Here is a 241,607-nt window from a genome sequence, read left to right as displayed (position 1 = left end):
GCGGCGGCGGCGGCACGACGTTGGTGGAAGCGAAAAGTGGCCGAAAATTTCCCGCCAATAATCAGCAAGTGGCTGTGACTTGTATGGAATGAAGGAGGGAGTTTTGTTTGTTTTGTGTGCAATTTTTCATCATTGAATAATGAGTCCTGATGATAAATATATATATATATATAGAGTGAAACTCCTAATTTAATTAGGATTCACTCTCACACGAGGATTCTACATATATCATTATATTAAAATTCTCGTATGATTAATATATAATGTATTTATTAATTTTTAATAATACATAAAATAATAATACCATATCCACATATTTTATATCACCATATAAAATATATATATGTATATAGACATTAAATTAAATAACAATTATTTAATTTATATACTAACTTTCTGATTAATTTAATTATAGACTCTTTTAGAACATTTATGAGAATTTGTGCATGTTAGTAGTCACCACTACTAGCACCAACATTTAATTAGTAAATTCCAAATTCACTAAATAAATGATTCTAAACTCATTATAACCCCGATCGATGATTCGAGAGCGCTGATGTATCAAGGATACAAATATTGTTCATATAATGAAAATAAAAAATTTCAAAGATCAAAATTTTCACTTACCATATTAGGCAGCTACCACTTTTAGTGAACTCATTCACAAAACAGGCAGTTCCACTCTCCTTCCTTATTTAGCAATCATGCTAACTTCCATTTCTTTCATCCTATGGAATCATCTCATAAATTCTTTTATAAGCTTCTTATTTGATCTCTGTCAAACTATAGTCGCCAAATTCCAACTTCTTGAAATTTGACTATCTCAACAGGAACACAGAATCCGATACTTGTGTGACCCTCAATGGTTCAGGGATACAGCTAGCCGTGTGTTTACATCTTCATGTGATTCAGAATAACATTTATTCTTATTGTTTATCCTAGTTAACCACATTCTTTGCATCAACTTCTTGATCAAGAATGTCAGAACGCATTTCTGATTGCACCTATCGGACCATGGTAAAAGCGTCTTGTAGCATCGCCTCATGATCCCCTAGGTATCACTGATAGTGCCTGCAAGAACTTTTAGTCATGTTTAGCATATAGTACGGTCCCTTCAACCCATATATCTCAATCGAATCTGCAACTATTAGTATATCGAGGGTTGCATACGAAATCGATAACAATGCGATTTATCTTTGACTACTAATAGTCGCATGGTATGTGCAACTAGGAAAACGCATTTCCCTAAAGCACATTTCTTGCTCTGGTCAGAGACTCTTTGCACTATTAACTCATAAGATCACATAAGATATCTTCACCTGTAGGCGAACGGTGAATTCCCGACTACAATGCATTTGCTCCTACGTATTTCGAAATTACACCCAATATTACCACCTGATGACCCTCGATGAAGTCGGTAAACTAATCAAAGTGCATGCTAGTACGTATAGTCCATACATTGTCTCCGATCAAAAGACTATTTGTGTACAACCATAACTGTGGATTATTTCACTTTTTAAGTGAGAACCACTTGGACAGTCCGAATGAGGGTTGTTCAGTGCATCATCATATGATCACTCATCTGTGTGAATGGACATTTATATGCCCTTATCAATGAAACATGACGCTTACACCACAGATGTTAGTATCGAGCTCGAACGATCTTTACCCTTATTTTAAGCGGCTGATTCGACTAGAAACATGTTTAGAATATACGGTACACTTCCTAATGAGTTTCATGATCTTACGTTGCGACGCAAATCTCATGGTACCTATTGTATATTCAAGGACTTTATCTATGCAGCTTGAATGAGTATACAGATAAAGTATAATGCCATAATCGAATAGAATCATAAAATATTATAAAAATAAAGATTGTTTTACATTAGAGTCAATAAAAGTTCTAGCCACATGTTGACTTGTCGGACACCTACTTTAACAGTTTCTTCACTAGAAAAAGAGCGAAGATAAAAAGGAGAAGATGGAAAGTGATTTCAACTATCAGCCATCATATATCTTGCTAAAAGAATACGTCCAAATTCCTGGAAAAAAAAAATTAATACAAACCCCTCTTGCATTATGTTATTTTACAATTCTTCAATTTTAATTATTTTTCTCTAATAAGAGAAAAGTGAAAGACGGATGAAAATGGAAACAAACAGCATGTAAATGTAAGATTTGGTCGCACAGCTACTTTTGTCTGCATGCGGTGGAACGGATTATTAACCAAGACATTCTGGATGAAAATAAAAATATAATTAGGAGTCTAGGTGGATTAACACACAATAGGCTAGTAGTAATAAGGGAAAGTACAGTAATATTGAGCTCAGAACTTACATTTCTAAGTCACCCATGTGAGCCAGTTGAACAAGTTCGTTCGAGATCGTCCCAGTTAACTTAGTACTATTTAACAGCCTGCAATATCAATATAAACAATCAAGATTCATTCAACAATATTACAAGGGTATACTATCATATGATGATTCAAAATGGTTTATCAAATTAATGAACTTCTCTATAGTTTGAATACTCTTTTCTCGGTGAAATGTTCTTAAACGAGACGACATCGATCAAACAGAGTTTCCCTTGTGGCTTAATGAGGAATGAGAATGACAATAAATGGTAAAGATAATACAAGTTTTTGATGTGGGTAAGAATAGAAGATTACAAGAATTGTAAAGAAGTCAAATTGGCTAAAGATGGTGGAATGAGGCCTGTTAATTGATTATGAGATAGATCTAAGTTGATGAGGTTTGACAAATTGCCAAGCTGAAAATGAATACGAAGGGCAGAAAAATAAATGAATTATATTAAATATATCTAACTTCGAAAATAAAATGAGATAGTCTAAAACAATACAATATTAGCCAAGATCAACCAGTGGTGTCATAAAACATATTTGCGGAATCAAGTTTTTAATCGAGATAAATCAAGTTCAAAGGAATCAATATCAAGTTCGAGAAGAATCAACACCAATGTCGATATATTATTGATCAAAATATCCTTCATTTATGCAAACTTAATTGTCAAAACATATACACGGTTGATTGTTAAGGATAAAAATGAAAATTCAAACAATATACACTGTCGATATATTATAAATACGTGAGATGGATCGACTTGTATTATTTTCGTTATAAAAATTAATATGTTTTATGAGTCGAATCAGATTTATCTTTTTAACTTTGTAAAAAAAAATATAATCACCACGAAACACTCTGTACAGTCACCTCCTTCCTCCTCTGATCTATTGGTCATCAAGATTTTATGGACCATTGAATGTTTTTGTTTCGATAAACGAGATGAAGATTTCTAATCACAGCTCAACTATGATAATATCAGAATTTTAAAGTCCCTGCATCTTGGCCACACAATTACTCTAAACAAATGAAAGAGAACTACCAGAAATTACCTCCACTTCTCCTCACTCTGGGGAAAACCCCTATATATATAGGCTTGTGTTTGTATGTATATCGTTCTCACAAAAAATCATCAATCGGAAGAAGAGAAAGAACCCATAATCACCATCATCAATAAAAGTAGAGTATGGAGATCACTGCTCAAAAGTCACTTCTCTTCCACCAAGATTCTACCTTTTTCCCAAAACACTCTCGTCCTTGTCATGATTTCCGGTTTTGTCCCCGGCCGCGATTTTCTTCTTCAAGAATTCGAGCTACCTTTGCTGTTGATTTAGACCCAGTAATTCTCTTTACACTTTACTTCCTTTAATTGGATAATATATCGTGTTTGTGAGTCTGTAAGATTGTGTGTTCAATTTTAGATCTTTATATTTAATTTATTTGACAAAAAATGTGACTGGTGGTAGAAATTTTAAGACGACCAATTTTTAGTAGCTCAGATTCTCGAAGTACCATGAACACTTTGATAGAATTGATGAAAGATTACTGGATGCCTTGACTAGATTGATGAAAAAAAAAAGCATAGGCTTATATGTCACTATTCTGTAAATTTTTTGAGACTTAAATTTAAGCTGGGGAATTCAGTCGTGTGGAAATTTGAGGGCTATGAATCAAGGATTTGAGACGTGATATTTTGTTGGATTCAAGAGCTTGTTGCCCTATTATTCTCACTTCATTTTTTCGATCAGCTCAGATTTATGAAAATATGTTTTCACCTAATTTTCCAAACTAATTTTTGTTGACTTACTGCCCCAATCTTTTATTGGCAAATCTGAGTTAAATGGCTTGTAGGATAGTGTCATGCTTGTGTATGCTAAAATTCTCCAAATTTTATTAAATTTCACCTCTACGCGCCTACCTCATGGAAAAGTGAAGTGTTTTCTTATGTTTTTGCAATTCTTGTTCATTTTTACATTTAAACTCAGGAATTGTGGGCCTCTGTTTTATCAGGAATCCACCGTAAAAAGAGAAGACTCTTCAAGTTTCGACTTGTTTGCTTGCCCCATTTGCTATGAACCACTAATAAGAAAAGGACCTTCAGGTTTTAACCTGTAAGTTTGATTTTTTTAAAATACATAGTGCTGTTTATTAAGGGGTATTTAAGCAGAGTTTAGATTCAAATATTAAATGTTGGCAGGCCAGCAATCTATAGATCTGGTTTCAAGTGTAAGACATGCAAGAAATCATATTCTAGCAGAAGCATTTATCTTGATCTTACTGTAACTGCTGGGACAAAGGAATACACTGAGTCAAAACCAGCAGGAACAGAACTCTTCAGGTAGTAAATTTGAAGCACGTACAGCATTTATCTTGATCTTACTGTAACTGCTCATGCCACTTCTAAAATGCCGTAAATTGAAATTCTCTGCTTCACATTGTTTTTAACCTTTAGCATAAGTTGTATTGCTTGAAACTCCTTTAAATTCGTCCCAATTTTGTGTTCCCAGCATTCCATTCGACAGAAACAAATTGTGGTGTTCTGAACCTTTTTATGAAGAAAATTTTTAATGATTGTAGTCCGAAATCACTGGAGTACTGTTAACTTAAATGAAGTAAAAATCTTGCAACTCTCTTGACAAATAGTTGATATAGGATTACCTTTTACTGTTTTGTGAGATGAAACCATATGGCCAATTGGAAATATTCAAAACAGAGACTCATAACCCAGATTACCCTATTTCAACTGATGCTCGACTATTCTTGAAGCATATCTTTCTACCTCTCTTTCTTGTGCTTCCAAAGAATTTATGATATGGTACACCCTTGTGCATATCATATAGGTCATATCGATTATTTTTTGTCCCAAAGTCTCAATTAATAGATGTTTAGACTTTTGACAAATGCACATCTTATGTTTAAAGGGTCTGCTTGTCTTTGTGCGTGTTCTAGCTTTTCTGTTTGTTGATACTTGGTAAAGTTTCTATGCTTTCCAGCTGTATGATTTATTTACTTCTGGGAAGGGAAGGTCATTGTGAGATTGTTAGTGAACTTTCCCTCGAATGTATCAGAACAAGCAATGCATATTTGTCTAATTCATGAGAATCTTCTCCAGCATGGCTCCCAGTTCTTGTACGAATTGAAAAATACCTCCTTGTCTTATTTATTCTTGTGAAGAAAGAATATCTTTGTTATATTAGTTGCTTTATATTTTGGAACTGGTGTAATTACTTGAGTTTAACTTCAAAGATTTCTTTTGCCAGGAGTCCTCTTGTTTCTTTCATATATGAGAGAGGCTGGCGCCAAAACTTTAACACTAGTGGTTTTCCTGGTCCTGAAGAAGAGGTAAAGTTTTCTTTCCCCTTACTTGCAAGGGCACAATCTAGTCTTCAAGCTCGATAAAGTCGAGAAAATTTTAAGACAAACTTGATGATGTATTTTGCTTCCAGGTGAGGGGAAAAATTAAAGAAAATAAGGTGGAATATTTCATGTTTAATTTCATCAACATATGAACATACAAATAAACTTCATTTGACTATATTGTTAAGTCATATAATTTTATAGCAGTGGACAATTGCATGCATCTGTTCTCTGTGGTGTATGTGCTAAACTATTTAGAAATTGTGACTGAAGAATGGAAATCTGAAATGGCAGTTTACTTTTCAATGTATTTTTTTTTCACTTGACCGTGCCTCAATCTAAAGCTTATTTTTAATGTAAGTACTTGACCGCTCCTCATTCTAACGACTAGTTTAATGCTACAAGTACCAACTTGTATCTCAAAGAGAATGGTTTAGTTTTGTATAATGGCCACGAACATGAAAATGTGAATACTATGTTTTGTACTGTGTTATATTTCAAATTATTATGCATGAAGTAATGGCTAAGCTGGTACGTCTTCTGTGAAAACTGCTTAAGGGGGTAAATTTTTGGGTATTCTAGAATTTTACTGTCGCTTTACCTGTTCATCTGTGAGTTTTCTTGATATAAGTCAATTAAATGACCTGTCAGAGTTCGGTTTTTCAACTTCAATTGTAGTGCAAACACGGTGTAATTTATTTCTCAGGATTAAAATGGCATGTCTCCTTATCTGACTGTGTGAATTCTTAACAGAATGACATCTTAAATTTCTAATTCTTGAATCTTTGTAACATCTTTGTGAAATTCTCTGCAGTTCAAGATGGCACAAGATTATTTTAAACCAGCAGAAGGTGGCATCCTCGTAGACGTTAGCTGTGGAAGTGGTTTGTTTTCTAGGAAATTTGCCAAATCAGGAGCCTATTCAAAAGTTATTGCTCTCGATTTTTCAGAAAATATGCTTCGCCAATGTTATGATTTCATAAAAGATGACAATTCTATCTCGAGCTCGTGAGTTTTCTCCTTGTATGGATACTTCATATGCATTATGCTAAAGAAAGTAAAATGCATTAGTTATTATTTGTTCTATAATTTGCAGCAATCTTGCTCTTGTGAGAGCCGACATTTCCAGGCTTCCCTTTCCGTCTGGTTCAATTGACGCTGTTCATGCTGGTGCAGCCTTGCATTGCTGGCCATCTCCTTCCAATGCAGTAAGTTTTCTTGTCCGTTTGTTTGAGTCCATACTACGTTTTAGTTCAAGCCAGAAAACCTAAAACTGTGATCTATTAAATTCATGCATATAAATGAAAAATATATACAATAAGCAATATAATCATGACATTTGAAGAAGAAAAGAGTCGATGGTATATTTTCCTCTTAGATTGGTATTTTCCATGCTACACATTACTTGTGCCTTTTTCTTTATTCTCTTATGTACATCAAAATATGTTTCTTTTTCTGGTGAAAATATTTGATGATAAATATTTAAAGTTGGTCTGAATATTTAAATTTTGGTTAATTGTTTCCATATTATTAAATTTTGGTTAAATGTTTCCATATTTTGATGGAATTTATGTCAGGTAGCTGAAATAAATCGAGTTTTGCGGAAGCGGTGGTGTGTTTGTTGGAAGTACATTCCTTCGAGTCAGTTCGTCACCTCCTCCTTTCTTAAGGCCTTTTAGACAGGTGCTTCATTTTTTTTGTTTGTTGCTGCATTTTCTTCAAGAAAAGTTTTTGTGTCTAGATCAATATAACGAATGCAAATCATTTACCTTAATTGTAAAATTATAAAGAATATGCCTCATAATTCTTCCTGGCAGTGTGAATTTAGAACTATATAATAAACTAGATATTGTAGCTATTCATAGATGCTCAAGCTAGCCTTTATTTTCACCCCGCCCCGTTGGTGTGTATGTTTACCTCTTCCTTGGCCAGACTTGGACATATAGGCTTGTAACAAAAATGTCTGCTAGTTATTACAACTTCGATTATATGTGGAAGACTGAAAGGTTCTCTGTTGGATTACGACTTCCCTCAGTTATGCAATTGATTCTCTCTGACCTCTTGAAACTTACAACTTTGTGTGACAGAGGGCTTTGAGGAACTATAACTATTTGACGGAAGAGGAGATCGAGGATTTGTGCACTTCGTGTGGACTTATTAATTATACCAAGGAAGTTCGGCAATCGTTTATCATGTTTTCTGCTCAGAAACCCTGAATTGTTTGCTTACTCCATTGATGAAGCATTGGCTTCTAAGGTATATATATATATATATTCATTCTTGGTTGTTGTTATACAATAAATACAACATTTTTTATGGCTCATCGATCGATAAGCTTAGCACGTTTTCTAGCTCAACCTGTCTGAGAAGGCGCTTTGCATGCACAGAAACTCGAACGGACTATAAATACTTTGTAGTTTATTTGTCCGATACTTGTGTTTTCCAGTTTGCGAGTTAGTATATGAATCGGGTGACAAAATATTTTAGTATATTTTAATTCTAAATAAATTACTTTCAAAATTAACTTTTATTAAATACAGAAAAAATAAATCAAACAGATACTTAGTATTTAGTAATATATTTAGTTCTACCAATAACTTTCCAGCTTTCCAGAACTTTTATGTTCTAATTATCATACTATTGATTTTCCATATATTTCATACGATTCATCATTTAATTATTTGTTTATTTATTTATTTATTTTTCATATATTTTTTTAAACATTTTTTTTTCCATTTCAGATTACTCTTACTGCTACTAATACAATGAAAATTTCAATTCTATTAAAAAAATTTACAAAAAACCTCACGAGTTATATACATGTATAACATGCTTACAAATGTGATACTATAAAAACTCAGCAAGTTCAGCTCAGTTAGGAAGTTATTATGATTGTGTCTGTACCCTGTGCATCAAATTACACTATGATATTATCCAGATAATTTTGTAATGGATATAACATAACACAAAAAAGAGAGATACAATGCTTCAAAACTTCCTCTCCATCCCACCGTTACCACATAAAAAAGAACTATGGGGAACGAACACAAAAAAGCCTATCATTCACGTTGCATGTTCTTCTATATTTATAGAACGAGGAAACTCGCCATTAGTCACCATCGTTATAGTCTCACCGGGAAAAATGTCAGCCTCGCTCTTTGATTCTTCCTTGCTGTTATCTTTGGCAAGGATGTTACAGTGAATGGTATGCGACACCGGCCTTTCTTCATGGAATAATCTGAATGTGATAAAAACAGATCAATAATCAACACAGATATGTAACCGTTGATTTGGGCAAGTGATTCTCCAAACAATAAAAAACAAATAAATAATCACATTCCTGATACCAAGGAAAGAAAGAGAGTGAGTCTTACGGGTGCTTGCAAAGCGTGGGGCATTGAAATGTGAGAGCATATTTACATGTTGACAACTCTGTGATGGAACTGATCATTGATCTAGGCTCAGAACAAACAAATCTAACCTGAAATAAAAACTCTTGAGAAAGGCAATTATCCAATATGGCGGAACAAGTGGTTGAAAGAATTTTGAATGCTTACCTCTGTTTGACGAGGTTCATTTGTTAAATCACAGACAGTTCCATTGGTGAACAGATGAACATGGTACCTGCACAATATGCGTAATCGTAACAAATTATATACCCCACAATGCAAACTCTAGAACTTGTAGAAGAATAAATCGATACCTTTGAGATGCATCTTTTGAGCGTGGATCCTTTAGTGTAGATATATCAGCAAGGTTCTGATTGTAGGCTTCTGTAGCTTCAGAATCATAGACACCCAAGATAAATTCTTGCACCACCTAAAAAAGATTATCGGTCGAACATCATTTAAACCAGCACAAACTACATATTATAACTTGTTATTTGCTGCAACCAAAAGACCTACTACAACAGATAAGCTCAAAACTTTCATGTGTCGGCTTGATTCTTTGGACAAATAAAAGAAGGTACCGACAACAAACATGGCATGACATGGAAATCTAGTAAGTCAAGATGCAAGAATAGAAATAAATTTATCCCCAAAAATGTTACTAAGAACTAGGTGAGTTAAAGTCAAGAAAATAGCTACCTTGTCATCATCAACATGAATTTGCCGTAACTTATTCTGATGACAGAACTCATACGACCACCATCCCTCTTGCTGCATAAATTTTCACAAGTAATACATCAAGACTTGAGAGTTCATGGAGACAAGCATAACAACATAAACTTTCACCAAATGCCCAACCCATAAGGAGTTTATTTTCCAAGATTTTCTCAGATTAATTTGCAAAGAGGCTATGCCATCCCTTTATTTCCCCCTTAGTGGTTGAAATGGATTACCCTGATAAAGCACCGATCTTTAAGCACTCCCAACAGCTCATCTGGTGTTTTTATTTTGTTTTGTCTCTCTGAATCCATAATCATACTGCTTATATTATGTTGAGAAAGTAGCTTGCCACTCTTGGACTTTTCCACTTTAGGCAAAAAACAGAGAAACTTATCCCCACTACTATCGGGCATAACAATAGACTCTTGATCATCATCCTGAGAAACAGAAATGCACCAAATCATATCATTTCATCCATACATAATGAAAAAAATTCAAAATTTATGCCTTAAAGATATTTTTCAAGTTCTTCGTTCATGTTTTTTTTACACGCTTCCCCTAAGATTTTACAGAACAAGTGGAATAGAAAAATGTTTGAATGGAAGCAAAATATACTCGCCCCACAGATAATAAGGTATATCTCAGAAAACCCCATAAATATATTTCATTTTTCACATTTAACCCACACCCCTACCACAAATGTACATCAAAATTAAGTTTTATAAGAGAAGTCCAAGCTCTGAGAGGTGAGTATACTTTGGAAGTATGACACTCTGTTTACCAGATGAGATTTTATTTAGAAGATGGCATGAATACTTTTAAAATAATCACTCAATTTTCTAGGCGAGATACAATTGAGAAGTAATAACAAAATTCCAGATCAAAATTCATAGCCACTGATCATAAAGATATTAACAACAAATGAATGGAACCCTTGGGAAATCGAAACATCACTAACAGGATGGAAAGGCGAGTCTTCTGAATGGAATTCGATATTGAATTTTGGTTCACGGGAGCTCCGGCCAAAAGTCCCGCCTAAAAGCCAACCACAATATCGGGATATGAATAGGGTTAAAATTAAATGAAATAATGACAACGAGGAGTAAGACTTGAAATACTAACTCATTCCACGGTATAATTAAGACTGAGAGCCTATATCACTAGGAATATCTCTTCCATTATACTTGATCATGAAGTTAACTATTCTACAGGACATTCTACCGATTCCATCTAACAAATAACGAATTATATGCGTACTAATGCATTGATTTATACAAAATTCACAAACTTTTTGATAAACACTCCCTAACAAGTCGATTCTCGACTATAAAAAGCTTCAAATAGCATCTGTTTCATAGCATTGTGATTGAAATCAGAAGTTATACCCCTTTAATCTCCGTGGCAGCCTTCACTTTTTGACACTACTAGCATTTTCCAAACTAAGTATTCCAATCCATAATTCTAATAATGTCCATTTTTCAGCAAAAAAGAAACTGTGAATATTTCCACAACCGCATAAAAAATCAGGGAACACCGGAAACATACTGTAAAATTATGATAAAATGAAGTAATTCGTTCGTCCTTGTAACCTGTTTGAGCTGGGATTATCGGATCTGTGAAAACGACGTCGTTCTTGAGAATGGTGGCTAAAAATAACGCCGCCCACCACCATGAAATTCTCATCTTCCCGATGCCAGAAATATAACCGGCTTCTTATCTCTCCCTGCGAATCGAAAATTGAAATCTTAAAACCCTAATTCAGGATCTGCTGGTCGTCTCGTCGACACTAGACGAATGATCGAGTAGCGAGATATAGAATCAACCACACGCCATTCAGCCAATGGAAATCAGCCACATCAACTGATAGACCACCGTGAAGACCAAAAGCGCTTTTTCTTTTCATTTTGAAACGCCAAAATCGCATTTTGAGTCCTAAAAGAGAAAAACGTACGTTAAAATTTAACTACTCAATAATAGATCACACGAATGTTGATTTTTTCTCTCCCTCATCCAAAATTAAATTTTCCTCTTTTTGAGGAGTTATTTTTCTGACAGTTGTGTACGTTTAAAACACAATTTTTCAAAAATATAAGAATCGACCATACATACAGGTAGAAATCTAATTTTATCCTATTTTTATGTATATTCTATACTTCTATACTATATTATTAAGTGTGAGGACATGATAATAACTACCTAGAGAGGATATCAACTTTTTATTTCAATTTTACCATTATATGATACTAATATTACACTTTCGTTTTTTGTTTTTTTTTTTTAATTTCAACCCACAATCTTCCAATTTTACCCTTCTATGATACTAATATTACACTTTCGTTTTTTTTTTCAATTTCAACACACACTTTATTTTTATTTTTTTTATTTCAACAATTCAAATATCAATTTAGTCCCTCCATAATTTGTCAAATTTCACTTTAGTCCATCGATAATGATAAAAAAGATTGTACACACGCATCACGTGTACAGAATAACTAGTTTTAATAACATTTATAGTATGCTAGTGGTCAATCAGGGTAATTAACAAGATAACTTTAGTTGAACATTTTTCTTTTAAAATTTTTTTTATCATGTGTATTTGAAAATATTCAAGTATACTTGGAGATTGGGTAAGTTTTTAAAAATAAAGTTTTACTAAGATTATTTCCTCAAATTTCCAATCAATTACTCGAAATAAGGCTAGAAATTGAACATGAAATAAGCATAACATGCTGAAATATTTTGAAATGTAAGAGACGAAATCATCTCTTTTCATGATATACAATATGATAAATATGTACATAGTCAGTTTAAAAATCTAACAGATTCGAGGGTACCCTTTCCCTCCGGTCCACACAACAACACAACACAACAATAGCCTCTCTAACGATCTCCACTTAAAAATCGAGCTCGCGGCTTTAACTTTCTTCACTGAACATTGCTATATACCAAATGATGTAGCTTATTGCGACTTAAATTTCTTCGGCCTTTGACACGTCAAGCACCACGAGTGCTCCTACGGACCTACAAAGGCAAATGACGCATTGAGATTCAGAAATGAATCTATACCATGTTATTAAACTTGACATCTTTATATTAACAAACTTTGAATGAAAAATTTATCTACTATTGTTTCAGATACAACCTGTGGTTCAAAGCCATCGGCTATACACAATCTCATCTTGTAGTCAATGTTAAAAGCCTACGTTGTTGCACAAGAATCAAGATAAATGGAAAAGATAATATAGGCCATCAGCAAGGGTAACATCTGCAGAAAATTACTGTTAAGAGGAGAAATACCTCTGTACTAAGTCACGACGGATCCAAGCTGTAAAGTCAGTCGCTCTTTTCAAAAGTTTGTGGTTTACTGCTTGCTAACGTCAACCATACAATGGTACCGGTAAGGTAGAAAAATATCGATGGTGCGAATAATGAGATCTGTTCAAAAAACATTTTATTAAATAATGATGAGTACAATGAAACGAGAAAAGAACCTGCTATAGTTCAATAGCAAGCGAGTAGAGGCAGAAGTAAAACATGTCTACTTCACAATAAAGTACAGGTGCGATATGACACCCCCTATCCCACATTGATTTGTGGGGAGGGATTGATAAGGCAACAAAATGGATTCCTTTAACAAGTTCGATTGATCACTGTCTCTGAAAAGTAGGCATAAGAGGAACTTACCCCCCAGGAATGCGTTGAATCAAACAGATAACCTGTGAGAGCAACACCAACAATTCCAGGTACGGCCCCGACGGTGTTGGTTATGCCCTGCAAGAACACATGTAAACACTATTGACATTTGAATACAATCTAAATTGTGTATGGATTCCCAAGTATAATCACATGGGAATATTTTCCCATAAAGTTGTGAACAAAAGTTTGCGGGCAATTTTTTGATAGAGCTGTAAACTAATCAAACTCAAAATAAGCCTATCAAAATACAGGCTTGGGTAAAATTTCCTTCATTAATGAGAATGGTTCGTTTAGGGAGGCTCGAACTTAGAAATAATCAGTTATATTTTATTCAGTAATTCTTACTTCAATCAATACATAATGAATTCTTAGAAATAATCAGTTATATTTTATTCAGTAATTATTACTTTAATAAATACATAATGAATTATCTTAAAAATCAAAGCTCAATGTTATCGCTTCAATATCAACCAAAATTCCCAAAAATTAATGCACAAACTTAATTTAGAATAATAAAGATTTTTCTCATCAGCTTTAAATATTAATTAAAAGTACCATATATGCTTTAAATATTAAATACAAGTATTATATCACTCAAAATCCAGGTAATATAAGATTTTAGACACAACAAAAACGTTTGTGTTTGGGCCGTTATACACCCTACTTTCCTCTCATGGTGTAGAACAAGACCTATAATCGACTCCTAAACTCAGATTACACACAGAAATTATTTTCATTTTCTATACAAACCAGAAGGATGCTTGCATATTCAGGAGAAATGTCTTGGTGTGTACAGTATAGTCCTGTAGGCAACAAATGACAAAATTAACATTTCCAACATAGTTTGACCTGGATAATACATCTGTATTTACAAAGCTTATTCACTTCCATACCTGATAAGGCGAAACTCGACAGAGCTAAACCTCCAGTAAGGATCGCAACAACTTCCCATGGACTCAGCCCTAAGTCCAGAGAGGAAAGAATCATGCAAGTTGCAGGAGATACAAATGCGATTGTTTGGCAAATTTTCCGCACCTGTTTGCAAACACTTACGTCCTTATTCCAAATGGCATCACATTTTTTAATTCAGTTTAGAAACTTATACAAGAAGGAATGTAGAGATGATAACGAGACATTCAAGAAGGATGAGCATGAAGTGTTTCCTATACCATTGTATGAGGAATTAGTTAGGATACACATTTTGGGAATAACCATTTCTGCACACACTTTTCCATATAGATTTTGGGAACAAACACTTTTGACTACATGTTTACACTTCGAGTGGATCAGAAAATTTTGGGGTGCAGAAGGGGGACAAAACAAGATTTTAAAAGAATCACACACGAAATTTGAATTTTCTCATCTGGAGAGCTCACCTGCTTTTGACCCTGGTTGCTTTTTGATGATTTAACCAATGAGAAGGTTCCATAAGTTATTCTAAAGTTTCATGGTTCCATAGTTATTCTAATGTTTCATGGGCCTTCCTTCTGTTGGGGACTTCCCCAAGATAAGCATAACTACACAAGGCAAGCACTACGAAATCTCGTCTTAAATTCATGCATCACATGTTTAGACAGCATGAAGGCCTTGCAAATTGCTCTCAGTTCAATCAAATAGTTTCGGAATAAAAAAAACATTCCTCTTCAACTTACCATAGTGGTTTCAACACCCTTGGAAATCAAGTTGTCAGCTAATTGTGATGCAATGCTTGTTACAAAGATTGAAGCTAGAGGAGGTAGAACAGATACCTGAAAGTGTATAAGAAACAGAAATTTATACAAAGAGTTTTCTGAAACCCTTGAATATATATTATTGCAAGATTATCAATAGTGTGTTTTAGAGGCAAAGACACAATGCAGGAAATTCATGCTTATTGGGGCTGTGTAAGCCTCAATATATATATGTATATACACAATTTTGATATGTTTGCACATTTATATGAGCGTCGATGAGATGACACGCCTATTAGATGTGATAAAACATAAAAAAATTCAACACCTAACATATGAGTGTCACCTCATCGTTGCTCACACAAGTGTGCAGCATATCAAAACTCTGTGCGTGTGTGTGAGTTGTGAGATCGATGACGAGACCACCTCCATTGCAAGGTTATCCGTATATTATCCATGAGACAATATCACTTTTAATTTTTTTTACAAAGTTTTCCATACAATTATGTAGTTGACATACCCATGCAGCTTCTGTCAGATTAAGGTTCAGCTCCTCACTGCAAGGAATATTGCAAGTGCCATAATATTATAACATAATAACTATCATGAAATCAATCATTTTCCGTTTAATCAAACACATACCTGAAGTATGTGGGAAGCCAAGACAGGCAGGTATAATGACCCCAACTTCCACAAAAGTGAGCATATATCATTGCCCACACGGCTTTACTTTTGAAAAATTCTTTCCAGGGTACATCCTGCAAAAACACAAGAAATGACCAGTTAGAAAAATAAAAATCGCATCGCTTACAGCATCCAGCAAACTCTTTAATTCTCATGCAAAGGCAAGTGTCAAATATCAGTAACTTGAGAAACATAACCTTAATAATTTTGAATCAACGATTTAAAAGATCAGGTTTTGAACATTTACATATCCAAGAACTATGGCTTAATAGATGTAAAAAAATATCATGTGTTTGAAAATCACAAAGACAGATTTCAGTCACACTGAATGAAACAGACACACGTACTCTCAGCGAGGTTCTCAACTCTTCCAAAGATGAATTAGATGACTTGCTCCTAGGGTCAGATTGTGGCCCTGCAGTGGATTAAGCATTTAAGCATGTGCAGAAAAAAACCTGACCATACGAATATAGATTCAATGCAGTCTGACCTGATTCAAAACATTGTTGTTGAATTTGAGCCTAAATCAAATTCCAACAGCATTATTCCATATTTATGTTTTCTAACACTCTTAGATGATGCAGCAACTACATAACACAAGTAATCTTGCACACGTTTTATGTTTGTGACTCTGTGTAAAAAATCAAATAAAAAAAATCATTAAAATAATTATTTTAATCACTTTTATTTAAATTATGCTTAGAATGACAATGGGTTATAAAAAAATATATGATATAAGAAATTATACTAAAATTAAAAAATTTCAAATTGAATATAATTTTTTGAAATAAATTTTGGACAGTAATAATTTTTATGTGGTTAATTTTGAAAGTTTACATGAGATACTCCCTCTAAAGAAACAGAGAAAGATAGGGAGAGATTTCAAAAGTAGCATTCACATCATTTTTTGAAGTAAATCACAAAAGATCTTATTCTTACAGGATGTAAACTATTCAAATCAACCCCCCAAAAAGAAAATAGCAGCTAGGTTACTTCTGAAAATGAGTAAGATTAGGCAAGAACTGAAATGAATAAAGACTAGCACACAAAATAGAAGCGGCTCAGTTATTTCTGAAAATGAGAAACAGTATGGCAGAAATTTAAATGAACAAAAACTAGCATACATGATAGAGAAGCAGCATTAAGTGGAGCTTGATCTTCTTGAACAAACTGAAATCCAAGAAACCTACAAAATAATTCAAGACATTAAAGGACCTGCATCTTGCTGATTAAGGTGAAGTTTTCTTTCACGGATGAAATTTCAGACAAAGAGATCGAGAGCTTTTAAACCAGTAAATATGACCTCATATTGCTTTTAATCCTATGACAAAGGAACAATTCATCTAGTTTTATTACATGAGGGGGGACAACAGGTATCTGGGGATTTTTTATAGTTGGTTCTACCATGGGTTGAAATAAGAAATATGGGAGTGTTCACTTCAATTATTTTATCGTTGTTCTCCTGTTCCTGTTTAATTAATTGTTATATTATATCACGGAATAGGTAAAGCAATGCTGTTTTTAACACTTTATTTATTGATATTTTGTTCTAAGAATAAAGTAAGGTAAAGCAGTTTAAACTCTATGTATATCTTACCAGGCTACACCTAGGATGCCAAAAATGTAAAATACAGAACCCCAGCCATAGTTTTTGATAAGAGGAGGAGCGAAAAGAAGCCTGCAGTTCAACAATTCAATGTTACCAAAGTGTAAATTCAAACTGTTTAGCATAAGTCAAGGGACAAGAAAGCGAATGTCACGTGGCTTGGCATTCCAATGTACATTGAAAAATATCTTATTTCACACAACAGGCTTTTAAAAATAATAATATGGAAGACATTGCCAACTTCGGGGGAAATATATACCTTGTATTTCTTATGTGAAGCATTGTGCACCTATATGTACACAACAATGAATAGAGAATCCCTATGAATCTGAATATCAAATATTTTATTTCCAAGACTTGATCCTAATCTACAGATATGCATACTAGCATTCCGTGCATGCGTGCTCTAGGTAAATTAAAGGTCAAAGAACAAGAACAAGGAGCAAAGGACAGCCTTCGAAGCAAAAATAAAAACAGATAGATCTCTTGGTACTTAAAAAACATTACTCCTAGTGCGAAATGATATGGATTGTGTGAAGTACAGCTAGCAGCCTACACTTTCAATGCTATTTAGCAAATCTTTCTCTTGCCTTTACAAGATCTTGAAAAATTCTAACAAATGAACACCCTCAACCCTCGTTTCTTGGCTTTCAGAGCGAGACTCAATTTTTTCCAGTACAAAGCATGTGATATTCAGTATTCATCAAGCGAGAAATAAGTTCGTTGCAGACCATATTTCAAAATAATCCCTTAAGTGCACCTAGCTTGACCCTGTGTTTACAAGCTGGGCAGCCACTGAGTGTATCCATGTGCAGCACTGCAAAATAAAAATAACTGAACACTTTCTAAAATCAACTCCCACATTTTCCACCACTCAATTCCATGATATCCATAATTAAAGTACTGTAATTTTCTAAATTCATAACCAAAGAAAATCTTCTGTCATTTATTTCATACGCTGATTTAGTTTATTTTCCGTTTTATGCAGGAAGCTTCATACCAAAGTAGCTCTGATTCTTTAATTTTTGTTCAACCAAATATTTTATAAGCTTAATTAATTTAACTTCTAATTAGTTAATATGCGTACTCCATACAAGAATACACATCATGTTACGGGATTTTAGTGAACAATCTAACTGTCTGCTCCTTCCTCTATTAAGCAAATGAAATGTGTAGCTCGTACTCAAGAGCCTAACTATTTAAAGTGACAAGGTTTTAAAGGAAAATATATACCATGTAACCTGGTTATGGGTTATCTCCACAACTCCCAACAAAATCCACAACTCCCCACAAAATGGATAAATAGGAGGAATGGTAAGAAAAAAATCTCTTGAGGACAGATTAGAGCAGAGATCCGTAGGCAAAGAAAAGTAAAAAGAGTGAACTCCCATTTCAATTTGAATTAAAATTATCACAAGGCATTTCCTGAAGGTATAAGGAATCGATACTGGACATTTTTTAGATTCACCCACGAACCAAATGGGATACATTATGCAAATTGCAAAATGTTGCTTTTGGCAGGTAAATGTGGGTTTCTCACTGCATGAAGATATAACTAGCATACAAATAATTGATGCATGTTAAAATAAAAGGAAGATCTAGAATTAAATATATAATTACCCCAAGACACTTCCAACACTCAAACCAGAAAACACAAAAGATACAGCACGTGAGCGCTCTCCTATCGGTATCAACCTGAAAATAGTGCAACGCCCGTGTCATCTAAACACACACAAAGAAATCAGTAATAGATAGAGAGCTCCAGCAAGAGTGGAATGGATTAAAATTATTAAACCATCAGAAGAATGGCAATGACTATAAGGAAAGATTTCAGCAGAATGTGGCTAAAACTTGAAAATTTAAAAATAAATGAGTCGATAAACTTAATTGTAGAACCAATAAGAGTAAAAACAATTTCTGAAAGGAAGAAATTTAACAACATCTAACATTAGAGATGGCTCGATTAGCATCTTGTGCTCTCGAACGTCGCTTCCTTTATTCCTCCCAGCACTTATAACATTCTTTTATTTATTTATTTATTTTATTTTTTTATTTTGTCTGTGTGGGTGTGGGTGTGGGTGTGGGTGTGGGGTAGGGAGTTTCATGGAATCCCAAGTACCCAACGTCAAAACAACATACCTGGCAATCATATCTGTGGCAGCTGATGGAGAAACACCTTCTCCTATCCCAACCTAAAATTGCTAGATCAGATACTTATAATAATAGATTCTTTTTTATTTAAGGAAAACAATGATAAAGAACTGCAGGCATAATAGTGTGAGTTCCATTCAAGAAAATTACTTATTAGCAACACAAAAATAAATATCTATTTGGATAAACTTACATTTGTTCTTTGATAGGGCAAGGTTCATACATCTCAATCAACAGATTTTCTACATTGATGCAAGTCATAGAGAGTACATAATTACCAAAATTCTGGAAAAGATAAGTCCTGGCATGAACCCAGCAAGAATAGGTACAAACGTTGTGGCTAGGGACCAGACAAGGACTCCCACTTGAAGAACTTTTCTGCACAGAGAAATAATAATGGAGAAAAAAAAAAGCTTCTAAAGATAAAAATAAGTTGGAATAAACTATCTTTGAAATAACATGTATAAGTAAAGAACAATGTCACCATTAGTAATCTTGCCCTTGTAATGTTATAATGTAAAACTAGTTCCATTGCTAACCTTCCACCAAAAATCTTTGCGAGCCAACCACCAGGCAACTGACTCAACGCATAACCCCAGAAGAAAGATGACTGCACCAAACCAGCCACAGAAGCATTCCAACCAAATTGATGTGACATTGGGATAATGGCAACACTTAAATTCACCTAACACCATAGGAGCAATTAGTTCATAATTAACGTCTAAGGCATTTTCCTACTAGATGATATCTGCAGACAACAATTAACCAATATAGACAATATTTCTGGATGGATTGCAATTTTTATCAAACTACTAACTATATTTGCCCTATGCGAAACCAACCTATAAATTATCAACACGATGCGTATAAGCGCGAAAACTTGCATCACTCTATATACAATGTTCAACTCAAAATTTTGAGGGAAGAAACCCTCCTTCAGGTATATGGATGGCAGAATGTGGTAACATTTCTTTTAACAAAAGCATTTACTCTGTAAGGTAACGACAAGAGTTAGTGACATGTTCACTGAAATAGTTGACAATAAAACCAAACTTCACCAGAGTATTAAAATCATAGCTTCCGCGCATTTGTATACTAATAAAGCAACAAAACAACGTACACCGTAACCTATAAAGAAGCAAAATTTCATGCACATTTTTTCTAAAAGTTCTAACTCTTTATCCTTAAACTGACTTTCTGTCCATCCTTAATTCTCACAAGAATGGTATCGTGATACACCAAATTCAACAATCAAGAATTAAATTCATAAACTTCTAATGAAAATCATAAATAGACCAAATTCGAAACAACAAACAGAAAATTACCTTATCCATATTGCAAACAACAAAGGCAAGAGACGTAGTTCCAATAAGCTTATATCTTTGAGGAAGATTCTGCCATGGCGGCCAGTCCCATTCCAGACCCACTTCACCGTCGCTAATTTCTTCCTCCAACCGATCGTTCACTTCAGACCCATTAAATATTCTGCTTTTTCCAGCAACATTTTCTCTTTCTCTCTCCTTGATACTGCAAGAAACTTTAAATCTTAGTTTTCTGTTGAAGGGAGATGCATTCAAGCTCAAGTTTTCCACTGGAGCTATAAAGTTCGAAGCTTTATGCTTTGTGCAACATGAAATGTAGGACAAATTGCGCTCCGGGCCTAAGGTGATCTGGGCTGTCATTTCTTTTGTCCCTTTTTTCTTTTTTCTTGTCTTGAATTATTGCAGGAGACAAAGTAAACCAAACGCACAGCCTTTGAAAGGAAAATGGTATAGTAGAAGTCGAAGAAGTTAAACGTTGTTTATGTGTCGAGAAAGAGAAGGGAAACACGACAGTAAGGAAAGGACCAAATACTGCCACGAGGATGGAGGCTGGGCTGTGGACGCCCAATTGAAATGGAATTTGGAACATCATTAATTTTTTACCTTTTTAAAAATAATAATATTTTTTTATTCAAAAAATAAAATAACTCTTTTTAACACAAGTAAATACAACGATCTTGTTATTTACGTGAAGAGAACTCGTGAACGCACGCATATTTTTTATTATTTCAAAAAAAAAAAAAAGATAAATGTCTATTAATTATCACTTTTGTTTCTCAAAACTAAACAATAATAATAATAATAATTCTTCATCAACTCGATCATTTTATAAATCAAATCTTTCGATCCTAATATACATGAAGAATTTTTGGTCTAACATCCTTTTAAAATCATCCCGACGGCAATCCAAAATATTCAATCGTAATGTCTGAATGTAACTTTTTTCTTTGTTCTGTCTTCTCGTACAAACACACCAATATTTATATAACCTTGATAGAAAGTTCGAATAAATGTAATATTGTCACCATGCAACATAAATAATTCAAAGAATTTAGTTAGTAAAACAAACAGAAAATGAGCAATGGCGCCATATTCAATAGCCCAACAGGCAGACTAGTTATGCGACAAACACTCACACAGAAAGGATCACAAATGCAGCATTCTGTACTAAATATGGGGGAATTGTAAATCAGTTGCATCTCATTTGCGTAGAAATATGTCAATCTATTGTTTTCGTTTCACCTTACGTTGCTATATCCTATCATATTTCTTAATCTTAATTTGGAAGCGCGATAAAATTATTTATATATCAACAAATTTGTAGATATATTTAATATAGATTTACAAAACGCTAGCTGTTAAAAATTTACAAGAATTTAACTTAATGAATGAAGAAAAGGAACAAAAACAGGATGCCATAAACTAATAGGAGAACCTCGTAAAGTTACAACATCCTACAACAGGAATTTTGAGAATCTGTATCAAATCCCAACAGCTATTCTACTGAGGGAGAAGTTGAAGAACATCTACCAAACAACGTTCGATCATTTCCAGCCGATCGTATGGAGCAATCTGCGAAAGAATGAATAAAACAGTCAACATTGAATGTAAATATGTTCATGCACGTTCCTGTTAAACAAAACCAGAAACAATGCTAAGTGGCTATGATTCAGTACTCATTTTAAGGAAGTGCATTCAAATTAATGAATTATGATTGTACATTAGTCAATAATATGATAAAAATGTAAAAAAAAAAAAACCATATACATTACATGTTAAAAATATAATTTTTTCATAACCGAAGTTTTGTCTTTTTTTTTTTAAAGGGGACCGAAGTTATGATATTACGAAGGAGAAACTATTAGATAATCAATATTGGCGCAAATTAAACTTCACAGTTATTGAATTTAATACCAAGACAGCAATGGGCCTTTGTGAGATGATACCCAATTGAAATAGAGTCCAAAACTTTTAAGTGGACTATTCACTAAAAACCCAATCCAACAACACACACTGTGAATATATATATATATATATATATATATATATATATATATATATAATATATACATATACACACACAATGAGATGAACTAATTATGTGTGTGGTATGTGAAATGCCTTGCGATTCTTTTTTATTTTATTTTTAAAAAATTATGAAAAAAAATTTATTGCAATTCTTGTTCCAACACAAACATAGTTTTATCATGCCTTGGCCCACTAACTTTAAAAATAAGGCTCAATGAAATAGTAAATACCTAAGTTATCACGTAGCCAACTAGCTAGATTTTCTTGGAACAACTAAGCGGGGAATACTATATCTCTTGGAGAAATTAGGAGGAAAATCATGTTGTCATATATCTTCAAATGTGCGTTGATGATGAAACATGAGAAACATACTTGAGTTGCCCTAAAATGCAAAAAATATCGAATGATTACCGGATACTCTTGACTATGAAATTATAATCAAATTTATAATTTTATATGCGCCGTCGATTCAAATTATAATGTTTCCTCAAAATGTTATTGCAAGATGAAAGGTGCTAGTTTTTATTTTATTTTTCGAGACTAAATATTCATGGCCTATTAAAGCAGGGATTATGTATGAAAGTATAATTGAGAACGAAATTTGACAAATTATTAAAATTAAAGAAATTAAATCGATTTAATAGGGAAAGAAGAAGCACAAAATTTTTTTAAAAAAAAAACCAAGAGTATATCATTAAATATTGATATTATAACTCTCGCTATGTCAACTCATTGTAATTTTTGTGCAAATAAAAGCATTCAATTATAGCGGAAACATTATTTTAACTATCTCGCTCTAAGATCCAATACCAATTTCATGTGTGACAAGCTCGTTCGAAAAAATGTTTACAAAAAAGATCTAACTCCTGGTCATTGGTCAAACGTTCACCTACTCCAACAACTTAGACAACTACTAGGGCGTTCTAATCAAATATTGATTAGAATGTATCTCAATTATGATGCTTGATAAATAAATATACTTAAAAAAGTAATATTTTTATCCTTAAGTAATTAAAGACAGCCATATCAAGAACAAGATTTCATTCGATCAATCAAAATTTCATTCATGTCTCTAAATTTATACTTTTTAAGGCCAAAACTATAATGGAAAAAATACAAAAGCAAGTGACAATTTCAACTCCATCTTTATATTTATACAGCTTTTTTTTACATGAGCTAATTGACAAGGAGATTTTTTTTAAAAAAAATATCATTTTATTTTTTATTTTCTTTGTGTATTTCAGTATATCCAAGAACATCATAAAAGTTGGATCATACGGGAAACAAAACAACACATATGAAAACAATAACAAGCGTTTAAAAAGCTAAAAGCTGAAAAGAAAATTGGTACCCCATAAGTTGATGTGGATAATACAGTCAATAAAAAAATATTATTGTAAATTAATATCAGTGGGAAAACAATTAATATTTCTTGTTATATAATTAAAGAATTCTAAAAACAAAAAAAAACATAGAATTGATCGCACATTTTCATTTGCAAACGTAGGCCAAAATCTATGTAATATATAGAATTTATCCACCCACGTGTATACTCTGTCATATAATATATTTTTAAAAAATATAATTCGGGCTTAGTAATTCATTTGTCAATCCACAGTGATCTAAGAATCAACTGATCATCAAAGTTTCGATTTCATAATACAAACAAATACAGAGATATTGATTATAATTAATTAGTACAATGAATTGAATATTATAATTAATAATTCAAAGTAATAAAATATTGCCACGCCAGGGTGGTTCGAAATTTCAACGAACAAATTGAAGTCTAGTTTACTGGGTATACCACATAAAGAGGAAACATTAGGATCTGATCTTGAGATAGCCATGGCAGCCTTAACAAGACAACAGTGTTGGGTTTCATGATTATAAAAAAAGGTTGTCTTGTACCATCGAGGAGGGGAAAAACCCTAGATTTCTTGAATTTGCTTGGGTTTTCTTCTGCAATAAATTTGACTTTTTTTTTTTTGCACTTTCTTTCCCAAGGGATGTGTGTGTGTGTGTGTGTGTGTGTGTGTGTTACAACAAATTGATATGAACACTCTTTTATAAACACGAGGGATTCGGCAATGACATGTGAGCATAACAATATATACATACATACGTAAATATATATATATTTATATAAATAAATGGAGATAATTATTTTAAATATTTTTGCCTTTATATAGTGATAATTATTTCGGAGCAATATGCTTTAATGTGTTACAAAAATACTGTAGATTGCGACGTTAGGAATGATAATTGTACAACAAAAATAGATACGATAACTTAATTGAAAAATATATATTGAATTCATTTTTAATAAATATGTATATTTATATAACAAAAATATAGATTCTTCACCCAATAAAACTTGGCTTTAGGGCCGGGTGGTTGTATATGACAAAGGCAAATGCAAATAGTGTGGTCCATCTACCTCATCTATCCAATAATTATTGACAATTTATGGATTTTATTGCACTATTACATAAAGAAATAAATGTAGAAAAAGGTACAATTTATTAAGACTATATAGAACACATTGATTATCCAAATCATTCGTATTAATTTGTTGGTACCCATAAAAAAATATACATCATATCGTAACATCACATCAGTTCGAAGATTATGGAAAAACCTTGATCATGGTAAAACTTGCAAGTAAATTCAATAATTATCTTCAAGATTATCCTCTTCGCAATAAAGCCAGATCCCAAGAAAAGGCTCTTATCAGCTAATTTGTGGTTGAGAACACAGAAGAAATCAAGAAACTAAAAAATATCATATACACATATATATATTCTGTACATAAAAAGGAAGAATCACTTATCGAAATTTACACATCAAAAGAAGAAGAAAAAATTCCCAAATCTCATTAATTTTAACAGGAAAAAAGCGGATATTTAGGTAAATGAATCCTGTCAATATTTTTTAAAAAATAAATTTCTGAAGGGTATTTGAAATACACTACAGAATGTTAATTTTTTAAAAAATAAAGATTAACTATGATTAAGTAACAAAGTACACCAAAAATAACATAGAGTATAAATAAATAGAAAAAAACCAAAGATTTATTGGCTTTCAATCATTAAACCACAGTAGATTCCAGAGGGTTGTCGCCAGATCTAGCCTCCTAACAGTTATTACTCATGCATTTAATCAATCAGAGTAAATCAAAACACGTAGTGTACCAAAAAGTACGGAAATTAACCGCAGCAAACAATGGCAGATGAGACAAGAACACTGAGAAGAGAATCTGAGTCTGAATTAAAGGTTATTCCATTGGCCGTCTCCATATCGTCCCACAGCTTTATTGAACTGCGAAAGGGAAGGCAGCATCGCCTACGGTGGTGGCCACACGGTGATGACTCGCAGTGCGCAGTTCAAGAAAGCTGTGGAAAAATAGGAAGGCGGCCATCACTCCGAGCCCGTAATTTGCTGCAACCCTAGATAGGGTTTCTTCGAAGAAAATGGTTGTGATAATAGAAAGGATTATTTATATTTATATATTTATTTGTTGGTGTGGATTTGTGTAGGTTTGGGGGGAGAGGAGAGGGCGGTATTTATAGGAGAGTTGAAGTCTTTTCCACCAATCCCAAGAAGAATATTGAACTATTAAAAGCTGACTAAGTCTCACATCTTTAATGATTTAATTAATAATTAATTCATTTACGTTGCATATTGTTGTTATTATTATTAATCGTGAACCAGCACTACTAATTTACATTTTATTTTATTTTAAGGGGTCAGATTTATCCCGACGGAAGCAAGAGGAACAATACACTTTATAATGCTACAGGAGCAGGTATAGTGAGTAAAATCATATGAAAAGAAAAAGGAGGTACGAAATAACCATAACTGATCCGTCGGATGGAGGTGATCAAGTGGTTGATATTATCCCTCGTGGACCAGAACTACTTGTTTCAGAAGTTGAATCCATCAGATTTGATCAACCATTAACTTACATTTTATTGACCATTAAAGATGGAGCAAAAGTAAACTATATTTACGTATTAATCTCACCAACTATAGTATTTGGTATATAGACGATTTCATCGACAATCGGTTCATGGAACTGTCGCATGTAATAGCGATATAATCATTGAAAACATCGGTATGTTCGATCATATTATAAAAGTAATTTTCATATAAAAAAATATTATTTGATCTTTAATATTAAATCCAAATATAATTCCTATATTAAGGCAGTAATTAACTTACAAGATAAAACATCTCATGTGTAGTAAAATAAATCTATTAGTCATTACATCTCATAGACAATAAATTATCCACTTCAAGTGTATATTTTCGTATGTTTTAGAGAACAGAAATGAAGTGAAACTCAAAGAATAATTGGCACATAAAAATTGCAACAAAGAAATTACTGCACAGATTAGAATACGAGTAGGTCTCTTGTGAAACGGTCTCACGAATTTTTATCTGTGAGACAGGTCAACCCTACCGATATTCACAATAAAAAGTAATACTCTTAGCATAAAAAGTAATATTTTTTTATGGATAACTCAAATAAGATATCCGTCTCACAAAATACAACCCGTGAGAACGTCTCACACAAATTTTTGCCTTAGAATACAAAGGATCATCCTTAAATCTCGGATTTTTTTTACGTGACAGTTTATATCTTTACTCTATTTACACGTAAGTTTACAAGTCAATTGTCATTAATCACTTATTAAATTATTAGATCTTTTTTAGATAACATCAACAACGAAGTTTTTTTCCACTTATTTTCTTCCGGTAGGGGAACAAAATTGAAAGTTGTGTTTTGAAAAATAAATAAATAAATAAAAGCTTATAATTATTGTTATTATTTGGAAATAAAAAAAGAGGAAATTAGAAATAAAGAAAAACATTGGATTCACATGGGAGCATGTGCGGGTGGGGTGACCCACGGTGTAAAAATGACATGCACCCCCGTTATTCCCGGATTAAGGTCCCTTTGTCTCAACGGACGTCTTCCTATGTTGTACATTACGTAACACAAATCCTGCTTTTTATACAGATAATATAATAGTTTATACCAATATATTAATTAATATAATTTATTATTATAAATAATATATTTTTATAGCTGATTGGTAAGAAGGTTCTCTGCTAGTTTGCAATACATATATAATATATATATGTGAACGTGTTTCTCTAATCTAATTCCTTTAATATTTTTGCTAAGACGGTTTATTTATTAAATTGATTCGTATAAATAAATAAAAAATCATATGGTTTACTATTTGTCCCATTTGCACGAGGTTTTAATTTACGCTTGATTTTGAAAAACTGTTGTCAATATTAGTGTTCTTTTTTGTAAATTGTTAAGGGCAAGAACGTAAGTTTTCGGGTTAGAAAAATTTTTGGGTATTTTAAAAATATATAAGATGAGAAATTATATAAAATTTGACTTTTTTTACCAAAAAAAAAAAAGAAAGTGCACGATTGGTCCACGATGTTGGATTTCCAACTTTAAATTAAAGGATCTTAAGCCTTCATCAAAGGATGATGTTATGGAAGTTAGTGGGTGGTTGTTTAAGTTAGCTGGCAAACACTAATATATATATGGGTAGATAGGCCATGTTTCATGAGGCTTTAAGCTTTACTAAAACAAATTATGATTAATTAGACTCCCACTTTAATATAATATAAGAATAGATGACATTGTTTGTTTGTTTTTAAAGATAAATAATTGAGAACAAGGCATGTTATTGTTGGGTGAGTCTATGCTACACCGAGAGTAGATCTCTGGATTTTTGTTTTGTATAAAATGATCGACTGATCATCTCAAAATATAAACACACCGAAAGTTCTAATCTCAATATAACATAGACTCACCCGATATTGTTGGCCTTTTCCGTAACAAAAGTTAATGGCAAGCTAAAAGAAGGGAGGGACCATTAATCGCTTAGTTGATTCACTAAATTTTAACATTTTTTAATCAAATGTAATTCCACCTTTTGCTGTTGTTGTTATCATTAACTGTATTTTACAGATATTGGATATGTACAATTTATTATATTTTTTAAAAATATATTTTGACTGAAATGAAAAATCTAATTATCTTAATGATATCATTGATATGTGTGAGACAGTATTTATTGGTTTGATTTATTTGGGATATAATTACAGTTATAAATATTAAAAGATATTTAATTTATAATATTTCCCCTTAATATAATATAATTTCTTATTGAGAATACAATTGTTTTTATTCCATTGATATGTGGAAGTAATTAGTTATTTGATCATCTTCAATAGAAAATTACTAAAATTGTCAAAAATCGAATATGACGTGGTTTATTAATTTATGCATGACTACATAAAAAAATCAAATAATTTATATGGCCAACAAGGTACACCTATTATTTGAATTTTACAACATATAATTATATTAAAAAAAAAAAAGAGTTAGTCATAAATCCGATTAAAAGTTTTTGTTAAAATTAAGATATTCTCCCACTCCCCTATTCCTCCGACACGATAACAGTTCACACCAGCTACGTTATCATCCGAGCTGTATTTCATAGACAGCCCAATAGGCTTTGCATCATAATTGGATTAATAAATTTAATTAGTATTATTTAAAAGCATTTGTGTAATTTATTAGCTTGTAATTCTTGTACAAATTCACGACGTGTGTAAATTTGAGTCAATTGGCATAGAATTCACTGCTCCTGTAAAAAACTAGCTATCCAGACCCGTCTTACTGGCGTTTTTTATTGATATGTCTATTGTGAGATGGTCTCACGAATCTTTATCTGTGAGGTAGGTCAACCAAATAAGAAGTAATACTCTTAGCATAAAAGTAATATTTTTTCATGGATGATCCAAATAAGAGATCTGTCTCACAAAATACGACTTGTGAGATCGTCTCACACAAGTTTTTGACTTTTTATTTATATTAGGGTGAAGAGTTAATTTTGAAATTGAAATCCCAAAAAAAAAAAAAAAAATTGATCCATACGATTAATTTGTTATGTGCCATTATAATTTAGAGTCAATTGAATGCAATTTGAAATTATATATCAAATACACTAATCAAAGTGCACCTTTAATTTCATATTTGTTAGATGACTCGTACTTGTCAAAATTCAAAATGTAATATTCATACCCGACTCGACACCCATTTTTACCCATCACAAACGTGTCGGGCATTGTTAGACGGTTTGTTTCAACCTACCCGTGCAGGCACTGCCTGCACGGGCAATGAACGGCCCGGATCACTCCACATGAGTGATCCGGGCCCACCTCCCTGTTAAAAAAAAAAAAAATTGGCTCGAAAAAATCCGAGCCGTTGGATCGATCCCTGCAGACAGTGCCCGCAGGGGTAAGGTCGACCGAACCTTGTTAGACCCTGATCCATTGCCTCAAGCTAGCAAATAAATATGAGATTCCGCAGTACGCGGAATATATATATTTGTCGACGGTGGGCTTTGTGGTTACAAAATATTTATAAAACCAACAAATAATACTCCATAGGTTTTTAAAGGCCCAAACAAAAGAAATCAATCTCACATAGAAAATGGACCTCAAAGTCCATATCCAATTCAGTTTAATTTCGTAACGCTTGTGCAATCCAGCATCCAAATTCCAATTCGATTGGCTCCAGCCCAATTATCGTTCTCTCTCGCTCTCTCCTAGAAACCCTAGATTCTGCCCTCTTTCTGGGAGCTGGAATTCACTGATCCCGCCAACGAATGGAGTGCTGGCATTGATCTGGGTATCTCGGTAACCGTCATTTTAACTGGTATATTTTTTCCCATTTTTCTTCTTAATTTTTTGGGTATGTATGTCTTGAATGTGAGGTTATGTTTGAAGTTCTTGTTTGTTTCTTCGGTTCTTTTATTTGAAGTTCAGAATAATGCTAATCATCCGTAATTTCGTGCTTAATTTCTCCACTAGTTTTCAGGAGATTTTTGTTTGAGAATAAATTAAATGGAATCGGAACTTCTGATTTTGTGGGTTTAGCAAACGCTAGATCTGGATTCTGCCGAGGTTTATGGTGGTTGACCCCTTGTAGGCGAGTATGAAATATCAATTCTGCCCTTTTATTTTTTATGTGGAGGAGGACAGCGGGTCAGTTACGAATTATCAAAACTATTTTTTTCAGTAAAATGATCTTTTCGATATATTTCAAATATAAAGAAGTATTTTTTTTTTCAAAAAATAATTAAATGAGAGGTATAAGATAGTTTGTTAATTATTGTATAAATTACGAATAATATAAAAAATAGTTTTCAGTTACGAATAATAAGTATATTGAATAAAGAAGTATACCTTTTTTTTCAGGTTACGAATAATATAAAAAATATATTTCTTTACTTTCAATAAAATGATCTTTTCGATATAATTATTGTATAAAATAAAATTTTAATTGTAATTTTTTCTCACTTTTTTGTTTGCGATTGAGAGGTTTTTCTGTTTTTTATTGATTTTTTTTATTTTTTATTTTCTCATTTATAAAACTTAAAACACTGAAATTCTCATTTAAATTACCTTATAATAATAAAGTAAAATCGTCGATCAAATAAATTGTAAAGTAAATTTGATGAAATAAACTAACAATATTAATAAATAGTATTTGATTAGAGTCATTAGACTACCTCACCTCACACACGACCTTTGAACCCAGATCGTCGCCTACTCGACCTCTAATCAGCCACCAGCACAACCATCGAGACCACCGCCAAGACCTGTACAACCACCCAGTCAACCATCGGTACCTGCGCCTAGTCCGCCACCATGGCCAATCCTGCCACCAGCTCCACCTAGCCGCCCCCCATCGTCACCAACTCCACCACCTAGACTCCCGCCGTGTACTATTGCACCACCTCCTAGAACACCATCTCGACCTAGCCCCTGTCGTGAACAGTTTCATCACCTAGACCTCTTCCATGCCCCAGTCTACCACCATGGCTCAACCAACCGCCCACAACCTAGACCCCCGCCACCCCAAGAGAGAAAATAACGAGGGTTCCATTTTTTCCGGAGATGTGAGACAATTTCCAAAAGTAATCCCGTGTTTTAAAACAAAACCACTAAAAAACAACGAATCATTTAATAAGAGAAATTATGATAAAGGTGTGTTAGATACATCAATTATATCGTTAGAATTTACTATTATTTCATTAGATTTTATATTGAATTTATCAAAAGATTTAGATAAATGAAATTTTTGTATTTAATTTTTTGTGGTGAAAGAATTGTTATATAAATTTAGTTGTATACACAGCATTACTCTCTTTAAAAACTATAGTTGAAAACACTTTTTAAAAAGGCATTTCCATATTTTTTTTTTACCAAAATCTTGACCACACTTATTTTTAAAGTTTTTTTTTTCATTTATAAAACACTAAAAGCATTTTTAAAATGTCTATCCAAACGGAGCCTAAATGTGGTTTCAGCTCCAATTTCAATTTGAGAATTTTGCTTGAATCTGTGTAGCCCTAAGACACTATACTATTTATACTTTCTATTCTTCACTCTGGTAATTGTGTGAAAACTTTTTCGACAAGTACAAATTCTTTAATTTGAGAAAGATTTTTTGTGTAAATCATGTGTTTTTGTTTATTTGTTTCCCTTTCAATATTTTCATTTGGTGTTCCAAAAGGCACCCGGGGAGCTCACTTCAATGATGGGTTGTTGGACCATGCTAGTTTCAACTCTAGGCACACTTTGTGCCCTTTTTAGCAACTATGATATGTCTTGAATGTATGGTAGCAAGGGCTTGACCTATTTTTGTTATTGCAGATAATTTGGTGAGCTAAATTTTTGTGGAAATGGAGGTGGAGACCAGGAAACCTGTCCTGAATTACGTGCCAGTCACTATGAAACCACGGGACATTGATTCCAAATTACAGCTCGACATGATAGAGATTCAACCTGACATCAGAGAGACACCCCCGAATAATTTTGAAGCACAACCTCCAAGATGTGGAAAAAAGAAGTCTATCGTTTGGGAACACTTCACTATGGAAACAGCCCCTGATGGTTGCAAAAGGGCATATTGTAACATATGCAAACAATCGTTTGCACACAGTACGGGGTCTAAGGTAGCTGGAACAAGTAATCTGAAACGTCATATTGCCAAAGGAACTTGTTCAGTTGGCCTATTTAATGAGGAGAAAAACCAGTCAACCCCGAATAGTGCACTTTCAAAGACCAGCTGTTATTCTGCAACCCCAAAGCAACGCTACCAAACAGCCAGTGTTCCTGACATAGTAATCAATTCTGATCATATTCGACGCGAGCTTGCTAGTATGATTACTATGCATGAGTACCCGATCCACATGGTGGAGCATTCTGGTTTTGTGGCATTTACTCGGAATATACAGCCTCGATTTGATTCAGCGAGCTTCAATACGGTTCAAGGTGATTGTGTGGCAATTTATCTAAGGGAAAAGCAGAACATCCAAAAGGTGATTGACAGGATGTCAGGGCGTGTTTGCCTTATGCTGGATTTATGGTCATCATGCCGAAATATTGGTTACATGTTTGTGACTGGGCAATTCATTGATGGTGATTGGAAGCTTCAAAGGAAACTTCTTAATGTTATAATGGAACCATATCAAGATTCAGACACGGCTTTCAGCCACTCTGTTGCTGCATGCCTATCCGACTGGAATATGGACGGCAAATTATTTTCGGTAACTATCAATCAACCGTTGAGCAATTTTTCAGTTGATAAATTGAGAACTATGCTCTGTGTTAGGAAACCCTTATTGCTTCATGGCCAGTTGTTGGCTCAAAATTGCCTTGCTCGTTTTTTAAGCAGCATGGTCCAAGATGCTTTAACTTCTCTGCAAGGCACGGTGAAGAAAGTTCGGGACTGTGTGAAGTACGTGAAAATTTCAGAATTGCACGGGGACAAGTTTCTTGATCTCAAGCAACAGCTTCAAGTGCCTAGTGCCATGTCTCTTGCTGTTGACGACCAAACAAAATGGAACACAACTTACGCAATGCTGTTGGCCGCTTTAGAATTAAGGGAAATCTTCACTTGCTTGGATACTTTGGACCCCGATTACAAGAACTTCCCGTCTATGGAAGATTGGAAGGATATAGAGACTCTCTGTACTTGTATAAAGCCACTCTTTGAAACTGCAAATCTTCTTGCCACGGGAGAAAGTCTCACAACAAACTTGTTCTTCCATGAAGTTTGGAAGATTCAAATGGAGTTGGCACATGCAGCTACAATTGAAGATCCGCTCATCATTACCCTTACAAAATCAATGCAAGAGAAATTTGAGAATTACTGGAACAGCAGCTGGATTGTTCTAGCAATAGCAGTAGTTATGGATCCCAGGTTCAAAATGAAGCTAGTCGAGTTTAGTTTTTCAAAAAATTATGGTGAAGAGGCTGCCGTTTATATAAAAACTATTGAGGACGGTATCCACGAGCTTTTTCTTGAATATGTCTCTCTTCCTCTGCCTCTTACGCCTGCTTATGTTGAAGAAGCAAATGAGATTACAGTCAAACTAGAGGATCCTCATGGAATTGGAATCTCAAGTAACGGTCTCGCTCTTACAGAATTTGATGTTTATATCATGGAAACGTCTAGCCAGCAGTCAAAGTCCGAGTTGGATCAGTATTTGAAGGAGTCCCTTTTGCCGCGTGTCGGTGAATTTGATGTTTTAGTCTGGTGGAAAGTGAACTGTATGAAATACCCTACTCTTTCAAAAATGGCTTGTGATATCTTGTCTATATCCGTTTGTACTGTTCCTGCCTCTTCAGTATTTGATACTAAGAACAAGGAGATGGATAGTTACAGAAGTTCTTTACGACCTGAGACAGTGGAGGCTCTTATATGTGCAAAGAATTGGCTTGAATCGCAGCAGAAAGCTGAAACTCTTGCTCCCCTAGTCAAAATGGAAGTTCCTGCATAGATTCGAGACACTATTTTTGGTTGAGCCATGCTGGAGAGTAATTCGAAACGCCCTTTTCAGGATGATGAGGGAGGTGGTGATGATTCTTGTGGTTAAATCTCAAGATTGAACATAATCATTTGAAATATATTTTTCAAGAATGTTTACTTTGATTAGACCCATTTATTGATGTAAAGCAGATTACAAAGAATGACATTATACTTGTATGATATATTGTTCGATAAAACAGAAGGTTATTAGCTCAGTTGTTTTACTCTTTTTTTGGTGATTGAGGTGACGAGCAATACATAACATTGTAGTTATCCTCACGTTTTTCCGAATTTCAGGCCCCACCCGCCTTGGGCAGCCGTTGCTGTTTTTGGCAGCTATCTTCGTTTACCTGTCAAATATATTCTTGCAACTAAAATGTGAAATGTACGTTTATTTGTTAATTAAGACAGCAACACTTTTTATTACATTGCAGATACAGTGGTAGCCAACTCATAATTCTACGATACAAGATTTTATTTTTATTCTTTTTATGTAAACGTACATCTAATCCTGAGGAACCAACTATAAACCGCTAGATTAATTCTGCGAAAGAGACCATTCCTTCGATTTTGATGTTCGGAGCCTCATGAAATGATCACACACCATCATACTCATCAGCGACCCTTCGCCGCTAAATTCACAGTTCAATCACAACGTGATGAACCTTCTGATCATCTGGAGGCATGTCGGCCAGGTTCAACGTCACCAAGCCAGAGGCTGCATCATATTTGAAATCGACCACAGATGATCCGGCACCGCATCTTCTAGGCTTAACCGACGAGTAGACACCAAAACGCCCACGACCCTTTACCTCCATGGCAACAACTGCCACGACCTCAGAGCTCAAGTTCTCGATTTTCCCTCCAACCCCACTCTCGAGTTCAGCCAGCTGTGCAACGGTTCTGGCCTCGTATTTCACCCCTTCGATTGCTCCACCCCCATTGAACATGTCGATGAGCCCCAATGGTGCGAAGTTGAATCCAGGTGCTAGTACTTTAATAGGTGTAACCGTGAAAAGTTCATGCTCCAAGACCTTGAGTGAGATCGGCATGGCAATATTATACGGAAGGCAGGTGACTGTACCGGCTCGATGCGAATACAAAGCTACATCCCCTTTCCAGTTGGAGTCGAGGGCAACTTGGGATATGAGATGGACATCACGGCCCCGTATATAACCTGTGATTGCTTCAGGTTTAGTTTGGTGGTATGTGTTCTTTCTTTCAACACTGTTCCACGCTGCACCTTGGCAATTGTATACTCCAAGTACACCTGTATATTTGTTTATGTTCCATATCTTCAAGAGGCTGGAAAAGAAAATGTCGTCACCAATTTTGTTGCTATAATAGGGAAAAAACTGTTGGAAAGGTTAAGTATTAACATATAACAAATTCGGCATGTTTCTGATAAAATCAACTACAAGATTGAGCACCGGTTCAACATCATGATGCAACATAGCATCCTATTATGGCTACAGAATCAACTTCACTACATCAATTCTTAGCGATTGAAGAAGTTTCTCACCTAACTCCATCACGAGATGGATCGGAAAACAAGCAATCCTTCGTGGGCCGACCCGGTAGACAAGCTCGAAGAATCGAGCCATCTGGTAAGACAAGCTTCTTAAGAAGATCAAAGTTGTGTTTCCCAGGTGCATCACTGTTAGAGAAGGACATTTTCTCAGTACTTTATGCAAATTCAAGAATACGACACCTTCAAAAGTTGGAAATATTTTTCAGTTGACCCATCCCTCCTACTGGATTTTCCCCTAGTTAACATGAAGACAGAATAGAGGATAAGGGCAGTCACCTCACGTAGACAGGTCCACCGCTGATCGCCCTAGCTGATCCATGGTACTCGGCTGCCGGGTGGAAAGAATGGAACATATCCCAATCAGGTAACATGATGTCTCCAATGAAAACAGTGTTATATGCAACGGCCGCAATGTGGATCGTGTGTGATATCGGATCACGCGGGTAGAAATCATCTGATGCTCTCACAACAGCAGTTTGTTTTGAGCTATTTTGCCAATCGCCGTCACAATATTTTAAAAGTTAAGCACAAGTTATACAGTTAATTAATGTTCAACCACAAAAGCATTTCCAGTAAGTAGTCTCCTAATTAAGACACACGTATATAGTTCGATAAAAGCTTGTAAAGACTGAAGAGAGTACAACAAGCTGCTGGTTTTCATCACCCTGTATGATCTTTTTCTTAGATAATTTAAATTTTCGCATATTTTTTGAGCTGTAACAGGAAACTTCTTGACACAGAATCATAGTGTATCTCACTAGAACACCATAAATACATGAAAAAAGCCAATAAATAGAGAAGATTATCAAGAATCTTTAAATCGGAGGCATACCAGTAAAAAGATTCAAGATTGTGGCTCATGCAAGCGATGATCTCATTCCCCGGGAAATTCCTCGCTACCGAAGCATCAAGAGCCTGATGATACAGCCTTGTCAACTCAACTCTACCTCCATTTCCAGCACCAATAGTCTCCAATATACACTGTGCGTCCACTTTCACCCCATCTACCCCAGCCGATGCCAAATAGCTATGCAACTCATTGTAAAACTTGTAAACATTCTTCGGATTGACCAAACCCAACCCCTGCAACGCGATGGCATCGGTTTTCCACCCTGGTTCGTTCTCCATCACCCCCTTGCATAACTTTGGATAAATCATAGCCGATTCATACTCCTCCATCTCCTTCACTCCTGGCCTCACACCGCCCCAATATCCTGTGATCGCGTGCCATACATATACATATTTCAATCCATGCTTTTGTTTCGCTATGTTTACAATATTCTTGATCCCGATGGTAGGATCCTCCTTGTTTTGGAACTTATTGTTTTCTTTGATTCCGGTTAGCCTCAAAAGCTTTGGTTGCTTCACTTGTGATGCTTCTTCCTCGATTTCTTTTGGTTTATCCGCATCACTTCCCACTGACTGCCAACCGTCGTCGATTATCACGAATTTTGGAGGTGTCCCACCAGCCTCAAGACTATGAAGACCGGCCTCCACACCTTCTTGAGTAACCTCTTGGTAAAAAGCATCCCAAGTACACCACCCGAAGTAATCCACAATTTGAGGCAATTTCTTCTCTTGTCTTAACTTAAACGTTCCGAGATGGAGTTTCACAGCCGTGATCGCCTCGTTTATGGCTCGAAATGGATCGGTACCAGCACTAATATACACCGAATGGGTGAAATTCGACGCCAAGATCTCATTATCCCCACTCTCTAAGCATAATTCAAGCCTATCCCCCTCACTGCCCTGCAGACAAGCTTTAAATGGCCCTTCAATCAAAGGCAAAAATACTGTATAAACAATCTTATTTTCTTCATCCCCGTCAACATCCGACTCCAAATGGGATCCATCCTTAGTTTCCACCAGCAAAAACTGTGTCTCCAGCGGAATATCACGCCCTTTATCTCCCATTCTCTGTGCCATCCACCATAACTTGAACCTGAAGCACGCCAAAAACCGCACGTCGCGCAACGTCCCGAGCGACACCACATGACGGCTGCTGTCCTGGTCGAAAACCGCCCCCATGAACAGCCCCTCCACCGGCCCCGCCGCGGCGCCGGAGGTGGAGATCACATTTTCCGGCACGTTGTCTAGTATGGTCCTGTGTTTCACAACGAGCTTCCGATCCACGACACGAATTCCGGGCTTGATCGTCATTGCTAACTCTTTACTGAACAACCCTGCGACAAGAAAAAACCCCACGTTAAAATCAGCAGAATATAGCAAGCTTTAGAGCTCCATGTAGCAGTACTAGAAGAAATTAAGAAAACTACACTGCCCAACAAACATCAGACACTTGCTGACCTTCAAATACAAGTACAGAAGATGAATGAGTACACAATCTAGACAAGATATCTATCTAAAATACTGGAGAATTCATTAGGTGACGTACCTAATTTTCAGCAAGAATGTGATTAGGTGAAGAAAAAGCTGTTCAGGAAGAGAACGATTTCTCTTCCGTCAAAGAGGGAGAATAATAAGAAACGAGAAATGCACGCAAATAAGAAACGAGAAATGCGAGTATTTATAGAGGATTTGAAACATGCAGCAAGGGACTCTCTATATTTATTTATTTATATATATAATAAAATGTGTGATTATCCACATAATATGAGTCATACCTGAAGAAAGTTTTGAAACCTCTTGGTGATATATGGGCAATACCAAGATTAAATTGTCGAATTTTAGTTTTAGTTTCTAAATTTTTTTAAAAAATTTTATTTTTTCTAGCATTGAAGTTAATCTATATGTCGTCTGTATGTTTAAAACTGAAATTTGACGACAAAATTATAAAAATTTGGAAAAGACGCACTGATCACCTAATTAAATTCAACTATTGAGGATGAACACACGACCTAATTAGTAGTTAATTAGGATAAGTTTGATTGAGCATTCGTATATTTTCAATATTCATTTAAAGAATTTTTTTGGGGGGCTTTACAAATTTATGCAACAAAATTAAATATAAACTTTGAAATTTAATTTAAATACCTAATATATTATGATAAGGTAGGATCATATAACCTTTATATAAAGAAGAGGTGCGAGTTCCTAACAACCCAAATAATATGCTATCGTGCCGTGATTGTATTTAATTTGATCAAATCTTGATTTTCAAAAGTATATAAAAACTATTAATTTATTAAAAAAATAAAATAAATAAAGATTATGGTGATTTATAAAATTTGAATTCACAATTGGTTCAATAGATGAATCCCCCTTTTAACTTTGGATCCATGAATTTTTATGTTGCAATATAATATTATTGAGCCCCTTATAAATTAATTACAAAGTTGATGAAAATATTTCAATTTTCTTTACCGAATTATCTTTTTTAATTATTCATATCAATTATTTTCAAAAAAATATCTATAAAATGATCTCGAGCATATAATTATAAGAATTAATTACATATACAACCCTTGATATTCACCATAATTAGGAAAAAAAATCAACTAACTTCAAAAATTACATATATATCCATCTAAAATTTATGAAATGCTTGCATTTACAAACATTAATCTTAAACCTTGCATATATCTCCCTTGAAATATGTGAATATTCTCACAATTATTCCTCAAATACGAGTATTCAAAAAATAGTTCAATTTATTTTTATTTTAAATATATTTAAATGGAAAATAAAAAAACTTAAAATAAAAGAAAATAGCAAAATAAAAAATCAGAAGTTCAAAATACATAGAGTATATTATAATATTTTGATTTTTTAACTTTCAAAACCAAAATAAAAAATTTCATATTAGGTTATTTTATTTTTTATTTTTTTTTAACTTTTCCCTAAATTAGTTTTATAAACATTAGTTTTATAAACATTCAATATCATGAACAAGGTGTGATAATTATAAGGTAATAAAAAAATAAAAACTAAGATGACGTTTATGTTATTTTTAAATTAACAAGTGTAAACGTAAGATTGATACAAAGATATATATAATTTTTAGAATTAGTTGAGTTTTTTGTAATTTTTATAAACTTCAATGGAAATACGTGTAATGAACCATATTTATAATACAAGTTACCTTATTAAAGTCATTTGATTATAATAATAACTTAGTCGTAAGAAGACGAACACTGATATTGATGTAATTAAATTTTTATTTTTTCAAATTATTCGAGAAGAGGCGAATATTATATTTATTAAAACACGTGTTATGTGAGTTAAAATTTAAACGTAAACGAAAACGAAAACGAATATATCACGGAATCCGAGAATTTTATTTATTTTCAATATGTAGAATATTAATATTCAAATAAATACCAGTACAACGTAATTCAAGTAAAAAAATTGTGTGAGACGGTCTCACGGGTCGTATATTGTGAAACGTGTCTCTTATTTGGGTCATTCAAGAAAAAATATTATTTTTATGCTAAGAGTATTACTTTTTATTGTGAATATCGGTAGGATTGACCCGTCTCACAGATAAAGATTCGTGAGACCGTCTCACAAAATACATACTCCAACAAAATATGTGTTGTACTCCTTGAGCCCAAATTTCTTTTATTGGATGAAAAGCTATACAAAATATTAATATATGATATTTGAGTACTAATTAATTCATATTTGTACCAATATATGATTTTTTTAGTAGCCATGCATAATAAATACCGGTATTAATGACATGTTTGTCTCTTTAGATGAAACTCAATACAAAATATTGAAAATGTGGTACTAATATGAGATATTTAAGTACCAACTGTATAAAATCTGATTTTAATATAAGATTGTTTAGCATTCAAACATGTTGATATTAATAAAATTGTTTCAAATTTACACTCAAAATATTATCTTTTATATCATATATAAATGAATTGGCACTCAATATTATATATCAATATCATATTTTCAATGTTTATATATATATTCATCCGAAAAGATAAAAACCTCCTTATTACCAATATCGTTATACATTTTTTGGTACTAAAAAAATCATATATTAGTATCATATTTGAAATAATTAATATATATATTCTATATTAGTTTCATTTTTTTATGTTCTGTACTAATTTTATTCTAACAAAATATATGTGGACCCATGAGGTTCAAACATGTTTTTTTGACACCATAATTAAAAGCAAATTTTTGTTGGATTTTGAAGATTTTTGAGCAATTTACGATATTAGGTTGAAAGTTTATTTGGAGCCGACAAGAGAAATTACAGTTCGATTTGATTAATCATTACGACACATGATTTGTCTCAACGGAGTTTCTCCTCTTGTTTCCTTTCTTGTTTTTTTAATCACAATTTTAGATTCAAGAAACATAATTAAGGAAAATTGATCATTCACATAACCGACGTAAATGAAATGTCAGCACTAAAGTAATGATATTTGTTTGATTCGTGATATATATTTTTGGCTCATCAATTGTTTAACTTTAGGTTTTAGTTTATTATCTTGTTAGAGTTTGGTTTTTGTACATCTACTTTAATTTTCGACTATTTTGGTCTAATTGCTGATATATAATATCATATATGTATCAATTTTTGAAACCACGTTAGATTTTTTTTGGTATTATATCAACACTTCGACAATAAGACTAAAAGCAAAATAAAAATAAATAAAGTTGTTGCACCGAGCCAAACTTTAAAAATCCTGTGGACAAAAGCTCAAAATGTAGCAATTTTATACATAAAAACAATTATTTTCTCTTAACGGGTCTTTTGATGAAAATTCTGATCAATGAAATAAATGGATGAAAAGAAATGTAGAAAGATATGTTAGGATGATGCTTATCTTCACACCAACTTTTAATGGTAGATCATTGTCGTATAACGTGAGAATTCTCTGATGAAGCAGGTCCCTTGACGATGGACATCACCATATTATTTTCAGATATATATATATATATATATAATATATATATTATATATATATATATATATTATGACAAAAATGTATGTGAGACGGTCTTACGGGTCGTATTTTGTGAGACATATCTCTTATTTGGGTCATCTATGAAAAATTATTACTTTTTATGCTAAGAATATTACTTTTTATTGTAAATATCGGTAGGATTGATCCGTCTCACAGATAAATATTCGTGAAACCGTCTTACAAATCTGAATATGTGTATATGTCTAGATTTATTCGAGATTGAATTAGCTCTCATCACACACAGAATCAACATCGGTCTGTGATCTCTTCGTGAGATTTTTCAGAACTCATAGATAGAAACGATAATGGGACTGAAACGGGTTTGTCATCTCTATCACGCCCCCAATTATATTCCCGTGTCTATCCTTGCTTCAAGCTAATAAAAAAATCCTCATTGCCGACCTGCATATATTAAATCATCGTCTCCATCCCCGTCTCAATCTTCCGTTTCAAATATCTATTAAGTTGGCCAATGAGTATATTATTATTAACAATATTATTAAATAATTATTTTTATTATAATTATCGTCCTAGGTTCGGATATGAAAATATCATCCCCATTTCCCTCCTGATTTGTTGCAGGAATTTGAAAAAGTCCCTGAACCCGAACCTGTAACCCAATTTTTTTTTAAAAAAATGTTATGATCAATTCACGGTCTATTTTCATCAATATACATTTTTTTTATTTTATTCTTTTTCCATCAAATGTAAGTCAACAATGTTCGAAGTCACATTAAGCAATATTCGGTGATACATAATTAGTTTTCGATGTCACAACAATATTTCAACGATAAATAGAAAACGACAACAAAATAATAAATTATTAAACTAAAAATGTAAATTGGTCGACAATATGACAAAAAAATATATGACAAAAAAATATAAACATTACACCGTTGGAAAGCTTTTAATATTCTATATAAAACAATAAATCTTTGAAAAAGTCCAACATTTTCGAAAATTTAGAAATTATCAGTGATTGTTGTCGAATAACAAATCAAAATCAAGATGTCCTTAAAAGTAAATAATAATAATAAAAAAAAAAGTAATTGGCCCGCTGCTTTATTTGCCTAGTCATTATCCTGATTGAGAAATGTACAAGAAAATTATTGTTAACGACATGAATTATAACAAAAATTAGTAAGTGTAAACATTTACATAATTAATTAAAATTATCGATTTAATGAACATATATATCATTTTGAGATCATGTTCAAATAAAGATAATAATCTTGGCGTTAAATTGAATTATTTACCATTACATTCGATTATTGATTGAGTGAGATTATTACTAATAAAAAATAGAAAAATTATTACATATATTATTTGTCTATAAAAATTTTAAAGAATAAATTAATATTTTTCAAAAAACTAAAAAAACATTTATTAGATGAAAATTTTGAATAAATTTTATAATTATTTTTTGAACATTTTAAAAAATATTTATATTAACTGTTCTAATTAAATAATAATAATAATAATAATAGTATTGATGTATAGACGTTTAATATGCCAAAAATTCATGATGACATTGTACACTAAAAAGTAAAAAAAATAATATTATATAAAAAGTTTATTATTTACATGATATTTAAAAAGTGTGAAGAACTAAATATATAAAAGTAACACAAAATCAAAATCGTAATCGAAATTTAACGAAATGATATGATCAATGTAAATATTCAAGATATGAACCGAGTCACGTAAAAATAATATTCTATAACAAAATTATTATTCATTCAATATATGAACTGAGTCGACTCGTCTCATTAAAATAGATTTATGAACTGTCTTACAGTAGATTTACTAAAACCAATTTAGGTAAATTTATTTTTTTTGTTTCTTTGAGTAATTTTTCGTAAATATATTGACATATAGTTTAATTACACTATTGATTTCTAATTTTTTTAAAGTACCGTAATACATTATTATAAAATAATTTTATTAGTATTTTTTTCAAAAACATGTTGTAGCGATTTCTAAGATCGTTTTTTTTTCGAATAATTATTATTTTTATTAATAATATTTATTTAAATTAATGAATTATAAAAAAGTTGTAAATACTTGTATAGTTCGTAATTATTTTGTGTCTCATTGTAGATTCATATTTTTCGAATAAATTTATTTTAGTGAAATAATAAATATTTATACTCTTATCTTTTAATATAAATTATTACCTTAATTATATATATAAATATATTAGAATATGTCTCTTAAGAGACGGTCTCACGGATCTTTATCTATGAGACTGGTCAATCTTACCGATATTCATAATAAAAAGCAATACTCTTAGCATGAAAAATAATATTTTTTCATGGATGACACAAATAAGATATCTGTCTCACAAAATACGACTCGTGAGACCGTCTCACACAAGTTTTTGTCAATATATTATAATTTTGTTTCAAAATAAATATATTTAAATAAAAATATGAGAAATAACGAGGAATATTGTTATTTTAAAATAAATTAATTAATGATATTGAAAATTGAAATATTATGTTATATATAACACACATTCACGTTCATTTACTTTTTAAATTTGAATTTTTTGGCGGGGAACTACAATATATTACCACTCTATATATATGCAATCCGTGTAAAATTGATTTTCTAGTGATTTGAGCTAGAGATATATGTAAAATCATCACATAAAAAATAATAATAATAGCAAAAACTTATATGAGATGTTTTTATGGATCAATTTTGTAAGACATATTCGACTCAATGGATTAATGAAAAAATATTATTTAATTAAAGCAATGGAGTGGAAGCTGCCTTGTTGGCAGTTGCTGTACATGACAGCTTGGACACTGCAATTGCTGCAAAATATATTGTGACAGTCTGTTATTGATGATGACGTTTTGTCTTAATTTTGTGAAACTCCATTGTATACTTTATTTTTGAAATTAATTAATTTATAAAAAAACCCATGAGACTTTTCATGAGTTGAAGTCATTGAATCAAGTCGATCAACTTGATTCACAATGTTGACATATCCATTACCAAAACATCCCAAACATATCACGCGCATGCATTAGGGAAAAAATTAAAATAAACAGAAAATTGATATATTATTATTTTAAATATTTTTACAAACAATTACTAGGTTTTTTCCTTTGAAATAATATCAGCTTTTTTAGACAACAAAAGGGTTAATTTAAGGAAAAAAAAAATTAGAAAACAACTTCACAACTGAGAGCAAAGAGAACAAGTTTTTTAAAAGTAAAAAATATTTTACCAAAAGAGATCTTTTGCTTAATATAATATGATATAAAATAATATTATTTTTGTTTTGATTTGCTGAAACGTCGTAAAGTTAAATTGACATTACAAATATTTATACGTCTTCGACCAATAATTAAGACTTGCGCTTTATTTAACTATTTTTTCAATGGAAATCGAATCTCTAATAACTGCAAAATACAAACACAAACATTTTCGCCTTCATGAAAACACAATTGTGTTCGTTTCTGTTAATTGTCCCACATCGGTTGGCTTAATAACTTGGGAGTTGTATATATGGGCTTGGACAATCCTCCCCCCTTGAGCTAGCTTTTTGGGATGAGTTAGGTCCAAGTGTCAATCTTAACATGGTATCAGAGCCCAGGTTCCACCGTTATGTGTTGGACTGCCTATAATTAGGCCACCCGTTCTGCCCATAATTGAGTCATTTGTAAACTCCACGCTCCAGATGTTCATTCCTGGGCGTGAGAGGGGTGTGTTAATTGTCCCACATCGGTTGGCTTAATAACTTGGGAGTTGTATATATGGGCTTGGACAATCCTCCCCCCTTGAGCTAGCTTTTGGGGTTGAGTTAAGTTCAAGTCTCATTCTTAACAGTTTCTGCCAAAAAACTTGAACACAAGAAATTTAACACGATGGATATCGATGGATTATTCCCTACCTTCGTCATGCCATAATTAAACAAGCACAAAAATACAAACAATTCTAACCCTTTAAAGCGATATTTATAGACTTTTAAAATAAAATTTTAATAATTCTAGACATTAGTTCGTGATAGATATGAGATGATAAATTGAAAGATAATGATAACATGATTATTTTTAAACTCCTATTATGATAAAACATTAGCCGAACACGTGATAATGTCCTTATATTTATTGATTTAAATTTATAGACTACACGATATTCTGTAAAGTGCGAAAATAAGAGAATATGATTATTTTGGTGTAATATTGAAAGTGTAAAATATGTGTTTTTAGTAGGGATGTAATCGAGTCGAGCCGAGCCGAACTCTTGAATGTTTGAGCTTCGTTCGTTTATAATCGAGCCGAGCTCGAGCTTTATTTAACGAATATATGCATGGCTCACGAGCTTATTCAAGCCTTTATCGAGCCTAAACAAGATTAATAAATATGAATTATACATTTAAATTTTCATTAAATTAATTAAAAAGTAAATTATATATTTAAAGAAAAATATATTATTCTTATTAAAATTTGTAAATTTATTATAATAAATAAAGTTAATAGATTTTTCTATATATTTCATAAATAATATGCAAAATCAATAAATCAAATATCAAAACTATTATTTTTCCATCTAAAAGATTACTCATGAACTTATCAACGAACATGTTCACGAGCTAACGAGCCGAATACTGTAAAGCTTGAGTTTGGTTTGTTTATCTTAACGAGCCTAATTAAACGAGCTCAAACGAGCTTTTATCGAATTGAGCTTCGAATAGCTCACAAACGGTTTGGTTCGTTTACATCCCTAGTTTTTAGAAATATTGGGCATACTTTTTGAAATACTTCTGATCTGTGTAAACGATGCATATGTACAAATGATGCATTTTGAAATATATTTTTTTATGTTTATTTAAAATATCGACAATTTTTATGTACAATATTGGGAAAAAAACATGACAACAAAAAAATATGTAGAAAAAATTAATTAATGGTCGTCATGCTAGCCCGAAAAAGGTGTGGACTTGATGTTCGATTGCTGATTAGGAACTTGACTGAAATCGGACGAATCTAGTGGGAAATGAGAGGATATTCGTTTCTCGAGAAATAAAAATTTATAATTTATTTTATTTTATTTTATTTTCTCAAAAAATGTATAATTTATTTTTTCTTCAAACTTCCCATGAAACATTTTTATCTAGAGTAACCAACTTCAATATCTTAAAATATTCAAAATAAATAATCGTATCTCAGAAATGATCTTTGACTATTGAGTACGTCTCTTATGAGACGGTCTCACGAATCTTTATCTGTGAGACGGGTCAATCCTACCGATATTTACAATAAAAAAGTAAAACTCTTAGCATAAAAAGTTATATTTTTTCATAGGATAACCCAAATAAGATATCTGTCTCACAAAATACGATTCGTGAGACTGTCTCACACAAGTTTTTACCTTACTATTATTCATTATAACCAGCTAACTAAGTAAATTATATATTATCGAAATTCATCCCTAATTGAAATAATTATTAACTTCTATTAATTATTTTAAAACTTTAATAAAAAACGTAATCCAATATAAAAACACTTGTGTAGCTCTCTTTTTTTAAAAAAAAAAAAGAAAAAAGAAAAAGTAAAACACGTGTACGGTTAGTTGAAATCGTGTTGGGGTATTTATTTATTTATTTTTTACCTTTGAAACTTTTGTCTTGGTCATTCACATGAGCTTCACAGTGTAGTACTTTTTGTTTGCATTTGGGGTACAATTGCATGTGTTTTTCTTTGACTTTTTTTCTTTAGTACGGCAGATTTTATTGTGAATTTCCTGCTCACTTTCCAAATATAGATTATTAATAATTTCACACACGTCTATACTATATAACATAGTCGAGCCTTTTTCAAAATTATTCTTATACTATACGTAAATTTGATTTTATGCTAATTTTGATAATTTCTAATAATCATAAATAGGATTTATATATTATCTTAGATTAAAAGATCATATTTAAATCAAATATTTGAGAAAAATCTTTCTTATATGTAAAAAACTAATTCTTTGAAAAATAAAAATATAATATTTATATGCAATATATAATGCTAAATATATTATATTATACATACATAGGTATTTGCGGTGATGTTAATGTATGTGTAGATTTATATAATTTCTAATGATATGAATGATATAAATAGTGTAAGACCCGAGAATTTGATTACCGTAATCTGAAATGATTTGGGGATAATCGATGTGATTATAGACGTAAAGGATTAGACTGGAAAAGACGAGAAAAGACACGCAAAGTAGGTGTGAGGGTGTGCCATTCGCGCACATGCGCGACGTGATGCGCGAGCCATGCGCGAATTGGGCAGAAGAGACCCCGCGGCGCGCATATGCGCGAGGTGTCGAGTAGCCAAGGAGCTATAACAGAACATTGCGCGCACATGCGCGACGTGAGCCGCGCACATGCGCGAGGTAGGCAGAGAGTTGGGCGCACATGCGCGACGTGAGCCGCGCACATGCGCGAGGTAGGCAGAGAGTTGGGCGCACATGCGCGGGGTGAAGTCGCGCATATGCGCGAGCTGTCAAGATGATGATGCGCCGAGACGTAGGTCTCGCGCAACGAATCTTGAGAAAGACACGTATCATTTGCATGCAAGATATATAAATATTGATATTTTTGTTTCTTCCTTCGAGAATTCCAACAAAGAAGCGAGCCAAATTCTCTGAAAATCCCTCAAGCCTCCTCGTATAATAGATTGGTGATCTCGTGTGATCCGTATATCAGAATTTGAATCCGAACGCAATACCGAGTTCTTAGCAACGACAGCTACAACTGGACGTAAGTTGTACTACGTTTTGATATGTCTTGAAATTATGGTATTGCCAGAATCGGATAGAATTCATATATATTGTTCTTGCAATATCAGACATTGTATAATCGAAACCGGATCGAAAAACAGATACCGTATGAAATTGTTATGAATTTTCAGGGGTGATTTATTATGATTAGACCGATTTGATATCAGAATTGAGATTATAATCTATTATCGTTGGGATTATGAGTTGTATTTATATCGATTATGCCTCGTGGTATTATATCTGTGATGTTGATATTGCTGGGGTTATTGAGACTGTATTGTTATACCGTCGAAACATCAGTATATTGATATTGATCAGATTCAGTAGTGACTTCGATTATATCGTGATATCGTCGATATGGATTAGATTGTATCTTGATTCGATATTAATCAGATTATGTTTGATTTGAATATTGATCAGAATAGATTTTGAATTGAGTTGCATATTGAGATGGTGCCTATGCGATATTGTATTTCAAATTGATATGGACAGATTTGACTTCGAGACTTCGACTTCGTCAGACCGCGAAGACAAAGGTATAAATTTATGTTGATGTGGGATTGCACAACTCGAGTCCGATTGACTTGAGTTTCCCAAAATCACATACTTTACTTTATTGCATCGGACTCGAGTTTCCCAAAATCACATACTTTACTTTATTGCATCGATATTTGCAATTGTATGAGGTTGATACCTTTGATTTATTGATTTATGTATTGAGTCATTAAGCGGATACGCCTAATTGTGAATGAGTAATATTGTGACAGTAGTGCCGGATAGTGATGGAATCGTTACTGGCACATTGCACATTGTCACATGATAGGATATTGGTGAAAATGCCAAAGTCTGTGACGGTTAGGTCAAGACACCGGACGTTTGGCTATATCGGAGTGGATAGAATTGGAGTTTCTTTTATTACTGGTATTCGATATGGAAAGAGCCAAAGTTCGTGAATAAGAACATACTACCACCCCGATCGGGAGTGTAGGTGGGTGTATGTTCTTATTCCGATCAGGATCCCTAGATTAGGACTGAGTCGAGTCTGAGTCTGAGAATCACTGGAGAGTGATTCATTGCTTGATATGGAATTATGTTCCTGATGATGGTATATGTTTAGAATATAATTTATTCTTGATATTGATTCATGTTTAGGATTATAATACATGTGATGAATATTGGATTCATGTTCTGATTTTGATACATGTTATGAATGTTTAATTCATGCTTTTATATTGTTTATATGAAAGGCATGTATACATGATTTATACTGGGAATATAATTCTCACCGGAGTTATCCGGCTGTTGTCTTGTTTGTATGTGTGCATGACAACAGGTGAGACAGGATCAGGGTCAAGACAAGAAGAGAGAGATATCATGATTAGAGTGGAGACTACGGACTTGAATTAAATATAGGGTTGAACACTTGATAATTAGTTGTTAAACCTTAGTTTTTATTGAATGTAGATTGTACATGACTTGTACTTTATTTATACGAATCTGTATATTAGTTAGATTCCATTACGTTCCGCAATTCAAAGAAATTTTTTTTATGACCCAAATTACTTGAATTAATAAATTGATCCTAATGATGATTAATGAATTGAATTAGCGTCCGGGTCCCCACAGATAGTTATTTTTCTTTTAGTTCAATTGATAACACTATAAGGATCTAAGTATTTTTCGTGTATGTTTTGGGTTTGAGTGCATGAGAAAGACGAAATAAACTTATTTTTCAATGATGGAGATATTCAACGAGTAATGAAATATGAGAAAGCCCATGAAAAAAATTTCCAAGAGGGGGCTTGTTCATGGACGAAGGGCTAGAGGGAGATCAATACTGAGATTTGGTCGTTACAATAAAACAGGCTTTTCATGAGTCATTATACATATAATATCACATCCCTGAAAAATTGGGTTTTTTTGCCTTCCCAAATGCTTGAACTCATGATCTTCACAATGAATGTATGGATTCCGAGAGTATTGACACTAACTGAGTTTCAATATGAAATTAAAATTTTAAAATTTATACAAGATTTCGTTACAAATTTGAGAATTTGATGTCAGTTGAGTTACGAGGTATTGAAAATCCGATTTATTTTATCTTTTATATCAACATTTGATATTATTTCTTCTTATTTTCTTTTTACATATATACTTTTTCTTAATGTATTTTGAAAATTGTCAATGAATTTTTAAAAACGATAAAATGTAAAGTTTGTTTGTAAATTTGAGATTATCCCAACAATATTTGGTATTCGAACCATTGATTCTTCCCCCATTATATTTTTATTTAATGAGAAAATAAAGCATATAAAAAAGATTTTAAAAATATAGTAATACGCAAACACAAAGCATATCGATTATTTGACGTGAGATTCTTAATAATATGATGATTATATATCAATAGAATTTTACAAAAGTACATAATTAAACATATGAACCAAACAGTGCATATTGCATAGGTATGCTCAAGTCAGCTTATAAATTGTGATTTTTTCATATATCAAACCATTGGCTCTTAGCCTCTAACTAACAGTTGGGCCAACCCATTAATAGTTCAAGATTGAAAATAATTAGCCATATGACTGGCCCAATGAAAATTTTACAACATACCCAAAAGCCCTACCCAGCAGTTTGGTACCAAATAAGATATTATCATAATGCAATCAATAATATTATCAATGTTTTTCAAAAAAATAAAAAAAGGATGTGTTTATTTATCACGATTAACCGCGACCACTAGTTTTTTTGTGTATACTGAATAACATAATAACATGCAAATCACGTTATTCAGATAAATTGTGCTGAGAAAAATCCTTGTGGTAGGCTCGTCCGAAAAAGTGTTTGTAGCAAAAATCGAATTCATGACTATTCGTCAAGAGCTCACTTATTCTATTAACTTAGACACCGCCTCAAAGTCGTTATCAAATTGTTTTTTTATGACATGAGAACCAGTCACTAACAATCTATGGTGCACGCTGGGTGAACTTTATGACCAACGTAATAACCTGCAAACTACGCTAGCTAAGTAAACAACAATGTGCAATATTTGTGCGATATGCTCGCTCGAGAAGATGTTGATATGGAAAATCGAACTATTGATTATTGTTTAAGCACTCATGTACTACATTAACTTGGACACCCAATTGATAATATTATCAATGTTTTTTTTTTTTACTTTTACATGATGATGCCCCGAATTGAGGTGGGTTAGTGTTTGTTATTTTTTATACTTAGAGCATCCACAATGCAAGGGTGTTATAACACTAACCAACTCATCAAAAAGCACGAGGTCCACTGCCACATACTCATTATAACAACATATCTCTTTTATCCATATTGCTTTTAACTATTCAAACTCATTATTTATGGGTCCCACTGCCACATACTCATTATAACAACATATCTCTTTTACCCATAGTTTTTTTAACATTCAAATTCATTAATTAAATATTTAAAAACAAAATTTGAATGAAAATTTACAAAAAATAAAAAAAAAAATTTTGTTAAAAACCCGAAAATTCAAAATTTGAAAACAAAATTAAAATAATTCAAAACACATGGGCCCGCGTGTCAGCAAATCAGCGACAGATTTTTCAAAACCGTCGCTAATTGTCCAATTTTTTTTAAAAAATAATCTGACAGAGGGGCGTTCGAACAATTAAACGCTATAACGCCCATTCACATGAGAGAGGAAGTGTTAAATGGGGTGTTATAACACTTCATTGTAGATGATCTTATAATCAATATAAAATAATAATTTTAATCGATTATTTTGTAAATTTGTAACTTAAAAAAATAAATTAAATTTCCCACGAACAATTATATATATGTATATATTTATTACACCGGTAATTGTATATATGTTTTCTTGTTGTCACATACATAATAGATATCATACAGTATGGAAACATATTATGCGTATTTATATTATCAACCTCTCTTTCTTCATTTCTGTTACTAAATTGGTGTAGCTAGGGTTCAGGATTCTACTCAGCTCATTATCTCTATCGAAGAATCTTTCCCATTCCAATTGAAATCTTAGATTCGGATGCAAATTTGAAGGATTTCCGAGAAGGGGCAAGTTAGGTGTTTTCTTTTATCCGCGGTGCATTGTAGTGCCGTTTCAGGTCTAATTGAATCGATCTGTGAAGTTATGGAGGACGCGTTGCCGTTGGCCTCGGTGGCGGAGAACGACAGTGCTTTGTCTGTTGCTGCGGGTCTTGCGAAGGAAGCTGCTTTGCTCTTTCAGGCTGGGAAGTACGTAGATTGTTTGAGGATTTTGAATCAGTTGTCGCAGAAGAAGGAGCGCGATCCGAAGGTGGGTAATCTTATATTTTAGTACAGGAAATTTAGATTTATGGTTTTATCTATAATTTGGTTTCTTTTAGTTATTTTTATTGATATCACTAGATTATCAGGATAGCGGCGTAAATGGAATAGACTATAGCTCATGATGAATTGAGAAGTTTCTTTTGTTTTTTATTTCCGTTGCATTTGGTGATGATTTTAAATCTGCGCGTTTGCCATTGGATTAGTATCATTTTATTTTGAGATACCAATGCCATATTTGATATTTATGTTGTGGTAACTTATGGGTAAAATTCAAGCTCGACTGTTTGTGGTTTTACGGTAAATCATATGATCAAGTTGTAATATTGCTGTCTTCCTTTTTTTTATCGGTCATATTTGATACCATGATACGTGGATGTAGGTTTAATAACTTAAGGCTTTTTCCTGAGTACAAAAGTAATCTCTCTTTTGAAAGTTGTTGAAACCGTTTCTTTTATTTTTTACTTCTCTCGGTTCTGGAAATGGGAATTGAGTTCTAGTTTTGTCCGCTGTTTTGTTGGAACCATCATGTTCTTAGGCGTCCAACAAATTGGGGAACTGAGTGACACTTTGTGAAGCCATGATCTTATAGAATTCTTTTATTTTCCTTCTTTTCCCACATCTTTGTTATTTGTTGTAAGTTGGTTCACCTCACCCGAGTTTTCGTGAAGTGCTTTATTTTGCTGATAAAATGACTTAGGCTGGCGTTTTGTTCTTGTTTTGGTTTATTTTTTCCATTGGTAATATAATATTGATTAGTGACCTGGCTTATTAATCATTCTTATTCTTTTTTCCTATCAATAATTAGATTTCTTATTAGGAAAATCTACAGAGGCCCAAACACTGGGGCAGTCATGGAGATTATAATATAGATAAATGTCTCATTCAACCAAGCTTTCCATCAACTCTGTTTTGTGTTAAGTCTTTATTTGCTTACCAGCTTGTTGCCTTCTCCTAGTCTTAACTAGTGTTTTAAAATGGGCCTAGGCGCTGCCTAGATTCTAGACGTTGGCTGACTGCACTGAAAAAGTTTTAGTATGCCGGCCTAGGCGGCCTAGGTGTTAGGCTCAGGTTTTGTGCCCAACTAGTGCTAGCGAATTTTAGAACCATGGTCTTAAATAGTATGAATGTCCTTTTGTATCTCTGTCTTTCTCATATTCCAAGGGGACATATTAAATGGAGAAAGTGGCAATTCTTAACAAAATATCTCCTTTTTTTTCCCTTGGAAAAGTTACTACTTCAGCATGTTTTGCCTCAAGGTTCTCAGGGCAGAACAATAATGAGGTCAATTTTCGTATGAGTACAGTGGCCTAGCTAGGTCTTATTCCTTGAGTTTTTTTAGTCATTTCATTTGTTGTATGCTTGCTCTTTTTCTAGACATTCTTCAGTGTTGTTTTAGGTTTTGTATTTCATCAAGTTATCCCTCAATTGCACAAACATATTGAGACAATGCTGTATGAGGCATACATATTTATGATCAGTCAAACTGTTATGCTTGTCAAAAACCATGCGAAGTGATTTAGCTTGGACCAATATTTGAATTTTAAAAGGAAATGGTGAAAGGAACATGAATGTTTTGATGCATGATTAACTTGACCAGTTTCAGTAAGTTATTAAACGGTCAAGTTGAATAAAAAATAATTTCCTTGAATTCACACCAGAACTATTGGTCATCAAGCCTGTTTCAATTGTTGGTTTCAAAACATTAAAACTACTGATTCAATTTAGTTTCTGTGAGCAGGATGTGTCAGGATGCAATTATGGTAAAATGAATGCTCTGTCTATTATCTCAATTGGAGTTTCTCTGATTAATGCTTCTTTCTTAATTTTATTTTTCCCATTTTAGATTCTTCATAATATAGCTGTTGTGGAGAACATTCAAGATGGTTGTCCAAATCCTAAAAGGCTTCTTCAAGCAATTGAAAACATCAAGGTTTGTACTTAAATGGTGCTTTCCCACTCTCTTTCTTTATTTAGGGACTTTATTCATATTCCTACGTGCACATCTTTCTAATTGAATGGGATTTTATGATGATTTTTTGAATGATAGGTACCTGAGAAATAAATATCATGTGTGCCTGTTGCTGAGATGATACTGACATTAAATGAATGCTTCAAGTAAATAAAAAGTAATTGTTTTCATTGTCTGTTGACATTTTTTTAGCAGACAGGATGCATAAAGGAAGAAGAGAAGGCAGGCTTTTCGTTATGAAAACTATCCATCTTTGCCAATTAATAATAAGCTTTGCATGCAACCTCCTCTGATTGTTATCTCCACCTTTTAATTTTTGGTCTAGGCAATACTAAGTAATTTATAATGCAGTTAGCAGTTGCAAAATTTTCAGTGTTACACTTTGTAAACATAGGATTGCTGGTCATATTGATTCCCATTTTATGTTGTATTCTTGTTTTTTAGTACAAAAGTATTCCAACCTATTACAATGTTGGTTTCGCTTATTCTTACACTGGATTCCCTTTTCCATTAATCTAGAAACAAAATGAAGAGCTTGCTTGTGCATCTAGAGAACACCTAGAGGTTGGCCGGCAGACCGGAAGCAAAGATACAACTGCTAGCATGAGGGGAAATAACAACGTGGTGCATCAGGTTTCGGGTTCCCCTGTTGTTCGCGGTGATGAATTTGATATCTCGGTGGCAATGTTTAACACAGTATGTTTCATATAGTTTGGCACTGTTAATTACGTGATTTGGAGCTTACTTTTTTTCTAATCCCCTGTATGCATTTATGATTCTTACGGCAGGCAGTTGTCTGGTTCCATCTTCATGAGTACCCAAAATCATTCTCATGCTTGGACGCTTTATATCAGAACATTGAACCAGTTGATGAGGTACGCAAGTATAATGTATTGCATGTTGCGATGTTTCTTGTTTGTGAATTCTGATTAAACCAATTGGCTAACTGTCAATATTATACAGGGGACTGCGCTTCGTATTTGCCTTTTGTTGCTGGATGTTGCATTACTCTCTCAGCATGCATTGAGATCTGCTGTAAGTACAATCTATCTCAGAATAGATGTGGTATTCTTATGCAGAGGTTCTTTTACTTGCTTTTGTCTAAAGTTGATCAATATTATGGATCCTTTAGTTTCTTTAGTTCTATCTCAAGGAACAGATATTATCGTCGTTCTAACCTGAAAAACGTTTGGCATGTTGTATTCTGCATTAAACTGGAAGTGGTCAACTCTGATGAAAATTTAAAGTAACTAACCAGCATGTGTGTATGTGCGAAATTGCTGTTTGAATCTCTTAACTATGGGCAAAATTGCTTTTCCACAGTGAGATGTTTTTCTTCTTCTTATATTTTTAGTACAATTTTTACGAGGTGGGTTAGTGGGAGGGACGACATTTGATCTACGCGGGTGTTGAGGCTTCTGCCAGCTGAGCCAATTGGCTTGTGGCAGATGTTTAACTTAATTTTCAAAGCAGTGCTTCTGTGACATGTTTGGAGGAGTTTTTTGCTACGTGAGTTGGTGTTTCCCCTTGTCTTACCTATATGGATTTGAGTGTATTCTTTGGGTGCTCTTATAATAGGCAATCATGGTAGACACAAAGTTTAGATTTTTTCTTGTAATAATTTTTAAATAGTTGAATGTCAAATTTCACTATTATATATCTATATCTCTGCTTGATACTAGTTGCTGAATGAATTGGAACAACATATGATTGTGTATGATCCAAGTATTTGAGACTTCTGTATCTAATGAACATGTGAAGAACACCTCTGCGATTTATTATCAATGTTTTTGAAAATCTTTTTTAGTATTAGAGGCTACTACGTTAGGTGTGATTGATTCTCATAGCTTCTACTTTTCATTTATAAATTTCGATTTTTTGCACAATTACATAGGTACGGAGTATTGAACTGTTATTTCATATTGTTGGCGTATATTCCCAAAACATATGCTTGGGTGGGAGGAGTGGGCTAACGTATGATCAAACTATTTGGGGTTAAATGTGTTTTCTCTTTGACAGCTCGCGCCTTCCATTCCAGTTAGAATTAACTCTTGCAGTCTTGCTTGCTCTTCTCCGATGCAGTTTTGGTAGATGCGTTATTTTCTTATATAAATCTTTTAATAACTGTTATTTGAGTGACGAGGACTGGTTGTAGTTATAGCATGATAAGATTTACTGTTTGGGGTTAAGGTGTACCACCAGTTATTTGTCACATCTCCATATCATAAGATTTACTATTGTTTACTTCTTTAACTCTTTATCATGTATTGGCTCAAATAAGAATTATCATTTCAGGATGTGATAAGCTACATTGAGAAGGTTTTCTGTGTCAGTAGCTTGAACAATCAAGGAGACAACGGCCTCTCTGCACAGCAACAACCTTTCTCAGCATCCAAATCTGCTTCAATCCCCAGCAACTCAACTATTTCCGATGCTTTTCATTCTGATTCTGCTGACGCTTCCAATGCATTGGAGAATTCTTTGATTGGCACGTTATCAGAGGAAGCACTTGAAGATGAATCATTGCAGTTATTATCTTCCCTCGACATTAGTGGCCGAAACCTTCAAAGACCTGGCATCCCACTTTCTAATGATCTGTTGAGGAGCCAAGCTGTTGAGTCCCTGCCAGCTGTTGATTTAAGGCTTAAGTTGTATCTTTACAAAGTTCGTTTTCTGCTTCTCACCAGGAACCTGAAGGCAGCCAAACGTGAAGTTAAGATGGCTATGAACATAGCTCGTGGCAAAGATTATGTCATGGCTCTCTATTTGAAGTCACAGCTCGAATATGCTCGTGGGAACCATCGCAAAGCAATCAAGCTTTTACTGGCATCAAATAACCACTCAGAAACTGGAACGTCTAACATGTACTTCAATAATCTTGGGTGCATCTATTATCGACTCGGGAAGCATCACACCTCAGGTTTATTCTTTTCTAAAGCCCTAAATAACAGCTTGCTCGTAAGGAAGGAAAAACCTCCAAAACTCGTAACTCTGTCTCAGGATAAATCACTTCTGATCACATATAATTGTGGTGTGTGTTCCTTGACATGTGGTAGACCTTTCCATGCTGCCCGCTGTTTCCAAACCGCCAGCTTAATTTTTTACAATCAACCTCTTTTGTGGCTACGGATTGCTGAGTGCTGTCTAATGGCCTTGGAAAAGGGATTGATAAAATCTAGTCATTACTCAAATGACAGATCTGATATTAGAGTTAATGTCATTGGAAAAGGGAAATGGAGGCAACTTGCGCTGGGTTATCGTGTTTCATCAGATGACCAACTTGAATTTATCGGAAAGGATGATTTGTTTCCAAGTGATGGCAGGCAGCCTGATCTCTCATTGTCTCTTGCCCGGCAGTGTTTGGTCAATTCTATGCATTTGTTGGATTCAATGGGGTCAAAAAGTTCTAGATTTGGTCGAGTTCCTAGTTCGGAGGAAAGTGAATCAATAGAAACGTCACCGCTGCAGAGTACAAATAACAAGAATTCCACAGATAGTGATCCCAAGGCATCTAATTTGTCATCCCTCACAAGCCAGGTCAATTCAAATGGTGAAGTGAAAGAACAAAGAGTAGGAAACAATCTAATCATGTCATTGCAAAACTCTATTCCCGAATACAATGACTTTTGCATGAAGGAGAACAGGATGATAAAGCAAGCAGTACTTGCAGATTTGGCATATGTAGAGCTGGGACTCGGAAATCCTTTGAAAGCCCTGTCGACAGCAAAGTCTCTGTTGAGACTCCCAGAATGCTCAAGAATATACGTGTTTCTTGGGCTTATGTATGTAGCTGAGGCATTATGCCTGATAAACAAGGTGAAGGAAGCTGCTGACTATTTGATGATGTATGTGTCTGCTGCAAATAATGTGGAGCTTCCATACAGCCAAGAGGACTGTGAAAAACTGACAATGGAAAAGGAGCTTGACAACGAGGACTCGAATGGTTTGTCAGGGGCTCCAAATACTGGCTCTTCAGGAAGTGACTCCAAACTATCTGTATTTGCCAGTCCTGAAGAGGCTCGTGGAATTTATTGTGCGAACTTTGCTGTCAGTTGTGTGTTGTTGGGGGATCTTGAACGAGCCCAACACTTTGTGATGAAAGCATTATCTGAGATACCCAATGCTACCCAGGCTATTGTTACGGCGATTTATGTGGATCTAAACTGTGGCAAAACACAAGAAGCTCTTGCCAGATTGAAACAACATCGTGGAATTCGGTTCCTCCCCGGGGGTTTAAAATTGAATGGTTTTTCTTGATGGAGCATTCTGTTGTTTTTATTGGTCACTCCGGCCTCCAACTCACTTTGTCTTGAAGCAGCCTTATGTTCCTTAAAAGAGCCTTGGTTTAAGTTGAGGACAAGGATAAGCTCTCTGCATTAGAAGGTAAGCTGTCAATCCTTATCAAAGAAGAATTTGTACCATAAAATTGTTCATCTGAAAGAATAATACTTTTATTTCCGATTCTTAGTTTTTTAGTGGCATGGCTTAATTTTGGTTACTAAAGATTCCCATATCTAGGTTTCGAGACTTAGTTTTGATTCAAATGTAGGCTTTGTCGAGATTCTATTGAATCATAGAGGGTGCACGAGTTCTTGAGATCATTAAGCAAACACAAAAACCAATACTCTTGTAGATGCCAGCATTTTAATTAGATCTTTTTTTCAATGTTAAATTTACATTTGCTTATTCATTGATTTTTGCTTCGGTTGGTGTATGGTTGGTTTTAGGAGAGGATCATCGCTGATAGTTTCATAGTCGTCCTAACAAGGGTTTAGCAAACAATGTACATTTCATATATCCTTGAAATATTTGAAATTGTTTGAATCTGAAATTGGACTGGGTTGGTGATGTGGCACTATATAATTTATTTTATTTTCGTTTATTATCAAAATCTAAGCCTTTTTTTATATAAAAAAAATCTACCTCTTACCAAACGGATAAATATTTACAATTTCAAATCTTTCAAGAGAAAAAGATGGAGAAATGCCATTCTGCAACATTAAAACGTACGGTTTTGCCCTAAACAATATTTTATAATTTTAGTGAATACAAAATTAGATTAAAAATATATAAATAATATGTTTCATTTGGCAATCATGTAGATTACATGTGAATATCAAACTATTTGTCACACTCCATCTGACCACGATATCTCAAGAAAAATTGTGCAGCACCATAATGTGCTAATGCTCCCAACACAACAAACACATGGAATATTTGATGGCTATGCCCCGCAAGGTCGAAGAACCCCGGATTCCACCGCTCAGGAATCCGGCAAACATAAAACATCGTCCCGCTCAAATAAGATAACGCCATGACAGATTCATACGCCAGTGTAACGTTACGGTCGGGATCGTCCCAATTCACGACGACAGCATGAACCGCGGGTATCAAACCGATCAATCCCATAGAAACGAAAAGCATAGCTCGAAAAGGACGGTATTTCCCAGTCGAGAAGGCCGGAGAGAGCAACGTGAAGATGGTGCAGATCCCGATGATCGTGATACCGGTCAGGTAAACGACTTGCCAATGCGGAGTGCATTGAAAAATGTAGTACATGGCGGGGAAATATGACGTAATTATCATGACAGTTATACCGACATAATCCATCTGTAGTAGCATTAAGTTTAGTTGGTGTGAATGGCAACAGAAGAGATGGCACATGCTGCTTGAGAGGAGACAGAACATAGAACCGCTCAAGTACACGTAAAATGGCCAGTTCGTGGCGACGGTTTCGGGAGAGGTTGTGTCGATTTTCAAATGCGATTCTTGCTTCAGGTCGATCAATTTTGTCGGTACCTGAAATGGGAAGTATTCAAATTTTCATTTTCGTCATTGAAAATTTAAAGAAACTTGACGACTTAGGTACTTGAATGAGGGGAACTCACCAGGGAGAAATTCTTAGATATATTTGCTGATGGGTATTGCCTGTAAAACAGAGAAATAAGTTTTATTTCCTTTGCTTCAATTATGGAAACGTTAGTTTGCATTTGTGTCTGAATCGAACTTAAATTAATGTTCACAAACAGCATAGTTCACCACAAGAGTGCCCTTTCCTTTTAGCTATTAGGAAGTAAAACTAGCCATGAAAAGAAATGTCAAAGATTTCGATGCAGGGGGTTCACAATGCAGTGGCATAAACCTCACTCGACAGAGGAAAAAAGTGTGTTCATCCCATTGTAATAAAAAAAATCACATTGGATTTTAAGTTTTTTATTTATCAATTTGTATTATTCGGTTTTTACAGGTAATGGAAGAAGAATTTATGGCAACGTAAATAGTTTGTACACTTGATGGCTTGAATTAAATTCCAATAGATGACAAGTCAACTTTTAAAAAAACTGGGTGACAGTTGACAGATCATAGTTAAATGACCCTTTCTATGATTGAATTGATTGATAACAGACAGCTAATAACTGCTCTGCAGCAATTTTATTTCAATTTGATTTACTTTTGCAAGCAATTTTAATAAAATCATGGCCAGAAAGAAAGACAAATTGTCCAGTTACTCTCAACTTTTTTGATTATGAAAACATTAGCCAAGAACGACAAAAATAAATAGAACAAAGAGGCAATGGTTTTCACGAAGGTTAATATTAAAAGAATTAATATCCTTTCATCTTGTGAACTTTCTAAAAATTCAAATTTCATCTATTTTGAGTCATCCCTACCAGGTCGCCTCTCTCCACCAAAATCATCCCTTCTGACCATCTCTCCTGACTTGTTGCAAGCAAAATATGTCTAAAAAATTAAATTATGTTTTTATGAACCACAGAAAATAAATATTGAATCATACATCTCCTGCCATAACCAATCATCTCCATGGCCAAGTTCTAAATTTGAACTAAAAATACATATGAGAGAAAAAAAGGGATAAAATTCTTGAAATTACCCAACTAATACTGTGATGAAATCTGCAACCCGAGGCACGTCCTTTACATTTGCCACTGTCAATCCCAAAAACAACAAGAACCCAAGCAAATGTCTGCAAGAAAACAAACAAATATGATTTCAGAATCTCAACTCATCTTAAGCCTTAGTATGACAAGAAAAATAAGACAGATTCGAAGAAAAGAACTTCACTCACGTCCACACATTCAATGTCTCATTATGCCACCGAAATACACTAAAAAAGGCCTGTTTCAGAGGCCAATTAGCCCTATAATAATTCAATATATATTCATTATCCTTCATATACTCCGGCAGCTCATGATAGGATAAAAGATGACATTTTTTCCCTTTGAAATCTTTGCAACCAATCCTTTTCTTGCTGATACTTTTCTTCTCTGCAGGTGTGCAAACTTTTCCATCTTTTTCTTGATCCATCCCTTCAACTTTCCTCTTCCGAACACACCCTTTGCTGCTACTTACCATAATATAAAATTTCTTGAGCAGATCGTATTCTTGATTTGGAGAGAAAAATACCAACTCTTTTCATATGAAATACAGAGGAAAAAAAGTGTGAACAGTATGGTAACAAGCAACTTTGGAAACAACAGAGCATTTATCAAGCAAGGCTCATACTTTGCCTTTGCTTGAATTTAATAGTGTCACATTTGGTTAGGTTATCAATAACTTCTCCATTTAATGCTGGCATCATGCATCAGTTCTTATTTTGCATTGAGTTTATACTTCTTGTTTTTTTAAAAAAAAAAAACTGGTTTAAGTTTTAGGTTCCTAGGCTGTAAATTTTAAATAAGATGCTAATAGCTCAAATATTTAATTAAGTGGGAGTATATATTGATTTAATGTTATTTATAGGTAGAATCAATATTTTTTTTAAAACAAATTATATGATTTGTTGAATTTGTCTATGTTTTGAAACAAATAAAAAAATTTGTTCCACTTTGGATGTCAATTTACTGAGAGTTAAGGGTAATAAATATGAGTAAATTTAATATATATTTAAAATAAAATCCTAATTTTTTTACCCAAAAAAATTAAAGTATATAAATCACGAGGATCTCGTACCCTGACAACACGTATTCGATGCTTTTACCGTCTTAGACAAATAAACAAACCCCTCCTTTCGTATGGGTCAGTTTTGAGTTTTGAGTCCATTGGAATAAGTTTTGACTTTTTCAAGTTCAACACTTTTTAACCTTGTAAGATCAAGTTTGAGTCAACATAAAATTAGTTAAAAATATTTTGATTCATATACACTTTTTTCCTTATCTCTAATGGAAAATTATGTCCCTCAAAACTGTCCGAGTTGGTAAGATATATAAATTCTTGATAAAAAATCATGAGTTTCATTCTTTTGATCAACATTTTCGAACGAACCTATCGCACATGGTTTGCCAAGTACATATCTTTAAGACCTAATTTGATTCATTTTTTTTAATCTCTAATGGAAAATTAAGCCCTCATGGGGTGTTTGAGTTGATGGTGGTGTACGTAGGCTTTTGATCAATGATTGTGAGTTCGATTTTTCCTACAAATTCTTTCTTGGACGAACCCGTCGTACATAGTTTGTCTGACTGATATGATTTGATGACTACTACATCAACTCGAGAGTTTATCTAGTGTACACCTAATTGTAACTGTTGCGATTTATCTCGTCGTAATAATAAAAAAGGTAGGAAAATTAAAAATATAGGTGGTCTTAAATTGAAAGAGAAGACAAATTGAAATATCTTTTCAAGTAATTGATTTGTGGAGTGTCCATATCAATCTAGAAATATATTGTGCCGAGTATCGCATGGTAGTTAGAAATTTGGGGCATTTTCCCCCGAACTGTTTTGTAGGTAGCAGTTGAGCAAATTAAATGTTATAGCATCTTTATTCATTTCAAAATAAATATTGAGACTCGAAGTAGTCAATAATATATAAACAATAGGTTTTCGTGAGATAATTTCGTAAATCTAAATTCGTGATGCGGAACAACTCGGTCCTTACGTACAGTAAAATAATAGTTTTGACTTAAAAATTAATATTTTTCTATAGATCAGATCAAGTTAGAGATCCATATCAGAAAATTGACCGATGAGACGATCTCATATGAATTTTTGTTTCTATATACAAATAGTGAGTTTGTTGCCCATAAGAAACTACAAAAAAATCAACTTTGAACTAAATTTTATTAATTCTAATAAAAGTCATATTCTTTTATTAGAATATGTAATAGGTGTAGTATACTCAACATTAAACCATATGTTTTCCATGTGAATACTCTATTCAATAAATACGCTTCTTAGGGATTGTTAAAAGGCGCATAATTTGATTCCGACTGGGAATGTATAATATATTTAATTACGTGTACAGCGATATATTGCAAATTTCAATTAAAAATCTTTAAATAGAAGTACAGCGATATATTGCAAATTGCAATTAAAATTCTTTAAATAGAATTTTTTTTTTTTAAAATATACGTCATTTTCCAGGGTGTTTTTGTTGGGAGGTCATTCTATACAGCAAAAAGTGATCAGGGGAATTTAATCATATTATGTGTAAAAATTATATAAATATGAACAAAGTTGCCATGGCTTACGAATATAGATACATAAGATCGTTTCATAATAAACATAATAAATTAAGATGTAACAAAATATTATAGACCCATTGCCACCTAATTCCTAGCTAAGACTGAAGCTGTGAACAATAAATTGTGAGCGTGACACATTACGGTTAACTAATTACAACCACAAATATAGGTGTGTATGAACTCACTTGAACACGGTCCAACAAATTCAATCTTACAATCAATTTATATTAAATACATAATAGTTTCAATTTCAAAAATACACCATATCACTCCCCCGATAATTTTTTTGTAATGACATGGGGTGAAATTTGTTCGCCGTCACCTCTCTCCTATTGGAAGATACTTATTGCAACATAACTTAGGTGACACTCCCCCGTGATAATATTGCACACTTAGGCTACGTTTGATTGGAGAATAAAATTATGAAATGATTAAGAGAGAAATGATAAGAAGAATGATTTAAATAGATAATGATAAAATAATATTATGTTTGGTATGATTGTTAAGAATGAGATAATTAATAATCTTTTGATGAATTTACAAAATTGTCCTTCCACTTTTGCAGCGATGGTGGTCGGCCGACTGTGAGGCGGCGACGGCGGCCGGCAGGAGGAGGGGGTGGTCGGCAGCGGACGGCTGTCGGAGGAGGGGGTGGTCGGCAGCGGAGGCGGCGTCGGGCGACGGCCGGTGGCGGGGGTGGTCGGTCGACGGTCAGCGGAGGGAATTGATGGTAAGTTTGGATTTAGGAGAATGGTAAAATTGGAAAAATAAGATGAATTAAGATTAATAATAATCGACAAACCATGCACATAAAATCGGTTGTATGCCTTAAAACAAGCACCAGAAAACGTGAAATGACACAGCGGAGTGGCCAAAAAAGAGAGAATTATTGAATTCTTTCCTGTTGTTTTGAAGAGCCATTGAAACGGCCAGTGTTACAGCTAAATAAAAATATTGAAATCTGTAAACAAAGGCACCAGCTTCGGATAAACGTTGGAGGTTTCATAAACTTACATATTGGACTGTTGTCTTTGTTGACATTTTCAACATATAGAGCAGCCAAACAAGCTTTTCGCATATCAAAGGTTTCAAGAATATACACTGTAACCTGTGTATCCCAAACTATATGCTTTCACAACATAGTGTCACTGTGCTGTGAGCAACAGGATGTAATCCGTAAAATTTGAGTATTCATCATTCTTAATTTTGGTAGGTATGCACTTATAATTGAAAAGTTAGAATTTGAGGAACTGTAGCTCGTCCAATGAGGCTCGGAGATCAGAGCTGCTATATCCTTCAGGCATGCTGACAATATTAGGGCTATCAAAGGAGATGACGTCGGTCAGTGGGTAGCTTCTGTTCGCATGGAGTTGGTTGTTTGTGCTACTACAAACGCCTTTCAACACGACAGACTTGTGAACACCTCCTAGCAATCCTTCATAGTCACTGTCCCCACTTTCTCCGACAAAAACCACGACCTTTGATAGGTCCATACCCCAGCGAAGATATAAATACCTGAAAAGCAAGTTTTACATGTCGAGTTATGATTCCATTTATGACATGGTGATGTGCAAAATGCTATACCAAAGAAAGGGTCAAAGATATGAGGATGACGAGAGCTCCATTTCAAAGATATGAGGATGACGAGAGCTCCATTTAGTTGTTCAATGGATCAAACAAAACAATGTCTGATCGTAAGAAGCATGGGTTGAGGCAAGAAAGAAGAAAACCATCTTCATATTACTTTTCTCACGTGGAAAGTGTGGGAGGTTGAGTACTTGGAGACACTAATCCAGCTTCAAGAAACAAAGCATTAAATTGTATGCACTGAAGGGTACTTCTTTAGAACTTAGGATGGCGTATACTACACTGATAAATGAAATGCCAGGCAAATGCAGGACACTGTACTTAAAACTTTAGAATATACAATTTAATGGCTGCAAGCATAGACGTCACAAGAAAATATCATCACCGAGTAAAAGTGGTACCTGAGTGCTTGGGAACGAGAAGCAAGGACCGGAATCGCATTAATCTTATATCCATTTCGACAATAAATAACATGACAACGAAGTGCTTGAATTCTCAATAACTTTCTTAGTTCCTTGACAGGGGGAACCTGAAAGACAAATGTTCTTGTTAAAATGGCATCGGATGTTTTACTATGATGGAGATATAGCAATGAAGGGCAATAAAACAGCAAAATTAATGAGATCAAGGAATAGGGCAGGATCCGTATGCAACGACTGAAGGACAAAGTAAGAGACGCGGCGTATTTCAAGTCGTTGATACAGTAAGTTCCAATACCCTATACAGCGAGAAAAATAAGGAATATTGGTTTACCACTCCAGGCTTCTGAACTTTGAAAGAATAGCAGTAGTCAGCTGAAGTCTCTTCATCTTCAACAACATGATGTTCTTCCCTTTCTCCCTTCTTCTCAGCTGTAGAAGCCCATCGGACTAGAGTCTTTCTCAATCCTTCACCACCCCAACGGTATTCAATATGCGAATGATAATACAAGTCTACTACAAAAGGGTTTTCCTCGGAGTGAAACGATGAATAATAAAGATCACCGCCACTATTGCAAATAAATGCATCAAAATCAGTCGGGTTAAAGCCATTTGAAATCAGAAATGAATATGTTTCTGTAATATTAAAGGACGTGTTTAATATAAACCCGACCGAACCTTCAGTCCTTTCCTTCTCCACGGCCTCAAAGATCATTCTTACACATTCAGAAAGACCATCACCTTCATGGCAATCCACAGCAATCACAAACATGTGTTTCCTCCTCCTCAATACGGGGAACTTACCACCTGCAGAGTTCTGATTTCCCTTATCAGTCGACCCAGATTTCTGCACGCTCTTCGCAGAACCTCTAGACCATGTCAAAACAGCATTTTCTAGTTTACTCTTTTGAACTTCAGGGTTTAGAGTGTCATTAATATTTTCTCGGCTCCCATCCTTGTCTCCGTCAAATGAAAACTTTAAGTTCAAAGATATATCATGTATATCCCTCAAGGAATCACTCGGTGAATCTGACTCTGAATTTTTGTCGTCGTCATCATTTCGTAACCAACGAGGCTGCCTTGGTTTGCAACTTGCTATTTTAGTGAGATAAGTTTTACAATGCTCTGGCCATGAAAAAAGATGTATATTTTTAAGACCGTTTGCTCTGCATTTTGCCCAGAGATGCTTATCTGCAACCAGCTTCAAAAGAGCGTCAGCAATGGACTGTTGATTGTGGGGATCAATAAGGAGACCATTGTCTAAAACCTGCAATAACGATAGATACCAAATAACAAACTAAGATATAAAAGCTTCAGGAGAAGAAATATCTTCCGCAAAATATCTGAGATGATAAACAAAGAGAAAAGAGTTGAAATACCCTGTGTATGTCAACGGGACCACCATTTTTTGTGGCAACAATGGGCAAACCATGTGCTGCAGCCTGTTTGATGGTGGAGAGATCAAAATCGTCAATTGAACAAAATTGAATTTGCCAAGTTTAAAGTCATCAGAAGCACGTGGCATACCTCTATCAAAGTAAGCCCAAAAGGCTCAATGAAAGCTGGATTAATGAACACACCCTGTCCAAAAAAAAAAATGAAACACTTAAAAGTTTCAGCATATGTAATATTTTAATACACATATCAGCTAATGGTAGCACACACGCATGCACTGAAAAATCAAATACTTCCCAATTGAAACAATATATACTATGTAAGTACTTAGAAAATTCACAAGGGATTTGCCATTTCCAATTTGGTACCACAATCTTGAACATTTTGGCCCAATTTGAACCAATAATATTGACATGCCCAAGAGTGTAAAGGGGCTGACCTTGCCGAGTTATTCACTCGCTCAGTCCCAGAATTGCAGACATGTGTGTAGGCCATAGGCCACAGATTAGATGCTATCTCAAAACCTTATGTTTGAGGGGGAAAAGCTTCGGGTGTTAGCTTACCGAATCCGAAGTTCAATCCGTATCAAGATTGTACCAAGAAACTTATGAACAGTTGGTATTATATTCAAGAGAATGGATATAAAATTCTAAAACAATTCTAGCTTACAATAAAACTACAAGGAGCCAAGTCCGAACCTTTACTATACAGTTATTTTTCTTAAAGTCGCCAATATTGCTTAAGCTACAAAATAAACACGAGAGTACCTTAGTCTTTGCTGCTAGGCGATAGATTTCAGGAACTTCAGCTTGCTTGTGATGTTTTGGATATGCCACTAGACCATAGAGATCATACTTATCGATAATCTTAAGGATTGATAAAAGAACTGAAGCATTAGTGCTTGACATTTCATCAATATTGTCACGGTTACCCATTATTAATGTCTGCAAAAAATAAGGGAAACAAATAAAAACAACAATACAGGTACAACTACTCAATGCATTCCACGAAAATGGGTTTGGGTGGCAGCTTACAAGGTTAGCAAGTTCCCTAAGAGGACGACATTCTCCAAAAGCTTTTACCAAAGTAGTGAGGTTTTTCTTTTGATCTGGTCTAGCGAGTGCAAGTATCATAGGCTTCCTTGGATTTGAAAGGAAGCGCATTATCTGTACATGTATCACCGTATAGATACTAGCATTAACTTAAGAAATAAAAATGGAGGGAGGTCAAAATTTTAGGAATTAAATATTTCATGAATTTTGAAAAATAAATCTATCTAAAAAGTACTGCCTTACTAGAACCAGATTTTGCAGTATATTATCTAACCTCTACCCAAATAGGTGGATCTGGAGACTTGCCACCTTCGCTTGCTTCTGTTTCTATATCAATGTCTCCATCATGAGGAGTGATGTGATGAAATTCCATCCCAGGTGGTATTACCTGATAGTCGAAACTCACTCTTTGAGTAAATCATAAAAACCTAAGAGTTTCAGACAAGTTCAGAGACAGCGAGGCCGCATAACAAATTCACATTCAAAAAGTAAGTTCCATAAAGGAGTATTTATCATTCATTTACTTACAGAGAAACTATGATAAAAAACCAGAACAGTCTAAAATATAAATTTGATCGGCAAAAAAAAAATTAGACGCTAGTAGTTTGGAATCTGAAGTGGAATTACAGTACTTACAGTCATGCGAGGCATGAATCTTCCGTAGCAGCTCACATTGCGCTTAATCCTCGCTCGTAATTTACGCTCTAGAATTGGATCAAAACCATCATACAGACGCCACTGCTCGTCTATTTCTTGTCTGGTGCTAGTAATGACAATCTCAGAAGCGTCAAGTGATAACTCCTCCGCCTCTATTCTACGCATTATTTTGAAGGTAGAATTAATCTCATCCCTTGACAATCGACCTTGTCTCAAAAGCTGTTCCAGCTTATCGCGACCCAATGAATGACCAGTTAAAATCATGGGTACATTCAGAGCACCAGATAAAAGAGAAGCAGAGTCACCTGCATCTGCATAATGCCCATGAATTGCGACAGGCCAAACAGGATATCCATTACCAATTTGTTCACCAAGAACCTTGGACATCTGTATGATGTGGTTAAGAGCACCATCAACAAATTCAGGGATATGTGGCCACAGAAGTTCTTTTGGAATATATTTATCTTTAGGTCCAAAAGGAATGCGAATGATGTAAGCACCACTACTCTCTCCCATTTCATGCACCAAACCTTCTGAATTTCTTGAAGGTAGCATCTCTGTGGGTTCACCATAGCTCCAGTCTACTTCTGGTGATGATACTTGTCTAGTGAGTAAATCAACACGATACACACCTGGCATTGAACCTAAAGCTCTTGCCAGCTCAACAACATACTTCACCTGATAAAAATATAGAAAAAGGAAAGTAAAGCACTAAAGCATTATCCATGAAAATGTTGATATTGAATCAACTGAGAACAAGTTTGGCAAATCACGAAACAACCCCTGAATCTTTGAAGCACCACTGGCGTATGAAAATGACATAAAAATTCCCCTGGGAACAGCACATAATACATACCTGACCACCAGTATCAGAATCACGACCAAGCTCCATGTTTTCACCGCGTATCAAGCCATGAATGCTGCGGGAGAAGCTTGTGTCAGCAAGCACGTATTAAGTTGCATACCATTCTATATCGTTATTATTAGGCGGGGGCCTCAAATAATAAATTCTGCATGTTCAAATATATGAGTTCCCTTCATCTCCTGGCGGTCTTAAAAATAATCATTAGAAGGAAATCAATACTCGAGTATAATCATTCCGAAACTGAAGACCGATTATCTAACTTTATTTTAGTTAAAGAGTGACTATACCAGCAAAACCAAGCAAAGTTATCAAACACCAAATTAATAAATAACAAGCAAAAAACGGGATATCAACGCCAAATACCTTTTTAATCATAATGTGAAATACGAGACAAGCAGATTTACTTCATACCTAATCAACACAATGTATAATTGTTTCCCCTTTTGTTGATTAATCCATGCCTCTAAAGTGTCAACCGAACTAATTCTTGGCAATCGACCTCTATTGCTTTCTCCGTGCTGATGAAAGATCACCAACCGCATCTCCTTTCTCCCCCTCTGATAAGTCTTCTGACATGTCAGCAACCGCTTCTTTTCGACCCCTTTCAAGTTCAAGACGGCGTTTATTTATCCTCTGGGCTTCCTCACCTTCAAGCTACAAAAATTAAAGAAATAATTGCAACTCAATTACACTACTGATAGATAAATATACGTTTCAAAAAATAAAACAGCAGATATCATAAAATATTTTCTAAGACTCCCAGCATTAAAAGTATGTAACATGATTTGTAATATCACTGATGTAAAGAGGAAATAAAAGCAACAATTGTCAAAAAGACGAATAATAAGTCAAACAAACAAATCATAGTTATCTTCGAGCATTAAATTAATGACGAGACTTTGGCATTCTATTAAGCAAAATATATCATACTTCATGGTCATTAAAGATGCATGGCACATTAAAGCCACCTTGAAGCATAGGAGAAAGGCCAGGGTGAGAAGAGAGGCCCACTAACATGTGATAGAATAGAATCTACGTATATAATGAAAATTCTCTCAATTAGCATCATTACTGTTTTCTGCAAACTATCGAAGCATACAAAATTTCATTAGTGTACAAATAAATATGAATGGTGATTAGACTGAATTTCTCCCTAGGTTCACAATCCCTTAGTGTTAATCTCGAGATTTTGATATGTGTCCTTCACTTAAAGATTGCTGTTGCACCATTTTGCACCCCATGACCGTGAGTGAGATTATGCGCATTTTAAGAACCATATGCATAATTAAAGAAATTCATGGACAAGTAAAAAGAAAAAGAAAAAGAAAAGTTCCAGGATGCAACCACAAATTAATCACAACGTAGAAGCAAATCAATGCCAATTACATATTTTTGTAATCTGAATAAATGAAGTCGATAGACATGGATTTTCGAGCTAGAATACTCATAGCCGTCATGCCCATATGTTAAGAAACATTTTAAGCATCACACGGCAATCAAGGGCATGATAAATAAGAAGGATTCCAAGTATGCATGCATATCAACTGAATTCAGTATGCACTTATGAAATGATGACACCCATCAGAAGGTAAAATAAGTATAGCCAAAGAAAGACAAACTTGAACGATGATTAGAAAATCTAGCGTGCTCTTGTCCAACAACTTATATCATTACTAGCAATCTGTAACAAGGCGAGCCAGCGAAAAACATAGTGTGAATAAAATACATCCAAAAAACTCTGGTCCATCTGAAAACACTTGCCATTACTCCAGAACTTCCCAAGTAACAACACAGCTATAAACAAAAAGGATAGATTCTCTTTGACTTATAAAAAACATGCCATGATGGTATTAAGTTTGAGCTTACTGGAAAATTAGTCAATAGCCTCAAACAGAATAACTCTCCCGCAAACCACATTGTTCTTCGTGATTTTCAAATATCTTGCAGGCAGCAATACAGTTGATAAGAGCGAGCCATTTAGCCAATATTTTATTCAATGAAGCAATAATCTTTTTACCATTACACACAGATTTGTTATTAAATTTAAATCATTAAGCGACCCACGTTTCATAACACTTCAGATATGCATCTAGAAATTTTAATTCAGACTTCCTTCCCAAGCAGGGATCGACGCGTCATCACCTAAACAAATGAAACTCGGAAGAAAAACTTCGAAAAGAAAATCATTGACTGGAAAAATCGAAAAAATTTAAGAAAAAAGAAACCTGCTTTTTCTGGCGAGCCAGATTCCAAATACGCCAGCACATATTCTCCAGCCTCGTGTTCCTCTCCTGCGGACTCCGAGTCGCTTGTGCCTGAACAAAAAAATTCAGAGTAAAAGATGGACATGTACACACATTATACGAACAAAAATAAAAAAACTCACAGCACCAAAACACACATACTCGTGCCCAAGCGCGATGGAGATCGGTCTCGTCGAATCCCGTGATCACCTCCTCCACGAAGTATCGCGTGGGACTAAACCTCCCCCTCTCCCGCAGCAGCAACGACGACTTCGTGTCACCCAGCCCCGGCCCGACATCGAGAATCGCTTCCAGATAGCTGTTAATCCAATCATTTCCCGCCATTTCCCGCCACCACCACAATCACCACTGCTCCTGTGTGTATGTGGAGGAGTGTGCCTCTACAATTGATTCGAATATTCGTAAATGTATGCGCGCATACACACACACATATCTATATATATATATATATATATACGTGTTTGCACTACAGAGAAATGGAGTGGAGAGGGATTTTTGCTGGGTGGTGATGTTGATAAGGCCACTCTGAATTGAATTGAATTGAATTGAAATCAAATATCAAATAATTGAGAATTCAACACAATATTATATTATATATATATATAATTGAGAATTCTAGACTAGATGTAGGAATTTGATTTCGATCATTGCCATTCAACCTCATTATATATATGTGTAAAAAGGGCATATTTTTTAAAAAAAAAGGAAAAAAAAATTAATACTAAAATCACGACAATTCGTCTGATCTTGTTATCTATTTAATAGACAATTACCTAATAATCATATTTAGATTTTCTTGTTATGTTGATGCATGTGTATTGATTTTAAATTGTTTAAGCAAGTATCCTCGTAATAATGTTAGAATAGAAAAATTATTGTCTTACCGTCTGCTCAAATATTTTTTATTTTTTATTTTTTATCATGTTGTTGATCAATTCACATAACAACCATATAAATATTTAATGATAAAAAATAGTATTTATTATTTATCACGTGTTGTTATTATATGTTTTCATGTGTAAATATCTATATGGATGACTTGACAAGGAAAAATGACGACGTGACATCAAAATTATTTGTGTAGTAATTGATGTTATTGATATATCATATGTCACGTAAATAATTTTTCAATTATTAAAACTGAAATATTTTGCAAATCCGTGGATCGATATCGTGAACTGACGACAGTTGGACCAAAACTCGAAAATGTACGAGTTACAAACGGAAATTGTAACTTGAGTCGAAGAAGATTTTCCGTCCAAGAATAAAAACGAAGCGCGAGAAAGTGTGTCGGGGCGATGAAAATGGGAAGTATGAAAAGAGAGGAGAGGCGAAGATGCGGTATACGTCGAAAAAATGATAATTTATTTGGTATTTTGCGGATAAACAATGAGTTAATTATCTATTTTACTTTATACTTTCTCTCTTGAAAAATAACCCGTGCATAATAAAAGAAAAAAAAAATTATATCACCGAACAATTATTTCATGACACTCAACTTTAATTAAGAGCAATAATTGATACCCTTGGCACATGTAATATTCGAAAGAATAGCAGCCTAACATTTGATATTTTCATTTCTATTATTCTAAATTGAGGGGAAATTTTTTTATAAAAAAATGGTTCATATTCTCTTAGTTCGTTCCACCAAAAAGAATAAATGTAACGGCTTGGCCAATTGAGTGAAGTATAGTATTTTAATACCACGAAAATTGGACCAATTGACTGATTAAATCATCCCTCAAGCGAGATACAATAGAATTAGATGCAACGATTATTCCAATAATATTCCTATTAAAGTTATACTTATCATTCAAAAGCCAAAAAAAAAAAAGTTGTACTTTATCGTATATAACTGGAGATATGGTCATCCATCATTTGCAACAAAGGATGAATTAATATCAAATAAATTTTTGGAGAAAGAAAAACGATTTAGCCCTGATTTGTTCAGGTTTTTGTTCAATTTTGCATCCAAATTGAACTACTACACTTTTTTTTTTCCAATTTCATGCTAAAATAAAAATAATCACCACCTCAAATCTCAATACTTGGAATTTATGGTTAACTTCAACAACAGTAACATGTGTACTTCATACCGCTGCTTCATGCATGTATGTGTGCGGGGATGCGATCTTAAACCAGCACATATAAAAGTTATTCTTTTGAAAATAGTGGTATTCTAACATTGACGTTTTCACATGAATCCCATGTGTCAATGCCGACACGCGTGTTATACTCGGGATCACACGGTTCTTTGTTTGTTTTTGTTTTTGTTTTACACTGTCTTTCAGATGTTATGGGGAAATTCTATAAAATCGAATATATTTTTATCTGTAATTTTTTTTCCTGATAACTTCTATAACAATACAATTCAATCTGTCATAATTTGACAGGCTCCAACTTCAACAACGATGCAACTATAAGCAATAATATGTCAGTCGCAGATATTTCAAAAGTCAAACAAACAAGCAAAACATCAGCAAAGTATCACATAGCACATGAAAGCAAGCCATACTTTTAAATTTTCCAAGTAATAGATCAAGCATCAGGAAGAATCATTTGTTTGGATGATGTTCATAAACTTTCTCTTAGCAAAGGCCAGCCACCATTTGTTTGGAGTTCCATTAGGTCGATATGCCACACTCAATAATCTTCCACTAGTTTCTTCCCGTATCTGCTTCAAATAATTCCGGAAGAGTTCTGTGTCCAGAAAGTGCAATCAAGAAAAGACAAGAACTAATAGAATGACTAGTAAAGATTAAATGGACTGATGATATACAAGAAGATATTATTTGGAATTTGTTGTTTAAATAAATATGACGAGTCTAAAGACTTGGACCACATATGAAGTCGATCAAAAGTCGAAATCATGAAGATGAAACTCAGAGAAAAATGGTTTGAAGCTAGTTACAGCTCTGCAATGCCAAATTAGTACTGGCAGAAATTTTAGACACGGTTCAAGCAAACAAATTTAAAAAATTTCAATATGGGATCAGTTCTATAATAAGAAAAAGAAAATATTGAACAAGATGCATGCAGGATTCAGATCAGATAAAAGAAGTTGAACAGTACAAGAATTTAAATGATTTTAAAGTTTTCAGATCATTTATTTAGTAGATTGTGATATATATCAGTGGGTGGTGTTTGGATCAGTAGGATCTGACAGTGAAACTGGGTATTTGCTACAGCATCAGAAGATAGGAAAATCAATGCAAATATCAACTATTTATGTACCTTCAATTTTTCTTCTCTTTGGTACAGAAAGTTATAAGCCTATCAAGCCAATGCTATACCTGCTTCTTGTCTAGATTGTGGATGAGTAAACAGTCCCGGAAATGGAAATCCAGGCTCCCCAGGGACAGGTACAGTTTCCAGTCCCAAACTAATAATTGCTTTGGTCCCTTCGGCTAAAGTTCTGCAGCCTTCAAGCCTCTTCAGAGCAATATTAACATAAAATGTCAAGTAGATAAGAAGCTTATCAGCTGAACTCTTGATTTCAAAGTTTCTGAAGAAGACATTGGCTCGAAAGAATGTTATCGCCTCATCAACTATATCCGTGCTATCTGCATATACATTCTACCATTGTTGATGCAAAATATTCTTACAATCAGATTCAAGTATTATGGGGGTTAATCTGACCTTGTTCTGATACAGGAGCTGGTCCTTTAATGTGGCTTTTCAGGGGAAGCAAAGGGCATCCACACGCTTTAGTAGTTTCTTCATCATCGAGAAAACTGGAGTGGTAGACCTGCAAAAATAACTTAATTTTTCAAGCTATATCCTGAAATAGATCGGACATAAATCTATCGTAGAAAGGCTTCACCAATCGTTCTTTAAATGTCCTTTTAGATTATACTATCATGAAAACACCTCCCAGCGGTCACCAATAAATCATATATGCTTCTTCAAAAAGAGAAAAAAGAAAAAAAGAAATCGTATATTCTTTTCCACGCATCTTCCTAGATCTTTTACATTTCTCATCTTTAATTTGATAAAATTAAACCTGTGTAATCTATTCACAACCCAGTAAATGTAAGTGGAAACGAACACAATATTTCTTACCATATCGGTTATATGCACAACTTCCTTTACACGAGCTAAAGCAAGTGAATAATCTGCAACCATCATATTATCATCATCAAATCAGCATTCTTTCAAATATCAGGCCAATAGTTTATCCACCAACTTAAATGTTGTCGACATGATGTAATAATTATTTTACATAAAAGTTTCATCTGCTAAAAAAATCGAACTCTTTAAAAAATAAAAACTTAAATAATTTATAATCCTGAAATGATGGTATCCATTTCTATACTCATCAATCTGTTTAACCACAACGAAATCGTGAAGTCCTGTCATCATTAAAAAAACATTAATATTTTAAATATCCTTACAAATAATTTTTCAGAAAGTACTCTAAGAATAAAGTCATTAGAACCATAAAAAAATGTGGTTCAATTTCAGATAGTGTTTACAATGCTTATCATGGTCCAAACCTCTCTTCATTGGCTTTTCTTGTCTCACTTGGTATTTTCACTTACAATGAAAAGGAAAATAATGAATTATTTATCCCACTGTTTCCATCTATTTTGGTTCATGGTTTGCTCCTATAGTTACTTTGCCTTGTTCACAGCTATACACATAGGGTGCATGAAGTTGTAGATTTTGCAAGATGTTCATGAATTTGAGCTATTTTTCTTATACAATGAATAAAAATTCATGAAGCTGAAATGTACAGGGACCGAGACCTTTTTCTTGTAATCCAAACTTAACAGCTTAATTGGCTAAGCTGCAAAAATAATTTTTCAGTTCCTTCTTTATGTTTGATGAAAGTTGAATTGGTAGAATCAAGTCACGATATGTTAAATCATGAAAAGATACAAAAATAAATTACTGAATTGTTGATGCACAAAGTTGGCTGTTTTGTTTTAAAATTTTGAAAATATTGGATATCTTTGTTGAAGATTCCATCTTTTATAAGTCCACAGACCATTCATAACCTAATTGTGGGTAAAGACGTCATAGATTTTGAAAAGAATTGGTTTGGTTAACTTAAAAAAGGATTAGAATCTCTCTTTTACAACTGGCATGAGTTTACATCTAGACTCTGTATAAGGGATGGACTCCCTTCCTCTTTCACCAACCTTCTTTTCTGTATGGCAAGTTGGTTTCCTTATGCTAAGTCCCATGTTTGAGTCACTCGAGCTTAAGTAGACCTAAGCTGCCTAAATTGATTCCCCCAACATTAGTTCTTTATACTAATCTAGTGTGAGCAAAAACTGGCAAGGCAATAATAGATCACATTCATTCCCACAAACATTAGTATTTGCCAGACAATCATGTTAAACAAAAATTCAGTAAAAATCGGAAATTTAACCAAACAAAGAAGCAAGGTGAAAAGAATTGGTATGAGTTATATATCGAATAACCCACCTAACAATTAAATCCAAAGTGCGTCAACAATTCATCATCTTTCACCTTCTTACACGCAGTAGATTACATGCCATCCTATAAACCTTGTTTATCAAACTAACTTGTTGCCAGTTCAAGCCAAAACGTGAATTCAGTTCCCATTCCTTTTAGCTAAATTAAGCTGAGATCTTTAGAACGTTAACAAAATGCACAACAAATTCTTGAAATGCAACTTCAAACTTAGCAACCATAACCCCAAAAATCAATGGCACAAGCAAAATATCTAATTAAAAAAAAAAAACTGAAACAATTGGAACTAGTTTCTTATACAAGTCAATCTTGAATCTACTCCAACAATAAATAAAAGAAAACCATAAACAAAGTTCATATACCCATTCGATCTCCATCTAGATAGGGAAAAAAGGGGAGAGAATCTAATTTTACCTGGTTAAAAATGAAAGTGGGCACCTTCAATCACAGAGATCAACTCAATGAATCAAGATAAAATCTTGATAAGGAAAAAAATTGGATAGAAATGAAAAATCTCAGATGTGGTGTGCGGATTTGGCACTGTGATTTTAATTAAAATTAATACTCTAATTTTATTACTTGAAATATTAATGGATTTTTTTAGTATAAATTAATGCCACATATTCCAAATTATTGTGTCAATTAATCCTGTATTTCGAGAATAGCAGGGGAGACCGTATCATATTTATCTATAAAATAATTGATTTATATCATAAAATTGACTCCGAGATCGTCTTATAGAAATTTTTTTGTTCTAATTAAGACGACTGGAGAATGGTAACACTGACACAATAAATGTTAATTTTTACATGTATGTGGTGTCATACATATGTCGATGAATTGTATATTTTTTGCATATTTGTTTAGTTTTTAAGAATTATGTTATAATTTCTTCTTCTTTTTTAAGAAAATAACTATTGTTTCATTTTTATAGTATTTTCTAAACATCGGTTTTGTATCTCTCGACACCATTATCATTTTTAATTTAATTGTTTAATCACCAGGGGAAATATTTATATATGAATTCGTCTTTTGTTAAGAAAATATTCGCAAAAAGGATTTAAAGACTAAAATTTTACGACATACATAAAAACAAATTCAGATATCACAGCGAACTAAGAATTCATTTTAAAATCAATCCAACTGAAAAAATTTATTATTATTATTATTATTTAATGTAGATTATAACCTAATTATGCATAACCACAACCTTAAAAGTTCAAGTTTTTATAAGTTGAAGAATTCTATAACATGCATAAGTATTTTAATTTACACTATTTTACTTAAAATCATTATATTTCATGATTAAATTAAGACGTTCACTCAACTCATGTCGATTGTCATTCCTATTTTTTTTTTTAAATTACAATATTTCATGTATTGATTTACTATGAAACTTAAAATTTAAATTGAAGCATCTAAACAAACAAGGTTCGATTCGGTTTGGTTTGGTTTGGCTATAAAAAATTCATTGTTTGGTTTTTTTGAAATTTTATAAAATCGATATAATATGGTTTGATTCAAAATCTAATATAAAATTGAACAATCCATAGTTGAATACACAACAAAGAACCAAATTTGTATTGTTTTAAAAATGGGCAGGATTTGAAATATTTTCAATCAGAAAATGTACATTTTTAGTCCTTCAATTTATAATTTTTTTCAATTTTGACCAATAATGACTTTGTATTTTTTGTTATATAACTTGTATTTCGTTTTCACTTCTGGTCTTTTATGATTAATTTTTTTATTTGTGATCATGTAAATTATATCTTTTTTCGATTTTTGGCAATTTTTTTATCCGAGTTCGATATGTTTGTCCGTAAAAAATGATTAAAAATGAAAAAAACATATGATTTTAAAGGACAAAAAATGAAAAACATATAAATATTATGATACTAGAAATGAAAATTCATTGTAACAAGAAAAAAAACTATTTAAATTACAGGATTAAATTTGAAAATTTATCATTAACAAAAAAAAAATAAAAAAAATGCAAATTATAAGAACATTTGGCCTCTTTTCAACTCAATTGGTCACAAGCAACGTCTGAGCCCACCAACATTAACCAATGCACATGGTTGCTTGTGCTCTACCTAAAAATGGAAGAAAATATATTTTGGAAACAAATAATCTTTTTATGTTAAATAATGTACAAACGTCAAATCCCATCTCCACGAGCCTATTGGGGCGTGACACGTGTACGCGTTGCTTACAAAAAATAGATAAATAATTTAGATTCCATTATCATCTTATGATCATTCAATCACTTAAAATGAGAATACTAGTTTGCTATCAACGTCAAACGTTTCTTACCAGGCACAAATGACAATGACATAAAAATAGTCAAAATAACTATTTAAATTTATCTATATAAGTTATGTTTTGGTTTTTTTATAATGTTGACATGACACTGAAAAATACTGATCTAACATCTTAAAATAATGATTCATCAACACTGTTAATTTTTTTTTTTTATCAAAAGTCAAATCACAACCTAACTAACGTGATCAATATTTAAATTTGAATATTTACATGACCAATCGACAAACTTATATGACCATTTAACAAATATCACATCGTAATAAAATTGTGTTTTCGTAGATAAATACATAATACTTGAATGAAATAAAGGAAATACAAAGACTTATGATATGTTTAGCATCCCAACATATATATTTTTAGTGGATGTTGAAGACATCAAACCTCTATATATCAATTGACTTAGACGAATTGATGGATCTCAAAAAGTCTTATATATATGAATGAGGAAATCAACGACTATATACTGTAATATCATAGCGTGGATTCACCGTCCAAAGCCAATGTTAGTACCAGCCAATTGGCGAATAACATGCACAAAATACTACTATATTCAAATTGAGAGATCCTTTGAGTAACAAATAAAATAATAAGCAACAAGCAAATAAGCAAGCTTCACTATTAGTCAAACTAACCTAAAAACAATCCAACAGCACCACTTTCAACCACCTTCAACTTGGGAGCAACTCTGAAGGTAAAAACAACAGCACGCATGCTTTCATCAGCTACGACCACAATGAAGGAATCCCAAAGTAGCAGACACTTGTCCTGGTTATGAGGAATTTGATTGTCATCGCTTTAATAAATTAAGCTCGAAAACGATGATGTGAGCATGTACGGTATGTTTGTCAAAGGACCCCGTTGGCAAGCAAGCTCGTGAATGTCCTTCACGATGTCGAAAACTGCATTTGGTTGGGCGAGTTTTAGCGCATTTTCCGACATTCTCTTGAGCTCATCCTTCTTCGTGCTGAACCAGTCGGCCACAACTCTTGCCGTTTCTTTCGAGCTTCGTGTAAAGATTCCTGCCCCGTTATCAACTACATAAGGAACATTCCCTTTCTCCTGTAAAAGGCAAAATGAACCAAGTATTATTTCATATTCATCCTCGTCGTGTAAAAATGATTGTGTCAAATCGGTAGAGAAGTGCCATATGTTGTGCATTCTTATATATCTTTTTTCGAACTCTTCCCACTAACCAGTGTGGGGAAATGAGAATAAAAGATGTTGTCTTCAAGTAAAAGGCGAAGACGTGGGCATTGAAGAAATGAGCATTCGGAATCACTTACTTGTCCAGGAATATAATCGTTAAGAATAATCGGAAGGCCCCTTATCAATGCTTCCGCAATTGTACCAGGTCCTGCCTGTAACATCCCAAAAACCCGTATAAAACCAGGCCTTAATTCTTGACTATTGTAGCAGAAGATGCCGCCGAAACAACATACAGGGAAGGGTAAGAATAGCATACTTTTGTGATAATGCAGTCACAAGCACCCATCCATTTCTCCATTTGCTTCTCAAATCCTCTAATCTACATCGAATCAAATCAGCACAACTTCTAAGTTTCTATTGCCAAGATTTGAAAATAATATTTCTAGCAATAAGAGGTCATCGAGAGGAGTTGTCTCCTAGATCTTCGACAAAAATGGCAGGCTACCTTAACTGGGATTTTCCAGTCCAATGATTTTAATGCGGAGGCTAGATTTTCATTACGACCACAAATGATAACTAGCTGTCCGATTGGCATTTCAAGTTCTTTGTCAAATAGAGCCTCTCCGAGTGCCTTTCCAGTTTTCTTGACCGGCCCCATCCCTTCTCCACCTCCCATTAGTAAAACTGCTGGCAAATTTGGATCCATCTCGAGTTCTACCCTCAAATCATCCTATATAAAAACAAGTAATTAATTAATCAACTACAACAGATGGTGCAATTTATGCTAAAAATGGTTGCCTTACATCAAGTTTGGTCTATTCACCTTGGAGAGAATTGCTCGACAAAAAGAAGGTCTAATTGGCAAGCCAAACACACGAGTTTGAGACTCCTCGAGGCCATCGATCAAAGCCCTCTTCGCTACCTCTTCCGAAGGACAATATAATCTGTTCACCGACGGTTGAAACCTTTGTTGATAATGTGTTTGCTTATTAGAATGTGCTGTCATGAGTTCAACAATTCAAGAAAATTTTCGATGAAATTATTTTTTTACCAGGTGCGGTGACATGTGTTTAGGTCAGTTATGACAGTAACGAAAACGACTTTCTTTTGTAAGCCTTGCCATTTCAACACCCACAAAGGAATATGCTGCATAAGAGGATGAACACTGATGATGATATCAGGTTTGTATTCCATTAGACCAGCTTCGACCTCCCTAAAAAACAAAAATTGAATAAAATGTAGCGATAGATCAAGTTATACAGTGAAATATCACGTATTTCAGGGCAGTTTTATTGAATAATCGAGGTTTTAAAATAAAAGAGGAAAATTCACCGTACTTTGCATAGAAGGCGGCAATGGCAGCAAGATATAGGGAGTGTATCCATCTAGGAGACGTGCTATGAAATGCAACATTCCAGAGCTGAACATGTTTAACCATGAACTTGTACTGCCCCTCCATGTCGTTTAATGGCCATCCTGTGTACTCCTTCCAGACATCCTTAACAAAAATCTGTAACACAAATGATAATGTGAATTGGACATCAAGAAATGTTCTGAAAGAATGGGATTCTAGTACGCAACTTCTAATCAGACTACTCATGTTGAAAACATTCATTCGAACTTCTATCATACTTTACAAAACAAAGAAATGGGTGAGAAAACCCGGTAAAGGATCATATCCAGCAATCTAAATCCTAGCTCTAAAACCGAGTATTCGAATTGTACTTAATAACAGCATATGTCCGCTTAACTTGTTTGGAAAACAATCACATGGGTGACCCGTGGCTGCATAGGATGATGGGAGAAAATTGCAACCACCAACAAAAATTGTAAAAAATGTTGTTCAGTTCATCATATAGAATAGCATGTGAATCTTTCATCCAAAACTTGGAAATAAAGACTAAAATGACAGTCGCAACGCATGATACAAAGAAACAAGGACATTGGCTAAATAAAGTGATAATTAAACGAGTTAAATTAGCACGAAATTTTAATATAATGGCTTCATTGAATTCCTCTGGTCGACAAACTAGAACTAGAAATATCAGAAAATTTTAGCTCGGAAAATTCAAACATAATTATGCAGATATGGCAACGGGAATCAGAACAAAACACTCATCAAACTTTATCTACGCTTACCCTGTATTCATCCCCATACTCGAGCTGGAATGCATCACGAATGGCTTCAGCAGAAGCTCGGTGGCCCCCACCCGTGTCGCTCATCAAAATCAGCACATTTTTTGTTCTCTCAGCCCCAATCTGCTCCATTTCCATGGTCCCATCTTCATCTTCAAGGGCGTACTTGCACCTCTTCTGGCCAAATCCATACACCCCAACTCTTTCAATCACGTTGTTTATAGCATTCCTCGGTGACGCTGTCTTCGCCGCCATACCTATCTATATATACGAATGTATATATAATTCGTATATATAGATGGAGGAGGAATCCTGCAAATAAAAAAATTCCTCAACAGATAACTCATCAAAATACAAGAAAAATCTTGAAAAATTGATGAGATTAAATTTTTTCCCCTTCTCACACAGAAGAGGGAACGTCAGATTTCCTAGACATTATAATGATTATAACACATAAAATGCATGTAAGAAAGAATCTTCGAGCAATCAAGCAAAGAAAAAGAAAAAGAAAAAACCACTCTCAAACTTCTATTCCGATAATAAATTAAAGAATGATGGTACAACATCAACGTGACACAAAAAAATAACACGCATACCTTAACAAATACTTTGGAAATCAAGAATCCAGCGCCTTTAAAAAATCCCCAGGAAAAAGGGTTACTCTCGGATGACAGAGAGGGATCTTTGAGAAACAGCAGAGAAATCAAGAGAGGTGAGAACGAGTCGGCACAAGGCTGTCTTTTTTCCTCTGTAAATAAGGAGAGAGAGTGCCATTTCTTGATTCCGAAATTATGCATCGGAATAAATTTGTGTGATTTTGCAGCCGTCGGATCAACAAGTTGACAGTTGTTTAGGAATGTGCGGATGAACAGATTCGGATCTTCCTGAGTGGCAATGATGCGTGGGGAGGTCCTACCGTTGTTTTGACATGGCTTTCGTTGTTGTCTCCTACATTGGGTCTCCTTGTCACCAAAATTATTGGCCAATAAATTTTTAAAACATTTTCTTACATGGCATTGATTGGCCTAGTTGCAATAATTAATATAAATAATTTATAGGAAATTAGTAGTAATAGATTTATTCAAATAATTTATTTTACTTGAGTGTGAACGTTGTTGATGTGATTAAATTGAATTAATTCGAAAATTCGATTTGCTTTTTTTAAAAAAATATACGAAGAAAATGGGTTCGATTTTATGTTTTTAAAAAAAGATCGGTTTAGTTATTGAAAATTCAACCCAAACGAACGAATGCCTGAACCTAGTTATTTTTATTATCAAAAAAATAAGTAAATTCGAGTCAAAAATTTCATTTTTTTGTTAATCATCGTACACGATTTAAAAAAACTCTAAAACATAATAACTTTATCACACTCTTTAAATATTATTATTGATGTAATGTTAGGTTGTTGATTGGTAGAGACTCGTAATTCAAGTCAAATATGGTCACTAGCTTCCTAATCTTCGAAAATCTAAAGCCGGTCAAAGGCATTATTCCATCAAATTTTAGTGTTATTTATATATATATATAAATTTAAAGAAAACGTTAACTAATTAGCAAGTCATCTGCACTAGCATCGAGAGCGAGTCTGGTGCACATAAGTTATAAAAAAAAATAGGGATTGACAATGCACATTACGGATAATAATATTGTCGATCGCCATGCAATACTCGTTGTAGAAAATGACATCAACAACGCGCTGCACACCGCAAAAAACAGCATCGACGGCAGACTGCACAACCACAAAAAATGACATCGACGACGAGCTGCTCATCAAAAAAAATAACATCGACGACTTATATCGATCTACCGGGCCTCATTAGATTCATCAATGTAAGTAATCACTTCTGATTGTTCACCCATTTTTTGTATCAAAAATTTGTAACTAAACTATTTTCCACTCAAAACAAGAGAGAGAAAAAAAAACGCATCTACTGCACTGTTTTCATATACGAAGGTTCAAGTATATACGACCTCTAAAAGAAAAAAAAAAAAAAAAAAACTCATATTGTGGAATGTCACATCAGTTGTCTCCTCACACACTTTTACAGATATCGAGAAACATGATATGAACATCTAATAACACTCGTAAAGTATTAACAAGAAATACACATAATATCAATTATTATATATAAAAGTTCATGCTAACTGATCAACCAAGATGGCCGCATGCGATGAGCTACATCATTTTCAAGTTATCACTAATTAACATTTCTTTCATGCTCAAATGTTTTATCGATCACAATTTGCACAGTTACAACGTTATAACATGAAAATTACCCGATTAACCTTCGCCCTACCAATAAAACACATCTCTTTTTTTTTAAGCAGCTAACCGACAAGAACTGAGACAATCCATCGCTACATTAGGTTTCTCTATGCTTTATACAAATTTATTACCGTGGATTTGAGTACACAATTATTGTTAAAAAAATTCACATAAAATTGAACATGTATATTGGCAATAGTAATCACACAACTAACGAAAAAAGGTATAATCCGCAGTAAGCATCAGTAAAAACATAGATGTACGTAAACTTTCACATTTTTCCAAGTATTTTCAAGCCAGTCAGTTCCAGTTTGTCTTGTAGAGGTTATTGAGTTAATAACTAGGTAACGAACTAAATTATGCCAATTCCTTCTGCAAATTTTCGTGAACAAAAACAGAGTGAAGAAGAAATATGGAGAGCTTGAAATTAAAAAATCACACCGTTTTCTCTCGCATAGGTTTTAATCATAATTTTATTTTATACTATATTTAATATGGAAAAACATAATTACAATTTTTTTATTATTTAATAATCGAATTGGTTAAAAATTGATAGTTTTTAACTTGTAATAATAAGTTTTCCTAAATATTATTAATATAATTTTTAATATAATTTTTGACAATAGTTTTAACGATTAATTGATTTTAAATTTTTTATTTTGTATTTGGAAAAAAAATATAAAAAAATTTGACAGACGGGACGAACGAATATAATAGTTAGCAGGTTGGGTTTCGGATTATTTAAAACTGACCCGTCAGTCCGTCACCATCCCTCCTATCCCCCAAACCAAGCAGGGTCTAAAACAAATACAAGAGTACGTGGCATTTTGGTCATTTCATTTGGAGATGACAACTTTTCCTACGGATTTGGGGTTCCGCGGGAAAACCTGAAATGAGGATAGGATCCCCGATTTTTTTTAGGTTTTGACCCAATCCCATAATGATGTCGACAGATTGATCACAAATCACATATACCGGGATTGATAGTTTATATATTGGGCCCAAGAATTAATAGCGACTTGTGCCAATTTGCCAAACTTCATGATTAACTATAATGTTGATTGCCTGGTCTTTTTCGGTTTGGCTCGTAGATAAGAGGATGAATGGAGCATGACATAGAGATAATAAAAAAAAATATACATAGATGATATAATAATTTATAACACTTATTTTTTGCAAAACTTAAGTTAAGCATTATATAAAACAAATATATATAATCGATTTATATATAATTTCTCCCATCAGTAAAGTTTATGAAACTTTAATGTAGTACGATAGAATATAATAAAAAACAATGGATTTTTTAATTTTATTTTTGAAAGACAATATTATTTTCTGGAAGTGATGAAAAGTTGAATTTTAAATAATATTTATATTATATAACAACAAATATACTCTCGAAAATCTGCTTGTTTATATTTCTGATAAGAAAAAAATATTTTTCTCATAAATAAGTATTATGAATGGGAACAATAATTGAAGTTGCATGATTAATAATTATTTGCAATGGCAGTGTGGGAGAGGCAGCCATTGCAGTTGAAATTCACATTAAAAAAATGAAAATTGTATGAAATCCATAAATACCGATAACAAAAAGTATGGGCACATATTACATATATGCGGTACTTGTTTTTTATTTATCATTGAATGAATGCTTCTCCTATTTAACTCCTCCTCTCTTCCTTTCACAAGCTACTAAGGATCCCAAAAAAACAAGAAAATAACCCCTGGATTTCTATCGAGTTTAATCTTCATGGAACATGTTGAAGCATTGCAAGAAACATTAATCTCTGCTACGCCGATTATTCCGAGATTAGATCGAATCGATCTCATGGTGTGTGTCTGTGTATAGTTCTTAATTTTCTTTCATGTGCTAGCTTGTTTATTTCACATACATTGTTTGTGACAATTTGTATATCAAGAAAAAGTAAATATTTGTTCTTTTTATTATTAAATGTGTGTAGCTTCAACTTTTAGAAGGGAAGCATAGCTTGTCAAGAAGGGAGTTTTGTAGAAATATTTGTGAGAAAAGAGAGAAAGAAAACGAATGCAAGTCTCTGTGCGCAGCTGTAGATGAAGTTCAACACAAAGGCACGATTATGGAGCGGCTATCCATGCTCGAGAATCGTTTGTTGCAGGTACTTCTCAGTACTTATAATTAATTAATTTACAATATTGAAATAATTCTATAGATATATAAATTCTGATACGTTAATTAATCAAGAAAATATGATTTTGTTTCATTTTAAATATTTCGAAACTTAAAACCTTATCAGTTTAGTTCAGATTTAGATCTTGGAACATATTCAGGATTCTCTATAATTTTCACAAAATTTGTGTAATTGTAAAGTAAATATAAAATTCATCTGATGAGATTGAGTATGTCTTTTTTAATTTTACTCTTGAAAATCAACAAAATTAACGAAAGAAACCCGATTCTTTTATGAAAAGACAAATTGGATTTTCAAAATAGGATGTAATTGCAAGTATATATCTCGAAAATGAAAATATATCTAGAATATCCATGTTCCTGATATTGAATCACATGCATTTATATATAATACGAGGTCCAGTTGAGCTTGGAAATGGAGGAAGGGAATACATCAAAGTCGTCATCCTCTTCATTAACGCTTCTTCATAATATTGGTAAAGAATCCGATCAGAAGAAACATGAATTATTAGCAATCATTCCACCAGGAACTAAAGATCAACACGTAGTCCAACAAAAGTAAGATGAGCCTCTTTGTTATATTTCTAGCAACATGGATGTGTTTGCTTTTAATTAATTTTTATGTATTCAAGTGATTTTTTAAATTTTTATATATGCATGCATTTTTGCAGGATGGAGATTCATTTTCAATAGGAGAATTGGCAACAAAAAGAACGTCTCAACAGAACAAAAGAAGGCCGAAAAAGATACCAAACAAAAAGTGGCTTGGATTACTCCAATTCCGGCTTAGATGCTAATAACATATATGGATTCTCCTAAATTATAAGTATGTTCTTTATTCTAGAACATTATGTTTTGAAAATCAGACTACTCACTAAATAATTCTTACACCGAGTTCTAGATAAATTGCTGTCAAATAACAGTACTGATGCATGCATGAAAGAAATATTTTTTCCATGTATTTCATAAAACGCTCATCGCTTTGATGAAATATTGGGACCATATCACACATATTATACATAGTTTTTTCAAGAAATCGAATATTTTTTGGGTACTTCAACTTTCTTCTTTTGTTCTTCTTGCATGCGAATTTTTTCATGATGAACTCAAATTCAAAACATAAATGAATCACACATATTAGGTTGCTTGAGTATCGTTATTACAACCAAATTAACACTGAAAGCTAAATACATCTAATCAATATTATTGACTCCATAAAAGCTGGAAACCAGTATAAGACTGCACAAATCTGGATATACTATATCCGCTCGCTATAACTGCATCTAACCATATTACAGATAAAGGGTTGATGTTAGAAAACATGTACGGTTGCTCTTATTCAGCTATTTAGGAATGGTCAATTATAACTGGTGTTTGCATATTGGACATGGTGGATCCTGCATGTCTTCGGGGATCGTTTTCAGTTCCAGGCAGTCTGCATGATAGACATGGCCACAAACTAAAACACCAACAACTGAGGGCTCACTGGAAGAGTTAGAGTTGTCAAATTTGAAGGACTTCTTCTTCAAACGCTTCTGGCATATCCCGCATTCCATTTTTCTCGTATAGGCAGATTCTGCATTTGATGTAGACGATCTTGCCCGAATTCTTTTGAGTTTATGGAACATCAATTCCCTACATTCTGATAATTGAAAAATTAATTAAAAATTAAATAAACGTAGGAGAGACAGGGTGTGACTAAAGTTTAAAAAAATTGTGGACATAATTTAATTTTTTCCTGATGGATGATCGGCCACTAACCCTGGCCTCCATAGATGTTATTGGTTCAATTGCGAGCCAAAGAAGCGTTATTTTCATCTAAATACTCGTGAAGTTGAAGATGCAGTTATCTCGAAGTGATATAGAGTGTACCCATGTATTGAAAACTAGAATGGTCCTTACTAGCCAGTTTAAAGGATAAGTTCGCCGTATCATATACGGAAGTACCCTTCCAATTAGACGGAGATGCACTGGTGTGGTTAATCGAGCCTCGCCTAGAATAATTGTGATCCAAGTAATGACGAGAATGTCTCAATAATATTCCATGGCTAGCACCATGATTTTGATTTGGAGGTGATTGGTGGCCTTGTGGTCTTGTAAGAGAACTTCCCGTAACATCCATGATGGATGGTGCATGCTGAGTAGCACTGGTTTCTGGCCGGTCGGAAGATTTCTGCAATGAATAAAATTCCAAATTATAAATATGAGAGAGAGTGAGATAGCAAAATTTTGGAATATGATAAGCGAACCTGTTTCAACTGACGTTCTTCGTGATGTTGCACTAAATCTGCAAGTCACAATAAAAAAAACACAATCAATAATATTTCAACCAATCATCTAGAAATTTAGTGCAATGAATTACTGAGCATGACTCTGGTCACAGAACAAAATATGAAAAAAATGCAACCATACACTGTAGTATCCAGATGATCCCGAAGGAGGTTGATTAAAAGTACGTAAACTGATCATATTTACAGCAAAATTATGAAATTTTAAAAGTCATCACGCCAGAGTTAATGAACTACAAAATTTGCAATTCAGTTCATCGAATGTGTAAGGACCCAGAAAGTTTGTTTCACTGGAAGCTTGCGGAACCAACCAATCCACCGGAAGACAAACAATTAACTGACATAATTTGTTTAAACAGCAACAAAAAAAAAATAATGGCTAAAGGCAATTGATGGCTAAGACAAGTATCCGGTAAAGACAAGATAATCCGGTTGGACGGAGAACTCGTGATGATAAAAAAAATTGGTAAAGACAAGAAGTCGGGAGGGAAAAAAAACAGTTTCGTTTATAATACATGCAGACACTTGGAAGTGCCATGTTAGCAATATTAAATATTCTGTAAGTAATAGCGAGTTAAGAGGCTACAGGATTCTATGTAGTGCTTAATTTAAGAAAATCCCTTGATACACAAGATTCTGTTCAGAAGAATAAGTTATTCCTTTCTTTGTAATATAGGAATTTTCTCATATAAATATAGGACTGTTCATTGTGCTCCGCTCATGCATTTTGCTACATTTACATACTTGTTGCATCTTTAGTTAATGTACTCTGCCTCAGCAGGAAAACTTTTATTGATTGATAAACTTTGTCCGCTAAACTTAAGTTCAAATGATATTACTCTTGGAAATTGGAAATGTAAAATTCCAGTTTTTATATCATCATTTCTGTTCACTAATAGTTCTAGCTATGTTGATAACCTTGAAATCAGACATGATCATGGGTTCAACTACATTTACTATTCAGGATTCTAAGTTTTGGACATGTAAAATGAATGAAAGTTGACCAAAATGATGAGGATTCCAATAACAGGCACAAAAAAGAATTTAAAGATATCAGCGACAGTGTCTAAGATATCAGGGACAGTATTCTATGATACAAATTACAAAGCTAAAGACCAAATTTTTCACTCAAAAAATGAATTCAAAAGCATAATTGGCATGGAGTCCTGCGTCCTCCTATATTTTATGACAGCCACCATAGCTATGTAACCGATTTTTAAATGGTGCAATAAGTCATTACTTCCCGGTTTCATAAGAAATAAATTGCAATTTTGGTCAAACAATGAAAAAGATAGAACATTGATATTTTCTGGAAGATATCAACATGATTTAGGGATCGATTCTTCTTACTTAAACACATCGAGGGCAAAAAAAATTTAAAATTTCCGAGCAAATCACAAAATACCTGACGGCGGCGGCGTTGTGTTAATATCATCCCCTCTCTTCCTTCTTCCCATCATATAATCCCCTGAGAAAATAATTAAATAGAGAGAAATGAATGTCCCAGAATTTTCTTCAAAGAGAAGAATTTCAGGAAATTTGAGGGGTGGAAAAATGGCAGAAATTCAAGGGTTTCGTGCGTAGCAAAAATTTTGCTGTGGCTAGCGGAGCGGAGGGAAGGTGTAAATAATAAGTATTACTTGCATACAGGAACAGTAACCAAAATTACCGCACGTTTTGGTTAATGAACCCGCTTGTTTAATGAGATGTAAAAGATTTATGTAAAATCTTAATGGATAATAATAATAAAAATGATAACATTCATCTCTAAATGATATATGATAATATCCGCAGATAGACAGAGAATTTTTCAGGTTCATGAGCTTAAAGCTCAATCCATTAACACCCAAGTAGACAGAGAGCGGTTTTACAATTATAAGAAACTAAAGTTCCATCTTAACTAATAGCTATAGTTTTTTGAATATTGACAAGTGTTTGATATTAAAAATTGGTATCAGAGCGAGGTCATTTGTTCAAGTCTCAAAAAAACATATTTCTATACTTCTTAAGGAGAATGTTAGGTTAAACGTACATGTGTGAAAGTAGAATGATGATTGACCTCCGGAGAAATTCTTGTGCATCAATGTGCTAACGTTGTGCCGATTGATTTACAGGCCATAAAAGAGCGACTTTGGATCTTTATGGGTAATATTGTCTCTGTTGATGACAGAGCCGACGGTATATAAATGATAAGACTGATATCTAAGATTTATGAGACAACATCAGTAAATAGATACGCATCTCTCCGAACTCATGACAGCAAATAGACACACGTCTCTCTTAACTCATGAGTTTAAGTGATTAACAGTCCGACTCATTAGCACTCAAATATATACGTTATACGATGTCGCAAATATAAAAAAATAAAACCATATTTTGATTAATAGCTATATATTTTGACTTAACGACAAACGTTTAATCATGACAAATAAAAAAAAATCAGAGTTGGAAATATATAATATTATTTAAATTCTATTCTCTTTCATTATCTCGAAATTTACCCAAATGGTAAGGAATGTACTTTTTAGTTTTTTGGTTTTTTTAAAATACTATTTTAAATGTTTTCAATTATTATTTATGCTCCAAACTCAGGACTTTGGAAATGCCATTAAATGATTAGTTCGATTTTAGGTGAGGATCTGCTTTGGTCCAGAATAGATAGATTTCTTTAAAAATAAAAATTAAAATTTCTCTAGCCTAAATGAATTTTAATATAGGCATTGCCCAAACCCAATGAAACATATAAAAGGAAATTTTTTTGTCTCTACGAATGTTATTGGTAAATTGTTTTTTCAAAAATTTTAGTCACCCTTTAATCATATTTCTGTTTCCGCCCGGTTTGATTTTATAATTAACATATCTGGGTATATATGTTATTTAATTTTTTTTTAAAAAAATCACATTTTGAAAAGACAAAATGTCAATTTTATTTCTGTATGTATTTGGTTTGTGACATTTTTGGATATATATGTTTCGTAAAATCAATTATAGTCATAGGTTTTTTGGATCAATTTTAGTCATTTTGTCAAAATCATGTATAATATTGGTCTTTTAGTTACATGATTTTTGAAAATATGACTAAAATTAATCAAAAATAATAATTACGTAACTATAATTGATCTAACAAAATATATAAAATTAAAAATATCACACATCAATACATACACTAAAATGGACTTTTTGCCTTTTTGAACATTTTGATATCTGGATGAGAAAAAGGTCTTCTAAACTTTAAATAAATAGTTCGGCCCATCTTCTGGTACTTTATATAGTCGGGTAAAAGCAAAGCTCAATGGGTCAACATGTTGGGCCAAAATCAATCTTAATAAGGCTCGACTAAGGGCTAGACAAGGAATTATTCTATATATTCATATCCAAAATATTTGAGTCCAACACGACAAATGGATCCGTATCAAATTTTAATAAAATGAATTCAATTTTCTGTAGATCTACTTCTCTTAACTCTGTTACTTCAACTTCTTATAAAAATAGAAGGATAATAAATACTGAAGAAATAGTCATAGAAGATTTTGATAAATCAATTGATAACTGGGAAATTCCAAAAGTAAATAAAGATCAAATCTATAAAACTTCAAGGTATCAATTTTTCAAAACTGATTTTACAATCAAAACAGAAAAAAGAGATATTCAACTTACAAAACCATTTGAAACAATAAATTTATTTTCCCAAAATTCTTTACAAAAACACCGAGAAAAGAATTATAAATACCTTCATATTGGATTAGTCCAAGTTGGGATAAAATCTTTAACAAAAGAAGGATTAAATACCTCTATTCTTGCTATTTTAAGAGATGCTAGATTCACAAACTTTGAAGACTCCTTGTTAAGTTCTGTTGAATCCAGTCTGTGTACGGGACCAATTTCTTTTGATTGCTATCCAAATTTTTCAGTCTCCTTAAATGATAAAAATATTTTAAAATCTTTAGTTCTACAAGTTAAAACTCATAATTATAATATGTTTCAAGGTTCAATTCCCGTAGCCTTAATTTTTAAAGTACATTATAAAGCCATGATTTATGCTTTTGCGACAAAAGTAAAATTTCATAGTAAAAAAGGAGAAACTCTTTTATTACAAACAGATTTAAGAAAATCTAATACAGTAATTCCTAAACCGATTCAATAGAAAGATATAACACTTCCAGAAGAATGGATTTTAGAAGGTATTGTCAAAACAGAATTTATAGAACAAGAAGAACCCAACACCCAATTAAAAGAAATAACTCAATATTTAGATGGAAGAGTTAAACTTTCTTTTGTTAGAACAAGTAGTCATAACAGTAGATCTGATGATTCTTCAACTTCAGATACTATAGATTTAGGAAGAATATCACAAATAAACTCTCCTTATAAAACCCAACCTAGATATTCTACTTTAGATATACCCAATTTTGTAATAAGAAATGTAGATTATACCTCAGAAATACCTAGACCTATATATACCAAAAATAGGATAGGAAGACAATTGAATATTCTAGAACACAATTTGAATCAGAACAAGCAACTAGCAACTAGTCCAACTTTTTCCTCAATAACAGAAAATATAATTAATGAACTAAATGTTATAGAAAAAGAATTCCAAATAGATAAAAACTTTCTACATAAAGATTTTTATGATATACATAATAAAGCAAAAAAATTATGGTTTTTTGAAAATTTTATGAATACCAGAAAATATATTCAAGAAAAATTCTACGAATTTATAAATAAATATAAAATTCACATTTTATTCTTCGATTGGTTTGAAATATACTCCTCTCAAAATTCTTTAGAATACCCATTTTCAAACTATGTAAATCCTATTACAATGAGAAATAAATCACGAGAATGGGAAACCATTACTGATTCTAGAAAAATTCAATCTAATCATCCTCCTTTACAAGGAATTAAAATACTGGTACAAAATCAACAAATTGAAGCAATTCCTATAAAAAAATCCAGGAGATAATGATAAAATCAATATAAAAAACATCATAATACAAAATAATTTCACAAATACAAATTTAAATACCATAGGAAAACAACTAGATCGGATAGAAAAACAAATACAAAAACAACCAACAACTAAAATAGAAACCTCGAATACAGATAGTAAACTCAAAAACTCAATTTTTAAACCATACCAAATAACTGAAAATAGTGTTAACAATATCAAAGAGAATAATTTTGAATTTATAAAAATAATACAAGATAAATTAAGTAAAATGGCAACAACAGCTAGTAGCTCAAATCAACCCATAGATCAAATTGCTCATGAAACACCAACCTCTAATCTTAAAATAAATACCTTAAATCATGATTCAGATATTAGTGAAGCTTTAGAACAATTCCAAAATCCTACAAATAAAATCAATAAAATGGATTGGAATCAATTTTCACAAAAGTTACAAATTATTCCTGCTCCAGATTTAGGAATAATAAAACCCATAACACAATCTCGTTTTAATGCTTCTTCCGTTTATGATTGGAACATAGATGGAATGACTGAATATAATATTCTTAGTATTTTACAACAAATGACTATGGCAGCAAATGCTTATAAAACTCAAACAAATACACAAGATAGAACCATAGCCGAACTCCTTATAGCTAGTTTTTCTGGTCAAAATCAGGGTTGGTGGGACTGTTATCTTACAAATCAACAACAAGAAGATATTCTAAATTCTATAAAAACTGATGAAGACAGAATACCAATTTTAGATCAAGATGAAAATCCCCAACAAGATGCTGTAGCTACTTTAATCCTAACAATCTCTTTACATTTTATAGGTGATAATTCACATTTAAAAGATAAAAATGCTGAATTATTATCAAATCTTAAATGTAAATAATTAAGTGATTTTCAATGGTATAAAAATACTTTTCTAACCAGAGTCATGCTTAGGGAAGACTCTAATCAACCATTTTGGAAAGAAAAATTCCTAGCAGGATTACCAACTCTTTTAAGAGAAAATGTTAGAAATAAAATTAAGGAATAATGTGGAAAACAAATAATTCCTTATAATGAATTTACTTATGGTCAATTAATTAGTTTAACTCAACAAGAAGGTTTAAAAATATGTCAAGATCTAAAATTACAAAAACATTTAAAATGAGAAATGAAAAGAACAAAACAAGAATTAGGAACTTTCTGTCAACAATTCGATATAAATCCTAATAAACCTTCACCTTTTAAATGCTTAGGAAATTGTAGTGAATCTTAAAAAACCATATAGAAAAAATTTTAAATACAATAAGAAAAATATTAAATGAAAAGAAGAATTTTATAAGAAACTTTATAAGAAAATAAAAAATTTCAAACAATATCCTAAAAATCCTTTAAAGATATTGAATGTTATAAATGTCATAAAAAAGGACATACTGCTAATTATTGTAGATTGAATAAACAGTTAAATGAATTAGAATTAAATGAAGAAATATTAAATAAAATTTCTAATCTTTTAATTGATTCTTCTGAGTCAGAATTAGAAAATTTTTCTTCTAAAGATGAAAATGAATCTTTACAAATAGATGAATTAATTACATCTAGTAATGAATCTGAAAAACAAATTAACATGCTTTCAAAAGATCAACAATTCTTTCTTGATATTCTAAAAGACATAAATGATCTCAATATTCAAAAAGAATATCTTGATAAAATTTTAAAATCTCTCAAAGAAAATAAAGAAGAAAAAACAGAAATAAAATATACTACTTTACCAAATACTTCTAAAAATACTTACGACATAACCAATATTTTAGAAAAAAGAAAGAAAACAAAAAATAAAGAGATAACAATCCAAGATTTACAAAAAGATATAAAAAAATAAAATTAGAACTAAAAGAATTAAAAGAAAAACAAAAACAAGATTCTGAAATAATCAAATGAATATTATATAATATTAATATTGAAAATTCCGAAGAATCTGAAGATAATGAAATTAAAAACATTCAAAACCTTGAGAAAATTCCAGAAGACTTTCTTTTTGTATTAAGAGAAATAACCTCTAGAAAATACATACTGAAAATAAATCTGGTATTTTCAGAAAATTTTAAAATTAGTACTATAGTGCTTTTTGATACTGGTGCTGATTTAAATTGTATAAAATCAGGGATAGTACCTAAAAATTTTCAAGAAAAAACTAATGAAAAACTTTCGGCTGCTAACAATTCTAAATTAAATGTTAATTCAAAAACAGAAGCATCAATATTAAACAATGGAGTTTTTATTAAAACTACATTTATTTTAGTTAATGACATACATCATACTGTAATTCTAGGAACACCCTTTATAGAATTAATTACTCCATATAAAGTAAATAATAATTATATCTCTTTTAAATTTAATTATAAAAAATTAGATTTTGAATTCTTAGAAAAACCTCGTACAAAAAATCTCAATTTAATAAAAACATATTCTATATATGAAAATAGTATTAATGCATTAATTCAAGGAAAAAATTTTCAAAATAATATTTCTCTAAAAAGAATAAAAACTTATGGGGATTATGAAAGAATTCTAACAAATTTATTTGATCCATGCAGGAAAATGGCGTCATCAAGCAAAGTTAATTATTTCCAACAGAAATCCCCCACAGAATTAATTTCTTTTGAAGATATCAATCTCCCTGTTTATCCTCAAAACTCACAAAAATGTTTCAGGACTTCAAAACCTTTTCATCTAGAAAAATCCCAAAAAACTTTATTAAATTCAATATAGAACGTCCAACCAAACGATTCCAATCAAAAAGTCATAGTCTTAAACGGCCTATTATTTCAATCAAATAAATCTTTCTTCCCAATCAGCACATGAAGCTGATTCAGAAACCATATTATATTACGTTGTTTACCAAGGGAAGGCGACAGGAATCTACAATCATTGGATCCGAGCGGTTGAAGTTATTAAAAATGAACAAAATTCTTTTTATAAAAGTTTTAAAACCCTTCCTGAAGCTCTAGAATCAGCCAACCGTTTTATTGGTCCAAATTACTTTATTGATTATCCAGTTCGAAAATATATAAATACCCAAAAGAGTTATGGTAAATAAATAGCCAATGAAAATAATTTTACAAAAAAGAGTTTTTATGAAATTCCTAAAAAAGATTTAAAAACTGATTTTCAATTTTGTAATCATTGCGAGACGATGGTAAAAAATTTTAAAAGACTAAATGATTCGAAATCATTAATGTCTGATAAAATAAAGGAATTGACGGAAAAATTACAAAAAACAGAAGCAGCCCTTAAGGCAGACTTTATAAACTTGGACCTTCTTAAAAAGATTCAAGATTTTGAAATAGACAAACCCAGTCTATTAGACAGACATAGTCTATTTAATTCTAGCCAAAAAACGAGCCCAACAAGATTTCTCTTTAGACCACTTACAGAATTAAGCATATTACCTACCCAAATAAATGACATTATTTTCTCAAAAGCCAAAGAAAATTTTTACAAAAAATTTCAAATGATCCAAGAAATTCTTTTCTTAAAACCTGATGGCATAAAAATTATTCCTTTAAAAGGAATAAATGAATATGCCAAACATAAAATTGATTGTGAAAAAGAATCTTTAGACATAGACAATTGTTATTGTCAACTTCAATTCTACATCCTTTCTACCCAAATACACTTTTCATCATTTAGAGATTTTTTCTTTCAGTTTAATAATAAGGAAGAAAGAATAAGTATAAATTCCTTATTAGATTTAGGGTTAGTTTCCGAAATCATCATTACAGATATAGATAACATAGACAGTCTCAACAGTGTTGCCCTTAAAAGTGCAATCCAATATATCTTTGATACCGGCAATAATGAAGTAAAATTAGAAATAAGATCAACATGTCCGGAATGGATTAGAACAGATTTAGAACCAGCAATTCACAGAATTTGGGTCAAGCCCTTTTTTAAATGGCAAAGACAAGAAGCGGAACCCAAAGTCCATCATCCAGCCATTTGCAGCGCTACAATCCAAAAACAAATAAAACATCAGAGATTACAGACATTAGCCTTCAAACATAAATTCATCGAAAAGAGAAACGAAGACTACAGATTATATTTTATGAACCAGATTTACAAAATCTACATATTGAGCTCATCACCATGCGTTGATCATTTTCCAGATTTTTATACAGATGCTCCCAAAGCTTTTTACTTTTATACTAGAATGTACAACAGATTCTTAGAAAAATTAGAAGACCAGAAAATAGAAGAAATCTTCTACTCCTCAGAAGAAGATATTATCCTTGAAGATTTACTCGATGAAGAAGGAATGCACAATTTAGACACATGATTTTTATTGAATTGTAATTTTTATATTTTAATATATGAAAAATGACATTAAAATGATGCAAGCATGACAAGGACAAATACTATTCAAGATTCCGAAAATACCCTTGAAGATGTCTATAAAAAGAAGACAAGGCCTCCAAGGAAATGCAAGTTTTTTGATACCAAGTTTTGATTCCCACTTTCTCTTTCTTTCTTCTCTCTTCTCTTTCTTACTTTTCCTACTTTCTCCACTCACATTCAAGGTGTTCTTACCCTTCAAGCTTTATGTTCTTAAATAATTTGTAAATCCTTTGAAGATTCATATTGAAGTTCTTATTTTGATTCCAATGTGTGTTTTATTTATGTGTTAAATACTTGTATATATATATATATATATATAAATACCTATATATATATTATATATATATATATATATCTTTGAAGATTTTTTGGTGTTCTTTGCAAAAGTACGCTCTACATACAATCCTTTAAAGATTGTATGCAATCAGAAACTACAGGAACCTCAAATCTTTAAAGATCTTTAAATTTCTGAATTTAAATTCTTGTATTTAAATTCCTGTATTTAAATTCCGCATTTATATATATATTATTATACATATTATATGGCTGGTTAAACCACCTACTTTATTTATCGTTGTTGCATTTTCTTTTTATTAATTGCTCATTTTGAAAACAAGTTTGCAAAAGTGGATGCAACCAATATTTGGTAAAAACTTGTGTGAGACGGTCTCACATATCGTATTTTGTAAGACATGTCTCTTATTTTGGTCATCTATGAAAAAAATTACTTTTTATGCTAAGAGTATTACTTTTTATTGTAAATATCGATAGGGTTGACCCGTCTCACAGATAAAGTTTCGTGAGACCGTCTCACAAGATAGCTACTCTCAATATTTTACTATATATTTCAAAATCTCGGTGGAGTAAATATTCTAAATAAATCATGATTTACATATATACATAAAATAATAATTTTTTAAATTTAAAAAAATATGAGGAATCCAAATTTTGATTGATTGTTCTCCCCTTTTCCACACTTTTTATGGACAATGTTTTTGGAATAAATCGAAAGCGTTAGGAATATTTTTTTCCAACTTTTGATCACCATAGATATTCATATTCTCCATTACTTGATTCTACACACACACACACACGGAGTTTCATAGCACCTTTTTACAAAATTTTATTCAACTTCACTATCTTCCGAACATTATAATTTGATTGCATCGATAAAATTCAATTAATTATTCGCTAATCGTAATTTTCGACCTTAACACGAATGATTATCTAGAGCATTTATATGTATCGAAAGCTTTAGGGTAAAGTGGAGAGCATTTTCTTTTAAATATTCTTCCTTTTTTAAAAGATAAAAGTCCCGTGGTTCAATTATTTTATCCCCTTAACCAATCGATGAGCAGTCTATTTGCACAGGGATATTCTTTTACCGGTTTTGTGTTAACTTCAGTCCGACTCATCAAAAAATATAAAATTTTATGTTAAAAATATTATTTTTCACTTTAAATATGGATTTGATCGATCTGTCTCACAAAAATAGATATGTGAAATCGTCTCATAATAAATATATACTATTTCATATTACTATGATGTTATTGTATTATTATAGTTTTAACATATAAAAAGTATATAAAACTTTAAAGTTATATAATGATGAGTAAGTCTCATGTGAGACGGTCTCACGAATCTTTATCTGTGGGATGAGTCAACCCTATCGATGTTCACAATAAAAAGTAATACTCTTTCATGAATGACCAAAATAAGATATATGTCTCACAAAATACGATCTGTGAAATCGTTTTACACAAGTTTTTATCTACAATGATTGATCGAGCGCTCTTGCGCCGAAGATGAACGGGAAAGGCATTTCGGGAATCGGTCTGATTCTATCTCTGTTCCTTCATGACTCGGACTCGTGATCTTTTTCACCTTTAGTGAAGCTATAAATTTATTCAACTTGTATATATATACCTTTGTATTTTTGGAAACATATAATATAAAATTATATTTTCAAAAGTATTTTAGCATTTAATCAATTTTGTTCAAAATATAAAGAATCAAAACTGGAAATAGAACTCCACTCGAACAATTTTTTTTTAAAAAAATAACCAGAAAAAAGAAATCGATGCTAGCGAGAGGGACCAAATTCGTTATGCCTACACGTAGGGGTGGATACGGTACGATATACCGTACCGAACTACGATACCGTATACTGTACCGAAAATATCGGTATGAAATTTTTCCTTACCGATACCGATATCGGAAATTCGGTATACCGCACATTCGGTATACCGAATTTTCGGTATGAAAAAAATTCATACCGGTATCGTACCGACACCGAAATATTTTCGGTATACCGACAAATTTTTCGGTATAATGAACTTAAATTTAAAAAAATAATAATAAAAAATTATTTTCGGTATTTCGGTATATACCGAAATATCGGGAAAAAAAATATTATGTACCGATATCGATACCGAAAATTTTAGTACGGTATCGAAATTTTCGGTATACCGATTTTTTCGGTAAGTTCGGTATTTTTTCGGTACGGTTTTTCGATATTTCGGTATTTTTTCCCACCATTACCTACACGATATAATGTCACTATCGGGATTCCAACTCACCTATTTTGAGCTATTATTTCAAAATTGATTATTTATAATAAATTTTCAATCCTCTCAAAATTGCATTGATTTAAAGTTCCCCTGACCTCCATTCAACTTTTTCTCTCGCACAATCAGATTCTTTGGAAGTAATAGTTATATCTAACTAGAACGCTATAAAATGATTTGCAAAAGTTTCCGTTTTAAATTATTTCAATCATACAATCATCACCGGTTATAATTTCAACAGAACGAAAACCCTACAAATCACATAACTCGAAAACATTTAGTTTAAAATCATTAAATTGCGGAGATATACAAAAAAATAAGTTAATGTGAACGAAAGACAAATATGTTATATACATGATCACAAACGATAATTTCCATTTTCTAAAATTTATCACAAGTTTGAACGTAAGTTAGATATTAGATACACATTAGACACGCTAATTTGTTTGCATTGCATGTGTAATAATAACCTTTTTATAAATAAATATTTTATCAGAAAGGAATTAAAAAATTTTCTCCAATGTTATCTTCAATCTGCGTACATTAAATTATTTATTAACATAATATAATATAATAAAATATAATATGACATAATATAACTAATATCATGTGGTCACTAGGCAAGATTCCGATGAATATCTCGTCTTTTTTTTGAGTTTTATTCCTTCACATTTATTGAGATCTTGGATCCTATTTATCTTTAATTTTGTTTTGTAATAAAGAATATGCTTTCCCCATCAACATTTAATTCTATACCGAACTCAATCGGGTCCATTTTTATTTTATTTTATTTTTATTGAGAGTTAAATTAAATATATTATTTTTTCAGCCCTTAAAAAGAAACTTATTTGTGGTGGGATGATATATGATTATATTAATATTAATATCGTGATTTTATCTGTGATGTTCGTATAATAATATCGGCGAAAACTTGTGTGAGACGATCTCACGAGTCATATTTTGTGAGACAGATATCTTATTTGGGTCATCCATGAAAAAATATTATTTTTTTATTCTAAGAGTATTATTTTTTATTGTGGATATCGGTAGGGTTGACCCGTCTCACAGATAAAGATTCGTGAGACCGTCTCACATGAGACCTACTCTAATATATTTGAGACTTTGGCCCTGCTCGATCGGATCAATATGTCAAATTCAGCAGGAGTTTTGAGATTAGAACCGTTGTGAAAAGGATTCATTTTCGGACAAAGAAAACAATCGCACATAAAATTGATTAATTGTGTCTGTTTCTAATTTTTTTACCTCCCACAAACAAAAATGTACCCAAAATATAAATGTAACACACCTATTTGAAATATTTTATTTATTGCTCGCTCATCTTTCCGAGATTCAGTGGGTTTTTTAATATGAAATATTGCAAAACTCTAATATTAAATTTCGGTATTTGATCTTTGCCGAACATGAAACATCGCAAATTTTGAAAAGTGACAAAAAATTATCCTTCTTAAATAATTATCTTTATAAAAAATATTATATGAATATATATAGACTTTCTAATTTTAATATAATCTTTAATTTTTTGACACAAATAATAGCACAAGGAAAAAAAACTACTCAACGCGTATATCTATCTATATATGCGTCTAATTACTAGTATAAAATCTTTAATTTTATTAAACTCCAAAAAGGATTTTTTATTTTTTATTTTAATAAATACACACGTATATCGGGTATTAATATATATAAATAAGCTATGTAACATTGTAACTCGAATTTTGAACTCCTTGCCAATTTAGAATAAACAATTCAAAACCTTCTAGAATACACTTTATTTATTTAGGCGTAGAAACGAAAATAGTTTTTAATCCAACTCCTTTTTTAAATCAATTTTTCCTTTTAACTTCAAAAGGCAAGTTCTGGCTAATCGGGGAAAGAACTGCCAGCTTAAAACTAAAGGATAAAATATGAGATCGTGCTTTATTATTATTATTAAAAAAATGTTGGCCGCTTTTGCTTTTTTTTTTTTTGGAATAAAAAAAATTAATTAAGAAATGCACATAGTCTTGTTTGGTTTATTATTATAACTAGCACATAGTCTTGTTTGGTTTATTATTATAACTAGCAAATCAAGCGTACACAGTATTTTACGTGTAAAAAAAAAAAACGTAATTATCAACAAATTATTTAGGTATTTTTAGAATTTATCAAAATAGTTTGTTATAATAATTTTGATCATAAATATCGTAAAAAAGTTTAGAAGAGATGAATAAATATTTTAATATTTTTTTAAATACTGACAAATAATGTGATCGGTCTTGATATGTTAGCTATATAAGACCTGATTTTTTCAACTCTCAAAAAATATTATACAACGAATAGTGTGCGATCTGAGGTTTTAATTTATACTTTTATGCTCAAATATAAACATACAATAAAATAAATAAGTGCAGTAAATGAAATGACACGAGGATTTTTTATGAGTCTTTGGAGACTCAAGCTCATACATCACATATTCTACCATTTAAAAATGATTTTACTGATATTTTGATTTTAAAACTCTTTGTAACAATACGCTTCACGTTTATGACTTATTTACTGTATAAATTGAAACTTCTAGTTAACTTTCATCAACGATCGAGACAACAAGTTTGACAACTAATACAATACATGAATGAATATTTAGATTCAAATTATCGAGAAACTCTTCAAACGGTCTTGACATAAACAGTTGAGTTGTTGACAGAAGACCTATTGATCATTAATGATATGATGAATGTTCTTTTGAAACGAGAGCTATTGAGCATTAGTGGATATGAGTGCAAATGGTGCTCAAAATATTGTTAGAAAATGCAAGCTTGAAAAATTGTTTCAAATGTATGTCTAATCGTGTTGCATCGTAAGAAACTTTTCTTAACATCTTTTATTTATAGTGTTCTTTGCATTTGCTCGTTCAAAGTTCGATTGTAGTCCATTAATGCAAAAGAACGGTCGTCGCCCTCCTTTCTTGATTCTTAATACACTCAATAATGAGCAATTTGACATTTTTCAATTGCGGAAAGAAACGGTTGATGACAGCAAAAAATAACTGTCAATGAGCTTTGTCTTTTAAGATAAACAATCTTATATTGTAATGTCTTGTTTTTAGTGTATAACCAGTCTGCCAAATTTTCTGATAAAGTAGGTAGAATCCCTGTAAAACGTGTGACTCGAATATGAAGATATCTTACTCAAACTGTTTTCAAATATGTTTTGATATAGCGACCAATTGAGTGGTCTTATGACGCAGCTTGTATGCTCGAGCGGTCAAATAGATCAAGAAGCTGCTTTAAGACCGACTGAACGAAATTATTTGAATTTTCAATAGAACGGTCGAGTGCCTGTAATACACGCAAATACAACTTGATATAGTAAAATAAGTCATTTTTGTTATCATCAAAACTAATGATCTAACAATTTTTTATTATATAAAATAAGTGATATTTTTGTTCATCCATTAAAATGACTAATATATACTTATTTTATAGGGTTTTTTGATTATTATATAGTATAGTTATTAAATTTATAACATTTTAGGGTTTCTGAATTCAACTTATTAAACGTGTGGAGGCGAAATAACATGTATATCTTTTTGCAAATTAGTTCATTGATCTTGAAAGTAGAATTAGACATTTGGTCCGTTTATTATGATTTATGGTATACATATAAAAAAAGAGTAACATAATTAATTAACTTAAACAAATAAGATTATAATAATTGCAAAAAATTGCGTGAGACGGTCTCACGGGTCGTATTTTGTGAGACATATATCTTATTTGGGTCATCCATGAAAAAATATTACTTTTTATGCTAAAAGTATTACTTTTTATTGTAAACGTCGATAGGGTTGACCCGTCTCACAGATAAAAATTCGTGAGACCGTCTCACAAGAGACCTACTCATAATAATTATCACCATATTACAAAAATTATTATAAATTTAAAGTATTAAATTGTGTGGTAATTACCCAACTACGGGTAAGCATTTATTTTTCGAGTAAAAGTAGGCGGAGATTTCGTTTAAGGCGACGTACGGTTTTTACATCTCGGTTTCCAGCCACCCCTTTAAGGTTTTTTTTCCCCTCTTATATATTTTATTTTACCTTATGTTATTGCCCGTTTAATAATTATTATAGCTTATTAAATTACGAGAAAATATTAATTTGGAATATATATCTTTTCGCTTATTTAAGAATATAGTTTAGTTTTTACCAGCGGATAACAATGCGAAACGGCAACTAGACAATGAGTCAGCCGGGGAACTTGTCCTTTAACCTCGTACATGAATCCCCATCCAACAAAAACCTTTCAACCAACTAATATTACCATTTTTTAAAATTTTTTATAACAATATGTCACATCTTCGCTCGTGTTTTGATTTGACTGAGTATGTGAATGTGTGATAATTCGATTCTCTCCATCAAAATTTTATCGATCAAACATGTCCCACGACATATGCTTATTACAATTTATTCGATTGATATAGTTTGCATGTCACTGCGTTAGGCTTGATAATGTAGTATGTCCATCAATTATAAGTTACAGATTAGCTTGTCGAAAACATAATCAAAAGCATAAGATTATATATATAAAAAGACATTTTCTATATATCTCATAATCAAAAAGCCTAAGATTATATATGTATATAAAAAAGACATTTTCCATGCTTCCCGAGAATTTACACGAGATTTTAAAATTATCTATATTTGTACATTTATTATACGTTGTGTTTGAGTCTTTGTCAACCAATGTTTCGTGGACCCGATTTGGTGCACCTAACTCGTGTTAGGTTTTTCTAAGACATTAAAGTAAATTTCTGTGCATAAATTGGCTTTTTTTCAAAGAAATTTTACCATCAAATTATTCAAAATTAAACCTGTGTGCTATTATTTTACTTTGATTATTCAAATTCCATGAGCGTGGTCATGTTAGCTATAAAAATCTATAGATAGGTATCTTGTGAGACAGTCTCACGAATATTTATCTGTGAGACGGGTCAACTCTATCGATTTTCGCAATAAAAAGTAATATTTTTAGCATAAAAATTAATATTTTTTAATGGATGACCCAAATAAGATATCCGTATCACAAAATACGATTTGTGAGACCGCCTCACAGAAGTTTTTGCTATTATCTTCATTTTCTTTAATTTTATATTTCCAGTTTATTTCGAGAATTTACCTAATTCAAAGATTAAATCTTAAAAAAGTTGCTGGTCATCATAAGTACATAAATAAATAAAACAAATTTGATTTTATATAAACCATATTTTGGGACAAAAAATTTTAGGATTTCTCCACACTCCTCACCGCATAAATTAAGGCTCGCACTCCACAACCAAACGCACATCTCCCTCTCTCTTTCCCCCATCCCATATCGCGAATCCCTCTGCACGCAAAAGAAGAGATGGGAGAGACGACGCTGCTTCCCTATTTCGCCACCGAAATCATTATTCCCCTCTGTGCGGTCGTGGGTATCGTCTTCGCCCTCTTCCAATGGCTGCTGGTTTCCAAGGTAAAGCTTTCAGTTGACAAATCTAGCTCCACCGACAGCAAAAGTGGGTTTAACGAAGCTCTTATAGAGGAAGAAGAAGGCACCAATGAGCATTCTGTTGTTCGGAAATGCGCCGAAATCCAAGCAGCCATCTCTGAAGGTATATTTTGTTTTTATATATTCCGTGCATTGGTTGTGTTTGTTTATATTACCGAGCCAGGGAGATTTGTTTACGAGGGAGAGTTGAGCATTAGGGTTGAATAATATTATGTTGAGGATATGGGTTTTGCTTGGTTTCGTGGATGGATTGGCAGATTTTCTTTTTGGACTTTTGGTTATGGCTGCTTCTTACCTGTTATTTTCAATTGCTTAAAGTATGCAGTAATATGTATGCATCTCTTTGTAGTCTCAAAATATATAGCTTGTATAATTATTCTATTCCTTCAGTGCTATTCCATACGGTTGTCTAATTATGCGCTATTTCACGAAAAGTTTGCAATTTTTTTTTAATAATTCTAGATGGGAAATCTGGGTTCTTGCTCGGATCCTTTAATGTTAACGACGTTTGCGTATGCCTTCAGCACCCTTGTATTCACGTTTGAAATCTATAGCCTTACGTGGCTTTATTTCCTTTTATTGTTTTGGCCATATTTTCGTTTGATTCTCTTGTTGTTCCTTTCTCATGGTGGAAAAGTTAAAAGCATGCTATTTTCTATATGTATTTCGTGATTTTAAAATTTCCTTTAATATCCCTGTCCACATGAAAACCGAAGATCAATTTTTTTAGTCCACGTCTTTCTAGCTGATTAAAAAAATACTCTTCCTTTCCTCCTTGTCAAGCCCTATGATGCGGTTCTTCTAAAAGGATCCACGATCATGCTTCGTTGTTAAACACAGTTGTTGCTACTGTTTCTTAGGATGCTTTCGTCATTTATACGAGTCAGCCTTATATGCTGGTTCTTATTATAAATAGTTGTTGTCCCTTTTATACATTAATTAATTGATAATTGATAACAAGTTTCGGTGTCAATTTTACCTATCAAAGCTTGTAACTTTTGTTCAGATTAGATTTTTTTCATTTGTTTGTAGCGAGGTCGTCTAATTAATACACACGCATAGTTTCTCTACGTCACTGCTATAAGTTTAGTTCTATGTTGGCATAAAGTTGCTCTTCTATACATACTCACGATTGGATTTCTGTATTTTCCTTTTCTTTTATAGTTTTCCGTTTTTCATAGGTTTTGTCTGGACTCTGTTCCTTTTTGATAGTTCTGTCTGAAAGGTATACCATGTTGGCTAGTAACATTCTGCAGATTACTTATTTCGGGATGAAATATAGCATGAACTAATAAGTGAAAAAGTACCTAGGCATAGCGTGCGCTAAATATTGTCGTTATTTCATGTTGTTGAAATGATATCGAAACAATTTGTAAGGCTAAAATGATGTCTTTATTATTAAAACGTGCACTTGGAAGTTGATTTCCGGAAACTAATAATGTTTTTGAACTTGAATTTCTATTGTCTGTATCTTTGTTTTTTGTCCGAACTGTATTGTTGTACGTTCAGAAGAACAGAAAAAGTCAAATAATTGCTCAGTAATTTGTCTCCGGTTCTTATAATCTAATTGTGATATCACAGGTGCAACATCATTTCTTTTTACCGAGTACAGGTATGTCGGCATCTTCATGGTTGCTTTTGCCATATTGGTTTTCCTTTTCCTCGGTTCTGTGAAAGGATTCAGTACAAAGAGCCAATCATGTACGTTTGACAGCACCAAAATTTGCAAGCCTGCTCTAGCTACAGCTGTCTTTAGTACCATATCATTTCTTCTTGGTGGCCTCACATCTTTGGTTTCTGGATTTCTTGGAATGAAAATTGCCACCTATGCCAATGCCCGGACTACATTGGAGGCTAGGAAGGGTGTTGGAAAGGCTTTCATAGTTGCATTTCGGTCTGGTGCAGTAATGGGTTTCCTCCTTGCCGCAAATGGCCTTTTAGTTTTGTATATTGCCATCAACCTTTTCAAGTTATACTATGGTGATGACTGGGAAGGCCTGTTTGAGGCAATAACCGGTTATGGACTTGGGGGATCTTCCATGGCTCTCTTTGGCAGAGTTGGTGGAGGTATCTACACGAAAGCTGCCGATGTAGGGGCCGATCTTGTGGGCAAAGTAGAAAGGAACATTCCAGAGGATGACCCTAGGAATCCTGCTGTATGGCTACAGTAAAAATAGTTGATAATAGTTTCTTGGAATATTTTGTTCTTAAATTACGAACTTGTGTTTTATGAATGTTGCAGGTCATTGCAGACAATGTTGGAGACAATGTAGGGGATATTGCCGGTATGGGATCTGATCTATTCGGTTCATACGCAGAATCCTCCTGCGCGGCCCTTGTCGTTGCTTCAATCTCATCTTTTGGGATCAATCATGACTTTACTGCTATGTTATTTCCTCTTTTGATCAGCTCCGTTGGAATTCTTGTTTGTTTGTTGACCACCTTGTTTGCAACTGACTTCTTTGAAGTCAAGGCTGTCAAAGAAATCGAGCCTGCACTGAAGAAGCAACTCATCATCTCCACGGTATTAATGACTGTTGGAATTGCTGTTGTCAGTTTCATTGCCCTTCCTTCCTCCTTCACGATATTTAATTTTGGAACCCAGAAAGTTGTCAAAAGCTGGTGAGTTCAATGTTGCCCCAAATTTCTTAATGACTTTTCTTTCATTGTATACCTTCATTTTCATATAATTTCCCTTCCTTTCATATAAAGCATATCATACAGTCTCGTAAGTACACTGTCAAATTAGGAACCTTATTGTTTTTCATGAAGAGAAAACTGTAATAAGTTTGAATGGCTCTCTCCCTCTTTAAGAATTTTGCATAAGTATGTGCACACATTTACAATATGTACCGTTTTATTGCTTCTTTGTTAAATTCCATAACAAAATTATCTGAATGTTGCAGGCAATTGTTCTTATGTGTTGCTGTTGGTTTGTGGGCTGGTCTGATAATTGGATTTGTTACAGAGTACTATACAAGCAATGCTTATAGGTATATATCTAGACAGTTATCTGGTGTAAAGTAATTATACAGTTAATGTATTAAGTAATCTCTCCATTGTTTCAGTCCCGTGCAAGATGTTGCGGATTCTTGCCGTACTGGAGCAGCCACCAACGTTATTTTTGGCCTTGCATTGGGATACAAATCAGTTATTATTCCGATTTTTGCCATAGCAGTCAGCATTTTTGTTAGTTTTACCTTTGCTGCAATGTACGGCATTGCAGTGGCTGCACTTGGGATGCTTAGCACCATAGCCACTGGTCTGGCTATTGACGCATATGGCCCCATCAGTGACAATGCTGGTGGTATTGCTGAGATGGCAGGCATGAGTCATATAATTCGAGAAAGAACTGATGCCCTTGATGCTGCAGGAAACACCACTGCAGCTATCGGGAAGGTACTTGTTTCATATATTGGCAGTATTGATACTACTATTTTCCATCATCGATCCTTAACTCCTAATTTCAGGGATTTGCAATCGGGTCTGCTGCTCTTGTGTCTCTAGCGCTTTTTGGTGCATTTGTGAGCCGTGCTTCCATCTCAACCGTAGATGTTTTGAACCCCAAAAGTCTTCATCGGTTTAATAGTTGGTGCTATGCTTCCTTACTGGTTCTCGGCAATGACAATGAAAAGCGTCGGCAGTGCTGCTCTGAAGATGGTTGAAGAAGTGCGTCGGCAATTTAATACTATCCCTGGACTTATGGAAGGCACTACAAAGCCCGACTATGCAACTTGTGTTAAGATATCCACCGATGCATCTATCAGGGAAATGATCCCTCCTGGTGCTCTTGTCATGCTCACACCCCTCATCGTGGGCATTTTCTTTGGTGTGGAGACACTTTCAGGTGTTCTCGCTGGATCTCTCGTCTCTGGTGTTCAGGTAACTTAATTGAAACGTGCTTCATCTTATTGAGATCTCCAAGGACATTTTATTTTATTAGTGATTAATTTCGTATCTGTTTGGAAGAAATGGAAAAATAAGTAGGGAAAAAGCTACAGCCGAGCCGAGAAAATTGTTTGATTTCTAATGAAAATCTCAATTGAATTACTAGAGAAATTGTATATACATAGTAGCAGTATAGCACCTTAGATATCTGATGGGTCAAATTCGTCCCATAGTCCGTCCTTTTATTAGGTTTCACACACTGTATCAGTACTTCTTTTATGCGAGGGCAGGCAAGGAAAGATGTCCTACTCAAACCGAAAATAATTTCGAAATGCCATGGATCAATCGTAATCCTGAATGGTTTTCTTTTTTCTTTTTCCAAAACTTCTATTCAAGTAGGAAACTCTGAGATAATTTTGTTTGTATTATACGGCATTGTTACCACTTGCATCATGTCACGCAGATCGCTATCTCTGCCTCCAACACCGGTGGTGCATGGGATAACGCCAAGAAATACATCGAGGTAAAGATTTGTTCCAAATTTTAATCGCATGACGATTGAATCTGCACTTAATTCACTAATATTTTTTGTTGATCCCCCGACTATAGGCTGGTGCTTCAGAGCATGCTCGATCTCTGGGTCCTAAAGGATCTGACTCACACAAGGCTGCTGTGATCGGGGACACAGTTGGAGATCCTCTGAAGGACACATCTGGGCCCTCTTTGAACATTCTTATCAAGCTTATGGCAGTCGAATCATTGGTGTTCGCCCCCTTCTTTGCTACTCATGGTGGTTTGCTCTTCAAGATTTTCTGAAGTAAAGAGATATGAGATGCTCTAGATTTCCTGCTCCGACTTTTTGTAATTTCCGTTGGAAGTATAATATGCTTTGCTGATTTCTAATTTAATTTAGATTTGAGGATAAATTCTCTATCATCAAATGGCCAAATCTTGTGAAGAGTTGGGACATAGTTTTAGTATTCTTTCACCATAAGTATATCAATGGCTTGCCAACTTTTTCCATTAGCTTTTGCATCTGATCTTTCATCTACGAGTTGATCATGTCCACATTCTCTGAACTCTTCGTAATAGTTTTAAAATAATGGAAGCCTAAACTGCTATTAATTTTATGTCACATTGTTTTGAACTCGTGATTTGTAAAATATTTCGTTTGTCGGTGGATTATCTAGTGTACGTCGAAAGATAACTATCGATGATTTTTACATCGCCATTTTTTTAGAAAAAGAAAATAATCGTTTCAACATATGAATTATATATTTAAGTAATGTTCGTGTACAAACAAATAATGAAGGCTGAAACAGCACGCATAAAGATGAGGAACCGCTGACTTATATATATATATATATATATCTGTGTGTGTGTGTGTGTGTGTGAATTATTTTTAAACTTCAAGAAATAATATTGCTTGCAATTGGTATTAAGTTATTTTTGCAAAGTCTTGAAAGCTGGCAATAATGCATCATCTCTTACTAGTAATTAAGTGAGAAAAACCTTGTAATAACTATTCTACACAAACAAAGTATTTTAAAAAAATAAAAATATGAATTCATATTTTATTCACTATCACACACAAAGTATTTTTAATTAAAATCAAATGGCAGTACAGATGTGTCGTTGGATAGTACAACTAGAACCAAGTCAAATAAAACAAAGTCGTGCAGCTAAATATCCTCGACTACGAGGCGATTTTTACGCCTAACAAAATTTAATTACGATCAATATTATTCATTCATATGTCACTTATTTTAACTAAAAAAATCATATGATTTTATTATTTTTCTCTCTAAAATTTTACTACTCTATTTTTTTTTGTCATAACATTTTTTATATGGTACATTGTTCCTCCAATGTTTCAATGATAACATCTCACAATGTATTTCGAACAGTTTGTGTAGTTTAGAGTGAATTTATAATCGTTTCGTTTGTTGCTCTATAACATTATAATATTGTGTTGAATATTTATTTTGTAACAAAAAAAATTATAAACGTGAGATTTCGCAATTACTAATGTTCATTTTGTTGCTTCATTCTTACCTTTATGCAATTCATATAATTGACTTCATGATCTGTTTGTTTTAGTGTCTGATTCAAACAACACAAACATTTATTTATTTGAGCTATCTATGATTCCTTATTTTTGGATAATTATCAACTATTTTTGTGTAATGTTTTATCTAATTGAAAAGGGTAAAAAATGTCTTTTAAAATTATTTTTGTCACGTGATTAGAAAGTAACCTCCGCAGATTAACCAAATTTGTGATAATATATTGATGTGTGATAGATACAACCGTGAAGTTTGTAGTATTAAATACATCTACAAAAAGGAAAAATACCTCAACCGCTGACTCTTAGATTTCGTCACCTCACAAATCTTACCAAGCCCAGATGTGAGCATAAAACTTGTAGTGAAAATATTAAATTTTAGGGGAAAATAGTAATAAAAAAATTTGTTTTTTTTTAACAAAAGTTTTCCTCTGATATTTGTATGCAGAAAGCGCGTAAGAGTCGATGGAAGGCATTAAGTTATTTTTGCCAAGTCTTGAAAGTTGGCAATAATTCATATATATTTTTAGTTAAAATGGCAGTACAAATTTGACGTTGGATATATAGTACAATAATAACCAAGTCAACTAGCGCAAGTGTGCAGCTAAAATTGCATATAAATAGCCATGACTACAATATCTTTCTTGAGACAGATATTTTAAGCCTAGACAAATTTATACGCATCCCTTTTCTGTCTTTTTTTCCCCTCGAGTGACAGCGATAGTTATGGCTTTTAAATCGATTGTTATGTTTGCTTGCATTATAGTTCTAGTACAACTCGTGGCGGCGCATGAAGGTCACGACCACCACATGGCTCCGGGGCCTGCCCCTATATTGCCGCCGCGTGCGCCACCACCCTCTGGTGGAATAAGTTATTCTCCAACCGCGGTGATCGGACTCGTGGCTTTGGTGGTTTCCTTTGTCGGAGTACTTGGGAACAAGATTTGAGAATGTCATTTTACTCCAGACTTTTTCGTACTTGTCTATTTACACTATCTTCGTTCATTTCTTTTGTATAATTTTGTTATGTAATGCATTATAAAATCCGGTTGCGCGACGATTTGATATATTTGTCACAAGTTCTTCATAAAACATTATTGTAAACTCTTGAGTTAATAAAAAGATTATTTAATTGACGTTGAAAACTATAATATTTTATTTTTATTATATTATTATTATTATTATTATTGTCAATTTGCAGGTAAAAAATAAATAAGTGGAATTTTTTTTCTTTTTTAGAAAAAGTCACAATTTCATTTTTGTAAGTTGACATATTTTGGGTTTTATCCATATAATTTGTCAAATTTGATTTTCATCTAATAATTTGAATTTGTATTTTAAATAGACTATATTTTTGGCTGAACCAATGATTAGATTGAATATTACTTATTTTCACTCAATGCTCTCCTACGTGACAAGAATAAAATTCATATTATATACACTAAAATCTATCCGAACAAAAATAAAAAGAAACGACAAATTTTTTTCTCAAAATTTGGACGTCGTTTTACTTTATTTCACATTTATATTTGTTTAAATTAATTTTAGTGTCTATAATATAGACTTTTTTTTAGTAGACCATAATATAGATTTTATTCTCATCGTATTAGTCATGATGAAAAAATAGTACCAAATAAGTCATAATCGATTGGTTCCAACGAAAAAAGGATTTTAAAAAAAAATTCAAGTTATACGAAGACCCGAGACAGACGATTGAAAATGCAATTTTCCCATAAAAACCAAACTCGTGCACGTTGAGTAAAACTAGATTCTAACAGCTTCAATTGGCCTTTTCCCCTGCTGGTAGTGTTGAAAATAGGTCTTCGGGTAGTTTCTTACTTTCTTGTATAATCTCGGCCTCGTACCATCAACTAGTTCATTCACCGGTCCAATCTCTAGTTCAGGATCTGGAGCAAAGAACATAGCTAGAGTATTTCTCTCCCTGACTGTGTTCGTAACTGCTCGATGCATCGGGCTCTTGATGATGCCATTGCTCATTATCTGCGTGGACAAAAGAGCGATAAGACGAGATCATAAAATATTCAAAAGTTATGAAAAGTATACAGATGATAAGCAGTCTATCACGCTTGAGTAAGTTTCACAGGCTGCGCAATCAAGATTACGTGGACCATGCAATAGGTCCTACTAACAACTTGTTCACATCTTCGACTGTTTTACGAAAATGATTAATCGAAACTGGGAGGATAATAAATCAATCAACTCTTCCCCCGCGGTATAATGCTGAGTCATGAGCATTATGAAACTGCGGTAAATTGAAAACTTGCCAGGAGCATGGTCGAAATTTCAGGAACTTAGGAGGGTTAGTTGCCAAATATTAAGGAAACAAAATCATACACGAAGCTTTTGAAAATCGCATTAGTCTACTTTTATAATTTAGTTTACCCACCTATATATGCACCTAATGTGATTTGAATCCAATACAATAATGGTCTAGTGGAGGGTGAGCCCCAAAGATACGAGATCTTGGTTCAAAACTTCGAATGCCACTTGTGTGTGGGTGGTGTGGTTAGATAGGAAATTCCCCCGACCTATGTATCCCAAAAAAAAAGGTTGCTTCGCATACTCCAAATGAAAAACATTAATTTTGTACCCAATTCTACGCAGCAATCTAAAACGAGGTTTTGAAAGATCAAAGCCTCCGATCTTACAACCAACATGCTATGAAATTCATTCTTGAAACCTATAGAAAGATGAGCTTAAGACGTACCTCAAGTTGATCCCCAACGTTGACAAGAAGTGCATGAGGCATAATGGGAACTCGATACCACCGATCATCTTTCAGCATTTGAAGGCCCTCAACTTCTTCATCTTGCAGTAGAATAGTTATCCCCGTGCCATCTGCATGTGGTTTGAGCCCAAGAACAATGTCTGGCCTCGAACATGGAGGATAGTAGTTGAACCTTCCATACATTGTAGGCCTCTCCCCGAATTGGTCCAAAAAGCATTTCTCTGGTAAGCTTAATGATCTTGCTATAGCCTTTAGTATCAGTTCTTGGATTTGTCTTAAACTACCAGTATACTCATCTAACATCTTCCTGAAGGATTAAAAATCCCTAAGTTATCAAATGAATTCATGTTGTCCTCAAAATAAGCCGATTTTGTAACTAAAAAAACCCAATTTTTTTACAGAGAAAATGGCTGATATTACCTGAAAGTATCTGGATTTTCAGGCCAATATTCGAGCTTTTGCTGATCTTTCGGACTAAGTAAAAGATACAACCTATCGTTCCAATCAAGGGATTGATTCTCGAAAAGAACCATATCACTGCCGTAGCCTTCAATGCCATCCACTGGTCTGACATATTTTTGTTTCTCTATTATGGGCAGATGGAAAAATTTTCTTGAAACTCTTCGCAGTTCATCCAGGAAGGAATTTTCAAAGCCATGGTTTATGGCCTGGATATTCAAATTTAAATGATATCTACTAAATTAGATATTTATTTCTTAGCTATGATTTGCAAAACTTACAGAATCATAAAAAATTAATCGCAACCAATAAGGATACCATCTTTAAGCAATACACGTGCCAGTCATGGTCTTGATCAATCTATATATGAAACATGTCATTCCATAGTTCAAAGAGTACGTCGAGGTTCTGCAAGCGAGTCTTTCTATATACTACGATATTGATATTTACAAATATAAATCAGTAGATTCCCATTTTGTTATATCACCAGGTATGGGTGATGGGTCAAAGATCTATATGTTCTTATTTTTTCGATAAGCTGGAGAGAGTCGAGCCAGAGTGAAGTAGCTTACTATAGTTCTGCGCGCTATGCCTCTGTATGCCATTTCTCTACTTTTTTGAGGCCTAAATGAAGGCATATATACGAACGGATTCACAATAAACAATAATCAAACGCGGGAGGAAAACAAAAAGAAAGATGATACGTAGCCCCATCTCCTAGCCTCAATTAGAATATAATATACGCGTCATTTTTCATCCTTTATTTGTAACCCAGAGAAATAAGTACTCTACTATCCTATTTAGAAGCAAAAAAATCTAAATATGATACGTAACCCCATCACAATCCACCAAGGGCTGACCGAGGCCGCCTCGAGGGTTAGCCGCCCCCTTCTAACGAAAAATATCATATGTTATTTCTATTATCGATATTTTCGTGGACGAGCTTGAAATTCGTCCACTGCATCGAAGAAAAAGAATCATATGTGATTTCTCTAAGATCAAGTCATGTCACCCACTAAATATATACTGATTAGGCCTCTCCTTTGGCCCAAACTTCGGGCCAATTCTTTCGCTTATCATTTACAACTTCTTGGTTCCATCGTAACGCCAAGGAGTTTCTATTACAATTTTGACTACCTGGAACTTATATACGACCACAAGGATCCAAATTTTTAGTCATAAATTCAACGAAACAAACAAATCGAATCAAGAATATAAACAGATCCTAACTCTATATTATATACAAATAAAAAGTTGAAACCTGAAAGCAGCCCCATGTCATAAGAGCAGACTGAAGCTTGTTAAGTTCTGCATCCATGGCGGCGGCTGCTGATGGAATCAAACGGCTCAAATCAATAACTGGGATTTCACCACTCAAAGTAGCAGTGAGATTAATGGGGCCATATTCAGCATCTCTCCAAATATATTTATGTGGCACCTCCTCGTTATTGTCACCTCCACTTTGAACCAGTTCCTGAACTGTCTTCGCGCCGGCTTCAGCCATGAGAATAAATTTTGGAGATTAAATCTGGGATTTCTTCTGGTCAAACGTTGGAGCTGACAACTGATGAGAATTCTTACCATACAACAACGTTTTGGGTTTTGTTTTCATGAAAGTCTGCGCTGCGTTAATCTGAAAAATTCTTCTGCATTAATGCTTACTTCCACGTGGATTCTTGCATCAAGCGACGCGCATCAGCCAAATTTTCCACCTCAAATACCCTGATTTTTTCTTTTCAAATAAACTCTTTAATTTTAAAAATATAACATTATTTTTCATCAATTAATCCAAATTTGCTTAAAACTAATCGAAACCGATGTAACTAATTTCAACGTGGGATAAAACTACGTGTACATCGTCACATTATCATTATCGATTAAAAAATTAAAATTGATAAAAATTAAAAGATGGAATACTAAAACAAAATAAAGTTTGACAATATAAAAGTTAAAATAATAAAAAAAAAAACAGATACACACTACTAAAAATTGTAATTTTTTTATATTCAATTATATATTTAGCTGGTATGGAAATATAAATCAAATAGTTTATAACACTTATTCAAAAAAAAAAAAAATCGTTTATAACTCAAATATTACTCCATATAATCGATGGATAACTTCGAAAACACCGAATCAAATCTAAAACAAATTAAAAAATCAATCTTCTGTGATTATAGTTGACTCTGTTTAGTCAAAAATGGCTTCCCCAATCGCTTTAATGTCATATCTATATCAATGATTTATTCGAACCTACTCTTGAGATAATATCCAAATATTTAATTCAATTGGGATTATAAATCGCCCCTTCACGTAATTTAGCCCTGCATTGAGCCAGCAAAAAAGGCTGAAAACTACCCTTGTCAACCAAACAAACCACTTTATTTTTGGGTTTGACCTTGGCCACGTTTACATCCATCTCAATCATAAAAAAATGTCCCCAGTGGCACCGTATCAATACTCGATAAAACAGTGAAGTTTCGAATTCGAGATCCAAGTTGTAATCCCCTCCCAAAATATAAATCAATTGAACTTGGAAAATATGGAAGATATGGACACAGACTATCATATTTGGACTATCATAATTTGGAAAATATAAATCAATTTAATATACCCTACCAAGAAATTATATCTGCCTCAACATTGTATTGCAGGGTATATTAAATTTTTATCATTTGCTTCGCTCTTCTTTTTCATACTGAAGAGCATTCAAACACAATGGAAATTGCTGCCAATATGGGCCACGACTATCATATTTTGGACAACCTACGCACAGATGATCATCTTCTCAGTTCAACAAGCATTCACCATGAATCGATCAATTGGCCATTTCCAGATTCCAGCAGGCTCACTCACTGTCTTCTTTGTGGCTGATATTCTGATGACATTGGCAGTTTATGATAGAATAATCATGCCACTTCGGAAGAAATGGAAAGGGAAACAAGGTACTATTTTCTTGATCACTGGCTTGACTTTGTCCACGTTGTATGTATTTTTCTTGGCGTTGACAAGGTCTGTTGCAAATATGAATCGAAAGTGGTGCCTCCAGTCATTTATATTTCAGTTCCAAATATTCCATGCCCAAATTGGTGGGTTTAAGTTAATGTAAAATCACATAATGATACAAGTTTTCACCTCGATTGCAGGTTTCTCCAGCCTACAGAAAATCACCATAGGACTAGTTCTCTCCACAATAGGAATGATGGCTGCAGCTCTTACAGAGATGAAGAGGCTATCAGTTGTAAAGGCTGTCTCGGACGGACCCTTCTCGGATCTTCCTATAAGTGCATTCCTTCTGATTCCACAGTTTTTTCTAGTGGGATCTTTGGAGGCGTTCATAGATACAGGGCAGCTGGATTTCTTCATCACACAAACTCCCAAAGGAATGAAAACAACGAGCACTGGTCTCTTCTTGACAACTCTTTCGCTTGTTTTTTTGTAAGCAGTTTCTTGGTGACAGGAGTCAATGGTGGCCAAGGATGGCTTGCAGATGATATAAATGAGGCGTCTCGATTGCTTCTATGGGATTCTGGCTGTTTTGGGGTTTATAAATCTTGGGATATATCTAATATGTGCTGCGTGGTATAACCCATAGAAAGCTAAACCCGCTATGCAGATTGAGATAGCGCATAGTGGTGATGACAAGTGTTGACCGTTAGGAGATGTTTTTTTGGGTTTTGAGCAAGGAAATTAATCCACCTGATCCATGTATTAATTAATGTATGAAATTATACGTAATGAAATCAGTTTTTGAGTGCATTCATGGTTGCAAATTTGTCATATTTGATTATTTTCTACAATGATGTTTCTATACATACATCACAACTCAAATTTGAAAATAAAATTGGGATAAAATAGATATGATAGTTATGTAAGATAATATTTTTCTCAAGTAAAAAATCTAAACATTTTTCCAATCATTATTCACACTATTTTAAAAATGTACACATACAATTTCCCAAAGTGATAAATCATGTCATAAAAGAATCAAGCATCTTACATATCTCTTCGGCCTGTGGATGTGATAGATCACCCGCATGGAACTCTTCGACCATTCCATTAACTTCAATCAAACTGCAGCCAGATTTTTTATTTGCTGGTCTCTCATCGATCAACTTCCTAATGCTCTTTGCTTCGGTCTCCCAACCAGCTTCCTTGTACATATTATAGGCAAGAACACAAATCCCATAGTCAATCTCTCCTCCATCAGCTATCTTTTTCCATACTCTATCACCAATTTCAATGTTCCCATAATTCCGACACGCCCCTAGCAGAGCTCCCCATATATTAGCATCCCTTTCACCGATACCACACATTATCTCATCAACATATATCTCGGCTTCCTCTAACTTACCAGACCTCGCCAAAAGATCGACCATACAAGCATAATGCTCGATTCTGGGCTTAATTTCATAGACGCTGTCCATCTTTTTGAACAAAGACAACCCTTTTTTGACCAATTTTGCGTGACTACAAGCTGTAAGAACAACAACAAAAGTGGCCTCAGTTGGCTGAGCCCCATATGTGATCATGCTATCAAACAATTCAAGAGATTTCATTCCATCTCCATTCATTGCCGCACATGATATGATAGCATTCCAAACTCCACTATCCTTGTTACGAATATCATTAAAAACCGTGAAAGCCAACTCCAAAGCACCACATTTTGAGTACATGTCAACCAGCGCTGTGGCTATGATTGGATTCAAAGAGTATTTGCGGCGTTTAGCATAAGAGTGTATCCATAAGCCTTGTGCCAATGCACCAAGATGAGCACAAGCAGTGAGAGCACTCACAATAATCGACTGATTGGGCTTCAAACCTATGTCTTCCATGTTTCTATACAAAGAAATCACTTCCTTAAAATCACTAACCCTCGAATATGCTGCCATTAACGCACTCCAGGAGACCACATTCCTTTCCGGCATTTCATCGAAATACTCTCTTGCTTTTTCCACGTTCCCCATTTTCCCATATCCATCAATCATTGCAGTCCACAATACCACATCTTTTACAGGCATTTCATCAAACAACATATGTGCTCTTCCCATATCGTGTTTTAGCGCATAGAATTCGATCAATGCGCTAACAACAAACAAGTCACAGCAAAATCCTAACTTGAGGACATGGGCATGCGTCAAAAGTCCCATGCATCTAACGTCACCTAAAATCATAGAACATGCCTTCATCAAAGGCGTGAAAGTGTAGTTGTTTTTTATAAGCCCATCCCTTAGCATGTCCTTATAACATAAAATAGCGAATATGGGCAAATTAGATTGAACATATCCTCTAATCATCGTGTTGTACAAGAAAGTGGAACGGTGGCGGAGATTTTGAAACACCGCACGTGCATGAGAAAAGAAAACAGGGTTGCAGGAGGCGACGGTGAATGAGACAAGCGGTGCAATGGCAGCCGGGATTTGGGAGAGGTTGAACTTGAGGAGGTTGGCATGAATTTGTTTGATTTGGCTTAGAGTTCTGCATTTCTCAACGAGGAGTGAGGTGTTTGTAATCCAGTTTGCTGCGATCATCTAAGTTTGTAATCAGTGGGAATGAGAGGGTTGTACGATGATAGTCTGTTTAACCACTACGAAATTTTCAAGTCTTGTCATCATTAAAAAAAAAACATTTGATATTTTAAATATCCTTACAAAAATGTAAAAAAATATTTATTTATTATTTAAAATTATAAAATACTACTTTCTGTCTGAAATACTAGTTAAATTAAATTTTGAGTGGCGTCCTCCATCAACGCCCCCACCTCTAAAACCCTCGGGCTTTCCCGCCCTCGCCTTTGCAGGGTTCTCCCATTTTCAGCGGCATTCGTCTGCTCAATTCAATCTCTGTAGTTTGTTTATCAAGAAAGGAGAATGGTTTCACCCAAACAACTTATATCGATAATCGAATCTTCACTACTGGGGCAGACTCCACGAACTTCAGCACAGCGAATCGAACTCCTCCACGCTATTCGTCACTCTCTTCCTTCCCTCAAATCTCTCCTCGCATACCCGGTAATTTTTCGAAGTTTGGCTTGTTATGTTTATGTGCTGATCTTCGAAAACTTCAATTTTTTTTTCTAAATAAAATAAAATAGACCCCAGGGAGAGTTGGGAATTGTTAAAGAAACATGTTTTGATAGAATTTCAACCTTTTTCTGTTATCCCGTGCTTTATGAGGCTTGAGTGTGTAAGGAGAGCGAGGGTGTGATGAATGGTCGGTTGCTGACTTACATGTTCTGAAATTAAATTTTCGATTTAGTTTGGGGTTCAATGGGGTCTGAGTTATTTTGTTGTGTATGGTGACAATATAAGACGTTAACATTTAAAACCAAATATAGTAGGCTTCCTTGTTTTCATGTTTTTAATCAAGTAAAATGCACGATATATCACTGTGTACCTTCACATAAATAATGTTGTTAATGCAGAATTAATATTGTTCAGACGTCTCTTTATTCTTTTAAAATATGTTTTCTTTTCTAGTAATCTTGATAAATTTATTCTTACATTGATGTTTATGCGTTTACACATTTTCTAATGTTTTCCTTTAAATTTTAATTTTTCTTTTCCTCAAAATATTTAGCCTCCCAAACCATCAGACAGAGCTGAAGTCCAGTCGAAAGAAGTGAGATTGCCAGATGTTGGGTCAATCCCACTTGACGATCAGGATGTACAGATAGTAAGTTTCCATCTCTATTGCACTTTCCATATTGACACTGCTTGTTGAACTAAAAATTTTAAACTGACATGCATTACCTGTTTGGTATCAGGTATAACATATTATTGGGATTTTTTTTTATCAATGAAGTGTGTTGTTCTTGGAAGTTTGTTATTCTCATCCCCTGCTGTATGTCAATATTATGGGTTCCTCGGCCAACACCAAGAACATTTTTCCTGAGGAAATTCAAATAAAATAGGATTTTAAGCTAATTGAACTATTTAATTTAATGATCTCTTATTCTAGTTTGGTTTTAATAAACGAGATAATTCCCAAAGGATTGTAAGTTAGTATATGGTATCATTTTAGGATAAGGTGATCCTTTTATTTTAGTTTACAACATGATTATCTTTATTTTAAATCATTGTACTCTCTTATATATTGAGAGATTGAATAAAGAATATCAGGAAATTATTCACAATTTTGGGTTACGAGATCTAAGATTTTCTCTCAGCTAGCCTTAAAACCAAGGTAATAAGAGGTTTACTTTAACGAGCCTCAAATTTAAAAAAAAATGAATTATTATCAGCCCATAAATCACCACAAAACGTGATCCATAACTCGGAACCATAACAATCAAGTTTTTTGGTTATAATATTCAGTTTTCTTTATACCAATCTTGTGACATGGGGAAAACATAGTGGAAATCATGGAAACTCTAGTGCAATTCATGATACCTGTTTTGAGCACAACAATCTTTGTTTCAGAGTGGCATCTTTGACGATCAACTTGCAAGAGTACAATCATTTACGTATCTCATATCTAGTTAGGGACTGTAAATTTGTATGGTTGTGAGAAGTTTGTTATGATGACGTAGAGCTGCACTTTATTTTTCTTGTTTGTAACGTTGATGCGAATTACTCATCCTCGGAAATGGTGTAACCTCTAAATATTATAATAAAGTTAGTTTTCTATAAAAAAAATAAAAATATATGCATCTCTATGTCAGTTTTGATTTTTTTCATTCATGCTTAACTAGAGAAATTGCCGGGGCATTATTCTTCCTTGCTATTATTAGGGTGGGCTTCTCATGATTTCTTTGCTTTTTAATTTAAATATATTAACATGTTTGAGCCACAGGCTTTGAAATTGAGCGAGGATCTCCATCTCAATGAAATCAACTGCGTGCGTTTGCTCATTTCGGCCAACCAAGAGGTAATCCGTGTGGTACTGGGTAGATATATTTTTCATGTATATACTAACATTATTAATGAAGACTGAAGTATAGAACAAGTATTTTCTACTTAGGCCAATGAAGGCCTTCATATTGTACTTTTCTTTAACTTACTAATTTGATATTTAAGTGGCATGTTTATTTGCTTGCTGTTGCGTGAAAACTATCACATATCTTTCTTCTTTCAGCGGGGTTTGCTTGGTCGAGAGCCAGTAGAAATTTTTCGCCTTGCTGCTGGACTTTGGTATACAGAGAGAAGAGACCTACTAACATCAATTTACATGATGCTGAGGGTATTTTATTTTCGAGTCTTAGTTGCATGGTTGGGAAAAATTAATTTTTTATTCTCAATAAACTTAATTTTTGATGGATTTTTTTCAGGCTGTTGTGCTCGACCAAGGTCTTGAAGCTGATCTTATTGCGGATATTCAAAGAAATTTGGAAGATCTTTTGCATTCTGGACTTAGACAGCGATTGATTAATCTTATTAAGGTTTTCATATCATATTCGGTTTATTTTGAAGGCGTTTGGCTAAGCTGATCTTTTGGTATTTATTTATTTTTTGTTTGAGAGCTTATGCGAGTGATGCTATGTAATATGATGTGAAATATTAGGATAAGAGCTTAGAAGCTCTAAAGAATAAGATGTCAGAATCATTTAAAAGCTCTTTAGATATTAGTTAGAGTCTCAATTTATTTTTTCATGTGTTGTCAAACTACTTTAGTTTGTAAATGTAAATACAATAAGATGTCCCATTTAGCTAATGTAAATCATCTTCCTAGTTCCTGGAGATTGTTTCGCCGAAACAAGTCAACATTGTTTAGTTAAGATGACATCTAATCTATTCATTACTGTAAGCATCTTATGAATACTTGGTGCTCTGAAATTGTAATGTAAGGATAGCTGAAAGAGGAGGTGTTTTAGCAAATGAAGTAGTTCGTTATTTGAGCATCTGCTCAATTTATATTTGCCTTTGTGTTCACATGTTTATTTGTCCGTTCATGGTTTAATCCTTGGATTTCATTAAAAAAATCGTTCTCATGTAATTCATGATATGTTGGACCACTTGTCCACTAATGTAATTTGTTACCATATGATTAATAAAATTTCGTTTCTCATAAAAAAAAAATCCTTGGATTTCGGCAGTTTCTGGGAAATAAGTGCCTATATGTGATACTTTGTAAGAAAAAGTTGCCTTGTTGAAGATGGCATATGTTCAGCTGTTACCCTAATTTACTCCTGGGGAACTGTTTGAATGGTCCTTTAAAAGTTGCTGGGATAACCCTTCCGATGACATCGAACTTTTGTGTTTTTTTATCTTTTAGAGTTTGACATTTTTGAAGAAGGTTATGCTACTGACATGTTTGCTCTCAAAGTGGGCAATGTATTGGGATTCAAAGCCCTAGTCATCTGTGTTTGGAAGATCTGTTTTTTCCCTTTTCATTCTTGTAGTTCTATTATTTTACTTTTTATTGATTTTGTATTCTCATGTTGTCATTAGTTTTGTATTCTTTATGCTGTCAGTGATTTTATATTCTTTATGTTGTCATGTTCCTGTACTTACATCTACAGGAACTTCATAGAGAAGAACCAACAGGATTTGGCGGGCCTAGTTCTGAACGCTACATTCTTGACTCAAGGGGTGCTTTAGTGGAAAGGAAAGCTGTGATTTCCAGGGAAAGGATCATCCTTGGCCATTGCCTTGTCCTTTCCATTTTGGTTGAGCGTGCAAGTAAGATTAAGATAAGGGAAATCTACCAAACTTAAAATGTTGAAGTGATATTATGTTTATATATAATGAATAAAGTATGATACTGAGTTCAATGCTATAGATAAATAATACTTCTGTTTCTGACTATGACGTACGACCTGTTTTAGATCGGAATCTTGAAGTCTACGTATCACTAAAGTTTACCTTACCCTTATATGATGATTCTATATCAAGACTCAAGTGACCTGATAATTATTTATCATTGGCTCCTGTAATGATGTATGCTCTGTTATGACTTTTTAATATGTGTTTTGATCTGCTCTTGTTTGTATGTTTAGTTTCTCCTTAAAAAATGCATTGCTGACGTGTGCTAGCTACTATTTAAGCCTGATCCAGGTTTTGGGTTTGTAACATCACTGCAGGACTTCTCTTTAAAAGAGCAGAAGTTCCTAAATTAACGACCACATTTACTTGCTTCAGGTCCAAAAGATGTCAAAGATATGTTCTTTGTTTTAAAAGATTGTGCCAAGGAGTTTGGTGTGAGCACCGATCCATTGCAGCATCAGGTCTTGGCATCTTGTTGTATCCTAATCTTTAATTCTACTTACATAGTTTGTTGGTGCATTATTTCTCAGAGAGTGTACATGCTACCTTAACCACAGCAATGATTCCATGCATCTCTGAAGCGGTAATCAGTTTTCAGATGTACACAAAGAATAGAACTTGAAAATTATGAAAATAAATATGGATTTATCTAGGAAATTGCCATTTCACCTTCAAAACTTTACTCTGTAGAACCAGGGTTTTGGTTCTTTTCCCTTTCTTTTTTCTGCCGTAAATGTATAAAGCAAGGAATCACGATTTTAATGTGAATAATGGAAGTAATAGAAAGGAAGAAATTATTGATTTGGAAAATCTAGGTCATACAAGCTCAAGAGGAATATAAGTATCAATGTGGGGGTAAAACATGATGGAACTTGCGGGGAGTGGATAAGGTCATGCACGTGGAGATGATTTGGTTTTGTGGATGGGGAGGCTTGGCCCGTGCATGGACTCATTGTAGGGTACACATGTCAAATTTATGCGTGGTTTTGATGCCATGATGGCCTTACTTTTATTTTTGCTACTATATTTATTTGCATTCTCCGGGCTATTTCTTCAGAGGGCGCACATGTATGTAGGAAGGCTCTTTTGTTCCCTAAATCTATCATCATTCTATCTTTGTATTATGTGCTGGCTAGAAAACTTTCAAACATAAATGGTTTTCATGATATTCTACTGTTTTCATGCTTCTAAAACAGTATAATTGTCATATTTACTTGGATCACAATTCTTCGATAGGTATGAATACTTTTGGCATTGAAAACTAATATCTGTAAATAGGATTGGGGATGAGTGGGGAAAGATTGAGAGCGTTATCGAACATTTACCTGATGCTTTCCTGCTTTTAAACTTTCTCGGGGTCCGGTGAAATCAGAATATTATAGGAGATGAATGGAGAAAGATTGGATTAATTTTTATACCACTTGCTCGATTCTGTTTTCCGTTTCTCATTAACACTCTTTTCTTTAATTTTGATATTTTTGTTTCCTATGCTACTTATTGACTATCCTTTCTGCATGCAGATTACATATAGTCTTCTGTTCTCTCTTGTAATTGCTATCTTATCAGATGCTTTGAGTGCAATAACCGATAAAGTGCCGGTGTTGTCTCATGATGCATCGTTTAGGCGTGAATTTAAAGACATTGTAAGATGAATGCTTACTTGTCTGATTTTTTAACTGTTTCTCGCCATGTTGATCCTCGATGGAGGTAATTAATTGTTCTTTCAGGTGATGGTTTCTGGAAATGATCCTATTGTTGAAGGCTTTGTTGATTGTGTAAGGCTTGCATGGGCGGTACATTTGATGTTGCTTTGTGATGGAAATGATGCACAGGACGACATAGATAGTACTATTTCCAATGACATCTACCCATGTTTAACGGTCGTTTTCACCAATAATATCTTCAAGTTTTGGCTGGACAAGGTTCTTCAAACTGCTGCATATCAGGTTGGTGATTGATCATTATTACTTAGGAAAAATATCTAATAATTACCTATCTTTTTTCTATTATTTGACTGCAAATTTGAAAGCTGTAATAAATTAATTATTTATGAAATATGAGGGGGTGCCTCTTTAATTCCTTGAAAGAAAATAATTTGAAAATAATTTCTGACATTTCATTCTGTTGTGCAGAACGATGACGAGGATATGGTCTACATGTACAATGCTTATCTTCACAAGCAAATAACATGCTTTCTTTCTCATCCGCTTGCCAGGGACAAGGTTGGTTGAATTCAAAGTTTTTATTCTGTTTCATATGAGTATCATACTGCTGTCGAGTAGTGACTGTAGAAGCTATATATCATCGCTCTGAATAGTTTTTTCTAAGGTCTTAGGTTTTTTGCAATTTTATCTGTTTGTTCATCATATGAATGTTATTGACACATGTGATGAATTAGTCATGGAGGTATAGCTATAGCTAATGATATTTTTCTGTGGTTTTATGTTGTTCGTTTTAGCTAAGGTAGATGATGGTTACTAATAGGAGATAGAGTGTTAAGCAACAGATTTGTTACTTATCTAAATGACTACCCATCCTAGATAGAATGCTTTAGAATCAGTTGAGACATTGTTTTGGCAAATGCATTTATGGTGGTTAGTTGCACCAATTTCGAAGTGTGGTTTCTTCCCCCTCAAGTTTTGAGCAAGAGCTTCACTCCAATTTGCATGTAAGATTATCACGATTAAAGAAATTTTGGCTCTTTTTATGCTGGCCCAATTAGCAGTTTTTGAACAAAGAAGATGTGTGCTGTCAACATCAAGCGAGCCTCTGTATGATAAGTTCTTACAGAGCAAAACGTTGGAGTTGTGTGTTCAGTTGTTGACAATGTAAAAACTGAATATTGTTTATTCATTTTTGAATGGCTACATTTGGTAAATTGATGCCACATGGTATATTATTTTCATTTTGTCATTCAGACCCCACAATTCATGATGAAGCTTTTGTTAGTTTTTGTGGTAGGCATCTGTAACTTTCCATGTTAGTCTATTTATCACTTCAAATATTCTGTGGTATCCACACATAGAATTACCTACTTTTGTAGTAGGAACGACATACTTCTTGATGTGTTATGTGGGTCTCGATATGGGCCAAAAAAGAACTAGTTATTCACAAAGTGAATTGGCTGAAATATGAACATTTATATGGGTATACGGTTAGACCAGTAGATATTTAAAAACAACTATACCAATGAGTTGGTTAATTGTTATTTCTTAACCGATTGATGGTTTAGGTATCTCCTATGATTGTGCAAGCTACATTTAGTGAAAAACGAATGACGTGGGGGTATTGATGTTTAACCTAGTGTAAGATGTAAAATGAGGTGATATGTAGAAGATCTTGAACCTTTGTGGCTCAACTTCAGAAATGGTCCTTTGTTTTCAGGGTGAAAAAAGAGGATTCATGTAGCAAAGTGAACTACATTTACTTCAAGTCTTTATTTGGTTAGGTCGAGATGAGATTCATGTAGAAGTTTTTCTTGACACCAAATGATTTCCCTGTAGCTTTTGCATTATATCATATTTAATGTTTTCTATAATAATGTTAAATGCAGACAATTTTGAATTGCATTCTTCATATTATCATACTTGACGTTAATTATTAATTCGATCTCAATTTGGCAGGTCAAAGAGGCCAAAGAGAAGGCTATGGCTATGCTTAGCCCATATCGTATTATTGCTACTCATAATGAGATGAACGATGTCAGTGGGCAAACTCAAGAAACTTCAGCTATGACACAACCACCTTTTGTCTCCCTTTTGGAGTTTGTGAGTGAAATTTATCAGGTTTGCACTATTTTTCCCTTTTCCCAACTGTTATTGTCAAGTATGTGTTTTTTTTTTTGTTTTGACAACTAATAATATGACACATGAATTACTAAGTGATTCTGTGATGATTTGTAGTGTTGGATAGTCGTTTTTTATGTAAGAACTAATTGTACTAAGTCATTTTTGAGATCTAAAAATGATCTATTACTTTATCAATGTACTTTTTGTGGACATATAGAAATGTGATGTACTGCTTTTTATACCACCAAAGTAAATCAGTTGGTCATGTTTCTTTATATTGCATTCGGACTTGGAAAAGTGAAGGCATGCGTTGAAACTTCCCATCTATTTTTACAGTTCACTTGATATCTGATTAGTTAGTACGCTTTTTCTGTAAAAAAAATCAGTAACACGATCTATGTTCTGAAAACCATCAGCTCTAGTTTGATACTTTCTACTTAATTGGGTTCAATAATTGAGGACAAAATTCTGATCTGTTGACAAGTGTATTTCCCTGGTTTTGCTGGTTTGTGTTGGCTTTTGTAATACGTCTAGTAGTGTTTTCCATCACGACCATTTTCTGTACTTTGCACCTGATGAACAGACGTTGACGAGTTTCTGATGAATTCCTATTATTGTGTGTGTATGTATACATGTTATTTAAAATTGTGGTTTAATAAACTGCTGTTTCGTAATCAATTTTTTTGTGTAATTATTTTGAAAGATAAATTTGTTTACATTATTTCATTGAGTCAATTTTTCTTGCGTGGTTGCTATTTTGAGTTATCTGTCAGTGGAATATATTTTGACTAAATTTGCTTTCTTCAGAAGGAACCTGAGCTACTGTTGGGTAATGATGTTATATGGACATTTGTGAAGTTTTCTGGTGAGGATCACACTAATTTTCAAACACTTGTAGCATTCTTGAAAATGCTGAGTACACTGGTATGTATGATCAACTAACATCCTATCAGCTACTGACAAAATACTATATAAATCTGTTATGCACTGTCGTACATTCAGTTATTGGAAGCTGCTTTATATTTTTATTAGGCTTGTAAACCAGAGGGTGCTTCAAAAGTTTTTGAGCTGCTTCAGGGAAAATCATTTCGTTCTATTGGGTGGAGTACCTTGTTTGACTGTTTATCCATTTATGATGAAAAGTTCAAGATGGCTCTTCAGAGTCCTGGAGCAGTGCTGCCGGAGTTTCAGGAAGGAGATGCAAGAGCTCTTGTGGCATATTTGACTGTCCTACAAAAGGTGGAAAAAATTATTCTGAAATTTTATAATACTCCCCATGCTCAAGGAGTTCTAATCGGCGGATTTGAATCTCACCAGGAAATTCAACATAATGCTCTCCATTGTCCTATCATTCCTGCTGTTTTAGTAGTGATGGTTCTTTGTTAATTAAATTTAGACTTCTGAGTTCACAATGCCACAGAGTGTTTTCTATTAGAAATGATATATTGTTTCAATTGTGCACTTTTGGCTGTCAGTGCAGAAAGGTTTTAAAGGCTTTTTTTTGTCACTTCAGCTTTCTACTTGAAAATATCTGGTGAACCTATTATGCCGCGGTACCAGGCTAGTTAGTACCTCTTACTGATTTGTGGGTACACTCATGCTATCTTCTCTAAGTTTATTATCTTCTCTAAGTTTATCAGATTCAGAATCTGAAACATGCCACTCACCTTGTCATTGAAGTTCTTGCCTGATTTTAGTGTGTCCAAGTATTTGGACATTTGATTGCGAATTATCAAGACTCCACCTATTTTATCTTGTGCCTACTCATACTTTTATGGTCATTGAAAAGCATAGCTACCTTTTGGTCTATACATTTTATATATAGAAAGTATGTGATTTTTTTTCCTTTCTATTTTTCTCCGTCATAAAGGTCGTGGAAAATGGGAACCCTATTGAGAGGAAGAACTGGTTTCCCGATATTGAACCATTGTTTAAGCTCCTCAGTTATGAGAACGTGCCTCCTTATCTCAAGGTTCACCATTCTGTCTTTTGCTTCTCAGTTTTGACCATGTCCTGTTGTTAAAGCTGCTCAAATTGGTTCAGCTGGTTTCTGCTTCCAACAATTTTCTTCATTTGTGTTTCCAGGGTGCTTTGCGTAATGCCATTGCTGTTTTTGTGCATGTATCACCTGTTATGAAAGATACGATTTGGAGGTACTTGGAGCAGTATGATCTACCAGTAGTTGTTGGGCCTAGCGCTGGGAGTGGTGGACATTCTGTGGACACTCAGGTTGATCGTCTTGGTATAGCTGGTTGTATTTTAATGGTTAATTGATAATGGCACTTTTAGTTAGAAAGTGAGTGAGTTTTGAGAATTCGAAAACATGAATATATCAAAATAGCCAGTGAATAATTTTTATCTCATTGATGTAATAAGTGATAAATTCATTTGTGGTTGAATTTTTTGGAAATACTATTTCTCATGTGAAAATACAAAGAATTGAGAAAAAGTGGATTGGGTAAGTGCTATGTGAAGCAGAGAAGGATTATTTCTATCAATAAAAAAAAGAAAATGAAGGTAGTCGCTCATTCATGTTGTAGAGAATGGAGAGAATTGTATGTGAAATGACCTAGTAGGAGCCCAGCATAGATCTTGCTTCTTGAAACATTGACTTAGCTTTTGGCCAGTTGAAGTGGTAATTACCGAAAAATGTAACTTCACTTTGTACAAAACAAACGGATGCAATGCCTCTAAATTGTTATGGGACTTCTCTGGATTGATTTTTCATTTTCAGCTGGTGGACTTGGACTGGAGAGAGTACATGCTTTCTCTATTTTCAGTTACAAGTTGTAACTCCATCTCCCCACAATGAAACTTGATATGCTAAAGAATCGAACTGACCAATTTATTATGGTTTTATATCAGAAAGGTTTTTTTTAATGTCAATATAATGGATTAACTAAATTGTTTATCAGAACTAAAAACATAGTCAATGTCACTGGTCATCATGAATAAATGTTTAATTTATGGATGACATATTACATGATAGTTGGTCTAATATTAATTTATGTTTCCAACTTTTTGATTTTGATGTCTCAGAATTTAATGGTTATATGCAGGTTTATGATATGAGATTTGAGTTAAATGAAATTGAAGCACGAAGTGAGCATTACCCTTCAACTATATCATTTCTCAATCTCTTAAATACTCTTATTGCTGAGGAAAGGGATGTCAGTGACAGAGGACGAAGGTATTCGGTCACTCATAAATAACTTGTTTGTTGTCTTGTTTTTGTTTCATTGTCAAAATTTCCTTTAGTAACCTGGCATAAGTTCTTTTCCAGATTTATTTGCATATTCAGATTTATCTATGACCATGTATTTGGGCCATTCCCACAGAGGGCCTATGCAGATGTTTATGAGAAATGGCAATTAGTTATCGCTTGTCTCAAGCATTTCCAAATGTGAGTTCTCTTACTGATTACTGGTTCAATGCTTCAAGAATCTTCTACGAAATTTTGGAGTATTTACATTCATGCTCCCTGTGGGTTCATATAATTACAGAAATATCTCCTAGATGTTTGAAATTTTTACGAATCCTCCAGTGACATCTTTTGAGGTCTGATGAATCTTGCATCTGCTTCTCCTTGTTGTAATGGGAATAGACTCCAACCTTGGAGGGTTTGGTGTAATCAGACCAAACTTCAGCTCATATAAATCCAAATTACCCCTAATTAGTATTGAGATGCCACTTTATTTTTTCTTCTAATTTTTAAATTGTTTTTTTTAATTTTGGTACTGAAGTCTACATAAACTTTGGAGATTGAAAATAATTGTGCAACCATTCTCATGTATAGGATGTTAAGCATGTATGATATTGGTGAAGAAGATATTGAAATTGTTACTGATCAGCCTACACTTTCAGTGGTTGCAAAACCTTCTATGGTTAACATGCAGCTTCCAGTCATAGAGTTGATGAAGGTACTGACCTCAATTTTTTAGGCCTTTCATGTGGTGGTTTAATATTTATGCCATGATCTTGTTTGTTTGGGTTGAGAAGTCTATAGACATCGTTCTTTCTCAATTGTACATTCTTACGCTCATGGCCATTTGAAACCGAGAACTAATAAAATGAGAGATCTATGTAGATGCTCGTTAATAGGTTTGCCAGTAAGACTTGCATCAAGGCCATGATATTTTGAAGGAGAAGAGCAATTTGTATACTTTTGTTTCTAAACTCGTGACTGAATCATTTGATATGTGACATATTTACGAGGAATACATTTTCTGCCGTGTTCCCTAATATGTGACTGAAACATTTTCTGTTAATTTGTGACCGTATATCTTAATCTGTGTTAAACTCATAATTTTCTGAAGCTTTCTTTTTAGATATTATTTAAGCTTGAAAGTTTTTTTTTGATAGGAAACTAACTTTATTATATTAGAAACTGAAAATAAAGTACAGGCGGATGAGTAATCCGCAAGCAACGTAACAAAAGTTAAACGGTAAGACAGATAACTAATGCAGAGGCATCTTAATTTATCCACCTGCCCATACAAATTTCCAATCCCTAATCAAATCTAAGATGCACAACTGATTCGCACTGTCATTCGTAAAGAAAAACCAGACATAGCGGTGCTTTTGGAAACAAAAAAAGAACTACTGGATAGAAAATTCGTAGTTAGCGTTTGGAAATCAAGATTTGTTGATTGAGTTTATCTACCATCAGTTGGAAGGTCTGGTGGTATCTAGTGACGTGGGACCCAAGACTTGTGGCAGTTTCTAACAATTTGATTGAGGAATTCTCTGTTTCTATTCAAATTCGTTGGAATGATGATATAAGTTGGTGGTTTTCAGCAATCTACGGACCAAATAAGCCGAATAAAAGAGAAATATTCTGGGATGAACTAGCTGGGTTGAGAGCGATTTGTGGGGATAAATGGTGTCTCGGAGGTGACTTCAATGTGGTAAGAAATACTGGAGAAAAATTGAACAGTAGTTCCAACACTACAAGCATGTCCTGCTTTGACTACTTGATTGAAGAGTTGCATCTTCATGACCCTCCACTTTTAAATGCCAAGTTCACGTGGTCAAATTTTAGGACGGAGCCGATTTGTTGTCGACTAGACAGATTTCTTATAGCCGAGGGTTGGAGAGACATTTTCCCCATTTTCAGACAAACGGTGTTACCTAGAATTACTTCAGACCATTGCCCTGTATTGTTTGACACCACTATGTTGAGATGGGGTCCCGTCCCCTTCAGATTCGAGAATGCTTGGTTAGCACATCGTAATTTCACAAATCTGGTTCGCACATGGTGGATTACTGGGGAAAATCAGGGGTGGGAAGGCTACAAGTTCATGAAAAAGCTGAAAAACGTCAAATCGAAGGTCTCCATTTGGAACCGAGAGGTGTTTGGTGATGTGGAAGTAAGGTTCAAAGAGTTGAATAGTAAAATCAAACAGCTAGATGAGAGCGATGCAGATGGAAATTGGTCGGAATCGCTACAGAACGAAAGAAGGGAAGCAAGGTGTGAGTTGGAAAATGTGTCTTTTACAAGATTCCAATTACAAAGCCAAAAAGCAAAAATCAAGTGGCTCAAGGAAGGGGATCAAAATTCAAAATTCTTTCATTCATTACTCAATAACAGAAGGAATAAAGCAATGATAGATAAATTAGAGTTGGAGGATGGTTCGGTGGTTACTGACGAGACACAAATTGAAAAGAAAATTCTTGATTTTTTCAGGAATCTTTACAGGGAATCGGACGGGGGTGGTAGGCAGTTTGATGAGGCCGGGGAGAATCTGAGTGGGTTGGATTGGTGTCCATTGGCGCGTAACGAAGCAGAGGAGTTGGAGAAACCTTTTGGGGAGGAGGAGATTAAATTATAGTGGATTTTCTTTAGCTAATCTTGAGATTTTTGAAACATATAATTTGTAAAAACAGGACATATCCAAATTATATTCCCCAGATAATATTATTGTTAGAAAATCAATGGAAATATTATATAATGAGATTTGTTGTTGGGGATCATGATAAACGTTTCATTTGATTCTAGTTAGTTAGGATTGGTTTCTTATCATATTTATCCCCACTTAAGAGCTTTTGTTAATGTGTGATTGTTGTTTTCTAAACTAACGAGAGAATAATGGTTTTCTAACTCTCTAAGTCTTTTGTTGTGGATGTGAGTCTTTATGGTTGAATTATAAAATCCTATGTTGTGTTATGTGCTCTCTTTAATAGATTCCTATCAGTTTACAAATTCAGCAAATATAAACTGTCAAGGATGATAAGATATTTATTCAAAAAAAAAAGATGATAAACTATCTCACACATTTTGAGCTGAGCTTTAAATGTAATACATTTATTTTGGTGCATCATAACGGCAGAGAGTTTGAGCTTGAGCTTGAGGCAGCTTGGGTTTTGTTCAAAGCTTGTGGTAATTTTTAAAATAATTTCAAGATCTAAGGAAGAAAGCATGCATCGAACAATGCCTTGAGCTTATTGGTTTCGTTTTAGTTGAATGCTATCCATTACACACGCAATGGTCGGTAGGCTCTTTTGATATTTGCCTTTAATTTCTGTAGAAAAATGTCATACAACAAGTTGAGATAAAACAGTATATGGCCAAGCTTTCTAGACAATACATTTTTCAAGATTCAGTTGACCAAATTACAAGAATTTTGTATTACTGTTAAATCTCCGCATACTCAACAGCTTATAATGTTGTCCGTGATTGACAAGCCCACAAATTCTTAATGATATTTTCAATTCTCAGATTAGAGACACTTTTTAAATGGTTTGATGAGCAAAATCTTTTTCTATAATGCAAATTATTTAAATAATTGATTTTCAGTATTCACTGTTGTCAAATCACATGATGTGACACACAGTTTTGTGCAAATAATTGATTTTCTGTATTCTCTGTTGTCAAATCACATAAGATATGATACATAAATTTTGCGTATGCATCAAATTTACATTGGGTCATGTCGATTGTCGCAGGATTTTATGAGTGGGAAAACTGTGTTTCGAAACATGATGGGCATTATATTACCAGGAGTTAGTTTTTTAATCACTGAACGTACAAATCAAATTTATGGGAAAATACTCGAAAAGGCCGTACTGCTTTCTTTAGAAATCATTCTTCTTGTCATGGAGAGAGATATCGTTGTTTCTGATTTCTGGCGCCCACTTTACCAGGTATTTATCTTGAGCTCCTCTTTAGTAAAATTATCTATGATGGCTTATTCCTAATACCAGAATTTAAACGACATTTACTTGCAATTTTGCTATGTAATTTGTGATATCTAACATCCTAGCTCGATTAATTGCCTGATATGTTTGATGTGTTCTATGGGAGGTTACTTAGATTAAAAAATTGTCCAAGGCATTAGAAGCTAATAAGAAGATTACTGGGAATAAATCGCTTAAAATCTTATGGTGGTGATATGCCTTCATGTGATGCAGTATAGACCAAAATGAATATATTTCATATCCTTGGGTCTTTAATACAAAAGAGAGTACACACTTTATTTGAAATACCAGTGTTCTGAAATTCGGGCTAGGCGGTCGCCCAACCGCGCTGCAAAGGTGCTAGGAGGCCAGCCTAGGTGGCAAGGGCGCCTAGGCAGGTCTAAGCCTTTAGAGTTTTTAGGAATTTTTTTCTGTTTCTAATTTTTGAAAGCCCAATTAAACCAGAACATGACATAAGAAAGAATTATAGGTTTTTGCTTTTAGTTTTTTGGGATTGAAAGTCCAATTAAAACCACGATGCTTATTTCTGCTCACATAAAAAATTGAACTAGAGCCTATAGGTAATTTTTTTATTTATTTTAATTTCTCTTGCATTGCCTAATCCTGACCCGCCTTAAGAAGAAGAAGCATGAGGAATGAACCAGATGTCAATTGGATTTTAATAAAGTTTGGACTGAAATTTATTTTAAAAACCATGACAAGTCTCTTGATAACGTGAAATCCGCTTAGCGGGGCCTAGTCCCCACCTAGGCTTTAGGCGCTGTTGTGGCGCCCGATTAGGGCCTAGCGAATTTTAGAACCGTGTGAAATGTGACAGAGCCAACCTTATCCTCTCCTCTTCAACACCATCTTACATTTAACTACTTTGGCCTCGCTCCAATTTGTTAACTCGCACTAATACTTAGACTATACAGGGGCTACATGATTAAGCTAAACTATAAAATGACAAAACATGAGTTAGACTAAAGCTAATATCGTGTCAACTGCAACACTAAGTTTGAGAAGCCTATAATATAAATAGCAGTGTCACTTGATGTAAGCTCGAACAAATTCTGGTACCATTAGTTTTATAATCATTCTTGTTCAAGCTGTGAGCCTGTGAGTGATTGTACAATCAAGGAATGAGAAATATTGTTGCAGAGTGGGTGGAACCTTGATCAAACTGTCTGTCCCAAAAGCTACACTTAGTAGTATTTCAACCAGAATTATTTACATCATAATTACAAACTCCAAGTTTTGATTATTCTTTTCTGGGGCTGAAACCTTGTTTTTCTTATCTTTCTCTATCATTTCCAATTTGCCCGGCTCCATTATCCCTGCAATTGAAGGTTTCTTTTATGACACGTGGTTTGAAGCAGAACCTTAACGAAGGACTGCTAGACTTGTCCTAGGATCACGGGACTCTTTTGTGGTCTTATGAAGTTCATTTCATGAGATGATACCTGTTCATTTATGGAATCCATGGAAATGGTGTACTAATTTTTAAGCTACTATACATAGTTCAATTTGAATCAATCATTTTTAGTCTCAAGGGAAACAAAATTAAATCAAATCATTTGCCAGACAAATGTTTTGACATAGTTGATTTACTTTCTCGGCTGGATCAATTTTTTATGCTATGTATTCCTTTTTAATATTGCTGTGGCTATTTGGCTCCTCCTTGAAATTTGGCAGTCAATGTCCTCTGAAGCATTATCTTGGGGTTTTATTGATTATTATTGTCATTTCTTAGCACTGAGAACATGAAAAGTTGATCTCTTTACTTGCCAATCAGTTCATCATCAATGTTTTTGTTGACTTTTTTCCCTTGAACGCTCTCAAGTTCTTGGGGTGTCTGTGAGTCATTAACTAATACTATCGTAACTGCTACCGTGTATCTGATTTTATTATAGTTCCTCACTGTAACATTTGGATCTTGAATGATAATGTTCCCTGATCTTTTCTTCTTAATGCAGCCTTTGGATGTCATACTCTCTCAGGATCATAATCAAATTATAGCTTTATTGGAGCTTGTTAGATATGATTTTCAGCCCCAAATTCAACTTTGCTCCATCAAAATCTTGAGCATTCTGAGGCAATCTTTCCATTTGGTCCTCATTTTACTTGATTATATTAATTGATAATGTTCTACAACAACTAAGTTGTCAAATTGCTTGCAGTTCACGTATTGTTGGGCTCTCACAGTTGCTGTTAGAAATCAAGGCTGCAAGTGGTCTGATTGAGGATTATGCTGCCTGCTTAGAGCTGCGGTCTGAAGACTGTCAGAATATTGAGGATAGCAGTGAAGATCCTGGTGTTCTAATAATGCAAGTTAGTTCGAATTCTGCTGTTTCTTTTCTTTTTTCCTTTAGACTGTCGGACAAGTAAATTCTTTGTTTCCAAGAAGTATATTTTTTGCAATGATAAATGATTTGTGGTGCATATATGATATTGTTTTATGTTTATTCATTTTTGACACGACAAGTGCTAAAATCTAGGTCGGAGGAGTGTACAGTGATTCCTTTCAAGAACCTTGCAAAGTTCTTTCAAGAACCTTGCAAAGTTCTTTTTATCTGAAATTCAGAATATCTATCATTTGTCAATATAGTTGCTTACTTGCTTTGCTTTAACAGCTTTTGTAGTTATTTGCATTACTGTGTAGCTACCTGAAGTATTGTTTTTCTTAAGGGGATCTCTCAGTTAAGAAAAGGGCAGATGATCCTGATACTTTTTGTAGGATTTATGGTTTTATGCATTTCCCAAATAAACAAAGTTATGATTTATGGTTAATGTCTGTGATGCTATTAGTTTTGTACCTTATCTGTTGTGACAGGAATCAGGATATTCATTTTTTCTTGTTTCTGTCTTGGATCATGCTAGGAATAAATGTCTACCATTTTGTTTTTGCAAAATTGATATTCAGATAAGAGCAAAAACCTTGTATGCCATTGCCCACTGGTAAAAAATATTTCACTTATACTTTATAATATAATTTCACAAATTTCATTAAAGTGTATTTTCCCAAATGCAGCTTCTTATTGACAATATCGGTAGACCAGCCCCTAATATGACCCATTTATTACTTAAATTTGATGTTGATATCCCAATTGAAAGGACATTGCTTCAGCCAAAATTTCATTACAGGTATTATTATCATTGTGTATATTTGCTTATGCGTTCAGTTACAATTATTTGCAGATGCAGTTGATTTTTTTTAAAAAAATTCTAACACGTAACACATTTTTGATTTCAATTGTAGTTGCTTGAAGGTTATTCTCGATGTTTTAGATAAGCTTTCAAGGCCTGATGTCAATTCTTTGCTTCACGAATTTAGTTTTCAGGTTTGACATAATGCTTCAACTTCCTTTTTACCCTTTACTATTGCAAACATTGTTTCCTTGTCAATTTGCGGAATATAATACTTGTATTTGGCAGCTCCTCTATGAATTATGCACGGATCCACTTACTTCGGTGCCTACCATGGACTTGTTGTGCTCCAAAAAGTACAAGTTCTTTGTAAAGGTTTAGTTTCTCTCCCCTAAGATTTTAGATTGTTTGTTTTCCTCAATGAAAATGTTTAATATTTATTGTGCCTGCCATTGTTCTCCCTCTCAGCACCTGAACTCAATTGGTGTTGCCCCTCTTCCTGAAAGAAATAGCGGGCAGGCGCTGCGTATCAGCTCACTTCATCAGGTTTTCTTGTTGATACATCTATGTTTATTGCCCTCTCTAATATGCGATATATTAACTAAAGTTTTGTTTTTGGTTACTTCTTTGAATTGCGATATTAACATCATTTTTGATTTGTAACAACCCATTTCAATATGATTGGGTGGTCTTTGCTATATTTTATTTTAATATGCATAAGGTATAATAAAATCTAATGGCGCAAAGATATCACCACCCACTGAGATTCTGATGGACGCCTTTTGTTTTAGTTTTATTGGTTTGCTTTGCGCCCTTAATAACTATGATGGTTCCTTTGGACTTGATGTGAATTCCATAACCTTATCCTAAACTACTTTTTGTTCAATACTGTTTTTTTTTTTTCGTAAAAATTTATGAACAACTACTCATTTTACTGCAAAGATGGATTTATTATTTCCTAAGTATCTTCTCGTCTTTTGTAGAGATCGTGGTTGTTAAAGCTTTTGGCTGTAGAATTACATACAGCTGACACAACGAATTCAGTACATCGAGAAACATGCCAAAGTATTCTTGCTGAATTGTTTGGGCAAAAACTTGTTGAACGCGGGATTAATTATGATATTTCGACCTACGACAAAAATGTCACTGATATTGCCACAAGCAGTTCAACCAACAGAAGCAAGGTATCGTTGGTTACGGGTGTTTGTGTTTGTTTTAAGCATTTTCAAAGACAGAGAACTGAAATGCTCTTATGGGCTGAAAACACATATTTGTTCTTTATTTACACATTAAAATCTCTTCTCTGGCAGTATAATTTGTTAGTTGGGTGTTTGCCGAAAAAGTCTGGACTACAAAAGTTTACATCTTGAAAGCTCATGAAATAAACATATTATCTAAAAATTGTGATTATTTTTATTTTATTTTTGTTACTTTCAATGGAAATTTTAGCTGCAATCAATTATGTAAATGCAAAACTACAGTTAGCACTTAGCACCAGGTTTGTGTGAGGATGATAAGAGGTATTCAATAGTGTTTCTATGCTAACAAGATGGGACATCTGTTTGATATTCAGCTTTGTTGTGGTTCGTTGAAGTTGTTTTTAGTAATTCATATAATAAACTACTATCCTTGGAATTGTCATCATGCATCTAAAAGGTTTTCTAACCCTACGTTGGGTAGGTTTATTTAGGACTTCTTCCCGACAATCTCTTAATCTGTGATGCACTGGTTCTTACTTGGTACCAAACTGTCCAATCTGTTTGTTTATACTTTTTAATCAATATTGTCTTTGTTGCTTGGTCATAAATACTTGATAGCACTAAGATTTTTGTTTTTAATTGTAGATTCTAGAAATGCTTGAAATCATCCAGTTTGAATCACCAGATATTACATTAAAGTCTTCTCAGTTCGTCTCTAGTGTAAAGTTCGCATCTCTGGTAAGATTATTTTATTTGATGTTTTAGTACTTGGCTTCCATTATACTTTCAGCTCTTATATTCTTTATAGGCTGAGGACATACTCGCCAACCCGGGAACCTCTGAAAGGGGTGTGTATTATCGTTCAGAGCGTGGGGACCGACTTATTGACCTAGCTTCTTTCAGAGATAGACTTTGGCAGGTTCTTTCTGCTGTAGTCCTTGTTTAATTTGATATCCACTTTTGATCTGCTGGTATAACACAGACTAAATGATATTGACTTTATGTTTTCTTTCTCCCCAGAAATTCAATTTGATCAATCCCCAATTAAGTTCTTTTGCGAGTGAAACTGAATTGAATGAAATAAGAGAGGCGATCCAACAATTATTGAGATGGGGATGGAATTATAACAAAAACCTTGAAGAACAAGCTGCTCAACTTCATATGTTAACAAGCTGGTCTCAAATTGTTGAGGTTTGCTCTAGTTTTGATGGGTTTCCTTGTTATATTTTTTTATTTGTTACAAGATCTTTTTCCCCTCGAGCTGGTGAGAATTGGCATTGGCGAGTCGATGGGTGGTTGAATTAGTGGTTGACCATTTTTCTATATATGCATCATACATGTATAGAGATCTTTGTACATAAATGCATTTTTCTTCCACCTTGGTTAGAATGTTGTGAGAATATATTCTAGGAATATATTCCTCTGGTAGCTTCTCAGTCATGACAAAATAACTTGCTAATTATCTCAGATGCTCTGTTGCCATTCTGTTGTTCGTTCTTCCCTTTTTCAGATATCTGCATCCCAAAAGATTTCATTCATTGAGAACCGATCAGAAGTTTTGTTTCAGTAAGTAAGCCTCCTTTTCTTTCTCAGCTTTTGATGCACACTCATTTTTTCTCAGTTGAGTTCCATGTGGACAGTTTGCTAGATGCCTCCTTGAATGCTTCTGGTTCTTCAAACTGCTCCTTAAAGATGTCACAAATATTGACACAGGTTAGATTGCTTCGTCGCTGAACCGTGCTTTGGTCTTTTTTTCTGTCCTTCCCTTCTTTTTCTTTTTCAACTTTTTTGCTTGATGTGCAATGACTTGAATTATGAGTTGTTTCAAGGTTGGTCTCACATGCATGGCCAAACTGCGTGATGAAAGATTTGCATTCCCTGGTGGCTTAAATTCTGACACTGTTACATGTCTTGACATTATTATGGCGAAACGGTTATCCAATGGGGCTTGCCATTCTATTTTGTTTAAGCTTATCATGGCAATTCTTAGACATGAATCTTCGGAAGCATTAAGAAGGCGGTATGACTTTGACTTACAATTGTTTGCATGACAAAGTACTTAAAACAGGAAATGTGTCTGACCCTTTTTGTTATGGCCAAATCAGCCAATATGCTTTGCTTCTTAGTTATCTCCAGTATTGTTGGCATATGCTTGATCCAGATGTTCCCTCGACGATTCTACAGTTTTTATCAGACGACGAACAAGACAATGGAGATTTGAATCTCGAAAAGGTTTGCTGACTTCAAAGTAAACATTTTTTCTCTTTATAGACCATGTAATTGAATAAACATGTCATTTCTTGCAGATTGACAAAGATCAGGCTGAATTGGCTCATGCAAATTTTGCTATCATGAGAAAGGAAGCGCAATCGATTCTTAACCTGGTTTGTACTTGGATGATTATCTATTTTTTTTGAATTTTATTTGATTTGTTTGGTCTTTTATTTAGAAAATATAAACATAGAATTGATAGACGAGAAAATTATTATTTAATATAGTTCTCAATAGAGTGTACAAAATAAATGCACAGAAAACCTCTAATAAATCAAATCCCTAAAAATATGAGTGAATATCCTATCTTACTATAATATAATAGATTGCCTAAATAAAAATCAAATCTCAGTTTACTAAAAATTAAAAATAAAAGATAGCATGTCGAGTTGTCGACACTCTCCCTCATGTTAGTGCAAAGATATTTGTCATGCCGAACTTGTTAACTTCATCTTCAAAACATCGTCTTGAGAGGCCTTTGGTTAGAATATCTGCAACCTACAAATTAGTGGGAATAAAAGAAGTGCAGATTATTTATTGTTCAATCTTCTGTTTTATGAAACTTCTATCAATTTTTTTTATAGGAAACAATATTGTATTAAATATTTAAATGCTATTAGTTACACGGAGCAGACAAGTCATCTGCATTGGAAGAAAGGAAAAGCAAAAGTTTTGTTCATATCAACAACATATATAACTCCAATCCCTCAATAAATATGAGATCGATAAATTTTAAAACTCTATATGCTTCCCAATTCAGCCATATGCTCGGATTTTAATCTTGTTCCAACACTCTTCAACACTTTTCTAAAATCTTTCTATTCCGCTCCAGCCAAAACCACTGTCAAAAAAGTTTATCTCTCATGCCAAGTTCGTGTTCAATATCTGCATTAAATAGCTCGTGTGAAGATCTTGGAACAACCCATACCAAACCCATCTCCTCCAAAGATCTGAGCCAAAATTTCTTTCTTCATTCCCAAGCACTTCCACCGCACATAGCAATTCCACTTGATACTATGATGTGTTGTCTTTTACCTTGCTGAATGAATTTAGTCACTTTTAAAAACTGTCTCGGTTATTGAAAAACCTTTGAACAGAAAAATCTGCATTGTTGCCCCTATATTGGTTAAAATTCGAACACGCTTTGGGATTGTTGATGTAGTCCCATAGTTTCGAACGCATCCATTGTGCGCTGCTGAAATCTGCTTCTGACAAGCAACTCGCATTCATAGTTCTTTTTGTTAGACAAATTGAAGACCCTCAACACCCATTCTGATTAGAACAATTTTTGTTCAACCTTAAATTCTTCCTCCAACCGAGAATAATATGGATCGCGATACACTCTGCAAGACTAATTAACATCCCTACTTGTAAATCTCTTCACCGACTGTTTCAAAGAACCCCAACGTAGCATCTCAAGGAAAGAAAATATCAAAAGGGAAGAGATCGGCCTTAGAAAGATTGAAATGGTATGGCCTCAGCTAAGTTGAAACAACTAAGGTAAAGGATGACTCTGGGCGGAAGAGACCGAAGGGTTAAACGATGGCTAGGATGTGGGACGAGATGAGAGACGACTAGAAAGAAAGGCTACGGTTCATCGATTGTTCATTTACTCCTGGAGCCATAGTCCATAGGTCTAAATTCAGCATTCACATTGTTTCTTGCAACAACATTCTGTTTTTTGCTCATTCACGTCATTGGGATACCCCACGCAAAGGTGTTGTAGGCAGATGTTGATCTCCTATCACTGACTGAGCCTGCCTGGTCAGCATTAGTACCTCAAATTTTCTCGACTCGGTTTTCTTGAAGAAGATTCCTTTGTCTGGTGTTCATTTTAGATACCGAAGAATTCAATGTACTACATCTAGATGCTCTTTACATGGTGCATGCGTGAATTGGTTTATCAAGCTTACAGCAAAGACAATATCTGGTATAGTGTGATACAGATAGATCAGTTTCCCAGCTAGTCTTCGGAGTTTTTGAAGGCTTGCTTCCCACACATCATGGGCTGTTGGCCAAAACATAACGGTTTCCCAACCGTTGGGTCCATGGAATTAATACGTCACACTTTTCCGACCGCCAAACAATATATTTTGCATCACTGGATGTCGGAGCTTTAAATTTCTCCATTCAGGTAACCTAGCTTCCGTTTTCCATCGATCACCAGTCGAACGGATTGAGCCCATTCAAGATAGTTCTCCCGTTCAGTTTATGAATCGTTATTTGGATAGAATTATCATCAGAGAGAACAAGATTTGAGGGCAGGGATGCTGCTACACCAGGATGGGCAGAACCTCTGTCGTTGTCGCTGCTGGAATTTCCATTGCCGCCGCCATTGTGACTGGCGCCGACCATGGCATCCTTGAAATTCATGACTGACAGTTTTTGGTCCTTGGATAAAAAATGACTGATAAGCAGTTTCCGATACCTTGTAAAAAATATTAACGTAGCAGTGACCCTACTAGGCTAAGTTATTGAGTCTTATGGTAAAAAATAGAAGCTTTACTTCTTGGTATCATAATTTTTTTGGTGGATATAATTTGGATGGCGTTGACTAGTTCATATATTTAATAATTGTTAACTTTTGTAGTTGGGCACGAAGGATTTTTGAGTTGGGTTGAGAGATTCTTCCGGGTTTTTTTTCTGTTCATTCTTTCTACGACTTTCTTCCCGATTTCCAACTTTCTTTTATTCTCGTATTACTCTAATATCTGAAATGTACCTGTCCCACATAAGGTTCAAGTTTTTTCGTGGATTGTGGCTTTTGGGAAACTGCCGACTTGTGATTCGTTGCAAAAAAAGTGGCCTATCAGTGCCTTATGCCCGCAATGGGTAGCTTATGTCGGAAGAAAGAGGAGAATCATGACCATCTATTGTTGCATTGTTCTTTCTCGAGTGGTATATGGATAAAAGTATTGCAAGAGTTGGGTTTCGAACGGACTTTCCCAAGAAAGGCACATGACTTGTTTCTATGGAGTCGGGCTTCCTCGCTGGGAGAAGATCTAGAAGCTTTTGGTATTTGGTAATTCATTGCATTTTTGGTCGATTTGGTTGGATATGAACAAAAGAATTTTCACAGATTCGTCGGAGTCTATGGACGAGGTCTGGGAAAAGATCAAATTCAGAGTTGCGACTTGGACGACAAAGTTGTCAGAGTTTAATCACATGTTTAATTCAAATCTAGTTAAGGATTGAAAATTTATATGTTCTTGATACTAGTGTAGTAATCGCTTTTCTCATTCTTTTGTGAGGTGTTTTGCTGATTACTCATCTGCTTCTCTTGTAACCCCTTCTATTATTATAATAAAGTTTAGTTTTAAATCAAAAAATATATTTGTTAACTTTTGTTTTTAATAAATTCACTTGAACTTTATGGTTGTGAGTTTGTATCAATATATTATATTTTTGCTTTTGATTAGAATTTGATTTTTTCCACTGAAATTTTGATTAAAGGAATCATTGGAGGTTCCCCTTAATCGCTTCGCTTTAGTTAGAGTTGCATGGCTTAGTTTTGTCTTCCTTACGTTTGGGAATGTTTGGTGCAGTTGATTTGAACAGATTATCCTTTGGCCTTTCTTATATCTGTGGAAAAATTCTCCGCGCCCTCTTGATTTGATGTCATGCGCATTTATGTTTTGTGTTTTTAGGTATGGAGAGAGAGCTTAGGCTTCAGACCTCTTTTTTCTCTTCAAATCAATCTTGAACTGAAGAAAAAAGTGGCTTCTTGTTATAAAAAAAATCCCAGGGTACTTTAAATAGGACATAGTTTAGCTGGGAGTTAATACTGGAACTGCTTGGAGTGTTTTTGCAGTGTGCTACTTTATTACTTTCTCGGTCTCGGGGAAAACTCCAGAAGGCAGAGATTAGACTAAGGCTTCTTATTACAAGAATATGCATGAGTTGTACCAGTCCAGGATATCTCCAACTAGTGACATACAAGACTGAAAACATAAAATGAACTTTGATAGTAGTAAAAAAAAATAGTGATCTGCATGCCATGTTCCATAAGTTTTAATTTCTACACCTGCACCCTTTTTTGCTTTATTTCCTAATCCATCTTATTTTTGGAATTTAGGTTTTAAAAGACGCCACTCAAGGAAGTGAATCTGCAAAAACTGTGTCACTATATGTTTTAGATGCGTTAATTTGTATTGATCATGATAAGTTCTTCTTGGGCCAACTTCAGAGTCGAGGATTTTTGAGAGCCCACTTGTTGAACATCAGTAATTTTTCATTTCAGGTACGCCTGTTCCCCTGATACTCTATGGCGTAGTGATTCTTTTGCTGCTCCATAACCATCCGAAAATGTTTGCAGACTTTTATGCAGCTATTGCATTTAATGATGGAAATTTTATGTTTGTGTGTGTTCTGAAATTAGACTAGATGTGTCTAGTTAAATAGTCTTGTAGTTGATAGTAGATAAAGACAGTATAACTCATTGTCTTATTTAAGTTACGTGTATGTACTTATTACATTGTTTCTGCTATACTGATGTAAATAGTGTGCTGATTGCAATGTTTTGTCGTATATGCAATATATTATTTTTTCGTTGGAAAATTTCTTTTATGCGTATGACGTCACATATTGTATGATTATGTGGCGAGGTTTGGGTGCCACATATAGTGATTAATTTTCAAGAAGGATAGGCATCAGAACTTGGCAAGCTGTTGTTGCAAATCTTGTTGACAATATCCTTGGGACTTTTTAATTGTTAGCTGAAGACATGCCTTGTTCTGTTGAATGTAACCACTGTCCTTATTAAACAACTTGTAAATAATAAAAAACTGATGGTGATGTTCATACTGAATCTGATTTTTCATTGGTGTAGGAGTAAAGTTGTTCTGTTCTCACTTGAGTACTTTGGAGCGCAGTTGAACTGGAAAAGTATTGTTGTAGATGTGACAGTTAAAAGATCTGGTCAACTTTTGAAACTTGTTTGTTAAATAAATGATAATCGTTGAAAATAGGTTTTTTTTCTACTTTCAAATATTCAATGGTAAACCGTTGGCCCTTGCGTTGCATCTATTGCCCTTATAACATGCGGATGAGGTATTTATATGATTGCCCATTTTCTCTGAAACAATATGGTTGGATATTTTAATAATTTTGGTCAAATATTTGATCTTTCTATGATTTCTTTTCTTGCTTTACATTGGGTCTATTCATGTTTTTTTAATTACTCATACTATGTCATACCTTTGTCCAATGCCAGGATGGTCTGTTTTCTTTAGATTCAATGCAGCGAATCTGCACTTTAGAAGCAGAGCTTGCCTTACTTTTGAGAATTAGCCACAAATATGGGAAGTCTGGGGCACAAGTTCTTTTTTCAATGGGTTCTCTGGAACACGTTGCTTCGTGCAGAACTCTGAATCTGCAAATGAAGGTTTTTTCCTTCGGTCACCCTCTTTCAAATTGTGTTCTAGTCACTGACTCTGGTGTCTAGCGAATCTGAAATTTTTTCCATTTATCAGGGAAATGTCCAGCGTTTTGATACGAGGATTGGGATGAATTTATCTGTTAATGTTGATAAACAAAGAATGATTGTTGCTCCTATACTGAGATTGGTGTATTCCTTGACTTCGCTGATTGATACTTCTGAGTTATTTGAGGTGAATTATATTGGTATATATAAGAAAAATACTTTTTTTATTACACTTCATGCATGTGTTGATGATCTCCAATAGAATTTTCTTGAGTAGAATTTTCTCTGTAACAGATTTTAGTTGAAGTCATAATTTAGGCGCCATTTGAAATGCTCTATGTTGACCTCCTCAAGTTTATTCTGTAACGGAACCTTGAGATAGAAATGCTAGATTTTCACAGAATTAGATTTCAGCCAATTCCGGCTGAAGGCAGGTAATGGAATGGGGAGACCTATAGAATTGCATGATAATGACCTCTTCTAAGACCCTTTGTTTTCTATTTTGCATTAATAATTCAAAGCTAGCTGCTGTTTTTGTCCCTACTGTCTCTATAATTAACTAATGAGGAGCTTGGAGATCTATTATCTTCATTATGTTCTTCTAGAGTGTGATTGAGACAAAATCCATGTATGATGTATCACATAAAGTATTGATGTGTATGATCATTTCTGCTGGCCACTCATTGGAATCTAGAATTTTGTTTGGCAAGTTATGTTTTTGTTGGTCTTAGAAAAAAATGGCCGAAGTCATATATGTGGTATTTGTTAAGATACATTTGAGAGTATGAATCTCGTAGCATGAATGTTTTTTTTCCTATATTAAAGTTATTCTTGGAATTAATGGACCATAGATGTGGAATTCTCAAACTTCCGAGAACCCTTGCATTAATTATTGAGAGTGAATTGATTGCATAGAAACCGGTGTGTGAGTGTTTCATGTTTAAACCACAAATGTAAAGTTGGTCAAGTTGACTATTCAAAAGAATAAGTGTCTTTAAATGTTCAGGCACAGTTCTTATTTACTTACTCATTTTGATATTGATAAAAATTGTTTCTTCAATCTCTTAATCCATGCGGCATGATTTATGATAAGATATAAAATTTGAGGCTTTTAAAAAATCTTACTAAAGGAGCTATATTTTTCCAGAGACAGCTGAATGCATCTACATTTTGCTTGGACATTTTATTTCATTGTACTTTCTTCTTCTCTATCTCTCTCTGTTCTTTTATTTTTTGTTTCTTTGAGTTTACCATGGAAGTAAATTCTGTAAATCTAAATTTTTCAATGACCATTGTGACTGAGTTGTAATTTTTCTTTCTGGGCATCTCTGGGTATTTGATAGGTGAAGAATAAAGTTGTACGCGAAATATTAGATTTTGTCAAAGGTCATCAGTTGCTCTTCGATCGAATTCTCCGGGAAGATCTTTCTGATGCTGATGAATTGACAATGGAACAAATTAATCTTGTTGTTGGCATACTTAGCAAGGTAAAAGCCAACAAAATTAGATCAAACTTGTTTTTAATGTCAGACAAATGGCTGTGCTTGCCGTTTGTATATCTTTGGGTTAAATAATGGACTATATTTTTATTGTATGGTGTTTAAGATACAGTTGAAAATACACGATGACTATTGAAATTATGTGGCATGTCGTAACTGCCAAACAGTACAAATTGCAGTCCTTTTTTTGCGGTTGTTGGCCTTTATTTCGTACTGAGGGTTCTTTCTGCATATGATTTTTTAATAACTTTTAAGGTTTGGCCATATGAAGAAAACGATGAATATGGCTTCATTCAAGGGCTATTTGGGATGATGTGTACGCTTTTCTCCCGCGATCCAGATGTTTTTGCTTCTACCCAATCATCGCGATCGGAGGTAATGAAACTGAAAATTCTCCATTCTTGTTCTGTAGACAGCATAGAGTAGTAGTCTATACTATAATAAAAGTTTGGATCTTCATGTTTATATTTCCCCTACTTGTTAGTGTCACGGATATTAATAAATCTTTAAGGTACAGTACACCTATTACAAACCCTGGGCATGTAACTGAATTGACCAGTTGGTTTCCTGCTGTTACAACTGTTTGCCTTAAACCAGACATTGTACCTAAAGTTCGAGAATCCTTGAACACAAACACTAAGAAATGAGCAAAATACCTTTCACATTGAAAGATAAGTTTTTAGCTATTAATTTCCTTGGGTATCTTGATATGTTTTTATATGTTTAAATTAAGTTGTTCACTACGTCACTGAAGTTTGTGGTTTGTTCAGCTGTGAAGACTTAGATGCTATATGCCGGAAGCCTTAATTTCTAGTTACCAGGGCTAAATCTCTTTTCTATATAGCGCTCGATTTTTTGAAAAAATTGTGTGATCAGAATCACTTGTAACATTATTTTTTTTAATGAAACGAAATTATATTAAAATAGGAGAACAGAGTACAAAGAGACAATACAAGAAACTACTGTCGTCAATAACATAAAAATATTCAATTTCTTATAGATCTGAGATACAGAAATGATTAAACTCTACAAGCTTTCTCGTCCAACTGGCAACCCTAAACCTAATATTTTCCCGAACCTCGGCTAGAGAATCTGCTATATTGTTGAAAATTATTCTGTTCCACTCCACTCTAACCAAATTGACCAAAATAAACAATGAATTACTACATTCCAAAAGGTTCGACATTTCCATCCGTTAGGTAATTCTGGGTCCAAAAGAAACGTATCATGCGCCGCTCTTGGAAATATCTACTCCATACCCAATTCGTGCTATACTCTGTTCCAAATTCCACTCGTGAACGAACAATGTAAAAGTAGCTGATCTTGATTCCCTCTTTGTTTCAGCAAAGTGTATACCAGTTCAGACATAATGCACAATTGGACCATCTTTTTGCAAAGAATCGCAACCAAGGGAAATTAAGAAAATTACTGACCGGAAAAAAAAAACTCACAAAAAATCTAACAGAAAAAACCCTGAAGAGTTTCCCAGCCAAGCCCTAAAATCCGCCATACCCAACTCCAAATGAAAAGTTTCTAAAACCCCTAACAAAGTACTCAACCTATCAAATTCAACCTCATTCAAAGCCCTTCTACTTCTAAAGCGCAGATCCCAGGCATATGTGGAATTAACTGGAAGGTCCACTTTAATGATGAATCTGTTGATAGGTTTGTTATGACTCGAGGAGATCTGGAAAAAAGATGAAAAAGATCTTTGAATGACAAAACCCTATACCAAATATCCTCCCAAAAAACGAAAGATATTCCCTCTTTTGAACACCGCCCTAACTAAAAGATGGAAAACCAGGTAAGATCGAGAGATAAATTTTCATGGATTTCTAAAGTCCTATTCCTTGCCAACCCCACGTCCCAACCATTATCTTACGATCCTTAAATGCTAACTTTTGTCCACAGATATTTCCTTTCCACATAACATTTCCACCACCATTTCTTAGAAGTGTTTTATTCCTCAAACAAATATTCCCTATTCCCAACCACTCTATCTTTTGGCTTGCAAACTTGATCCCATGCAACCAAATGAAATTGTACCTTCCCATTGGTTCATTCCCACAGAAAATCCCGCGTAATCTTTTCCATACCATTTATCACACCTGATGGTACTTTAAATATAGACATGAAATACGTTGGCATTGCACTCAACACTACCGCTATCAAATTTCTTTCCTTATTTGGTAGATTTTTGAAAAAAAAAAAACACTACCGCTATCAAGCTTAATCAGCCCCCGATGATAAAAACGCTTTTTTCCACCTTGCTAACTTCTTTGACATCTTAGATACCACGGGTACCCAAAGGTCATAATTCCTAGAATGACCTCCCAATGGTACTCCATATATTTAATTGGTCAATCCTCATTTTTACACCCAATCTCTGAAGCCAACCCTTCCATTTCCGAACAATTTAATCCCAAAACATTTTTTTCCAAGTTAATATTCAGTCCTGACTTCTGGCTAAAAGAGTTAAGTATCTCCACTAAACAAAACAAATGCGTCTGATTTAAATGTCTCTGTCAAGTTACTTTTGGTATCCTCTTATTTCTTGGGATCTACTAATTTTATCCTCACACTTCCTCACAAATCAGGATTTGCAGTATTGAATGGCCTCAAACCATCCCTCTCATCCAGCCGAGACTTTCTTTCAGTTGTTACAACCTCAAATTTTTTCTGTATAATCATATCTTTTTCGATTTATCCTTGGTTAGCAACTCATCCAACTGGGCATGCATGTTAATAATGTTATGGCTGCACTCATGTTCTAATAGGAGTGCATTTCATTGATCATGAAAAGATAGTTTTGTGTCGGTCTGTTAGTGATCCTTTCTTTGGGCTCTATTGTTTTCTACACTGAAAAAGATCTCTACTGTGAGTAGGAATCTATTGATATGTGAGGGTCTAAGGGGGAGCCGGTGACATAGAGCACTATAAAGTCTACTTTTGGCCTGTTTAGGCTAAAATGGTTGATTAGTGATTTCTGATATATTACTGATGTTAAATAGTGAATTAGCTTATGAACCACCATACAAGTATAGAAGTATACTGCTTAGGGAGAGTACGAATTCGCTGTTGAGTAATTGCGTTAAGAATGATCATCATTCAAGTTTTACATTTCCTAGAATTTGTGTACGCTTGAAATAAATAATATTTTATGTTTGAGTTCAGGGAGTGTTAGAAAGTTGAACATCTCCAAATTAAGTAAAACTATAAATGATATGTTCTCTCATAGATTTAGGTATCTAACAGCTGAAAAGACTTTTTCTTTTCATTTATATGTATATGTATATAACGCAAAAGCACATTATCAAAGAGACCAATTTAAGATGCTCTTGCTATATTAATATATAATAACGGCAAGACTCTAATGTCAATTTTCTCTCTGTGAAGTATTTTGACCAAATTACTCTTCATTTTTAATAAAAGTGATACAGTGCTAAAATGGAAATGTAAAAAAATTATTTACAAAATAGACTTGTAATCAATATAATTCTCTCTTTAATTGGATATTTCTATATACTTATATTTAATTTACTTACTAATTATTTAAAATTTTCTATGTCAAAATATATTAAAATTTTTGTGATATATCTTACATAAGCATCATGTATGCTCATTAGACTAGTGTTTGTTAAGTAAGAATACGTTACGAGTGGTCATTTTGGTGTGTTACCACTCTCTTACAGTAATCTTACTTGATTTTCTACCTCACCTCTTTTTAATAATTTAACATGGAGTTAAAGTTTATCATCGATAACATGGATGACAACAATCTGATCAAATAATTTGTAAGACACACATGTTGCGAGTGATGTGACTAGTATAAAAGCATATAAACAGTACATACTTATCCAAGATTCTTTATATCAATGAAATTGCTATAACCTTTTTCCTTGGTTGATGGAGAAGAAAACGTCTCATCGTCCAATGAGCTAACGTAAAATAAAGTGATGACTTGTTATAGCAGTTATCATTATTATCCAATTTACAATCTATGTAAGATTTGTACATTGGATGTATCTTCTTTGTAAAACACAAATTCAGCACATGAGATGCAGGTCTCACTTCATACATTCTTAAAGCACACGTTCCATTGAACTTATTGATTTGTCTGATCCTTTCACCTGTGCATGAATTTCAGATTCAACTGAAGGCTGAAGCTAGCATATCCCGCCTTTGTTTTAGTTTAAGCTCTTATCTTTATTTTCTTGTGACCAAGAAATCCCTGAGACTACAGGTAAATGTCAAGGATGCTTGCTATCTGTGCAGCTCTTACTGAACAAAATGGAATTTAAAATTGACGAACATGTTCTCTGATCATAAATTCCTCGATAATAGGTTTCAGAGGCTCCTACAGACTATCGTGCTTCTGCCGGATGCCAGCCACCTACGCTGACTTTGCTTGTTTTCTTTCTTGGTACTATGACAACGGCTATTGAAAGAGCTGCAGAGGAAAAATATATACTGCTTAACAAGGTCCATGATATGCTTTTTTAGATTTATCTCGATATATTTTATTCTCAGACCTCGGTAATTACACAAGTTATGAAATATGTACTCTGTAGATTAAAGACATCAACGAGTTAGCAAGACAGGAAGTTGATGAAATCATCAACATGTATGTACCTCATGATTGTGTTTCATCGCCAGAAAATATACATAAAAGGTATTAAGCAGTCTATCCTTCTCTTCAATCACACATACAATTTCTTAGTGGTTAGTGGGGGATGTGAGCATCGCATTGCATTATTTGGCTTTTCTCCTGCATCTATACTCTTTTGTAAGGGGAAAAGGAAGTAAATGATCAATATATTTTCCGTAAAAGGAAGTAAATGATCAATATATTTTCCTAGCTTGCTGTCAGTCAGCTGTTGATTGGAACTGTTGTAGTGCTTTGCTTTTATTATGGTTGTCTCCGAAATTTGAATTTAGAACGTCTGAAGGTATGAGTGTGATCTTATTCAGTCCAGTTACTATATTAGCAAAAGCTTATTGGCTTGACCATCGTCGTCAGCATCTGCTTTTGATATATTGTCATCACTTGTGCTTGGTGTAATTTAATTTGCAATAGAATCAACACGGTTTTTTAATCTATTAACCTCAAGCATTATGATGTACACGGTGGCTCCTGCACTGAATGTTTAGTGAAGATTGAGTGTAGCGTACTCAATCTAATTATGATCACAGTAGCTTGCTGACCAATTAAAAAATTTTCCAGCTTATCCTGACTAATGGCTGGTAGGTTCGGTGATAACTGAAGTTCACCCTTGTTTTACATGTCTGACCATCGTTAATATCATCACCAAATAGTACCCCGAAATCCACCTATCTTATAGTATCATACTAACGCTTCAACCTGACAAACCATTCTTAATGGAACATCGTTAACTTTATTTGGTTTTAAAAGAATTTACAGGATGTCCATAAAGTTGAGCAAAAAATGGTTCGTCTTACGTGAGGATTTGTTAACCTAAACAGAAACTATTTTGGAAAAAAAATCTTTCATTTATGTTCAGTACTTGAATGGACACTCCTATATGAATTTGTTTGACTGAAAAATAAAATAAATACAAAATTTCCTCATAAACTCACTGACACAGTGATTATTTTTTATACCACAATTTTTATATTTTTTTGAAAAAATTTCACTCATAATCTTGAGGAACTGGACCCAAAACTGATGTTTTCAGTTTTGATAAAGCAATAACCGTGCCTGCCATTCAGTAATTTGATTAAGATAATGTTTTGTTCTTTTGCTTTGTCATTATCTCTTAATTTTGCTGACTGGTCTTTGTTTTAGTGCATATCTGATAATGGTGTTAATCTTTTGAGCATATCCTACTCGAGTTCACATTGTTCGTTGAATGGCTTAGTGTTATAATTCGAGATTATTTTGCTAGCTTGATTTAGATCACCTTTTTTGAGTTCATTTTTGCATCTAATATAGATTATGTCATGTATCAAGTTAAACTATATCAAGCTTAAATTTATATAATAATATCAACAACTTAATGATATTCTCTCTCTAAATAGGAGATATATTGCTATGGTGGCGATGTGCCAGATCGTTGAGCACAAGAATCGACTTATTATGCTTTTGCTTCTGCTTATGCAAAACCTGATGAACATTGTCCTTGCTCATTTCCAAGATAGGTAAAATTTTCTCCATGCTTCGACACCAGTGGTGGTGAAATTAATCTCTTTCCCTGATGTAAATTTTCTCGACAGTGCATATATAAGTGATTACAGCCACTCTATGAAAGTAATTGCACATAGCACCCAACTTGATGCCAACGAGGACCTCCATACGCTGTGTCAGAACTCAATTCCAGTTCTTGAAAGACTTGAAGCTCTAAGAGAGGTAAACTCCCTTCTTTTGTACTCGTGTGCTATTCATGATATTTTCTTTGCTAACCATATCTTTTAGCTTTTAAAAGATTGTATCGTATCTTTAAATTCCTTCGCTTTTAGTTTCACCAAAAACTAGATACTACCATTTAATTTACGAACAAAAGACACTGGTAGATACCATAACTATGAACAGAGTTGGATATATGTTTTGCCCTCCTGTATCCTCCATTTTAGCTGTCCGGTTCGATTTGATATATTTTATGCGACTAACGATGAAGTTGGTGTACATAGTGGAATCTTAATGGGCATAGTTAACTGCAAATGTAAATCACGCCACATTGAAGAAGAAAGTATTTACGTAGTGACTTGAAATTCATAATAATGGTCAAGTTGAAGAGTTGTTTTTCCTTTCAAAATTTGGTCAGCACCATCATTTTGTAATTCATCAGATGATTTTGTAATTTGTATTACGAATGGTTCATTCATCTGCTGCATTATTTATTATTGTGCTTCTATTTTTTCGTTTTTTATGTATGCATTGTTGGTGGATATACAGGATAAAACAGGGCAGAGCCTCAAAATTTTTGGTAGATTAGCCCGATCTCTCAAGGAAATAGCAATTCAGAAGTTGTCAACCTAAAGAGATCCTGTGTCCCGTTAATGGCGTTTCGTAGTTATATTTATGTTGTATTAAAAAATAAAGGCAGGTAGATAATATTTCTCCCTTAGATACAGGTCTTATAACATTTTTTCTCTAGAAAGAGATGACTAATTGTATTATATATTGCTACATTACATTGGCTTATTTGACTTTAATTTATACTGTACAATACAAAAAGTGAAATACTTGAGTGAATTGGATCATTGTTTTTTTGTTGTTTGCTGAGTAAATATCTAGATCAAAGAATTAGTTTGTAAAGCACGTTAGTGAATTAAATACACACAAACTCGTTCGAGAAAGTGTTGATCGAACTCCTGAACATTTGTTAAAATGAGTTTGTTTGGAATGATATGGTCGACATGAGTCACTGGATGACATTGAGTTGAGCTCGGAAATAGTTGCATAATGTGGTATTTTTGGTATCTGATTTAATTGTCTGAAATTATTAATAATGATAATTTTTTAAGATTTTTTTGTTCTAAAAATTGAAATTTTATACATATAGCCTGAAACTTATTATACCCATGTATTATTTTATCTATGTTTTTGTTTGATATATAACTAAACATGCAAACACAAACAAGTTTTCCATACTTAATCTCCAATTTAAGTATAATTAAGCATGTGATGTTTAATGTTTAATTTCGATTATTCTTATACTCCGTGTTCTTTAGGAAACTGATGATTAATTCTCTAAATCAAACTCAAATAGAAGGCCTTTCTATAATTTGGTGTCTCGATAAGATCGGGTTGGATTCAGGTATTACTCTGTGATGTTATAAAATTTCATCAAATTAATATCTTTCATTTTGCACTTTCAAATAATGATTTTTTACTGCATAAATGACAATTACATATAAGATTTTTATCAACGGTAAGTGTCTTGTGAGTAACGTCGATCCGCTCCATATTTACATTGAAAAGTTATATTTTTTCACACAAAAAATAATATTTTTTCATGTATAAAATAATTTTATAAATCTGCTTTACAAAATTAATCGGTGAGATGATTTAAGGTTTTTGTATTTACCAAATGATTAATTTAATGGTGATTGCTTGTTATTAGAATAATTTATTTTTATGCATAATTAAATTGTAATCATATTTATTTTCAAACATAAATATATCAAAATCATGATTTTTTGGGTCATACTCATATTTCAATTCCGGGGCTCCCGGATGGATCTTTATTAGATGCAATGTGCAACAGGTAAGTACTTTTTTTTTTTTATAGTTAACTGTGACATTTCAGTTAATTAGGTATATATATTGTAACCCTCAAATCTCAATTAAGAAATATGATGACAAATATTATTAATTACAAAACAACCAAAAAAATGATGATAATTGTAATAATCTTTATTTATTTATTAGCGTGATCATTTAAATATATTGATCAACAACATATATATTACATATCTATAAATATTAATTAATTTCCACTATCTTCACATTACAAGGAAATCTCAAAAACCCACATTAGTTTTTTTTCCCATTCCAAGTGCATGAATGCGTATATATGACCTAATTAACAAGAACAGAACTGATTAATAAGGTTAATAGTCGTCAATTTTCTTCCCTTTCCCTCGATTCTGACTACACAAAGAAGGGATTTTCTCCTTGCTGAACATCAATCGAAGTGTAAGGACTATTGATTTGAAGCAACTCTTCAATCATTTGCAATGCAATTCTTTCTTCATCATCCATCATCAGTGCTTCATTCCCATAGCTTTCCTCTTTTCGTTCCGTGTTAATCGAATCCACGTCGACTTTTGCTCCAAACTCAACGTCTTTCCCATCATTTTTCTTCTTAAACTCGACCCTCGTAACCCATTTGGAATCAGAAGTCGGGCCTGCGCGTTTCTGCCACACCCCGATCCTCGAGTTCTCGGTATCGAGCCTCAGACAAGTAAGTGATGGAGAAGGTGCCTTGCTGCACTTTCTTAGCTTCGCATAGAGGATTTCTGACAAGGGTTTTGATGATGGAGTCTTATTGACATCGTTCTTGGTACTCTTCCACTCGTCGTGGTCGGGATTTGGAATCACTGGAAAGTTCGTCTTTGCATTCCTTCCATTCATCAAAATGGCTGCTTCATCGTATGCTCTCGCCGCCTCTTCTGCTGTGTCGAATGTACCTAACCATACCCTTTTCTTCCTGAAATTAAATCGAATTATCTAACATAATAAACGTGGATATACCGATTTAAAAAAAAAAAACCTCATATTCGAAGAAGAAAATGTACGTATATCTAGATATCAAGGTGTGTGCATGGGACTGTGATGTTTAATTTAGAAAATTACGTAAAAGAAAATAAAATAACTGAAATTGATTGATATATGGATAAAGCAACACTTACAGTAGAGGGTGGCGAATTTCAGATACCCAAGATCCCCAATGGCGTTGCCTCACACCCCTGAACTTTTTTGAATGAACCATAATTTCTTATAAAAATATTTATATATATATATATTTGTGTGTGTATTGAAAGCTAATGAAGTTTGTTTGTATATTTATGAATATCGAAAGCAAACTGAGAGGTTCTATATATATATATATATATTACGTACGGAAGATTAATGATTGAGCTCTTCTTCATAGTGTGCAACCACTTTATTAAATCCAAGATTTGACTACTTAACTTAATTGTTTGTTAGTTTGCATGTGAAATTATTTTAATTATATTATTGGCTAAAATCAAAACTTACCTCTTATAATAATAATAATAATAATAAGTTAATTAAAAAAGTTACAATTATTAATGAACAACATTTTTTCAATAGGGATTAGCTAAAGTTGTCTTAGAGATAAGAAAAATTATAGGGTGTGGTTGCATCTGTCTAATCCATATATTACTTTAATTACATCCCACATGGAACCAAATTATAGGTTTAATTATCAATTGATTGTTTTATTTTACTTCTTTTTAACCTTTTTCTTGTGGAAAATTCTAGCTCCTAATTGTTGACACATATTGAGCCAATTATCTAGGAAAATTACATTTTTTTGTTCTATAATTTTTATTTTAAAAAAAATTTGGTTTTGTTTTATCATTTTTAGTATTGTAACTTGTATTTTTTTTTTTTTAAATCCAAGTTGCATTTCATTAACTAAAAAAGGACCAAAAAAGAAAGAAAAATATAAGTTAAAGGACCAAAATGGAAAAAAATGCAATTAACCGTTTACAAGATTGACAAAAATAGAAAAAAGTGCAAATTACATAACTAAAAATTTAATTTTCTCCAATTATATAGATAATTCAGTCCGACTTTGAATCTTTTATATAGGTAAATTAATATCGAGAAGTCTACTTAAAATACATCTAATTTAATAAAGTTAATTTACATATATAATAGTAGCACGTGGCCTCACTCCTAAAATTAAGGTATACAAACTCAAAGTTAATTGACAATAAATAATTACTAAAAACCAACTCAATCTTAAAATTAGGAACATAAACTCAGATTTAATAAATCAAATCAACTTAATAAAACAAATAAATTCTTTTTATATATATATGTTTGCAACATTTCAAGTTCATAACTCAAATAGCTAGCTAGGTTGATCTTGAACGATGACCCAATAATGATTATAGATCAGGCAGACCTAATTAGCTTAGTGGCCTCGAAAGATGACCTAATAACCACCTAATTTGACCATAAGACTTTTCTTAATTAAAATGTTGGATTAAATATTTGTTCATTTTTAATAAATGAGATTTAAGTTATCGTAGTTGGGGTTACGTATAATTGGTGTAGAAGGGGAAATTAGGGTACAAGAGAAACAGTAATTTCGAACCAGAAGTGGTCTACCTAGAAATTTAGGGTCTTTTCCATTAAAAAAAATGGATGTTGACTATGAAAAAATTAATGACAGTATCATGTGAAGCCGCCAACCCATGTTTCCTAGGGCTGCTCATCAATTGTGACATACGATAATGATATACAAATATACATACAGATCATGTATGATGAGTGATTGGTGACCACATTCTTGGATGCAAAAGCTTTTGCCCTACAAATTTTATTAACATGCATTTCTAGGAGTTCATTCTCCTTGCTCTATAGTCAATAAAGATGATCAAGACAAAAATTTTGAGTGTAAGGTTCGTGAGCCTACCTCTTTTGGGTCCTGTAACGATAGCTCATGCAACTTTTCTCACAGAATTCTCCATTCCTGACAGTGAAGTACGTGACTCCCCAATCTCGAACCCAAGACTTTTGTGTACTTGGATTAAAGATAACTTATACAAATTGAGCTACACGTACTCCACTGTTAGGAGTGGTGAATTCTTTGGGTAAAGTTGCATGGACTATCATGAAGGCTGGTTCGGCCCATGGGCCTTACAGTAAGGGTCGGAAAAATATTTATTAACATGCATATTTTGGTTTAATTCTGTGTTAAACCAAAATTACGGAGGCAAACATGTCAATATAATTTGTATTTGTTCATATTTTTATATAAAAATTAATCATATTTCCAAAATATATTTAAATCAACTTGATTGAGTGAGATATATATATACTTACATATGTTTTTATACAAATTAAGAAAATATTAGAAAAGTGAATTTTCTATTTTACTTTTATTTAATGAGTGTGTTAATAAGATTAAAAATTTATTAGAAGTAGTTAATCTATTAAATTACAGAAATAAATTGTGAAAAAAATATAGAGAAAATAATACCATGAAAATTGAAATATATATTTGCAGACGAAATTCAAAAATGTGAGCCTGAAAATAACTTCAAGTATATATCCAAAATTTTTCAACATAATTTGCATCTAAATGCTAAGAGCAACTCCAACGCTGAACACCATTTTGGCGCAGTATTCAATGCTCCAATGGGGCTGCGCTATTTCACCAATGACCCTGCGCGGGGCAGGGGGTCATTTTTTTTTAATTTTATTTTTAAATTTTTTTAATGTGTATTTATTATAAATAATTATATTAAAAATTGTAAATATTATAAAATAATAGTATAATATTTATTTTAATAATTAGATATTTGAATTCATATTAAGTTTGGATTCATATTAAAAATTGTGGGAGGAATATAGTTGTTCAAATGTTTGAATTTGGATTCATATTAAGTTCTAAAAATAAATTATCTCTATTAAAATTATGTCAATTTTAATAATGAAGCATTTGGATTAATTCGTATTATAAATATTAGAGTTAATATATATAAGAATCAAATAAATAAATTTAACTATTAATAAAAATATAATTATAATTATAATACTAATATTAACATTAATTATAATTATATTGTTAAATTTATAAATAAATAGTAAAAAAAAGAATATTTTAGGAATATACGTTTTAGTGCAAGATTTGAAGTAAATGGATTGGAGATGAATGTTATATTTGGTGCACAAATTGAACTATTTTGATGCAAAAACTGCACCAAAATAAATTTATGGGTTGGAAATGGCCCGAGGAACGAGATATATGTGGTAAGCTCACACAATTTTAAAACAAAAAATACTTTAGAATTATCGTAAGTAGTGTTTGAATTATTAACGGGTTTCGTGAAATATTGACAGGGTTTAAGCTTGATTTGCTCAACTTCTCTGTTGAGAGAGTTCTATGATCTGGGAAGAGAAATTCATGTATTGGAGTGTTAGTTTAGGTATACGATGCTTGACAGTTGTTTATGTTCTTGGATCAGTCATTTCCAAGCTTGTATGAGGTATTTTGTCTGATTTTAATCCTTTTAAAAAAAATCGCCTAATTGTTTTCTTTACATAATTCAAAAGTTAATCTGTTGTTGTGAAATATGAATTGGGTTTGTGCTGATCTGTGTTCTTGATGATTTTGTGTTTTAAAGTTTTTCTTTTGTCAAGATTTTCATGTTAGTTGTAGGAAACTTCATCTACTGAACCCTGGGATTGTTATTATTTCAACAGAAAAGCTGAAATTTCATTTCCGTTGGCTGAAGCGGATAACTTTGTTCCTTTTAGAAACACATGTAATCACTGTCTCCACCATGATGTGAATTTAGAATGTGGAATTTTTATGCCATTTGATTATATTGTTTCTTGCATGGACCGTAAATTTTATCGAGGTAATAGTTGAAGTGTTGAACCTAGTCTTGGGGCAAGAAGGCAGTTGCGCTCCATCAAGTGGGAAAAAACCTTAAATTTTTACTATTATTTTCTGCAAATGGAAGTTCTCTCCCGCTTCCCGTGGCCCCTCATGCAATAACTCGATTTTCCACTGCGCTTGGACACTGTTGGTTTGAAATGTTTGATGCCACTATTATTCCAAAAGTGGTCCCATTTTATCTTTGTATGCAGAAAATTATATCAGTATATTTGACATGAATTGTCTGAAAGCACGAACTGTTTGATATGTTTGTATTTATAAGACACTTGCCTTCTGGACAACCATGTTAATGTAAAAAATCATTCACTTGGCTGGTGTTTATTAAAAAAAGTGTCATAGTAAGTTGTTTATATAAAATTTAATTTGATAGTGTTGTTTATGTGTAGAGGTGCAAAACTTCTAGTAAAGATTATATTAAATTTAATCATGATGCTTTATGCGAACGACACCTGTTAAGTCCATTTCTTGACTATACACACAAATATTGCATATTAGCACAACAATTTTTAGAGGTATATAAATGGTATGTGAGTGCACATGAATTATTGTCAAGAATCTATGTTGGTAGGTGTCTGTTTGACCATTACTCTAATTTTCTAGTCATGGAAACATTTCTGGCAAATGTGTATAAACATGGTCTGTAACAGAACAGAAATTGTATCGGTTGCTGTGTTAAATCCCTAACAATAATTGCGGATGAGTCATCAAAAGGACTAAAAATTCAAGGACAGACAGTGAACAAACCAGTCATTTCAGATGACTTCTGGAGCACGAGCACGTATGACTTGGATAATGGCACATTTCCATCCCAGAAAATCTTGTCATCGATCAGTGTATCCAGTGGCATTGGAAGCTCCAGCAATTCTGAATTTGTAAATCATGGCAAGCCTATTGACTTTACACTTGGAAAAATTTGATGGATACATATTATGAATAATGTGTGGCATATACATGAATCTGGAAGGCACATCTTAGAGTACAGTACCCAATTAATGCTGAGGGACTCGGATGCATTATTTCTTTGTTTTTAATATTTTTTGGTGGTTCTGGCAAACGTTGGCAATACATTCAAACTTGTTTATCATCGTTGTTTCTACAGTTTTCTTTATGCTTAGTTTCTTACACAGGTCTTATCCTCCGGAACCAAAGCAGGCTTCTGTGGGTTGGCACTCAAAAGTCTCAGCACCAAGGAAAAGTTAGGGAGGCAGTATTGAGGTACATAATTGTGCATGCATCCTTCTGTCTTGAGCTGTATATATGGATGAATAACAAACCTGATGTCAAAAAATTTGGTGGATCAACTTCTTGGCATTGTGATTCTAATTTGTGGTAAATGTTGGTTTGTTATATTATAACTTATCCCTCGTGTTAAGAGTTTCGTTGATTTCTTTCACACATTTTAATGTACTTGAGAGTACAACTTTTGACCATGTAAATTAATAGTTGGAACACGGCTTATGAAGGCCTGTTGGGGACTAGCAAAAGGTTTCCTCAGTCTGTTCCTCTCCCTGTAAGTCAGTTATCCAGTTATTGGTGCTTTATTCATTTCTGTTATTGATGTTTGTAATATAGAGTCTTATTAATAAACCAAATAACTCTTGATTCCAGGAAATGGTCGATTTTCTTGTTGATATATGGGACCAAGAAGGGTTATATGATTGAGGAAGCTCATGTTTTGAGATGGATTATTTCTAGACTGGTATTTTCTGTAAGTTTGGCCTTGCAACACGATTCAATGTACAGTTTGAAATAGAAAGAGGGGGTTTGAAATGTTGGGAAATCGAGTAGTTTCAAGTGCCATCATATTGCAATTGTGTTGTGCCATGATATTGTGGTTTTAAGTTGTACCATACTACACTTGGTCTGAATTTGTTACCTAATATGGTCAAAGCTTTGGGAATTCTCTAATTTATTATAGTATTCGATGGATTATGGATACTACCATTCTCCTGATCTCCTCTAAATCCTCCTCTTGCGCGTAAAAATGTCGAACTCTGAATCACAGGCCTTCAAAAAGATCCCGCTTGCAAAATTAGTACACCCGTAAAAGGCCAAATAAATCGAAGTGCAATTTTTGTGGGAAAATAAGTATGATAATGGCAAACCAAGCGAGAACTTTTGTTGATGAGAACCATTCTCTACCGTAGGTGCCACTGGTGAATTAATAGAATCCGAATTCAAATTCAGGATTCTTGCCCTCCTTATGCACTGTTATATTCCTTTTTTTTCATGATAATTAATTAAGTTAAGCAAACGAGGGTATTTCTTTCAAAAAATATATATTAGTCAATGATAATTGATAAATAAATTATTAATTTTTTGCTAAATGAGTTTTTATTTATATGAGGAATTAGTGAAAAAAAATTAGAAAATATAGAATTTTGATATGATGCATACCTACTATGCACACTTATATGAGCACCAATGAAGCGTCGTTCACCTATTTGATATGCAATTTATCTATGTTTCATCTTACCCAATAGGTGTGTAACATTTAATCAGTGCTCACATAATAATCTACGCGGTAGTTATGTAGTATATCAAAACTAAATAATAAATTGGACGATGATTTATCATTTATCAGTGATGTTTTTTTTAAAAAAAAATATAATGAGCTTTTTAGATTTTGTTACTATTTTATCTTTGTTTACATCATTAATTACATGTACATGGAATACAAATACAAAATATATTAAAATTAGGCCTGAGAAATAATACCAAAAATTCTGTAAATATGTTTTTGAAAATCATTTTGTCAAAACCCATAAATTTGAAGACCGATTGGGCCTCTATTTCTGGGCTGTCTCTCTTCTTCGATTCATCTTCTCTATCACCGATCTTCGATGGTAATCTCTTTTACAAACCCTCGATCTACGTGAATGTGATATTCGTATAAATTTCTAATTAATGGTTCTATATTTTGCTTATTTCTATGTTTAGCGCTGCTAATATTCTTATATTGTTCTTTTTTTCAATCACCGTGTCTGCTACTTGAAAAGTTGTATTTTTAGTGATTCTTTTTTTGTCAATTTGTTATATTCTTGTTGTGCAGCTTGATGTATTTGAGTTTACCCAAGGTTGATTAGACATACTGAAAGTTAGTGCACAAGTATTTGCTTTCTTTTAGATTTGGAATATTAGATATAGTTAACGGCATGCAACATGCAACTTTTATTTATCTTCGTCTGTTGAATTTTTTTTTACTCAAGGCAATCATTCTATTTTCTCATCCCTAACATATGTACATACCAAAAAAAAAAGTTGCATATCTTTGTGCTTGGGATGTCTACTCTACCCCTAACTTCTACAGATCATTTGAAATGTATATGGTAAAAAACACATCTATAGTTCGAGAACATAACATAAGGATCCATAATACTTCTATATAGAACACATATCCAAGGTGTTATGCAACAAAGTTTTATAAATACAGCACGAATCTTTATCAGTGAGACGGATCAACATTGATCATATTTATAATATAAGTAATATTTTTAGTATAAAAAATAATATTTTTTCGTGGATAACCCAAATAAAGATCTATTGCACAAAATTAACTCTAGAGACCGTGTCATTGGAAAGGACCGAGTTTGGCAAATCCAAAGAAACATGCACGATGAATTGTATTTGCTCAAATCGATCAAAGGCTGGAATAAAAATAAATTATATGAAAATGGAATTACTAAATAATTTCACTGCCCAAGTTGACAATAACAAATATCCTAGTTGACCCAAGTTTCTGGATTATATATATGTTGTGAATTTCATCGAAACATCATCCTTCTAGCCTGCCTTTTGATTCATAAAGTGACTCAATTATTGTGGAATAATAATGATAATTCAACCACAAACGGAAAGCAAAATTCAACTAATAATATTATTAGTGTATTGACATATAGCTCTTTAACAAAAGGCAAATTGAAATTTATTATTTTTTTAATTATCAAATTAATTGATTTTTTTTAAGTTTTAGGAAAAAAAATGTTTTATTATAGTTGAGACTTCTAATATGAAAATCCACTCTAAATATGTTGGCAAAAACTTGTGTAAGATGGTCTCACAGATCGTATTTTGTTAGACGGATATCTTATTTGGATCGTCCATAAAAAGTTTATGCTAAGAGTATTATTTTTTATTGTGAATATCGATAAAATTGACCCATCTCACATGTAAAAATTTGTGAGACCGTCTCACAAGAGACCTACTCAAATATGTTAGTTAATGAACGTGTGTTTTCGTAGTAGTTATATATATATGTGTGTGTGTGTGTGTGTGTGTATATACACAAAATTGGAAAAAAATCTTACAAAGCACGCGGTCACCTGATCAAAGCAAATAGATACCAGATTTTGCACAAGTGTCGGACTATGGTGCTGTGACCGGGACACCCGGTTCCCGGTATTGATTCATTGAACCATGCAAGAACTGAGAGAAGACATGCATTGATTTATCATGTATCTGAAGACTCCACACCAAACCAAATATATGGCAATTTATATAATAAATGATAATAAGGAAAAAATTTAATCGAAATAGTTAAATTCATGCATGTTGGATTATTCCCAATCATATAAATGCTACATTTATATGTCTGCTGTGAGAAGAAAGCAAAACAGCTATGTTTTGTCGTCCTTTTCTCAACCTTTTTTCCCCTGCTGAGTTGGGGTTCCTTGACGAAACCTTGGGTTTCTTTTTCTTCGAATGCTAATCTCTACTGAAATCTTGATCTGGGTTTCGTTGATTCTTGTTAAAAGTTCTATCTTTTTTGCTCTTTTGGGGGTTTCTTGTGAAGAAAAAACATGCCTGCTCTTGTTAATTACAGGGGTGAGTGTTATTTTTAATGGTCTTTTAAGTTGTGATTTGGATGCTTTTCTTATTCATACAATTGGAAAAGTTGTGTCTTTGGATCTGTGTTTGCAAAATTGTTCTTCATAGTTGTGGTGTAATAATGTTTAGTCGATGGATTTTTCTTTTCGGTCATGGAGCAGAATCCCTTTAATTTCTTGAGGAATTTAGTGCTTGTGAAATTCTTTGCTTGGTTGGTCTATTATAATGATAATAGTCTTCCGTTTCTGCTTATGTTTACAGTTAGGAACATGCTAAAATTCTTGAATTATATGGTTTTCTCCGTTTTTCCTTCTGTGTAGTGGATCTAATTTGCTGTTAAGATCTTTAGATGGATTTGGGATTTCCAAAATTGTGTTGAGAAAACTTCACCATGTTTCTTGATTTGGGAAACTAGTGTATAATTATGTTCCAATTATCATGTATTAAATTCAAATTTATTAAGCATGTGTAGGAGCTATAAATCACATAGAAATGAAAGAGCATAGTTTCTATATGGATTTACTACATTAAAGTTCATAGTTTTACTGGTTTTGGTGAAAGAAGCTGCAGGGCTTTGGATTAGACATATATCTGACTTTATCATCTCTGTATCAGGTGATGATGATTTCTACGCTGGGAGTAGCTTTTGTTCCAGAGATTCTGGGTTCAAGTTCTCGTTTCATTCTAACGAGGAGATCTACTGTCCTTCTAGAAAACGGTCACGGGTTAGTGTCCCAGACATATTTGGAGGGAGACTATACGAGTATAAGAAACCATCCATCGACAAACTCCCTGATGAATGTTTACTTGAGATCTTCAGTCGCTTACCTGGGGGCCGAGAGAGAAGTGCCGCTGCTTGTGTTTCCAAGCATTGGCTGACACTTTTGAGCAGTGTACGAAGTTCTGATTTTTGCCGAATCAAAGCACCTGATGGACAGTTGGACACGATGAACATGGACAAAGCTTTAAACGAGGATCTTGACATAGAATGCGATGGATATCTAACAAGGTGCGTAGAAGGCAAGAAAGCTACAGATCTTAGGCTTACGGCTATTGCTGTTGGTACTTCAAGCCATGGAGGACTTGGAAAACTTTCGATTAGAGGAAGCAAATCTCTATGGAACGTCACTAACCTTGGTTTGTCGGCAATTGCTCGTGGATGCCCTTCTCTCAGGGTGCTTTCATTGTGGAATCTTCCCTTCATTAGTGATGAAGGGCTATTCGAAATCGCAAAGGAATGCCATTTGTTGGAGAAGCTAGATCTTTGTCAATGTCCTTTGATTTCGGACAGAGGGATAGTTGCAATTGCAGAGAGCTCTCCCAATTTAGCTGCAATAACGATTGAATCTTGCCCAAAAGTCGGCAATGAGAGTCTACAGGCAATTGCTAAATACTGTCCCAAGTTACAATCCATATCCATCAAAGACTGCCCATTTGTTGGAGATCAGGGTATTGCTAATGTCATTTCCTCAGGTTCTACTGTCTTGATGAAGGTGAAACTGCAGGGCCTGAATATCACCGACTACTCTATCGCTGTTGTAGGGCACTATGGAAAAGCTATCACCAATCTTACTCTTAGTGGGCTTCAGAATGTGAGCCAGAAGGGATTTTGGGTAATGGGAAATGCTCAAGGTCTTCAAATGCTGTCATCTTTGGCGATAACTTTATGTCGAGGTGCAACAGATTTGAGTCTCGAAGCGATGGGAAAGGGCTGTAAAAACCTGAAACACTTGTGCCTTCGTAAGTGTTGCTTTGTGTCCGATGATGGTCTTGTAGCTTTCGCCAAAGCTGCTGGTTCTCTTGAAAGCTTGCTATTGGAGGAGTGCAACAGGATTACTCAAAATGGGATTCTGAACTCTCTTTCAAGCTCCAACTCGAAACTAAAGTCCCTTTCCCTGGTTAAGTGCATGGGAATTAAAGATATATATCAAGAATCTGTGACCCTTTCTCCTTGTGAATCTCTTCGATCTTTGTCCATCCGCAGCTGTCCTGGATTTGGAAGCCGTAGCTTGGCCATGGTTGGAAAGCTCTGTCCACAATTACATCACTTAGATCTCAGTGGACTTTGTGGAATCACAGACGCTGGTCTTCTACCACTTTTCGACTGTTGCCAGGTTGGGCTTGTTAAGGTTGATCTAAGCGAATGTGTGAACTTGACCGATGAAGTTATATTTTCTTTGGCTCGATTTCATGGAAAAACACTCGAACTGCTAAATCTTGATGGTTGCCAAAAGGTTACTGATGCAAGCTTGGCAGCCCTTGCAGATAGCTGTCCTTTACTGAATGATCTTGATCTTTCAAAGTGTTCAATCTCAGATTTTGGTGTTTATGCTTTATCTTGTGGAGTGCAACAAAGTTTACAGATCCTCTCGTTATCTGGTTGCTCTATGGTATCAAACAAGAGCATGCCTGCTCTTGAAAAACTTGGAAGAACGCTAGTTGGACTAAATCTACAGCATTGCAAATCTATCAGCGGCAGAACGATTGAATTACTTACGGAGAACTTGTGGAGATGCGACATCCTTTCATAAATCGAGAAAATCACAAGAAAATATCGCGCGAAAGAGGTTTTGAAAGGTCTGCATAAACGATAGAAGCCATTCTATCTGTTGTTTTTGCCCTCAATAATCAATATATTGGGGTATTCGGATAGCTCACTTGACAAGGTTGTTTTCCATGGAGACCAAAGGCGTATGTTTTTCTTTAATACCCATTTTTCCAGGCTTCATTGTATTTGACAAGCCTGGTTCATCCTTTTTAGTCTCTCATGCAAGAGGCTACCTCTTTCGTTGCCATTGGTTTCCTGAGAATACTGATATCAAGCCTTGCTACTGGGCCTTCCCTGCATCGTGTTCCACTTCAGTCTCAGAAACCTCATGCTACTGCCTATTGCATGCTCTCAATAAAGCTTCCTCGAGTCTGCCTCTAGAACTGTTGTATCATAGGAGTCATACGTATGTTCAGAGTTATCGTTCTGTGTCCTCTGGTGTCGACGTTCAGTAGTACTCTTCTTTGGGCAATTATACAGATATTGGGTTCCTGTGACCTGAGATTTCGCCGTGGGAGCCTAAGCTCATTTTGGTTTCCACGACAGATTTCTATGGTTTTTTAGTGGGATTATCGAGTCCTATTTCTTCAGGTTCCTTTGTCTTGTAATTGTACCTCTGATTGTTGATACTGTCTTTGTATGATATAATAAAACTGAGTGTGTTTTGTGCAACTTAACTTTATGTTCTCCTTGAATTTTCATCTCTTTCGTCTGGTAAGATTTTACTGCAACCATGGTTTTGTTGAAAAGTCGGAAAGAAAATTTCTCTTTGTTTTGTTTCGTTTTGAGTCTCTCCTAGATAAAATCACAGTTATCAGTCTCTTGTTCAATTTATATTCCCCTAAAAATATTTTTATACATTTTTATCACTCTCGGCTAATGTGAAAACAGGTCGAGCTATTCATGAGTAATTCAACTGAAGCTCGGTCAACCCTCGAGCTCGTGCTCGGTTTGACCGAGTTCGAGTAGCAAAACAAGTCAAGCTACTCGTGAGTAGCTCAAGCTCGGTTTGACCGAGTTTGAGTCGAGTTCGAGTAGCTCGAGCCCGCAATCAAGTCGAACTCGAGTAATTTGTGAGTCTGGTTTATATATTTGAAAGTATATATTTAGTTATATATATTTACATGTATATATACTTATAAATTATATTTTAAAATATAAAAAAAAATCATTAAAAAAATCAAAATCGAGTTTAAACTCGGGAGTTCGAGCTTGAAAATGGCTACACGAGTCGAGTTCGAGTAATTGAAATTTTTTTCGAGTCGAGCTCTCAAATAGCTAAATTGCACCCTACTACGGTATATCTATTACGTTCTTTCAATTTCTTTGTCATCTTAAAATATTCGATATATCTATTACATTCTTTCAATTTCTTGTCATCTTAACATATCAATTATAGATATATAATGTTATATCGATTCTATTATGATTGACTAAAGTAAGATAATATAACCAAAAAATTTCTTACAAATATGAATTTGAATGTCGAGTTTTAATCTATATGTTAGAAACTATCCAATCTCTATATACGTTTTATCAATGAAAAAAAAAGAGGAAATTCACATTAATTTCTACTTTATGGGACATCGAAGATAGAGGTCAAAAGGTTCAAGGAGAGAACCAAAACTTCAACCTCAATGGAGGGACTCTTGTAGGTGACATTCACATACAAAAGGGATCAAATGACCCTTTGAATATTTCGTCAATTAACATAAACCCAACCCTTTAAAAAATTAACATTTTTTTCATATTCTTGATATCTTATAATTTAAAATAGCTTTATGTTTTTATCTTGATTTTATATACTTTCGATTCCGATCATCGAACCCAACCGGAAAACGTCGTCGTTCGATTTTGATTTTAGATGTTGATGGAAAATGAGAACATTTTATGACAGCAGCTTGCACTCATAGACAGAATTCAATGAGTTACTACTGCTGACAATATTTAAAAGTAATCAAACTAAAAATATGTGGGATAAGTGAGTTATTGTCGGGGTTTTACAGATACAATGGACTGGTTTTTTTTTGGGTCCATATGACCACGACCTATTCCAGAGCCTAGACTTCTCGAGTTTTTAAACGTCATTCGATTGGTATTCATTTTTCATTTTCTTATATTTTAATTGACTATGATATAAGGCTTGATTCAGTCTAAAAGTTTAGATGAATGAATGACAGTGATAAAAAAAAATTCAGAAGTGGTTTATTATGATAAGACTATGATTTTTTTCTAATGAAATCAAACTAATTCCACTAAGTTACAAGATAGAAATTAAATCAAATGACCAAATTAGTTCAATTCGATCTGTTTTATTTGGAGCCGGGAAATGAATAATATAGTGGGAAACGTTTAGGTCATGTGTTCTATATATTCAGACATGGACTACATATACTTAAATTAATAGGGACCTTTGGATCCATCGTTAGGGTAATGTCTATTACTCTAACGATATCAGAGATCACTTGAATTCGGTTTGTATCTTTTACACAATATCAGAGACAGAAGACTGATGATGCATCTTTTACACAATATCATAGATCACCTGAATTCGGAATTCACTTCCCCACAAGATGTCATGGGCGTTTGATAAAACTGAATAATTTATTCTCAAATATTTATATTGTCTATATGATTTTGTTAACTATCTTCGTAACAGTTGCATAAGCAGAAAGAAACTTATCGAAGTTGAAGTTAATATCTTCGATCGATAATGACACAAAATAGACTAAATGAGCTAGCTATGTTATTGATTAACGAAGAAATGATATGAAAACTAGATTATACTAATTTGATGTATATTTTTCCTCTAAAATAGTTATATGATTATTATTTATGTAATTATTTCAAATATCTATTGACTTATTTTTTATGTAATATATTGTTTCTTATATATTTATGTATTATTTATACTAACAAGAGAACCCATTTTTAAATTTTCTCTTTAGGTCTCATCGAACACAGGTACGACTCTGCTCCAGCCTAGCTTTGCTGCGACCTGGAAGCGCCTCGCTACTGACCAGAACTCGATACTATGGCTAGAAACTCTCAAATTTAGACTGAAAACGAGATGAAGCACTTCAATTTTATGCCAAATTTTGAAATCTAGATTGATTTTTCATAGGCACGGATTCAGATGGTCCAAACCCGCATGGTTCAACGTGTCAACAGCATTTTGACAACAAAGTAGACACTTGGTTTCGGAAGGTCCGAACTTGCTATGTGTCGATGCACTTTTGACATGCGAACCGTCTTGCTTGCTCATTGGGATCGATGGTCCGATCTGGGGTCGTTCGTCTACAATATATTTCAAATATTCCACAGAAATGTCACCTCACCGCTGTGAGGTGACATATAGTTGAGTAGGTCTCTTGTGATACGGTCTCACGAATCTTTATCTGTGAGACGGATCAACCCTACCGATATTCACAATAAAAATTAATACTCTTAGCATAAAAAATTATAATTTTTCATGAATGACCTAAATAAGAGATCCGTCTCACAAAATATGATCTGTGATACCAGTCTCACACAAGTTTTTGCTTGTATAGTTTGTCCAATTGAAGAGATACTTGAGTTCAATAAAAAAAGATCTCATCCCATGAAATAAAATATATATATCCCGCAAAAATATACACTAGGCTGAGAAAAATGAAGAGTGGGCTCCTGTTAAAGCCCAAGAAAGAATGTTAAAAAGACTCATTAAAAAGGAAACGTGTGTTTAAACTTTTCACAAAAAATTTTTTAACACAGTTTTATAAGTCAATTTTGTGAGACGAATTTTTTATTTGAATCATTTATTAAAAAATATTATTTTTTATGCTAAAAGTATAACCAATAATTCAGAAACAAATTCATCATACACTTATTCTCAATCTTATTGGCATGTTTGGAAAGTGTGAGCCAATAATTCAGAAATAAATTCATCAAAATATAATTATTTAACCTCGAATCCAAAAATATTTGACAGGTCGAGAAGATAAGATGTTGGCAAGTACAATCTAATGTATCAAGACAAGCAAGGTGATTGGCTAGTAGTAGCTGGAGATGTGCCTTGGGTGTAAGTATACTTACATGCCTTATTCATATATATATTTTGGTGAAAAGAAGCAAATAGTAATGGCTCGCGATCTTGTTTTTATAAATGGATTTTGTTTTTGTTTTGCAGAACTTTGGTGAATTCAGTGCGACTTTTGAAATTGATTAAGAAAATAGAATAGTGACGTGATGAATATTAGGGACGAAGCTAAGATTTTGGTTCAATATAGACAGTCAAACTGATATCAGAGTGTGATGAATTAATTGATCTCGTTTTCTTGCTAGTGTAATGCATATCTTATAAACTTGATGATTTTTCCATTTAGTTAAGATATTAATAATTATTCATCCGAAATATAAATTCTACATTTTTTTTTCATCCGTAAAAAATATAGTCAAATTTCCATATTTAGTATTATTTTCTCTGTTCGTTTACCAATTTACCAGCACCATTAAATACATTAACTAGTTCTAACAATTATTTTATCATATTAAAACATTCAAAACGAGAACTTTCTTTTTGCGTAAAAACATATATATAAGTTTAAATATATTGGACGGAATGAGTAATATAGAACTAGTTTTACATGGATTACTCAAGAAAGAGTATGACCAATATTAAGCAACACAAACACAACAAACACAACAAACACAACACAAATCAAAATCCAAAACAAAACTGAAGTATTGTTGAATCATATAATGGTACAAATCAAACTATCAAGACTAAATCAAGATTCCCGCAACAAGTATCGACACAAAAATAACAACCAACATATTACAACTCCCTATAGTCACCATGGGGCCTGAACCGGAACCCGGTGGTGGATTCGGCACTGAAGGTGAGCGCGATGGTGCCGGAGGCTGACCAGTTGACGAGTTCCCGGTTACCCTGACGGCCAATTTTTGCCCAAGCGAACAATGTCTTCCGAGGGTGCAGAGGAAGTAGTGGTCCCCGGTGGCATTTAGGATGACGTTCGTTGGACCGGTCGTGAATATGGAGATGGGGTTGGTACCACTGCACGTACCGTATGAATCTTCAGTCACTTTTGCTACATCGTGTGTTCCGGTGGCGAATTCGAACACTGCATGAAATGTTACATGTAAAACTCTAGCCAAAATTTGAAATAATGAACAAATAAATGTTAGTATATCAGAGGAGGGCATTATTTACGCACCTAGAACATCCCCAACTCTGAAAACATGTTGAGAAGACCAGTTCTCGTAGGTGGAGGAGCCGTCAGGGGGTATCCTCCAACCCAAGGTATCTCCGATCGTATAGGTGGCTGCCGCCGCATGTCCCACCAGATCAGCGGCTGCAGCCACCACCAGAACAGCCAAAAGAATCCGGTGATTGGTTTCCATTTTCCTGGACGACATATTCTTGTTCTCAGATGCCTACTGTGTCGTTATTTATTGCAATATATCTATGTTTTAATTCTATTTTATTTGATGTTAAGTTAGTTTGATTTCTATTAATTTGAAGATACTTATATATATACAGAGGGGTGGCACTTTGGAAAAATTCTACGCGGAGACTTCTACAATTCTTTCTGATATTTTTTTATTAATGATGAAAATATCTAAAAATATATGAACAAAAAATTTTAATTTACTAGGTTTTTATATACCAAAGAAAAAAATACAATTTCTATCTATGAAACCTTATATAGTTAATGGAAAACTTGTTCTTCAAATGTACGTAATACCGTTTGATTTTGATTTTGGAATTTATAGAAGACAGTTATATACGGATAAATTTGTATTTTGACCCTCTATGTCAATACTATATCAGCAATCTCGATGGAAAATATTAAAATTGTCGAAAAGTTGGAATACAGAGAATTAAAACAGATTCACAATTTCTTAATAATTTTGATGATAAAATATATTCGTTAGAAATTACGAACTCTTTTATTAGTTTTAGACGCAACAAATCATATAATATTTCGTCTCGAAACGAATTTGATATCATTCTTCACTCCACAAAGGGCAGACAAAGTCTTGCAACATTAGATTATTATCAAGTGCATGCCGCCGGATGAAATGCTCAAAGCCTAGCTTATTGATTGCGCGTGTGTTGTTTTTTCCTTGTACGGACTACATATCAAATTCCTTTTTTCTTTCTTTGCATGTGAAAGGAATTTTATTTCTTGATATATTTTTTTTTTATCCTTAATATTTTGCCTTTCTAGACATGAGGATAATCTCGAAATTGATGATATGATCTCATATAAATTCAATATGTGATATAAGACTATATTTTGATATGACTCGTAATATCTTTAAGATATGATATCATAATATCTTTAAGATATGATATCACAATATCTTTAAGATTTTATCCTTGTTTTAAAAAGAGTTTGTTTCCTAATGAAATTGTATTTCTATGTTAATTAGGACTCAAAGGAGAAGAAACGAAAGTGTGAGAGAGTGACGATACAGAGCAAAAACTTTCGGAGAGACAGAGATGCATTTGTACGAAGAAAAGGTTTTCTGATTGAAGCCATCTCGTGATTGATAACTTGTTGCTGTGAAGTGCTGCCAACATCCGAAGACAACACCTAATCACCGTGTTGATTAGTGTGTGGACTTTTGAAGATTTTTTTTCACTTCTCAGTTGATGCATCCTATGTATTTTGGTTATACGGTTTGTTAGAGGTTTAGGATGCAATTTGTTACTCGCCTTAATAAGGGAGTTGTTTTATTCTTTCACTAGTATTGATTTTTGTAAACTTACAAGTTTTTCTAGTGAATTATTTTGCCCTGAGGCACCGCACAAGTATTTTATACTTGTGTGTGCATAATTTACATCTCGTATCTCGTATTATTATCATTATTCCAGCTACGTGTAGGTGTGTTAAAATCATAATTTCCGCTGCATGTTGTCGTGGGTGTTATAACACCTACGCACAACACCTACATTCTGATACACACAACACTCACTCTCAACTCACACATACACTGTGGAAACAGAACTTTCAATTGGTATCAGAGCTTCCACTTGACGCTACTAAGTGAGATCCTGTTTTGTTTTGTTTTCAGAGTGAAAAGGAATTATGGAAGGATCAACAAATACTGTTTTTAGGCCTCCCGTGTTGGATGGATCAAACTATGCATTGTGGAATGTAAAGATGAGGGTTTTTATTAAATCAATTGAAGAAAGAGCTTGGCAACGTGTACTTGATGGTTGGAGTCCACCAAAACTCGAGGATGCTGATGGAGACACACGGCTCAAACCTGAAAGTACATGGACTGTCGATGAAGTGCAAACTTCAAACTTTAATTCCAAGGCTCTCAATGCTATATTTTCATCTGTTGACACAAGGATGTTTAATTTAATCACCACTTGTGTATGCGCCAAAGATGCTTGGGAGATACTCCAGAAGCACTGTGAAGGATCCGCAAGTGTGCGTAAAACTAGGCTAAGGATGGTGACATCAAAGTTCGAAAGTTTGAGAATGGAGGACAAGGAGTCTATTCTTGAGTATGACTGCCGGTTGAGACAACTCTCAAATGAATCACATGGCCTAGGAGATCCCATACCAAATGAAAGATTGGTGAACAAGGTTCTAAGATCTCTTCCTGAGAGATTCAATGTCAAAGTTTGCGCTATTGAAGAATCTAAAGACACTTCAACGATCAACTTGGATGAACTAATGAGTTCTCTCAGAACTTTTGAGATGAATCTTGATCTACAAAGGAAGGATAAAGGGAAGACAATAGCCTTTGGAGCCTCAACCGAATCTTATATGATGAAATCCTTCAAATATCTAAAGAGGTGGATAAGTCTGATTTAGGTGAAGAATCGATCTCTCTGTTTACTAAGAAATTTGGTGATTACTGGAAGACTATGAGAGAAAAGAAAAAAATTGGACAAAAATCTGAACTGCCCAATAACACCACTTTTGCAAAAGCTCAAAAGTTTACTCCTATGAAAGGACAGTTTCGACCAAAAATCGAAGTGCAAATCCAATCTAATGTCAGAAACCTGGACTCGGTGCAATGTAGAGAGTGTTCGGGATATGGACACTATGCCAATGAGTGTGCCAATCGACTTAGGAAAAACAAAGGCATGACTGTCACCCTGAGTGATGAAGAGTCTGATGATGATCAAGGATCAAGTGAATATGAAAATCACACATCGTTATCTTCTGTGATCAAGGAAAAACGCTCAATGCAAATCAATCCTTTGGGTGTTGCCATAGGTGTTGCAATACCTGGCCGCAACACCTCTTCGAATTCAGTATGTCTTAAATCTACAACCCTTGCAGAGGCAAGTCAGTCTGAAACTCAAGAGGTAGATGGTGATGAAGTCACTCTAGAAAGTGTGCAGACGATGTACGAAGAATTATATGAAGACTGGATCAAAAGAACTAAAGGAAATGCAATTCTCTCCAAAGAGAATGCTGAGTTAAAGTCACAAATTTCACGACTTGAAGTAATCTTAAGCAAGAAAGATTTGGAATTATGCAAAGTCAAAAAAGAACTTGGAGAAGCAACTCAGATTCTTGCCAAGATGAATTCAAGTTCATCCAAACTTGATTCACTTTTGATGATTGGACAAAATGACAAAGTTGGACTTGGTTATCCGAACAGTCTGTTCGAAATTGGAGAATCTTCCAATACTGAGAGAAAACCAACTGTTTTTGTCAAAGGAAGTGTTGAAACCTCAAATGCTACACAAACTGAAAAAGGTGCTCCATCTAAAAGGCAAATATCTACCAAGAAGTCCAAATCCAGAAAACGCCACTTTATCTGCCACTATTGTTTTAGACCTGGTCATATCAAACCCTACTTCTTTAAACTGAGAGATGATTACAAAAGATGGGAATCAGAACAGGTGTTGCCACAGGTGTTGTATAACACCCGACGCAACACTGCCAACAGAAAACCGACGGTAAAAAGGGTTTGGGTACCAAAGGCTAAGATTCAATGTTCCGTTATTTATACTTCATTAAAGACTAACATTGCAGGAATATGGTTCTTTGACAGTGGTTGTTCGCGCCACATGACAGGTTCTAAAGACCATTTGATTGACTATGTTGAACTGAGGAGTGGTCATGTGACATATGGTGGTGGTGCTAAAGGAAGAACTGCTGGCAAAGGAACCTTGAATGTTGATGGACTGCCTAATCTACACAATGTGCTTTATGTCGAAGGGCTTAACTCAAACTTAATAAGCATAAGTCAACTTTGTGATGACGGTTTGCATGTTAAGTTTGATAAAGACAATTGTGAAGTGTTTGATAATTCTAATACTCGTATTTTGACAGGTACAAGGTCTGCTGATAATTGCTATCAACTTGGAGAAGACTTAGTATGCAATCATTCAAAGGTGAGTGAATTAAACTTGTGGCATCAAAAATTGGGACATGCAAACTTCAAGACATTAAAGAATCTTGGTAAGTACGATGCTGTGAGAGGTATGCCTAATTTATCCTCTGGAATTCCGTATGTTTGTGGTGCATGTCAAAAGGGTAAGCAAACACGTGTTCCCCATCAAGTGTTGCAACACTTTGGGACAACACGGTGTCTTGAACTCTTGCACATGGATCTTATGGGTCCAATGGAAGTGGAAAGTCTTGGAGGTAAGAAGTATTCATGCGTTTGTGTGGATGATTTCTCTCGCTTTACTTGGGTAAGATTTCTTAGAGAAAAATCCGATACATTTGATGTTTTCAAGAAATTACATGCTAAGATTACTAATCTACATAATCTGAGGGTTGGTAAGATAAGGACTGACCATGGTAAAGAATTTGAAAACTCACACTTTATATCATTTTGTGAAAAGAGAGGGATAACTCATGAATTTTCGGCCCCTAAGACTCCTCAACAAAATGGAATAGCCGAAAGGAAGAATAGGACACTGCAAGAAATGGCTAGGGTCATGTTAAGTTCAAAAATATTTCAAAGAGATTTTGGGCCGAGGCCTTGAACACAGCATGTCATATTTCAAACCGTGTGTACTTAAGGAGTGGTTCTACTATGACATCCTATGAAATCATCATGGGAAAGAGGCCGAACCTTAAGTATTTTCATGTCTTTGGGTGTGTATGTTATGTTTTGAATGACCGAGACCATCTTGCAAAGTTTGACTCTAAAAGTGACAAATGTTTATTCGTTGGTTATTCATCTAATAGTCGTGCCTATCGCGTGTATAATCTGAGAACAAGAACGACTATGGAGTCTATTAACGTTGTTTTTGATGATCATGCAGATCTAACGGGAAAATCAATCGAGGATGATATTGATGGGCTGCTGAACGAAAGTGAGACACTGCCTAACACAGATGTTGCACCCGGTGTTGTAACACCGGAGACAACACCTGCACTGGCAGAATCAAATGATGAACTAGGAAAGTATACTGAGAATGATGACAGTGTAACCAATGAAGAGATTGATATTCCCAGCAGGGTTCAGAAAAATCATCCATCATCTCAGATCATTGGAGAAACATTTGGAGGAATGCAAACGAGAAGAAAGGAGAAGGTAGACTATCGCAAAATGATGGGACTAGTATGCATGACTTCCGTATACTCTCAAGTAAGTCACTCTTGTTTTGTTTCACTCATGGAACCCAAAAATATAAATGAAGCCTTAAAAGATGAATTTTGGGTTGATGCAATGCATGAAGAACTTGAACAATTTGTTAGGAATGATGTGTGAGATGTGGTTCCCAGACCCGATAATGTGAATGTTATTGGAACCAAATGGATCTTTAAAAACAAAACTGATGAATCTGGAATTGTTGTGAGAAATAAAGCTAGGCTAGAGGCTCAAGGGTATACTCAAATTGAAGGAATTGATTTTGATGAAACGTTTGCCCCTGTTGCCCGGATTGAATCGGTTAGACTTTTACTTGCTATTGCATGTTACATGGACATAAAATTATATCAAATGGATGTGAAAAGTGCCTTTTTGAATGGCATCTTGAAAGAAGAAGCTTATGTAAGCCAACCTAAAGGATTTGAAGATCCACACCACCCGAACCATGTCTACAAGTTGAAGAAAGCACTCTATGGACTTAAACAAGCTCCAAGAGCATGGTATGGAAGGCTTACTGAATATCTGCTTGACTTAGGCTTCAAAAGAGGTGGGGTTGATAAAACCCTTTTTATTCAAAAATCGAAGCATGATATTCTTGTGTGTCAAATTTATGTGGATGACATCATTTTTGTGCTTCTTCTCAAAAGCATGTTGATGAATTTGTTAAATGCATGTCTACCACATTTGAAATGAGCATGGTAGGAGAATTAAGTTTCTTTCTTGGATTGCAAATTAAACAAATGCATGATGGTATCTTTCTATGTCAATCCAAGTATGCCAAGAATTTGGTGAAGAAATTCTCTACTGAGAACACTAAGCACATGAAAACACCAATGGGGTCGACTGAAAAATTGTTCAAAGACGATGTTGCGGCAGGTGTTGACAACACCCAGTATCGCAGCATCATAGGCAGTCTTCTTTACTTAAGTGCAAGTAGTCCCGACATCATGTTTAGTGTTTGTTTGTGTGCTAGGTACCAGGCTGATCCTAAAGTCACTCATCTAAAAGTTGTCAAAAGAATTTTGAGATATATAGCCGGGACAATTAACTTAGGTTTGTGGTACACCAAAGAAACAAACACAAATCTAGTGGGGTTTAGTGATGCTGACTGGGCTGGAAATCTAGATGATAGGAAGAGTACCACTGGAGGATGTTTTTATCTAGGTAAAAATTTGGTGTCATGGTATAGTAAAAAGCAAAATTGTGTATCTCTGTCCACTGCTGAATCTGAATATGTTGCAGCTGCTAGCTGTTGTTCACAACTTTTGTGGATGAATCAAATGATTAAAGACTATGGTTTCAATAGTGACACCTTAATTGTATACTGTGACAATTCAAGTGCAATTAATATTTCAAAAAATCCAGTACAACACTCTCGAACGAAACACATAGACATTAGACATCATTTTATTCGAGATTTGGTTGATAAGGGTACAATTCGAATGGAATTTGTTAGAACTGAGAACCAACTGGCTGATATTTTTACAAAACTATTGGATTTTGAGAGATTTTCCAATCTTAGGAAGTCTCTCGGCTTGTGTGCACAATGATCACTCACGGATGTTGTCCTCGGTGTTACAACACCTGTGGACAACACTCAGCATGCATGTGCATTTTATTTTTAGGATGCTAGACATATTGCATACATCCTGTTTTGTGTGAAGCCTGTACAAGTGAAGGATACTGAATGGTGTGCTCTCAGTTGTGAATCAAACTTTCTATCAAAATTTTCTAAAGTATGGAGTGTGCTGAATCTAAGTCATTAAGCTGTGAGGATGTTCGTGTACCACATGATCTTGTCCAATGTAGAAAATGACTTAGAAAATTCTTGAGCAATAAGGTGAAAAATAGAAAAAAATTTGTTGTTTAGAAGAAAATGGAAAAAGCTACCTAGAGGAGTCCAATGAAGACCGTTCTTCTAGTGTGGGAGCTACCACTTCTAATTCAAAATACAGATGGAAAAAGCTACCTAGAGGAGTCCTATGAAGACCGTTCTTCTAGAGTGGGAGCTACCATATCTGAATTAAAAATGTTCAAGAAAGTTTGAGTCCAACTTGTGAGTGTTGCCAAGAGGTGTTGCCAACACCTAAGTACAGACTGATCACAGTTTGATCACATGCGTGTGCATTTCATTTTTGATCATACTTTAGGCATAAATTTAAGTCATTCATACTGCTGTTATGTGAATTCATCATGACCAGTGGACTATCAGTTTTTAATTCATGAAATACGAAGAAAACCCTAACCGACTTAATTTTGAAATTTATTGATTTCTAACTGTTTGTGGGGTTAATTCGACGTGGTGTTTTATCCTGCCTGATTTCTTGAAATAATGATGACACTGTTTCAGAAAGTTACCGTTGGGTGAGAGTAAAAATTGAGTTGAAAAGGTGCTGAAGTTGCGGCTCAACAGAATGTTACCATTGGAGAGGTGTGCTTAAATATTTAGGGATAAATAAGGAACAACTTTACGGCTTACTATTTTCCCTCATATTCTAAAATCTCTCCTACCCTAACTATTTGTTTTCTTTTTCGCGCAAAAATATCTGTGTTCTTCGTAATTTTCTGTCTTTTTCGAACTTCCCTACTTTGCTATTCTCTATTTCGCAGATGGCTGGCTTTGATCCTCAAGACATTAGGAGCGAAGTGGCTGACTATGAGCTTCTGCTGGGTGAAAGTGTCCATTCTGGACAAAAAGGGGGAGTAGATATGTAGATACAGATATAGCTGGAACCAGTGGAGCAAAAATGGCTGATGATGATGGCAGTAATGAAGGATAATGAGGTTTTGAGTTTTTTTTTTCTCTCTTGATGGTTTTGGTCTCTCTTGATGATTTTAGTATTTTAGTTGTTCTTTTATTCTCTCTGATCTTTGTCCCTCCTGATTAATGAACTATTTCGGTGTTATGATCTGAATGTTGCAACATCTAACATACAACACCTGTGTGAACTGTATTTTTCATCAGGGGAAGGCTTAACGGTAGAATTCAGGGGGAGTCAACTAAAGTTGGCTGAGTCACTGATTTGCTAACTCAGGGGGAGCTGAGATGTACAACCATTTTTGGGTTGTTTAGTCCAGAAAGGCAAAAAGGGGGAGATTGAAAGGAATTTTATTCCTTGATATATTTTTCTTTTTTATCCTTAATATTTTGTCTTTCTAGACATGAGGATAATCTCGAAATTGATGATATGATCTCGTATAAATTCAATATGTGATATAAGACTATATTTTGATATGACTCGTAATATCTTTAAGATATGATATCATAATATCTTTAAGATATTATCCTTGTTTTAAAAAGAGTTTGTTTCCTAATGAAATTGTGTTTCTATGTTAAATAGGACTCAAAGGAGAAGAAACGAAAGTGTGAGAGAGTGACGATATATAGCAAAACTTTCGGAGAGACAGAGATGAATTTGTACGAAGAAAAGGTTTTCTGATTGAAGTCATCTCGTGATTGATAACTTGTTGCTGTGAAGTGCTGCCAACATCCGAAGACAACACCTAATCACCGTGTTGATTAGTGTGTGGAGTTTTGAAGATTTTTTTTCACTTCTCAGTTGATGCATCCTATGTATTTTGGTTATACGGTTTGTTAGAGGTTTAGGATGCAATTTGTTACTCGCCTTAATAAGGGAGTTGTTTTATTCTTTCACTAGTATTGGTTTTTGTAAACTTACAAGTTTTTCTAGTGAATTATTTTGCCCTGAGGCACCGCACAAGTAGTATTTTATACTTGTGTGTGCATAATTTACATCTCGTATCTCGTATTATTATCATTATTCCAGCTACGTGTAGGTGTGTTAAAATCATAATTTCCGCTGCATGTTGTCGTGGGTGTTATAACACCTAGGTACGCGGCTTCTTTAAAAGTCAATTTGTATTTTACCAAATTTCAATCTTAATATTTTTTTTTTCGATTTTAGACATTTTTCCATATAATATTGATACGACGTTTATGATATATGCATCGAAACGCGATATTTACATGGATATTTGCAAATTGTTTTTAATTAAAGATGGGAATATGGAACGCATACTCAAGACAAGTTGTTCAGTGTGCGACATGTTTACGTCACGGAAATTTGTATTGATACATAAATAAATACTTTATTACGTAGTATGATCCAAATTAAAGTCAAATCGGAGGACGAATTCCGTTCAGTACCGGCTACATTTATATATAGTAACTATTTTAATTATGTATGTAATCCCGAATCGAAATAACTTGCCAATGATATTAAAGTTGGAGAGAAAAATAACAGTGAATATGTATTACGTGTGACGGTCTCATATATTTATATTTTATATTAATGAGACAACAAAAAATAATATTTTTTTGAGTCAGTTTGAATTTGAGATCTGTATCTCAAAATTGACTTGTGATCACGTATCATGTGAGTTTTTTTTGGAAAATAATGTAGAATTAGATGATTGTTAGTTTTTTTATATAAACTTTTTAATAATTTATATACACGCGTGTTTGAATTTATACTAGTTGTATATTTTTAATTGATGTACGAACTTGTCTTGATTGATTAATCATTACCAGTTTAATTATATTCATTGAAAATTTCATCCGTTAGTCATAAGAAGCAAGTGTCCATGATCAAATTTCGACCGAAGAATTGTCAATTCTGTATGTATCGATTATAAAATGTAATCAAACAATATAATGTAATATATAAATTATAAACAATAAATGGCATTTTAGATTTAGTCAAACATTTATTTTCTGGTATAGGATATGATGTAACATTTTGAACGGTCTGACCTAAAAATATCTTTAAGATTGAATTGGTCATCCGAGTATATTATATATTAGTGTTTTCGGAGCACACGTTGCGTATTTATACAACCATGACTTTGCTTTAAATTTGTTATTTTTCATCAATTTTTGTATTTAAGCTGTATAATAAAAATATTTTTGTAAACAAACAAAAAAAAAGTAAATCAAAGTTTGAAAAACAAAAAATCAAACTAAGGACATTATTGGAATATTAAAAAAGCCTCACCAAATACAGTTATTTTTAAAATCCCATGTCCCCAATCAGAAAAATATTTTAAAAAAAAATCTCTAGTCATACTTAATATCAGAAATTTTGAGTTTGTATATATAAAATCTTGGAGTTAAGGCCGGGTTTTGACGGAAACATTTGAAATCCATGAATTTAAATGTATTTTTATTATACTAGATAACTTACACACACAAAAAAAAAAAAAAATCAAATACATCTCCATATTTATTTACATTATAATAGCTAATCACAACAAGTTTCAAATCATATTAAAATGTTGGAATCATTTGTGTAAGGTATGGGGTATATTTTGTTTGACAGTAAAATGAGTAGGATCATATGTGAATGTAAATTTGTGTTTATCAGAGTTAAGTGTTACGTGAAATGTTACAACATTTCAGACAACATGCAACGGAATATATAAGTTTGTAACACCAATTGACTTTAAGTAAATACGATGGGACGGAATAAATTTTTCACAAATATAATACTTGTGCGGTGCCTCAGGGAAAAAATAATCACTAGAAAACCAACGAATTTACACAAAAACCAACACTAGTGATTTTAATCAAAAATCAATTTCCTCAACATATTGAAAAAATCAAATGCTTTCTAAAACAAAGAACCACATTAAAACATTATATATGGAAGCAAAACACGATGTCAAAACTGAAGCAACAAAACAAATCTTCAGTCAACTCCTTCACAGTTGTTGTCTACGCATGTCTCCTGTTATCTACGGATATCTCCAACAATCACGACAACATGTAGATTCAACACTCTTCGATCGTCAGTAACATTGGAGATTGTTTTCTCTAAAGTTTATGGCTTGCAAATATGCAATAATATGTATGTGTTTCTACGTAAATCACCCCTTTTATTTATAGTCTTAGAGTTTATTAACAAGTAAACATACACGGTATGGAATGTAAGAGTTTTATTAAAAACAAACTATATTTAAACAAAAATACCATAACACAAAAAAATCTTATCATAATTATCTCATTATCGAGAAAGGCAAAACCATAATTAAATATTCAAGATCATATCAACAAAAAAAATTGATATTGAGAAATAAATTTAGTACATAAATTATATTTCTCTTCAATTTGAAATCTATTGTGGTTAGTATTAACAGAGTGTAAATGAGCAGGAGATTCATTCGAGTTTCTAATCTTGAAGTTCTTTAACAATTAAAATGATTCAATCCAAATCCAACTTAAAAGACATCAAAATATTTTTATCTAGTCTAGAAGAAAAAAGTACCAAGAATGATAAAACAAATTCTCTCCAAAAATCTCAAGATCGATCGGAAAAATATATAGATATGTGTAAGCTTAATTAATTCGAATTTCAAGCTTCAAAAATTCACACGAGGTGTCACACTCACACCACAAACAGCCACACCTATGGATGGCTATATATCATACCAACTCGATCGGTCTACTTATAAAGTTGTATATGAGGGGAATCTCTTACACTCCTAGCTTGATTATTGATCAGTTGATGCATTCCGTCCGGTCTCTTTTTACGCCTCCCGACTGGCGAAAAACGAGTGTGGTTCGATAGTATGGCAAGATCATTAAGGTCTTGAAGTTGTATTAGAACCTTCACAACATCGTCCATGGAAGGCCTGGATTTCGACTCCCTGTTTAAGCAGTTTTGAGCTAGCTGTGATACCTTTTGTACCCCTTTGATCGAGTAGTTGAGCTCGAGTCGTGGATCGACTAGTTGATATATCTTTCTCTTGTCAGATAAATATGGTCGCGCCCATGTAACAAGATTCTGTTCCCCGTTGGGTCTTTTCTTGTCCATCGACCTTCTACCCGTTAGAATTTCTAAGAGCACGACGCCTAAGCTGTAAACGTCGCTCTTTGATGTCAAGTGTCCTATGATAACAAGAAGCCAAATTATAGACATATGGCTAGTAATTGATGTCTTGTCTCGTTTTAACTAATGAATATTGATTCAAACTGATGTAAAAGTTGGTTCTTATCATAAACTCTTAGATGTCTCGTAAGATACCTGTCATTACATATTCTGGAGCAGCATAACCATATGTTCCGACAACTCTGGTCGAGACATGAGTTTTGTCTCCTTGGGGGCCTGCTTTTGCTAACCCAAAATCTGAGAGCTTTGCGTTATAATCCTGAAACATGTGTTGGTGCTTTCAACAAATAATTTCAAATCCATAACAGTAAAAATATATATTTCCTCGATCGGAACATACGTATACGCACCGAGTCGAGAAGAATGTTGGATGTCTTGAAGTCACGATAAATGACAGGCTCTGGAGCCCCGTGGAGGAAGGCTAAGCCTTTGGCTGCTCCAAGTGCAATTTTGATCCTGTTGGACCACGGTAGTGGTATGGTCCCTTGGATATTTTTACAACACATGAACTCTTTTTTAATGCCAGCAATTTTGATTGGATGCAAGTACAAAATATACAATAAACTTCAATATTTGGCTATTAAGATCTTGCAGATTTAATTTTGGAAAAAATGAAATTATTCTTTAGCACATTTCGAAGTTAGAAGGGAGAGTAAATGGCAATTCTTATTCTTATATAGTAATTAATATGAAGATGATTTATGATGTTTATAATATACACTCACTTCGAAAGAGATGATTTTCGAGGCTTCCACGAGTCATAAATTCATAAACAAGTAGTCTTTGATCATCTTCAATGCAATATCCGATAAGCTTAACCAAATTAAAATGGTGAAGCTGTCCAAGAAAGTGTACCTCTGCCTGCATTCAACAAAAACATGAGGATTTTTTATTTTTATTTTTTCTTTTGGGAGGGAAACGCAATACATGCATATATCGTATCAAACTTGAAATCTTGATATCAGATCAATTACAAAAGTCATCGGTCGACTGCTCACTTGTATTCAAACGTTGATACTGATCCGGTTTTTTATTCGAAATCCCAAATAATCCACTCCAGATGTATATTACGATATCTACTTAATGGTTTTTAATTTTAAGAACTTGCTATAAAATCATCGTCTCCAGAACAAAATATGCGATCCCTTCTCTTCCAAATTTGCGTACGTTTGGTTTATCATTCAAATTTGTCTATTTATATTATTTTAAGTCTTGTTCCTCGAAATGCCCATCTAATGGAAACATATATAAACTTCAATAATTTATTCAATATTGGAAATAAAAAATAGTAGCTAGTAACTACTAACTAGCAACGGTTCTTCAAATTTAGACGAGGTCAAAAAGTATACGAGATTTGTATAACAATTTTTTAAACATAAAAAACTCAATATAAAAATTCATTTTATCAAAATATCATTTAAAATTCAAAATATAAAATCTAATGGGATAATAATATAATCTCACGATATAATTATTATAAATATCTATGTACGATCTACGGTATTTATAATTATTATTATATATAGTATAGGTGTATGTATTAATGTAACAATAATTTTTTAAGCGGAAAAAAGACGCACAAGCAGCTTTATATATACTTGTGCACGATAGATAAAAAATTATTATTTTTATTAAAGATGCTTAAAAGAACAAACCTTTGTTTTAAAAAAGATTTTGGCTTAACTAAAAAATTTTTTACCAGAAATTATTAAGGTTTTTAAAAAATAAACTGGAACTAACCACCCATTCTCTATGGCCTTGAAGCCCATCCGGCTTCAAGTTCTTGACTGCAACTGTAATGCCCGAGCCAGGCTTGGCCGGTCCCGTTCCATTCTCTTCAATCCACCCTTTGAAAACATACCCGAATCCGCCCTCCCCTAGTATACTATCCGGTCTAAAGTTTCCGGTAGCGGCCTTTAGTTCTTGAAAACTAAACTTAAGAAGCTGGCATGGAGGCTTCTTTATAAGTAATGGCGGTGGATCTTGATTATCAGAAGAATATCTTGCTTCGTCCGGAACACACATTTCCCGGTTGCTGGCGTTCAGGTACCGAGTCTCTGTAGCTGCATCCATGGTTGAACTATAATGTTTCGTTGGTCCAATTTTTTTTTTTTTTTTAATGTATATCAAGATATTTTCTATTTTTGCATGTTCTTAAGATTGTATTTTTTAAAAAAAAAAACAGAAATGAAATGATAATGAGAGATCTTTAAGGAGAACATGTAATCATTAGACTTGAAATTTTAAGTATCCACTAAGAAAGCATAATTTAAAATTTTCATTTGAAAACATCGAAAAAGATTTCAGTAGATTTGCAGCAAAATATTGGTTAAATAGAAAAAATTATTACTCACTCGACATGAGTAAAATCGTATAACAAAAACATATATCCCTCAGAATCCTTGGCATGAAAACATAGTATAAATCAAGAATATGAGCATTTCTTCGATGACTTTTAAATTTAAACACAAGAATAATCAAGATCATTCATTACATGATACTATCACAAAAACATGAAAATTAATTAGAAGATGACGAAATTACCTGCATCATAAACAAGACTGCTCCGCGGGATACTGCTACCTGAGTTTCTTGAATCGGAACTTTTGACAAGAACCTCTAATGCTGCTCTTCAGATTACCCCAACACCCACACTGCTTCTCCATGGCCACTCTCAAAAGCACACCTTCATTTTAGTGGGGGAAAATTCGAGAAACTTGTTATTTAACATGCCCATAAATAAAAAAAATGAAAGAAAAAGAGAGAGAGAGAGAAAAGATAGAAAAAAGGGAGAAGGAATTTTTGGATGGGTGAAAATTGTTCATAATGATGGCAGTATTTGTATACAAAAAGAACTTTTTTGTAGCTCCCACCACTTTTTTAGCCTGTGTTGGGATGCATGCCCAGTTTCTTTCTTTCACTGTCCCAACGCTTGCTGGTTCTGTTAATGGAGTGTATATATAATTATATATAAACACTCATGAGTTAACGGTTCAGCTTCTTCAACTGTATCTCTTTGAATTTCCAATTAAGGGTTAGGTTAATTACTATATATATAATCATAGTAATCCCATCCGTCCCATGCTATTTTATAAAAATAAATTTTTTAAAATCGATATTTATTTGAAGAAAAATAAGATTTTCGTCTAACAAAATATGAAATTTGATATACTAACTTTTTTTTTTTCTTTTTTTTGGGTATTTAGAGAGGAAATTTTATACGGAGTTGTTTACTTAGATGAAATTTTATACGGAGTTGTTTACTTAGATTTTTTGTAGGATGTCTTCACAGTTGTATACTCGTAAAATGAGTCGATTCGTTCCATATCTTCAATTTTTTATGAGGGAATCAGATCGCAAATACGTCTCGTATAATTAATTTGTGAGACGATCTTAAATTAACCGAGGCAAACTACAGTTTAAGCTTCTGGAAGTTATTGGTATCAAGAATAAATTTGGTAAAAAAACCTTAAATTTCTAGTGCTTCATTGATTGATGTTGGAGATGTATAACTAACCACCAAAAAACACTTTGGAGTATTATTGTAGGGTTATGTCCCCTCCAACATAATAATTATCATCTTTCGTTTATTGAATTTGGACATTATTTTTCATTATTAGGAATTCAAAAACCCTTACCTCTTCACGAGGTAATAACATATTTTTGGTACGTTTAATGTAATCTAGGATTCTTGGAAATTAAAATTGATATTGATAATAATAATAATAAAGATCAATAGAGAACAACGATAAATTCTCATGCTCGGGGCCGCAAGGTGTTTGATTAAAGATTGAAAATATGGTTTGATGTTGCTGAAATCCGAGATGGTAGCTAGGTCATCTTCACTTGGGGAGCTCGGGTCAGACCTTCGAATTTTGAAAGCACAAACAAGAACGTTAGAAGGGGGCCGGAAGGTTGTTCCGGCGTAGCCCCTCCGACGGTCAAGTCAGATAATAGAAAACTGATAAAGTAATTTGTGTGATGAGAGAAGTGAATATATGAATGAATAAACAATAAATGAAACCTGGTATTTATATGGGAAAAAAAAGAGTCCTAATTTGGTAGATTTAAATTCTCAGAATCTTTTGCAAAATTTGGTTAGATCTTTAATGATTTGGTTGGATCTTTAATGAGCCTTACTCTTTTGGGCTCGATTTCCGTGGACTACCCGCTAAAATCGAATAGAGGCTCTTTGGGGTACGAGCGCGGTTAGAATCTGGGTATGATGGAGCTCGGCTTGGGAGCTCGGCAATAACACTTCCAATCGACCCGATTCCACGATAAAGGAGGTCGGCTCAGAAACTATTGGGAGGTCGGCTCAGAAACTGCTGGGAGGTCGGCTAGGATAACATCCCGGATGACCTCCTAGAAGCTTCAGACCAAAATGAGGTATCTTACGCTGTGTTGTGTCATGAATCTGACCTCTTAGTTTTTCCGAACATGGGGCCACTAACTGTTTGGGCTACCGAGAGTGGGCCGAACACACACTCGGTCCGGGGGTATCACGGTTCTTTATTATTATTTGGATCTCAAGTTCTATATATTTAGGCTATAAATAACATATGTATTAAAACAATTTTTATTCTACTGTAAATGCCGAGAACATATTTTACTTATCGGGTTCTGACATACATAAAATCTAAATTCGAAAATCGAATATCTATAATTTAAAAAAAAAATATTTAAATTCATAAATTTCCTAATCATGCATCATTTCGGTCTTCACGGCACTTATCAATACAAGAAAAACACTTATTAGAGACGGACAAATTAGTCTCCACAGTCAGTATCTAATTCGGTTACGAATCTTTTTTTTTTTTTTTTTGTAGTGTATAGAAAATGAAGTAATATGCATGATTAATTTCATAGTTTGATTTTTTCTTCCCGAAAACATCAATTCTCACATGCACCTATTAATCCAAAATGCATCAAATCATCTTTTGAAAATAACAAAAGGATCGAGTGCAAAAGGCGAAAGGCTTGGTGGAAGGTCATTACAAAGTGCCTCGCAACTTGACTAATGCCACCTGAAAAGGAGTGATGCCATTTATCCCCACTACAAATTTACATTTTTCTCCATGAAAACCAATAATTATATTTATTTTAATTATAAAAAAATTTCTCACACACACACACAGAGTATTAATTTTACAATTTATAGACATATAATATTTAATATTTGACGAGGTAAATTCACATAAGGCCATGTCCTAATTTATTTGTGTGAATTGTACAAGTTTTTCCTTAAATCCATGTCTTGATTTCCATCGATCATGTTGTGTTATTCGTTTTCTATTCAATCCATATCATTATGCTTTATATTTGATTTTTCTGAAAAATCAATCATGCTCCATCTTCATCTAATGAACTCATACATTCTTGATTCTTCCATGGATATATTTCGACGATTTCTCGTTTCCTCTTCCTCTTCCTCTTCTTCTTCGTCCTTCCATTCGATGCAAATGAGGGACGCTGCAAGAAATCGATCAGCTATGGCCTGCCATTGGGTCTTATCCCCACAGGCGTCCGTTGCTACACCATCAACCGCACTTCCAGTATGTCACGTGAAAATTGCGGAGAATCGGATTCCTGAGCTTGAAGGGGAGTTTTTCGAGTGTTTGAGGTCGGCGCGCTTAGTGCTAAATATCTTTCCAAGAATTATAGATATATGTCAGACCGTCTCACGAGACAATATAGATATCATAAACATCTATTTTAATTAATAGGGAATCTATCACGCAGTACAATAAAAAATAAAACATTGATATGTACAGCCTATTACATTGTTCTATTCTATAATTTTTCTCTCTCAGCAGTGATGTGTACACACATTGTGTTGAATGCATATAAATTAATTTTTTTTGTACAACACCTTTTATTTTTAGTATTTTAAAATAAAGTTTAAATATTATCTTAACAAATTAAAACTTTACGAATGATTTTTTTTATAATGTATCTTTAATTAAAAATATTATTTAAATAAAATGCATTTTGTTTTTTTTTTTAAATTTTAAGATATTTTATATTAACCTTTTCCAATTTCTTATATTAGGTATAATATTATCATCTCATCTATGTTATTTTTAACATTTACAGCATCTTATAATATATATTTGACAAAAACTTGTGTAAGACGGTCTCATGGGTCGTATTTTGTGAGACAGATATCTTATTTGAGTTATCCATGAAAAAGTATTGCTTTTTATTGTGAGTATCGGTAGGGTTGACACGTCTCACAGATAAAGATTCGTGAGACCGTCTCACAAGAGACCTACTCTATATATTTTTTACTTTTTAAATTAGGAGTAATGTTATCATTTTGCGATTATAGAATGACACCGAGATAGTTATTATATACATATTCGAATTATGATATAGTATAGATATTATTCCATATTAAAGTTATAATTACTTTAAAAAAGGAAGCTAGTTTTTGTTGGTATATATCACAAGTCGATGCGCTATATATGCTTGTAGCTGGCTCCTCGCTTTTTTCTCTCCTTTTAGCCCTCATTATCTGCGCACAGTGCACGATGAAATATTTATTTGTCCTTATAAAATAGGAGTGATTACAGTTGAATCTCGGATTTCGTCTCAAACTTAAAATCTGAATAATTTCGTATTTCAAATGAATTATAAATTGTCATACACATGAACAATAATATTATAAAAATATATATGTCTTTCCACGGTGATGAGACGATCACGTGGATCAATGGTAGTAGTGTTGTGCACAACACCGGATCTAAACACCACCTCGGATCCTTCAAATTAATTTTTCCTGACCAATTTTGTTGCTGACAAATTTGAGTATCATGTCGATTTTTTCACTTAAATCATTTTACGAGATAATACTAAGGTGGTGTACCTGAGAACGTATAATTGCTTTTTTGGCGGCACTGCGAGTCTTAACTACAAACCCAAGAAAATCACACAAGGAGACCAAAGACATGCATTGGGCAAACCGCAAACATAAATTTGTCTTGAAGCCCAATAATCGAGCCCTTTAATGTCAATTCTTGACCTACAATTTGGTCACCTCGAGCAAGAAAAAAGAAGGAATTTCTTACTCCGAACAGATAATATTTGATTACCGTGCAAAATCTAGTCTAGCCAAGGAAATTTAAGGCAAGCAAGACCACTAAGCCTCCTTGTGAATATTAGACACTCTTCATCCGAAATTCACAACCTTACAAGCATACAAATTTTGAGAATTTTTTCTCCCGGTGTTGTCCAATTTTGGAGCTTACATTCTATCTTCAAGTGATACATGCAGACCAAAATTATGTCCAAGTGATGGAAATTATTTCCGTTGCTTTATTACATATATTACAATATTTATCGTTCAGAATATACTATTATATGTTCTGATTATCATATCCAAAATACGGCCAAATCAAACGATTCAAATTTTGTTTATAGTCTCCACAAAAAAACTGATTTTATACAAGAACGACATACCTATTTTTTTTCGTCCATAGACTATTCTAATAGACATCTAAATACAATCTCCACTGTTCACAATTTAGTTTACTTATTTTTGAATGTGTTTTTCAAATTTAAGATCTATCTAACGGTTGAATAAGTCTAAAAAGTTTCTGCAAATTGATTGATTTTCAGACGATAAATTTTAACTTATTCTTTCTTTGATATTGGAGCATAATTTTGTAATCGGGCTTTCTATTTTTAACTCGTGTTATTATTTTAAAATCGTCTAGCATATATTTTATGTATGATTCTTGAAATATGTATATTTGAAGCAATTAAATTTATAAACAAATTATAGAAATATATGTTGCGAACATATTATTCTTATCTCACATATAAAGATTAAAATTTAACAAATTGATATCAGTTAACCACGAAATTCATTATTTGGTTGAAAACAAATTTTCAAATATTAATCATTTTGCTGATATTTATGTGTTTAGTGTATTGGTATGTAAATGTTATTTTTTTCATACTTTGGAAACTTCAAACTTGATTATTTTCACTTTGTCAAATAGAAATGCACATATGCTTAACTTTTACGATTCCTATCGTTTTTCTCATCTTACTTTTTTTTTTTTTTTAATTCTCATAAGTTTTTTTTTTTATCTGACTTTCTTCGTTCTTAAAACGAACCCAGAAGTGAAGAAAACCAGATGTCAACTTAAGGTTTGCTTTACATTTCCAGAGTAAAATTCTCGATGAAAAACCCCAATTTCTACCCTTATATAGCCCACACCTCAGCAGAATATGAAGACGATGTTGATGAAGATGAAGAGAGCCCTGATCAGAATTTTGCCCAAAATGGGTATTATGAAAACTCGAAGAGGCACCCCAAGAAGAGAAAGCTAGAGTCATTTGTCTCTACTTATGATCTGACTCCTGGCGAGGAAATGTGGAGTGAGGAGGAAAGCTTTGTGCTGTTGGAAGTTTGGGGAGAAAGGTACATGGAGCTAGGAAGGAGGAGTTTGAGGTATGAGGATTGGGCTGAGTTGACTGATAAGGTATTGGAAATGAGTAGAGTTAAGAGGACGGAGGTGGAGTGTAGACACCAATTGGATGTTCTCAAGAACAAGTACAAAAAAGAAAGAGCAAAAGTGGAAAGTGGGCATGGAAGCAAATGGGTATTTTTCAAGAAAATGGATGTTTTGTTGAACATGAGGACAAGAGGTCATTGTGGGTTGGGCTGTGGGGTTGATTCGGGGGAGTATGTTTTTATGAATCCACGTGTATACTTGGACAGGTCTAATGTATTGGACGAAATGAGGGATAGTCCAGGGCAGTCAGACGAGGATAATGAGGATGAGGTGGAAGAGGAGGGTCTGGGAGGTGAGAGACAGGAAACTGAATATGCTCGGTTGTTGGCTGGATCGGTTCAGAAGTTTGGACAGATATATGAAAAGATTGAAGAGAGTAAGAGGAAGCAAATGATGGAATTGGAGAAGATGAGACAAGATTTTCAGAGAGAGTTAGAGTTGCAGAGGAAGCAAATTGTTGAGCGTGCTGAAGCAGAAGTTGCTAAAATGAGAAAAATGGAAGATGACGAGCATGATACTACCGATACTTCATTGGAGAGTATTGAGGATTGATGCAGGTAACTCAACAACCTTCATTGTGAATTGGAATGTGAAGGAATCACCTCTAAGTTTTTCCTGTGGCTTTCTGTTTTGTAGAAAATTCTGCTGTTTCTCGTGGTTTCTTTTGTTTCGATATCTCTTGTTTAAATGATGATTGTTGGTTTTGTTCATGATTTCTCTTAGAGGTATTGGTCATGCTTTTCTTGCTATGATTCTCACGTTGAATATCTTTCCGTGTGTGTCTTTGGTGCTCTTAAATTCCATGTTTACTCTGAACCAACTTTCTTCTATATTTATTTTGACTTTTCTGTTGTACTGATGAATTTATTTTGCTTTGCTTCGTGTTTTATTGGTTTGTATTCATATTTGTGTGCAATGATACATCAGTGTAGAAAATATGTTTATTGACCTTGGTCAGGATTTTAACACCAGGTGTAGAAACTTATATTATTCTTATTGTAGCTTAGTTTTGGATGGAAAATAAAAACACATATAGTTCATGTTGACTATTTTATTGTGATGCTATATTAATATTGTGGCCCCAATGCCAGAATCCAGGGAAGTGTGCCGTGAAAGAATGCAAGAATTGGGATATCAAAGAATGAAACAATGTTGGCAATCTTATGTAGAAAAGAACATAAATGACAAAATAATTGTAGACAACGAACTTGCTGTTAACTATGTATAAAGTACTAACTTATGTTGTAAATTGAATCAAAATAGGTTTGCCCGGCTCGTCATTATAATAGTCACATCAGTACCTCCTATGAAATATATATTGTAATGAAAGAAGTTCAAATATGAACGATTGCGAGTAAAGGCCAAAACACTGTACAGACATGGTTATTAATGGCACAAGGTGCACCAAGGCGCCGAGGGGTCTTGGAAAATTCTCGCCCTCGTATATCAGACAACCTTTAATTAAATTCAAGCATAAAAAATTGATTTAAAAATTGCATAACCTGAAAGTTCAAATATTCATTCATCATAAGCTTGCCAGTGTGTGGGTTTAGGTTGGAGGGTGTTAATTTGATTTAAACTGTTCTGGGACTCCTTCAAAGTTCGAACCCTAAATATATAAGAACCCTGATTTTATTAGAAAATGGTAGTAGGAACACTATTCATCTGGGCTTCTCTTCGATGTCAGTGCGGTTGCAGTGTCCTTAGGTGCGCACACTTGGGACTGGGACTTGGAACTTTAACTATACTGAGGACAATTGTTGGGACACTTATAAGATCATTTGTGAAAATGTGGCAGATGTTTGCTTTCAGTCTACTCTAGGAAACTATGAAATTTATGCCTTGTATAATATGCATGACTAAAAATTTTATTTTAATTATTTTGCTTGTCAGTATTCGGTAGTTGAGGTTTTTATCTGCAGCATTATGAATATAATTCATCTATGCACCATGAACTGGATACGAAGGAATTGGTAGATGTAGGAAGTGAGTATGAAGTAACTACCCCATTCTTGTTATTATAGATGCAGTCAAGTATGTACATCGGCAACCTCAATATGCTTGATAAAAAAAATTTCAATGATTTATCTGCTCGGTAAAAGAACTTGCCGTCGGCAATAGTGATGGAAGTAAAAGTAATAAGCTCAAACAAAGTTTTGTATGAAAGTAGCCTTAATGATTCTATTGGAGCCGACCAATTTTACATACGGCAAATCTTCCAGGCAGAATTTATATTGAACATTAAATTTTTCAGGAGATTCTTTGGAGGGATTTCGATAGTTTATTACCTTGATGTCCACTGGATTAGGTTCCACCCTTCAAAACAGAATATGGGAGAGAACTGGTACAGGGAAAGTTACATTATAATGTACTACTGAACGCCTTACTTCTGAATTATCAGGTGCATTTTATTTCTTTTGTATTCACATTGCATCCTTAGATATTTAGAATTGGGCAAGTTATTAAAGTCAATATACGTTACTCCCTTGTTTGTACATACATTAGCACTGCACCATATTTTTACAATTATGCTTTCCTTTCGATCTTTACCTGATTAACTGTGAAGATTTGTAGTACAATTTGGTGAAATGCGCAAATATGGTATATTTAGACATAATTGATACATTAATTCTGGTCTGGCTTTGTTTGCTGTCAAACGTATTGTTTGAGATAGAATTTACATTATTTGGTTATTTAGGGTCTAAACTATTTTCATCCACCTTTTAAACTCTTTAAGATAAGAAAATTTATTTGCAAACCAATGGAACTTATAGATGAAGCCTCGATCCTAGTTATTTTTCAACAACGTCGGGCGGGCCTCGACAAAAGATAGGAAGCCTGTTATGAAAGGTGAATTTTTTGGAACATATACTTGATTTAAATCAAATTACAAAAAATGTTGGAGTAGGTCTATCTGTAAGACGGGTCAATCCTACCAATATTCACAATAAAAAGTAATATTTTTCATGATTTTTTCATTGATAACCCAAATAAGATATATGTCTCACAAAATACGATCCGTGAGACCGGCTCACGTAAGTTTTTGACAGAAGGTTGAAACCAAAATCTTTGTAAGGGATAATAGATTGCTATTTGTAAAATTTTCGTGGAAGGTTCATAATTTTGTGTTATATATCCAAGTGAAGCATTTTTTGTCTGATTGTGGGGGTTTGCTACATTGGTGCGAAAGCTGAGTTTGAGTGTGAGAGGATTCGATGACACAAAAGCCACGTGTTGCTTTTTTCCACACTAGTCCAACTCGATAAATCTCACCGGGCCCATTCCAGCTATTATGTTATATTTTCCTCCCGTTTCTCCAGCGTAACTCCCAAGCACCAAAAATCCCCGTTTGGGTTTAATCTTTTTATTTCGAATATTATATATATATATATACACACACACACATGCACGCACAGAAACCAAATTAAGTACTGTTTTGTGCATATTTCAAACGTATGGATTTACGAGAGAACAAATAATAATTTTACACATGATATATTATATAATTCTACTTAGAGATATATTTGTTGTATTTATAATTTTCTTATGTCAAATTATTTAAGAATGCTAATAGTTGATGTTAACTTTTTAGGATATCTGAGTTGTTGAAATAGATAAAAGTTTAATAAATAATCATGAGTTGAATCAAACTTATGTTTGAATTGAGATATTGATGCAAGTTCTTTCTTTTTGAATCAGATGGATTCATATTTGAAAGAGGTTAACAATAAGTTCTTTCAAATTTTACTATTTGTCTTTATGTTAGAGGTGTTCCAGAAATGTTTGTGATCGAGTAAATAGTTTTACGAATAATGGAAAATGGAAAGATTTGTACAAACAGAATAGCTCATTTATACATAATGGTAAGAGGCCGCCCTTATATAATCATTGACCATACAAATGAACTGAATAGTTAATCTTTATCAACTTGATCTTGTTGTTCGTGACAACAAACATGCATGAATCATTTCACGAAATATCTGTCCACATAGTTAGCTCTCGATATAGTCTAAAGGCTCGATAGTTAGCTATCGGTCTTCCAATCGAAAAACAACAGCGATGAAAGTAAGTAGGTGCACTGCCCATAATTTTAGAAAGAGGACTTTCTTGTACTTACTAAATCGCGCTAAGATTGACTCCAAATTTATTTAAAATTTCAATTCAAAATTGTAATAAATTAAATTTTCACCAACCAACCAAATTCTAGCTTACTATTGGTTTCTTGTTTTTTCATTCGCACCCAATGCTCCTTTCTTTCTTCTTCACTCTTTATGCGCTCTCAAAATCCACACTCCTTTCACTTTTTTTTCTAACATGCCAGTACAAATTCCATTGAATAATCCCCCCCCCCCCCCCCCCCCCCAACATTTTCATCCTATCATTTTAATGGCATTGATTCGGAATCAGACTGCTCTGGAAGCCGTTTTCTTCTTGCTGTTACTGAGTTGCCGCTGGGTTCACTCGGAGCCCACTCAGGACAAGCAAGCGCTCCTCGATTTCGTCTCGCGTGTCCCGCATGAGAGACGGCTCCAGTGGAATGAGTCCGATTCGGCTTGTGAGTGGGTGGGTGTCGGGTGCGATGTTACAAATTCCTCTGTTTACTATTTGAGGTTACCGGGTGTTGGCCTCGTCGGGGAGATTCCGCCGAACACGTTGGGTAGGCTCACGCAGCTCCGAGTGTTGAGTCTCCGTTCAAATATGCTGTCTGGTTCCATTCCGCCGGAATTCTCCCAGCTCATATTCCTCCGCAGCTTGTATCTGCAGGGGAACCAGTTATCCGGCGAATTTCCGATTGAGATTACAGAGTTATCTCGGATGATCCGCCTCGACCTGTCATTCAACAACTTCAGCGGCCCGATTCCGTTTTCTATCAGCAACCTCACTCATTTAACCGGTTTGTTTTTGGAGAACAATTCCTTTAGCGGCAAAATCCCGAGTGTAGCTCCTCCTGGTCTCGTAGATTTCAATGTGGCAAACAATAATCTCAATGGTTCGATCCCTAGCGTACTTGCCAAATTCCCGGCATCCGCATTCGCTGGAAATGTCGATTTATGCGGCGGCCCATTGCCTCCGTGCAACCCATTTTTCCCTTCGCTGTCCCCCACCCCTACATTACCTCCAATCCTCACTCCAACCCATAAAAGGCACAAAAAGTTATCAGCAGCAGCAATAATTGCCATTTCAGTCGTCGGCGGAGTACTGCTTCTGCTGCTCATACTAGCATTAATATTCCTTCTACTGAGAAAGAAAATATCAAGAGAAAAAACAACAAAAGCGCCAAAACCAGACGCTGCATCCAGGGCTGCAGGGCCAGTGCTCGACATTGGAACTTCGTCGTCGAAAGAAGACATCACAGGGGGTTCCATTGACGGAGCGGGAAGAAACAAACTCATATTCTTCAATGGCAATGGATACAGCTTTGATTTGGAGGATTTGTTGAGGGCTTCTGCAGAAGTATTGGGAAAAGGAAGTGTGGGCACTAGCTACAAGGCGGTGCTGGAAGAAGGCACAACTGTGGTGGTGAAGAGGCTGAAAGATGTAACGGTGGGGAAGAAAGAATTTGAGCAACAAATTCAAATTATTGGGAATTTGAAGAATGAAAATCTGCTGCCACTGAGAGCTTTCTACTTCTCCAAGGATGAGAAATTGCTGGTGTGTGATTACATGCCTGCTGGGAGTTTATCTGCTCTTCTTCATGGTAAGTCAAATTTGATTCTTCTTCCTCTCTCTCTCTCCATTTTTCCTGGTAAATTTGATTTGCATTTCTTTTATTAGTTTAATTTTCTAAAAATTCACATACTGATTATAAATTTGCCGTCTTTTATTTAAGAAAAAAATTGGGAAATATGGAATTTAATGGTCAATTACAGACATGTGGGATGAATATTGTTCACTAGTTTCTTGCGCAATTGTCGGCTTTTTGAAAGAACTGTCTACTACTTTTGAGTTTTTTTGGTTAACAAGCTTAAGGGCACCATGCTCCATGCATGAAAAATTATGCGGAAATTTGTAAATTAACTTTGGTCAACTGTTTTTTTAAAAACAAAATATCTCAAATTTTATTCATTGGGTCCCACATTTACGACTCAAGATCAAGAGGACGAAATGGGTTTCAAAAATAAGTCAATTTTCATAAATATTTCTTAAAATATAATTATTGATTTGCCTACAAAAAGAGTTCATCTTTCCCTGATTAACTATCACCTTAGAGCTACCACATTGGTGGATGTTATCCACCTCATAAAAAGTCGTAGGGTTCACATACCACGTACACATTACATTAACACATTTATTCTCCCACATCTATTTTAAAATTCACACTCATTATTTATAGGTCTCGCTATACACTCATTCATCTTATTCTTATTTTAAATTAAATAAATTCAATTTCAAATTTTTTAAGAAATTTAAAATATTATTATTTTATATTAATAATAATATGTTTTTTATATATTTAGTACGTAAAATAATTTAATTTTATGAGTGTCACTTATTTAAAATTAAAAATTTATTATAAACCTAAAATAAAACCGTACAATATATAATAATAAATAACACTTGCATAAAACCGTCGCTAAATGTCTAATTTTTTTAAAAAAATAACCGGACAGAGGGGCATTCATAAAATTCAAAACACGTGGGGCCCGCGTGTCAGAAAATCAGCGACGGTTTTTTCAATTTTTTTAAAAAAATAAACTGACACAGGAGCGCTCATACCCTCTCTCCTGTAACGTCCACTCACAATGGAGAGGCATAACATCCATTTAACATCCCATTATGGGTGTCCTTATGATGATAAATCACAAGTTGCTGAAGATTAAAGAGTGGTTTTAAACAAATAAATTACTACGTATAAAATTGTTTATGAATAGATTCAACTGTGTATCATGTACTAATAGTTGAAAGTTTTGTTTTTGTAACTATTTTAGTTTTTAAATAACTAAAACTTATGTTTTTTTTATAATTACGACAATAATTTTATTTTTTATTTTTAATTTTGGAATCTGAAATCATCAATCATGCTGCATCATTTTGATTTAATTCTTGAGGCTTTTAATTAGTGAAATTTGAAATTTTGTAGTCGCTAAATGATAATGATGGATACTTTGTCCCCTCCTCTATTGGGGACTTATTTTAGTAGCTAAATTATTCTTATTCATTATTGATACTCACGGGAAATTTAGGGTCCGATCCACGCAAGCGTCACTAATCCAGACACGGGCTCCAAAATTACCCTGGGCCTGAAATCACAAATAAGACCGTTAGGAGGGGGCCAGGAGGGTATCCTGGCGTAGCCCCTCCGACGCTCAAGTCAGAGACTGAGGATATATGGGGGAGCAGCTAAGGGCACTGCTGAAAATAATATAGTGAATCCCATAACTGAACACTCAAACCTGGTATTTATAGGAGAATACATGGGCCCTTGATGGGCTTGTCTTCCTTTTGAGCTAGGGATGGGCCAAGGGTAATGGGCCCATCCATGGGGTATCACCAGTCTCCCCTCCCGAGTCGAACTGAATTGTAGGTTCAAAGTTCGATTAGATGTGTTGTCCTCGGGTCACCGGGTACGAGTTGTGTATTTTCTTCCGGTCGTTTGTCAGTCTCCAAAGATTTGGAAACAAATTAAATCATATCGCAATCTTGTTATAGTTTTCTCTTCAATTCGTTCACCAGCTCTCCCCCCCATGCCCGAGTCCTCGCCTCGCTACCCTCGCCGAAACCCCATTCAAGCTCGCCCAGCCCCACGCATCCAAGCGCCCAGCCCCGTGCGCCGCGCTTCGCCATCCTCCCGCTCGTCCTGCCGAGCTCGCCCAGCCGAGCCCCCTTCCCCTCGTCTCCTGCCGAGCGCCCATCCGAGCCCCTCGCTCGCCCAGGCACCCAGCCCCGCGCGTCGCGCCTCGCCATCCTCCCGCTCGCCCTGCTGGGTGCCACGCTCGCCCCTCGCCCAGGCCCACACGCCCGCCTCGCCTGCCTCGCCGTCTCCCTGCCCAGCCGAGCTCGCCCAAGCCCACGCGCCAGCTCCTCGCCACGCTCGCCCCTCGCCCCCTCGCCTGCCAGCACCTCGCCCAAGCTTCGCCCTCGCCACCTCGCCCCCTCGCCTAAGCTCGCCCAGCCGAGAGCCCACGCTCGCCTAGCCAAGCACTCGCCCTCGTCGAGCGCCACGCTCGCCCAGCCAAGCTCTCGCCCGGCGCCCCCAGCATGCCTGCTCGCCCAGCCAAGCTCTCGCCCGGCGCCCCCAGCACGCCTGCTCACCCAGCCAAGCGCTCGTCCCCTCCGAGCGCCACGCTCGCCCCCGCAGAGCGCCACGCTCGCCCAGCCAAGCGCTCGCCCGGCGCCCCTAGCACGCCTCACGCCGCTCCACCCTCGCCCAAGTGCGCCTGCTCGTCCAGCGCCCCCCATCTCGCCTCGCACACCCGCTCAGCCCGCAGCCACTCGCTCGCCTCTTCACACTCGCCCAACGCATCGAGCGCTCGTCCAGTACGTTGAGAATTTTGATATATTCTCTTGCGAATGGTTGTGTGATTTCTGAAAAAATTATGGGGGCGTTGCCCCCACACCCCCACGACCTGACCTGGCAGGTCGATCCCCGTAAACTCTGCTCCCCGTAAACATCTTTTGTTATCGACTAACCAAATAAATTTTTCTCTTCCCAAACTTTGCTCCTCTGCTAGGCGATGTCTTAGCAGGAAAATAAAAACTCAACATCTCCACCCTCTAACTCCTCTGCTAGGTGACACCTTAGCAGGAAAAATAAATTTAATTCTCCTCATCCACTCTTCTCCTCTGCTAGGCGATGCCTTAGCAGGAAAATAACATTTTTCTCCTCTCAAACTCCGCTCCTCTGCTAGGTGATGCCTTAGCAGGAAAATAAAAATTCACTACCCCCACCCTCTAGCTTCTCTGCTAAGCCGGGTCTTAGCAGGAAAATAAAATTCAACTCCTCCATCTAACTCCTCTGCTAGGTGATACCTTAGCAGGAAAATTTAAATTCAACACCTCCACCCTCTAACTTCTCTGCTAGGCCGGGCCCTAGCAGGAAAATAAAATCAACACCTCCATCCTCTAACTCCTCTGCTAGGCGATGCCTTAGCAGGAAAATAAAGTCAACACCTCCACCCTCTAACTCCTCTGCTAAGCCGGGCCTTAGCAGGAAAAATCAAACTCTCACCTCATCATCTCCTAACTCCTCTGCTAAGCCGGGCCTTAGCAGGAAAATAGAATCAACACCTCCACCCTTTAACTCCTCTGCTAAGCCGGGCCTTAGCAGGAAAATAAAATTCAACGCCCCCACCCTCTAACTCCTCTGCTAGGAGATACCTTAGCAGGAAAATAAAAATTCTTCTCTTCCACTCTGCTCCTCTCATCGCCGACTCTGCTCCTCTGCTAGGCGATGCCTTAACAGGAAAATAAAGTCAACACCTCCACCCTCTAACTCCTCTGCTAAGCCGGGCCTTAGCAGGAAAAATCAAACTCTCACCTCATCATCTCCTAACTCCTCTGCTAAGCCGGGCCTTAGCAGGAAAATAAAATCAACACCTCCACCCTCTAACTCCTCTGCTAGGCGATGCCTTAGCAGGAAAATAAAATCAATATCTCCACCATCTAACTCCTCTGCTAAGTCGGGCCTTAGCAGGAAAAATCAAACTCTCACCTCATCATCTCCTAACTCCTCTGCTAAGCCGGGCCTTAGCAGGAAAATAGAATCAACACCTCCACCCTTTAACTCCTCTGCTAAGCCGGGCCTTAGCAGGAAAATAAAATCAACATCTCCACCATCTAACTCCTTTGCTAAGCCGGGCCTTAGCAGGAAAAATCAAACTCTCACCTCATCATCTCCTAACTCCTCTGCTAAGCCGGGCCTTAGCAGGAAAATAGAATCAACACCTCCACCCTTTAACTCCTCTGCTAAGCCGGGCCTTAGCAGGAAAATAAAATTCAACGCCCCCACCCTCTAACTCCTCTGCTAGGAGATACCTTAGCAGGAAAATAAAAATTCTTCTCTTCCACTCTGCTCCTCTCATCGCCGACTCTGCTCCTCTGCTAGGCGATGCCTTAGCAGGAAAATAAATATTCTCCACCTCAGCCTCTACTCCTCTGCTAGGCGATGCCTTAGCAGGAAAAATTTAACTTTTCTCCCCCCCACTCTTCTCTTCTACTAGGCGCAGCCTAAGCAGGTAAAATAAAATTCATATAATCCTCATAATACAAGAACAACCACGAACTTAATATAAGAACTTGGCTTTATTAAATATCAACTGATAACGTAAGACAAATTCAGGAACGAAATACATCAAAAATGAAGTAAAGATGTTCTCTAAGGTGGTAAGCGTTCCCATGCCTCTTTAGAGCCTTACCCAGCGCATTCTCCAACTTTCCTCTCAGCTCCTCTTGTACCTCCACAGGACAAAGTTACCCATTTTGAAGCTTCTCCGAATGACTCTACAACTGCAAGACTGAGCTCAAGCTTCCATGCGAATGCTCGTGACTTCTCTTTTCTTCTTCCTTCACGATTCTTTCATAACAACGACGTGCGACTTTTTGGTCCCCGCACAGGACTCCCAACTCCTCTTCCCACAGGAAACTTAAGCTTCTGATGATAACTGGAAGCTACTGCTCTAAAATCCTTCAGGGCTGGTCGTCCTAGAATTCCACTATACGCTGACTGGGTATCTACTACAGTGAAGGCTATCACCTTTGTTACCCGCCGAGGATCAGTCCCCAAGGATAGGGGAAGAACAATCTGACCCAAAGGCAAGATGACGTGTTCTGCAAACCCATACAGCGGGGTGGATACCGGCTCAAACTCAAATCCTCTCATCTTCATTTGATCCAACGTGCTCTTGAACAAGACGTTCACGGAGCTTCCATTATCAATAAATATCCTTGCCACATCATAATTGGCAATGGTGGCCGTCACCACCAAGGCATCGTTATGTGGAGTCACAACGCCCCGGAGGTCTTCCGGCCCAAAGCTGATGACGGGGTCTTGTGGTAAGTCTGCACCACTATATATCTCAAAGTTCTCCAATTTTCTCCCATGTGCTTTCCGAGCTCGCCCAGAGTCTCCATCAGTAGCACCCCCCGAGATCATATGAATCATTCCTCTCGTAGGGTGGTTATCCTCATTCATTCCCCTCCTCGGTTCCACGAGCTCCTGAGGGACATCTTGACATCCACCTTCCCCTCTCTGCTCACCCATCCTCTGATTTATCCATGGAGGGCTTTGACCACGCCTAGGGGGCGAGCGAGACCTTTGTCGACTCCTTAATGAGGATCCTTCTCGTCTATCCCGTGAAGATAATCTAGCACTGTACCCAACCCTTCGCGACTTCTCCCACCTCCCCGCGGGCTCCCTCACCTCCATCACCTCGTCCCGACTCCTATCTAGGGGAACATGGGATGAGAATTGTCTTCTACTACTAGTTCTGTCTTCCTCTCTTTCCCCCGCACCCCTCTTCCTTCCTCCTTTCTCCGCTCCCTCAACTCTACTTCCTCCGGGCCGGCTCTCCATCCTTCTGTACCGTTGGGCATCTTCCAAGTTTACATATTTCTCAGCTCGAGCCAACAGATCATCATAGCTCAACGGAGGCTTCTTGACCAACGACTTGAAAAACTCCCCTCCCCTCAGTCCTTGTGTGAAGGCACTTATCATGATGTCAGGGGTAGCCGCTGGTATTTCCAGCGCTGCACTGTTGAAACGCTGGACAAATTCTCGCAAAGTTTCATTCTCTTGCTGTTTCATCACGAACAGGGTCAAATAATTTTTCTGGTGCCTCTTGCTGCTGGCAAATCTGTGCAAGAAAGCTGTAGCAAAATCGTCAAAAGACTGTATGGAGTTGGGCTGCAGGGTATTAAACCATTGCTGGGCTGACCTCACCAACGTGCCCAGGAACACCCTGCACCTGACTCCATCTGAATATTGATGTAACATGGCCGCATTCTCAAATCTCCCCAAGTGTTCCTCGGGGTCAGTATGTCCATCGTACTCTCCCACATTCGACTGTCGAAAAGTTGGAGGAAGTTCTTCTTCTAAAATGGCTAGTGAAAAGGGACTTTCTCTCTTGGGTGCCGGTGCTCTGCTTCCCAACTGCTGCCTCAACATCTGTATCTCCCTCCACATCTCCTCCATCTCCGGATTCTCCTCACTTGGGAGGGGTCGCGTCTCCTCCACCCTACTCTGACTGCCCTTCACATTCTCCTCTCGCTCCTGGCGAGCGGCCTGCTCTTCTGCAAATATAGACTCTTGATTCCTCTTCATGGCCTCATCCACTGTTCGAGTGATAAATTGGCCCAGCTGTTCCAGGGTCAAGTTTCCCACATTCTCATTGGGATAGGTTTGCTCGACCCTCGTCTCGTGGATGGGCTGCTCAGTTCTGGCCTCTTGACGAGGTTGTTCATGTCTCGTCTCAAGATGCGGTTGTTCTTGTCTTGTCTCAACATGAGATTGTTCGGGTCCCCTCTGAGGACGCGATGATGCCGAGGTAACTCTTCTACTTCCTTTCTTGCCTACCATCTCTACGTCTCAACTCAAGTGTTCCCACAGACGGCGCCAAGTGATACTCACGGGAAATTTAGGGTCCGATCCACGCAAGCGTCACTAATCCAGACACGGGCTCCAAAATTACCCTGGGCCTGAAATCACAAATAAGACCGTTAGGAGGGGGCCAGGAGGGTATCCTGGCGTAGCCCCTCCGACGCTCAAGTCAGAGACTGAGGATATATGGGGGAGCAGCTAAGGGCACTGCTGAAAATAATATAGTGAATCCCATAACTGAACACTCAAACCTGGTATTTATAGGAGAATACATGGGCCCTTGATGGGCTTGTCTTCCTTTTGAGCTAGGGATGGGCCAAGGGTAATGGGCCCATCCATGGGGTATCAATTATTGTTAGTGTAACTGATCTAATTGGGTGTCGTAATTATGTGTCTGTTTTCATAATGCGTAATGCATGTGACAACATAGGTGTGATTTTTAAATGTCAATATAAAATACATAGCACTTATAAAATGAAGCAATTTTTTTAGATAGTGTAGTTTTTTTAATAACGATGGAACCCCCAATAGTTCCTTTTCGGTGTGTATTGGTTAATATAGTAGTCTGCGAACTACTTTAATTAGGGTAAATTACATACTCGTCCAAGAAAATATTAGTATGATAATTGAACTTCTGAGTTTTGACCATTGGTCAAATGCTCATTTGATATGTTTCACCAACTCGGACACCCGAGACAATATGTAGTATGTGGTTTTAATATCAGGCAATAGTGGTGCCGAGTATTTAATGATTTGACTAATACAATAGAAAATGGTTGATCAAAGAATAAAAAAACAATAAAAAGGTTCGACTTGTATGGTCAGGTTGCTGTACTCCCGGAAGAAAAGGTAGCCCACCCATAAATCACTCTTCATTTCTTGTTGGGAAATAAAAATTTTTGGTATACCCTTAAGGATCTACACTATTTTCTTTCCGTTTATTTTTCATATATTTACTCAGACGCACTTCTTTTAAAGCAAAGTTGATAGGAGAAAAGTTGATGTTAAATGATTAGTCATTTGTTATATGATTCTTGCTTTATTTTTTGCGGAATAAGTTTCAAGTGAATTCCCAAATGGAATAAACGTTTCATTGGAGTCCCCAAAGTTCAAGTTGCAATAAAGCTACTCTCTCCAAAAAAAAAAAATACTTGCCCTTTACTTTTCGTCCTTTTCAATTTAAACAAAACCATGAAACAATGATGACTGCATACTTTTTCTCGCTTCTTCTTTTATCTAACTTTACCCTTTTGTAACGTTACATTGATTCAACATGAAACATAAACACATACTTATGAATGTCATGGTTAGCTTATAGAGCTTTTCGGTATTTTAGCGTATGATTCACGTCTTAACACAGTTAGATGTGTTCCATTATATCTTAGATGAACTCAGACTAGTTGCGTGATAAAGAACAGCCTATATGTCGAATGTGCAACAGTTGTATATCTGATAACTAAACTGGCTTACCTGCTGGTATAATGGAGGGCCGGGATATGCTAAAGTGATGTTACTTTGATATTCATTGTTTTCTGCACGTATTCGCATAAGAGCTTATTCCTATTGTACGATACAGGTAGTCGAGGTTCGGGTCGCAGCCCACTAGACTGGGACAGCAGAATAAAAATAGCATCATGTGCTGCAAGAGGACTAGCAGACCTTCATGCATTTGGAAACTTACCACATGGAAACATCAAGTCCTCGAATGTCCTCCTCAAACAAGACAATCTCTATGCATATGTATCAGATTACGGGCTCAATCCCTTATTCTCGGGCACGATCCCTCCAAATCATCGCATCACGGGCTACCGCGCTCCTGAGGTGCTTGAAACCAAGAAAGTCACATTCAAGTCTGATGTCTACAGCTTTGGAGTACTCATTTTAGAGCTATTAACAGGCAAATCGCCTAATCAGCCTTCGTCAGGTGATGAAGGGATCGATTTGCCTCGATGGGTACAAAGTGTTGTACGCGAAGAATGGACGGCCGAAGTTTTTGACGTTGAACTAATGAGACAGCACAATGTGGAGGAAGAAATGGTACAGCTTCTCCAGATAGGTATGGCCTGTGTAGCCATGGTGCCAGACCAAAGACCAGCAATGCAAGAAGTTGTCAGAATGATCGGGGAAATTAATAGAGACCATACCGATGACGCCTTACGGCAGTCATCCGATGATGCATTACGAGGGGGATCAGACAGTCAAACGCCTCCAACAGAGCCAAGGACTTCTACCCCGAGTGGCACAGCTTAAGTTACAGCTAAACTCGATCCGGAAATCATGTGGCTAATCATTGATTCATTATGGTGTTTACATTCATTTGTGATCCTCTTGTTTTATTATATTATGTTTTTAATTGTTTTTTTTTATAGAGGTTGGGATTCTGGGGATTTTCTTGAACTGATTATAGTTGACCATGCTAGGTATTTAGTCGTTTCGTGATTGATTCTTTGTGCAGTAAACTTAAACCCTTTTTATCGGTGTCTGTTTCTTGCATTTGATTTTTGACAATTTTTCATGGTATTCATTTTGATAGCGTACCATCAGGGGTTGATGTGTATTTGTCGTTTGGTCCGAGTTTTCAAGCAATGTAAATTTATATAAAATATTTTTTACAGTATGAATTTTGAAGTTTATGTGAAGTAAAATAATATAATTTTGTTGAATGACGAGTGAAAACGAAAACTAATGTCATGTTTATTTCAAAAATAGATAGAAAAATATGAAAGTCTTATATCTCATTATATATATATATATATATATATAATTGAAATGCGACTGATTTTGATAGTCACTTGGTAAACTCAAAATATAAATTTCGCCATTAAAAAGCATAATGTCTCACCAAATTCTGGGATGCTATATTGAATAGGAAACACGAAGAACGTTTTTGCCAAGGCAAAATAGAGAACCATCAGAAAGAAATAACCATTCAAATTTCTTTAATAAAAATTAATGCAAAGATAAAGCACCGGGAAAAGAGAATAATGATGGAAAGACTAGCATGTATATTATTGCAGAATTATACCCCTACCTCTGCTTCCTCGTCCCCTTCCTCTTCCTCTACCTCTTCCTCTCCCTCTCCCTCTTCCTCGAAATTCATCTCTACCGACAGCTCTGGGGTCGTCTCTTTCGAAGTTGAACATACTCATCTTTATATTCTCTGCATCCACCATATAAGAACTACTTTGTTCCTACATAGATCGAAACAAGAATTGTGTAATAGAGCCACAACACTTTAATCACACAACCAAGAGGCTACACAAACTTAAGAACACAAAAGAAATAAACTCTAATTTGCAAATATGTACATCCTCCCAAATATGATAAATTGGAACCATTAGCACTAGTGCAATGATAATGGTATTACCATAGTAATCCTAAAATATTAGGTAAATTGTCATCATAAAAGAGCCATTAAAGGAGCACATCGTTGAGAAGAAAATGGTTACTTGAATATCTTCAAGATCTAATTGCTGCTGAAGCTGTCTTGCAAGATCTTCATCTTGATCGATACCACGACATTCATTTGTTGTCCGAAGATCATTTCCGGTTTTCCTCCTCTCCCATTCATCTAGAGTGAGGAAAGCTGATTCTTCCTCTTTTCCCTTTCCCCTATATCTCTGACTTTTGGAATTACGACTGTTATGGTTAGGCTGAGTTGATTTCTGGAGAAGTTTTTGGGCGGCTACTTGATTTTGAACAGGTACAGACGCAGTCACTGTGACAAATTCAGTTATGTTAAACGTACCAAACAGCAAATATCAATGTTGAATCAAACCTTGCATCAGTGAAGAAAAACAAAAGATAAAATTGGTACATCTTGGGTGAAGTTAGACAAGTAAATAAGTTGTACATGACAATTGTAGTAGCACTGATCTAGATTTAGTGACTAAAAAATCTTGGAAATTTATTCTGGAATATGAGTTAAGAAGATGCATTTTCATCATTCTTTTACTTAAAAGGTACCTCTTTCTCATATTTTCATCATCAAGATTCACGCCTAAATGAGTCGAGATGACATTGTCAAATACAATGTCAAGGTTCAAACCCTGGTACCGTCAAACCCCCTCCCCATTGTTGTAAAAAAAATGTTATTACTGTTGAAGACTTGGTACGGCATAAATGACCTTGATATTCTTGCCACCAAGCATGTGCTTCTGAGCGTACGCAAAATAAAAACTTTTTAAGATATATAAATTGTCGCATAAGAAAGTCCTGAAGAGTTGGTAGGCTTAAGACAATTAGTTTGTAACTCAGCTGTACTCAATGTACCTTTTGGCCGTGTTAGGGAGCATGTTGGCTTCTCCTCCTCTTTGTCAACGTTAAGAAGCAGGTTTACATCAGTTCCACGATCCACATTCAGGTCATTGCTCATCTGAGTCGAATTGGAGCATCCATCTTTCCCAGCCAGTCTCTGGCCCTTCTCACTCGAGGATGACCCAGAAAAACCTGTGATTTAGGAGGACCTGTTATAGTTATTAAAAAACGCTTTATAATTCAAAGACCACTTTGTCCTCATGGACTCTAGTTCTGTCACCATCTGTGACCTGACAATAAATTGTAGGAATTCATGTACTCAGAAACAATGAAACAAAAATGCTTTATATGTCAAAATATTGAAAGAGAATCAACATACCATTAATCGAGGTATACCATGTCAAAAATAAGATAGCCATTGCATAGACTTTTTAAATTGAGAAAAGACAAACCAAAATACATACAATACCATATTAGTCACATCAAATTACCATGTCAAATCTTTTCGATTTGTTCTTATATCTATGCGAAAAATAGGTTTGGATGTTTTTTTACTTATGGTCTGCATCATAAAGTTCATAAAATAGATAAGTAAAGCATAACATACCTGTGATTCCTTGCTTAGGGGCTTGAATTTGGAGTTTTTCAAATGGTGGTGGACAACTTGATGCATTTTCACGAGAGAGCTTTACAGTGTGATGAGAGTTGACCAAATACTTGCGTTTCATTTGTGATTCTTCATGTAGTGACTGAACAACACCCCCCAAAATTATTATTACCTTACTGTTCAAACACACAATACCGCTACGTACATTAGCTTTGTTGAGCAGTTGGACCTGGCAACTCAAGCAAAGAAGAAAATATATTATCACAAATTTGGAATCTTATTTCTCTGGTAACAATCATACTATCAATCGTCAAGTCAGATCTCAGGAGGTAGCGCTAAAATTACATTCAAATAACTTTCATCATATTATTCATGTGTTTGCGTACATGAATTGAAATATAATTAGTAGTGTGTATTTGTACACCTCTCGCACTTCAGAAGCATAAACCACAATTCAGTTCCAGATGTCAGCTTCATAAATAGCATTAAATTTGCAGTTCTAAAAGAGGGTAAGCCAGTTCTTTTAACAGCAGTTTTTAGCTCAACACAGAAGCAAAATTTTATATAAGTATCACAAAAAAAGAGTTTGAAGCAAAAACTATAGATGGCGAAAAGCCAATGGCAACTCCAGTTCAGGTTAGCAATCTAAGAAAAGCTCAATATTTCTTCAAACTACCTGCGCTTGTAGGGGAGTATAGAAAAATATTCAACATTAATATCTCTTGCGGACTAGGATTTTATTAGCTTTGTACTTCCATTCACTCGTGCATTTATTTATGGGAAATTATATAATTATTCGGTTTTAAAGTCTTTGAAAAAGCTAAGCCAACAGGCATTCTTTCATAACAGAAAATGTCAAAATTGCAAATAACGGCAGCATGTCTTAAGCCGTTGCCAATTGAGTCACCCATCATATTATGGTAAAGTCTTTCAAAAGAATACACACACTTATTGCAATAGTATACAATTTATAAATAAATTAAATTCATTCCAATTCCCAATCTCTTATAACTCTCTTCTTGGGTTATTTGGTTATGTGCATCAGAATACACATGTTAGACTATAAAACAGTAACATTTGAGATTCTTGTTAACTTTCCTCATATCTAGCATTCCCGAAACCAGAAAAAGTAGGGTCTGGGGATTGATTAAATCGAAAGGTGGATAAAATATTGAACATTTTGCAAAGAATGTGAAACAATAGATCTCAGAACGTTTTAAATGAACACCTTAGTCCCAGGGATAACATCTTCACGCAGTGATGGAACATGAGATAACTCTACAGCATTTGCTTCAGAATGCCCATCCGTCAGCTTCAATAGAAGTAGCCGCCGATTGCCTGAATTTCCAGAAGTTTCGCCTATAGAACTCCGGGTTATATCTCTACATGAGGACACCTTCTCAGCACACAGTAGTTCAGTCAATAGACGATAAGAGTACGTATTCATAAAAATATTCCTGGATTTAATAATCCTTATTGCAAACCAAGAAACATCCCAAATTTATCCATTTTATTTTTGTGCATTTTGGGGCTACTTACTATGAATTAGCATCAAACCGCATTTATCTTTGAATCAAAATCATCTACAATGTACCTGAAGGACCATGGGTCCTCGAATATGAGAAGCTTTACACAGAGCAGAAGCTTCGGGTAGAGATTTCCCGCCAATCGATCGCAAATCCATGTTGAGGAGTTCCGATTCTATTGAATCGACGGTGCAAAAACCGCTACCTGAGAACAACTGAGCGCTGATCAGCCCTTCGATTCGTTCGGGATCGCGAAAACACCAGCCTCTGGATGTGAGAGCTTGCAGGAGCGAAGGGTTGCTGCTGGAATCCATATCTGCTGCACTTGGTTTGATTTTTGGAATTTTAGACTCTTTTTCGTGATTTTGCTCGTTCTATATATATATATATATATATATATTATAGTATTTATTTCCCTATTATTTGTGCATCGTCTAGCTTGTGGATTATTCTGCAATTTCTCTCAACAAATCATTTTTCTCCGCTATCGTTTGATAGATGAATTTGTGACTTTTCGCATATTATAATTTTTACATTTAGTGTCAAATAAACAATAAATATCACACAAAAACTAGCTCGTATTGTCGTATTTTATAGACAATATCGATTAGCAGGAGCCTATTTATGTCGCCTTTTCTCAATTAACATCACATTCATCGTAATTTTGTGAGATTGGTAAACATAACTTGGAATAGAGATGGATTATACAGTTATTATATAAGTTCAAAGTTGCCCCCTCTAGCTTATATGTGTACTTTTTCTTTGAAATTTATTTGTCTTGAATATGTGAACAAATCTTATCAAATTGATTAATACTGATCGAAATATGGAATATTTTTTTAGAAGGTTTAGAGGTTGTAAAAACAAATCGTTTTTAGTTGGACTCGTTTATTTTTTTAATTCAAACTTAGCTACTGAGCTTTTCGAGTCAATTCGGAGTGCACAGATTTGCTCCAATTCATGGTGAAACTTGTAATCCATTTGCTCACTCGTACGCCTTTTACGTTTTCAGCTAGATACCGAAGATTTATCTTAAACGCTGTACAATTGGTATCTGCATCAATAGAATGATCATTCATATATTCATCTACTGGTTACATTAGATAACATTTAGTGTACTAAGCGTGCGCTGTGCGCAGAATACTAAAAAAATAGAATAACAACATAGAAAATATGTCACAATAGATCATAGAAAATATGTCACAATAGATGCAACAGTTCAATAGAAAAGCTCTGATGAAAGCAAGTATTCTGTTATATTTGGAGCACAACCAATGGAGTCCCCGTGTATTCTACTAAAAGTCACATGGTAAATATACATTAATCATGTAGAAAATGATATAACATCAACAGGAAAAAGAATAGTTTCAGGTTTTCGAGTCAAATATTCTACCAAACTTGTGCCCTCTACAATTAATGACCAAATAGTACAGCATGCTACACCATACAAAGTTTGACAATATTTTTACCGTTTAAAACAAAATGGAGACGGTGCTAATCCAAGAACATAACTAAACATTCTTTTAGAAAACTAAAAGCATTACAGTTACAGAACACCGTATTTAGATATCACCTAGAATACTATCCAAAAAGCATAGAGTAAACTGTATTTCACAACAAACATGGCAATACACTCACAACAGTTCGCCTCTAGTGAAATGATCACATAAAAAATAACATTATGTTGCATCTGTAAGAATGTGGAGAACCAAACTCATTCAATGAAAATTTTGTTTTGGACTAGTGGAAGCAATTTGCCCGATTGTTTCATCTCATAGGACAGGTCAATTTCCATCAATCGATGATTCTCTTTGGACCGAGACATTGAAAATTGAACTACCAAATCATCCCCTTGTTGGACACGTGGAGGAGGGTGTAGAAGGAACACCTGAAGAAATACAAAAAGTGACCGAATAATTCTTCAAGAAATGGACAGAAGTTAGGCGAGAGAGGGAGTAAAAAAGGAAACATCTGCTGTGACTTCTATTTATCAACGACTAGAACACGTTATTAAACTTTCAAGTATTTTTCATGGCTCTTGAAATTACCCAAATGAAGCAATAAACAGTAACTTAATTTGCTTTACTCATGAAAACTATCATCAGGTGAAACAGTAGATACAAATCTGAAGTGCACCAATGCAACTTGGGATATGAGTTATAAAGAAATTTATTTTTTTTATATCAAAACAAAATAGAATCATCAGTTATAGATGCATACGCAGCCTCAACAGCTAGGCCTCAGAAGAAGCCTAGCTTTTTGGTATTTCACGCACAATTAACTGTCGTGAATGTTAGATTTGTTGACCCTCTTTTGTTTCAAGAATTAAAAGAATGAGAATCCATTTCAAGAAAATCAAACCCACAATCACCTACAAGCCTGTAATCCAGCTATATTTTAATATGCTTAAGCTTGCCCTCCTATTGACAACAGAACTTCACATTTGTATGAAGGAAAGAACAAGTGTGGATGCTACCAACCTGCTGGCCCCAATGTGTACCAAAATCTTCAGTTGGGGCAGTTGTCAACTCAATTTCCTGTTGAGCTGGATTTGTGTTGCTACCCTAGACCGATAATTAAAGTTAAGAAAGCAAAATTTAAGATATCTTCTGAATGTTTAACATCAGAAATGTGAAAACTCACCCGGAAATGGACATCAAACCATCCGGCAAAACCACATAATCTCGAATTCTCTGTTGTGATGGATGACGAAAAGCTTGCATGAACAGTTCGTATATCATTTACAGTGGCTTTCAGGCAATCGATCTCCTTAATAACCACAGTTGTTCCGATAATATGATTTGGATGAAGATTTTTCCAAATCGATGTCTACAGAAGCATGAATGTTTGTTTAGATGGAGGAACAGACCTTTTACAGTCATAATCACTAAAATCACCCAAAATAATTTCGAAAAAAGGAAACAATTCTAGTATCGCACGAAAAAATTGAAACCCTAAAGGAGGAAGCTGCAACACATAACATTAGATCTCCAGATTGCACCCCCCCACCCCACCCCAACACTTTTCTAGATCTTATGAGCGGCAAGAAACAAATGTGGTAAAGAGAAGAATAAGCTATGTTTAGAAAGACTGGTTGCACCAACCTCCAAATAGTATTTTCTTTGTTCTTCAGTATATGGCTTTGTCAAAACACTCATATCAACACCGTAATAATTTTTAGTCTCGTTAATAAAGCAATACCAATCATCCATGGACCATTCATAATCTTTCATTTTCTGGTCTACTAAACCAGAACTGATAGGTGCCATCCACATTCGAGCATGACTTGGATACCTGCAAAACAGAAGTGTGATAAGTCGTCGAATAACCAACAACATATCACACATCAAATCCATATTGTTCATCAAGACAAAGTGATGCAGTCGACATTCTTTCCCTTGGTCATGCCTAAGGAAATTTACCTCACACGCATGCTCTATTTGGTAACAAATGAGAAGAAAAATACGATGCGTTGATATCCAACAAGCCTATATAACAAACTTTTTAACTTTAAAAGGCCTTTGATACCATATAATGTCTCTATATCTCAACGATGTTGTTAGATTGACTACAGAATGAACCATTGTACCGACCTCACTCTTCTCGGGCATCTAGAACAGGGCCCTATATTTCCCTCAGGCAGCAGATTTATTCTCTAAGCTAAGAGAAAGACCAGGAGTAGTAATGGGGGTTGGTAGCAACATAACAAGATCATAAAAATGAAAGAAAAGATGTTTGAAAGCTTTATAAAAGAAGTGAAGAAGCAGCAGTGGTGAAAGATGTCAAAATACGTAAACTTTTGAGAGCAAGAAATCAACAAAAAATAAAAGGGAAAAAAGCTATACAATAATGTTGGAATCCTAGGTATATGGTAAGGACACATTTATATTTCTGTTGTGGTAACCCCAACACATTCATCCTTGCTGTTGTAAGTGATTGAACATCAATAAATTAGACTCTCCCTCCACTATTTGACTGAGACCATCCGCTATATTCTTTCTTTCATTGTTTCTAACTTCTTTATCACTTTCTTTTATCAAAATTTCCTTCTTTTAGCAGATCTAGTTATCCATGATTGCTTTTCTCCAACTTTCGCACTCAACATGTTCCATGTCATTTAACCTTTCTCACTCACTTCAAAATTTAGCTTGGCCCAAATGTTCTCTCATATGCTTTCAACTTGCCAAAATCACTCTTCTACAATTTCTCACAAAAACACGACTGGCAGCAATCCTTTCACACGAGTCCGTACAGAACACATTCTATAGACCAGGCATTTTTGAGAGTGAACCAAAACTAATCAGTGGTTACACTTAAATGCCACTACAACCTAACAGCATGCAAACGATATACGGTCACCATCTGAACTCCATATTTTACTTTCAATAGGTATGACACAACAACACCAAACACGCAGGCCACTTGAAATATAATACCAGAATTCTGCTGAAATGTTGATGAAACTTTATTTGGAGAAGAAAATGAATAGAATGCAAGGATATATTCTGAAGGTTATGATTATCTAGTGTCATTCCAATGCTTTTGTAGGACATACACATCTATCTATTGCATATAAGATAAACAATTCAAGGCAACGGTTAAATGTCGTAAAATTTTAAACAAACTATGGAGAGAAACATTGAGTGCTGAAAGGTACAGTAGAAACGTAAATATAAATTAGCAGAAGAACTCACATAACTCCATTTGGCTTTAGCCAGCGATCCCGAGCACAAATTACAGAGTCAAACATTGATTCCCGCAGAAGAAAGTATCCCATCCATTCTGAAATAATAACATCAACTGACCAAAGGAAATGTCAGATGCAATGTAAAATTATCAAAAAACTGAGAGAGGGATTTAGATACTGCAACAAAGCAAAATGGAGAAAAAAACAGAAGACTACGACCTAACCTTTTTCTGGAAGATTAACATCTTCAATTGATCCCTCAATCACTTCAACAACATTGTGAAGATTGTTTGCTTCAACTAGTTGACGTGCATGCTCTGCCATCTTGGTGGCTTCCACAGCATAAACTTTCTTTGCCCCCGCCTGTGCAGACCATATAGCTAGTATACCGCTCCCCGCACCAACATCTAGAATAGTCTACGCCATGTTCAAACCAACTCTATCAAACGTACGAGGGAAAATAACAGCCCATTCCAAATTCTTCAATAGTTTCTTTTTTTCTGATTCTAATTATTTGCTTTCATTTTGCACATCTTTCTAGCATGCAAGATGCAAAATTGTAAACCTGAATTCTCTCTCTAAGAAGGTGTTTGGCATCGTATAAGTTGTTATATGAGGTTATAAGTTGTTAGGTCTAATTTTAAAAATAAATTGTTAAAGTGATTGGATGAACTTATTTTAAACAACTTAAAGATGCTAATGTGTTTGCTACTATAAGATCTTTTTATTGTCAAAATTATCAAAAAGAGTATAATATTATGAGTTAATATATATATATATGTGAAAATAGTTTTATAATTTTAATATTAAAAAAACTATTTTAAATTTATACTTAGAAAAATTGATGTTCTTTGGGAAAAAAAATATTTTTTTTAATGTGTGCAAGTAAAATGTTAGATTAAAAAATTGTAGTTACTAATTTACTCAATAAAACTTTTTATGTCTTAATTAAAAGATAGAACAAATTCAAATTCGATAAATAGGAAGATTTAAAAAGCGAAAATAAAGTCGATATCTAAGAAGATATATAAAGATATTTTAGAGAAGTAAAATATTAAAATAAGATCTTTTCGAAAAAAGTTGAGATAAGTTGTTTGCATGCTGAAACAATTTATTTTGACGGTTTATAAGTAATTTTCAGCTTTTTTTACGAAACAAATTATGAAAACTTATAAGCTCTAAAACAACGTAGAAACCATTTTTTTTTAGAGCTTATTACCTCTATCAAACACCCGCTGAGTCTGGTAGACAGTTAAACCGGGAAACTATAGAAAAATACAACATGAACGGGAAACGAACAAGCGTACGATCAAGAGATTTGAGAAAGGCATAGAACACTAAACAAAGCAAAAATTAAGCCGCGAGATTCTCAAATCCAAAACATACCTCCCATACAAGAATAAAAATCATGCTAATAAACAGCGACAGCTCAAATATATCCTCAAACTAGCAAATCACCATGCGTCATTTATAACCAGGAAAAAAAAAAGTAATACGCTATGAAAGCTACCTTCTCAAAGAAATGGTGCTTGTTCTGGAAGACGGCGTTGAAGTAAGCATCCATTCGAACTCGGTCACAGAGCATCTCCTTCTGGTGGTAGAGAAAGCCGTAGGTACAAAAATAGTTTGCGAAATCAACACCCTTGTCTACGGCGGCGGGTTCGCTAGTGCTACCCATCGCTCCGCGCCACTTGCCTTTCAAACGAAGCCAAGGCAGTTTTTGTAGAGGTAGAATGTTAGGGCAAAGGAAAGCGTTCTGACGAGTGAGTATTTATATGCGCGTGGAAGCTCGCCAAGTTTAGATTTTTACATATCAAGATTTTGGTTCCGTACATTGTTATAAGCAGAATTTGAGATGCAAGGGTAATTTCGTCACTCAAATTAATGAAAAAATAAAATAAAATAACGAATAAGCATTCCATCGAGTTCACAATCAATATCAGGATCATGAAAATGGCTAAATACAAACAGATTTCTTTTCCCTTTGCTAGCAACAATATAATTATGCAGTAAATTCTGGTTTTTATCCTATACAAATTCATTTTTATTCCACATTAAGAAAAAATATAAATATTAATTTTAACGTAAAGCCAACTCCAAACTCCCCGCAACTAAAATAAAGTTAAAAAATTCAAGAAAATAGAAGGTTGAGCAAGCCGACTCGAGACAGCCGAATGAATACTGGTGGTTCAACGGAGCAGAAAAACCAAAGTTACAGAATCATATATACACACAAGCTCACAATACCCATCCAGCCAATATAAATGTCCAAACCAAGAAAAGAACTGGTGGAATATTGCGTGTACTGAGACGCATCTCTAGTTCCTCAAAATCAACTTTCGTTTGAAACAACAAAGAATCATCAATCCAACACAACCAGAAAGAACTTAAATAACACGAAGCCAAGCTAAGAGATATAGAAAGACAGATAATTTACAGTGACTTTAAGTTCTTTGCATCTCTCCCCCAAAGAAGGGAAAAAAACCCAAACTTAGGAAACAATAATACTCGTATAGGATTCACAGGAGGATGATTAATGACCAACAAAGAACGGAGGAGTTACATTTTACGAGAAAGCCAACAACAATGACATGTCACTAAACACTCGTCGGGTGCTGACTCATGCTCCGATTCTGTCAGCATGTTTAGGCCTCCACTCAGTCCTTCCCTTGATGACTTCACCACCACCCTCTAACCGCAGCAAATGCTGGCACTCAACAAAACCAGAATTTGCCAGATCACCAATGCCCTTATCCAGTACAGAACAGAGAGACTCCAGCACACTGTCCCTTGTGCATTCCCTCCGGTACTCTAGAGTTATACCAGCAAGCTCATGAGTTTCCACGACAGGCAATGGTGCGCTCTACAATGGAAAAAGACATGTAACGAATGCAATTAAGTTGAAGCAAGTCACAAAAGAACACGATGGACCATTCAAAGTTGGATGATACGCTGTGTATTTATTTGATGGCAATATGGGAGATGCGTCATTTTCACATATTCCCGGGACTCTTAATGCTTTCTCCACCTCCAATTTTAATTTAGTTTATTTACTTCTAAATTTGGGACTTCACTTTCTGAATCTCTCGGAAAACATGAAAGTTATGGCATTATTCCACACTGATCACGTTCATGGCTATGAAGCCACAGGTTTCCGTGAGAGAAGAAAAATATATAGTAAAAACCTGAGACACTGATAAAAGCTTGGTGGGCCAAACATTTATCTTTTATAAGGTGCAGCCAGTGACAAAATGAAAAAGAGAAACAAAAAGATAGAACTCCAGAGAGATTGCACATGACGCTCACTTCATTGCAGATACAATCTTCACTAGAAACACAATAAAGTTGGATAATTCTAACATTTTCCAAATCAAAGAAAAAACTTGTCAAAATGCACTAAAATTGGAAAGGGGGAGGGAAGGGAAAAGGGAACAGGCTGCAACTTGTTTGTGATAAAAGTGTCCTTTCATGTATTCAAAGCAATAAAATGAGTAAAGCATAAGTCGGAGTAACAAAGGAGGGAAAAAATGTTCACCTCAAGAATCCAGCCAACGTATTTGACATTATTCACATGTTGGTTCACATCTAAATCAGTCCATCTTGGCTGCACACAAGTGATAAGTTTTAAAGGAAGGTAAAGAGAAGGGAACATGTGGTGATACTTGTACACCAAATAGTTTTTGAAAACAAAATAACCGCTGCTTACAGTTAAACCAGTACGGATATAATCTGCAGTTGTATCATCAAGTTTTGGTAGCTTCCTAGTTTCCTGGTCCACCACGGGAGGAGAATCCACAAAATAGCCACCTATTTCATCTCGAACCTCATCCGGCATTTTCGCTAATCTCCTGGTCTCTTTATTCATCATCACCCATTGACTGATGACATGCGACAAAATGACAAATATTTCAGTTAATTAAACTCGAATACCTGGTTGGACAAAAATCAATCTTTATTTCCATTACTTCAGAACATGATTACAGCTTTGAAGTATGATAGTCATTTTCCAGTCATCACCCACATACGCAAGTTAAAAACTTAAAATAGTTATTTGGTAAACTTGTTATATTTTATTCAATAGTAAAGTATAAAAGATCAATAGAAAATCTGCCTGAGTGAAGGAATAAGTTCTTAAGGAATATAGCAAATCTAAACCTGGAAGCTCTTGTTAAGACGTCTCCAGTGTTGCGATCACGTATAAGCCAGTCTCGGCGCATGCCATTCTTCCCAGAAGCAGCTACCCAAGTATCTACCTGAATAACATCACCCCTGCAAGATAAACATATAACTTACTACACAATGTGTTTCGAGTCTATCCACCACGTGATAGAAAACTCAAGGTTTTTGTCAGTAATAACTTACCAAGTAGGATAGCAATCCACGAGAACCTGCATTTTAGCAACCACCCAAATTAAATTTCTTTTGGACATCTCAGGAGTTGAACCAAAGCCATCATTGAGCAGTCCTGCAGTCTTTACATGATTAAGAGCTGTTTCCTATAGAAAAAGTTCAGAGTTTGTCAAACAGGAGACTTTAAGTTTTCAGTGATTCCCGACTAACAAAAAAATTAACAGACAAGTAAATGCATCTCAATAAAGAAATCATTTTGTACCTGCAAATGATTCATCAACGTCTCTACAGAGACAGTTCGATCAGCGCCTATTTCATATGATCTGATACTGAAGTTTTGACGAAATATCAAACCATTCTGCATGATGCTCCCTAAACCAAAGGGATCATCAATCACATCTAAACGTTTCGGTTTCCAATCAAGCATCATCCATTGCTTCTCTGCTGCCAGAAATATTGTCGTGATGGCAGCAAGGAGCATGCTCCAATCAGGTAATTGGTTGATAAAAGTCCTCGGAGGAGGGGATGAGATCACCTCGTCTTCAATCTTATGACCATCCATTACTCCAACCCTTGTCCCATTAACCCTGGGATTGGCTTGTGCGTTGGCCTTCATCTGTAAACGTCCTGAAGATGTGGATTTTGACTTAACACCATTCCCAAATGCATCAATACTTGAAGGAATGTTTCCTTCATTCTTTCCCGTTGCTTTTCCAAAAGAATCTGAAGCCGGAGAAGCTACTGAGAAAATTGCAGACGTTGCAGCAGTCGTCACCATGGTAGCGTTAGTAGAATTTTTCAGGGTGAGCTATGACAGGATGGTAGATTCGAGAATCGACGGCAAATTGCTACCCACGAGGTTACCCCGGAAATTAGTCCAAAGGTGACGTATCAACTCTGCATATCCATTGAGATTTACAATAAGAATCTATAGACATTACCTATAGACTGATAATAATAACTTGTTATTTATAGTAACCCGAAAGGCTTAAGAAAGACTGTACACCAAGAATTAAGGAACAGGAATAAATGTGGATATTCGCCATGCAAATCTCCGGCTGAAAACGTACAGAATAACAATAAGGGAAAGGCAATGAGAAAAGGCCAAAGAAAAAAAAGGTAAAACATGATTTTCATCCTCACGGAGAGATAATTTCAAGCAATTCACATAAATATAGACGATTGCTCGTGGTCAGAAATTTGAAATTTACCAGCATGAAACTTCTTCACGAGAAGTTTTAAATGCACTATCCTTCGAAGCTCAAAGACGGACAAAAGAAAAAAAAAACACTCTTGTGCCAAAACAAAATGAGACCCATAAATTTAGAACACCAAATTCGGATTCAGTCATCAAACAACACGATAGCCAAAAAAATCCTCTAGGCGCCTTAAAAGGGACAAAAGCCAAGACGATACAAAGGCAGATCTGGGTATTCAAAAACAAAACAATACCGCTGTAGTTACCCCCATATTCAAATTAAAAAAAAACAGACTAATAGTATTCCTTCTCAATTTAATCCCGCCATTTTCCAAACGTAAATCTAAAAATTGCAGAACATTCAATAAAAAAATGGCCAAAAGAAACCCACCATCCCAATGTAGAAAAAAATGAGAGAAAAAAACAGGTGAATCGAACGTACATCGATGAAATAGGAAAGAGAAATCACCATAATCTGATCGGCAAAACCCTTGAAAGTCGATTTCCTTCTAGGGCTTGCGCAATCGTCGATGGTCTGCCCCTCCTCCCCTTGGATTTTTTTCTCGGACAGAATCTTCCAATTAAAAAATGTTTCCCGGAAGATTCTATTTTCTCGAGGTTTATTGGAAAAAGGCTGGAAAATTCTCCAACGAAAAGAGAGAGGGGAAAGGGACAGGTGATCAGTGAGTGGTGGGCATTTCCTCTTTAATAGCAACGGAGAAGTGCTCGAATTGCTAACCTGGCACTCGCGCCTCCTCTTGGACCCGACCCATGTTTGCAGCCTTTGTTCATCGTTCATGCCCATTTTCAAATTTGGGTTTTTTTTTTTTTTATCAAAACACTGTAATTTTATTGATATCTTATCAAAATAGGATGGTTTAGAATTGCTTCATAAAAACAGTAAAAAAATGAAAATTAAAAAAATAGGTTTGCCCGCCCGTTGAAGAGGTCGGGCCCTTGCAAGAGAAGGCTAGAGTGTGTATTATTTTTATTATGGCTGTCATTCTGGTAAATTTTGTAAAAATAATTTATTTTTTTGTTGGTATCTAAAGCAAATATTTTTTTAGAATAGAAAAGATGGTCTACAAAACATTTGATTATTCACGGGTAAGATGAAGTGTTCTGCTTTGTGTGTGTCTCGTTACTTCCTGATGTATAGAAATATATATTCAAACATAAATTAATAAATCAACTAAACAAATAAAACCCTCATACGGCGGGCTAGCATGTCTAGCCTCCAATCATTCGGTCCGAACCCGCAATCCAAGTGAGCTTAAGTCGTTTGGTCCGTCTTCAAATGGGTTGATATTTCATCTACCAACTAGCTTATTTTATATGATACAATGGATTGGTCCGAGTAACTTAACCCCATTTTGATAGCTCTAATTGTGTGAACATTTGACATTGCAAATATTATATTGCATTGTTGAGACTCTTGATATTTTTATTTTCTCCGTAGAAAAAAAATCCAATTTATTTGTTTGTTTGGGAATACACGAAATCTTACATGCCTTTCTCGAAAAATAAAACATGTCCGTGAGACTGCAGGAACAGCCAGCCTTGTCAACCAACCAGCTCTTTTGATCTCTCATCGTTTGGAGCCTTCCAGGTACCATGGCGTCGCCGGCTGATCCATCGACTCAGTAAGTCTGCAACGAAAAAATCCTTAACCACTCGCTAAATTCTTGTAAATTTGTTTATTTTAATCGAATTGCTTTGTCTGTTTCCAAAGGAACGCCTTTAGGAAACAAAAGAAAGGTCCCCCGTTCAAATTTTTGGCTCCGCTAATCTATGCTCCTGTTCTTCCTCTCAGTAAGTCATTCCCCTCTCCGTGTGAGTAATTTTCAAATTGGGTCGAAATTGTGTTCAATTTTCTAGAGAGACTGGGATTTAATGCATTTCAGAGTGCTATAAGTGTATCTTCTTTAATAATCAAGCTTTTTTTTTTTTACTTTTGCATGGGGCGACTGCATTTTGGGCCCGGTTTGCCCGCGCCCATGCCCTGATTTGCATATCCTGATACCTGGCTTGTGTAAATTTTAATGCTTTACATGCCTAACAGTTCGGCTTTCGCTCCGACATAGACCGGTTTTGAGGGATCGATTGTTTACAACAGTCTTGGTTGGTGCCTTTGCTCATGGGTTCTACTTGGTGTATCCTTTCTAGTTATTTTTCTGTATTTAACTATTTATCTATCATTAGTTCATTGCTACGAGTGTCACTGTTTCTATCCAGAGGCTTGATTTTGTGTTTGTTGGCCATCATCTTAGGCATTGTTTTTGCCAACCTAAATGGCCTAAACATGTGCAATTATGCAGATCAAACATCTCATTAACCGAGATACAACCATTGGATTTATTAAGTGCTGAAAAATGTAGATTTCAAGTTTGTGATGTGAGTTGTCTCAGTAAGAAGTTGATGTTATGCAATGGAAATTAGATTAGATGTTTGATCGATTTATTGGTTGATCTCATGCTGATTTTTTTTTTAAGAAAATTAGATGATCACGAGAGCTTTGTTCCTCAAAACATTGGATCCTCAAGCGCACTCCGCCGAATGTTAGACATGTAAGATTTCCATCCTGACCAGAAAAATATGTCGCTTATGCATCATGTTAGTAACAAGAATCAACATAAAGATACGTGAACTGATCCCTAAATTCTAGAAAATATGTTGCATTTAAATTCCAGTTGCATCTTGCCTTATTGTATCAATTATTTAAGTGATAATCATTAGAATTCAGGTTGCATTTGAATGGTGTTGGTATCTGGAGATTTCAATTTCATTCCATGTAAACTTAAAGTTTTGTATGAGCAATTGTAATGGATTTTTTATGCATTCAATATCGGAGTGATCTGCAATCCAAGTTTTATATCTTTTCCGCAAATCAAATAAGTCCACACAGATCAAGTTCTCCAAGCAAACACAATCTCAGGGATTTTGTACAGATATTATACTGTGAACCTGAGGTTATAGGAAGCAAAAAAATGTGAATGAAAATACCATCTGGTCCAATTGAACTTCTTATTACTATACAGTTTTTTTATGGATGACTTACAATCTATTTGCGTAGGTTAGGGTGATTATCGCAGGCTCTCCCCACCAATATATTTCTCAATTAAGTTATGTGCATGGCTCTAGCTTTCACATCACCTGCTTGATTTCTGTTCAGCAAGGAATGCTCGAAAACGAGGATGATCTTACTTTTCTCTGCGCCGCCCCCCACCCCCAATTTTGCTTGGAGTCACCATTTCATAAAATAGTCATGGATTTTTTTTGATTCTGCTAGAATTCGTGTATACACCGATCCAATTATGATAATTTGGGATTCAATAGAACAGTCTTCCTTCAGTTGGAGCTGCCTGTTAGGACACATCCCGAAACCTGACATAAGTTTGACATGATAATATCGGGTTTAGGTTTTTAGAAGTTTAACATTGGAGCATAAGATATCTTCCCAATACGAAACTTGGCCTTCGTGTACGTCTTGACTCTCTACTGCTTTGATACCTTGCTCTGCCAAAATTGATTGGTCATTTAGAAGATGAATCATTTTGGTTTTTACCCTGGATTGGATAAAACATTTATTGAGTTCAAGGGCTATAAACTTGAAAAACGTCCTCCGAAAACCATTAGAAAACACGCTCTGTCGCTTGTAGAGTAAGCAACTCTTTTTTCAGCTTGCTTGTGCTTCTGTCTTTTTTATCCCATCTGATGGATATTCATTGTTGACCTTATACTGAGTCGGCAATTTGTTTCTCAAGATAAAGAAATCAAATTTAGGAGTGTTGCGATTTATAACATTGTCTGGAATCATTTCATAATGATTTGGCCTGGTTGATATGCCAGGTCAATAGCTATTCAAGTAAGTTCTGATGCATAAACAATTAAAGACTAGTTGTAGAATCCCTACTCTAAAGTACAATGTGACACTTCTTCATTTTTTTAGTAAAATATTTGCTTCTGCAAACATGTAAAGAATCCAAAAAAAAATTATTTTGCAAACTCATACTTTCGTCTGGATTTTTGGGCCATGTTCAGTATAATATGGAATACTAACAAACACTTGGTATATCTGCTCTATCGCATTCCTGGTGGCCGCTTAACTTGTTTATACTTGTCTAAGCATCGCATTAAATTTCCAATTGTTGTTTTTCAACATGGAATGATTTCTAGATCTGACATTTTAAGTATAATTTCATTGGTTATCCGGTATGGAATATCCTGTATATTTTGTGATTTTCTGATGAAGTCTGAGGGCATACTGGAATGACTAATGAGTCTGGTGATATTGCTTTTAACATAACACTCCTAGCTGTGCTATGGCACTTAAGATCATTCACTTCTTAACAGTGCGGCAGTTGGATTTGGTTGTACTTAATGATATATGATGACCATTAAAAATTTTTATGGCCTCATTTATTACATATATGCATCTACCTTGATGATCTTCAATTTAATGTTTGGAGTTGTCTGCATTCACATTTTTCAACAATTTTAAAACACTCAATAGTTAAATATCAACATATAAGAATGACATTTATGATTCATTGTGTTTTATTGTTCTTGCTTTACGTTGTTCCTCCTTAAGCAAATGTTTAGAACAGATCTTTACGATTCCGAGAGCAAATGATTCGGCGTGAATGAGCATGGACTAGTTCAACTTCTGGGAAAGACTGCTTGCATGATCTGCTATTTTATACCAAAATTTTCATCTTTTGAAATATTTGATTCTCCAAAATGAAATGCTGAGTCGGGATTTCTTGAATTGGTAGAGTGTTTCTCCTTTTAAGGTTCATATATGGTGATAAAACATCTGGTATGGTCCCATGCTTAATAAAAATATATGAACTCTGCTGCTCAGTTTCCATCTATTTTAGTATCGAAGTCGCTAATGTGAACTCTTTTAATTCAATTTATTCAAGTTTGCTGCTACGAAATTGTGCTTTTCGCTTGCAAAAGTGTCTTGAGACTCTTGACAGTGGAAAATTCGATCCACTACCCGAAGGCCAAAATCCATGGCACATGTATTGGCCAAATGGGACTGATCAATGTTGATTAATCTCGTATCCCATCATGTTGGATCTAGCAATGTGTAGTACTCACCTGCTAGCGTCGAGCATACTCTTGACAGAACATGAGTTTGAAATTTTTCCAAAATTCGACTTTCTTACATCTTTGGCCAAGAAGGGTGCTTGCATTATTCAAGTAAAAAAAAAAAGAAATTTAAGTTCATATTTAACTTTTGTGAAGTATGATTTCCATCCGATGTATGAGATCTTCGTATCCTATCTTGTGCTCATCTGGACATTTACCCGGCCATGCATGTTTTTGCGATGTTTACAATCTTATGAAGAAGCAACATACTAAATACTAATATTTTAAATTTTAAAAAATAAAGTTTGGAGGTGATGTATTCTTTGAGATTGAAACTTATTATTTTTTTCTAGAAGTAAATGAACCTTGATTTGTCATTCCTTTTAGTCAACAATCAAGGGCTTTTTTAAAAATAATATAAATTAAATTTTTTTTTATTAAAATATTGTAAAAATGTTATGAAAATATAGCAATCCGGATAGATTCTTCTGGATTCTAATTTTTTTTATATAAAAAAAGGTCACGGATTCAAATGAATCCGTGACAGAGAGCCACAGATTCTGGCTACAGATTCTACGTTGCGCAAATTTCCTCCGATTTATTTGCGCAAAATTTTTAAAGGTTATCACATGTTCTTGTTTTAGGTTGTGTTTTCCGATTACGTTGCGTTGGTTTATCGAACATCAGTAATTTTGAAGTATTTGACATATATTAATTTATTTTTATTATTCTTGAAATAATTTTGTTTTATAATGTTATTTTTTGGTAAGAATGTTTAACAGTGTTAGGTGATAATATTGTTCGTCGATTTTGTCATCTATTTCATTCTAGCGACTCTTAAAAGATAAAGTTATTATTTTTGTTGATAATATAGAAATTATTTTCTATTTAGTAACATTATTATTATGAGAACAATACAAAAATTTATTTAGAGAGTTGTTAGTTGTACGAGATAAATTAGCATTTTTTGAGAATTAATTAATTAAGAATAATTATTTTGTTTGCAATATGAGATAGACATTGTATAGTTTTAAAATTTGTTCTCTCTTATTGGAATGATTGCAATAATATTTGAGTTAGATTACTAAGTGTCGGTTCGAAAATGTTTACCAACTATATTATATTTTTTTCCTCTTTCTATTTCGATAATAAACTTTAAAAAATAAGATAAAAAAGGCAATTACCTTTTTTAAAGAGGAAAAACACAAGTACTTGAAGGAGACGTTCCTTTGAATTTGGAGAGTTACGGAAGTTATTGTTGGTTTATTTTCAGACGTGCTGTCCTATACTTTTATGTTTTGACAATATTTGTTGAACTATAATATTAGTTTTATTTTTTACATATCATTATAGCCTTGTCGGTTCATCTTCCTGTTTCAAAATTTAATTTTCTTTACTGAGTACCTGCAATTAATGAACATTTCACTGAGAGAAACGATATTTCATATAAAAATTATTTGAGTAGGTCTTTTATGAGATGATATAATCTCGTGGATGTATATTTATGAGATAGATTGATCCAATCATTATCTACAGATAAAAATAATATTTGTTCATTTGTCAATTTGGTCGGAGATCCGTCTCACAAATTGACTCGTGAGACGATCTCAAAGATTATTTTGAAATTATTTTTACAACATAATATAAACGAAGATAGTTTGTTTTTTTAAATGACATTATTGAAAATATAGATTCCTTGTCCCTTGATTTTATGGTGTTTGATTTACTTAAGTCTTGTTTAACCATTTTAAGTTGTGACAGACAAAATTATCATAATTCTAATTTGTACAAAAATATATAGTGTTTTAGATATTTATTTTGATATTTGGTTTTTTTTGTGTGGAAAAAGTTGTAAAATCAGATTCTCCTAAATCTAATGAGATGTAATATCCCGAGCTTCACCCTTCCCACCCAACATTGGCCATTGCTTCTATCCCACCACACCCTATTTCTTAACTCCTGCTGAAGTGGGGCTCTTCTCAATCCTCTAAACTAAGATAATGAAATCCCAAATCACAATTTGGATCGATGGATTCGAAATTTTAAAAATAACTATATAAATTACTATAAAACATGGCAAAAACTTGTATGAGACGGTCTCACGGGTCGTATTTTGTGAGACGAATCTTTTATTTGGGTCATTCACGAAAAATTATTACTTTTTATGCTAAGAGTATTAATTTTTATTGTGAATATCGATAGGTTTGACACGTTTCACATATAAAGATTCGTGAAACCGTCTCATAAGAGAGCTTACTCATAAAACATATTCAAAACATGTGACGGTGGAAATGGTCGCGGTGATCATAGTATAGTTAATATAATATCATTACGAAAACATAGTACAACGTATATGAACAAAAAACAATGTATAAAAATGCGAACACCTAGTAAAACAGAAGAAATTTCATGGTATCTATAAACTACTATCTAAATAATGTATCCAACGAATAATATGTAATAATAGATATGAGATCCACTCGAAAATCAATATATGACGCATGTATTGATAAATGTATTTGACGGATTTCAATTTTACCTAACAATGAATGTATTTGAAATTCATTTTACTTAGTGTTACAATTATGTATATAAGTAGTGTATCTGTTTCTTATTTTATTTATCGTTTCGTTGTTAACAATAAAAATATAATCGAAATTCATATATTTCAAATCCATATGTCCAAATGCGACTGTAACAACAGTGACACAAACATGAAGTCAGATAATTTAAAATCGACATTTTACTAACTTTTTTTCCTATTATAATTCAAAATATTGTCCAGATTCAAATCAAAAGGGAATATAACATTTTCACCAAAAAGGTCACAAAGATACAGAAACGAACAATTTAGGCTCAGCCTCAACAGGATTAAATATCCAAAATCTAACGCGCATCCAGTTGGCCGGCCAACCATTTCCACGCTTTATACCATTTCCACATACTTCTAATCTAAATCTAGAATATGTTAAAATTTAAATACACAATAATAGATTTAAAACCAAACCAACAGAAAATAATTAAATGTATTAAATCGTGAAAACAATAGGTTTCTTATGAGATGATCTCACATATCTTTATCCGTAATATGAGTCAATAATGCTCATATTTATAATAATAAGTACTATTTTTGACATAAAAAATTAATACTTTTTAACGAGTGACTCAAAAAATATATCAGCCTCACGAAATTTACTCGTGAAACCGTTCGACAAAAGTTTTTGTGTTGTTAAAATACGATGAAAAATTGGAACATATGCATTAATCAGAGAGCAAAAAAATACTATAGTTTATTTATCAAATTGGGATTTGAAAATAAATAGAGTATTAAATCGATATGGATTTAAAATATCACGTAACGGACATTAATAGTATATATATATTTATTTATTATAATAAAGTAAAGAAGCTGAATTTAAAATTTGAGTACATATCATAAGCTTTACGTTAGGAGCGCGTTGAGTATTTATTAATGTGATGGTTGAGATTGAATACAGTTGCCTACATTCGGTTGGGGACTTATCCTCTCTTATTTCTCTTTTTCTTCATTTAATATACCAAATTACTCAATATTTATATTTTATATTAAATTTGTTTTAAATAGATAGTTTCTACAATTATTATCTATTTAATATTGTGCTAAAGATGAATGCTTGCGAAAAAAAATTATCGAGTTGATTAAGTAAGTGGACGAACAATTGATCATTGATCATCATGTATTTGATTCTTTTTTACCAGATTTTACAAAATGTGCACTGAAAAATAACGTCTGCGAATTTCAATTTCCATAAAAAAAATTAATTTATTGAGTGTGGAGTGCCTAGTAATTAGTATCTTGGTATGTTGTTTATGCATTCTATAAATTACTCTAATTTTCAATCATCGATAGTCATGCCCTCTTTGGCTTGAGTTATTTTGTAAAACATATGACTCTTGTGCTTGTTAGAGTAATATAAATATTGTTTATTCAAAAAAAAAAAACAATAATAATTCTAAATTGTAAGTGTTATATATAGATGTTGAATTATCTATTTTTATTAATATAAAATACATATATTTAGTTTTTAGAAATAAATTTTATTTTGGATATAATATGTTTTTTCCCCTTGAAATAGGATATAAAATGTCATATATGCAATTATGCAATATTCACACCCTGGAATTATTGTCACTTGTATATAGAATATGGATTAGGTCTATTGTGAGACGGTCTCACGAATCTTTATTTGTAAGACAGGTCAGTCCTACTGATATTCACAATAAAAAACGATACTCTTAGCATATAAAATAATATTTTTCATTGATGATCCAAATAAGATATTCGTCTTACAAAATACGACCCGTGAAATCGTTTCACACAAGTTTTTGCCCAAAATATGTGCATATAGATTAAGAAAGAACTTGTGGATGTAGAGATTTCCTCCACCTTTTCTTTTAAATTTTGTGTAAGTAATGCAGAACCCCATTCTTTACGTCAATTCTTCTTTTAAGCCAATAATCCTTTTTCTTTTACGATGGAAAAATAATTACAAAACAATAGACAAAATCGGGTTTTTTTAAGGGAAAAAAACAAAACACGCGACCAATATATTGAGAATAATTTTCTCATTATATTAAATTTTGAACCTTCCACATGTCTAGCATTATTTCCTTATAAAAAACTAACATTTATTATCAGGGAAAGTTGGTGAAAAATCCCCAATCAAAACATTTTTTTGGGTTTACTTCGTACCCACAAAATTGTGGTACTATGTCATACAAAATGTGGTACACTTCATGTGCAAATGTGGTATACTTCATGTGGAAATGTGATACTAAAAAAATACTCAGGGACTGAATACAAAAAAAATCGACGGCTGAGAACTGAATGCCAATTTCCGGTAATACAAGCGGAAGTTGGAATAGGCCAAAAAATTGGGCTATTGCATGACACCTACGGCAAAATTACAAATTAGAATACAATAAAATATGAATATATCATATTTTTAAAAAGTCATCTTCTAGAACATTTTGTATAAATATTGAAATCATAAATAAACATCAACAAGGTTATTGACTCTTACATCGACTAGAATAATGTTGATCGATTGTAATCGAAACCAAAATTTCAAATATCTAGTCTTAAATAATAAAATTATATATATATATATATATATATATTATTCATTGACAATTTAATTTAATTTTATATTTTTCATTTTTTTTATAAAAGTATGATAAATTATAAATAAATTAAAAATAGAAATAGAGATAGCGAGAGGGTTAGTGAGTATATATAATATAGTGGGATTTGAGCTGTGATTTAGCTGTCCAGTCTTCCGCTTTGCAAGCTGTTTATCTCTCATATTCCTTTACATACTCTCTCCAAGTCCAATTAGCTCTTTTGTCTCCTCCACTCCTCTACCGCTGCCGCCTCCGTGGCCTCTGCCTCTGCCGCCGCCGCCCGTATCCCATATCCGACCTTCATTTTCCGCCCATACCTTGGTCTCAGATCTGCACATTCTAAGCAGAAGGAGAGCTAGAACTACTTTTCAGAAACTAAGCACTAAACGCTCAGAAAAACCTTGTTGCATGTCTGATACTGTGAAATGAAGCGAAAGTTCAATTCTTGTAGTGGGTTTTTGTATTTGAGCAGTCTTTTGTTCTTTCTTCCTTCGCTGTCGCTTTCTTCTTCGGAGACAGGCCATGTTCATGCTCATGCATTGCATTCCAATGTCGAAATCAGCAGGAATGGACCGCTTACAGATTCGGAAGCTCTTTACATAAAAAGACGGCAACTTCTCTACTACATAGATGAATTCGGTGATAGAGGAGAACATGTGAAGGTTGACCCTTCGCTGGTGTTCGATAACCCGAGGCTAAGAAATGCGTACATTGCTTTACAAGCTTGGAAACTCGCCATATTCTCAGATCCCTACAACTTGACTGGCAATTGGGTTGGATCTAACGTGTGCGGGTATGAAGGGGTGTTTTGTGCTCCTGCACTTGACAACCATTCAGTCCTTACGGTTGCTGGTATTGATGTTAACCACGGCGACATTGCGGGGTATCTTCCTGAAGAGCTGGGTCTTCTCACAGATCTGGGTCTCTTTCACATCAATTCCAACAGATTCTGCGGGACTGTGCCGAAGAAATTCAAGAACTTGAAGGTACTGTTCGAGCTTGATTTGAGCAACAACAGGTTCGCTGGGAAATTCCCTTATGTTGTTTTAAGCTTGCCTAAGTTGATTTATTTGGATATAAGATTCAATGAGTTTGAAGGTACCGTTCCGCCCGAGCTTTTTGATAAGCCTTTAGATGCTATATTTATCAACCACAACAGATTTGCTTTTGAGTTGCCGGATAATTTCGGTAACTCCCCTGTTTCTGTTATAGTGTTGGCTAACAACAGGTTCCATGGCTGCCTGCCGGCGAGTCTTGGAAATATGAGTAATCTTAATGAGATTATATTTATGGACAATAAATTGAGGTCTTGTTTTCCGAGTGAGATTGGATTGTTGAAGAATTTGACTGTATTGGATGTGAGCAATAATGGCTTGTTGGGCACTTTGCCGGAGAGTATCGGTGGACTGGTGAGTTTGGAGCAGTTCAATGTGGCACATAATATGTTTTCGGGTGAGATTCCGGCGAGCATTTGTGAGCTGCCTAGCTTAGAGAATTTCACCTATGCTTATAATTTCTTCACGGGCGAGCCACCGGTGTGTTTGGCTTTACCCGCGTTTGATGACCGCCGGAATTGTTTGCCTAATAGGCCCGCACAGAGGTCCCCGGGACAGTGTAAATTGTTCTTGTCTAAGAAAATTCATTGTGGGGCTTTCAAGTGTCACCCGTTTATTCCCACTCTCCCACCGCCGCCGCCTCCTTCACCACCCGTCGTGGTGGTGCAGTCACCTCCTCCGCCAGTTTATTCACCACCGCCACCTTCACCTTCACCTCCTCCCCCGATTTTTTCGCCTCCACCTCCTGTTTACTCTCCTCCGCCTCCGCCTCTTTACCCACCTCCTCCCCCATCTCCACCACCACCATCACCGCCTCCTCCTTCTCCACCTGTTTACTCACCACCTCCCCCATCTCCACCGCCACCATCACCCCCTCCTCCCTCTCCTCCTCCACCTACTTACTCACCACCTCCCCCATCTCCCCCGCCACCATCACCCCCTCCTCCCTCTCCTCCTCGGCCTATTTACTCACCACCTCCTCCACCACCTTCACCTGTCTACTCACCTCCTCCTCCACCACCATCGCCTCCACCGCCAGTTTACTCACCACCACCTCCTCCACCGCCTCCGTCTCCAATTATTTATGCGCCTTGTCAGTGGCCACCGCCACCTCCCAATACCCCACCACCTCCACCGCCTTTGCATTCTTCTCCGCCACCAGTTACTTATTTGTATAACTCGCCTCCTCCCCCACCGTTATCCTCGCCTCCTCCCCCACCATTATACTCGCCCCCTCCACCTCCCGTATATGTGTATCCATCTCCACCCCCTCCAGTACACCATCCACCACCACCACCAACCCCGCCTATTGAGCCTCCTCCTCCACCACCTTGTATAAAACCACCCCCTCCACCACCACCATGTGAAGAACACCCGCCTCCACCGCCATATGTGTACAAGCCTCCACCATCACCTTCACCTCCTCCTCATTATCACGACAATTCTCCACCGCCACCCCCACCACCATATCACTACAATTCTCCTCCGCCACCATCACCTTCACCTCCTCATCATCACGACAATTCTCCACCGCCACCCCCACCACCATATCACTACAATTCTCCTCCGCCACCATCACCTTCACCTCCTCATCATCACGACAATTCTCCACCGCCACCCCCACCACCATATCACTACAATTCTCCTCCGCCACCATCACCTTCACCTCCTCATCATCACGACAATTCTCCACCGCCACCCCCACCACCATATCACCACAATTCTCCTCCGCCACCATCACCTTCACCCCCTCCACCAGCTCCATTATATGAAGGGCCACTGCCACCTGTTGTTGGCGTATCGTATGCATCCCCACCCCCACCGCCCTTCTATTGAGTCTTTTGAAGAGGGACTTCCTCTAAACCACCATACCCCAGAACTCAGAAAACAGTCCCTAAATCACCAACACATCTATTTATCCAGTTCTCATTTCTCAAAGGGCTCACCTTAGTCTAGTGGCAATCGTGATTCTCATTTCTGGGATGAGAACAAACGACACACAAGATCAAAGTAGAGATCAGGCGAAAGCATATTGTTCCGGGAATATGTGTAATGCATCATTGAGGATTGATTCTTGATAAATTGTTTTGAAGCTTGGTTGTGGAAAAAACAAGAAAAGTGGTGATCAAATAGTGGAGACGACATGTAAATCCGTATTTATTATGTATGAATTACGTTGTGAAAAATAAAGTAGGTTTTGCAGGAAGTGTATGTATAGCCAGAGAACCACATCAAGAATCAAGAATGGCTAGCTGTGTGCCATCCCCTGTGATGGAGTTTTCGCTGTTACTCGTTATGTCGTACTATAATTTTCTTTTTTCCCATTTATAGAATATTTACGATAATAAAGATGACGATGATTTTTACACACCATGTGTCTTTTTTCATTTTTGCAAGTTCTATAGACTTCCCCTATAATGTGTTCGCTCCAGTTTCATCTCTGCAAAATGGAAATGCACCCCTCCTTTTTATACAGTCGCTTCTTGGTTGGCGTGTATAGTTACATCTTTCTTGTATGTATATGTCAACCTGAGGAATCGTACATTAAAGTGAAGTGTATGTCAGTGGCTACAAACAGTACGCATTTATGTTTCGTATGCTATTTTCGTCGGATCATTACATAATAAATTAAACAAATGAAATATTTGTGATTTTTTTTTATTTTTTTATGAAGGCAAAGATTTGTTACAATTGATCTCAATTTCGAGATCTAATCTCAGTCTTACATATCTTTTTTTAAGGTGGTATTTGTAAAAAAAAATAACATATTTTAAATGTTTCAAAGCTTCAAGGAATTGACAATGAGACAATCTACGACTGTTAAACCCGTGCTGGACAGATAGAAAAAATTGAAA

General features: G+C 34.4%; 25 protein-coding genes, 1 long non-coding RNA gene and 3 pseudogenes across 42 annotated transcripts; 13 read left to right on the top strand and 16 right to left on the bottom strand.

Annotated features, from left to right (window-relative positions):
• Positions 1 to 3,256: 3,256 nt before the first annotated feature.
• Positions 3,257 to 8,074, top strand: LOC142552013 (putative methyltransferase At2g41040, chloroplastic). The gene is given in 9 exon segments (XM_075661579.1): positions 3,257 to 3,699; positions 4,371 to 4,471; positions 4,558 to 4,698; positions 5,621 to 5,702; positions 6,532 to 6,725; positions 6,814 to 6,925; positions 7,295 to 7,321; positions 7,323 to 7,400; positions 7,805 to 8,074. Coding segments are annotated over 9 exon segments (1,017 nt in total). The 5' UTR covers positions 3,257 to 3,546; the 3' UTR covers positions 7,934 to 8,074.
• A 516-nt stretch (positions 8,075 to 8,590) lies between these two features.
• LOC142552012 (protein OS-9 homolog) lies at positions 8,591 to 11,673 on the bottom strand. The gene is made up of 8 exons (XM_075661578.1): positions 11,416 to 11,673; positions 10,785 to 10,861; positions 10,060 to 10,263; positions 9,806 to 9,877; positions 9,421 to 9,536; positions 9,275 to 9,341; positions 9,092 to 9,198; positions 8,591 to 8,955 (listed from the first exon to the last, which is right to left on the bottom strand). Exons 1-8 carry the CDS (start codon positions 11,507 to 11,509, stop codon positions 8,781 to 8,783), a joined length of 912 nt encoding a protein of 303 aa, XP_075517693.1. The 5' UTR covers positions 11,510 to 11,673; the 3' UTR covers positions 8,591 to 8,780.
• Positions 11,674 to 12,561: 888 nt separating this feature from the next.
• On the bottom strand, positions 12,562 to 21,508 carry LOC142552011 (putative anion transporter 6, chloroplastic). Of its 6 annotated transcripts, none has more exons than XR_012821670.1 (17): positions 20,959 to 21,507; positions 20,173 to 20,318; positions 19,912 to 20,011; positions 19,622 to 19,674; positions 19,103 to 19,177; positions 17,474 to 17,554; positions 17,001 to 17,062; positions 16,224 to 16,291; positions 15,835 to 15,950; positions 15,713 to 15,749; positions 15,175 to 15,270; positions 14,416 to 14,557; positions 14,273 to 14,325; positions 13,511 to 13,597; positions 13,124 to 13,261; positions 12,969 to 13,025; positions 12,562 to 12,847 (listed from the first exon to the last, which is right to left on the bottom strand). XR_012821670.1 is itself a non-coding variant. In XM_075661574.1 (16 exons), exons 1-15 carry the CDS (start codon positions 21,313 to 21,315, stop codon positions 13,160 to 13,162), a joined length of 1,575 nt encoding a protein of 524 aa, XP_075517689.1. In that variant the 5' UTR covers positions 21,316 to 21,507; the 3' UTR covers positions 12,562 to 12,847; positions 13,124 to 13,159. The 6 variants fall into 6 exon arrangements, 2 of the variants coding, with proteins under 2 accessions (XP_075517689.1, XP_075517688.1); XR_012821671.1 differs by having other exon boundaries at positions 12,562 to 12,839; XR_012821673.1 differs by lacking the exon at positions 14,273 to 14,325 and having other exon boundaries at positions 20,959 to 21,508.
• Positions 21,509 to 30,514: 9,006 nt separating this feature from the next.
• LOC142552010 (zinc finger BED domain-containing protein DAYSLEEPER-like) lies at positions 30,515 to 35,119 on the top strand. Its single transcript, XM_075661572.1, has 2 exons — positions 30,515 to 30,742; positions 32,746 to 35,119. The coding sequence occupies exon 2, from the start codon at positions 32,775 to 32,777 to the stop codon at positions 34,875 to 34,877; it is 2,103 nt and encodes a 700-aa protein (XP_075517687.1). The 5' UTR covers positions 30,515 to 30,742; positions 32,746 to 32,774; the 3' UTR covers positions 34,878 to 35,119.
• A 159-nt stretch (positions 35,120 to 35,278) lies between these two features.
• Positions 35,279 to 38,986, bottom strand: LOC142552009 (putative galactinol--sucrose galactosyltransferase 6). 2 transcript variants are annotated; one of them, XM_075661570.1, is made up of 5 exons: positions 38,833 to 38,986; positions 37,270 to 38,620; positions 36,714 to 36,923; positions 36,429 to 36,563; positions 35,279 to 36,211 (listed from the first exon to the last, which is right to left on the bottom strand). In XM_075661570.1, exons 2-5 carry the CDS (start codon positions 38,595 to 38,597, stop codon positions 35,545 to 35,547), a joined length of 2,340 nt encoding a protein of 779 aa, XP_075517685.1. In that variant the 5' UTR covers positions 38,598 to 38,620; positions 38,833 to 38,986; the 3' UTR covers positions 35,279 to 35,544. The 2 variants fall into 2 exon arrangements, with proteins under 2 accessions (XP_075517685.1, XP_075517686.1); XM_075661571.1 differs by having other exon boundaries at positions 38,745 to 38,946.
• Positions 38,987 to 53,031: 14,045 nt separating this feature from the next.
• On the top strand, positions 53,032 to 60,119 carry LOC142552008 (uncharacterized). The gene is made up of 6 exons (XM_075661569.1): positions 53,032 to 53,450; positions 55,308 to 55,394; positions 55,953 to 56,129; positions 56,222 to 56,308; positions 56,397 to 56,468; positions 57,729 to 60,119. Exons 1-6 carry the CDS (start codon positions 53,286 to 53,288, stop codon positions 59,688 to 59,690), a joined length of 2,550 nt encoding a protein of 849 aa, XP_075517684.1. The 5' UTR covers positions 53,032 to 53,285; the 3' UTR covers positions 59,691 to 60,119.
• Positions 60,120 to 60,491: 372 nt separating this feature from the next.
• On the bottom strand, positions 60,492 to 62,961 carry LOC142552007 (heptahelical transmembrane protein 1-like). Its single transcript, XM_075661567.1, has 4 exons — positions 62,521 to 62,961; positions 62,326 to 62,418; positions 61,322 to 61,361; positions 60,492 to 61,232 (listed from the first exon to the last, which is right to left on the bottom strand). The coding sequence occupies exons 1-4, from the start codon at positions 62,805 to 62,807 to the stop codon at positions 60,555 to 60,557; spliced, it is 1,098 nt and encodes a 365-aa protein (XP_075517682.1). The 5' UTR covers positions 62,808 to 62,961; the 3' UTR covers positions 60,492 to 60,554.
• A 3,007-nt stretch (positions 62,962 to 65,968) lies between these two features.
• On the bottom strand, positions 65,969 to 73,733 carry LOC142552006 (putative sucrose-phosphate synthase; annotated as a pseudogene).
• A 1,843-nt stretch (positions 73,734 to 75,576) lies between these two features.
• On the bottom strand, positions 75,577 to 79,160 carry LOC142552004 (actin-related protein 2/3 complex subunit 3). Of its 5 annotated transcripts, none has more exons than XM_075661565.1 (6): positions 79,013 to 79,155; positions 78,590 to 78,739; positions 77,219 to 77,271; positions 76,796 to 76,904; positions 76,450 to 76,719; positions 75,577 to 75,856 (listed from the first exon to the last, which is right to left on the bottom strand). In XM_075661565.1, exons 3-6 carry the CDS (start codon positions 77,219 to 77,221, stop codon positions 75,702 to 75,704), a joined length of 537 nt encoding a protein of 178 aa, XP_075517680.1. In that variant the 5' UTR covers positions 77,222 to 77,271; positions 78,590 to 78,739; positions 79,013 to 79,155; the 3' UTR covers positions 75,577 to 75,701. The 5 variants fall into 5 exon arrangements, with proteins under 5 accessions (XP_075517680.1, XP_075517679.1, XP_075517677.1 ...); XM_075661564.1 differs by having other exon boundaries at positions 78,590 to 78,756; positions 79,013 to 79,154; XM_075661562.1 differs by having other exon boundaries at positions 78,590 to 78,749; positions 79,013 to 79,154.
• A 2,508-nt stretch (positions 79,161 to 81,668) lies between these two features.
• On the bottom strand, positions 81,669 to 85,033 carry LOC142552003 (monogalactosyldiacylglycerol synthase 2, chloroplastic). The gene is made up of 9 exons (XM_075661561.1): positions 84,802 to 85,033; positions 84,209 to 84,517; positions 83,407 to 83,579; positions 83,121 to 83,282; positions 82,893 to 83,034; positions 82,575 to 82,799; positions 82,386 to 82,448; positions 82,207 to 82,281; positions 81,669 to 81,982 (listed from the first exon to the last, which is right to left on the bottom strand). Exons 2-9 carry the CDS (start codon positions 84,458 to 84,460, stop codon positions 81,719 to 81,721), a joined length of 1,356 nt encoding a protein of 451 aa, XP_075517676.1. The 5' UTR covers positions 84,461 to 84,517; positions 84,802 to 85,033; the 3' UTR covers positions 81,669 to 81,718.
• A 3,069-nt stretch (positions 85,034 to 88,102) lies between these two features.
• LOC142551006 (uncharacterized) lies at positions 88,103 to 89,202 on the top strand. Its single transcript, XR_012821459.1, has 3 exons — positions 88,103 to 88,308; positions 88,439 to 88,612; positions 89,048 to 89,202. It is a non-coding gene; the product is annotated as an uncharacterized LOC142551006 (long non-coding RNA).
• A 553-nt stretch (positions 89,203 to 89,755) lies between these two features.
• Positions 89,756 to 92,572, bottom strand: LOC142552002 (uncharacterized). Its single transcript, XM_075661560.1, has 4 exons — positions 92,338 to 92,572; positions 90,894 to 90,931; positions 90,547 to 90,817; positions 89,756 to 90,286 (listed from the first exon to the last, which is right to left on the bottom strand). Exons 1-4 carry the CDS (start codon positions 92,390 to 92,392, stop codon positions 90,006 to 90,008), a joined length of 645 nt encoding a protein of 214 aa, XP_075517675.1. The 5' UTR covers positions 92,393 to 92,572; the 3' UTR covers positions 89,756 to 90,005.
• A 15,562-nt stretch (positions 92,573 to 108,134) lies between these two features.
• On the top strand, positions 108,135 to 113,302 carry LOC142552001 (pyrophosphate-energized vacuolar membrane proton pump-like; annotated as a pseudogene).
• Positions 113,303 to 115,967: 2,665 nt separating this feature from the next.
• LOC142552000 (protein LATERAL BRANCHING OXIDOREDUCTASE 1) lies at positions 115,968 to 119,189 on the bottom strand. Its single transcript, XM_075661559.1, has 4 exons — positions 118,811 to 119,189; positions 117,511 to 117,758; positions 117,070 to 117,397; positions 115,968 to 116,342 (listed from the first exon to the last, which is right to left on the bottom strand). Exons 1-4 carry the CDS (start codon positions 119,051 to 119,053, stop codon positions 116,106 to 116,108), a joined length of 1,056 nt encoding a protein of 351 aa, XP_075517674.1. The 5' UTR covers positions 119,054 to 119,189; the 3' UTR covers positions 115,968 to 116,105.
• A 1,906-nt stretch (positions 119,190 to 121,095) lies between these two features.
• LOC142551999 (pentatricopeptide repeat-containing protein At5g66520-like) lies at positions 121,096 to 123,120 on the bottom strand. The gene is made up of 2 exons (XM_075661558.1): positions 121,550 to 123,120; positions 121,096 to 121,248 (listed from the first exon to the last, which is right to left on the bottom strand). The coding sequence occupies exons 1-2, from the start codon at positions 123,078 to 123,080 to the stop codon at positions 121,205 to 121,207; spliced, it is 1,575 nt and encodes a 524-aa protein (XP_075517673.1). The 5' UTR covers positions 123,081 to 123,120; the 3' UTR covers positions 121,096 to 121,204.
• Positions 123,121 to 123,273: 153 nt separating this feature from the next.
• On the top strand, positions 123,274 to 158,989 carry LOC142551997 (nuclear pore complex protein NUP205). 2 transcript variants are annotated; one of them, XM_075661555.1, is made up of 45 exons: positions 123,274 to 123,560; positions 124,129 to 124,224; positions 125,344 to 125,418; positions 125,626 to 125,730; positions 125,819 to 125,929; positions 127,010 to 127,169; positions 127,629 to 127,714; positions 128,774 to 128,896; positions 128,981 to 129,199; positions 129,386 to 129,475; positions 130,877 to 131,038; positions 131,849 to 131,965; positions 132,074 to 132,280; positions 132,912 to 133,013; positions 133,127 to 133,270; positions 134,101 to 134,231; positions 134,325 to 134,444; positions 134,838 to 134,961; positions 137,987 to 138,184; positions 140,194 to 140,312; positions 140,398 to 140,548; positions 141,249 to 141,361; positions 141,477 to 141,558; positions 141,653 to 141,739; positions 141,833 to 141,910; positions 142,348 to 142,548; positions 143,209 to 143,301; positions 143,372 to 143,482; positions 143,584 to 143,754; positions 144,074 to 144,129; positions 144,204 to 144,276; positions 144,393 to 144,583; positions 144,669 to 144,795; positions 144,870 to 144,947; positions 148,910 to 149,074; positions 150,047 to 150,217; positions 150,306 to 150,443; positions 151,600 to 151,743; positions 152,011 to 152,130; positions 155,903 to 155,998; positions 156,100 to 156,237; positions 156,327 to 156,427; positions 157,795 to 157,914; positions 157,990 to 158,122; positions 158,669 to 158,989. In XM_075661555.1, the coding sequence occupies exons 1-45, from the start codon at positions 123,420 to 123,422 to the stop codon at positions 158,750 to 158,752; spliced, it is 5,652 nt and encodes a 1,883-aa protein (XP_075517670.1). In that variant the 5' UTR covers positions 123,274 to 123,419; the 3' UTR covers positions 158,753 to 158,989. The 2 variants fall into 2 exon arrangements, with proteins under 2 accessions (XP_075517670.1, XP_075517669.1); XM_075661554.1 differs by having other exon boundaries at positions 155,903 to 156,004.
• A 1,228-nt stretch (positions 158,990 to 160,217) lies between these two features.
• Positions 160,218 to 161,281, bottom strand: LOC142551998 (ethylene-responsive transcription factor WIN1-like). The gene is made up of 2 exons (XM_075661556.1): positions 161,131 to 161,281; positions 160,218 to 160,928 (listed from the first exon to the last, which is right to left on the bottom strand). Exons 1-2 carry the CDS (start codon positions 161,208 to 161,210, stop codon positions 160,370 to 160,372), a joined length of 639 nt encoding a protein of 212 aa, XP_075517671.1. The 5' UTR covers positions 161,211 to 161,281; the 3' UTR covers positions 160,218 to 160,369.
• A 2,991-nt stretch (positions 161,282 to 164,272) lies between these two features.
• LOC142550786 (uncharacterized) lies at positions 164,273 to 166,735 on the top strand. Its single transcript, XM_075659843.1, has 5 exons — positions 164,273 to 164,466; positions 165,535 to 165,791; positions 166,010 to 166,097; positions 166,326 to 166,392; positions 166,491 to 166,735. The coding sequence occupies exons 1-5, from the start codon at positions 164,414 to 164,416 to the stop codon at positions 166,542 to 166,544; spliced, it is 519 nt and encodes a 172-aa protein (XP_075515958.1). The 5' UTR covers positions 164,273 to 164,413; the 3' UTR covers positions 166,545 to 166,735.
• A 2,708-nt stretch (positions 166,736 to 169,443) lies between these two features.
• Positions 169,444 to 172,952, top strand: LOC142551995 (EIN3-binding F-box protein 1-like). The gene is made up of 2 exons (XM_075661553.1): positions 169,444 to 169,706; positions 170,325 to 172,952. Exons 1-2 carry the CDS (start codon positions 169,682 to 169,684, stop codon positions 172,238 to 172,240), a joined length of 1,941 nt encoding a protein of 646 aa, XP_075517668.1. The 5' UTR covers positions 169,444 to 169,681; the 3' UTR covers positions 172,241 to 172,952.
• Positions 172,953 to 176,962: 4,010 nt separating this feature from the next.
• On the bottom strand, positions 176,963 to 177,739 carry LOC142551005 (umecyanin-like). The gene is made up of 2 exons (XM_075660055.1): positions 177,474 to 177,739; positions 176,963 to 177,380 (listed from the first exon to the last, which is right to left on the bottom strand). The coding sequence occupies exons 1-2, from the start codon at positions 177,673 to 177,675 to the stop codon at positions 177,022 to 177,024; spliced, it is 561 nt and encodes a 186-aa protein (XP_075516170.1). The 5' UTR covers positions 177,676 to 177,739; the 3' UTR covers positions 176,963 to 177,021.
• A 2,409-nt stretch (positions 177,740 to 180,148) lies between these two features.
• LOC142550785 (uncharacterized) lies at positions 180,149 to 185,559 on the top strand. Its single transcript, XM_075659842.1, has 5 exons — positions 180,149 to 181,775; positions 182,516 to 182,765; positions 182,979 to 183,396; positions 183,618 to 184,163; positions 185,455 to 185,559. Exons 1-5 carry the CDS (start codon positions 180,149 to 180,151, stop codon positions 185,557 to 185,559), a joined length of 2,946 nt encoding a protein of 981 aa, XP_075515957.1.
• A 3,629-nt stretch (positions 185,560 to 189,188) lies between these two features.
• On the bottom strand, positions 189,189 to 192,582 carry LOC142551987 (serine/threonine-protein kinase PBL34-like; annotated as a pseudogene).
• Positions 192,583 to 197,823: 5,241 nt separating this feature from the next.
• LOC142551992 (trihelix transcription factor ENAP2-like) lies at positions 197,824 to 200,826 on the top strand. Of its 2 annotated transcripts, none has more exons than XM_075661549.1 (2): positions 197,824 to 198,834; positions 199,369 to 200,525. In XM_075661549.1, the coding sequence occupies exon 1, from the start codon at positions 197,942 to 197,944 to the stop codon at positions 198,827 to 198,829; it is 888 nt and encodes a 295-aa protein (XP_075517664.1). In that variant the 5' UTR covers positions 197,824 to 197,941; the 3' UTR covers positions 198,830 to 198,834; positions 199,369 to 200,525. The 2 variants fall into 2 exon arrangements, with proteins under 2 accessions (XP_075517664.1, XP_075517663.1); XM_075661548.1 differs by lacking the exon at positions 199,369 to 200,525 and adding an exon at positions 200,532 to 200,826 and having other exon boundaries at positions 197,826 to 198,834.
• Positions 200,827 to 202,409: 1,583 nt separating this feature from the next.
• On the top strand, positions 202,410 to 213,368 carry LOC142551983 (putative inactive receptor kinase At2g26730). The gene is made up of 2 exons (XM_075661537.1): positions 202,410 to 203,975; positions 212,389 to 213,368. Exons 1-2 carry the CDS (start codon positions 202,592 to 202,594, stop codon positions 213,060 to 213,062), a joined length of 2,058 nt encoding a protein of 685 aa, XP_075517652.1. The 5' UTR covers positions 202,410 to 202,591; the 3' UTR covers positions 213,063 to 213,368.
• Positions 213,369 to 213,608: 240 nt separating this feature from the next.
• On the bottom strand, positions 213,609 to 217,657 carry LOC142551989 (uncharacterized). Its single transcript, XM_075661541.1, has 6 exons — positions 217,271 to 217,657; positions 216,905 to 217,072; positions 215,677 to 215,905; positions 215,085 to 215,261; positions 214,262 to 214,530; positions 213,609 to 214,003 (listed from the first exon to the last, which is right to left on the bottom strand). Exons 1-6 carry the CDS (start codon positions 217,514 to 217,516, stop codon positions 213,821 to 213,823), a joined length of 1,272 nt encoding a protein of 423 aa, XP_075517656.1. The 5' UTR covers positions 217,517 to 217,657; the 3' UTR covers positions 213,609 to 213,820.
• A 1,040-nt stretch (positions 217,658 to 218,697) lies between these two features.
• LOC142551991 (protein arginine N-methyltransferase PRMT10-like) lies at positions 218,698 to 223,674 on the bottom strand. 2 transcript variants are annotated; one of them, XM_075661546.1, is made up of 7 exons: positions 223,400 to 223,674; positions 222,114 to 222,306; positions 221,897 to 222,002; positions 220,307 to 220,496; positions 219,846 to 220,031; positions 219,683 to 219,766; positions 218,698 to 219,090 (listed from the first exon to the last, which is right to left on the bottom strand). In XM_075661546.1, the coding sequence occupies exons 1-7, from the start codon at positions 223,565 to 223,567 to the stop codon at positions 218,917 to 218,919; spliced, it is 1,101 nt and encodes a 366-aa protein (XP_075517661.1). In that variant the 5' UTR covers positions 223,568 to 223,674; the 3' UTR covers positions 218,698 to 218,916. The 2 variants fall into 2 exon arrangements, with proteins under 2 accessions (XP_075517661.1, XP_075517662.1); XM_075661547.1 differs by having other exon boundaries at positions 222,114 to 222,328; positions 223,400 to 223,520.
• Positions 223,675 to 224,208: 534 nt separating this feature from the next.
• Positions 224,209 to 228,166, bottom strand: LOC142551990 (palmitoyl-acyl carrier protein thioesterase, chloroplastic-like). Of its 3 annotated transcripts, none has more exons than XM_075661544.1 (7): positions 227,880 to 228,166; positions 226,502 to 227,136; positions 226,252 to 226,385; positions 226,045 to 226,158; positions 225,596 to 225,767; positions 225,425 to 225,493; positions 224,209 to 224,752 (listed from the first exon to the last, which is right to left on the bottom strand). In XM_075661544.1, the coding sequence occupies exons 2-7, from the start codon at positions 227,015 to 227,017 to the stop codon at positions 224,510 to 224,512; spliced, it is 1,248 nt and encodes a 415-aa protein (XP_075517659.1). In that variant the 5' UTR covers positions 227,018 to 227,136; positions 227,880 to 228,166; the 3' UTR covers positions 224,209 to 224,509. The 3 variants fall into 3 exon arrangements, with proteins under 3 accessions (XP_075517659.1, XP_075517658.1, XP_075517657.1); XM_075661543.1 differs by having other exon boundaries at positions 226,502 to 227,187; positions 227,907 to 228,166; XM_075661542.1 differs by having other exon boundaries at positions 227,907 to 228,165.
• Positions 228,167 to 228,914: 748 nt separating this feature from the next.
• LOC142551994 (uncharacterized) lies at positions 228,915 to 232,300 on the top strand. 2 transcript variants are annotated; one of them, XM_075661551.1, is made up of 4 exons: positions 228,915 to 229,080; positions 229,170 to 229,249; positions 229,500 to 229,590; positions 232,045 to 232,300. In XM_075661551.1, the coding sequence occupies exons 1-4, from the start codon at positions 229,052 to 229,054 to the stop codon at positions 232,082 to 232,084; spliced, it is 240 nt and encodes a 79-aa protein (XP_075517666.1). In that variant the 5' UTR covers positions 228,915 to 229,051; the 3' UTR covers positions 232,085 to 232,300. The 2 variants fall into 2 exon arrangements, with proteins under 2 accessions (XP_075517666.1, XP_075517667.1); XM_075661552.1 differs by having other exon boundaries at positions 228,916 to 229,080; positions 232,040 to 232,300.
• A 5,541-nt stretch (positions 232,301 to 237,841) lies between these two features.
• Positions 237,842 to 241,118, top strand: LOC142551982 (uncharacterized). The gene has a single exon (XM_075661536.1). The coding sequence runs from the start codon at positions 238,123 to 238,125 to the stop codon at positions 240,586 to 240,588; it is 2,466 nt and encodes an 821-aa protein (XP_075517651.1). The 5' UTR covers positions 237,842 to 238,122; the 3' UTR covers positions 240,589 to 241,118.
• The last annotated feature ends 489 nt before the right edge of the window (positions 241,119 to 241,607 follow it).

The sequence above is a fragment of the Primulina tabacum genome, chromosome 7 (genome assembly GCF_025594145.1).
Source record: "Primulina tabacum isolate GXHZ01 chromosome 7, ASM2559414v2, whole genome shotgun sequence".
Lineage (NCBI taxonomy): Eukaryota > Viridiplantae > Streptophyta > Magnoliopsida > Lamiales > Gesneriaceae > Primulina > Primulina tabacum.
The sequence above is the reverse complement of the archived record's forward strand: the minus strand, read 5'-3'. Positions and strand labels throughout refer to the sequence as shown.

Coding starts and splice junctions, on each gene's coding strand:
- LOC142552012 (XM_075661578.1), bottom strand. CDS start 11,509: ATGAGAATTTCATGGTGGTGGGCGGCGTTATTTTTAGCCACCATTCTC. Junction 10,264..10,784: donor AAGACTCGCCTTTCCATCCT/GTTAGTGATGTT, acceptor TCTGTTTCTCAG/GATGATGATCAAGAGTCTAT. Junction 9,342..9,420: donor TCAAAAGATGCATCTCAAAG/GTATCGATTTAT, acceptor CATATTGTGCAG/GTACCATGTTCATCTGTTCA.
- LOC142552011 (XM_075661574.1), bottom strand. CDS start 21,315: ATGACAGCCCAGATCACCTTAGGCCCGGAGCGCAATTTGTCCTACATT. Junction 15,951..16,223: donor AGTTGAGAACCTCGCTGAGA/GTACGTGTGTCT, acceptor GTGTTTTTGCAG/GATGTACCCTGGAAAGAATT. Junction 14,558..15,174: donor AGGGTGTTGAAACCACTATG/GTAAGTTGAAGA, acceptor GTTTGCAAACAG/GTGCGGAAAATTTGCCAAAC.
- LOC142552010 (XM_075661572.1), top strand. CDS start 32,775: ATGGAGGTGGAGACCAGGAAACCTGTCCTGAATTACGTGCCAGTCACT.
- LOC142552009 (XM_075661570.1), bottom strand. CDS start 38,597: ATGACGATCAAGCCCGGAATTCGTGTCGTGGATCGGAAGCTCGTTGTG. Junction 36,564..36,713: donor GGTGGACCTGTCTACGTGAG/GTGACTGCCCTT, acceptor CTTCTCTAACAG/TGATGCACCTGGGAAACACA. Junction 36,212..36,428: donor CCATCTCGTGATGGAGTTAG/GTGAGAAACTTC, acceptor TTTCTTTTCCAG/CCTCTTGAAGATATGGAACA.
- LOC142552008 (XM_075661569.1), top strand. CDS start 53,286: ATGGAGGACGCGTTGCCGTTGGCCTCGGTGGCGGAGAACGACAGTGCT. Junction 56,130..56,221: donor CGGTGGCAATGTTTAACACA/GTATGTTTCATA, acceptor TTCTTACGGCAG/GCAGTTGTCTGGTTCCATCT. Junction 56,469..57,728: donor AGCATGCATTGAGATCTGCT/GTAAGTACAATC, acceptor TTATCATTTCAG/GATGTGATAAGCTACATTGA.
- LOC142552007 (XM_075661567.1), bottom strand. CDS start 62,807: ATGGTAAGTAGCAGCAAAGGGTGTGTTCGGAAGAGGAAAGTTGAAGGG. Junction 61,362..62,325: donor TTCATCACAGTATTAGTTGG/GTAATTTCAAGA, acceptor TCTGTTTTACAG/GCAATACCCATCAGCAAATA. Junction 61,233..61,321: donor TATCTAAGAATTTCTCCCTG/GTGAGTTCCCCT, acceptor TTCCCATTTCAG/GTACCGACAAAATTGATCGA.
- LOC142552004 (XM_075661563.1), bottom strand. Junction 76,720..76,795: donor AGCTCCTGTATCAGAACAAG/GTCAGATTAACC, acceptor ATGTATATGCAG/ATAGCACGGATATAGTTGAT. Junction 75,857..76,449: donor ACAATCTAGACAAGAAGCAG/GTATAGCATTGG, acceptor TTCTGGACACAG/AACTCTTCCGGAATTATTTG.
- LOC142552003 (XM_075661561.1), bottom strand. CDS start 84,460: ATGGCGGCGAAGACAGCGTCACCGAGGAATGCTATAAACAACGTGATT. Junction 83,580..84,208: donor AGTATGGGGATGAATACAGG/GTAAGCGTAGAT, acceptor TTTGTGTTACAG/ATTTTTGTTAAGGATGTCTG. Junction 82,800..82,892: donor GTCGAGCAATTCTCTCCAAG/GTGAATAGACCA, acceptor GTTTTTATATAG/GATGATTTGAGGGTAGAACT.
- LOC142552002 (XM_075661560.1), bottom strand. CDS start 92,392: ATGATGGGAAGAAGGAAGAGAGGGGATGATATTAACACAACGCCGCCG. Junction 90,932..92,337: donor CACAACGCCGCCGCCGTCAG/GTATTTTGTGAT, acceptor TGTGACTTGCAG/ATTTAGTGCAACATCACGAA. Junction 90,818..90,893: donor AAGAACGTCAGTTGAAACAG/GTTCGCTTATCA, acceptor TATTCATTGCAG/AAATCTTCCGACCGGCCAGA.
- LOC142552000 (XM_075661559.1), bottom strand. CDS start 119,053: ATGGCTGAAGCCGGCGCGAAGACAGTTCAGGAACTGGTTCAAAGTGGA. Junction 117,398..117,510: donor GAAAATCCAGATACTTTCAG/GTAATATCAGCC, acceptor TTAATCCTTCAG/GAAGATGTTAGATGAGTATA. Junction 116,343..117,069: donor ACGTTGGGGATCAACTTGAG/GTACGTCTTAAG, acceptor TTGTCCACGCAG/ATAATGAGCAATGGCATCAT.
- LOC142551999 (XM_075661558.1), bottom strand. CDS start 123,080: ATGATCGCAGCAAACTGGATTACAAACACCTCACTCCTCGTTGAGAAA. Junction 121,249..121,549: donor TCCACAGGCCGAAGAGATAT/GTAAGATGCTTG, acceptor TACATGGATCAG/GTGGATTAATTTCCTTGCTC.
- LOC142551997 (XM_075661554.1), top strand. CDS start 123,420: ATGGTTTCACCCAAACAACTTATATCGATAATCGAATCTTCACTACTG. Junction 124,225..125,343: donor ACGATCAGGATGTACAGATA/GTAAGTTTCCAT, acceptor TTTGAGCCACAG/GCTTTGAAATTGAGCGAGGA. Junction 125,419..125,625: donor TCATTTCGGCCAACCAAGAG/GTAATCCGTGTG, acceptor TTCTTCTTTCAG/CGGGGTTTGCTTGGTCGAGA.
- LOC142551998 (XM_075661556.1), bottom strand. CDS start 161,210: ATGGTTCATTCAAAAAAGTTCAGGGGTGTGAGGCAACGCCATTGGGGA. Junction 160,929..161,130: donor GAAATTCGCCACCCTCTACT/GTAAGTGTTGCT, acceptor ATTTAATTTCAG/GAAGAAAAGGGTATGGTTAG.
- LOC142550786 (XM_075659843.1), top strand. CDS start 164,414: ATGCTTGACAGTTGTTTATGTTCTTGGATCAGTCATTTCCAAGCTTGT. Junction 165,792..166,009: donor TATTGACTTTACACTTGGAA/AAATTTGATGGA, acceptor TTTCTTACACAG/GTCTTATCCTCCGGAACCAA. Junction 166,393..166,490: donor CTCAGTCTGTTCCTCTCCCT/GTAAGTCAGTTA, acceptor TCTTGATTCCAG/GAAATGGTCGATTTTCTTGT.
- LOC142551995 (XM_075661553.1), top strand. CDS start 169,682: ATGCCTGCTCTTGTTAATTACAGGG. Junction 169,707..170,324: donor TGCTCTTGTTAATTACAGGG/GTGAGTGTTATT, acceptor TCTCTGTATCAG/GTGATGATGATTTCTACGCT.
- LOC142551005 (XM_075660055.1), bottom strand. CDS start 177,675: ATGTCGTCCAGGAAAATGGAAACCAATCACCGGATTCTTTTGGCTGTT. Junction 177,381..177,473: donor CAGAGTTGGGGATGTTCTAG/GTGCGTAAATAA, acceptor CATTTCATGCAG/TGTTCGAATTCGCCACCGGA.
- LOC142550785 (XM_075659842.1), top strand. CDS start 180,149: ATGAGAGAAAAGAAAAAAATTGGACAAAAATCTGAACTGCCCAATAAC. Junction 181,776..182,515: donor TTGTGGTGCATGTCAAAAGG/GTAAGCAAACAC, acceptor ATGATCATGCAG/ATCTAACGGGAAAATCAATC. Junction 183,397..183,617: donor TAGGCTTCAAAAGAGGTGGG/GTTGATAAAACC, acceptor TGTCAATCCAAG/TATGCCAAGAATTTGGTGAA.
- LOC142551992 (XM_075661548.1), top strand. CDS start 197,942: ATGAAAAACCCCAATTTCTACCCTTATATAGCCCACACCTCAGCAGAA.
- LOC142551983 (XM_075661537.1), top strand. CDS start 202,592: ATGCCAGTACAAATTCCATTGAATAATCCCCCCCCCCCCCCCCCCCCC. Junction 203,976..212,388: donor TTTATCTGCTCTTCTTCATG/GTAAGTCAAATT, acceptor TGTACGATACAG/GTAGTCGAGGTTCGGGTCGC.
- LOC142551989 (XM_075661541.1), bottom strand. CDS start 217,516: ATGGATTCCAGCAGCAACCCTTCGCTCCTGCAAGCTCTCACATCCAGA. Junction 215,906..216,904: donor ATGTTATCCCTGGGACTAAG/GTGTTCATTTAA, acceptor TTGAGTTGCCAG/GTCCAACTGCTCAACAAAGC. Junction 214,004..214,261: donor TAGATCTTGAAGATATTCAA/GTAACCATTTTC, acceptor CGATCTATGTAG/GAACAAAGTAGTTCTTATAT.
- LOC142551991 (XM_075661546.1), bottom strand. CDS start 223,567: ATGGGTAGCACTAGCGAACCCGCCGCCGTAGACAAGGGTGTTGATTTC. Junction 222,307..223,399: donor AGCACCATTTCTTTGAGAAG/GTAGCTTTCATA, acceptor AACATGGCGTAG/ACTATTCTAGATGTTGGTGC. Junction 219,091..219,682: donor GTACACATTGGGGCCAGCAG/GTTGGTAGCATC, acceptor GTATTTCTTCAG/GTGTTCCTTCTACACCCTCC.
- LOC142551990 (XM_075661544.1), bottom strand. CDS start 227,017: ATGGTGACGACTGCTGCAACGTCTGCAATTTTCTCAGTAGCTTCTCCG. Junction 226,159..226,251: donor GTGGATTGCTATCCTACTTG/GTAAGTTATTAC, acceptor TTTATCTTGCAG/GGGTGATGTTATTCAGGTAG. Junction 225,768..226,044: donor GTCTTAACAAGAGCTTCCAG/GTTTAGATTTGC, acceptor GCATGTCATCAG/TCAATGGGTGATGATGAATA.
- LOC142551994 (XM_075661551.1), top strand. CDS start 229,052: ATGGCGTCGCCGGCTGATCCATCGACTCA. Junction 229,081..229,169: donor CCGGCTGATCCATCGACTCA/GTAAGTCTGCAA, acceptor CTGTTTCCAAAG/GAACGCCTTTAGGAAACAAA. Junction 229,591..232,044: donor GCTCATGGGTTCTACTTGGT/GTATCCTTTCTA, acceptor TGTTTAGAACAG/ATCTTTACGATTCCGAGAGC.
- LOC142551982 (XM_075661536.1), top strand. CDS start 238,123: ATGAAGCGAAAGTTCAATTCTTGTAGTGGGTTTTTGTATTTGAGCAGT.